The sequence below is a fragment of the Synchiropus splendidus genome, chromosome 17, assembly GCF_027744825.2.
Source record: "Synchiropus splendidus isolate RoL2022-P1 chromosome 17, RoL_Sspl_1.0, whole genome shotgun sequence".
Classification (NCBI taxonomy): domain Eukaryota; kingdom Metazoa; phylum Chordata; class Actinopteri; order Syngnathiformes; family Callionymidae; genus Synchiropus; species Synchiropus splendidus.
The window spans coordinates 19,942,620-20,220,247 of record NC_071350.1 but is presented as its reverse complement, the minus strand read 5'-3'; the positions used below and the strand labels follow the sequence as shown (position 1 = coordinate 20,220,247).

The window sequence follows — 277,628 nt, the reverse complement described above, 5'->3', positions numbered from 1 at the left end:
CTGCGTGACGGGACAAAGAGACAGAGGAGTCCTCTCTGGGACGGAGAGGAACTTTCCCAACAAGGTTGGCGAGGACGCAGAACTTGAGTCTCGTCTGGTTGTAAAAGGCTTGTGCAGGGTGAAGACCACTTGAGGATAGAGCAGATTTGACTGGTGATGACGACGAGGGGGAGGAAGGTGCAGGCAAAATAAGGCCGTCCCAGGAAATATGGGAGCGTGAGCAGCACAAAGATGACACCACAGCAGCCATGCGAGACATTCTGACCTCCTCCTTTATTGTCTGGCGTCAGACCCAAACATGCAGCCTCAGCAGGGGAGCGCGCGTGAGTGTGCGCGAGACTCTCCGGCTGCCCCCTCACGTCCTGCCGTGGGAGGAGCTACTGCCACCTTTCAGACAAAGGACGTGAGAAGCGAGTGTCCCGCGTCTGATCTGAATGAACGTCTTCACAGGCTCCTCCCTCACTCCGCACCACCACTTCTCACCCGTGCTTTGTCCTTGACCCTTTGCTCTTGTGCAGCGTGGCATTTGTCAAGGTGACACGCACTCCCAGACCCAACAGAACCTCAGTGGGCTTGACAGTTTTCCTGGCAGAGATCTGCTTCATCGACTGGCGAGCCAACAGTGGCGAGGTCGGACGAGATGGATCAATCACGTCTGCAGCAGCAGCACACGGCTGCAGTCAACGTCCACGTGTGAAAGGAAAAAGTGGCCTTCCCAGTGCACGCATGTGGATGTAGAGCTGGCGGGAAACAAAGCCCCCTCAGCCTCGAGGACAGCAGCCGTCAGCAGCCTATCCAGCAGATCCAGCTGTGGTTCACCACAGCCTGGGCTGGTGTTCTGCTGCCGCACAGATCCGACAACACTAGCATGGCTCCACGTGTGGAGCAGAGCCAGCCGTAATGCAGAACCATGGGATCACCGCCGCATCTCACAGGGACCACGTGTGACCCAGAACCTGCTCCTCAACCTGGGGTCTGAGTCCGGTTCCTGCCTCAGAGTTCACAGAGCTTGTTTACAAACCGAGCTCCGTTCGATTCACGACGTCCTTCTGACTGATCCATGTTTGTGGGAGGTTCTTACACAACAAATGATTTCCACCAACATAAAAACACAACTAACCTCTTTAATCAAAGCAAGCAGCCGTGAATCAGTTGTCATCACGTCATCATCGCGTCAGTTGTGTCAGTGCTCCGGTGACTTTCCAGTGTCGACCTCTGCCTGTCCCACTCCATATCAACGTTTAATGCTTTTAACAATGGGGATCATTGTTTGAGTCGGGCTGGTCAACAATAACTACAGCTGCTTAGCTCGACATTACCCGTCGCGCTACGCTAACAAGCCCGTTTGACTGGCAACGCCCCCAAACAGCCGTAAACAGGAGCATCTCCAGCCTCCATGCCATCCACACGGGCCACCACCCAGCGCCCCGGGCTACAGGCGTTAGCAGCTGCCTGCTGACAGCGCTGCCAACTCCCACGCCGTCGGCGCGAGACTCCCGGGGCTGGTCACGTGCTGTCAGAGTGTGACGAAGCTGGCGGCCAATGAGCGCGCATTCTCTCAATAAGTCTCTTATTATGAGTATTGATGCTGCTGAATAAGAAGCAGCCAAACACAGCAACAAGTCGCCCAGGTAAAGGTTTCAAAAGCTCCCATGTGACTCGATCTTCCACACCGAAAACAGCCCTGCGGATACAAACTTTGGCTCCACCAACCTGGGTGTATTGGTGAACAGCCGAACCAAACCACGGTGTCCGCGTCTCAAGCCCGGTTCCCTCAGAAGCGCGGCTCTCTACCCGGCCCTGCAGGGGGTCGCAGCTCCAGGATCTGACTCCCTGGAGAGGCGGCTCTAGCCATGAAGCTGCCGCAGGGACCCGCTCCGTCCCTCATCCCCTCTTCTGCCTCCACCCTCGACCTCAGGATCCAGACCCAAAGCCCCTGCTCCGAACAAAAGACGACTCACCTGCGGGTGCGCGCTTCTGCCAGACGGGAGAGCTGGTGGGAGAAACCCGCGCGTCCTTCCACGCCGTGTGTCTCTCCGCTCTGTGAGGATGAAGCACAGACAGCTGCAGCAGCAGGAGGAGGAGGAGGAGGAGGAGTGGTGCTGATGCTGCAGACGGCACCTGCTGCCGTCGCGGCCACGACACGATGGCGCCACCTGCTGGTACAGCGCGGTTGAGAGGAAAAACGGACCGGCTCCGAGGTGAGAGGGGGCGCACCATTCCAGAGGAGGCTTCTGCATGCGGCCCATGCAGAGTCAGCTGTGAACACTAGGTTCATCTTTGGACAGAGAAAAGACTGGGCACCTGGCTGGAAGAAGAAGCTGCGCTGGACGCCCAGATCAAGAACACGTTTATTTCTCTGCACAACGAGGAAAACCTTCCACACTGACGGACAAAAGGACATTTATAAAAAGTGACACTCGACAAGTAAAACTACAGGGGCGGAACGATGGCGTGAAACCCGCCTCACTGTTGGCTGAGCTCAACCCTGAAGCTGCACCTGTGGGGGTCACGTGTTGGAGGACAGGCGTGTGAGAGAAGAACAGAGCCTCACATGCCCTCCGTCAGAGGCAACAACAACAATCCATCAACACTGGACACTCTGCGGTTCACAAATAACTTACTGCCTGAAACACACAGTCTCTTAGAGACACAGTTGCGATCACCCAGGACACGTTTTGGCTTCAAAAGTCCTCTGGCTTCACAGCAGCCAGCACTGTGACGTCCTCGTGGAGAGGCGCCAGCGTGGCACAGGTCAACTACAGTAACCTCTGGATGACCCGCGATCAAATGGAGACAAGAGCTGCAGCAAGACACTTTTCAAATGAGAGTTTGGCCTTCTGGGCTGGTGACGATGTGGGGGCATGCAATTTCATCCTTTGAAATGAGAGGTGAAGGATGGAAACACGGTGAGTGAGGAGAGCATCACCCGGGTCTATTCTGGGTCAGGTGGAGGCCTGGAGAACCTGGGTCACCCGCGCTCCGAGAGAGAGAGACGGGACCGTTGTCTTCACACCACGCTGACGCGGCTAGACACACTAGGGGGCGACGCTGGGTTTGTTTTGGACGCCATAGTCTGGCGAACCTCCCTGAGTGACTCGACAGACTGGATCCTCCCACGAGGACGCACATGACGTCAGCCACGCTGCTGAGCAGGAGAGGAAGTCAGCACCTGGGATCCGGAGCAAAGAACATGACTGCCACATTGATGCTGAACTCCCACCTCAGAGACACAGAGGGCCGAGTCTGCACAGGAACCTGGAGCGGAATTAGCCAGTAGGCAGAGGAGGCTGGTGTTTCTGATGTGACTCAGCTGCCTCCCACTCCTCCCCCTGACACCAGCACTGGGTTGTGAGCTCCCTCCACTGTGAAGCTCCCTCCAGTGTGAAGCTCCCTCCACTGTGAAGCTCCCTCCACTGTGAAGCTCCCTCCTCTATGAAGCTCCCTCCACTGTGAAGCTCCCTCCACTATGAAGCTCCACTGTGAAGCTCCCTCCACTGTGAAGCTCCCTCCACTGTGAAGCTCCCTCCTCTATGAAGCTCCACTGTGAAGCTCCCTCCACTGTGAAGCTCCCTCCACTGTGAAGCTCCCTCCACTGTGAAGCTCCCTCCTCTATGAAGCTCCACTGTGAAGCTCCCTCCACTGTGGAGCTCCCTCCACTGTGAAGCTCCACTGTGAAGCTCCCTCCACTGTGAAGCTCCCTCCACTGTGAAGCTCCCTCCACTATGAAGCTCCACTGTGAAGCTCCCTCCACTGTGAAGCTCCACTGTGAAGCTCCCTCCACTGTGAAGCTCCACTATGAAGCTCCCTCCACTGTGAAGCTCCCTCCACTGTGAAGCCCCCTCCACTGTGAAGCTCCCTCCACTGTGAAGCTCCCTCCACTGTGAAGCTCCCTCCTCTATGAAGCTCCCTCCTCTATGAAGCTCCCTCCACTGTGAAGCTCCCTCCACTGTGAAGCTCCCTCCACTGTGAAGCTCCCTCCACTGTGAAGCTCCCTCCACTGTGAAGCTCCCTCCACTGTGAAGCTCCCTCCACTGTGAAGCTCCCTCCACTGTGATCACTTCAAGTGGTGAACGGCCAGTGAGGAGGAGTGGGACACACCACACTGACAGGTGAGGGGGTCAGAGTCAAAGCCCAGTGTTTAAGGTGAGAAATGGGACGCAGCCTTGACACAGAGTTAAAGTTAGAGCTAATGTATATATTCACACTCACACGGCCCCTGCCTGTTGAACCTCTTTAAACTGTGACACTAACCCCAATGATAAACAGATGAGGCCAGTTAATCCGGCCTCTTCACATGCTGTGGAAACATCTCGTGTATTTAGGATGGCAGGGGAGGTTTGGCCAGGAGCTGGTGGTTGACAGCAAACTCTTCATCACCAACTCAGCCGCAGCACGGAGAGCCAAAACAAAGGGAGGCAGAAGGACACGTAAACATACTCCCAGGTCCACCGCCCAACACCGCGCCCATCAGAGCGCCCGGGTCCCGTCTACAAGTCCCCATCGTCGTCCTCTCTGGCCTCCAGGCCATGGTGGAGAAAGGACTCCTTCTCGGGCGTCCGGTCCTCGGAATCTCTGTCGCTTTGGAAGTTGCTCATCTCAGTGGCTGGAGAGGAGCGAGCCAGAGTGGCCTCCACGCTGTGGTGGATGCCGTAGCAGAAGTAGATGACAAAGCCTGGAGGACCAGGAGGCGGTTAGTGGCGTCCCACAGACGGGTCCCTCTGTCCTACCTATGGCCATCCAGACGGAGAAGCGTATCCAGGTCCCTCGGTCCAGCTGCATCATCAGGTAAACGTTGATGAACATGCTGAGCACGGGGATGAAGGGGAGCAGCGGGACCTGAAAGCCCAGAGGTCAGCGCACGCTCCGACACGCTGCTGTTGAAGCTCTCGGGAGGCTCACCTTGAAGGAGAGCTTGGTTCTGCTCTCCGGCTGTCTCCAGATGATGAAGACCAGGAAGAGGCAGAGCAGGAAGATGACACCCAGGCAAATGAGGCTCCAGTGGGCCGCGCCCCCCTGGACCGCCAGAACACTGAACGCCAGGATCAGGAGCCCTGCAGGAGAGGAGACGTCAGGCTCCGCCGGCTCGCCCCTGCAGGCCGCGACCGTACCCAGGACCGACGCACACACGTTGACCGTGGAGCCCGACAGCACCGAGGGCTCGGGGTTGTCAGGGCAGAAGACGGCGTTGAAGCTCCAGCGCTCCTCGATCCCAGGCAGGATCCCCATGCTGGGCACGCTGATGCCGTCCATCAGGTCGGCGTCCTCCTGACCGCTGCTCATCCCGTCCGCCGCGCTGCCCTGTTCAGGCTGGTACCTGGAGGCAAAGGAAGAGAAGCCGTCACAGGCCTGACTCTGACTCGGAGATGCAGCCGGGCAGACTCACCTCAGCACCAGCACACACGCTGCCACCAGGGTGTAGGCCAGCAGGGTCCCGATGGACATCAGGTCCACCAGGTCCTTCAGCTCAAACAGGAAGGCCATGACGGCTTCAGAGAGACAGGGGAGGTTCTGGTTCTGTTTGGGAGCCTCAGCAGGGACTGGAGCGAGAGCAGGGTCTCACCTGACATCACTCCGGCGCACACGGTGGAGGTGATGGGCGCCTTCCTCTCGCTCACCCGGGCCAGGAAGGAAAAGAGCAGCCCGTCTCGAGCCATGGCGAAGATGATCCGAGGCAGCGGGAACATGGAGCCCAACAGGCTGGAGTCGGAGCCACAAAACAAACAAACGGCCGTGAGAGAAAGACTGGAGGAGGTGAGCGGGTTTCCATGCTGGAGGAGGAACTCTATGGTGTCACATGAGTGGAGTTAGTGCAGGACGAGCAGAAGCACTCGGACCAGAAGCAGAGTGTGAAACCTGTCGGTGCAGTTGAGGAACATGCGTGTTAGTGTCTCACCAGCCCCACGCCGGGGTGAGCGCGGCGCTTCGACGGGGTCTAGGTGAGAGGGCTAAACCAGGTCAGAGCTTGCAGAGCAGCCACTTCCCAAAAATCCCAGACAGCTGAGTTGAAGCACAAACAGGTCTCATCTCAGTGAGGCTGACTCGGCGTGACCTGCTGCGCGCGTGCCAGTCAGCTCACCTGGTGGACAGAGCGCACAGGGAGCCCACGGCCACAGCGTACTTGGCTCCTCCCCAGCCCACGTAGTTGAAGGCCACGGGCAGCGGGCTGTTGCTGTCCAGCAGGTAGTACGGCATCATCATGGTGAGGGCGGCCGACACGCCGAAGTACGCCACGAAGCAGATGAGCAGCGAGGCCACGATGCCGATGGGGATGGCCCTCTGCGGGTTCTTCACTTCCTCACCTTCACACAGGGAAGTGATAGAAAGTGCTCGGATCACAGACAAGCTCGCGCTGAAGCGGACCCCAGATTTTTACAGGCTGAAATCGGAGGCTTTTTATTGACCCTTAAAGGTCTGAAAATGTGCCGTTTTCGTCCGCGTGTCCGCTGCACCACTGACCTGTCCACAGTGCAGACAGCACCACTTCTCTATGAACCAGATCTGTTCTCCTTCTTCAGTTGAGTGGGTGTCGCTAATATTCCGCTGCGCTCTATAGTCCGGAAGTGACGCTACATTCAAAGCCGTCACCGTGGGGCAGTTACAGGTGAAGCTAAAACACTCCAGAAGAGCACGGTGCTGTGGAACATCCACTCCGCGGCCAGGACTGCGGCCAAACACGGAGGGTCGGGATGAGTGAATCTGCAACAGCTGGAACAAGGAACTCTTTTTCCAAGTGTTGAGGGGCAGAAGCTTACGCAACTCAGCGTCTCGCCTGAACACTGGCGGCTTGTTCTGGACGCAAAGCAGCCACTGCACCTCACCCTGGTCAGGGCAGCCCGACCCCGTCCCACGCACACAGACAGACGCACCAGGCTGGGGGGCCAGCCAATCACCAGCCGCGGAGCGGAGGCGGAGGCCCCAGGGCTTCAAGAGGAACGAAAAAAAAGAAATGCTCCTTTACCTCGCGGCCTGGAACCGGTCCAGAGAGTGAAAGTGGGCCAAGCACATTCAGCCTCCCTGCCCCGCTTATGTAACACTCCCAAGTGTTTGGACAGCCGAGCTCAGGTCCAGTTACACCCCTCCCCCAAACACACCGCGGTGGTGTGAGGAGCGGAAGCCGCCAGCACTGACCTGTGGTGGCGATGCAGTCGAAGCCCACGAAGGCGTAGAAACAGGTGGCGGCGCCAGAGAGGACGCCAGAGAAGCCAAACGGCATGAAGCCCCCCTGGCCCAAGCTCTCTCTGTCCGGCACCAGCTGAGTCAGGCTGCAAGGAGCACAAGACATGAGGGCCAAACACATGAGTGTCTCCGTCGTCCGTCCAGTGGGACCTGGCTTCAGACAGACGGTTCCCGCTTCACTGCAGCCCTGCGCCGCCTGCGTGCGCTTACTTGAGGCTGGAGTTGCTGGTGTGGTTGGCACGGAGCACCTCCTCCGGGTCGATCTGCCAGTTCTTCAAGGTTCCTTTCACCAGGCCAGAGATGACCATGAACAGCAGCACCAGGACGTTGATGCAGGTGAACACCTTGTTGACCATGGCCGACTCCTTCACGCCGAACGCCAGCAGGCCTGCAGACACCAGAGAGACGGCTGTTCCATCAACAGGCTTCCAGTGAGTGGAGACTCAGGGCCTTTTCACACTGCGGCTTCTGTCTCGGGTGGCCTGACTCCGATGCGCCCCCTGCTGTGCAGCCTCCACCACTGTGCCTCAGGCCTGCTTTCCTCCTCAGGGGGGGGGCACTCTGTGCACAATAGCTGGTTTGTGACCCACGATGAAGCAGGTCTCAAGGAAGTCGTCATCGGCCGAGCGACAACCTGTTCACCACCATGGCCTTGACCTCCTTATTCTCATTTGTTTGTTTTACAGGGAAGCAGTGGAAACACGCAGCGTAATACGGAGCGTCTGGATTGGTCCACGCTGCTCTCACGACACCTTGACCACAGTGCTAGAGATGAACCTCCTGTTGCCCAGCACCAGTCTCCTGCAGCTGAAGCTGCTCACCTCAGTGTTGTGGGAGTCTGAGAAGTTGCTCCCAGACAGCCATCAGACCCTTCACTGCCCAGCATCCATCATGTTGGTGTGGAGTCGCGCTGGACACCTAGTTTCCAGCATCTAGCACCGAGTCACCTGAGGCCAGAAGCTCACCCCCCACTGAGAGTATCCTGAGACAAGGTGCAGGTCTCCAGCCGGGGATCAGGTCTGCGGCCAAACCCTGACTCACCTGTGTTCACAGCTCAGACTTCTGAAAGAGCTGTGTCTGGAGACAGAAGACGCAGTGTGAAACCGTCCTCAAGTACCTTTGAAGTGACGACAGGACAAACAGGTCTGACAATCAGAGCATTCTCTGAGCTCCACCTTTCAGGGAGAAAAAAGCCACATCTTCTGGGAAGGGTTCGAGGCAGTTAGAAGAATAAGAGTGTGAAGTTCTCGACTGATGGTGGAGGGGGAAACGCGCGGTCAGGTGGGAGAAGGCCATGGCTCAGTACCTGTGAGGGTGACGATGATGAGGACAGCAAACATGTCGGGATACTCCGCCAACACCCCGGGAGCCTTCATGGACATGTACTCCCTGCAGAAGAGCTCAATGCGCTTCCCCACCAGCTCGTCGAAGGTGGCGCTCCACGCCCGCGCCACACTGGAGGTGCCTGCAGCGAGAGCACACACAGGGCTTGGAGCAGCACACAGTGGAGCCATGTTTCACCTGTCGGAAAGCTCCAGCACCAGCGTTAGAAAGAGGCTTTCAGCATTAGGTTCAAATACAGTCACTACTTTCACCCGAGTTCAGCAGGTGGGAGGCAGCAGCTCGGGTCTCCTCATGCTTTTAAGAGCCTGTTATTAATCGTGTTATTACCATTCTCTATCGTGTTGTGCGCAGCTCTCCTTCACCAAAGTCCACACTCAGACAATAGAGCACCAGACCACACCTCCACCTCCATGTAGCCAGGTATGAGAGGTGTTCGCACTGCTGCCACACTCAAAGATCCAAACTGGAAATGTTGCTCATCTATGTTTGCTCTACTTTCTTGTCATCGGTCCAATACAAATCTCTTTTTTAAAATCTATTTTGACCTATTTTCAAGGGGTTAAAGAGGTGTAGAGTCCATGTTTGCCATTTCCAGAGGAGCATGAGCTTGGATTCTAGAGCGTCTCCCCAGGTCTCTATTGGGATCATTCTGGCACAGATATCAATGAGAAACTCTCTGGACGATGGTCCCACTGACCACTGGCTGCATCTTGAGATTTGTCATTGGACCGATGACAAGAAAGTAGAGCAAACATAGATGAGCAACATTTCCAGTTTGGATCTTTGAGTGTCCTCTCACCTCTCATACCTGGCTACATGGAGGTGGAGGTGTGGTCTGCCTGTGTTCCTGACGGAAGTCTCACCGATGATGTAGGACAGGATGAGGTTCCATCCCGTGATGAAGGCCCACAGCTCTCCAACAGTCACGTAGGAGTAGAGATAAGCAGATCCGGTCTTGGGAACACGAGCGCCGAACTCGGCGTAGCACAGCCCCGCTAGCACAGAGGCCAGCGCGGCGATCAAGAAGGACAGCACAATGGCGGGCCCTGCAGGGAGAAGGTGGGCCATCAGGACCGGACACCCGAAGCCCGGCGCACGCAGACCGCCTCAGACTCACCGGAGTTCTCTCGGGCCACGGCGCCGGCCAGCACGTAGACGCCGGCCCCGAGCGTGCTGCCCACCCCCAGGGCCACCAGGTCAAAGGTGTTGAGGCATCGTGACAGGCGCGAGTCTTCGGCGTTGCAGTTGACCACCTTCACTCTCAGCAGCTGCTTCCCAAAATGCACCAAGGTCTGCAGCGCCATGACGACGGGCGCTCACTGGATCCCCTGCACTCCTGACGGAGCCAAGCAGCTTCAGTTGAGTTGGAGCCGCTCACAGAGACGGAGGCCGGGGAAGACTGGAGCTGGACAACACAGCACATGCTGGTCAAACCACGGATGAGTTCCTGAAGCACCTGGTGCTGCATCCAGAGAAGACCTCGCAGCACACAAGCCAACTGTCCTCGCTGAAACAACAGGACGACAGCTTAGTTCAGATGATGCAGTCCTCTTGAGAGCCATGTGTGAGCCGTCTGTCTCTGCATCTGAAAAGACCTTCAGTGAAGCGCTGGTTCCGAGGCAGGGTCACTTATCTTCACGCGTGGAACCGTGAGGATGGAAAAGCACTTATCGGCTCTCACCATCTGCTGCACTGAAGCAGCTCATTTACTGGGACATGCCGTTTGTCTTCGCATTCCAGCACCATCAGCGCCAGACTGTAAAACAAGCCACTGTCACTCAGCGCACGGTGTGGGACAAACTGGTTTGAAGTTACGTAAGTGCTCCACAACACGGTGGGAGCAGCCCTCAGGCAGAGAGAGAATGGAGCGCCGAGAAAGTTCATCAATCACGGGACGGACGGCCGACAGCTGTTACGCAACACAAGCGCCTCTGCAGCTGAGGTGGCCCAGAAGCTCCAGCAGCTCTGGCAAGCAGAGGCGGCTTCCTGGAAACCTGCCGCGCTCCCACCTCTGACCACAGAGGGCCGACGCGCAGCTGCACAGACCAGGCGTCTCGCTAGGGTTTTGAAACAGGGCCTCAAACAAAACTCCGCCCCCAGCACCTCCCGACACGCCGTGTCAACGACCACTTTGTCAAAAGTAGCTGTGTAAAAAACAAGCTGTAAACATCTATTAGACCCGTTTATAAAGACAAACATCTGAGTGAAAAAAGACTCGGGAACAGAGATGAACTCAGTAGCTTTAACACTGGGAGAAGCAGGAGTCTCCTGAGCGGCTGTTTGACTCAGCTCACCCTGAGGAATTAAAAAAAAAAAACCCAAAATATCTACATGAAGACTTGTCTCTAGATTAAATCAATCAAACTTATGTGAAACCCAGTTCAGCTCTTCTGCTCCCATTCGGCATGGCTGTGAGCCGCGGCGCGGTGAGCAGCGCTCCCCAGCGCAGCTCGCAGCACGGCTCAGGGCAGGGGGCCGAGCGCGCTTCGTGCCAAAAGTCACTCCAAAACCCTCCTGCGGTCACAAAGCTACGAGTTCAGACATCCCTCCGGTCACAGCGCTTCCATGCCGCGAGCGTGGCGACGCGCCAGATGTGGACAACAGCCAGATTAGGCTGGAAAACAAACATGGCAGCCAAGCTACGGCTGCAAAAGGGTGGAGGATCTGCGAATCTTGACCATATTCGGCAAAACTGGCGGGCAGAAACACCCTTTTCATGGCGACCAGCGTGACGAGACTACGAGCAGGCTTTCTACAGACCCTAACGGTCAGACATTTAGGGCGTCTGGACCCAGGAGGGCGTCCATTTTTTCTTGTTTTGCAGGTTCCAGACATTCTGCATGCAGAGAATAGATCAGGCTCAGACCGGCCCCCACCACTGTTACTGCTACATGGGAAATAAGGAAGAGGGCCGGAGGTTTGGAGGCGCAGGTCAGGTCCCATGTCCCACCAGTAGGAGGCTGGGGTGAGAGGAAGCGGTCACATGACCCCCTGGCCATCAAAGCCGCTGACCTTTGAGAAAGAGGAGGGCGTGCCAAGCACGACGCACGAGGCTCGGCGGGCCGGCGCTCTCCTCCTGCACTTTCATTCACCCCACTGAACGACTGTTTGCAGCAGTCGGGGGGTTAAGACCAGTTGAGTCTGCAAGGCCCATGTGGACAGCAATGATAGCATTAGCACGTCAGTCTGACTCTCCTTTGAACAGACCATCCTCTCTGCTATCACGCTGTACACTGCTTCTAATGTGCCCCACAAGGCTCCAGTGACATCAGACGGGGGTCCCACGCCCCTCCCCCGACCCTCTGTGGTCAGTTCCCACAGCACGCCGCAGTTATCCGACCGGGACAAGTACGGTAAACAAACATCATCTGTACCTGTTAGTGTCGGTCCAATGCAGACGCACCGATGTTGTCAGGCTTTTCAACGACAACATTTGGGACGGTGTCACATTTTAAAAGGGTCCCAAGCGTTAGCAGGAGCACAGCAGGTCGCGTGGCGCTTGGACAGCATGTGGAAATAGAACCTGAAGGAATCACATGGCCCCAGCTATTCCCAGCCGCGCGCACGCACGCACGCACGCACGCACGCACGCACGCACGCAGAGAGTTTGTCTCTCTCTGTCCTTGTGGGGCCCTCTCCTGACCATCACCCGTTCCCCAGCCTCTCCCCCTGAACCTCACCAAAACCTGACTCTGAACCAAAGTGGGACATATGGTGCTCCCCCCCCCACACACACACACAGAGCACAGAGCACGTTCTGGCTGAAGTGGCTGTGGGTGGAAGTGGCGTCTTACGTAAAGGCGGCCCAGCCAGTTCCACAGTGGCAGCACGTCTGACGGACCCAACTGTGGTACTGAGAAAGCAGCCAGGAGGCTTCTGAGGCCCCCCACAGCGACGCTCGGGTGTTTCTTTCATGCAGTCTCAGCACAGTGAACTCTGCATCGCTTGTCTTCACCCACGTCAAGACGGTTGAGGACTACAAAAATGGCCGACGCTCCCTACGTAGACGTATGATAGTGTAAAATAGACCGCACACTTAGTTGTGCCTCACCCTGGTGAGGGTTGGGGTCAAGCCCCGGCTGACCCAATGAGCAGCTCAACAGGAACGATGAGGCGTTTATGACCGGCTGCAACTCAGATCCCGTGCTACCAAACCCTTCGGTTTCAAACATGGCTCCACTTGGTCTCCTGCCTCTGAGACGGTCCGAGTCTTTGGTTTCCAGCGTTTGGCCGAAGCTGGGACTGCCACGAGCTGGCGCCGGAGAGTGACAAGCCCAACACCACCACGGGACCTGAGCGGTCCTGACACCACATGAAACAACGCAACTGCACCGGGTCCTTTCCCCAGCCTCTCAGCCTAAACCCAACCATCCAAAACACACGGCCCACCTGCAGCAGGACTCTGAACCAGACTGACACCCAGTTACACTCACCCAGGTATTGGGACTTGGTGACCCTCAAAACGCGATGTGGACCGGCCAGAATGAGCAACAACCAAAGCCAAATGTCCTCATAAGCTGAGATCGGTCCACACAGCCGATGGGACGACCTCACAGAGGCTACGACGCCGGAACTGTGCTCACCCGCGTGTGAGAGAGCGCTGCAACTGGAGCTGGTCTGAAGGGATCAGCGCATTTGTCAGCAGCACCTCCTCATCTCGCTGTCATCCACACATCACATGCCTGAAGATCTCCACCCTCCAATACTATGTTGGAGGCCAGAAGGCCATTATTTTGATGAATGATGTTCCGAACGCCGGCGGCCCAGCATGAGGCGGCGCTCAGGACAGACATCTCTTCTGACTTGGTGGTCATGGTAGCGGTGAGTGGCTCGGGTCACCTGCAGCCGCCTCACTGACACGCACGCACGCACGTGTTTACATCCAGATATGAAGCGACGCCGATGGAATATTCCAGTGAAGCTTCAGTTGCAGAGCGAGTCGAACCTGCTGCCGTTGGCAGACACAGTCGACAAGTGGATGAAGGTGAAGTGCATGGCGTTAGACTTGTGTCACAAGCCTGAGCGCGTACTTTGAGGTTTGGAATGAAGATGGCTTGCAAACACCCGAGTGAGAGTTTGAGGGTAACGTTCCCACCAGCCAGCAGAAACCTCTCTTTCGATCCATAAACTGTTGGTCTGCCAGCGCTCAACCTCTGTGTGGCCGCTGGGGTTTTCTCTTTACACCCGCTCTTCCTCAACCAATCACAGAAAAAGCTGGTTCTTGATAGGCTGTTTGGCCTCCAACGGCAACGCGCCACATAACTGGTGCACCGAAACATCGAGCAGCAGCAGCTGCCGCCAAACGTCCCAGAACCACATGTGACTTGTTATGACTTGGTGCGTTGTGGAAAGACTTGATGGATCCTCAACTGCGGCGTTCAAAGTACGACATCTACCCACCAGTGTCTCGTTACGTTTGTTGCTAACGCTAGCCCTTGTGACATTAGTTGAGGAGCGATCATGGCTGTGGTGTTTTGGAAATGCCAGCTCCAGTGTTTCTGCAACCTCTTGCATCGGTGCTGATCATCTCACTTGGTTTGGTGAACCAGCGGAGGAGAAATGGGCGGAGCCTATGTTGCGGTGACAGATGTGTGAAAGGTGTGAGGATGCTGACGTTAGCCTGGATGCTAGCCCACTGTTGTTTGTTCAGCAGAAATCCAAACCTACTGTGGAACATCCCTGTTGTATTGTTCATGTTGTGGGACACGGTGGAGCATTTGGCTGGCTGACGTGTGACACCAGAGAGAGTCAACAGAGGGAAGAGTGGTCCTGGCTACTAACACGTCCCTGTTGTCCTGTCCAACACTGTTGTGAAATCAAGTCCTGTGGTCTCCTGGACATCTCTCCACACTTCATCTTTCCACCTGGTTTCAAGTCAGCTCCGGAGCTCCCTGGGTTTGAAGGGGTCATGTGATCAAGTGGTGAACGGCCAGTGAGGGGGAGTGGGACGCGTCACACTGAGCCCAGGGTCCGGGGGAGAGATGGGACACAGCCCAGGTCTTTCCACAACACACTACAAGTCATCACAACTCACGTGTGGTTCTGGGACGTTCTCTCACTCAGGTGTTTGCGAAAGATCTTCATACCACTCAAAACCTCAGACTACGCACTCAGTTTCTTGACACAAATATAACGGCACAGAAGTGGAACCCTTGTGTGTTCAACCCCCAACAGAGCAAAGACACGTCCAACGTCTACTGCACGAAGCCCAGGCGGCTCCCAGCCCAAACAACACCAACCGCTGGGCCCAGACCTCTGGATCGGCCGCACCGACGGGTTGACGGGCCGACGAGGCGTGTGCTCTCCAGTCAGAGGACAGAAACATCAGGAGTTTAGAAGCACTCTGCAATGGCTGCCTCAAAGACTCAAGTGAGACGAAACACACTTCCACACAGTTGGAGCAATGACAAACTCTGTTCACTGCTGTGTTTGCTTTCTCTCATCAGCGGTGACTGATGCAGTGGGTCCGTCCGCTGAGCAACAGGCAGGCCACTTCAGAAGCCAGGACGGAGAGGAGCAGGCTGCACTCTGCCAGGGGAACACCTGGCGACTCCTCAGACAGAAGGGAAGCAAGTGTGCCAGCCAAACACTGGGACTTCCATGGGTGACTTCTGAGGGAGGTCAGTGGGTCATGGGAGCAGGTGACGCCGCCTCTGGCCCCGTGTAACTGGGACAGCATGGATGAATCTCTCTGGACACAACACTCGGAGTCACAGCGGCCACAGAAGGTCGCAGAGTGACTCGGAGCTCCGGGTCCAAACGGCGAGCGAGACCCCACCGCGCTTCTTTCCAGGGCTCTGGCCATGACTCGGCAGCCAGCTTTAAAATAGCTCGCGACACACGCGGCGGCTGCGGGCAACTCGCGCTGATCGACCACGGCCGCGTCCACCGCTGACGGGCCGAACCCCCAAATCTCACAGGGTTGCCCCGATCCAAGCGCACGCGCTCGGGGGGGGGGGTTAGCAGCTAGCAAGAGTCGGCGTCAACACGTGGCTGGCGCTCCGCGAGCGTACTCACTCAGCGCGTGCAGCTTGGCTGAGGCCAGGAGGAGTCCGCGGGCTCGGAGCGCTCTCGGAGTCCAGCGGGGGAAGGCCTCACATCTGCCGGGGCTCGGGACGCTGTAGGTTCCCGGTGGCTCGGTCCGAAGAAGCGAAGGCGTTGGAGAGCGCAGCACCGCCCACCCCCGCGCTCTGACGGCGACCAAGCGCCCCTCCAGGCGCCGAGCCAGTCCGGCGGGTTACGTGCGCGCGCGCGCGGGCCTGACTTCGGAAGGATCCCGCGGAAGCGCAGTCGTTCCTCTGAGCTGCAGGCGCTCGTGACTTGGGCGCCAGAGATCCAGCAAAGGCCACTTCATAATTGCATTTCATTTTATTCACAAGCAAGTAAAACGGAGGGGGTGGGGTGTGGGGTACGCACACCTCGGGCAACATGTCCGGTGGAGGCGCGCGAGGGGGTCAACAGGACACGCAGAACACCTCTGTACAACATGTACAATATTCACACTCCTCCTGTCTACGACTTTGCGTCCAGCAGAGTCTTGATGTCCTTGATGCCTTGCTCCTGTGCCACCACCATGATGTGGTCCAGGGCCTTCATGTGGGCCAGCATCTGCACCAGCTCCTTAATGTGCTCCCTGCGCACCACAAAACAGCACCGGCGCCTCCGTCAGACGGCGGCAGATGGCTCGAGGATCAGGCGGTCGCTTCTCACCTGGCCGCGCGGCGCTCCACGTCAGACGCGCCCACAGAGCCGCGGTGGAAGGTGTTGGCCAGGTGGGCCATGTAGCGGCAGAAGGGCTCCAACTGAGGCAGGGTCTTGGGCCCCTTGTGCGCAGACAGCCAGTGCGCCGGCAAACTCTCCACCACCTGGGAAGAAGAGGCAGCTTCCAGCCACCAGCCAGACTCCACCAGTGCTCACCTCCCACCTTCTTGCACTTGTCAGCGTTGTCCTCCGACGTGTCGCTGGTCTGCAGCGCAGAGAGGATGTGTCTGTTGAGGGTGCTGTCCAGCGCCAGGTCCTTCAGGCAGGGCGGAGACAGGATCCCGTCCCACTGCAGGATGTTGCCTAGAAGCTGGACAGGCCAGAGGAGACGGGTGAGCAGAGCCGGGCCGATCCTGGGCACACAGGACCGTCCGCGCAAACCTTCACGCAGGTCCAGAACTGCCTCTGGTAGAAGAGATAGGGGCCACTGTTCCTGTTCTCCAAGGTGCTGGAAATAAAGCGGAGAGAAGCCGTGAGGCCACAAAGAGGCGGCTGCAGTTTGTTTCGGTGGCTCTTCAAGTGTGTGGCCTTGACTGCTTCAGGGCATCCCCAGTCTCCTACTAAACTACGGGGCCCTGCAAGTGACACGCGTGTGTTATTATCACGAGCTCCTAATGTCTCCAGATAACAGTTGTCTTGGGATCAAAAAATAAACACACGCACGTCACTTCCAGGGCTCTGTACTAGTGATGGGTTCTGCAACAGCGATGCGCCGGCGTGCACGCCGAGCTCGCACGTCACTGTGTCGACTCGGCAAAAAGGCGGCGAACTGTGTTAACAACGAAGCGCATCTGTCAACAGGAAGCAGCTGCTGGTTCCTCGTGAATGTCTGTGTGGATCTAGGGGCAGCACTAGTCGTCTGTCGCGTGGGACCATCTCCATCTCCTGTCGGAGAATAATGGATTTATTTCAGTCTTCACCCAGTTTGTCTCAGACTTTCGACTTGTCGTGTCCCATTCTATTTTAAAAATTAATTTCAAAACACTCCACAAGTTTCCTCATTCACATCGTTTTCACATGACGATACATGACTTAAAGATGTGGAAGAACACCATTTGAAGGCAGAGACTTGAGTGATGTTATTGTAGACAGCAGGTCATCAAGTCAGTGTCAGCTCAGTCAGTCACAGTCGGGTGGCTGCGGGGACTCTCAATGTCCAGCAGGTGTCAGTGTTCAGTGACACAGTATCAACACAGTGTCGTCGTGTCAAAATGCCTTCTGATGCCTCATTTACCCATCACTACTCTGTGCCTCGACGCTGCGCACATAAGCAATTGTGCACTGCTGATACGAGCTCAGTGCAGAAATATCCAGCAGCAAAATTCCGGACAGCGGAGCTTCTTGCCTTGGATCAGTCCGTGCTACATGGACCGCTCCGCTCTCTGCGAGCGTCGACACCAGTGGGTCGCAGGTGACGGCCGTATCGGGCGCCCACCCTTTAGCATCGGATTTTCAGGCTCACTCAACACCACAACACACACAGTCATGTGTCACACAACGCTCTGCGTCATGTGAAGCTGGACGGCCGAGCGAGTGCGACTTACTTCTTAGGAAACAGGGGCAGGAAAACGTCTTGGTCTAATGTCCGCCGCACCCGCAGCACGATCATCTTCAGAAGCTCCTGCAGAAGCAAGAGGGACGAGCTGAGTGGACGAGGGCTTTCCTAAGCGGCCGCAGCTGCCGGAGGAAGGCGCACCTGGGTGTACTGGTTGTCTCCGTGGACCACGGTGGGGTAACCTTTGACCAGTTTGTGAATGAAGGCCACCAGTCTGGAAGTCTGACTGCTGGACAGCGGGTCCCAGGCCTGCTCCGCCAACACTGCCACACACCACAGCAGGACAATGAAGAGACAACATCCACAGTCCCCAGAGAAGACGCGGCAGAGGTGGCGCCACCTGTCAGCTTGGGCAGTATCACCGTCTCCACAATGGCGGGGAGGAGGCCGTTATCCGTGTCGCCGCACTGCAGCGCACGGTTCTCCTCAAAGCCGTAGAACAAGAGGGACTCGAACCAAAGCATGTACTCAAAGTGTTCACACGGAGTCTGAGAGGAAACCAAAAGGCAGGGTTGAACAAAAGCCTGACTCTGACACGCGAGCCAAAGGAGGAGCTCACCTCCAGAGGGTTCCATGTGATCAGCTGAAGGCGCACCAGAGGGTTCAGCAGTTTGGGGAGACACAGGCCGATGTAAGCGTCTCTGTAGCACTCGGAGTAGTGTCTCCTCCACTCTTCAAACCGGGCCTTGATACAGTCCAGCGAGTGAAAGTCCTCCAGCACGTCCTCAAACACTTTCTTACATTCCTTCAGGAGGCGCTCTGGAGGCCAGAGACACCTTGGTCAGGCCGCCCCAGGCCGGCGGGCGCAACCCACTCACCTCTCTCCATGTTGAAACTGGTGACGTCCGTGGAGGTCTCCTCGTCATCAGAGGACAGTCCCTCCTTGTGCTCGGCCCGCTTGCCGTTCTGCTCTCGGGCCTGGCGGCGCCGCGTCCTGTCGAGAGAAGAGCAGCCCTCCGTCTACAACACCTGTTGCCTTCAATCTGCACATTTGTACAGACTCAAATCCCATTCTCTGACACATCGCTCATGTTCCTGTGTCAGATGCTCGACTCTGGAATTGTGACTTGCCCGTCTCAAGTAAGACTGAAGGAAAAAGACGGTGGTTCCTACAGTGCTTTGCTACACCTTTCAGTATGAAAGTGGAAAAAAAACGTGTCCACTTAATTCCTACCACTTTTTCTGGAGTACATGTCAACATACAAGGCAAACTGCGGGTTGCATTTTCTGAGGAAATTTCTCAAACAAAATCTGTTGCATGAAATGGTAACAACATGAAGGTCCTTCTGCAAGTCATCTGGATTCGGATTTTGGAGCGTAACAGAAGCGAGCCGACTGAGAAACGAGGACTCCAAGGCACAGATGGCAGTAAGATACCAGCTCTGAGAGGTGAAAAGTGAAGATAAATATCACATTTAAGAACTCGTGAAATGTCGCAGGGCCAGTGAAACGCTGGAGAGAAGCGTGACAGACGGTCCAGAAACCCCAGTGTTGGGAAGAAACCTTACCGTCGCGCCTCTCTCTCTGCGATCCTCCTCTGGCGGCAGTTCTCCTGGTAGGCCGTCCGATCGCGACCAAAGGAGTCTAAGCTCGGAGCCATGACAGCCTTACCTGCAAGAGAGAGGAGGAGCGTTGGTGTGGAGCGGAGCGGAGGAAAGGCACACATCGCCTAACAGCTTTAAACGTCGTGTCTATCAGTCGCTTGTTTTGACACCAACATTGATCAGGTGGCCGTCATCACGGCTCACCCTCTCACCTTCCACTCTACTGAGCAGGAGCCGCTCGTGGCGCTCGTTTTGAGCTGAGACACACGCGACCGTGCTGACCGAGACACCCGACCGGCTCAAGCAGCTGCTGCAGTTCCAGCACTGCCACATGCTGCTGCTGCTCCTCCACTCACTCACTCACATGATGAAACCTCATCTAACTTCATGCAACAGCACACACTCACACAAGCGCACACAGCGGTCGCACACTGAACCAACGAGGCCGTTCAAATAAATCATAAAAACCTTCAAGATGGACTGACTTGAAAGGCTTGCAAACTCCGACGATTCATCTTTAATATCATCCTGCCGTCTCTGGACGAGTCGAGCGGCCCGTTGCCTTAGTAACTGGTGCACGGCAGCCTCCAGCTCCAGGATAGCAGGCACCTGAAAGATACGACGCCTTTTGTGACCTCTGACCCAAACACAAGGCGGGGTTCCGAAATTACAGCAGCGTCTCGCTGAGAGGAGGAAAACAGACCATGACAGTGAAACGCTGGTTTCTCTAAAGCAGGAAAGAAAAGTGCTGTTGAAGAGAGAATCATGATCAGTTCTGGGGCGGCGCGGCGCTCCATCAGCCCTTCTGGATCCTGGCAGGATTAAAAGCATGTCACATGCATTCAGCGGTCAGCCACCGCAGACAACACCGCCTGCTGACGTGCCCTTTGTTCACACATGACCCAGAGCAAAGTTTAAACATGATGAAGACACGGGTGCAGAATCGGCTCCCTGCTTGATGGCAGCTACTGTGATGCTGTGCTACACACACACACACACACACGCCTACATGACCATATTCTTACACAGTACCGTGCTGAAAACCGCTGCACACGTTTTTATCATCAGTGTTTCTGGAACATCAGAAACACTTACACCAAGGTGAATGTTTTCCTAGCAGCATCAATTGTGCCTTAAAATGTCTTTACTCGGTGTTGTTCATCCATGTTGAACCATGCAGAAAACAGGAGCACCATCTTGTATTTGCATTCAAATCTAACATACTGCCATGTTGCCTCATTTGTAATGCCCTACTCTCCGGACTGTATGCTGCTACACTCTGAAGCCTGTTGAATTGAAATGCAGCTCATGCACATACTCTAATTTCCACACTATAAGCCGCTACTTTCTTTCTGGTGGTCTGAGCCCTGATGCTTATACAACAGCGCAGCCAATATATGGATTTTTACAGGCTGAAATCAGAGGCAATGGAATCAATGAAATGCGAGGCTTTTTATTTAGCCTTAAAGCGCTGAAAATGCAACAGAGTGGATCTCCTGCAGCTCTGGAACCCCGGCAGTGGTGTCGTGACTTTGGGCACGTGGCTGAAAACAGCGCATTTTGAGGGCTTTAATGTGCAGCAAAGATGGGAGGAGTTCATGAAGTTCAGAACATTGCATGTGTTTCATGAGTCAGTATTGATGCTGGACGCTGTTTTCAAAGCTCGTTCTGAGAGGTGGTTTTTACGCCGGTGCACCTTTCTACAGACGGCACCACAGCTCACAGACCATGTGCCAGTCACATCTATTTTACTGTGAAATGTAGTGGCTGCGGCTGATGTGCAGTCCGGGGGCTACGGTGCCTGTTTAAATACTTTAGACATGACTTGTTCTAAAATATACTTTACTCTTATTTTTCCAGAATTTCATTTGTTTTCTACTATTTACATTGTGGTACTGTGGATTCAAGCACGGGAATAAAGTCATAGCAGCTCACTCACCAAATGTCACAATTTAACAGCATTTTTGTCATGAATCAAACACCAACATTTCATTTAACTGGAGAAAAGGCAACGTTTTTTTCAGACTGGGGTTCTGGTGCGGCCCACCGGGAATGTTCACTTCCCTTCTGCAATATGCCACTCAGTTTTGCATCCAACAATATTCGGGGATCACACACACAACAGACAACAGACAACAAAGAGACTAATCAGACTGCAGGTAAATTCTCCCTTACCTTTTCACTGAAACACTCAAGCAAGTCTCCAACATACCCTCGCATCTCTTGCAAGAATTTATATTGATCTGCATTGTCATTGGACGAGCCCTCCAGCTGCTGGATGGCGCTCTCAGAAGCAGCCAGGTCTTCTTGGATCTGTTTCAAGTGCTTGATATTCATTTCGTGGCCTGCACACATTTGGCCCAGCCTACAGAGAACACGGCATAAGGAAGAGATCGTAAATATAAACTGACATCGAGCCACTCAGTGAGCTACACAAAGTGACAGACAGCTGTCGGCGAGGAGGCAAAGACACGATTCTAAAAGTCTCGCACGACGGGTTACCAGCTGGAGGAAAACACCTTGTTTCCTGCATAGCACAAGCGAGGAGCTGGGGAATGACCTGTGCCATTCTGACTGACACACTCAACACTCCCTCAGAAAACCCTCCCTCCCATCTATCATGAGTCTGCGTCATGTCTTCGGAGCCCGTTAGATACGCTGGTAGAGGGCGCTCTCAGTTAGATGGCAGAGGTCACAGACAGTTCACCTACCTATCCTGCAGGCGTTTCTTTACCAGATCAATGGAGACCGGGGCTAATTCACCAACAGCGGCAGCAAACGGAACAGATCCATTGCCGGCCTGTCCGGGCGCCTTGGCAGCTAGAGAAGCGTAGGTGAAGGGCATGCTGTAGGAGGAGCCGTATGGATGAGTCTCGTAGGTGCTCTGATAGTAGGCCGCGCTTTCGTCCACCTGGCTGCTTTGGACCTGGAAGTCAAGACGGCGTTCACATCTGAGGATGCAAGGCATTGAAAAGACCGCTTCACCCTGAGCTGTGAAATGTACCTGGGGGATACTGATCCCTTTCCGAATCTGCTCCTGCTCCCAACGGCTCACTTCTTCATCCTGACCGGCATCCAGCGCTTCATCATCACTTCCTTCAATTCCTTCACAGAGAGGTGAGGACGGTCAGTTCACTGCCACGCACAGGCACCATTCCACGGCCGTACCTATCTCCTCAGCGATCTTCTGCCGCTGGCTCTTGTTCTTAACTCCGCTGAAACGGATTCGCTTCTCATCATCCTCGTCTTCACTGCAGTCTTGGTCTTCTTGACCCATTCTTTTCTTGGGCTCTTCAGTTTCCACGAGCGGCGCGTCACCACCCAGCTCGCGCGCCAGCTGCCGCCTCTTTCTGGCTGCATGGATGAAGGCAGCATCCGGGATTTCACCTGGAATCACCAACAGTCCTGCATCTTGGCACTGTGTCATGGTAGTGACGGAAAAGTGGCAAACTCATATCCACATTCCGCAAATCTAGGGACATTTTCGATGCAACGGGATAACACAGTCTGTGAGGCATATCAAGATCAAAGCATGTTACCAGGTCTCAGTGTGTTGAGGGAGGAGTATGTGTTGAAAGTGGCTGCCGTATTTTTGCTCCTGGAAAGTTGGTTTGCTGCATGACCACTGGGAGGTTTGACATCTTCCTGCTCCTCAGCGATATCCACTTCCATTTCTTCCACCACTGGGTCATTTGCAACGGTGTTGGTGACCTCCTCCTTGATGGCGGCCACTGGGGCGCCCTCTGCGTGAGAACAATGACACCAGTCGAGAGACACACTTTTGGCAGCTTGAGTTGAGTTGAGTTGTCTGCGATCACTCTCACAAACAGCATGAACAATCAGCATCTTAAGGCGAGGATTTTTTTTTCCTCTGAAGGTCCTGCAGCGGTTTAACGGGGCAACAGACAGCATCAGAGGTGATCCAGCGGAGCAGTTGACGTAAGCACCATCCGCACAGTGCTTCCATCAGACGACTTTGTCTCCGTGGCACCAGAACTGAACTGCAGCAAGTGAGCCGCTCCTCACCTGATCTGGGCTCTTGTTTCACCACACACGTCTTCTCCAAATCCTCCTTGTACTCTCTCTTTAGCTGCTTGACAATCTTCTTGCTGTGTGTGGACTTCTTGACACGAAACACCTCCGACTCATCTGCATGACAACAAACGCCTCAGGTACATCAACACACATCGACAGTGGTCCGCAACCATTCATTACCTTCTTCGTCGTCAAAACTAAGCAAGCTAGCTTTAGTCGGGGCCTGGACCGGAGCTGCCTCTTTGGCTTTCTTCTCCTTCTTCGTGGCCTTCACCGTGTTGAAGCTCGCCAGGAAGCCGTTGCTCGAGTGGAAGTCAGCGAGGCCGGAGCAGCTGCCGGAGGTCTCCAGGAAGGGAAGCTGCGCCGCAATAGGCCCGAACAATGTGGGCGCCAGGATCGGCTGCACTCCCTCCTCCGGCTCGTCCTCCTCCGAGTCATTTCGCCGACGAAAGTTGGCTCGTTTCGCCTTTTTGAACATGTCTGCGTCTTAGTGCAGCACGGTGACGCGCGTAGAACGTGTGGATACGTTGGACTACGAGCACAACATCACAGCGACACAGCGCAGCTTACTGTCAGCCATTTTCTGTCACTCTGACTGAGCACGCTCTTCTTCTTCGACTAATGGAGCACACACAGAAGCACCATTGTAGGTGAGCGCCACCCCACGGTCAGCATCGGCAGTGCAGCACCCAGGTCCATCGTGGTGACAGCTGACTGGTCATTGAATCGCTTCCTCCACATCATTCCGAGCTCGTTTCAGTCGAGTGGACGCGCAGATGTAGTTGTTATCGCGGCACATGTGAATATGACATTGAGAATTATGATATATTAGAGAAGTGAAGTTCAGCGCAGGCCTGGGCAAATTGAGAAGGAGTTACTTGCCATTGTGTACGGATGTGAGCAGTTCCATCAGTACATGTACGGAAAATAAATTCAGGCTGAGAGTGACCACAAGCCACTGGAAGGCACCTCTCAGAAGGGGTTCCACCCAACGCCTTTGAGACTTGAGAGGATGTTGCTGAGGCTGCAGAGATACAGCCACAAAGTCACCTACTGTCCAGGCGAGGAACGTCACACTGCAGACCCTCTGAGTCCAGGAGCAGAGAGAAGAGCTGCTGGGCCAAGGTTTAGAGGTGAACATGACAACATCTCAGCTGCCCTTGTCAGAAGAAAAGCTGCAGAGGTTCAGAACAGCCACTGCAGAGGGTCCTGAAATGCAGCTACTGAAGAACATGACACTGAGTGGATGGCCAGGTCAAAAGAGTGTGCTGAAGAAGAGATGGAGAGAGGGAGAGAAGGAGGAGGAGAGAGGAAGAGATGGAGGGAGGGAGGTGAGGAGGAGAGAGGAAGAGATGGAGGGAGGAGAGGAGGACGAGGAGGAGAGAGGAAGAGATGGAGGGAGAGAGAGGAGGAGGAGGAGGAGAGGAGAGGAGGAGAGGAGAGGAAGAGAGGAGAGGAGAGGAAGAGGAGAGGAGAGGAGGAGGAGGAGGAGAGGAGAGGAGAGGAGAGGGGAGGAGAGAGCCAAGTGAACTCTGGTCACCATGATAACTGCGCTGATGAAAGTGTCATCACAGATGCAGTGGCAGTGAGACACGCAGATTAATCCAACATCAAGCTGACCTGGTGCCATTCAAATTATAATTGGAGATAAACATCTTCTAAAAATATCTTCCAGTTCATGAGCATCTCCCAGCTTCTAGCTGTGACGACTCCTCCTCCTCCTCCTCAGCACATTCGTGTCATCCCACAGGAGATCACTGTTGAGAGGACAGCGGGCTGGAGCGCTGAGTCTTCACCTCAGGTCCGCCAGCGCCCCCTAGAGGGCCGCGAGAAGTGTCCTGTTCCAGCCCTGTGGGCCGTGAGAGGCTGAGTCTGAACCCATGAGCCACGTATGGTGGCAGCAGTGAGTCAGTGAAGTGACTTGACAGCTGCACATCTGTGATAGTCACCAACTATGGAGAAGTTCTTGGAAAGAAACAACGATGAAGACAGTGGTGGCGCCCCCTACAGTACACACTGTTTTTTCTTTAGTAAATGTGATGAACATGACCTGCACCTGCTTCTGCTGCCGGTTGAACGTTTCCAAGACAAATAAATATTGCTGCTCACATGGTTTCATGTCATTTCACAAGGTTTTGCTGTGGTTACGTGTGAGTAGATTCAATATGGTTGTTGAGTCAGTTCTATGACTTGAACGGCCCATTTGTTCTGGCCTCAAGATCAAAGAGGTTCAGAGCCCCTGGACTGGTGGACGGAGTCAGCTCTTGGTATGAATCAGGCAGTGGGACGTGTCAACAGCAGAGGAAAGCATCAGCATGAAACTCATCACATTTCCACCGTCATGACACGGGCTGTGCATCAGCTGTAAATCTGGTGAGTGAGCGTCAGCTGGGTGTCAGACGCAGTGATACAGAGCAGGATGGACACCCTGGACAGGTCACTCCGACAGACGGTCCGGAATCCACCTCTGGGCGGTGGGAGGAAACCAGAGTGCATCGACAGCAATGGATGAAGACACTGCTGCTCAGCATGGTCCACACATGCACCCACAAATGACACAGTGGAGATACACTGGGAAAGAGATTGACATGTTCTTCAGCGCTGCTCCTCCCTCTGGCAGAGGTGTCAAACTCCAGCCTGCTGTTTAACTCAGTTCAAGTTCAAGTCATTTTCTGGTTCAAGACATTCTAGTTGAGGAAAGCGGCACTTGCCGAGTCAAGACGTGGCCATGAAGCAGCCTCTGACAACAGGGAGACCAGGCTTCCAGCCTTTCCTCCAGCAGTTCCGGGGGGTTCTGTGGTGCCTCCGTTTGATGCTTCTCTGACTCGACTGGACCCAGAGTCCAGGGTAGAAAAGTGGTACACTTTTCATGGTCCCATAATGCACTGCAACAGTTAGGTCGTACTTGAGGGGAACACGATCGACCTGTCAGTGCAGACACAGCGGCTGAGAAGATCCACTCACCACCGCTTGGAGGCGCTATTGCCGCGCGCCAGCCTGATGCGGCGTCCACACCGCTCACGCTCGTGTGAAGGCCAGCGAAATACTAAGACATTTCCCGATCACGTCAATGACTGTGAAACAATTCCAAGTGAAATTAAAGGAAATGAATTTAGAAAGACCACAGTGGATGAGGGTCGTGGCACCCGCGGTCTCTTCTGCCGTCAGACGTGACAGCTCCCAGGTGACGGCTCGTGTCACGAGGTCAGCGCCACACGGGGCTCGCACCCATTTCCACCTGGCGAGTCGCGTGTTCACGCAGTGTGCTGAGCGGAGGAGGAGGAGAGACGTCAACTGAAGTCGCCCCCGCACGGTACAGTGCGTCAGGGACACGGCTCTAATGGTAGCGCGGGAGCGCGCGCCAGCGTGGAACAACCGAGCGTATTAAACACACGGCGTGCGTGTCAGCAGCTAATGAAGATGGAAGGAGAGGTGAACTGGGGAGGCGCTGCGCGGCAGGGCGGCGACTCTTCTCTCCAACAAGCGCAGGCTCTTATCCATGCACGGTGACGTGGAAGGCTCTGGAGGAAGTGAGCAAGTCAGAAGTGATGCTGTGTGGCGGGTTCCACCAGCCACGTGTCCCTGGTTGGATGATGGTCGGTGACAAGGTCGCACGAAGGTCGTGTGACTTCAAGTGAGCTTCCCACTAGGGACGGCGATGAGGACAAAAAAAGCTGTCAGGATAAATGTTGTCATGTCAGCGATAATGATGAGGATAAAGCCATGTTCCTTCTCCTCCATGTGTCGGACACTCCAGTCTCTCTGTTTGATGATGGAACTCAGGAGTGGAGTTTGTCTCCAACACCATGGTTTGTTGACGTCTCAATAGAAGAGTGAACTCTGCAGTGCAGAGATGAGCAACTCAATGTTTCAGGTCTCTGGTAGAAGCCGCTGGTGTCTGCTCTGCCAGCTTTATTGAGGGCTTCAATGGAGCCGTCTGTCTGTCTGTCTGTCTGTCTGCTGTGTCTCATGTCTCTGAACACTTGAACTATGGAGCAGTCTGGACACAGTTCCTAGATGCTGCTGGAGACACATGAGAAACCATCAGGTGAAGAAATGACAATGGAGTCAGAGTCTATTCTCCAGATCATGATCCAAACTGTCAGTCCTTTGTCTTGTGTGGTGAAAAACCTTGTCACAATTCTCTCTCTCCTAAAACGCTTGTTTTCCATGGCCTTATTGAAGATGTCACTCAGACTCTGAGGCTTTAGAATTTGTTGATGGTCCCTGACTGATGGCGGCTCCTAGCATTAGCGCTGCCTGTGAGAGTGTGTCCTCCATCAGTGAAGCCTCATGGGGACGCGGAAGAGGACGCCACCGTGTTGTCACCTTGGCAGCAGGAGAGCTGCATGTGTTGATGTGGACCAAGGCAGCGGAGCGCCTCAGAGAACCTGTGAGGACCACTCCATCTCAGGGATCCAGAGAGTCAGAGTCGAACAGTGTCACGGTCAAAGGTTCAAACTACCATGGTGAAGCAAAGTCCACCACACTCTCCACAACTGACCACACCGCCGTCAGCGTCTCCTCATGTTCAGGTGTGCAGCCAGTGAGCCGCGGGTTTATCCAGTTTATGGTGGAGAACTGTCACCGTGTCACCGAGACACAGCTGACGTGTGCTGACATGCTGAAACCAAGATCTTTCGTGCCATTCACTGAGAGGAAAAGTGCCATCTACTGACTGCCCTGATCAGCAGTGAGGAGCAGTTTACAGTCGGAGCAGCTTGACAGTGTGAAGGTGAGTGATGAAGACTGGACCGGACTCTTGGTCCACACAGCACCCCAACATCAGCAGGCGCTGAGGAAGAGGTGGGACAGGTGTGTGTCCGTCACTTCATGAGGAAGAAACCTGAGTTCAACCAGAGCCCACCGTCACACTAAGCCCTCTGCAGTGACAGAGTCAGGTGAAGGGGGCGCAGCAGCTTTCCTCGGCAGCCGTTGCTTGAAGAGGAGTCACAATGGTGTGGGACAGGAAGACAGAGAGGATCTGGCCGACAGCACCTGCCAGAGAGAGAGAAGCAGTTGGAGGAGGAGGAGGAAGAGCAGATGAGGCGGCTGATTACAGAGAAGAGAGAGGCAAAATGATGATGTTTAAAGCCACTTTGAAGTCTCAAACCGGTAAATAAATGATGCGCCGAAGACGACTCATGAAGCGGCTGCGGCTCCCACACCTGCGGCTCAGCGCTGAAATATTCATTTCCTGTCGTCGACGTACGCTCCAGTGTGTGTTTACAGGCCAGGCTGGAGTGAGTGAGCAGAGAGCTGCCGCTCGCAAACGCAAACGTCAGGAGATGAGACAAGGGTGGGCAGCGGAGGCCACGCCCCCTCTCGTCCTGCGACTAGTCCTGCATCAGTGGCAGATCTGCTGCAGCTGGTTTGGCCACGGCAGACGGATCTACTCCAGGAAGAGCGGGACGAAAAGAGAGTTTTCATGTGGAGTCTTAGGAGCCAGGTGAGCTCATGCGGAGGGACATTGCTGAGTCACAGGCTCAAATCTAGGGATGCTCCGATCAATCGCTCACTGATCATGATCGGCCGATCTCAGTGTGACCGGTGAATCGCGACCTGTCACTTCACCTTCACAACAGCTGGTCAGGTGTGACAGCCGCGCTCTGGTGAAGCCCCGCTGGTGGTGGTGCGTCCGCTCCTCCCTCCTGGCTGCTCACTCAGCAGCAGCACGTCTGCTGTGGAGCTTCTTTCAGTCGCTCATGTCAAGTTAGCATCCTGCAGCACATGCAGGGAAGCGCCTTCAAATGAAACACGCCATGTAAAGCTCCAGCACTTGACGGAGAGTTTTCTGGGCTCATGAGAGTGAGAGCGCTGCTTCCTCAGCAGCTGTTAGCGCAGCTGTTAGCACAGATGACGCTGAGCAACACCCGCCGCTCCCAGCGTGACATTGGGAATGATAAGACATAATCATTCATTTCAGCGAGCTGGATGAGCAGACTCTCTCAGGTGTTGTTTACACAGTCATCATCGCTGAGAGGAGACGCGCGGTCTGATCGACTGATGGTGGAGACCAGCTGAATACACATCTTCACACTATCGTCCACCTATCGAACCAGCGTCAGACAGAGCAGACTGTTCTGGGACAGATAGGCCTTCCACATGACACCTGTGCTTTCAGAGGAGCGTCGGTGTGACAGTGCCTTCCACCCCAGCTAGCCAGGGACTGGCTCCATTCTCCATGTCAGATGCTCCACATCTGACCTCTGATTGATGAATTTGGCTTTGAAATTCAGCAGTTTCAATTCTGCACATAGTTCTTGTCAGAAAGATTGATTTCTCAAGCTCTGAATGTGCTCCTCCCAATTTCCAAGGTTTGACACTGCATGTGTTCCACCTTCTGAGCTTCAGGCCACTGTGAGTATTTTCCCAGCTGATCTGACTGTAATTACAAACAAAGAAACGGTGGCCACCCCTTCAGGAGCAGGACCTTCAGGCCCGCCACATCCAGCCTGAGGGACGAGAGCCGCGTGGGAACCAGCAGGCAACACCACGCTGGCGTCGACCGGCCCGGAGTACCCTCCTCGGAAAGCGCTGGAGGAAGGGAGAAAGACTTCTCTCAAGAATCCAACCTGCAACCCTGGGCAGTCAGTCCCACCTCTGAGAGCAGCCACTTGGAGGAGTGAGAGGTGGCAGGGCTTAGGATCCAGACGGAGCAACAGTTGGGCCGCCACAGATGAACGGACCAGACGCAGGAAAGCACAAGCAGAGCAGGGAGTTCGAGCAGCGCCACAGCAGCAGGAGTAAGAAAGCCGAGTGAAGGAAGAGAGGGACAGCAGAGCAGGACCAGCGCGGCAGGTGGGCAGGAAGGTCCGGGGAATTCTGACTGGAAACTCTCCGTCGCAGGGCAAGGCAGTGATTCATTCTCTCGTCTTTCATTCACCAGGGGTGTGGACCCACCGATCCGTTCCTGGGCTCACTCAGCATCATCATCTCCACCTCAGGCACTGATCCTCACGCACCATACACCACCCAGGCTGGTCCCAGGGCAAATGTTCAATACAAACACGCCTGGGAAACACTCATGTCTGAGCATGTTTTCTTGCATTCTTCTTGTCTTTTGAGTTACCTATTTTAAATATACATGAATCCATGAATCTATTGGTCGGAGTGCTCCATGCTGAAGTAAGGACGCTTGCTTATATCAGCCGTTGAAGCTTAACTCGTTCATTTATTGACAGACTAATTCTTGCCCAGATTTTCATTTCCCTGAGAGAAGTCATGTTTTTCATGCATGGGACAGTATTTTTGACTCAGATCTATTTGTGTTTGACCTTTTGAACTGGTATTGTTTATGGCACCATCCATCCTTTTCAGCCTTGTTGAGCACCGTCACACGCTTCTGCTCTCGCTGCATCTGAGCTTCATCTGCTCTCTTTGTCCCGAGAGCCGCACTGTAGATGTTTTCATTCACCTGTTTCAGTGTCTTCAGCTTCTCAGCAGGTTCTCTGTACTCCTATCATGCAGATGTGCAGTTTCTCCTGGGAGGAAGGTGTGTAGCGGTAACGGCCTGGGCTGAAGTCACTTTGATTTGAATCGGTGCCACACAGGCAACTCGCCCCCCGCCATGGCTGCCCCCTGCTGGCCGACCCTGGAGTGGGCTGGGCTCCCCCGGCCTCTTCCCCCTAGGTCGTTTGAAGCCAAGGCTGAGGGGAGCCGGGGCTGAGGGAGGGGAGCTGCCTGAAGCCGCGGCGCCTCTCTTTCAACTGCTAATGGCCTTGACCCGGCTTCCTGTCTCAGGCTGGGTTTGGCTCATGCAAATGTGTTCACCGACAGAGGCTCCAGATGATGTTGGCTCGGCTCTCACTGCTCACAGGGAGCAGGTGGGAAATCTGGCTCCCGGATCAGAAGCTCCGATCACAGGATGAATGCTGAATCCTGTGGTTTCACTGGTGGAAGCCGAGCAAAGGTTCTTCCTGGACGGTGGCTGTAGCCATGAGAGCGCGGGCAGGGGAGCACCGCTGCCAGGACACGGCTTCCTCACCTGACCTTCTGACTCCAGCTGGGTCTCAGTACACCAGTGACGTGGTCACATGACGGCCCGCGACGCTGATCCCAGCAGCAGCAGACTGGAATCACCAACCAACCCCGACCTCTTCTGGGTCTGACGGTCCAGCTCCAGATGCAGCGGATGGAATCAAGAGGTCACAGCGCCACCCCTCTTCACGGAGGGAACGTTGGAGGGATGAGGCTGATGAAGGAAGCGGACAGCGATGGACCTGCATCAGCCCACAGACGGATCAGTTCACGACAATCAGCAGCGACTGTTTGGAATAACTGACTTAGTGAAGAGGCTGAGAGCCGCTGGGTATGTTGGGCTGCTGCTCCCACCATCCCAGCGCTCGGACGAGGCATTCCCAGGAAGGACCAGGCCCACTGGAGACAGGATTTCTCAGCATCTCTAACCAGCTACCAAGGTCCTGTGACCATGGCGCCAGGTGGCTGCGCTCCGTCAATACAGCGACTGTCAAACATGGACTTCTTCACCTCTTCCTCACACTCTCCATGGCCCTGGACAGTTGAGCCTCAGTGCTTCAAACCCTCCACCTTCTTTATCTCTGCGTCCTGTAACTTCACCTGTCCACGTGGCTCCCTCTCATTCACACACTTCATGGATGAAGGTGGGAATATCTGCCATTTTGCTCAGCAAATGTCAGAAAGAATCTCTGCATCTCCATCACCTGAATCCAGTTCCTTGGGTGACAAAAGCGCTGAGGAAAAGACAGCGAGGAGGGCATTGACTTTCAAGGCCAGCTGGTCGTCACCATCTCAGTGGTGTGGTGGCCCCAGCTGCCAGCGCTGATGGATGATTGACAGGCCATGATTGGCCGACTTGTCTGGGGGCGGGGGGCAGCCCCAAACCCTCGGCCTTCAGATGGTGTGTTCAGACGAGCCGGAAGGTGACAGACGCAGGGAAGATCTAATCAAATGTCACCAGATGACCAGGGGTGACCTTTCATCTGCCGCGCACTTGTAAACAGCAACATCCGTAAATGAAATGTTCATGAGCTCCAAACACCAGACTCTTTCAATGATGACATTTGCCAGAGCCAAACTCTGCAGGTTTGGGTGAGCGTGTGGAGCGACTTGGCTTCTGCGTCCGCACAGTCTTCGCCTCAGGACCCTGGTCCTGGTCCTGGCGGGAGCTTCATGGACGTCCACTTCCTTCACAGGTGAGTTCACCGTCTCAAGCTGTGGTTCTTCACCTCAGGTCCGCCAGCGCCCCCTAGAGGGCCGCGAGAAGTGTCCTGTTCCAGCCCTGTGGGCCGTGAGAGGCTGAGTCTGAACCCATGAGCCACGTATGGTGGCAGCAGTGAGTCAGTGAAGTGACTTGACAGCTGCACATCTGTGATAGTCACCAACTATGGAGAAGTTCTTGGAAAGAAACAATGATGAAGACAGTGGTGGCGCCCCCTACAGTAACATATATTTTAGGATAGTTAGACATTTTATTATATTAATGTTATTCAAAACATTATATGAACACGACTTGCACCTGCTTCTGCTGCTGACCAGTATCTTGGTGCTGACCACATGGTTTCATGTCATTTCACAAGGTTTCTTTACACGTGTGGTCATCACGTCGCATCGTCGTGAAACATTCTGGCAAAGGTGGGCCCTGACATCAAGAAGGTCAAGAAGCCCTGCTCTGAGGCATGAAACACGGAGTGACACGCGACGGCTGGTGGCGGTGGGCAGAAACGCTCGGAGGCTGGACAGGGCTCCCTTCAGAGACGCTCATCTGTTGCTTCACACCAACCCATTTGCTGCGTGTCTGTGACACCGTGACCCTTCCTTTATTGGGAGCCTGCGCGGCGTCAGAGAAGAGTCTGCTCAGTGGAGTCCAGGTAATAAAGGAGCTGGCGAGCAAAGTGGGAACACGGAGAAAAGAGCCAGGATTGACTTCAGTTGAGCAGCAGCAGGTGGACTTTCTGGGAAGTTCAGAAAAAGGATTTCTTGCTGACAGGTCATTGATCGGTTCAAACCTCAGGAAGAGAATCTTGAAAGAGTTTTTGTCCAGCCGCTCCTCTCTTCCTTCTCTGTAGCGTCCCACTCTGTTTGAATGTGATGGCAGTGGAATGAGATGGAGACATCAGGTAAAGGCAGCCTTCCATCAACAGAGGTGAGACCACGCTGGCCACGCTGGCTTCTCTCCCGGCTGAGACGTGCCCCCCGCTCGGCCGTGCCGTCCAGCTGCAGGGGCCTGTGTGAGGAAGGGATGGATGGAATATGGCAGCAGCCTGAGCTGCGAGGAGGCGTCGCCGCAACTCTTCCTCCCACATCACGCTGGAGTTCAGTGGAAGACCAACATGGCTGAGGAGCTCTGAGGAGGAGAGGACACCTGTGGAGTGATGAATGGCTTCTCTAAACAGCGTTCCTGTCAGAGGCAGAGGCTCGCGATGTTCAGCAGTGAGCAGCTCCTGTGCAGAGTCAGGAGGTTGGTTCCCTGACTCCCTCTGGCTACAGGACGGCTCAAAGACTCACCATGACAGTGGGTTTCCTAGTTACTTGAGACAACGAGTGCAGGCTGGCGTCCGGCGAGTTCATGAGAGCCGATTCCTTCTGCCTCAGTCCTGACTCTGGCGCCCTGAAGAGGATTCCTGCTGAGGAAACGTCCAGCACGCGTCTCTCCTCAGCGCCTGAATTCTAACTCACTGCAGCAGCATGTTGCTGGCAGAGACACATCCTGCTCCTGGCTCAGCTTATCTCGCAGCTCATCCATAAGCAGCAGTGACAGCGCTGCCTGCGTCTCCTCCCTCCTGCACCACTCCCACTCTCCCAAAATACCTGGCTCTCCAATTAGTGCGCTGCTGCAGCTGCACTGTTATCTGCCTGTCACGCGGGCTTTTTCTGTCCTGCTCCGTGTTGGGGGGACGAGGCCCGGACCCGGAGGAGACGGTGCTTCTGAGGAGCAGAACAAGCCATCTTGTGTTGTTGCTGAAACAAGGAGGAGCCAATAAAAGAAAAGGTGCCGCAATTTGGGGCGGAGTTTCGGAGGAGGGGGTTAGTGCACCAGGGCTTGGGCCGCAGGCAAGAGAGGCAGGCGTCGCAGCCCTGGAAGGCGTCCTGTCTGAGGCATGGCCATCGGTCCCCTGGAGTCTGAGGCGGAAGGAACTTCCCCTGAAGTGTATTCTGTGCTGCAACCTGAAAACTCAGAGGGAGTGTGAACATTCACTCATCCTGCTGGAGTCAGATTCTAAATGAGCCCCACGCTGCAGAGAGCTGCTGGAGGACCTCAGCGCTCCATCTCCTCAACGAAACTCTGATTCAAGTCAGGCGCAGAACTGGTGATGCTATCTTACTATGTCCCTAAACTTGACGCTGCCACCTGTCAAAGCAAATGTTACTGTCGACAGCTTGAGGACTTTTTGCTCGATGATCCTGTTTTGGATGAGTCACAGCTGTCAGCTCAGTCCGAGGAAAAAGGAGCAGTGAAGGAGAGAACAGAGACTGGAAGTGAATGCACCAAATCCTCATGTTGAAAATGTTGTGGTTCCAGCGGAGCGAAGGCCAGAGGAGTAGTGCAAGCATCATATTTCATATTATACATATCATATGTAATATATATCCTATTTCATCTGAACAAAAATCTAACAAAACCAACGAGAATGGAGCGATCGAGGTGTGCGCTGGTTCTGATGCTTGAGTTCAGTGCAGACCAAACCTGTCGGAGGTTGATCCAAAGACTCCAACAGCAAGAACTGCTTCACTTGCATGAAGAAATCTGACAACGAACACTTCAGGACGGTGCCTCCACTCCTGGGTGGAGGTGACGGTGACGGCAATTTAACACCCGCTGTCCTCCAGCACAGAGAGCTGGTGCTGCAGACTGGAAGGTGTTGATATTTGAGCAGCTCCCCTGGTCATGCGCTCCACACCTACTCAGTAATGAATTATTCCTTGCTTCAGCATGAATGTCCAGCTGCTTATAGAGGCTTATTTTCGGGGAAGTCTCTGGGCGGTGTGATGAGCGTTCTTCTTCGTGAGCTCTGTCGCTTCACCTGAGAGGAGCTCAGTTCCCCAACATGCCGCTCCACTGTTTTGGGGAGACCCTTCAGGTGCCTCATGGTGGCGCTCATCAGAAGAGCACTAGATGGTGTCGACTGCCATTTGGTGCTGACGAAACCAGGTTTGCTCCGAAGTGCACAGCAAACTTTCCGTCTCTGCGTGGGTGAGATTGGTGCAGCGCTCAGCCCCTTTAAAATGGCAGCGTGGGAGACCCATGAATAGAAGTGGCCTCATTACGTGGATAAATGGGTGAATGCCCCGTGGCCTGCACCACCTCCAGCGTGTGAGCTGCAGGAGCAAATTGGTCCACTGGGATCCATGCTGTGTGTGTGTGTGTGTGTGTCACCGTGCATGTTGCAGTGCGTGTGAGTCACACAAATCAGCATTGTCATAGGAAGCTCCACAAACCTGCACCTTCTAATGAGAGCAGTGAAACAAAAGAGACGATGATGAACGCTTCCTCCAGCCACTTCATTCAGAGCCACTTCTCACCCTCAGCGCACGGTGCGCTCCTCGCCCAGACTGGTACCGACTTGAAGAAGAAGACCACCAGCGACATTCATGGTGCTGGTGAGGGCTTCAGGTGGAAGAGGCTGGTTCACCTCAGAGAAACGCTGAGGAACTTCTGCTCATGTCAAGTGTTTCTCCCTTTCCATCCCTTGTGTGGACTTTCAAAGACGCCGCCTCGCGACCTTCAGAGGATCGGCTGTGAGGAATCTGCAGGGTCGAGGGACCAGGAGGCCTGTTCTTCTCGGACCACGATTCTGTTCCTCGGTCAGAAACCATTGGATCTGTGTGTTGATGATCATTGTGAACTCATCATTCTACCAGTGAGAGGCCCAGTCTGGCCTCCTCAGCAGGAGCTCCTGGGTCCTGAACCTCCTGGGGAGATGCCTGAGGAACCTCAAGTGGAGGAGCATCTGCCACAGCCTCTGTCCTCTGGCTCAGCTCCTCCTTCACCAGGATACAATGCTAAAGAAGCTCAGTCCCCCCCTCACTCGTGAGCTAGTGCCATACTGGGGCTCCTCTCGAGTGAGAAGCAGCGGAGGAAGCGTCCTGCCAGACCAACCCAGGAGCTCATGTCTCCGACTTTGTTGCACAGTGGCATTGAGTGGCTGTGTGTTTCCATGTCCTTCCGCTGGCATCACCAAGTCACCTGAGAGCGAGTGGAAGTGGTGGAAATTACGCCAGACATCACCCCCGTCTGTCAGGGCGGCGGCGGCCGACTGAAGAGCGTTCTGCGGCGCCGACAACACATGCTGCTGGCGGCGGAGACGGTGGGTCCACTTCCCCCAACTCACACTGACGCACGCTCAGCCAAGATGAGGGAGAGCGCGGCTCTGGATTCATTCCCAAATTGAATGAAACTTGACAACTCTGACAAAACCAAAGCTCTGAGAATCATTCCACGTCAAAAGACAAGGACCTGGAGAGTTCAGCTGGGTGTCAGCGGCACTGCTGCAGCTACACTCGGAGCGACCCCGCCTGACCACGGTAATGACACCAGCGAGTGTCGACTCTGGGCAGGTGACTGTTTTGAACTTTATGGTGTCCAGATCCAAGCAGACACGTGAACGAGAGAAGCACAGGCGTCAGCACCGTTGTGGCTCACGTTAGTCTCCCGGGGCGAGTGTGGCTTTCATTCAAGCAGCATTTAGTCCCATGGAAACAAGAGAGCGGGAAGATTGGGCGGCTGGTGAAGCCACTCACAGATGGAAGACATGTCAGTTTCACCAGTTTCAGAGTGACGAATCCCACCATGTTTGTTGGGGTCATGGCTGCTGTCTCTCCAGCCTGCACCCGGTCACAGCCCGCCTGCTTCTGTGCAAGGCAGAGGCTCCGCCCCCTGCTGGGGCCGCTGTGGTTAGAGCAAGGCTCTGATGTATCCAAGCTTTCGTCTGCTGGCATCTCTGGATCCTGCGCCGAGACTGGGCCAGCTTCCTGCTTGAGTGGCCGTGTTTTCCTGTGCACGCTGCGGGTTCTGTCTCGGGTGGCCTGACTCTGATGCGCCCCCTGCTGTGCAGCTGTGCACAATAGCTGGTTTGTGACCCACGATGAAGCTCGTCTCAAGGAAGTCGTCATCAGCCACGTGACAACCTGATTACCATCATCGCCTTGACCTCCTTATTTCTCTGTCACTTCTTAGCTCTACGAGTCGTCCTCACCTCAGACATGAACTGATGACGGAGCTGAGCCACGTCTGGAACAGAATGTGGCGTTTCACAGCCTGTCATGTTTGTTTTACAAGGAAATGGTGGAAACAAGCTGCGTAATACGGAGCGTCTGGATTGGTCCACGCATCCATCATGTTTGTGTGGAGTCGCGCTGGACACCTAGTTTCCAGTGTCTAGGCCAGAAGCTCAGCCCCGTGGAGAGTGTAGCTTACACAGGGCAAGAAGCCCAAGGAGCTCGAGCTCCTCCGCAGTGGAGTGTGTCCAGCCACAGTGGCTGCACTTGGTCTTGGCCCCTCCCTTCTCCAGGCCCTGACCACCCGCTGAAGGCTGCACTGAGACCCACCTCTGTGCGATGCTCATTTAACAGGAGCAACAGTGAAGAAGGTGGCGACCTCATAACATGACTTGTGTATCTCAGCGCTTGTTGCGAGCGGCGCCCTTGACGCTCTCGTAAAGAAGGGCTGCGTGTCACGCCGCTATAAAGTCACAACAGATGGCCACGCTGGCTGCGCTGGCGGCGAGGCGGCCAAGGGCGCGGCGAACACACCAGCAGCTCACCAGCGAACACATGAACTCTTGTTCATGACTAAACAGCATCCTGAAAGAAAGCTAGCAGCTGCTGCGAGAAGTCAAGAAGGAGCAATAAACAGATGACAGAGCGAAGAGGACCCCCCCCCAACATCCTGCCTTCATTTGTCAATGAGTGCACAACACACTTTAGTCAATTATCTGGAGCGAATTAACCCCGCTATCACTGCTGTGTAGCGCAGGCTAAATAATGGCTGTCGAGGCGATGAAAGCCTCTTAATGGCCCTGTTTGTTTTCAAGGGCCAGCGATCTGAACACGCTTCACATTGTCAAACAAGAAGGGCGAAGAGCTACTTAAACACACTGGAGAGGCACGTGGGGGGTGAGAGGAGCCACCCGCCGAGCCCAGACATGTGGACTCCGGTGACTTGGAAGTGAAAAGACGCAGAGGAAGAAGGCGCTCAGCTCAGGAGGAGGAGTGACGCCGCTGCGTCCACGGAGATGAGACGCTCGGTGACGTTCTCGCTGCGCCGTCTGTGTGAGCCTGAAGAGCAGGTGCCCCAGGACAGAACCTTCTGAGGCTCTCCAGAGCGGAGCGTTCCTGCCTTTCATGATTTGACCTAAACCAAGTGTCCAGTCTCCTGGGTCTGCTGGGGACTGAGGCCACTTCCATGATGGTTGAAGATATCAGACTGCCACATTGAACCGCAGCCCAGCGTTACCGTTGTCTGTGACACGGATGCCTGGTCCAGACCATGCTCAGGTGTGACAGACACCGTGGCGGCCGCATGGCTCCGAAGGAGAAGGCCTTCAACCCAGGATGGACCCTGGAGGGGTGAAGGATCTCAGGCCCCAGATGGGCCGGCTCCAGTGGTCCTGAGAGCAGAGTGGCAGGATACGAGGGCCGGGCATCAGCGTGCAGGAGCTGAGCCCAGGCAGCCACGACATCCGTCGCTCAGTCTATCAAGTCCATTAACGTGAATATCAGCAGAATTCCGCGTCCAAATCCAGCATTTTCACAAAGCTTCCTCTGGAGCCTCATGCTGGTCCACTCCCCCACTGCAGCGTCAGATGAAGCTCCAGCGTGTCGGAAGACTTCCCAGCGGCTGTGATGCTCCGCACCAAAGAGGAAAGCCTTTGTGAGACGCACGCACGCCAGCCGTCAGATGCACGGAGCAGAAGGAACGGCCTCCTTCACTGTGGTCTGTGGGGATTCAATTAAAGGAACCCAAGTGATTGGAGGACGAGCGATTCTCCGTCTAATGGGCCAAGCTCTACACTCCACTTCCTGCTGCCTCGCCTCTCTTTTGCTGGGAAATGATCAATGCTGCGTGATGCTTGACTAGAGGAGGCTTGTGTGTGGTGGCATCAGAAGCAGGTTATGGCAGAGTGAAGGACACATCCAGAAACACTGTCCAGGACGGATGGTCCGCAGACCAAGCTCTTCTAAGATACTTGCTGCGGACCGTTGAGAAAGAGACGCAACTGAGATCCATCACGTTTCCATCCAGAGGTCGGAGGCAGGGGGTGGAAGCCAGGACTCTCCTGGCTCCCGACGGCCAGGGACGGATGGAACCTTCACCGAGGACCTTCAAAGACAACAAGGGAAGAGCCTGCGAGAACATGGCGGTGAAACAGACAGAAATGAGCAGCAGCAGCAGCAAGTGGCGGCGCTGACAGAAGTGCTGACCAGAGGGAGTCCAGCAGATGGAAGAGGACTTTCTCTTTCTCTTCTGTTGGTGCCCTCAGCGTCTGAAGCGCGCAGCAGTCACTGTGGCCTTGCTGTGTCTCCTCCCTCTCGTGCGTGTCCCAGGACGGAGCCGTGTTTTCACACGCGCTTCACATCAGACTCGTGAATGCATGCGTTCAGCTTCAACCCCGTCTGTGTTGTGATTCATCCAACTCTCAGCTGCATCTGGACGTGTTACTCACTGCTTTTCTCGTCCGACCTGTTTGTTTTTGGGATGTGAGTTCTGTGCTATTCTTCTTGCTCACCTTCTTTCCTTCTCTGACTCCAAACATGCTTCATTCACGTCAGGATTTCTTACAGGAGGCGGCAGGTTTTTATTTCGGTCTAGTTGCAGCCACACAGTGTTGTAGAGAGACGGAGTGAAAGCTGTGAAGGCAAACAGTGTGGCGAGATGATGGAGCGAAGAGGAGGCTGCAGCACATCAGAGGAGGCCGGTGGAGAGAAGGGAGGGTGGGCTGGAGGCCGGAGGAGGGCTGGGCCAGGACAGTCGCGTGGGGCCGCAACTCACAAGTCAAAGGGACCTTTCAGCGTCGAATGCCTGGCCTTCTGAAGTTTCAGCACGTGAAGGGACGAATCGATAGCAGTCAGCCAGCCATGTTTAAACTCCTCCCACTGGGAAACCCACCTGGTCTCTAGCATGAAGCTCTGCTGTCAGACCCTCAGATGAAATGGCCCATCAGCACATCGCTGCATGCAGGAGCCCAGGAGCCCAGGAGCCCAGGAGTCCAGGGGCCCAGGAGTGTCATGTGGTCATGTGGACCCATGTGGTCAACATTTTTCAGGACATGATGCTGGGCTCCCCGGTGAGCTCCTGCTCTCTACTGCCACCGGGTGGTGGGAGACGGAAATGCTTCCTTTTCTTCCTCGCTCAGAAAAAGCCTATGTGGTTGTGGTTCCTCCAGCGAGGCTTAACAAACGTGCTGCCACTTTACATTACGGTCACCTGCCGTGATGAGGTGAGAGAGAAGTTTACTGAGCGGGTTATTGGCGCCCACCAAGCTTCAGCCCAGGTAATGAGTGTGCGAGCCGAGGCACCTCCGCCACCGTCTGATGTGACAGGCTGCCGCTCAGACTCCGCTGCAGCACTCATTTAAGCGTCGCGGGAGGCAGGTGGAACTTTCCTCACGTCCTGCTCGCTCCTTAAAAAGTTTAGGAACTTGTCAGGAGCTGAAAAGTGGGGCGCTCCATCCATATGGATGATTTAATCCTGCTGCTCCCCGAAGTGCAGCGGCGCCCAGAGCCACCGGCCACGTCTCGGCTGTCAGTCACGCCACAGGCAGGGTTGCACGCTGGAGGTGTGGATGAGGAGGAGCACCATGGATGGCGGCGGGAACCAGGCATGGGGGGCGCAGGCAGGCCTCTCCCCAAAATAAGGAACTTCCAGCCACGCAGGACAAAGCTGTCAAGCAAATGAACCGAACCTATTTGTTGCTGCTGTCGTGTCCTCCTGGAGGCAGACGTCCAGCCCACACTGTCCTAACCTTTGTGGACCTCTAACCGAGAGCCACAGCGTGAGACGGGGCCCTCTCTGGACCTGTTTAGCCATAGAGAGCTAGTGCCGCTCCAGAGGACGTGGACCTCCATAAGATCACGTCTGTAACTGGCGGCTTTGTTGCACTGACTTGGACTCTTCTTCTTCCTCTGTGGGCTTCTGACCTTCAGCGGATCATCCTCCTCCATCTCCCCCTGTCCTCTGCTTCCTCTTCTCTCAAACCTCCAGACCTCATGTCCTCCTTCACCACCTCCATCCATCTCCTCTGTGGCCTTCCTCTCCACCTTCTGCCTGGCACTTACAACATCTCAACATCTTCATCTACCAATGTACTGGCTCTCTCTCTCTCTCTCTCTCTCTCTCTCTCCTCTGTACATGTCCAAACCATCTCCATCCAGCCTCTCTGACTTGGTCTCCTGAAGACCTGAGCACATGTGCTGTCCCTCTGATCCTCTCATCATCCTGCTCTCACTCCCAGACAGAAGCTCAGCATCTTCATCTCTGCTCCCTCCAGCTCTGCCTCCTGTCTTCTCCTCAGTGCCACTTGACTGACTTGGTCTGTCCAGTTCAATTCTGCTGGGCTCCATTTAGAATTGGTTCCATGAAAATGGTTCACTGTGGCTTGATAGAGACCTGGCAGGTCCAGTTGAAGCCCAGGTGCCTGAACCATTTCTGATTTAAGACACCTGGAGGTGGGAGGAGCTGCCAAGCTCCAGCCGAGCTCAGTTCCCAGCGTCTGCTGGCGAGTCTGGACTGGAGCTCCATGCTGCACTTTCAGACTGAACAAATCAGCCAATGCAATTATTTAATAAGATGCAAAAATACACCACAAAAGGCGTCACTGAACTGGGAGAAAGAGAGCAAGAAGAGTGTGTACCAGGAGAGCAAACACACACAAAGTCAACCCTGGAGGGCCTCAACACCAGCGCAGGAGCAGGGATGAACAGATACAGAGAGAAGAGCCGGGAGAACGACGGGAGTCCAACTACAAAAAGTCAGAGCACCAGGCTCTAGAAATCTCTGAACAGAAGATTTAAACCAGGGATAAATGTGCGACGGTACAGAAGAAGGGAGGGAGCAGATGAGCAGCTGGAGCAAAGGACGCGTCGCTGGAGTCCAGGTGTTCTGAAGCTTGGAAGATCAGGGCTCCAGCCGTGGGCCACAGGAACAGCAAGGAAGGAGGGAGAAAGGGAATGAAAGTGGAATCATGACGGACGTGTGTGCTGAGGGAGGAACCTCGCGTCCTGTCTGATCTGCGGCGTGGCTCCTGTCTCGTCACAGCGCCATTAACGCCAGCACAGCTCTGTTTCAGCACTTCAGCATGAACTCTTTGAACAGAGTTACAGGCAAAGTCCTGATTTTCTTGCTGCAACACTTCAAAGGCGACAGATACCTGAGAGAGGAAGTCCCGGTAGGGTGGGTCGGCTGCTGGAGAATTCCGTTTGCAAAGTCGGGGAACTTTTCTCTGAGCAATATTGAACGTGGCAGTCACAGCCCACGGTTGAAGAAAGGGAAACAAACAAAGAGCTGCCGAGTGTCTGTGGTGGAGAGGCGCAGCTCTGCCTCACCTGGACACCTGGGCCGCAGAATGCTTTGTCTCCTGCGTCGGGGGCCAGACGTCACAGAATCAAATATTCTCCGCTTCTTCACCTTTCTGATCACGGCGCCCACCTTTTCCAGAACAAATGGCCCCGGGGCCCAGTCCAGCAGCAGAAGCAGGCGCAAATCATGTTTGGCAGATTTATTAAAGAAGAAAAAAAAGTGCAAAGTGTTGAGGGAGTTGGAAAAACTGCACGTCATCAATAAACATCTGGATAAAATAAATATTAAAACAACGTCTGAATCAGTCATTCTTCACCATAGGGCTGTTGATTACTGTAGGGGGCGCCACCACTGTCTTCATCATTGTTTCTTTCCAAGAACTTCTCCATAGTTGGTGACTATCACAGATGTGCAGCTGTCAAGTCACTTCACTGACTCACTGCTGCCACCATACGTGGCTCATGGGTTCAGACTCAGCCTCTCACGGCCCACAGGGCTGGAACAGGACACTTCTCGCGGCCCTCTAGGGGGCGCTGGCGGCCCTGAGGTAAAAACGCATGCGTGCGGCGAGTGAAGACGTAGCACGCAGGTCACATGTCTGAGCTGTGGCGGTGGACGCTGGTGGTCTAGCTTCCTGTAGACAGGTGGTGGAGCAGAGATGTGAGTGAGGAGAAACAGGCGTCAGCTCTGTTGAGTAATGGCAACAAAGGTCAGGCGCAAATGAATCGATAATTGCTGCTGAGAGAAACACGCTCCTGAACTCATTTGGCCACAGCTTGTGAGGAATTAGACGCGTCACCAACCGTTACAAGTTCAATTCATCAGAGCACTTCACTCTTCTAGGTGGCGCCAGCGCTGGCTTCACCAGACCTTCTGCCTCGCAGCTGCTGACTGAGCGTCCAATACATGCAGCCGCACTGCCCCTCAGCTCCAGCGTCCGTCCTCATGGCTCCTGGAGGAGAGCTTTTCACCACCGGCCTGATCCCACTTCACAGCTGAGAGGCTCCTGCGCTCGCTCGGCGCTCCTGTCCAGCAAACCGTGCCTCAGTAGAGCGTGGGATCAGCTCATCTCTCAGCTGTGTCATCAGGATGTGGGGATTCAAGGACAGAAGGTTCAGCTTTGAGTTAGGCTCAAATAGTCTGAGAGAGAAATTGAGAGTTGAGCGGGTCGGAGCGGGACCCAGGGTCAGGCACAGCAACATGGGAGGCAGGAGGGGGACAAGGAGCAGGACACACTCATGAAACACATGGGACACCTGCAGGAGACCCCTCCAGCCAGCACAGCTGTGGAGGACATGGACGCTTCTTTGGTTTCATTGCCTAGACCAGTCATTCTTTACCACAGAGGCCCAGGGTGGGGCCGCCAGCGCCCCCTAGAGGGCCGCGAGAAGTGTCCTGTTCCAGCCCTGTGGGCCGTGAGAGGCTGAGTCTGAACCCATGAGCCACGTATGGTGGCAGCAGTGAGTCAGTGAAGTGACTTGACAGCTGCACATCTGTGATAGTCACCAACTATGGAGAAGTTCTTGGAAAGAAACAATGATGAAGACAGTGGTGGCGCCCCCTACAGTACACACTGTTCACCTGTTGGAGCAGGTTTGAAAATGAATTAGAACATTTTATGGAGATGCTTTCATTTATACTTTACTTATCTTCTTTGGAGTTTAAATAAAATATTTTATGATATTTAGATTTTTGGTTTTATTATATTTATTTTATTCAGAATTTTATTCAGTTTTTACAATTTTCTCAACAGTTTTCATCAAGTGTGTATTTTTTCCTTTTTTTCTTGAATGTGATGAACATGACTTGCACCTGCTTCAGCTGCTTTGCGTTGATCACATGGTTTCATGTCACTTCACTTTGCTTTGTTTACGTGTCAGTAGATTCAATATGGTTGTTGATCACAAATGAAGTCAAGAGTCATGAGTCAGTTGTGTTGCTTGAATGGGCCCCGGGTCCACTTGTTCTGGGGAAGGTGGCCCCCAGATCAGAGCCCCTGGTTTAGTTGAGGCTTGGCATGAGGTGGTGAACGGTGAGGTGACTGAAGCGTCCTCTTGTGAGTTGTGCGCTGGTGAGGTGTGTGGATCGAGGGTGTGGACGCGCACGTCGGGTTCCCCGAGTCAGTCTTGCCAAATGGATTCAGCTGGGGAGCGAGTAAACAGCCAAGTTCCTTGAAGGTCAACTCTCACCAGTTGTTTTTGCTTGGCGAGCTTAGCTGTGGCGAGCAATAACCCAGCTGTGCTGGTCAATGGCTGAATGTGAGGCCAGCAACAGCCACGGAGTGGAGAAGAGGAGTCCAGTGAATAGATTCACATTTTCATCTCAATTCATCGCACTAAAGCTACAGTGAACTCAGTGAACAGGGGCCTCTTCCGAGGTTCTCCTGAAGGAAGGAAGTTCTGGACAGGATCTGCTGGCTTGCTGGAGCGTGAGGAAACGACGTCACTGGCCTCTCTGCTTCCTTTGCACCACTTTCACCTGAGCGTTTCCACGGCTGCCCTGTAGGCAAAGCTGGGTGTCCAGGCAGACGAGGCTCCGGCGCCTGGGTCCAGCTGGGGGCCCAGACCCGAGCCACTGCTGGAACCCAACCGGCGAGTCAGCAGAGTCACTCTGGGGTGGGTGCCACCGCCGCCACGGTGTTGGAGCTTCTCGCCTGTGCTCCGCTGACCTCATCGCCGCAGCCTTCGTATTTGTCTGGACAACTCCAGCCTTCTAATCAAACCCCCTGTAATGGAAACCGGGAGCACAGAAGGTCCACAGATACGTGGCACCTCTGCTGTCCTCCTCATCACAGCAGGCGCTCCAGAGACAAGCACCACGAGCGCCTCTTCGGTCCCTCCCAGCACGCCACCCCCACCCATTCTTCTCCCGCTCCCAAGAACGGCTCTGAAATACTAAGTAGTCCACTTAAAAGAGAAACTCGCCGCCACTTACCATGATGTTTCTCAACAGAGTGAAACCCCGGGACGTTTCCAGAGCCGCTGTTTTCCCTTCAGATGTTCGAGAGAGGCGTCTGTGGAACCTGCGCTCTGCTGGAGCTCCAGCTCCAGGTCCACGGCTGACCAGGGACTCTGTGCTGTCCTGACTGCAGCTCGGTCGCCATGATGGCCGCAGCAAAAGCGGACGGAACCAAGCGGCGTGTTAATGGGGGAATGTTGATGCACATGTGAAGAGGAGTTGACCTCCGTCCAGGAGAACAGCACGTGTGTGGGCTCACTTCTCAGGTGTGTTTCTCTGCTCTCATTATGATTGTGTGTGTTGTGAGGACCTTTCAGTTGCAGTGGAGGGACAATCCCGTCGTGCTGGCACGAACCATGACCACCTACTGAGCATGCACAACAGATGGAGCAGCGCACCAGAGAGGAATGAACAGGTGAGGGAGCTTCTTCTCCAGGAGGAAGATGCGGGTTCACTGGCCATTAGCCAGCTGCCAGCCTGGTTATTTAAGGCCGTATTTAGGATTCTCCCTGTCCGCAGCTTGACCCTGTCTTTTCCCTGGAGCCTCTGCTCTTGGGATCTGCGTCCATGATCTCAGAGGTGTGGGGGCTGCTCTGGGGCCACTGGTGGGGCGGATGATAAAACAGAGCTAATGTTTCGTGTGTCTGAGCAGACACAGCAGCTCTCTGAGCGTCACCACCGTGGTGACACCTGGACTGGCTTATGATCGTGTTTCAAAAATATTTGCACACATTGAGGAATGGAACATGAGTGACATGTAAAAATTAAAAGGTAGAAATAAAAACCTTTCAATTGTCTTCGAATTAGATTCTCTCCATGTGTGTTGGACACATGTGGAGAGCGTCACTGGGCGCACGCTGCAGCGGAGGACAGGGAGGAAACAGGCGGTGGAGCAGCAGTGAGCGCTTCATCTGACTGCTCTGATGTCACCAGGCTTCATGTCTGGACGGCCAGAAGCTCCAGAGTCTGGGAGCTGTGGCCATTCAGATTCACTTCAGGGTGGACTTGTGTTGCGCAGCGTAGATGTTTCTGTGCTGAGAGCGTATCAGCTGTGAGTGATCAGCAGCTCAGGGAGAAGGTTGATGTGCACATATTTCACTTGCATCTGTAACACGACTGGTGCGGTGGGATCACGCTCTTGTGAGCTAGGTGGCGCTCTTCCGTGACCCCTGCAGGTCAGATCACTGCAGACACCCTGCACAATGTGGCAAGACGTCGACACATAAATATGGAGGGGAAAGCTGCAGGGGAGGGTGAAGCTAGCTCACGTGTCTCCTCTGACTGGGAACACCATCATGAAGCCACGCGTCAATACTTGGGAAGCAATGGAGGTATGATGTGGTGGGCCACAGCAAGAGAGGGGCCCGCGGCTCAGAAGGCGCCTCAGGTCGGACGGCGCGAGGTGAATTCAAGTGCATAACCTTGAGAGTCTGCAGGTTCGTGTTGTGGTGGTTCCCTCACAGAAGCAGTGTCAACACCAAACCACCAACAGACACACCAGAACTCTGAGGATCATATTCAAGTGCATGATAAAAAAAAAGTACACTCTTCCCACAACAGCTCCCTGAGGAACAAAAGAAATGACACAACAAAAGCTCTTATCCGCAGTTCTCTCCAGTTCCTGCGCTGGTGGCGAGCGCCGCCATCATCCGCTCGTGTGTTTACGATGTGGGGGGCTCTTCGCCTCCCTGACATGCTGCTGTGGGATTAGGCTTTTTCTCTCTCGCATCACATGCAAATTGAAGTGCTCCTTTTCTTCTCCCAGAGCCCTGAGAAACCCTGTGGTCTCTGAAGAGCATTCACTTCAAGGAACAATGAAAGTCAGAAAAATAACAAGCTGCTGCAGCAGGCCCGGCTGGGTGTGTGTCTGCCTGCTCTAGCGATGCTTGTGAGGCCCTCGTGCCGGACCCCATGAGGTTCAGCCGCCACCTGAGTGTTCACACTTCCAAAGGGCTGGGTTCCAGTCTGGTTCCGAGCCCTGGTTCAGGTGAGCCAGGTGTGTTTTGGAGGGTTAGGTTTCTGGCTGGGGAAAGGGTGATGGGCAGGAGAGGTCCTCACAGGGATAGATAAAGATGTGTGCGTGTGGTGTGGCTCTCCTCCACCTGAGGAGCGAGAAGAGACAAGTGCAACTGTCACGGTCAAAGGGAACGAGGAGCGAGAGCTGGACCCAAGTGCGAGTGGTGAAAGTTACAGCCAGGCAGGAGCAAGTTAGAAATTAGATTTCATAATTAAACAGAAATTCAACAGAAAGCGTCACCGAACCGGGAGAAACTAAGCAAAAAGCTGAATGTACAACAAACCGAGAATAAACTATAAAAGAGAACAGGAAACGCCTGGAAACTGGGAGAAGCAAAACACTTAACTCAGGCACCAGGGTTTAACAAAGAAAAACCCTAAATAAGCTAGAGAGACCGCACGAGAGACCGAAACAAGGAGAGCCACGAGAACCAGGAGTTACCACGGGGAACAAGAAGAGTCCAAATCTCAGGAACTAGAGGAGCAATGACCAAGAAAGGGAAACACTGGGAGAAACGATCTGGCACACGCTGCTGGAGTCCAGGTGTTTTTGTAATCAGGGTGATCAGCGGTAGATTGGCTCCAGCCATGTTCCAAAGAAACAGGAAGAACGGAGGGAGGTAAACAAAACCAGGAGTTAAAAGACAAAATAAAAGCAGCATCATGACAGCAACATGTGCTGCAGTCGCTGTCAAAGCCAGGTGAAGGCCAAGCCAGCGCCCTCCTGTTTCCTCCCCTCAAAGGTGGAGCGTGTCCTTCAGAAGACCCCCAAAGTTTCTGTCCTATTGAGCTGCACACTACTCTGCATGAATCTCATCACTCTTTCCAGTATGCTCTGCCCCTGACTGGGACCTGATACAAAACCTGCTCAAAGCACTGTGAAAGAGAGGTGATGGAGCGAGACTGGCCCCGTGAGTCGCTCTCCTCCAGATTCCACCTCCGTCTGTGAAGCCACTTCCTGTTTTCCTTCTGCAACATCCAATCCTCAGAGCAGAAGCGCGGTGACGCCATTGATGTCAGTTTCCAGTGGAAGTGAAGCCCGCGGTGATGAGAATCCTGCTGTCATCACTTTCTGCAGAGTTGCTGGCACAGCTCTGCGGCTTTTCTCCGGAGATCTCGGGATTTCATTGAAGGCTCTGTTGCTGGTTTTGTGAAGTCGTCCGCCAGGGACTGCTGTTCCTGGAGCCCAGGCGGGTGATGGAACGGACAGTCCACGCTTGGACTCACATCACCTCGGAGGTCTCCATCGAAGGAAGGAAGCGCCTGTGACTGCAGCAGCAGAGCGGTGGATCCTCAGCGGTGGCCCTCAGGGCACCGTCCCCTCTCCCTTCCGTCTCACTGGCTCCTCCAGGATCAGCTGAGCGGCTTCACTTTTTCCTCTGAAGACGACACTGGAGAGGCTTCACCAGTCGCCTTTGTAGCAGCTAAATGGGCCACAGTAAGAACAGAGCAGAGAACAACAGGGAAGAGCCGTGAGCTAGTCGTCTTTCTATTCGTTTGTCTGTTTCCTCATGTTTTTCCACCGATTCTAGTTTTATCTTCGTGAGTAAGTTGTGACGACCGCGTTTGTGATTTTGTTTTCGGACCATCGTGTTGTCGTTCGTTGATCTCCAAGGTTCAAGGTCAGTCTGGACTCTTCTATCTTTTTTCATTTTGGAGTCTTTGTTCAGATGAGCTGAGAGCGCTTGCTACTCCTCTGGCCAGTCTCTTCATTCAAGGCATTTGGGTCCGGCGCCGCTCGAGTCCCAGCAGAGAGCAGCCTGATTCACTGGCGCTGAATCCACCCTGCTGCTCCTGGAGCCCAGCGTGGAGCAACAGTCCCAAATGGCTGGTGGCTGAACCCGGGGCCAGAAGGCTGCTGTGGATTTGAATGGGCCAGTGTAAAGGCCAGGCATTAGCATGGAGAGCTGAAACCCCTCAGAAGTCATCACAGATGCACTTTGCTTTACCTGCAGCAGAAGACAACACCGGCGCCTCCCTGGAAACACACTGGAGACATTTTTCAAAGCCAATGTCTTGATAATGAGGGCTTCAGAGCAGAGCTGGGGGTAAAGACGCTCGCAGCCTGACATTCAGAAAGGTCAGCACTTTTCCCACCAACTGCTCAATAGGGCTGCTGTGCATGGGCCAAACTGACACGGGGCCACCGGCTGCAGCTGCAGTTGTCTCCAGCCCCTGGCTCTGTCAGCCGACCACAACTCTGCATGTGGACGCAGCGCGTCAGTAGCACCTGTATGGAGAAGAAGGCGGCGCTGGTTTATCAGCAGGGAAAGATCTGAGCGTCCGCCGAACGCCAGCTGCCACCACAGACAGCAGACCTGGCTTTGTGGAGTGTTTGTCTGCGTGTTGACGCGCACTGCAGGGGAGTCGCCGTCACTTCCTGTCTTCAAAAACCATGGAGGTTTTTAAAGACTGAGAGAGAGAAGCGAGACGTGTCTGGAGGCTCATGTCTCCATGGTCATTTTCCGGAGGGCCGTGACGCAGCCTCAGGTCACACGCTTGCCTCACCTTCCAGAACACTTGGTGGGTCCAGGAGTGTCTCCTCTCTCTCTGGAGGAGCACGCCTCTCCTCAATCCCTGGAGGGTGCAGAACCCCGCCGCCCTCTGCTGGCACTGATAACGTGTTGGTAAGAGACGTCCTTGCTGCTCTGCCGAAACTGAGGATTGAAGAAGGTGGAGGCGGGCGAGGACACGACCGGCACCAACCAGGGTGCAGCGACTGAAGCTGAGAGACCAGGCCAGGAACCAGCGCAGTGAAGAGCTCCAGCCTGAGATAGTCATTCGGCCTCCCCCGGGCAGGACGGCCAAGCCTCAGCTCCGGCCAGCTGTGGGTGATGTCCAGAGGATGATGCAAAAATCCTCTCAGAGTCTCTCCTGTGGTCACTGTGAGGCCTGTGCTTCCTTCATACATGAAAAGATCAGTTCTGCACCAAGGTTCTTCTCTGCTAAACCAAACCCAAATGCCTTGAGTCTGCTTTCATTCCAGGCTCCAGTTTAGAAGCATGAAACCCTGAGAGACACGTCACATCATCTTCACGAGATCAACCAGAAGGTGTGGTCCTCCATGATCAGAAACACAGGTGTGGGAGGGGCCTGCAGAGCCCCCCGTGAATCAGCACACACGCACATCAGGTTAGAAACAAACACAGTGATTTGAAAGAAACGAAGGCATCATTCCCAGTGAGAGCCGAGCACCAGCTGGAGCACCTTGGCAGATGTGGAGGAAGCTCCCAGAGGAGCGACTCGTCCATGTGAGCAGCTCAAGGTTCTGCGACATGAGCGGATCTCCACATTGCTGCATTATTACTACGTGGCTCTGTGTGTACGGTTCAATGTCGGGCTCCTGGTCCTCCCGTCGACGCTCTCAACCTTCAGGCGGGGAGTGAGGGAGCTGGACTCATTGCATCAGGTGGTCTCCGGCTGTTTGAGTGACCTCAGCTCACAGAGCAGCCGAGGGCAGAAGGGCTCAGAGCGCTGCTGCTTCTGCCTCATCGGCGGAGGGTTGGAGGGAGGAGAGCGTTGATGACGCGTTGGAACCTAGAGAAGCACAAGTCCTTCCTCTGTCATGTCAGAGAGTCAGGCAAGCATGTGTCCTGAGGGAGCGCTGTCATTGGGTGCTTGTGTGCATGTTCTCGCTAAAGAGGGTCGGTGCCTCTCTCAGCAACAGCCAGAAGGGCAGTGACATCCATCTCTGACAGAAAGCCAGCGATGACGGAGGACTGCGTCTGCTCAGCTGCTGGGACCATGGGAGACCAGGTCGCAGGACAGGAAAAGAACTCTCTTTTTCACTTCAGATTCCTGCCATTTTTGGGTGTTATATCAGTAAGCCAACGCCCTCCGCCGCCCCATCAAACACAGAGACAAGCCCTGGCTCTGGGGTTTAAGAGACCTCTGTCGTCTGCACCCCCTGGATCTATCTGTCGCCGAGAAACCACCCAGAGGACCTGGGCAGACCAGGCAGGAAGGCGTGCAGTGAAGGAGAAGGTCGGCCAGGGAGAGAGGTGGAGACCGCAGGGGCTCTGAGCCTTTACTGATCTGGGGGCCACCTCTCTGTGACACTTGTCACATGATCTGGGGGCCACCTCTCTGTGACACTTGTCACATGATCTGGGGGCCACCTCTATATGACACTTGTCACATGATCTGGGGGCCACCTCTCTATGACACTTGTCACATGATCTGGGGGCCACCTCTCTGTGACACTTGTCACATGATCTGGGGGCCACCTCTCTGTGACACTTGTCACATGATCTGGGGGCCACCTCTATATGACACTTGTCACATGATCTGGGGGCCACCTCTATATGACACTCGTCACATGATCTGGGGGCCACCTCTCCCAGAACAAATGGACCTGGGGCCATTCGATAGAAGCTTGTCTTGTTCCTGCTGAACTGAAGGCTGGAGCAGCGCAGGAATTCCAGCCCGGGGATCTGATGAAGATGGCCGACCCCACCACGCGTGGACAGACGGGGCGGCGGCTCTCACGTCAGCACGCCGCTCAGCTGTTCACGACTGGCCGTCAACCAGCCCCAAATGTGAGCACACAGCGAGGAGGCCCAGCTCCAGCATCCAGAGGGCTCTTGATGGGCGGGGGTGAAGCGAGCACGGCGACGGGCGCAGTCCCCTGGCTGCATTAGGAGACAGCAAAGGTCTGACAGTGGCCTCCGGCGCCAGGATTGCTGCTTAATAACTGGCCCCGGGCAACGAGCTGACAACACTCCCTCCCTGCAGCTCCCTGCCGTCACTGCTGCTGACCGTCAACCTGTGAGTGCGTTTGTGTGGCTCACTCCGGCCGGGAGGTTGCCAAACAAGGTGCATGTCAACTGGAGCCTGAGCCACATGTCACGCTCACGTCTTCATCCTCGCTTTTGTCCTCAAACCAAAGAGATGCCAGCTGCTCTGTGAGCGGATCTTCTTCAGGAGTGGCCCGTGTCTACGCGCTGAGAAAGCTCCTCACCGCGGGTCGGTGGAACAAAGTAGAGACGCGCCGACAGATCACGATTTCAGCGTGATTGGTCGTGTCACCGAGGGCGCCGAGGTGCGAAGACGATTTGGGGAGGAAAAATCAGGGTTCCATTGAAATGGCTGCTGTCTCTGGCAGGTTCTGGACCTCATCCAGCTGGGACACCTGTCTCACGCCGCCTCCCTCTGCTCCCTGCTCCACAGGCCCCACGTGGAACCAGCTCCTCACTGAGGCCGTCGCGTCGATGTGCAGTGGACCTGACCGTATGAGACCTTTATCTTCTGCACTTGTGTTGAGGGCGTGTCGAAGGTCAGATGCTGCAGTGAGACATCAGTCCTCTGCCATGTCGCAAAACAGAGATGTGACCTCAGCTCGGCCCCGAAAAATGCTCCACCTGGTCTGCTTCAACAGCCAAGTCCACCGTTGGATTCTAAAGTGACTTTCATAGAAAGCTTGTCTGCCACGCGTTAATGCCATTCCACACGTGGAGAGTAGCCGGCCGCGGCACACACGCTCTTACAAGAGCGCGGAGGAGACGATGAAAATGACAAAAGGCTAGTTCAGGCGACAGTCGGCGGAGGGAAAACTCAAGTCCACACTTGCTTTCACTTCTCACACAAAGCCTGTGAAAGAGACGGAAAGTTGAGCAAACTTTGCTGAGAGCCTTGAGCAAAGAGACATTGTGAAGCCAGGCGGCAGGCGAGGAGCACGTGAACTTTTCATGAGGTCAGAGCCAAGTCGACCCCTCCACTTATTAATGCTGAGGAAGAGCAGCAGGAGGAGAAACACCTGCTCTGCTCCTTCCTTCACCTTTCAGTGTCCATCAGGTTCAGTAGTGCAGTCAAACTTGAGGGAGGGAGGGGCTTCATTCTTCACCAGGTCTTCCATGAGCTCGTGTGCTGCAGCGTCCCTCAGAGTGCGATGGTCCTGCAGAGACATTATCAGGAGATGAAAGACCAGCTTCAGCTTCAGAGACGTTTCAGAGTCTCGCCAAAGAGACACCTTCTGGGGCGCTGGCCCAGACCCTCAGCGGGGGTGGAGCGTGTGTGTGTCAGAACCTGCCGTCTGACGGAGTGTGTGTTGCTACAGGTCCCCGCTGCAGGAATGTCACCGGCTTGTTTAGCTGGTCACCTGCCTCCTCTGCCTGCAGCGGATTCCTGATGTTTCGCTGGTGGGTCTCTGACCATCAGTCAGAAGGGGAGCGTGACCACTGTCATTCCACACCAACAACAGACATTATGGCGGGGAACATTTTGAGACGGTCCGTTTCACCGTTCCTTCGGGGCTTCTCCCTGACCTGGTCATGTGAGGGTTCGTGGACTTCAGTGGAAACGGCGGCCGCCATCGAAGCGGGTGGCGACTCTCGCCAGCCAACCCTGACCTCCTGACCAATAACCGCCTGTTGAGCGAGGCGTGGCACGACTGAGAGGATGGTGGCGCTTCCTTAACACTCCTCCTCCAGGAAGCGCGCTGATAACTGTGGGCAGAAGCTTGGCCTCATCAGACTGAGCAGGTTGGTCCACCCACGTCTCAGACCCCCACAGAGTCAGACGTGGAGGGGAGATAGAGAGACCATCCCCCCGACTCTGGCTGGGAGCTGAGGCTGAGGTCACTGTCAAATGCTCCGGAGCTGTCAGCACTAAATCCTTGAGACAGAGGCGCTGCACGCCAAGCCTCCAGATAGGCCACATGAAGACACTGGCACAAACACATCCACACAGTTAACATATTCTGGAGTGGCACTTTTAAAAACCCATTTTCCTCTTGGTTAAGCAAGCAGCACCAACACTTGACTAATGGAAAAGCCTGCCTGAAAATGAGGTGGGAGAAATTCTATCTTGCACGCGCTGCTTCTCCTGAATGCTAATAAAGAGCCATTGTTATTTCAGCAGGATGGAACCATGCGCTGGGCTCTCGGAGCCGGAGACTCTGGACAGCCTCCCGCGTGACCCGTGCACGTCAGGTGAGGACGATTTGGACCATCGCATGAACTTGGGGTCACTTCATGTATGTCTGAAGCCCTGTGAGTCTCGGACGCCAAGCCGGGAGGGCACTTCCCAGCCCTGCCGAGCTGTCACTGGGAGGAGAGTTGCCTCACTGAGCCTCTACGCTCTCTGTACTCAGAGTTTCTTTGACGGGTTCATGAACCGTGGGACATTTTTCTTGTATTTGTCGCTGGATTTGTGGATACAAAGAAAGAACTTCCTTCCAGAAACGGATGTGTTTGACTCACCCTGCTAAGACTTGTTGGACAGGACGCAGGGCTTGGCTGGTCGCTCCGTCTGGCTGCTGCGCTCTGACCTGGGAGCCCCGACCTGGGACCCCTGCCTGTCTGACCCCTTGCCTCCCTGATGTCTTCTGCTTGCAGCCTCTCACGCAGCAGTCGCACTGGATAGGTCTAGAGAGATGCATTTTAGTGATGATGAGGACAGGAGCAAGCGAGACCCGAACCGAAGCCGGTCCAACACTGAGACTTGACAGTTGCCAGTCAGATTCCTCCGACTGTCTCACGTGCCTTAGAAGTTCCCTCACGTCCAGCTGAAATCACAGCTGACTGCTGCAGAGAAAGCGTGAAGAGTGAATGATCGTCCTGAAAGAGAAGAAAGTCAGTCCCTCAGTGGCCAGCGCTTCAGCACGGGCCCTGCTTCCGTCTCTCCCTCTGTCAGCGCAGAGGTCGAGTCCCTGTCTCCTGACGGCGGAGCCCTGGTCGGCCCTGCTGAGATGGAACAAAGCTTGAAGGGAACCTTGTGAGGTGACAGCCAGACCTGGGGCGGGGCAGGAGGGACAGGACCTTGAGGATGTTCCCCTCCCGTTTCACCGCTCCATTCTTCCTCTTCACCCCAGGTTATCTCTCGTCTTTCATTTCCCCTCGTTCACTGTGCAGCCGCTCCCTTTTATCAAAGACATGAATGTTTTACGACTCTAATAATTCTGTGACGGACCATTCCTATTCATGACTCTCAACTGGAGGTCACCTCACGTCTGAGCGGAAGAAGTCGCAGCTAAAGAGAGATCTCCATACCATCAGCCAACATCATGGTCCACGGGTCTCCTCCCTCTCGAGACGCCTGACACGGGGCGAGGAGGACGAGGATTTTACTGACATGACAACACACCAGTTAAATCCGATTCACTTCTCCTCGCAGCAGCTACATGAATTATTTCTCTCGTTCTGACTGAAACCTCGCAGCTCTCAAACTGCCAAACCCTAAAGGTGCTTTGCTAAAAATGTTTGTAATTGAGAGTCTGAAAAAAGGATTCATTCCGCCTTCAAAGCAACACGCAGCACTTTGAACATCTTTTCAGAGGAATTAAATATAGATCCAATTAAGCACCTTGGCTTTGCAGCCTGGTGTTTGTAAACACTTTGGTTTGCTGGACTCTTGTCGGTTTCCTGTCCTGGCCGCGCGCCAGGAGTGAGCTCTTTGTGGAGGAGGACGACTAGCGTGTCCCTCGGTGCTGATCCACACAGACATGGACAAGGTGGGTTCAGCAGCTGCTTCCTGTTGCCAGATGCGCTTCCTTACAAACACAGTTCAGAGCGTTTTTGCCGAGTCCACACAGTCACGTGATTGTCTTAAAGTGGTGCACGCACCGACGCTGGGATTGCTCTGTGGACCCATCACTAGTTCTCATGACTCCGCTTTCTTACCCTGCTCGCTTCTCGCGGTTTGTTCGCATGTGAGTGTTTTGTTAAAACTCAATTTTTCTGTTTCTCCGTGCTCTAGTTATTCCTCGTGTGTGTGTTTAATTCCACCTCCAGCGTGAGTAGGTGAGTAAACTCTGAGTGTGTTTTTGTTGTCCCCCTTCGTCAGGCTTAAGTTTATTCACCTGTTTTTTGCTTCAGGTTTCTCCCTGGCCCTGTTCGAGTTCCTCACTCCACGCGCTGGTGCTGACGCCCGTGGTTTCCTCGTTCCTGTTCCTCTTTTGTGTTTATATTATATATGAATATATGGCATAAAGTGCTGTGGCTCAACTCAGCGACTGGCTCTGATCCCGTGACAGCCAGGACACAGCAGAGAGCGAGTCTGATCCCACGGGACACCAAGTCTTTTCACTTCCAAACCCCTTTGTTGGGACTGAAACACATCGGTATTGATTCATGATATCAAAGAAAACGCACAAAGAACTGTGCCTTCCCTCCAGTAAACTGCATCTAATTCTACTCTCTGGTTCCAAAGCTATTCAGCGTTTACACTGACGCAAAAATAATGAATCTCAGAGTCTGAGCTGAAGAATCACAGCTCATAATTGTGATTTCAGCTCATTGACGACAGCGGTAATAAGTGGGGGGCGATGGAAGAGCAGACGGTGACAGTGCCATCAAAGGAAGAGCTCAAAGGCATGAATGTTTCAGGGCCTCTTTATTTTGAAATACTGCGCGTCACTTATCCGAGCGTGACTTTTTCCACAATGAGGAACTTTCTTTCAAAGTTGGAGGCAGATACATTTCACATTCATGAGCGAGCAGTCGAGTCACGTGGAGAGGGAAGTGTGGCATCAGCTCCCTGGCGGCGGTGGCAGGCAGGCGTGGGCTCGTGGCGGCGACGCGCTGCACAAACACCCCGGCATCAAAGGAGCGAGCGGCTGTCGCTCCAGCATCTTAAGGTGAGGCTTCCTGAATTTCAACAAGGTGCCAGAGCTGGTACCTTCCTGCTGGCAGAGAGCGTTTCACCAGATGAACAGCTCAGTATCTGGACACCAGTCAGCCAATCGTCCGAGCCATGACTTGACACTGAGTGACCAGAACAACCTGAGCAGTCGAGGGCAGTAGAATCCTGAACGAAGCAGCTTTCTTCAGCCCAGATGCTGAGGCTTGTTGTCACGAGTCACCAGTGAAAAGCTCTGTAACCAGTGGCAACTAGAGAGTCAACAAGGAGAATCCAAGTAAACAGATATAACACAGGGCAGAAGGAGTCGAGTCGGATCAGTGCACAGACCCGGCGACGCACTCGCGCAGACCAAGTCCATGGACAGAAGACAGGACAGGCAACAGTGGTGACAGGCAAGGTCCAGCAGGAAGCAACAGAAGGTGACACAGGGGTCAAAAAAACGAGGAAGAAAGGAGAGGCAACATCAGCGGAGGAGACCAGACTCAGATAAATGGGACTCATAGAGCTCAAGGAAGCGCGAGCCACGTGAAGCGCAGGGGACCATCCGAGCCACAGCATCGGATCAGCAGGTGTTGGTGTTGATCAGTTCCAGGTGGGAGCAGATCAAGCTCAGGTGGACGTAGAGATGGGGAACGCAGGGACAAAACCAGAGCGGACGATCACAGCTGCAAAAAGGTTAGCGCGATACATGTTGGAATTCCAGCCAGAGTTATGAGGATGAATCCATTTTCATTCTTTTCCATGTGTTGGACCAGGGCTGCAGGTTTCTGTTCCAACCAACAAGCTCACACAGTCTCACCAAGTCAGCTGAAACTAGCAGCTGCTGACTGACCAGCACTGACGACAGATGACCTGGTTGGTGAAGCTCTGTCTGCTTGATTGGTTGGAACAAAAACCTGCATCCAGTTTGGTGTCCAACGCACCGTTGGTGACACTCCAGTCTCTCTGTCTGATGATGGAACTCAGGAGTGGAGTTTGTCTCCAACACCATGGTTTGTTGACGTCTCAATAGAAGAGTGAACTCTGCAGTGCAGAGATGAGCAACTCAATGTTTCAGGTCTCTGGTAGAAGCCGCTGGTGTCTGCTCTGCCAGCTTTATTGAGGGCTTCAATGGAGCCGTCTGTCTGTCTGTCTGTCTGTCTGCTGTGTCTCATGTCTCTGAACACTTGAACTATGGAGCAGTCTGGACACAGTTCCTAGATGCTGCTGGAGACACATGAGAAACCATCAGGTGAAGAAATGATCATGGAGTCAGAGTCTATTCTCCAGATCATGATCCCAACTGTCAGTCCTTTGTCTCGTGTGGTGAAAAACCTTGTCACAATTCTCTCTCTCCTAAAATGCTTGTTTTCCATGGCCTTATTGAAGATGTCACTCAGACTCTGAGGCTTTAGAATTTGTTGATGGTCCCTGACTGATGGCGGCTCCTAGCATTAGCATTTGAGCTTCGTGTTTAGTCGACTGCAGACCGGAGCTGCTGTTACCTGGGCGTCGCTGCTGCGGAGGGAGCGAGCGCGTGACACACTGCTCACTGGTCAGGAAGCTGGCGCCGGTCCGATTCCTTCAGTGAGACACACATATATATCCAGCTAATGAGGTGAACCCTGGTCCTCTGGGATCAGTTTGTCTCTGCGCAGCACTTACACGTGTCCACCTGCTAGTTACTGTGCTGCCTCTGGTGCTGTGGGGACCACTTGTTTATGAAAATGCTCTGTCAACACACCGGCCCATGTGTTATGCATGAAGCGCCGGTCAGCGAGCGATGCGCTTCGTTAGAGAGGCGCCGCGGTGCCGGACCTCCTGCTGGGATGCTGGGGGCGGGCTGCGTCTCGGAACAGCCACAGCCTCTCAGACACATGGGAGCGCTGCGTTGGCGAGTGGGTGTCGGGAGCCACGTCGCCGCACGCTGCATTCTGATTCTCTCCCTGCTGAGAGAGACTGGAGAAGAAGATGCATGTGCTCATCTTCTCTGATCCCTCGAAGCTTGTCGAAGCAGGGACAGTGGCTGACCAGGAACCTCCTGCTGTCCAGGTGGACGGGTCCGCAGTCCCTCACCTGGGGGGACGCATGCCCTACGCTGCGCCGCCCCCGGATTGCGAGCCCCTCCCACTCATAGCAAGCCCCTCCCACTGACACGAGCACCGCCCCCTGAGAAGAAGCCCCTCCCACTCTCTTCATGTCCTCAGCCACTGTGCTGACTAACCACAAGTGTTGAGTTGAACCTGTTGCCACTCGATGGCAGTGTTTCACTCGAGTTTATCCACAGGGAGGAACCCTGACCCTGCTCAAGTTGGCCTCCGGGGCAAAGCGTTCACGTCGGCGGCGATGAGTTTCACTGACTGGATGAGTCACTGCTGTGATTTGCAAGTCTGATGAGGGATTCTCTCGCAGTTCCACGTCCACGTCCCGGATCATTGGCAGGGCTTTGATCAGAACTCTGCTTCCCCACAGTCCAACAGTAGATTGATGTGCCGCAGCTCAAGTGTGGGAGGAGTCCTGGCTTCAGGCGGGCTCCTCCACTGTCTCTTCATCTCTCATCCCGCCCTTTTGCCTGGAACACACTATTGTGAATGGGTCAAACGGCTCCTGACCTCACGCCATGGCACCAAGCAGGATTGAAGCAGGAGGTTTGTGTGGCACCTCTCCGTGGACCGGTCTGCAGGACCACGCGTCTTCATCAGTGGGGAATCCAAAGACAGCAGCCTCAGTGGGCCGCCACTCTGGAGGCTCCAGGTCGGCTGGAACGGATGCTTGCTCAGGTCTGTGGAAGGGTCTTCGTGCCCTCCTCATCACCTGGTTTCTCAGGGTTTCCCAGATGGCACTGTCACCTGTTCAGACTCCCACAGCTGGAGCTTGATCCCCTCCAGAGTCCCTCCCTCCCGCTCTGAGGGTGGGACCTCTCCACCGGCTGCTGTCTCCCAGTCTGGACTGGCTCCGTCCTCCTCTCTGCCAAGTCACTGGATCTGTCAGCAAAGACCACCTCGATGGCGCCACCTGTAAACACTTCAAGGTTCCTCTGACTTGACTCTGACTCCACAGCCGAGACTTTACTACATGATGAGAACGATCACATCCGCTGCGAGTGGCAGCTTCATGAGAAGACAGTGACCCACCCACTGGAGGACCTCAGACGTGTGGGTTCCTCTGGAGATTGGCGTTTCTGCTGTGAGCGAGGAGAAGCGCTGAGTCATGACTAAGGCTTGAGGACCTGTGCTGGGATTCAATCTGAATCAATAACTTTTCTCCCTGGTTCCTTCCAGCTTCACACATCCCACGCATGTTCAGGCCAAACACTCGGACCAAAACAAATGGCTCTCGTGAGGCCCTCGCTCACCGACGGAGGCCGCGGCCCCTCCCCTCTCTGGTGGAGAGCAGCTGAAGACGGGCGGTCCGAGGTCGTGGAGAAGGAGGAAGATAGAAGCGCTTCCTTCAGTGTCCTGGCCTTGTGATGACAAAGCTTCTGCGGCTGAGCTTGAGCTTGCAGCAGGTGCCAGCAGCTGCTCACACCTCAATTGAGCTCAGAAATGAAGCCAGAGGTGGCTGAAGCATGTTGAGAGCGATGCTGCAGGTCTGTAGGACCGTCACAAATGAAGGTCCTCAGAGGGAGGTCAGCAGGTAAACATGTCGTTCAGCAAAGCGGCAGCGTTTGTTCCTAGTGAGCAGCTTCTCCTCGCCGACCTGGACCCAAACAGTCGGTCCTGACTCTGACCAGAAGAGCGGCGGCTACGGAGTGAGAGAAGGAGAGTGGAAACCTGTCACTCACGATCTCTGGTCGCATCAAAGGCTGGGCGAGGCCTGTGCACTCTGGCAGGAGAACATCCTGGGTCCCTCAGCGGCAGAGCTTCCTCTGTTTCTGGTGCACCAGCCGAGGAAGCAACTCCCTCCCGACGTCTGAGCTGCACCTTTAAATCCAAGCTGAAGCCACCACTGGGCCTCCTTTTTACTGCGTTTACTGTTTTCTCTTTCATATTCTTCCTATGAAGTGTTTTTAATTTTGTTTCTTTTGTGTTTAAATACTTCTTTTTTTTTTAAATTGACCTTGACCTCGACCTTGGCGACTGACTTCCGCTCCCCCGTCGCTGGGCTGTCAGGGGTTTGGGGCGCCAGAGTGGGGTCCCCCAACTGCGGCGCTGTTTGTGGAGCAGCTGGTGTGGCTCCATTTGTGAAAACAAATGAGTGAAGCCAGACGTTATCAGGTGCGAGTGTGAAAACACCGCTGACGAATATCATTTTCTAATGAGAGCATTTATCTTTATTTACTCCGCGTCTCTCATAAAGATTAGCATCTCGCCAGTGGCGCTGAATCCCGCTGAGCGCACTCGCACTGGAACACGCGTCGCAGAAGCTCCAGTGGAGGAGTGTCAGTCCACGCTCACGGCTCCATCATGGTCTGTTCCTCAGGCTGGACTGGACGCTCCTGGCACGTGGACGTGGTCAGGGACAGTCCCAAGGTTGGACCTGTTCCCAGCCCACGGTGGGCAGCTCTGCTCCAACCTGGTCTCCACAGCTTGCCAGCTTGTAACACGGCTGGCAGGGAGCGAGGCGGACAAGCATCCACGCTCAGGTTCATTTGACACCGCCAGCAGAGCCGCCATCCGCGGGGCAAGAGGCGGGGCCTGGGATGAAGACGCTCCAAGTGCTTTTCTGCCCCTTCATCCGCCGAAATCACACCTCCATCTCCAGTCGCTCGAGTCATCCAGCAGCTGCAGGTTCAGATCTGTCATGTTCCTGTTTTCTCCTGCTTTTATTTTTGTCATTTCCAGTTTTGTGTTTCCATTTCCTCTTTTCTGTCCACCTTCACAGCAGCGCAGCTGGAACCCATCCTGCCATCAAGCTCCTCCGAGTTCAACACCTTGGTTCCAGACTGTGTTACCAGATGGTTACTTTGCGTCCACCAGTAAAGCTCTTCCTCTGGAGACTTTGTTCCTGTCTGATAACTCTGAGATTTGGTTGTGCGTGTCTTTCCTTCTTGGTTTCTTCCTCAATTGCTTGCCCTTCCCTGTTAGCTTCGTGTGAGTGTTTCTGTAGCTCACCTTTGTTTCCTCTTGTTGACTTTCTTCCACCACCCAGTGCTCTTCGTTGTTTGGGCCTTGTGAGTTTATCCCAGTGCGTTTTTCTTGTCTCCGTTATTTAGGCTTCTCTTGAATTTGCCCATTTTCTGTTCCAGGTTTTTCCCTCGCTCCGTGTTTCGGTGGTGACGTCCTTGGTTTCATCCTTTCCTCTTCGTGTTCTGTTTACTGTGTATTTGTGCTAACCCTCTGTTAAACGTATCCTCGTTGAGTCGAGTCCACTGTACACCAGCAGCAATTTCAGCATTTGGGTCTGCATCCCTCACATGAGCTGCTGCCCCCTCGACCCAGACCAGCAGAAAAAAATGGAGGCGTGAGGGACTTGAAGTTACATGAAAGAGGAAGGGCTTGAAAACACAACCCTGCTCCAGACTGGTGGACTTCAGGAGCCCCAGCTTCAACACGTGTCCCTTCTGTTTTTGAGCTGTTGGTCTGGGCCACGCCATCCTCAGGTCGAGGGTCAGTGGCAACAGTCATCACTCAGGCCGGTCTGAGACAGAGGAAAGTGGCGCGCCGCAGCTCAGAACACTTAGCCGGGATAAAGAGGCGGCTCGCTGCACTCAGAGGCGGCGGCGGCGGCGAGGGGCGAGGGGCGGGACAGAGTGGGAGACACTGCAGAGATTGGGCTGTGTGAGGCTGCGAGCCCACAGGCCTGGTCAAAGTGTCACGGCGCAGCAGCTCAGAGCAGCGTGAAAGACTTAGATGTTTATCCCGAGGGTTTGGCCTCGGAGGACGCGGCAGAAAATACCTGTAATTTCATGGTGTCTTCAGGGGAAATTTGATTTCAGATGGCTGACACTCTGATAAATAGGAGCTGCCACCTGCAACCCTTTCCTGAAGCCATGGCAGCAATAAAGCCGGAGCAGGAAGCGGCGTGTCCGGGCGCCAGCGGAGCACACGCTTTCAACCAACATTCCCACTCATGAATTTTTCACGGTGAAATCCCGTGCTGTTAGCTCAACACAACTGCAATATGCTGCGTCCACACTCGGCTTTGCTGCCCATCTCTGGACTATTCATATTTAATGGGGTTTGGTTTGGGGGGTGGAGATAATGAGGCAGGAGGAGAGAAGGTCGCCACACTTCAGCACACGAGCGTGACGTCCTGGTGTCTGAGAAGCCGCGTGAGAGGGACCAGCTCAAACAGTCAGCGACTCCACACCATTGGTCAGACACTTATCACTCCATTTTTCATCCAGCGCCCAAGTGCAACAATGGAAGAGTCGCAGGAGGCCGAGGGCCAGGAGAACACGACAGTTAAATTCTACAAGCATACGACAAAAGGCCTCAGAGAAGCGGGAGAAAGACTGCGAGTCTGAGAACAGAGAAAATAAAAGACAATGAAGAGTGAAAGACAAACCAGCTCGAGTGGAAAGGATCCTAACAGAGAGAAAAGCAGGAAGCCACGCGCAGCAGAAGGACAGAGAGGAACAAGATCCAAACTCAGAGCACCAGGGTTTCAGACAGAGGCATCAAAAGACATGGAACAACGAAGGGACAACTGAGCGAAGGAAGGGAGGGAGGGAGGGAGGGAGGGAGGCGAGCAAGAGAGGAGCGCTGGATTACCAGGGATACAAACGGAGTCCATCTGGCACCTGTTGCCGGAGTCCAGGTGCTTATGAGGTCTTAATGCTGATGAGATGATTGACTGCAGCCGTGTGCCACCAAACAGGAAGGAAGGAAGGAAATGGCAATGACAGACACCAAAGTAAGTGCGGATTAACCTGGCCAGTCGGTGAAGGTTTCTGGGCCTCTGCTTAAAGCAACAGCGTCTGACCGAGACGCTTGGAAATGAATGGGCTGGTGATGACAGTTCAAGTGTGGAGCAGCAGGAAGTGGATCCATAGTTCTGGTCCCTGGTGTGGAAGCTCTCCATGACCCGCACCAGCTGAAAGCAAAGCGCAGCATGGAGACCATGCAGGAGATTCAACAACGGTGAGAGCCCACCTGTCGCCCAGGGAACCACCCGCACGGGAGGCGACTGTCTCGGGGATCACCGGATGAAGGCGTGCTCTGGTGACACTTGTGCTGGAGTCGTGCGGCTGCTCCCGGCTTTGGTGCTGTCCTGGCGGGCCTCTGGCACCGAGCCAGCTGGAGACGCCTCTGTGGGTCCAGACCTTCTTCGTCATGATCTCAGGTGGAGTCAGACCCACACGGCCGAGCGCACATTAGCAGGCTTTGATGTGGCGGCGCCGGGAATGATCCGGCCTCCACCGTCTCATTTTGCTTGATTGAAGCGGAACGCAGCATCAATAATTCACTCTCATCTATATTTCACTCTTTCAAACCATCTTGTCGAGCCAGGTTTGATCCGTCCGTCCACCGCGCAGGTCGCTGTCCTGCCGCCTCCCAGCCTGGTGGGATCAGATCCCACTTTCTCACGTGCAGTTGAGGAGCTCCGCCGGAGGCGACGCCGACGCTCCTCAGGATCCTGTGGCGGTGTTTGGGCGGCAGAGCTCCAGCTCGGTCCGCTGACGCTGGGAGGTTAAAACAAACAGGTGTCCTGCCGTGTTTCTGATCCACTTCAGGCAGGAGCTCGGCATCACGGCGCTGTTGACGTGGCAGGGGTCATGACGGCCATCCTGTCAGCACAGATGGAGGGGCGGAGCCGGCGGCCACCAGGGGGCACCGTGTGTGCAAGTGTGTGTGAGGCGGCAGCTCCTCCAGATCACCACACTGAGAAGCCCCACCATCCTCTTCCACTGCTGAATGAAGCGACGTGATCTTCACCTCCTCTGACTCTCCAGTCTTCGGTCCTCCTCCGTCTGACCTTCATGCGCTCAGGCGGCGGTGGATCCGGGGACAGCTTCAGTGATATGAGTGGCAGCTTCCTTGAACCTGACTGTGGTGACCAGCCTTTCAAAAGGTCAGACGGAGCTCCAAACCCAGGCTCCAGCAGAAGCGCAGCACCAGCGTGAACAGACTGGGACAAACCGCCCCAGTCTTCCAACCAGGCGCTGACATGCAACTTCAGCTTGGATGGGCCACTTCAATGGAGCTTCAACTCTGTGGACCTGAAGCTGCCTCGGCTGGTGGCGCGCCGGCGCCTCGCTCCGTGAGCTCCATGAGCCGAGGCCCTGTCTCTCACCTCCAGCTCCACCACTTCTCTGCAGGGTTCAGGTAAATATGGAGCTGTGATGTCAAGTGGAGGAGGAGGATTTCAGCCCCCCCTCGCTTGATCCAGGTCCAGAGGCTGCTCCATGGTCCGCCACTCTAGACAGCCAACTGAGGGTCAGGAGCCCAGGAGCAGGTCATCCACGCATCACGCTCCACTCAGAAAGGTGTTTGTCTTCTGGAGCCACAGGTTCAGCTGGACACCGGAGCATCGCCTCAGTGGCGCCCGACTCCTTCACCGCTGGGTCCAGAACAACACAGAAGTCACGAGCTCCCTCGAGAGCGTTTCTCACAACTTTGCAAACACAGCCTGTTTTGATGTGTCGGCTTTGTGATGACGCAGCATGTTCCGCAGATCAAGGGCGGCAAAGGTGAGCACACACACGCGGCTACACACCCTTTGAGTGGGTTGCCAGCACACCTGCCCGCTTGAAAGGGGAGCAACACAAAGCCTCTCTGTTTGGATTCAGTTGGAGCGATTGTTTCAGATTCACAGGGGAGGAGAGGAAGAGAGGAGCAGAGGAGAAGAGGAGACGAGATGAGGAGAGGAGAGGAGAGAGAGGAGAGGAGAGGAGGAGAGGAGGAGAGGAGAGAGAGGAGAGGAGAGGAGGAGAGGAGAGGAGAGGAGAGGAGAGGAGGAGAGGAGAGGAGAGGAGGAGAGAGAGAGGAGAGGAGGAGGAGAGAGGAGAGGAGGAGAGGAGAGGAGAGGAGAGGAGGAGAGGAGGAGAGAGGAGAGGAGAGGAGAGGAGAGGAGGAGAGGAGGAGGAGGGGAGAGGAGGAGAGGAGGAGGAGGAGAGAGGAGAGGAGAGGAGGAGGAGGGGAGAGGAGGAGAGGAGGAGAGGAGAGGAGAGGAGAGGAGAGGAGAGGAGGAGAGGAGAGGAGAGGAGAGGAGGAGAGGAGGAGAGGAGGAGGAGAGGAGGAGAGGAGAGGAGAGGAGAGGAGAGGAGAGGAGGAGAGGAGAGGAGGAGAGGAGAGGAGGAGGAGGGGAGAGGAGGAGAGGAGGAGGAGAGAGGAGAGGAGAGGAGGAGGAGGGGAGAGGAGGAGAGGAGGAGGAGAGAGGAGAGGAGAGGAGGAGGAGGGGAGAGGAGGAGAGGAGAGGAGAGGAGAGGAGAGGAGAGGAGAGGAGAGGAGAGGAGAGGAGGAGAGGAGGAGAGGAGAGGAGGAGAGGAGGAGGAGAGGAGGAGAGGGGAGGGGAGGAGAGGAGAGGAGAGGAGAGGAGAGAAGGAGAGGAGAGGAGAGGAGAGGAGGAGAGGAGAGGAGGAGGAGAGGAGGAGGAGAGGAGAGGAGAGGAGAGAAGGAGAGGAGAGGAGGAGAGGAGAGGAGAGGAGGAGAGGAGAGGAGGAGGAGAGAGGAGAGGAGAGGAGGAAGGGAGGAGAGGAGGAGAGGAGAGGAGGAAGGGAGGAGAGGAGGAGAGGAGGAGGAGAGAGGAGAGGAGGAGAGGAGAGTAGGAGAGGAGAGGAGAGGAGAGGAGGAGAGGAGAGGAGGAGAGGAGGAGAGGAGAGGAGGAGGAGAGCAGGAGGTTCAAGGAGGGGAGGAGAGGAGAGGAGGAGGTTGAAGGAGGGGAAGAGGGTGTCTGTCAGGGAGCCTGGTGGACTCATGCCTCACCCCACTGCAGCCAGCCTGGGTCATCTGTGGCCACACATGAAGGTCGGCCTCAGCTGAATGGCCCTTCACCAGAAGGTCTCCATCTCTGGTTGGTGCAGATGCTCATCCACTCCCGGATGATCACATGTTCTGTCCTGCGGCGTGAGCGCGGCAGCTGAACGTCTATGGGCTCAGTGTAAACTCGCTGACCTGCCAGCAGGGCGGCGTCTTCCTAATGAATCACACATGAGGAGATGATTAATCTGGGTTCTGTCCGTCTGTCCGTCTGCCATCTGGTCCATCTCGCTTCCCATGGCGGGATCAGCAGGACTGTGGAGAGCGAGCCGCTCTGCCATCACGGCCCAGAACCTGGCTCCCCTCAGTCCCACCCGGCTCCCAGCTCCACACAGACCAGGATCCAGACCACGAGAGCGTCAACCACTCCACACCCTGCAGCCCCGCAGATTTGGACCGGGTCCAGACTCTGACCCAGCCTCAGTCCCAGGCCAGGACCTGTGCCCACATTGCTCGTGGATCACGGTGCCAATGATCCGGACCAAGTGTCCGAGGCCAGTCACCTGGATCCCACACAGGTCTCTGGAGGAGACTCTCCTCATCTCTGCAGGAACAGAAACACTGGCTACGATGAGACGTTGAGTGCAGCTTGTTTTGTTGGAGCCGCTGTCATGTAAATGAGATCTGCACAGTTTGGTGCTGATCTGTTGCTTGTCAGCTTCCTGCCAACTGGTGCTGCTGTCCAAGGTCCTGAAACCTCAGCTCGCCGGGGAAGACTGACGCTGTGACTCTGTGTGTGTGTTTGTGTGAGTGTGCGTGTGTGAGAGAGTGTGTGTGTGTGTGTGTTTGTGTGGCTTCGTGTTGTGCCTTCTCTTCTCCTGGTTGAAACAGCCGTCACCTCTTCCTCACATTATCCCCTGTTGGTATCAAACTTTTTGGTATGATTCTTTTCATTTCAAACATATTTCCTGAATATAAATAACCAAGTATTTTTATATTTTTCGGATCGTAAGGAGCTCAATGCTTCACAGAGAAGCCTCCAACGTTTCCACCAGTTCTTCGCTTCATTCATGATCGTCAAGCTTTAAAACTTCAGATCAAAGATTTGTTCTCACAGTAGTTTTCCGTCCCATGCACGTGTGGGTCCTCTCTCAGGAGCAGAGTCATCCGGGAGAGACTGTGAGCAGAGCAGTTGCCCAACAGCTGGCCCTGGTGAGGCCCTGAGCCTGTCCCACTGGGCTCCTTTGCTCCAGCTGCTGCCAGTTGCTCATCTCTGCACTGCAGCGTTCACTCTTCTATTGAGACGTCAACAAACCATGGTGTTGGAGACAAACTCCACTCCTGAGTTCCACCATCAGACAGAGAGACTGGAGTGTCCGACACATGGAGGAGAAGGAACATGGCTTTATCCTCATCATTATCGCTGACATGACAACATCTATCACGATAACGTTCTTTGTCCACATGGTCCCTAGTTTGTTTATTGTTCAGAGGCTCAGTGACGACGTTGACTGGTCTGAGAAAGGTCTCCACTGTCTTCCCAGACTGATCTGCTGGTGAGTGAACTCACCCTGGGGAGGAGAGCGGTGGGAGACGGAGTCACAGTCGCCGAGGATGAGCACGTCCTCACCGCCAGGCCGAGCACGTCCCTGACTGTGGAGGCCTTCTCACACCACAGTCAGGAAATGAACGGAACTGTCGGCGCTCGCCGGGCGGCCTGAGGCTCACGTTTCCTCTCGGGCTGAAGAGGATTTCCACTGGACGTTAACCGTCACAGTAGGACTCCGCCCTTCACGCTGACGCTCAGCCGTGGAGTCTGAGTCTGAGGCTGAGCACAGGTGGTATCGACCTGAGGAGCGCCACGGTCCCTGGCGTTTCAGCAGCGATTGAGACATGTTCCCTTCATTAAAACCAGGTCATTAAGGTGGACTTGATAGCATCAGAACTTTTAATGAAGTTTTGACTCGGGTTGCACTTGGTGACACATCAGCGTCTGCAGATCAGCATCCAATTAATGTTGATGAAGATTGTTGCCTTGCCTCAACACTGACTCTCTCACCACTTCTGCTGCTGCTGCTCTGTGGCAGCAGGGCGGAGCCAAACTCCTGTTGCTGACGCAGACGGACCCACAGCTAACAGCAGGCCTGGTTGCCCCGCGGCTCCCCAGCCACATGAGGCTCTGAGCCCGGTTTCAACAGTTCGAACTGGCTGCTGCTGAGATGATGGTTTATAGGGAAGTAAGAGGCTTCCGGACGAGTTGGGGACAAAGCGGAGGGTTGGGAGGCTGGTGCTCCTCGGAGTGGCATCTCCCCACCATCCCAACATCGAGAGGGGCTCACAGTGAGATGACTCCGCCCACGTGATGTTCAAGACCCGCCCCCTGCTGGCCACAGAGAGCAATGGCAAAATGATCAAGCGTCCATGTGTCGTCCGTGAGTCCAGAACTATGGACGCCCTGTTGGGGAGGAAAACAGAGTCTGCCACAGGACGTGCGTCCTGACTCTCTCTGCAGGTGCCACTCGAGTCTCATTGCCGTGACCCCATTACCGGAGGATTTCATTAAAGCTAATAGGTTTGAACCAGAAAGAGGCAGTGGGGCGCAGAAGCGGCGCTCGCTCCAAGGTTTGTTGAAATGTCACCACTCGTGCGCAAGAAAGCCTCTTCTTCTCAGGTAATGGATGAATATTTAACAAGCTGATTATCTCTCCCTGCCAGCCAAAACAGGCTAAATAGACGGGCGCTCCGTGTTTAGCGCCCAGACAATGAATCATCACAGGTATTGTCTCCTGCTGGCTGGAAAGGTGACGCTGCTTCTCTCGTCATTTACTCGCCATTGATGAAACAATGAGGCCATTATGCCTCGCGTTCCTTCCAAAGCAGAATGAAGCCGCCGCCGTCTCACTTGTCGGCCGAATTCTCTCGTCCTTGGGGATAGAACACCTTTCCATCGAGCCTCATGTGTTCCTGGTCTTTGTTCACGGGCCGCTCCGGTGGGAGTCTCAGTGGGTTGGAAGACGGCGGAGGTTTGAACCCAGAAGGAAAACAAGGGAGGGTTTTAGAGGCTGCTCTTTTAGGTCCCGTCACCCGACTCCCTCAGGGGGGTCAGGGCAAGCAAAGCTGCGCTGAAGCATGCAACGTGGTTGTTTCACTGGATGTCATCTTCCAAGCGCCGTCTTCGTGAGGATGGTGCTGGAGAGTGGCGCGTCAGGAATTCAAGCTCCTGCCACTCGGTTCCCTGAAGATTGAAGCCGGTTCTTCGGCAGACCTTCATGCTGAGAACATCAGCCCCTGCAACAATGCAGCGGCGCGCAGCTCAAGGGACCGTCTCATTTTTTCATGTTCTGCCTAGATTTCCCCGAAGCAGAGACGCAGCGCTCCGTAACAACATCACCTCCAGGATCCGCCGGCCTCACTGGGAGCGCTGGTGTAAGCATCGCCTCTCCACTCGCATGAAATTACATTTTATGGTCGGAGGTCTTTACAGCCTCACTGGGTCAGAGGCTCTCTGACTCGCCAGCCCATGTGACCTGCCTCACCTCACAGAATTAGCCGAGCTTTGTTCCGTCCGGCCTCTCAAGATGCTCCACGGCCGTCGCCTCCTCCAAACTGAAGGAAGAATTCTGCATCCCAGCCTACAGTAGCATTAGCATCTTTAGCTGCTGCCGAACCCCGGAGCTGAACCATTTTGAAGTGCAGCGTGACGAACAGACACATAACTTGAGCTGCATCAGGAGTGTTTGACTCTGAGGTTAGAGACTCAGCGCGTCCCTGCAGAGTCACGTACAGTCAGGAAATAGTGACATTTGTGCCATTTGGCCGAGCTCCGTTCTCCGTCGGCTCCACAGTCTCAAGGCATCCATGAAGACAGAATTAAAATATATAAATTACAGCTCGGCGCCTGGTCCCCTGCGGAGCGCTCGGCCGTCGCCCCTGGAATTGGCATCAATTGCTGGAGAGAGGGAAGTCATGATGGCAGGTCATTATTACTCCGTGCAGAGTAAGAGGCCAGAAGAGCCTCCTGTGGATCAGGAGCACTCCACTCGCAGGAGAAGACACGCGTGACACGCCCCTCCCCAAACACGGCCACTCCCCCCTCCACTCAACCTCAGGAACCTCAGACGGAGCCTCGCAGTTGCTCCCAGGAATTAAAGGGCCGTCAGCATGAAGATGGCTTCCAGACAGGAGACAAACATCTGCCTGCTGTTAAGCTCCACCACACACAGATGAGTCCTCTCTGGCCCCCGCTGAACCGTCCTCCACGCTTCTTCACCTCGCGTTACACACCCACTGGCCTCACGAGTCTCAAGCTCAGCGTCCAAAGTGTCCTCCTTCAGAACAGAAGAGAAGCGTGTTTTTTCAGGCCCGGAATGATATGGCCAGTTCACCATGACTTAACCTGCTTGTTCTGGTCGGTGAGAGCAGCTAGTCTCTCGCCGATGCGGCGCAGGCCAGCTGTGAGTTCGGCCCTGAAGAATCCTTCTGCTCCACCGCAGAGGTGCTTGGAGTTCAGGCGAAGGTCTTGGATGCAGGACTGAGCATGGAGACACCAAGGTCCACCTCAAGCACAAGCTGTTGTCTTTGGTTTCCGTATGCTTTTATTTTGCTACTTCCTGTTTTCTTGTGTGTTGTTTCTGTTTCCTGTTTTCTGTCCACCTTCACAGCAGCGCAGCTGGAACCCATCGGCTAATCAAGCCTGACTGATTTCATCACCTTGGTCCCAGACTGTGTTGCCAGACGGTTACTTCACGTCCACCTGTCAAGATCTTCCTCTCGAGACTTTGTTTCCTGTCGCGTCTGATCACTCTGAGATTGTGTGTGTGTCTTCCCTGCCACCTTCTTGGTGTCTGGCCTTCACTGTTAGCTTCGTGTGAGTGTAGCTCACCTTGACTTTCCTCTTGTTGGCTTCCTTCCTCTTGTGTGTGTTTATTCCACCTCCGAGCGCTTTTCATTGCTTGGGCCTCGTGAGTTTATCCCAGTGTGTTTTGGTTGTCCCTGTGATTGAGGCTTGACTTTGATTCGCCTATTTTCTGTGACAGGTTTTTCCCTCCTGCCTGAGTGTTTCCCTCGCTCCGCGTGGTTGGTGGCGACGTCCTTGGTGTCCTTGTTTCCTGTTGCTCCTGAGCCACCGTGACACAAGCATCCAGTGAGAGCAGAGCTGCTCATCTCCAAACCCAAGAACAACTCAGCACTGAGACTTGCTCACGTCTGAATGGATTTTTCTGTGATCGCAACATCACTCCACTTCAGCTCAGACTCTTTGTAACTGCACCGCTCAGAGTCCGCCCTCTTAAAAGAGCTCAGGGACTCGTTTCCTGACTCGTTCACCAGCTTATCGGCTGCTTCCTGCCTGAAAATCTGGAGACGTTTCCCCCGAAGATGCAGCAGAGCAACAACCCGCTGGCTGACTTCAGGGGAGGATGTTTGTGATCTCCACCCTGACGGCAGGCAACTGAGGGTGCTGGAGCGAAAACACGGACTCATCTGGTGCTGGAGCTGAGCAGGTATGACGGACGTCTGATGTGCTGCTGCTTATTTATCCCCCAAATTGCTGGTTTTCTTCATGAGAAATTTAACTGGCTAAATATGAGGACCCTGAAGCAGAGCCAGTTCCATGGGACCTCCTGCAGCTTCTTGGACTCTGAGGCCTCCATCTTACCTGTCGGGTTTCTGCCTAGCAAAGACAACAATCTGCTGTGTTTAGCGTCATCTCCAGGGTCTGAAGTGACTGCACACGAGATGTGCTGCAGGGTCACCAAGGTGACAAAGGTCACGGTGAGGAGGGAACCTTGACACCTGAGCAAGAGCAGCATCCGGGCTCATGGTTCCTCAGAGGACACTGAGGGTGACCAGCTGGGATCCACACTCAACAGAGAAGACCTTCCCTGGAGCCACCACCTCCACGTCTCCGCTCCCCAAGACCACAGTGGAGTGAGCAGTCACTGGAGAGCCCTCGCCCACAGTTAAGAGCTGACTTCCTCTCACCTGTTTAGAGCCGCTGTTATGGCTGAGCGTCAAATTCTTATCTCCCGCTGGGATGACTCAGATTACAAAGGTCTTTAAGGAATGCAGAAGGTTTGGATGTTATCTATTCTTGGACATGGTCTTCACCAGGATCAGCACTTGAGACTTCCATCGGTGACAGGCAGCAGATGCAGGGCGGAGCCTGTGCTGATGCCAACAATGTGTCACGCCGTTGGAAAAATCCAGTCCGCGACAAAATCATGGGACTCTTTGTGTCTTCTGTTAAGGCTTCGTTCGAGCAGGAAGTCATTTCCGTCCCGCTGCCGCTCTGAACCCGGACACCAGGGGGCGTGTTCCTAAAGCTCCTCAGTTGCTCCACGGGGCCCCCTGGTGGCCAGAAAAGTCTGAGCATTTCTTCCCACCTCCCCTGACAGGGAAGAGTGGACATCAGTGAAGATGAACGCCCCGCAGAGAGAGTGTGGAGAAATAACACCATCATATGGTTCAGGTTCTCCTGTGACAGAGGGAAGGTCAGCAGCTCTGATCAGCTCCTATCAAGAAACCAGCTCATTCTTGTGCTCCGTCGTTGGTAACCGGAACATTCCATGACGCGGTGGAACCAGATCCTCAGGCGAGAGGAGCGAAGCAGGAGGAGAGATGTTCTCCAGCACGCTCAGGGAGCAGCGCAGCTGAAGCCGTTCCTCTGGCCTGGTGGGCGTCACAGGCGTTCAGCAATGGACCCTGCACTCTCTGAAGACTGTGCAGCTGGAGCTGAGACTTCACACAGTTTGAAGGACAACTTTCACCCACATCTTTCCTCTCATTTAACAATCATTTCATGTCACTGAATTTGCTTTTGGCATCAGCCAATCCCAGCCTTCAGAATGATGACTCCTGAGACTTTCTCAGGTCTCGGAGAGAGTCCTGGACTGACTCCTCAGCTCTCTGATTGCTCATGAACACAGGCCAGGTCAGCGCTCCCCTGCCTGCGACCTTGACCCGAGATCACCGGCAGAGTCCAGGGAGTCTGGGTCTGTTGGGGGCTGGAGGTTCTTCACTGTGGAGACTCCACTTGGGTTGGTCAGTCTCACGCTTTCAGAATCATTTGTTGTTGAATTTGTTGAACAAACCTGGTTGTGCCACTACGTTTTTCTGGTGGTCTGAGCCCTGCAGCTAATACAACAGCGCGGCTAATATGTGGATTTTTACAGGCTGAAATCAGAGGCTTCTCATTGACCCTCAAAGCCCTCAAAATGCGGCGTTTTCACCCGCGTGTCCACACTCCGTCCACAGAGCGGATCTCCTGGAGCTCTGGAATCCTCCATTTCACATGGTTTTGGTTTGAAGTGAAATCACAGTAATGAATGGGTTGTGTTGCTTGAATGAGGCCCGGAGCCATTGTTCTGGGACAGGTGGGCCCAGAGATCGAAAGGTTAAGATCCGATGTTCCTGGTGTTTCCAGCGTCTGCGCCGCGGATCACTGGAATCGTTCAGTGATTCCAGTGATCCCTGCAGCAGAACAGCTCCAGCAGAGATGAGGCACCGCCGACGGAAGCCCTGGAGTCCAGCGCAGCGCGAGGGAGCGTCCCGCTGCTGCTCCCTCCTCTCAGCAGGGGATGGACTGATCCTCACTCTGTTCTTCTGTGTACCAGAGCCGGGAGCAGTTCTGGGAAGTCAGGAGCTGCCAGGAAGAGGCCTGTGGATGCTTGTACCGTCTTGCGCCGTCTTCACCGCGGGTCTGCCGCCAGTACGCCATCACGTCAGAGCCTCCCCCGCACGGCCGCAGCATTCATGGAAGCTCGGCTGATGGTGGTTTGGGCTCCTCAAGTGGGCTGCAGGTTATTGCTCTTTTTACGACGTCGACGCATCGTGATGAGGCCATTTCATCTCAGCAGGCCGTCAGCGGAGTCAGAGCGCAGGAGCACGTGGCTCGGTAATGTTTCAGCGGAGACAATCAGGGCGTCTTCTCCTTCTCCACTTCTGCTGCCTCCTCAGCTCTCTGGAACAGCTTGTACTCTTTAACACTTGACTCACCGTGGACGGCAGCGTAGCTCCACCCATGGCTTCAGACGAGTTCCCCAGCTCTCAGTGGTCGGGTGCTTTCCCTCGTGCACCACATGGCCTTGGATCAGGAGAGGACTGCTTTAGAGACACGCCCCCTGCTGGATGGGGACAGCACGGCAAGGGTTTGTGCACCTGAGTGACTCGCTGGTTTCCCAGAGCCAACAAGAGTCAGATGAAAGTGCCCAACAGAGAGATGTTCTCGGGGCTTCAGAGATATCAGCTGAGGCCGTTCAGGAGCGGGGCCCTCGTCTGGCCCCTGCTCAGACAGATCCGAGCTATGTTGACTTGTGAGAGGGTGCGATCGTTCTAGAATGCCTGTGTGGCTCGGGGCTCAGGATTCCTCCTCCCTGCAGCACTGTTCGCAGACCTGCTGGCTCTCTAAATGCCACTTGGTTTATGTCAATACACTCGCGTCCTCCTTCAGCTGGAGAGAACGACGGCCATCATCTAATCTAATCTCAGCGCATTGGCTCCATGGGACAGTTCCAGTGCTTTAAGTGCACAGCACTCCTTCTCGAGTTGATGGATACCTTCTGACAAGGAGAAACGCTGCTCTGCCCAGCGACTGTCTGGAGCAGAGGTGGGCCAGTCCACGTCCTAGAGGGCCACATTGGAAGCTGTTATGGCTGTGAGGGGCCCTCAGCTACAGAGAGACAGCCATGAAGCACGACGGAAAAATACCCCACATATACACTGAAGTAACAGGGACAAGAGGAACAAGAAAAACAGAAAAATGGCCAAAGAAAAGAAGAAAATCTTAGTCTTCAAACAGGAACATGCTGTATTTACTGCTGAAGTGGCGGTGGTGACTAAAAGAGAAAGAACAGAAAAGGTAGAAACATAAGGACATATTAGTTATTAGTCTGACATCAAACGGGCCAGGAAAATGCAGGCATCGGGTCACACATGGCCCCCGGGCCGCACTTTGCCCAGGTCTGTTCTGGAGGAAGACTCAGCAGGCTGAGCGCTTTAGACGCTCCTGTTGCAGAGCATCATGGGACCTGAATATTTGATCTGGCTGCCTGTGACTGACAGACCTCCGCAGGTCAAGTTCTGTGACGCTGCAACGTTCCGAAGCGCCTCTGTCGTCTTCATGCCCTCTCTTCCTCAGCCAAGAGTCCAGCTCGTAGAGAGCGTGTGAGCCAGAGAGACCGGGGCTTGATGGTGGCTCAGACGGGTGCGAGGGCAGGGATGATGGAGGAGACACCCTGGCTCACAGGAGGAGCACGTGTGAGCATGCGCAGAGAAACGGGCCAAAAAGGCATGAACAACGAGAGAGACAGCCGTCATGCCGGGCCTGGTGGCGACAAGCTAGCGCCGTCCTTTGGAGCTGCTGATCTCCATTATATTATTAGAACCTCTTCATTAACTCGCACTTTGTCTTCCTCCTCTCTCTCCATCCCCATTCAACCATTTGCTTCCTCTTCTTTGTCCGATACATCTCATTCTCCTTTTATTCCATCAGTCTCTTATTATCCGTCTGTTGAAAGATGGAAGCGTTAAATGGTTTCTCCTCACTCTGCCGTCCAGCTGCAGCTCCGACACACACATTCCCCTGTTCCCACTTTAAAAGACGTGTGGAGGAGGACTAGATGAAGGAGAGCAAACCTGCCGTCCGCTCATTAGATCTCCAGCCTTGGTTGTGAGGTCTACTCCTGCCTCCTTCTGAACGACGGTGTGGTGGCTGACTCTGGCAGAAGATCAGACCTTTACAGCGCGTGTGGGACCAAACGCGTTGGAGAAATGTAAACGTTACGCCCCGGTCCAGCCCTCCTCCTTCATACATGACCTCATCTGGAACACAGAGCCAAGGTGAACCAGGGTGAAGTGTGGCGAGAAGATGCTCCAGTGCAGGTGCGCAGTCAGGTGATGGGTGAGGAGCAAGCAGCTGGAGATGAGGCGTCCAGGTGCAAGATTTGAGAGGTGAGCGAGGATCAAGGTCGGTGAGGCTCCACCCACTCACTCTGCTGCGAACACCATTAGTAAACAGACGCTGTTCCGAGCCGTCATCTGCTCCGTGGGTTGCTGCACTCTATGCAGAGTGAGAGTGGTGATGGTTGCAGAGGCTGCGAGGGAATGAATGAAGACGTTGCCAGCGATGAGCGTGTCCTGACAGGTGACGGTTTGTCCGATGTTCCTGGCGACAGTTTCCTTTCAATCCTGCCTCTGACCCTCATCACGCCGTGGTAGAAGTGTTGAGGAACCTGGAGCTCCTGCGTTTGGAAGACATTTGAGCCTTTATCATCATCAAAGGATAATGGGCACCAGTCCTTCCCTTCATCGACTCTCTGGCTCCAGTCTGTGTCGCCAGATGGTTACTTCGCCTCCACTGGTGAAGTTCTTCCTCTGGTGCCATTGTTTCCCGTCTGATTGATATAGTTGGATTGTGCGTGCGTGTTTGTTATCTGCTGCTTTCTTAGTTCTTTCCTCATTTTGTTTTCTGTTGTGATTTTTTTACTACTCACCTTTTGTTTTCTCTAGTTAGTTTTCTCCCTGTTTGTGTCTGTGTGTGTGTCTGTGTGAGTATGGTCCCACCACTGAGCGCTTTTTGCTCTTTGGGCCTTGCGAGTTATTCGGAGTGTGTTTCTGTTGTCCCCGTTATTCAGGGCTTGACTTTGATTCGCCTATTTTCTGTTTCAGGTTTTGCCCCGTGCATTGTTTCCTCGCGCCAGGTGTTGGTGGCGACATCTTTTGTTTCCTCGTTTCCTGTTCGTGTCTTGAGTTTAGTGGGCTTGTGTCAAATCTCTGTTAGACTTACTCTCGTTGTTCCGAGACCTCAGTTCACCGTCAACGATTTAGCACTAGGATCTGGTCCCCTGAGGCACCATGACACTCGGCATCTCCAGAAGCAGCAGTCCGGATGTTGAAGGTGGGGAAAACGTCTTCATCTTTCTGGACCTCATGCATTTCCGTTATCGCGAATCAAACATCTTGAGGAAGGTGAATTCAAGGAGTGGTCATAATGTTTTGGCAGTGGGTTCAGTGTTGGCTTCATTAAAAGAAGCCAGCACAGGCTGCTCACCTGAACACCAAGGCTCTTGGCTCGCGGCGCAAACACTTGCCAGTGAGAACCTTTCATTTCCCGGGGATGGAGTCATTAATCTGGTCATTATTGCAGCAGAGGCATCGTTGCCTGCTGTAGCTGTAATGGCTGTAATAATTGGACTTTCTGATCTCTGAACAAGGCGTCACAAATGAGTGAGGTTGGCTAAGGATCTGCGCGCGGCACTGGCAGGTGAGAACTTCAGCTGAGCAGCAGCTGGTGGCGCTGCAGAGCCAGGGCTCCTCCTGAGGTGAAGACACGTGACCCGCGTTCTGTCGGCGCCTCGGTACGTGTCTCCTTAGCTTTCCTTCTCTCACACTCCTCCACGTTCCTCTAGTTCAGTCTTTTTTACATGTAATCATTTTCATGAATATTTGAACTGGGAGTTTAATGTTCAGCCAGTTGTGTTCGTCGTTGCTGAAGGGTTTCTATTGAGAAGCCAGTGCGACACCAGACGTTGGGACCTGAAGAGCAGACAAGACAAAGGCGGCCATGTTGTTGGGACTGGAGCGTGGGCTCCGTGGGCTCCTGTGGCCCGCCCTCCTCAGACCGGGACCCCTGGTCGTAGAGCTCCCCCTCCCGTCCACCTCACACATCCTCCCAGCCGTGACTCCAGGAACAAACCCCATCGCTTCCTGCTGCACGACACAGTGCACTGCAGAGCAGTTACTGAGCCACGGATTGAGCCACTTAGCTTGAACGTGCTGTCGCCTGGAGCCAGGAGAGGAAACCACCTGTCTCGTCGAGCTACCTGTGAGCGGGGGGGTTCACCTGCACATCACTAAAACTAGAGAGGAAAGTGCTGAGTGTGAGCTTTGGAAATAGCATCAAGCCATTAGCCATATGCTGCTGTTGTTTGAAGTCACTTTCTGCCGCGCCCATTGATGCGCTAATGTAAGATCAGTACCTTCCCAAACTTCAGCGTGGAGTTGGACCTCAGTTGTGGTCAACCCCACGTTTAGACACACGTTATTGGTCATCTTCACACGTCTGCCCAGAGACGACGTTTTCATCGGACATTTTCACTCGCATCGTTCCAAGCTGCTCAACCTGAGCGAAGTGGAGGATGAGTGTATTCACTCATATCTGAAAACAGGAAGTGGAACTGAGCTTTTTGTTGCCGTGCGTTTGATAAACGCCACTTGGCCTGCTTATTCACCAGCACTCGCTCGTCTCAGACTGGCAGACGCAGCAGCGCCTGGTGCTCCACCGTGCCGTCCTCCACTCCTGCGCTCTCACGCCGCGTCGAGGCGAGCCAAAATGGACGGCTGAGAACAGCTGGGCTGAAGGAGGCGAGGTCCACGTGCTCTCTCTCAGCCTGGAGGATCACCGTTCCTGTGGCGGCAGTGATGTCTTTCTGTTTGGATGCAGTTTGTGCGGCGGACCTCAGGCTTGGCCACGGATGCTGGGCTACCTCACGGACGGCTCCACCATGGAAGCGTGAACATAAAAGCACATTTACAGACACGTGTGTGTGTGTGTGTGTGTGTCCCTCCACACTCACACACACTGTCTCACTTTATTTTTTCAATTACAATGTTGAACAAGTTCTGATTGATTTTGCCTCTCTCTGTGATGCAGATTTTCTTTTCCATGACTGAGTGAGATTGTTTCCCTTCACATCTTCCTCGCCAGCCTGAAACTGTTATTTTCTGCCAACAGCTTGTTTGGACAATTGAAGTATTGCGAGCCTCTATTTAGCACTTGATGGTGGCATCACACCCACTGATTCGGCGCTGCTGGCACTGCCGAGCGGAACATGGCAGTCAGACGTGGAAGCGCGATTTCAGCGGCGCGGCCAGCGCTGTGGTGCCGCTGCCAGGGAACAGTGGGTGTAGTGAGGCCCCTCTGACCGCTGCCGGCTGCAGGAGAGGCTGTTCCACGCACAGCTCACTCCAAACACCAGGAAGCATGTGAGGAAACTGGCTGTGGCCGCTCCACCAGCCCCTCTTCCAGGTCAGCCCTTCATTATCCAGTGACATCATCATCATCATCATCAGTGCATCAGCAGAGGCTTGTTTCAAAAATCATAACCCCACATTTCCATCTCTTAACCCATGCTTTGGCGAGCCGTGTGATATTGAAATACTTTCAGTAATAATGCGTAAACCATTTGTCAAAAAAGATTGATCCGTGTTTCGCTCGCTGGAGAAGACTCTGGGGACCCAGCGGGGGTGAAGCCGCTGGAAGTCGATGATGAATGTGAATGGCTGAATGAAGTATTCTCCAGGACACCGGCAGCACAGTGGCGTGGTGGCTGCTGCAGCAGCATCTCCAGGAGCCAGACCAGAGCAGCGCGCTTTCTTTGAGCAGCTTGCTTCTTCTCCAGAGCACTCTGGTTTCCTCCTACCTCACCACCTGTGACTTCATCCGGAGGAGAACTTCCTGACCTTGAAGTTGATGTTTCACATTGGTCAAAACTGGGGATGCTCCGATCGATCGCTCACAGATCGTGATCGGCCGATCTCAGTGTGACCGGTGAATCGCGACCTGTCACTTCACCTTCACAACAGCCGCGCTCTGGTGAAGCCCCGCTGGTGGTGGTGCGTCCGCTCCTCCCTCCTGGCTGCTCACTCAGCAGCAGCACGTCTGCTGTGGAGCTTCTTTCAGTCGCTCATGTCAAGTTAGCATCCTGCAGCACATGCAGGGGACAATGCTGCGCAGGGAACACGCCATGTAAAGCTCCAGCACTTGACGGAGCACGGAGAGTTTTCTGGGCTCATGAGAGTGAGAGCGCTGCTTCCTCACAGCTGACGATTGGCAACACCTGCTGCTCCCAGCGTGACATTGGGAACGATGAGAAATAACCATTCATTTCACCGAGCTGGATGAGCAGACTCTCTCAGGCAGAACCGGATCCGTCGCTGTTTTGGAGTCAGGTGCTGCGTTCGTCAGCCACCTGAATCTGAAACTGTTGAAAACATCCGGAGTGGAAACTTTGATCACTGCAGTGCTCTCTGTCTCAGAGTCCTGCTACAGTCTGTCAGTATGTCACGGACACAGCACCGTCTCTAGAGACTCACCTGCCACGTCTCACATCAAATGACATGTTCTTCTGTTGTTTGTTTCTATTTTTGCCTCCTTGAAGAGGGATATAAAATGTGTCAGTGCCACTGATGTGGCGATGTGATTGTCCAAACGTGTGCCTGCGCTGTATATCGTGTTTCTCACCTCACGTCACTCAAGACTCCTCTGTGAAATCACCTCTGACCTTCTGGGAAGAAGACACACAGTGACCATTGACCTTTTGAAGTGAAAACTTCAAAGATTTCCACAGAGCCTCTCGTGGTCCACCTGACCTGGAGACATGGTCACTGACCGTCTCCAGCCAGTCAAGCATGAACACGTCACTTGGTAGGAAGCGACTCTTCCGCGGTGCTTTGGCTGGTTATGCAGCTGGAATAGCCATTTGAAACAGACGTTGATCTGTGAGAGCCATTAATTCAGAATTTCAGTGAGGCTTCCTAGTGCCTCACAGCGAGGTGACTCTGGACTGCCTCTCACCCTGTGCAGCTGGGATGGAGTCCAGCGAGTCCATGTTGTCTTTCTAACTGACCAAAAACCATAAGTCAAAGATTCTTAATGAAGCAAACCCGAGATAAAACAGTGGACGAAAGTGTCCAATGTATTTCCCCTTCAAATGAGCTCCGGTGTTTGAAGCAATTGCTATTTTATCTTCATTCAAGTGGCATTTCATCCTCCTCGGTCCCATGCCAGACTTCTTGCTTTGGCTATGAAGCGACCAAACTTCCAACTGTGGCTTCCCAAAACATTTGCATGTGGTTGCGGAGAAATATTCCGAGCAGCCGGTCTCGGATGGCCTGCTCCCAGCTGGACGCCTGCGCCGCGTCCGCCGCCGCCAGTCCGCTTCCGATCAAGTGCTCGCGGCATTTCAAGAAGTTTACTTTCAGATTCAAGTGGCTGGTTTCATAAGAGTGAGAACGACACAGTATCACATGACAAGCACTAAACAAGCATTCAGACTGACCTTTCCAGGACCAAATGACGTCCACTTCAGGAGTTTAGCGCCGAGGAAAACGCCAGCAGGACAAAGAGCCTGTCTTTCAATCACAAGGCTGCGTCTGAGTTTGGGCTGTGTTCGTCTGGCACTCACTGGTCACCAGCGCCACAGGGAACGGTCGCTGGTGGAGTCACCACAGGGAGGAGCAACACGCAGCTGCTTGAGCTCCTGCTTGAGCGCCTGACGCTGAACACCCGTGACAGTTTGGTACGAGAGAGGAAAATACAGTTGCCTTTATTCACTATAAATGACAAGGTAGAGAGGCAGTACGAACCTGCAGCTACAAACTGGCCCAGTCAGGTGCTCCGCAACAGAGAACCAGCGGTGAATACGCTCCGAAACAGAGAGGGCTCCATTGATGACCTCCACCAGGGAGGACTGATGACGCTCAGTGTTGGTGTGTCAGCAAAATAACTGCAAGCCAGATGAAAGAAATGATCAGGAAATAACAAAACAAGGCACAGAGGATGGGATGTGGCTGGTGTTCTGGGGAGGACACGCTGCTGCGGTCCCAGTCACGTCACCGCTGTCCTGAACATCTCTCCAGCATGTGCTGAACTCTCGTCATAAAATACACGGGTGGAGCCGCGTGGCGCCGCTCTGAGCTCTAGTCTGCTAGTCAGACCCTTCCCCATGGTGAGAGCGTGGAGCCCCACCTGCCCCGGGACCTGTCCGGGGCACAGGTGGGAGAACCAGCCACGTACTCGTCTCCCAATGTTTCCAGTCGATGGCCTTGTTGACTGACAGTCTGCCTGGTGTAGTTGTGCTCGTGCACCTTCGTCCGCCTCACGTGCGACTCCTGCAGCGGCGAAGTGTATAAAGCAATTGTGACTTTCCTGAAGCAGAGATGAAATATTTAGCGACTGTAAAACCTAATTAAGAGGAATTATTTATCTCCCGGGTCTGTCTCTGTTTGTGTGAGGGTGAATTATTGATGCGGTCGTCATTATTGTGAGAGGATTGTGCATTATTGACAGAGTAGGCCACTGAATGAAAAGAGCCAGGCACGAAGACACACTTGAGAGGTGAGAGGTGGAGTGATTTATGTGGCGCCCCGCCTGGCTCCCACCAAACCTAAGTGCTGGGCCTTCTGCTCGGCAACATGTGTCAGGCTGCATTAGGTGGAGTGCGGAACAATAGTCGCCGCCAGGAGCAGCTGCTGGTTCCTTGGAGCTGGAAGAGGAAGGTGTGCGCATTAGTGCCTGAGCGTGTGTGTGTGTGCGTGTGGGTGAGACGGAGACTAGCCCGTGTGCCATCTGGACAGGCAGGACAATCCCAAGTGAGAACAAGCTTAAGTGTCTTTTCCAAGCGGCTGGTGTCTCCGTCGCTCTTCAAAACAGACCCTATGATTCCATCCTGCGCCTCTGCTGATGCGGCACAGCAATTCTGAGAGTGTGAAATTCACCATTCCAGGGTGTGCAGTGCCGGCGCCTCCCCTGAAGTGACCCAAAATGAGCTCAGCTGGACAGGTTGAGTCTATTTATAGAAGCTGTGACACAAACACAGGCTTCTTGTTTCCACAACACATGTTGGAGGACGCTCACTATTCTGTGTACGAAGCACCTGCTCGCGACTGTCGGGGGAAGGTTCGGGCGGAGGAGCCACGTGTCCTGGCTCAGCTCATTCACTCATTGTGGAATTTTGGAAATGTTTGCAACAGGATTTTACCACCTAAACATGTGGAGGCCACCTTGAATCAGCGGGGAAACATTTGGTATTGAAGTGCTTCACTCCAACTTCAGTTGTTGCAGCGCATTGTGCCACGAGTAAAAGGAGGTCAATTTATAGTAAGTCAACCATAGCGAGACCTTCTCTTTATACCCAGAATCAGGTCTCTCACCGAGGCCTTCCACACACTCAAGCCCAGACCTAAGCCCATCAATCAAATCGCTTCTTTGGTCAGAGAGCTCTGCACACACTGCCCCGGCAGGCTGGAGGGAGTACTGACAGTCAGAGCGGAGCGAAGGCAGAGGTGTGAAGAGAGCCGCTGGCATTTGAGTCAGAGTGGCGCTGCAACGCTGGAGAGCTGTCTGAGGGCTCGCACAACAGAGCCACCACATGTGAGCGCAGCCGCGCAGCTCTGTGCGAGCAACAAAGATTCGGACGTGGGCTTCATCTGAGGCCAGTTCCCCCGCTGAAATCCTCTCGTGCCAGAGTGTTTTGTTGCAAGATGGGAAGGTGTTCTGACATGATTTGGAGCAGCACGGTGCCTGACTGAGAAGCTCTGGCGCTCAAATGATCAGGAAGGTCGTCCTGTTGTCTCACTACCCCGAGTGTTTCAGAGTCTCAATTGTGTGATTCATTATTCAGGGGCTTTAGGAGCATATATAATTAATAAATGTCTGGAGGAAAAACAAGCCTCCACCTCTGTGTTTTTATATCAACTGAGAAACAACCTCTCGGTAGCGTCTCCATCCCGCTATCTAACCTCCATCTATGTTGCAACAGTGTGCGAGTTGTGTTTCGCTGCATCTGTGTCACAGTTCTTGACACAACTTCATTTGAAGCCGTTTCTATGAAGCATGTTTGTGTGGCTAGTGAGGAGTCCATCTCAACACTGCTGAACTCTAGCTGTGCTAAATATTTAAGGCATGTACAGTCTGTGGTCTGCTTCCTCACAATAATGAGGCCCTGACCTTCCCATTGACCTCCTGTCCAAATGGTTCCCGCTCACTTAACCCCTTCAAAACGGTGGAATTGTGTCGGCTGTGTCCTGCTGACCCCGGCGGGACGGATGAAGCCAGCGAGACAGCTCAGCGCGGCGGGTGTGTTTCAGGTGGTGGCGGGCCTGACTGTCACAATCGGTCAGGTCCTGCTCCTCATAACAGGCCGAGTGGCGCTGGAGCTGGCAGGGCAAAGGGCGTGGTGGCTTTGTTGCCCGCTGCTGTGGAAGCAGAGTAAACACAGCACTCCATCAGACAAGGTGCTCCTCATGGTTCTTCATTTAATGACCAATCAACAGCTGACATTATTGACACAGAAACTGAGTCTTGACTGAGGGTTTTCGGAGCCTTTGTTAATACAGGAGTCCCAGCTGAAATGGCTGGGATAAAAATACAGCCTTTGGTGGCCAAGTTTTGTCTTTGCTTTGGATGCCAACATGCGGCTGTTTCCTCTGCCGACGCCACCAGCGGCTGCAGACCGGAGGGAAGTGAGCTGCGCACCAAAGGTGGCAGACGGAAAGTGTTCCACCGAAGCAGTGCATTAAAGGGTCGCAGCTGCTGCCTCCATCCGTGTCCCCCTCCAGCCATACATCACCTTGTCCCTTTACATCTCACAGCACCAGCCCCCACCATTGTCCTTCGCCAGACAATCTTCTCAGCTCCTGCGGTCGTCAGCCTTAATCCTCGGCCGGGATCCTCACCATCAACACAGCGAGCGTGCGAGGAGTTACCTGCTCCATGTGGGACGACGGCGCATGCTCAAGCGTGTCTGCTGCTCCTCCGTTTGGGATTCAAAGCTCATCCTGAGAGTGCACTGCAAAAGGTGTGAGGCTGCGTAGCTTCAGGCAAATATTGCTCATGGCGTCCTGCTCGAAGTGAGGATTTCAAAACAAGCATTCAGCGTTCAAGCGTGTTTTTCGACAGTTTGCTTGCCATGATTGGTGCGGTGGCGTTAGTGAAACAACATTGAGAATCCTCCGGATCTGGACTGAAGGCGGCGCGTCTCACGGATCCATCACCAGCAACATGACTCAAGTCAGCAGGACTTGCTGCTGACGCACAGCGAGGGCTTCATATACCCTCAGAGCTGCGTCTCGGACTGGTGATGAAACCACTCCTGTCATGTGTGTGAGTGAACATTTGATGCAGATGGTTTACAGTTGCTGTCTGAAAGAAACCTACATCAAGAAAAATCAATGTGTATTTTAGAATTCAGGTGAATCTCTTTCAATCTACACGTTTGCTTTAGTTCATATTTTGATCATTAGACTGTCATTTTCATTTCCAAATACATAGTTGGTTTTAGATAGAGTACAGTCGTCTGTGAGCTTATTCAGGCACAGCAGAAGCATCTCCACACACACACACACACACACACACACACACCACGGTTATATTGACATGTGACGTATAAGGAAGACAACGCTGGATGTAGCGTTTCATGACGTGATAGTTGGGGGCTGGGGTTGTGCAGCTCGCTGATGACGTTTCAATCATGAACTTGGTCCGTTCTTCTACTAATATTTGTTGTTTTTCCCTGTAACATTTCTTGCAGCGCTTTTTCCCGCCTTCCCCGGTGAGCCGACCGGCTGATTGGATGAAGCCCCCGTCAGTCAGGGCGTGAGGGGCGGGACCTGAGCTGCACTCGCGTTCCAGACGGTGCAGCACAGTAGCAGCAGCAGCAGCAGCAGCAGCGTCTCCAGAGCAGGAGGAGGAGCAGGTTCGATTCCCCGCGCCGCAAGCCTGTCCGCCGTCCATCTCTGACGCCGTCCGACAGAGCCGAGTGCTCGCGAGTCTGTCGCTTGGTCCGGTGCCTGAGCTGAGACGCCTTCCTCGGTCCGCCTGGATACACAGAGGTCCTGGTCCAGTGGGGGTGCGCGGCGGACGAGCTGCCACGGAAGACGGGATGCATTTCAAAGGCCATCTGCTCTTCACCCTTTACACCGTGTACGGGATCCTTCTGAAAGGTCAGGCGGCCCCTTGCTTTGAGACTGTGTGTTGGGGCGGGGGGAGAGGTCACGCGAGGGTCCTGTCCGGCGGTGCGTGATGGAGAGATGCGGGACGCTCGGAGCCCTGGAGCCTCGCTGGCCGCGCACACTCGCTCCGTTCTGTTGTTGTAAACGCAATGAAACGCAAACACACGTGCGTGCGCGTGCGTGTGTGTGTGAGGGACGCGGAGACACACCTCGACATGAAACTCGCAGCCCTGTGGCTCCCACATGAGTCACGGAGATGCTGGCGGCCGCTGCTCTGCTGCCTTTTCTTTTGTTCTGGATTTTCATTTTTCTTTCAGTCGGTCTCCACTTAGGCAGGTAGCTCAGGCTGCTGAGTGTATTATGGAGCCTTGCCCAAGACTGTTTTCCAAGACTCCTCAGGTCTCCAGCACGCCAGGAGTTTCCATCAAGTTTCAGGTTTAAAAAAATGATCTGGAGTCAGTGTGACCCCCCACATCTGAGTGTCTTGTCCGGGAGGCCACGGTGGCTTCAGTATGATCAAATGTGTCCTGAAAGTTCTGCCAGCCATTGTTGCGTCAGAAGGCTCTTTCAGCTTCAGGTCACAGATGCCAACCTGCTTTACAGCGACCTCCACATCCACCACGGTTTGATCAGGGTTAGGACTCATCTTTCCTCCCGCCCTCTCTCTCTCTGTGTATATATATATGTATCCATGTTTGAAGTGCTAATGTGTTCACATGAAGAAAGAGTCAAAGAGAGATCGCTTCTCCTCTAATTGACCCAACATCATTAAGCTCCTTCCACTTCATGTATTCACATGAGAAGAGAGATCTGAAGAGGAGGGCTTCGCTCTGCACACGGCCGGTCTCGGTGGTGTGTATTATCATCCCCTCCGTGTGCGTGAGAGCGTGTGTGTGTATCAGGGCTCCGTGTTAGAGGGTCTTGCCAGATCTTATTGAGTCACATTTAAAAACACGTGTGAAAGGTAAATGCTTTAGTGAGTGAATCAGGATTCCTGTGTCGTGGTCGTCCAGCCTCTCCAGACCATCCTCTCACTTGAACCCGGGTTCAGTCCCATCTCCACACTCAACAGCTGCATTCGTTGATTTCGGAAATGTTGTTTTGGTGATGATGGACATGGTCGTGCACCTGCTGCAGGTGTTTGTGATGGCAGCCTGGCTGCAGCTAAGTGAGGCTTAGTGCTCCAACGTCACCATGAGGTGGACGTACTGATAAAAGTGAGTTGATATATATGATAAATCGCTGACACACGCTCATGAGCAACTCACTACAGATCAGGTCGCAGAGCATTTATGCTGATTCAGGGTTTCTGCCAGGATTCTTCTGAATCCTTGGTGGCGCCGCCCAACGTGACGCAGCCGGTCGAATCCACCTTTAGCCAAGACGCCATCATTCTGAAGGCATGGCGCCTCTCACTGAAGCTGGAACCCTGACATGGAGTGGAACAGGCTGGAATTGTAGGCGAGTAAGTCTCAACATTCTGCTCTTTGGTTTTGGATGAAGCTTCTCTGCGGTTCACTGGGGTCTCTGCTTTAAAACAGTAGTTTTTCTGTTTTCTTTAATCCACATCTCTCACTTCTATAGGGTTCCAGGTGAATAGGAACATGTTGGAGGTGATCTCTGTTCCATGCTCTTGTGTGCCACGGCAGTGACCTGGCGGCCTGGATTTGTTACCCAGACCTTGACTTTGACTCGTTTGCTGCAGAGTGCTAGCTGTAGAGCTTCTCCTTCACTCTCTGAGTCAAATCATCCTCAGGCAGCACTTGAGTTCCAGAGCTACAGAGCATGATGGTCAGGCTTGCAGCTGTGAGAAGATCGTGTTGATGTGTGTGAAGGCCACACCACAAAACAAGCTGGTGGATTGGCACAGGAAAGTCTCTTAACTTGAGAAGGTGTGACTCAACAGTGTGAGTGCTGCTGCCCCACGTTGGTTGTGTGGTGTGCAGGACAGATCGGGAGCAGGGAAAGGTCCTCTGGTCCCGTCAGCGAGGAGCCGCTCGCTGACCCAGTGTCCTCTTTGTGCAGCGGCTTGTGAAGATGGCTCCCACTGCCACAGTGTAGCTATTCCTGATGGCCTCAGGTGCGTCTGAGCGTCAGGCAGGAATGCACACGCATGCTCAGACCTCATTTCCACCCCCTCGCTGGAGAGCAGCATTTCAGCGTGATTCAAGCGCTGCTCTCTCAGCATTTGTTGCCCTGGTGGACCTGCTGAATCTGTGCGGAAGGTGTGAGGCTGTTGATCAGAAGCCCATGTTGTTGACATGTTTGCTTGTGCGTCTCGTGAGTGGTGGCTGAGCCCGGGAAAACAGCCTGTTATGCAAATGCGGCTCTTACGTAAGAGCTTGCGGCTGAGAGGAGGCACGGAGGGAGCGGGGGAATGAGAGGGAGTGAGGCAGAGGGCATAACGGATGTGAGCGGAGGTGTGGAGGAGGAATGCTGCCGCTCCCAAGTGCTGCTCAGTGTCCCACTTGAGAATCTCTTTTCAATTACGCGTGCGTATCTGATGCCATTAAACACAGCGTCATCTGATCGACAAAGGTCCAACTTGGGCCGAAATGAAACCCCTGTTGAAGGACGCTCTCGCACGAATCCCATGTTTCACTCTGGGAAATACTCTCCAGCTTCTTCCACCACTCGCTCACTTTGTCGTTGTGGATGGGATCCGTCTGTGGCGGTGCAGCGCAGAGCGCACACAAAAACCTCCTCCACCCGCACTGGCCCTCGCATAAAACCAGAAGGGAGGAAACGCTTTAAGATGATGAAACAGTCAGAATGGAAAAGTGCAACCAAGAGAAAACCATGGGTTTTAATTCTGTCCAGAGGTAATTTACCAAAGTATTAGAAAAGAAAAAATATTTGAATTTCTAACCAGATTTATGATCAGAAGAATCCGTTGATAGAACCATGTCAGAAGACCCTGGACCCAGGAGTTGTCAGAAACCTAAGCCAGGACAAAATACGGGAATATACCTGGTTGTGCGGTTTCTGTCTCTCGCAAAGCACCGTTGTCAGGGAAGGTGAGAATGGGAATGAGACGACCACCTTGCCCTCAGGGTTTGTGTGGACTTGGGAATCCGACCAAGCTAACGTGACAGGTGTCGTCCTGTGGCGAGGTTTCGAGCCCTGCTCCAGGGTACTTCCCGTTTGCCGACACGGGTCTGGAATCTTGGAAGATGTGGTTTGATGCTATGCTGTGACATGAGCTGTCTCTCGTGTCCTGTTCAAATGTTAAATACGTTTTCATGCTCTCAGTGGTTTAATGGCTACTTTCCTGTCACTTGACTGTGAACTGCGATCCCAGCAGCCTAAGATGGAGCCCCCACAGAGACTTGTGGTTATCCTCTCACGAGCCTAAGCTGCTGTAGTCGGACCCTCTGTCCCTCGGCTCTTCCCTTCCATTCCTCCCTGGCTTCATCCTCCCTTCCTGGCGTGGAGCTTTGCAGCTCAACAGCGTGGGAAAGCAGCTGATAACAGGCGGCCTTGTGTGTGTTTGCAGAGCCACTGATTACACTGGAGGAACAGGACTCTCTCTCTCTCTCTCTCTCTCCATCCATCCTACATCACTCCATCCATTTTCATTGCTGCTCCCTGACAGGTGGAGCATATGGGGTGCTCTGTTCCTTGCACCGATGCTATGAGGCATCAAAGCTGAGACTCCCCTGTGATGCAGCATTAGTCTGATGTGCATCACACACACACGTGCGCGCGCGCGACTGAGCTCCACTGTGGATTCATCGCGGCGCTGCCAAGGGATTTCCCGTGATCAAAGCTAGTCTTTTGTTAGTCCAGGTGTTAAAAAGTTAAAACAGAAAGAAGGAGGGCACGGCGGGGGGAAATCACAGGATCGGGAGCTTACACGCTAGTCATGGCCCAGAAACTGTGCGCTCCCAGAAACGCCATCAGAGAAGCTTCTCTTCCAGTCAGGTGTTTGCTGAGGAGTCGGATGCACAGATGTTCGGTACAGACGGATTTATACATGAGGCAGCGGGACACTGGTGTTTGCCTGCAACCTGCAGATATTCTGAGAAGGATTCACACACACACACACAGACGCACGCACACCCTGAATTCTGCAGAAGATTGAGGTGGAAATTGAATCCTCACTGCTGTCGACAAGCACCTTTTCTTTTGGGCAAACCTGCTGTTATCTGGACGTCCACGAGCAGGAGGAACAATGCATTCGAAATAACCTGGTTAGGCTGGTATCAGGTCCAGTCTGGTTGTGAATGCTCAGTTTTCTTCCTTCAACAGAGTGCGGGACCAATGAATGGAGCAGGACGTCTGAAGAAAGCTGGTGTGTGAAATAGCTGTCACTGAAGTGCAATGACCTGTTAGTGATCCCTGTAAGTCAGAGACCACCGACAGCGTTTCCTCCCATAAATTCCCTTCCCCTCACAAATATGTTGTTCAGCACTGATGTAAATCTATGGCAGAGTTCAGATCTGGCAGCGCAGAGGCGCACGTCGACCTGGGCACAGCGTCATGTACAGCAGGCAGGGAGAGGATTGAGGGCCACCTCCCTCAGAAGTCAGTGGGAATCCAAGCTCCCAGTCAGAGTGATACGTTTGGAAGCTGCTGAATGGACTTTTCTGCATAGTGGACTGCCATCTCATGACGTGCGGATCTTCTGTGCTCAGGAACAGTTCAGGAGAGAAGTGGTAGGGTACGTTCAGAGGTGAGGCGGGCCACCTGCACGTCAGGGTGACTTTAGCCTTAGCATTCTCTGTTGGAGTAAAATGCTGGCAGCAGTTGAGGTGCAAGGGATTTTAACCCACTGCTTTCAGTTACCTGCATGTATGGTGACTGCTATTTGTTCCATAACAAGCTTCCATACAGCATAAGCCATGATCTGGGTCACAGTAGGACCCCGACTCTGGGTGTTATCATTTGCTGTACCGTCAGAAGCTTTAACAGGATCACACATTTCATTCAAAGCACTCCTAACAACGGTTGCAGTGCACCAAGGTGTGAGGATTTGTACCAGGAGGCTTGAGCTGTCTTTTGGGTTCCATTTCTCTCTAAATGTCAGGTGGAATCTTGTGCTGAGCCACGCGCCCCCAGTCAGGGCTGAGGGCAAGACAGACAGAGGGAGAAGTGAATATTGATGTTGTGATGGAGCTACAGCGCCACGTGTCGCTGGAACTTTAAGTTGCTTCAGGGAGAACTTTCATGGTGAACTCTTCTTAATCCTGAACGATTCCGATATGATCAATGAATATAATCAACAAGGACAAAAGAAGGCACAAGTGTGTAAGAGTGTGTGTTTGTGTGTGATGTCTGTATTAGCATTGAATTCCAAAGGATTAGCGCGCGGCTAATCTGGAGCTCCAGTCATTGACGAGCCATGTGTCACTAATCCCCAACACCCTGGAGTCGCAAAAACAATCGCTCTCTCCATTAAAACTTGGAAGGGAGGGATTGTAAACTCCAGTCACCGGAGTCCTTCAAGGAAATGGCTGGAGTTTGTTGCCGTATCATCTCGTGCACATGGACTGCAAGAAGCCCACCATTTTCCATTCACTTTCCAGTTGAACCGTGTGCACTCTGCAGGTTCTTTCCTCAGCCCTGCACTTCACCAGCTGCTCTTGTCCAAGATATTGTTCTCTTTATGTTACATGCCCTTTTATCTGACAGCTTCTCCTCACACCGCTCCCCCTGGACTGGAGTCTAGAGACTTAGCAGCCCGCGTTACAGTAACGATTTTCTCGAGCGGCGATACTGATATGGGCAAAACTCGGCCCACACCTTTCCCCTCCTGCCTAACTGCAATATTGTTCAGGGACTCTGAGTCTGTTCTCGGCTTCTCTGTTTGTGTGTAAAGCTTTTCATATGTTGTGTGTTTACCGCGGCACGTAGATGCTTGCTCAAACGTGTACACGCCAGAGACACATCCCCAATACACACTGTGTGTGTTGAATTCATCTCATCTTTATTTCCTCATTTCTAGCTGCAACACGAGTTCAAGACACGGTGGCGTCAGACTCTCACATCGTGCGTGAGTGAGCCCCGGCGCTTCAACCCCCCCTCAGCTGGTCTTGAACCAGTGACCGTGCTGTGGGACCAGCCAGTCAGAAAACAAGTAGCTGAGGAGAGCGAAGCTTGATGTCCACACTCTCCTCAAATGTCAGTTCCAGACAGGATTCTAGTCACATGCCACTGGTCATTAGTTTGTCGTCCCAACAAAAGAGGACACGGTTGACTCTCGACCTCTGGTCTAGCATAGGCTCGTCCCATGAGCAATGTAAGCAATGAAGTTGTAAACAGGAAATGGAACCTCATCCCCTGTGAATATTCTTCATGCACCCACACTCCATTTTATCCAGTCTTTCCCAAAGTCTGTCCTCAGTTCAGTAGTGTTTCCTCCTGGTGACGGGGCACTTTGAGACTGAGCTCCTCAGCTCAAGTCTGCGGAGTGATATCTTCTATTACAGTGATTCTTAACCATAGGGCCGGGGCCCATGTTTGGAGGGCTGCTAGAAGTGTTTTGTTTCACACCTCTCTTAGAATGGCGAAACCTTCATTGAGTTGTTACTGATGTCTTCCATGGAGTTGAAATAAAATATATTGTTTTTATTTTATGATATTTGGGCCTGATTTATTATATTGATTTTATTCAGAATTGTATTCAGTTTGCCCAATTTTCTCAGCAGTTTGCATTCTTTAGCAAATCTGATGAGCATGACCTGCACCTGCTTCTGCTGCTGGTCGGACTTTTCCAAGACAAATATCTTTGCAATGATCACACGGTTTCATGTCACTTCACAAGGTTTTGCTTTGTTTACGCGTGAGTAGATTCAATATGGTTGTTGATCACAGATGAAGTCAAGAGTCATGAGTCACTTCTGTTGCTTGAATGGGCCCCGGGTCCATTTGTTCTGGGGAAGGTGGCCCCCATATCCAAGAGCTGAAGAAGCCCTGTTCTATCACTCTCCCGTGACTTTGATTCCAGACATTTCTGCTCTTATTCACTCCACTATTCATTCAACTTCGACAGGGCACTAATTGAAAAGCAGGATGAATAGTATTGCTCATAAATACGTGTTGGCAGTTGTTGTCTCTGAGGAAGGCTGCGAGCAGCAGAAGCTAATTGAAATGTAATTCCCTACAGACACGTGTTCCTCTTAATTGACTTGGTGTGTTGGTGCATGCGCGCGTGTGTAATGGCATGTGAATACAAATGTCGTCTGATTCCTAGTGTTGCCTCCAGTCTTTGTCGACTCCCTGTGTCTAATCTTCTTTCAGAGCTATATATTAATTGAGTCTTTCAAACTCATGAGGAACAACTTGAAACTAAACATATTGGTTTTCAATTACGACAATCATTCTGCTGTTTAGAGCCAAGAGATTGTTCCCACAGTAGTTTATGAACAGCGTGTGCGATATATGTCGTCGTTCGCGGCTCGGGGGCGAAGCTCTTAGTAACCTCCACCAGCTCCTCTGGGGGAGCACTGAAGCACTACCACCAAGAGACACAAGGGATGATGGGGGTCTACCTTGAACTCTGACTCTGACTCTAACCAAGGTGCTGTGCCACATGCTCCGTCACTTCCGTGCTGGTGAAGAAGAATCATCGCGTCTTTAACTCCTCCATTTGGGACCAGGACTCGCTTGTGACTTGAGCACTCTGGCTGGGTTCAGCAGAGCCAGCGCTGGAAGATGCCTCCAACAGGTGTCACACTGATGTCTCTCGGACTTGCTAGGCACAGTGGAAACAACGTTGGCTACGAAATGCATTGCCATGTTTCCAAAACAGGGCCTCAGATATGCGAGCTGCGTCAGCACTTCTGGATTCCAAGCAGTGGTGCTCAATGCATCCGAGTGTAACTCGCAAGAGTCAATCAATGAAAGATTATTAGCATTTTAGCATCAGTGGAATAAATAGATCTGATTTTAAAGAATGGCTGGATTGTAACTGACTTTGTTTCCTGAGCGTGGGTGTTGACTTCAGGGAGCTTCCTGTCTGAAAGCTAGATGTTCTTCAGGTTCAGTGCTGCCTCAAAGGTGCCCGTACGTCTGAGTGGTTGTCTGTCTGTCCGTGCTCCATGATGGGCCGCAGAGCTGTCCCGTCCCTGCTGGCAGCGCCTCGGCTGCTGCCCCCTACAGCCAGAATGGCTGGTGTCTATATTGGACTGCTGACCATCTGCTTGTTTAAAACACGCCATGTTGACATGCTGGACGGTATGCTTGTGGAGAAGTGGAGCAGCCTTTCAAAAGAGGTGCAACCCAAGCTGTTTAATTGCTGTGTGTTTCCTCAACCATTACGGATGAAGTGGTGCAAGTGATGGACTGAACCATGGATGCAGAACTGTTGTGCTGGGGAACCTGAGAGAAAGCTCACAGTATTTAAAGGCTGCAATCTAGTGATTACCTTTGAGAGGCAGGGGTGTGAAATTCCATCCATTTGCCAAGGTTTCAAAGTACAAACTCATTCAGACCAACATGCAAGTCAGGCATTGGGATCGTGGGAATACTGTTTTAGACCGGTGTGTGATGTGTGTGTGGTGAACCTTTGTGAACCGAAGATGCTGTTGCACAATGTTCAAATGTCATAGTTCAGGGCATCGTAGCGCCTGAAGATCCCGCACCGCTCTTCAGGCAGCAGATCTCATCAGGCTGTCAGACCGTCACTGGCATAATGCTCCACTTATGTCACTTATTTTGATGAATCCACGCACAATTGAAGCAGTTGGTCTTATGTGAGGGTGTTGTCGCCATAGCAGCTGAATTAGCTTAGTGCTGAGCACGTGGAAAGATGGAGTGTCAAGTGAGACCATTTATAATCCTTCAAAAGCAAATGAACCGAGACCTTTGGCTTGGTTGAGCAAAGCGTGGAATCAGGATTCCCTCTCTGTAGTGCGTGCATGTATGGCTGTGTGGGCAAACATGGAAACACACGGCCCCCTTTCTGCCATCTGTCTGCCGCGCTGCGAATCCATCCTCTGCTCCCCGACATTATTCCTCCTGTCCTCAGTGGAACAGTGACAATGGAGACCACAGACACATCTTTGCAGAAGGCTGCGTGTTCCCACATGGATTTAATACATATTGTCAAGCTCCATTTGCATTTGGTGAGTTTGTGTTTGTCAGTGAGGGTGGAGAGTGTTACGAGGGTGTAGCTGCCTCATCGCTGCCACTCTTTGAAAGGCTCTACATCGGATGGAGGGGACTTAAAGAATCAACCCCTGTCGGAGATGAATAACTTTGGGCTGACACCCGTGTCTCTGCATTCTCTCAGTCTCTCGAGGGTCTGGCTCAGCGGCTTTATGGCGCACTCATCTGCAGTTCTAATCAAAAAGCCTCACCAACCCCGAACCTCCCGCTGAGAAAACAAAGAAGTTATTAGGCCTTTAAATGCTCTCCAATTACGGGTCATTTTACTGCCTGTCTTTAAGCGACTGTGTTCTTCCTCTCCCCCTCTTTCCTGGTGGAGACGGGATTGTGCTGTGACAAACATGTTGACAGGTTCAGAGGAAAACGCCGTAGTTCTGGGAAGGGGCTCTTCATTTCTGGTCATCACATGGAGTTTTTACAATGAAATAATTCGTGAGCCATCCAGGCCGTTTGTTGTTGTGGTCCAGATTCTCAGTCTCAGAGTTTACTCTTGTGTCTGGTTCGGAAAACACCCTTTAGTGCAGTTCATGGCAAGATCTGTGAAAGTGTATTGAAGGTTTTTCATCCTATCCTGGGATCCTGTAGCCCATCTGCAGTCCTGGTGTGGGGTGGTTGCGCTGCCTCGCTCTTCTGGCGAGTGTTTCTGTGGTGGTGAGAGGAAGCCGCTCTCCTGCTCTGAAGGTGGGTGCCAGAGGAAGACGCTGAAACTCTTGACATGCTGCAGGAAGTGGGTTGAAGGTTCATCAGAGCGTGGGTGGCTGAATATACATCATATTAAACAACTCAATATTTGGTGTTAACCTTCATTGTACTGCCAAATTCATCAGAGTTTCTTAGTTTAGTACTCGCATGCTCTACTGCAGCACAGACTCGCTGATCATCCATCCATAGTATGATAGTCGTGTGGCCAATCGTGTCGTCGCTGAGGCAAATTGAATCGCACTAGCGGACACAGGGAGCGCTCACCCTCAGCACACACACACATGCACACGCAGCTCCAGCTACTGCTGGAAAAAGAGCTAAAATCTCAAGGCACCGCAGTAATAATGAGACAATGTTAACCACAGTTCCACTGAGCTGCGAGATGGACTGCAGCCCAAGTCTGTGTTCTGATACACTGGCCATCCTAATCCTGACCTTATTAAAAGTGAGACTCAAATGGGGCCGCAGCTCGGTGTGAATTCAGTCTGCACTAGCAGCGGTGACCGCAACACGGCTTAATCCCGCTGCCACCTTTCACCCCCATCGGCATTAAGATTCTGGAGCGGCAGCCTCCTGCAGGCGTCGTCTGTCAGTCTGAAGCTGGATGACAGTGCAGTCCAACCAGACCGGAACCAATTACCTGGCTAGAGATTGCAGGTTGAACCTCTCTGATCGTCCACCGAGGAAGTTGACTCATTTGAGAAAGTTGTTGTGACGTCAACACTGGCTCACTCGCTCTGTAGATCATTTCAATGGAGAGACACGACAGCCAAAGAAATTCAACTCTTTCATCCCAAAGCAAAGCGGCGGAACATCTATTGAACTCTCTGAAACGAGAGCAGGTAGATGGACTTCATTTGGCTAATTGATCCTGCAAGAAGCTCATTTCTGAGATTATCTGAGCGGCTTCTTTGCAGAGACATGAACACGTTATGATTACGAGATCAAAAATGTAAATCTCTATTCATCACACTGAAGGCTTAGACACATGTTCTCCATCAGGTCGACAGAACAGATACTGCGTCAGAGGCTCTGAGGAGGCTGAGCAACATGCTAACAGCATAACACCGGGGACATTATTGGCCACTCTGGCATTGCTTACAGCTTCCTTCGACAACAGGGCCCTTATCACGATGCCACCTCTGCCATGGATGAATCCAGGAAATGACAGCCAGACAATCCCGGGTTGCTGGAATGAGACAGACCTGAGCAGGAGGTTGCTGGGGCAGTGTTTGGACTGCGATCCTGGCTGACGGGTCTGCCACTTCATTGCCACCACTCTTCAAAGCGTCACCGTGATGAGATGAGACGGGGCTGGGAGCAGCCTGGAAAACGTTGTTTGCTCGTGTCATAAATGCATTACTGGTCCAGGGGGATGCAGCGCGGGCTACTTCTGTTCCAGCCAGGGAGATTAGCAGCAGCTACTCAGCAAAGCCTGCCTCCCTGCGCTGGAACAAACCAACACACAAGCTCAGCTATGCAAATAACACTGTGGAGCGGCCTGAATAATTCAGCTTGTGTGTCGATACTATCGCACAGATAAACAGAAACAATGAAGAGTCCGTGTTTGCAGCACTTGTCAGAGAAGTGAGTGAATATGCTACAGGGTGAGGAGTGTTGTTTTTGTCATCACATGGAGATCGTCACGTGCATGTTCTAAATCTGGACGGCTGCTTCGCCACCAAGGTTCCACGCAAAACTGTCATTTGAAAATGAGCTTTTGTGAATGTGAATTCTCCCTTTAGCCTCGCAGCTCAGTATGATATTTCCCCCATAGCCCACGCTCCATTCTCAGTGTCACCCTGGGCTTTCATCTTAGCAGGGGGCGTCTTTTATGAGGATACTCCAATTGGCAGACAAGCGCCCTTGTCAGACACCATTCATTGCACTTGCTTAGATATGAAAAGTGTTTTAACAAGCACCGCTGAGTTTTACGGTGCTGCGGCAAAAACGGCATACCAATGGCGATGCAGATGCTGTGACCCAAATTAAAGAGGCAATAAAGTTTGGGGGACAGTTATGCTGGTGCCCTTGTGTTCCCTTCAACAGCCTGTGGCGGCTGAAGGTTGCTTTGTTTTCCACAAGTCGACCAAGAGCATCCATGCTGTCACTTCTCTGATTCTAGTCTGATTCTATTTGAGACACTGAACTCTGAACTGCAGGCATGAAAAGCATGACAAGTGCTATGTTCATGTGCCAATGTGCAACAGGTGATGGGAGTCAGCAAGGGTCCATCTCAGGTAGGTGATGATCCAAGAAAGTGTTGAGAGTAGTGTACTCCTGTCCTACGTGATGTGGAGGGTACGGTATGTGGACTTGAGTGATGAGCGTGAAGAGGTGTTTGGCAGAAGCCATTGGTGCAGGAGCTTTGTGCTGCGTGGAATCTTCGTCCTAGAGGAGCAAATATCAGCTTGAAAGTTTGAGCTGAGTTTTAGGTGAGAAGAACCTTTCAATAGCGCCCCGTTGTGATGGAACACATGAGATGAGCAGGATGAAGAAGTTGACTGCCACGTGTTGACTGCTAGGTTTTTCAGCAGCCAAATGAAACCGTTTAATGAGGCTTCGCTGCTCGGCAAGGTTTGAGAGTCCATCATGCTCGTTCTCTAATTCTTATCCACTTAATTGTCTGCAGTTAAAAAGAGTTGAAATCAATTATGCTGTTCATCTGATCTCGACAAACAATCCCCATGAACCTGATGAGGTCATGTGTGGTCTAATTTTAGTCAGATTACAAGTGAACCCGAGTGTTGACAGGGCTGGGCCGTGTTAGCTCCACCTGGACTCACAGGACCTTCTAAACTTGACACAAATCCGAACCTCGCTGGCACAGCGCCAGCACAGTTCTCGCCTCAGCTGCCAATTTGCTTTTCACCTTTTGGCCGTTGCATTGTGCAACCTGTCCTTGTGGCTGGGATCGTGCTCCTGAACGTGTTGAACCTTGGATCCCGTCTAATGGGATTTGAGGCTTCCACAACTGCTGTTCAGGACATTTGAATTGTCTTACGCTTGGCAAAATGAGTCTCCAAAGTATGTTTGGCAGGAGGGTCCTCTAGCATTGATGCAGTCTTGCAGGGCTTATGGTATTGAGCGATACAGATCTGATACCAGTGTTGAAGTATTAGCTACCTTTCCATGTTGTGGGATAACACTGCTCAAAGAAACAAACTGCAAAGAAATGAACCTGTGAAAAGTCACGCGAATCCGGGGAAAATGGCATCAAAAAACACCATGTGTTGACGCTATTTCTGTATTACTATGGGAGCAAACAGGAAATCCCAGGATTGGGCTGCAGCTTCGCACTGTATGAAACTAAAACCTAAACACAGCACCTGGCCACTGGAGTGCGGATGACTGCCGTTCACAATCGTGGTTTTGATTGGACTTTTGACACAAGAAACTCTCAACAGCTTGGGCTGGGGGAAACTCGAGAGCCTTTGATGTTTATAATGGTAGTTTTAAGCACATGTTTAATTCGTGTATGTTGATTCACGGATCTGAGTGGGATAGTGCAGTGACAGCGTTTCATATGAATATATTCTTAACTGAACCTGTGTCTTGTATTTGTTTGTTGTGCACAATCGATCGCTCAACGAAGCACTTCCCTCAACAGACACACACTGCTGCTGCAGACATCCATCCATCCATCTATTCATTCATTCATTCATTCAAGTCAGTGACAAACTAGTGGTCCTCTCAGCTCCGGGTGGACGCCGCTGCAGCAGCGCTGTATCTGCTGTGAGCTGCTGCCATGTTGTCGTGATGACTGGCGCCGTGTGTGACATCGACGTGAGCACTAAACTTAGAGTTTGAATACCAGGATCGCCTCCTGGATCAGCAATCTTTCACCGATACCCGATCCCACTTGATCATCGAGTCAATACCTAGTAGCAGGTTCGGCATTGGTGCATCCCGAATCACAACCCAGGTTTGCGTTGGGGGAAGTCATTTGTGCTTGGATTGAAGCGCTAGTCTCTGGTTGAGGGATGTCGGTGAGATGGTGAGTCCCTCACCTGATCCAAGCCACACCCACACGCTGGACACGTCGAATGCTGGCCCAGGGAGTCATGGCCCTTTTGACTTCAGAAATAGGACTGCTGTTCTAGCCCTCCGTCCTCTTCAGTTCCAAAGAGTCTCATGGCCTCTGAAGCGGCGTGAACTCGCCTGGCGTGGATGAGAATGAGAAGCCATGTGATGGCTCTGTGATGAAGCGCCTGTTTCTGGGTTACGCCGTGCCGCTTCTGCACTCAGAGTTTTGAGCGAGGAATCCTTTCTCGGCCGCACACTGATATATAACCATCTGCTTCATGGACCCGGGCGCATCCTTTCCTCTTCTGAGAATGATGCGTATTGTGCTCCAGCACAATGAATTTGCACTGCTGGGAGAAAAGTGGCCGGAGAGGAGCCAGAGAGCTGCGTGCTTATTCTTCATCAGCTCAGTGAGTGAGTGTGAATGATGGTTGGAGCGGTTCAGCTGCCTAAAGGTTATGATCACGTGACACTTAGCATTCAGCATGAGTGGAGCTGTTTCTGATCCAGCCTCCTGGCTCTTTAACCTTCTCTGTGCTGAGCACTTTTGCTCTCGCCGTCCGCCACAGATGGTCGTGACAGGACTGTGTACGGGATTCGCGTCCCTGGAGTCCATCCTCATTGGAAGGGTGAACACCTTTGACTTGGAATAGGATTTCCTGAGGCGCTTGCTAAACCTGACCTTGAACGGAGAAACCCACACCGGCACCCTGCTGGAGAAGTGGAACGTTCTAAACATCTGGTGGACGACACAGGTGTTGTTGTTTTCAGTTTCCTGCTGCAGTTGTGGTTTGGACTGACTCGTGTCCCTGAATCTATTCCTCATTAACAGGGTCACAGGGCTCTTGTTCTCTCATGCACTGAGTGACATGACTCAGAAGACTGAACTAACTCGGGCCAAGGCCTCGATGAGAGTGTTTCCCCAAGCAAACGTAGGATATTATGGGATGGCAGTGGAACATTGAGTGGGTGACGAGGTGTAACTCCAGTTTTTCATGTGATCCTTTATTGTCCTGTCCACACCAGCTGACTGTGACCTAGTCACTGGCCTGAGGAGTGGCTCCCGGACCATCTGTCCTCTCAGCAGCGCTCAATGAATAACACGGCCTTTCCTGTACGTCCCCGGCTAACTGAGGCTACCTGCTGCATTAGTTGTCTGTCTGCATCTGCAGTGCCAGGAGCCAGACCCATCAATTGTCAGCCATAGTTGCACTCAAACGCACACTTAGGAGGTGGACAAATCTGCTGCGCTGGCATTAGCCTAACGCAGTTGTACACCAGCGTAGTGCTTGTCAGGTGCTCGCCAGTCCAGCTGAGCCACGCACCAGTGCATCGAAGTGTGGCCACTTATTTTGCTTTTTCTATCAACAAAAATGTGTTGAAATGCTTCAACGGTTACATCATAAGTCAACATTGGGTCAGGAAAATGGATCATTTTGGGACAGTGAATTGTCGTGATGGGGAACAAAAAGTTTGGGTGGAAACAAGAAATCTGAATGGATGAATTAAAACAACATAATAGACTGTGTTCCTCATCGCACCGAGTGTCCCATACTGAAGGATGTTGAGGCTTGTTTTGCTCCGGATCATCTGTGGCCCGACTGGAGGCCAGTTCAGTGGTTGGAAGTGAAAAAGCAAGCGCTTCTTTATGTGCTTTCTTTTTTGTTTGGTCTATTTATAATGGAGTCCGACGAGACTGAGTTCTGTATCCGGGTTTATTTTGTGGTGTATTTCATGTTTCCTCTGACGGAGCAGGGGGGACGGCTGAAAGAGGATCCTTCTGAAATAATTACTCCTTGATAAAGCAAGGGAAATGTTTTACTGGCAAAAATAATGTCTTGACAATAAACAAGTTCTGAGGATCATATTTTCTATTGCCCAAGAAATAAATTAGGTTTCAGGTTCTGCATTTTATAAATGAAACCAAGCTCCATTTTCTTTTTTCGCACCTGCCAGTGTGATGTTGTGGTGACATTGTTGAAATGACATGTAATCCTCCCACACACACACCAGTCTGTGCAAGGGCCCAGAGCTACCACCGGGGGCCTGACCAAAAGTTTGGGAGCAACTCCAATGTGGTCCTGAAAGTAGATGTGAAAGAGTGCGTGTCAAACCGTTTTTCTCTTGCGGGTGACTTTGATATTTGTTTTGTTGTGCTATTTTTGGCTGCAGCCGCGGTGGGTGGCATGGTGAGCACGTCCATTATCACGTGTCAGCCTCCTCCTCCATGCTGACGTGACGCTGCTGACCCCTGCTGTGAGCTGGTTTACATCAACAAATCTCTTCACTGGCGTGATGCAAACCACCGTCACGTGCCGTGAACCCCGACCCCCCTTCATTTCCAGTAAAGTTGTTCCAGTGATCTGAGTGGAAAACTCCCTCCGCTGCCTTGGCCTCGGAGCAAGGCGCTGCCAGGATTCAGTGTCAGTGTTGCAAGTGCATGAATTGGAGGGAAGGATCGGGCTCCTCCATACTTGTGGTTTGGTGGGGAGTCTTTGGCAAACCCGCCTCTTCTAAATCCTTCCCTCTGTAACGCTGTTGTCCTGCCAACCGTGAGTGAAAGCACAGAAGTGCATTGCGGCCCGGTCATGCATGAGTAACGAGGGGCCCCATTGAATCTGGGATTTTTTTCAGTCCCTGTTGTCGATGCTCCGGCCCTCTGCTCCTCAGTTATGGCGCTCGCACACCTACACCCTGTGTTCATGGAGGAGGGAAGCACACTTCAGCACTCATTAGAAATATGCTTCACTGCAGTTCAGTGTAATGAACACACCTACGCAATCCCTCAATACATCACCCGTCCCAAAATACGCCATCCACTGCAGAGGAGGCACTTGGATTTTGGAGCTTGTTTTCTCACCGTGCAGGCGCCCGCCCGCCCGCCCGTGTGAGCGTTTCCTGCGCGCAGGAGAGAGATGTTTTGGACCAGGCTGCAGCGCACTGTGGCCAGGACTGTGGTGATTGATCTGACCAGTCTGTGTTGAATTTAGCAGAGCTGGAGATAAACTGCACGTATGTCTATCAGATTGGTTTGGTTAGTCATCATGTCTGGCTTGGCCTGTGGTCTCTTGGATGGTTGCCATCCTGAATAGAAGGCTCCTCACCCTACCTCATATGAGGAGCAGGACACTTTGCCCGATGGCTCAGCTCTGTCGTCGCCTCTTGGTGAAGATGGTCTGATGCCACCAGTTGTGGACTGTCCCATGTCTTGGAGACTGTAGACCTATCACCAGTTGGCATGCGTCGCTTCCCCCCATCCCTCCGTCATTGGTGATGTCTTTCAGGTGGGTGTGTCAGTCACATGCAGGTCAGATGTAGTCAGTGCTGGCTCTCTCTCAGAGCAGCACACCTTTAACCAAGGTCATGTGTGAGGTGTGCGCCCCTCAACCCTCTCTGCTCCCCTGATTTGTTTAGTGAGCCCGCGTGTCGACGCTCAGACGTGCTGTCACTCTCCCCGCTGCTCGCGAGGCTTTATGTGCTTCTTGCTGTGTCTGGATTGCAGCATGACTTCAGGCCTACGTGGCGAAAGGCAAAGCAGAGGAATGACAGCGCACAGGATTTGTCTGACGTCTCTCTTAATGTTGGCGTGTTTGTTTATGTCTTGTGTCAATCAAAACCTACAAGATGTGTGCATCGAGGATTTTGCTTCTCTTGGTGTGTGAGTTTCCTGCAGCTGTGTGTGTGACTGACGCCCGGGTCGGCATCAGTCTTATTCCACACACGCAGAATACCGGTTCACACCGACACATCAGAATCAGAATCAAATCTATTGCCATGGTCAGCGGGGAGCCCACTAACTAGGAAATTGTTTTGGAATAAAGTGCTGACAAAAAACAAACAAAATCAAATCAAATAACAACAAGGCTGTTCAGGAATTCAACAGTCTGAGGGCCGAGGGAAAGAAGCTGTTGCTGTGACAGGAGGCTCTGGTCTGGATGGACCGTAGCCTCCTGCCAGAGGGAAGAGGAACAAACAGTCCATGACCAGGATGAGAAGGGTCGGCTCCGATCCCACCTGCACGTCTCTGGCTCCTGGAGACATACAGGTCATGACGTGAAGCTTCTCCAACGCATTTTTCATTCCAACCTTGTTGTTGACTTTTACGCTTAGTGCAAAACCTCAATGCTTTTCACCATAGTCTGTTCAAATAAATGTGAAGATCTTGCCAGCATTTTCTTCCGCTCTCGTGTCTGCCGAGTGACTCGGTGAAGGTTTGAGCCTGTTGCTTGTTTGTACATGGCCGGTCTACGGAGTCACGCAGCTTCACGCACAATTTGCTCTCCTCCGTGTGTTTACCACTCATGCTGGAACTGATCAGTTGTTGTGCTGTTGTTGTGGTATTCCATCACGTTTTGTGTACAGCTATATTTTGACCTGCATGAGTCGCCGTGACGGTTGACTCGCCTCCTGCCACCTAATCACAGACTGAGTCACTTGCAAAGCCTGAAGATGTGGAGCTTGGCAGTTGTGAGAGATCCTGCCTCATCACATGACTGTGGCCTGACTGACTTCTGAGGCACTCGGTCGCCAAGTCGGACCTTCTTTTGCTGACGTTTCCTCTCAGGAAGCCCTGCGTAGCATTGTGAAGAAGTTACGTGACAGAAGCTTAGGTTAGACACTTCCAGAGCAGTTTTTCCCACGTTTGACTACGTGCTACTGCAGTCGAGGCAACATGGTTCACACAGAGGGAAGGCTCCTTCCTCACTAGCCCGACTTCTGCGTCCAGCCAGCAAAAATCAAAACTTCATGGAGTTGAAATGCATGTGTAAACTAGAGCAGCGCCCCCTTCCTTGTGAAATCGGTCACTCTTTCTCTAGTGAACAGGTGAGATGGACTCAGTTCATCAGCAGCCCCACTTGAAATGCAGATGAGTGGTGATGATCTGATGCTCTCAAGTGCCTCCCTCACTCCGCCCCCCCCTCGCCCCAAGTCCAGACACACGGCTCATAGATTCTTATTAAGACTCAGGAACAGACTCTGTCCATCGCCTGTGGGCCACAGAGGTTGATGGCTTCAGGAGAGCCCCAGTCCTGGAGTGGAGGTCTCAGTCAGGAACTCTTTGTTGGGCCCCTCTGTGTCGCTGCACTGGCTCCAGATGATGAACCTTCAACCATACTCTCATGAGTCAATTGAATGCATGTGCTGGCATGTCGCTCTGGGCACAGTGATTTAACCCTGGACCCTGGGGCACCGCTGGGGTTGGACAGAAGCCTTCACGGCAGCCGATACTACGAATGGCCGCGTGGTTAAGCTGCGGCCCCCTGTTTGGCTCGGAGAGGTCAGGGCTGTTGAACCATCAGGGAGTCCCTTCTCTCTTCAACCGCCGTGTGCTTGCGCATGCATGCAGTCCTTCTAGATGCTGATCAGAAAATTGATACAGCAGTAAAAGAATCGCTGCCTCGCACTTGAATCGATGCGTGCTCATTGAAAATGGGAGTTGGAGGCAATTGGTTGGAGCTTTAGTATCTCTGTGTGTGGGCCGAGCCTGCAGGGTGCTGTATCTGCCGCTGCAGCCCAGGAGCAAGATTTATTCCGACTGAGCCGTTTACAGCAGCGGCATGACGGAGAGTATTTGTTTGCATGCTGAGAGGCTGGAGGGAACAATGTATTTAGACTCACAAATACACACTCTGTCACTGCTGGTCATTATTTGAACATTTGCCAACCACTTCACATCAGCGGCCGGGAATAGGAAGAGATACTGAAAGGTTCCTCTGCCTGTGCTTTGTCTCGTGTTTTCCAGGCACCTCTGCTTGTGTTTGTCTGTTGTTGGGAGCTTTTCCATTCACCTTCCTTCTGCAAGCTGTGGTCTCCAGAGAGATGCTGATGGCTCTCACGCTGGTGTTCATGACTTTATGGACAGAATTTTGAGTTGAAGGGTTCTGGTGGCGCTGATGACTCTGATGTTTGCAGATGACGTGGCGCTCCTCATGTTGAGACAGTTGGAACCTCACCTTTCATACAAATAGTTCTGACTTCTCCCTGAGAGACGAGATCTGGACTGAGAGCAGGTGAGCTGTGAATTGTTTTGTCCGGCAGTTAGTTTCAAGCCCTATGATGGCAGTATGTGTCCTGGAAGCTGCTTGCTGCCGTAGAGACGGTGATACTCACCAACCTGTTCAAAAAGGGAGAAGGTGGGAAAGCTCTACAGAGCTACACGCCTCTTCACAATTCTTCACGGTAATTCTTAGTTCTGACTGATTCTCATTCTGTAGTACTCAGCCACCTCCCGCTGTTGAAAGCCAGTGGTGTATTATTTGTCTGGGTGTTTTGTCTCCTCTTGTGGGAGCCATATCTGCCCACAGTGTATATATAGAAGAGCACACATGACGCGGCGTGTGGTGATGAGAGGAGTGTATTTAAAGAAAGATCAGTGTGTGCCTGTGTGTTTCTCGGCTCATCATAAAGTCTCATTCATCAAGTGCAGTATTATTGTTCCCAGCATCTCTCGGCCAAGACTACACATTACCATTTTAATGACATTACTCTCCTATTAATCTGCTTACTGCACAGCCGCTGGTGCAACATAGAGAGGACTGGCTTTGATAGAAAAGGAGAAAAATAACACCATAAAAAGCGAGAGAAGAGTAATTAAAAAGCTTCTTTAATGAAAGGAAAGTCATAAACAAGAAATACGGGGGGAATAATGGAAACCTGCGCATGCAGCAGTCTGGATTTAGACTTTAAACACATAAATGGATCCTCTTTATGGCTCAGAAGAAGCAGTCCACATGCGGCGCTGAGAAGCCTCCAGCTCTAATTGTTCCTCTGTCTGATCGCATAACCGCATGAAAGTTGGCTTGCTGTCTAGATTGAGGTTCTAATAGACGCGAAATTCAGTGTCAGAATGATAACTCTGCTCTGGAGATCCTCCATGATGTGAGGTCGCACACACTTTCCTGTCAGATCCTCAGGCCGTGAGAGTGTGGGGACCCTGGGTAAACTCACTCACCACCTGGTCCCAGTGGTCTGAAGTGATCCCAATGTTGACTTCTCCTGTGATATTTTTCCAAAGCAGCTTCAGTCCGGCCCACAGATGAATTTGGAAAACAACATTGGCATAATTTCCCTTTGCTTGCGTTTGAAGTGGTCGGCGTGAGGTTTGGCCTGCATCATTAAAGCTGGGCATCACGTTGGGGCGAAGGTATTCATTGTCTTTCTCAGCATAATTGGTGAGCATTTTCTGTGTGGTTTATTTGTGGTTCGTTATTTCAACAACCGTATCTGCTCTTTGGGTTTGCCCTTCACACTTTCACCACAGCTCAAGAGTTCGTGCTCTCGTTTTGCATGACACTTCCATCACCAGTGTTTATCCGCCAGTGTTTCCCATGAGCTCAGTGACCTCGCATTTGACCTGTAAGCAGAACCAGGTTTCAGCAGGTGGCTGCAGAAAAATCCAAGTTAGATTCATAAACAAGCTTCAGAATGAAGTAGGCATGTAGCACGTTGTCGCTGATGAGCGTTGGACACGGAGCCCTCAGTCATCGGTGCGTGGCAGTGATGAAGGGGATCACCGGGACGACAGCCGACCAGGGAGAGCAGGATCGATGTTTGGGAGTCTGACTTCACATTTCACACCAAATAAAGCCGTCAGTAGCGTCTTTATTCATCTTAAGTCTGCATCCTTGACTAAAATACTGCCGGACTAATGCACTCTTGGTTCTTATCTGTGAGCGAGGCCGCATCTTTGGTCCTTGCCCCGGGGCCAAGTGTTTGTGAGGACGTGCTGACTGGGGCCGGACACGCAGTGTCAAAGAGCAAGACTCGGATGTGCGCAACTCGCAGGGCTGTCAAATATAAGGAACTAATGAGGGCTAAAATGTGTTTTGTCAAGCGAGCGTCAGGTTGACTGGACACACACAACAAGGGACGAGGGACAAAGGTCGAGGACACCTTTGTTGGAGTGTGAGTCTGGAGCGGACCGGCGCTTCTTGATGGGGACATTGAAAAGTGGCTGGAAAAGATAAGAGCGAGGCCGACGTGCGTTTTAAGTGAGTGACAAAGACCTTCAGAAGCGTGTGCAAATTAAAGTTGCTTTTTTATTTCCCTCAGGAAATCAGACTGACCAGCACACGCAAACCATTAACATGCAGATTTGCATTGGTCAGAAATGAAGTGACACTTAGGTGTGTTTCTTTTGTGCTGCTGCATCACTTGAATGAAACTTTACGACACAACAATGATCGCGAGGAGGGCTGATAACATTGGTTGCCTTCGTGCACAATGCAGCAAGCAGGTGGAACATTTAATGTATTAATATAATTAATCATGTTAACAGAGAGGAAAATAATGAAGAGGCACGCTCTGTTAAATTGGCTATTTATTCCATGTTAAATTTAGCCTGTAATTTGATTTGTGTGTGTGTGTGTGAAAATACATTTAATGTGGCGCAGCAAATCTTTTTTATGAATATTTGAACCGTTAAATCAGTCCACCGCCGACCGTTTATTACGGTCCCAGGTATGTGCTTCTTGAAGTGAATGGGTCAGTAGTCTGATGCAAAATATTTGGCCATTGGTTTTTACTCTAGCTGTGACCATTTTTTGTTCCAAATGACATAAAATCAAAGGAGACGGCATATTGAAGTTCTGAAAATGACACATGTATTTGACTTTCCAACGCTTATGTCACTTTCCAGTCTTCTTTCTTTCTTGAAAATCATGAATTTTCTCCTTCTGCATCGATGCGTTTTGCCTGGAAGAGGATTCCTCAAATGTGCTGTCCAAGCGAAGGTCTTATGGGCTTATCGTTTGCTGAGGAGACCCATTCACATAATCCGTAAGAAGCTACAATCCCCAACATCCATCCCTGTCAGCCATTGTTGCTTCTGGAGAAACCGATTGTGTGTGTTTACAGAAGTGTTGCACAAACGTGTGAATGGCCGAGCCTCTTCCTCCATCCGCTCAGGCGTCCAGCTGTCCTGCGTGTCTTCACTGAACACGCATGCAAGCTCAGATGCCTGTATTTGGATGAGTGACGGTGGGGAAGGGGAGGCTTTGCCTAGCTTACTGTCGGAACGCTCCGCACATTGTTGTCACTAATCAAACTATTTCCATTTCAAAAGCCGAGCTAAGTGGCTGTGGTGGACACAAAAGATGATGCGACGGCTGGATGGCATGTAGTGCAGGAGCTGTCCCATGGTCCGCTTGAGGAGGTCCTCAGCCTTCACTTTAGCTCTTCATACCATTATCCAAGGTTCCACAGTGGAGGGGCCGAACCACTTAGAGGGTCGGGCTTCGTCACTGTACTGTCAGTGCGACTTCTTCCTGGTGAAGATTGAAGTAGCTTGCCTCTGCTCTGTCCAGAAGATGTGTAGTGTTTAGCCCTCAGCTTGATCCCAAATCATCACATTCCATCTGGACGACACTTACCCTAAGGTGGATGAATGTCTTCTCCGCGGCCGTTGTTGCCAAGACGCCACTCCTCCAGCAGGCCGCTCTGGAGACAGTTGACCGTCTGTAGGAAGCCATGTGGTGAGTGTTTCACTGGGTGCTGCGGCATGTGTCGCTGCAGAGCAAAGATGCTTGTGGAAGTTTGAGTCCATATCTGAGCCAGTTTCTCTGGGACGTCAGGCGACTCTGAGGAAGCCTGTTAGCCACAGACAAATGCGCCGCCCTCCCCGGGGTTTGCTCTGAGCTCCCAGTGTAGTTTTTCACGGTGATTGGATATCGACAGCCGCATCATGCTACCGGCCAGAAGTGACAGTACGCACTTAAACACTGAGCTAGACGGATGGGCACTTCCTCTTTTGATGAGAGGACATAATGGATGGAAGCCAAGCTGGAGCAATGCGAGCTTCAGCAGCATGTGCTTATGGCTGATAGGAAAATGGTTTCATCAGCAAACGTCCTCATGGCTGGATTAATGTGCTCGCGGCTAAAGCTAGCCAGACGTGTGCTGTGTTGAAGCTGTTTTCCCAAAGCTCCCATCAGGAAGACAGAGCCGCAACAAGCCAGCACTCTCTCCCTCGTCTTTCCTCCCTCTTTATTGTCCTCCTACTGCTTCCTATGTTTTTCCTGTCTGTGCCCACTTCATCTCATCCGTGCTATTTAATTTTCATGTTGAACAATTTCCTCCTGAGAGGGCTTATGTAACAGCGCGGCTCAACGCACGCAGGATTACAGGCAACAAAAGTGGCTGGATCTCCGAGAACCTCATCAATCCCATCCCTTCTTTCCTCACCTCTGGAGGTGTGACGTTTGAAGCGTCACTTCAGATCAGATTTGGAAAGCGCTCGTCTCACAGGTGACACATTTTCTGCTGCCGAGTGGAAAATAGCTTGCCGATAAAACAAAGGAAGAAATGTGGGAGTGACAAGGAGGTGTGCTGCACGTGTGGTGGAGAACGTGCCCAAGCTCGCCTGACGCTTTGATGTGGCCAACGTCACGTTGCGTGCACGGTCGCAGCCTTCTTCTTCTTCAGCTGCCTGGGCTCCACGCTTTCATGAGATGCAGCTCGTCTCTGCCTCCAAAATGTTCCATTCCCTTCCCAGGACGACCGTGAGCCGGACCCAAATCGCGCCGTCCGGTCGAGGGATTAATGAGTGGTGCCCTGGCTCTCACTTTTAATTCCCTGTTAAGAGCTTAGAACACACTTAAGGGTTTTCCTTTTCCCAGCTGTTTGTGTTGAAAATGTTTTCTAAAAAGTTGCCATGCTTTTATGTAAATCCCTTCATTGTCTCGGACAAAAGTGTCTCCAGAAGCGCGATTCAGCTGCAGAGTGTTCTGACAATGGCATTTATTCAAGCCTGGAAAACATCAGGGGATTTAAACATATTACTAGATGAAAAAGAACATCCAACGGAAAGGCTTTTATTCCTGGCCGGTGTGGACTCTGTGAGGAAGGTGTGAGAAACAGAGATTAACCTGCCTCACCAAGGTGGATGGACCTGTCCTTCTGAGAGAGGGCTGCCAATGTGGACCTCCGTACGCTGTTTGTTAAGCAGAGTGACATGACTCAAACCGATGCTCTTCTGGGATGCCTGGCTTCATCTTTGTCCTGGGTGTTCCTCCCACGTCTCATCTGCCAGGGTGTGTCAGAATTTAGGAGGGAAAAATGTGTCTTCCAGGAGAGAGGACGACAGGTAAATGACTTCTCAGAGTTTGATGTAGCGAGGTGAGGAGAGGAACCTGGTGGAGGTGCGCGGAGGGGAGGGCTGGTTTCCATGACAGGTTTCGGTCTGGTGTCGACGACATGTGGGGTCCTTCCTGGAGGTCACTGTGAAGAGCATGCTAATGCCTTGCACCCAGGGCCTGCCCCTTCTCATGAACGTCCTCAGTCCGTGCCTCCCCCTCTCTCTTCCTCAGCTCCTCTTTATCACCGCTCTTTCTCCACCATCCATTTCTTTCTGCACTTGTGGGACCAGCCTTTTATCAGTGGTATAGAAATTATTCAAGGGACTGAGGTGACTGAGGCTGCCTCCAGTCACATGTTTTATTCTTGTATGGTTTCATCAGTGCAAGTGCCTCCTTTCTTTTTCTTGTGTCTGTAAACACACCCACTTCTCCTCAGCAGCCACATGAATGATTTAGAAGCGTACACATTGACTATCTGCCACCTGCCTGGGGCCCGACTCAGGCCCACCTAGTGGCGACTGGCCCTGCATGCTGATGGCGGCAGGATTGGGACGTGCATGTTAACGCGGCTGGCTGACGGCTGGCTGTTTCCAGCGCTGTTGCCATCTCGCTGCAGGTGATTGAGCCAGCTCCACACGCAGGATTGAGGAGAGATCCTCTGAAATGCAAATGAATAGTCAAGACGGCGAAACAAAGCCTGTGTGGAACTCAAGGTCTTGATTCCCCGGCGGCGTCATGTTTGTAGCCAAGTGTCAATATCTGTTTGTTGTTGTTGTTGCTGTGCGGAATGTTTGCCTTGGTTCACACGACACGACAATATGAGAGTGGCAGCAACCTACCCGACGTTTTTAGCTGCACTTTTACACTATGTCGTTTTTTGCGTGAATCATTATGTATTTTTAAATGTAGTGCCTTGTGTCCGTGCCCTCGAACTGAAGTTCTATAAGGTCAGACGTGAGGCAGCTGGAATGTTGAATGGTAGGTCTGGTACCTGCCATGGCGATTTGCCAAAGGCTGTTTGGGATGAGCGTGATGTGAGTGGCTAGCGTAGCCGTCCATGTGGAGTACGGGCTGTTGGTGACCCCCCCAGACACTGACCCCAGTGAACGTCGAAAGTTGTGTCAGCACCGCTGCGCGGTCACAGTTGACCGTTGTTGAGAAATATAAAACACCACGATGATGAAGGTCAATAATTATGATTTTGCAGGCATGCAGCAAAGTCTTGTGTAGCCTAGCAACAATGGAATGAGACGGTGGCGACATGCCAAGGCAAAGAGGAGGACATTTTTCTACATGGAAGTACACATGTTACATAAAACAAAGCATTGTGTTCACGCAGGCTGTTGCTGCTCCGTGATGAATGGAAACATGTTTGAAGCCTTCTTCCTCTTTCAGACTAAAACTTAGACTGTTTTTCTTCCCGGAACACAGCGAGCCCTTATCGCATGCCAAGCTCCCAGTGCAGTGTTGAGAAAGTGTTTGTTTCTGCTTAAAACAGGCTATATGTGGGCCAGGTTTTTTTTGCTGAGGACAGACTGGAACTCAAACAAGAAAGAGTGCTGGTGGCTGAGGGAGCTGTCAGATGCGCGGGCTGCGCTGTGGGAAAGGGAAACATGAAGCTGAGCTAAATGTCAGTGGTGGAACAAAAAAATATATTGAAAGTGAATCCAAGAAAAAACAGAATTGATGGCATGTTTAATATGAATGTATTTTGGGTGTTTCTCCTTGACTTAAACAGCGGTTGCACCGGAGATATGCTTCCAGAAGAAGGAGAATCAAATGGATTTGAACGTCCTTAGCTTGGCTCTCGGTTTACAACAAGCCAGACTTTTAGCTCCACGTTGCCTTGGCGGCACATCAGCGAGGGCACCTTTGGATTGGAGAGTTTCAAACAAGGCCAAATTCCAGGGCAGAGAAAGGTTCTCCCTTGATCTGATGATGCAGGAATCCCTGCTCCTGACATGCTGCAGAGCTTGGCATTGAATGAATCCCAAATCATTCATCGCGATGAGCCCGACAACAAAAAAGATACTTCTCAAAGTCAGTTGTCAGCACAAATCCAAGTTAGGGAGGAATCTGAATCATTTGGAGGCCGATGGCTCCGTGCAGACTCGGCCACGCTGAATCAGTCGACATGTTAGGCGGTGGAAAGTGGGAAGGAAATGGTAATCCTGTTAGCCGAGTTGGGTGTGAAGACAAACAAAGCTGTAACGTTGTCACCATGTTATTGAAGCCGTCGTGTCATGGACTCAGACTGGCGACAGGGCGGGGCCCGGCAGCACATTTACGACTCCAGCCGACCAAAGTTATGATGTGGTGAACGACCCGCGCCCAACTGTGCCGTCACGCTTGTTGTTTTTTACATTGTTGTTGAATGAAATGAACGTTGACTACTTCACTACGCCGTGGTTCCTCCTGAGTCTGCTGCCGTGCGTCTGTCGACTGTGTTCGCCCACTGCAGATGGAAGCCATTGAAATTCATTGTGTGTGTACTGTTACTCTCTCTCCATTAATTTCTTGTTTCCGACTCACTTGCTTTTCTAAATAGAGTTGATTCCTTTTCCAGTATAAAACACATGTGCTTGAAGAATATTAATGTCTAACTTGCAGCCCATTGTTAGAGGTTGACTACTTTGCAGGCTCGGAGACGACTGAATTTGAATGGATGTTTTATTAATGAAGGATGTTTTTCACTTGAGCCCGTAACAATGAAACTAGCCCCTCAGCCAAATAAATGCATGTTGGGTTGCTGTCTCATGGAAAACATGTTGTTGGACGCTGAGGTTAACGTGATGGTGGACAACACTTTTAAAAGAGATTAAGGTTTGTGTTTGTAGTGAGTGTGTGGCCGAGGTGGTGAGATGAGGCAGGAAAGTCAGTCGGAGCGAGACGATACGTGTGAACGACAGAGTAAGAGTGACGGTGCAGAAGAAGCAGAAGGCGGTGAGGAAGAGTGGTGGAACTGCTGGAGATGACAGGACTGGTCACTGATGGATGTCTGGAGTCCGATTACATGAGTCCCAGGTGGAGATCCTGAGGTTCTCGTTGGGACTGACCAGAACAAGATCAGACATGAGTCTGTCAGAGGAACAGAGGTACCCTGACTGAAGTGACCCTCAGAGGCTCCTGGGCCAGGGTCAAAATTTGGAGTCTTGAACTGAGCAGATCAGCCTGATGTGTTTTGAGTGGTAGCTGAGCTCCTGTCACCTGGTTATTGGTCATGGTTTGGTCGTGGAGCTGGTTCCCGTGAACCTTCTGCTCAAATGAAGCAAGTCACTGCTGCTGAGCTGCTTCTGGCTCTGAAAAAATCCAAATCCAGTTGTGCCTTGCCTGTGTGTGGACTGGAGGTCTTGCTCTGAGAGCAGCAGTCATTACTGAGGAGGGATGGGCAATAACTTATCGTACACTATATACCGCCAAACAACCATGATGACAATCCTGCATCTCACCATAAAGTCGATAAACCCGCGGCTCACTGGCCGCATCGGACCTGCACACGTGAACATGAGGAGACGCTGACGGCGGTGTGGTCAGTTGTGGAGAGTGTGGTGGACTTTGCTTCACCATGGTAGTTTGAACCTTTGATAATGACACTGGTCGACTCTGACTCTCTGGATCCCTGTTTCTTTGATGAGATGGAGTGGTCCTCACAGGTTCTCTGAGGCGCTCCTCTGCCTCGGTAATGTTTCCTCAGCAGCATCTAGGAACTGTGTCCAGACTGCTCCATAGTTCAAGTGTTCAGAGACATGAGACACAGCAGACAGACAGACAGACAGACAGACAGACAGACAGACGGCTCCATTGAAGCCCTCAATAAAGCTGGCAGAGCAGACACCAGCGGCTTCTACCAGAGACCTGAAACATTGAGTTGCTCATCTCTGCACTGCAGAGTTCACTCTTCTATTGAGACGTCAACAAACCATGGTGTTGGAGACAAACTCCACTCCTGAGTTCCACCATCAGACAGAGAGACTGGAGTGTCTGACACATGGAGGAGAAGGAACATCATTATCGCTATTGCCGACATTACATTCATCGTGATAATGTTTTTCGTCCATTTGCCCATCCCTATTACTGACAAGCAACAGTGCCAGCCTCAACAAAGGGGCAACGAAGGTAGCAAGTAGTGCCAAATATGGGATGATGAAACGTAGCTGCGAAGAAATGCAAACATCAGCAAACTAAAGCAGCAGATCAAAAGAAACCCATGCAACAAAAGGAACTGGGCAAGTTCAAAAACCATCAAGCATAAAAGACAGGGATCAATTTCATCAAAGAAATCTGCCTGACAACATTGTGCCTGGCCTGTAAAATGAGCCGATGAGATGAGGTTTTATCTCTAACTCTCAGAAACTAGTTGCTGCCATGGAAGACAAGTGGCTCCAGCCAGTCAGCAGACGCTGCATCAGGTGACCTGCGGGGGTTTGTGGACATCATTCTTTCAGCAGAGGTGAGGTTTGAAAGACAACAAATGGCTGAAGCTCAAGTAAACAATTGTAGCTGACGGACTCCGCTCACATGCTGCGCCTGAACTCTCCGATGATGTTCGCAGCTATAGTTGTTGCTGCCCCGCATTGACCTTCACCTGGTTTCCCTCAATAAACATTGCTTCTGTTGTCTAAGAAATTCTTCAGCTTGCATTGACACACCCTGTCATGAGGAACCGCTGGAGCACAGGCAGGGTCTGTTTTCGTGTGGGGCACTGAAGCATGGATAAGTATTCTTCTTGTAGCCCTAAGTGGAAGAGACAGAGGTTGCCTGAGTGGAGCGCCATCCTCCCCTCGTCTCAACACGCCGCTGCTGGAGCTTGGATATTGACTGTAGATTACAGAAACAACGTTTAGAGACTGCTGCGAAAGAGTTGATTTTATTTTGTTTCTGCAATAAGTGTCAAGGCGCCAGGCGCAATGAAGATGAAGGGCGGTTATCTGAAGATATCTGCTTTGTTTCTGCTGCTGTGTGTGAGAGGCAAGGCCAGTTCTGCTGTCAAGAGTCTGTTTAAACCCTGCACTTCACGTTGCACACTCAGTCCAGAGAGACGTTGTGGGGTGCCAGTCAAAAACCCCAGTTGCTGCGTGGACTCGGCAGTAGCGCTGGTGCTTCCTCCGCCGTGCCTCCCTCTGCAGCTCAAGTGATATCGGCGCAGGGCATGGTGAGGAAGCCTGTAACTTTGGTTGGACATGGGGATTTCAGGCCTGCGTGTTGTCTCCAGCAGGTTTTTATGTCTCCACAGGGAGGAGAGGAGAGTCGCTCATCACACAGACCAAACCCAGCTCTGCTGACCAAATGCTCTGCTTCACTTAGAGGAGTGTTCTGCTGGTTATTTGGAGCCTCGCGATGGGGTCCCCAGTGTCTCACCTCGAGTAGCTGGGATTGGCTCTAGCCCCCCAATGGGAGGAATTGTTATTGAGCACAGTTTGCTCTTGCTGCTGGTTGTGTTAGTCATCATCTGTTCATTTTGTTTAATGCGGTGTATGAAGGTCGACTGAGTGAGTATGTCAACATGGCAGCTCTAATCTTTCACTGGTGTCACTTGACACGGGTGAAAGATTAGACGGTTTCAAAATCCTTCTTTTGTCTCCCCAGTCGGTCCGTTGCAAACAAAAGAGCGTTTTATTCCTCTTGTTGTCAATAAAATCCCAACTTTCGAGTAAGACTGACTGGAGCGGACTCCTTCACCCTTCATGCTTCCTCGTTGTCTGGTGTATTTAGAGTAGCTCCCCTCTCTAATCAATCTGACCGGATATTTGAAACAAGGTTTTATTCAAATATTTCAGCTGCAGAAACGGTGTATTCTCCTGTGGGGTGTCTGTCTCTGTCAGGCAGTCAGGCAGCAGCGAATGTTTCTTCTCTGGGTCAGTGGAGATGGACGCGGAGGGTGTGGCCACACCTGGCTCACGCTGAAGGGGTTTGGACCTCAGCTGGCTGTTTGGCTCCACTCTCTAACGCTCCGCGTGTCTGAGGCAGCCATCACTCTGGTTGTTGATATGTACATTTGATCAAGTCAGGTGTACGTCCATATAAGAGGTGACTTTTTCATGCTGTTGTTTTGCTTCGTCTGCGTGAAGAGCATTGATGGCTGGAGATGAGTGTATTGATGAATGGCCTGCTGGGGACTGCAGGCTCCTTGACGGAAGAGCAAGGATACTGGCTTCAGTTTGACTGGATGTCAGTTAACATCTCTCATATTCTGCGTCTTCTGCGCTTCGAAACAGCTTCTGTGGAGTGGAATTCTCTGCCGCAGGTTGGCTGGGTGAAGGGCGTTTCTGTGTGAGGCACTTGTGTTTCTGATTCTTGGAAGGTTGTTGTGACAGCGTGGAGCTGGCTGCTCCTCGGAGCATGGCGGTGTGGTGCCGGAACAGAAGCTGTCTCAGGTGCGGCGCTGCTCTGGTGTCGGACAAGGCTGGAACACTGGTGCTGAACGGAGCCGCGCTGTGATTGGAGCGGATGTGACATGTTTGTGAATTGACCTACTTCTGTCCCTATTATGAATGGAAGTGGTGTGACGGGGACTGGGCTGGCTGATGAAAGATGCATGCGGGGTACGGGGCTGCAGAAGGTAAAGCCAAGGTTCCTGAAAGTCCCGGCCTGACGGTGCGAGTGAGTACAGTGACGAGGTGCATGTTTGCTAACAGAGGACATAATGACAATTACACCACTGACCTGCTCTCCATCCACCACACGCTAATGGCTCAGGAATTGGTCGAGTGTTGGTGGGGAAGTGGCGGCGCACAGATGTGATCTGGCTCTGCTCTCTGTCGGAGGTCTGGGGCCCTCGAGAGCCGCTCCCACTCGGCAGGAACCTTGTCCTGCTCCTTCTCCGCAGGGAGCCACTCATGTATGCTCCATGTATTCTGATTTACCAGGACTGGATCCGTGTTGAAGTGTCCAGTCCCAGACGATGGACTCACGGCTATCCCAGAGTGTGTCAGTGGCTGTGTTGTGTGACGCGCCTGAATGTCCTCCTGTAAAGACAAAGAAAAACATTTTCTTCCAGCGTCATCATTGCTAATGCTAGCAAGTTAGCTGGCTGGTGTGAGGGCGAGGGGTCCTTTGCTTCGTTGGTTGGACCTCAGACACAGATGTTGTTGTGAGGATGGACCCGTGACTGACTCATCAGACTGATCAGACCTACTGGCACCGGCCTGGCTGCAGGCTCCAGGGCTCGGTTGTTTTGTCAAACCCCTGTTTTGGGCCGTGTGATAAATGGTGGAAGCTTTCTTCAATATGTCGCCTCTCTCGGCCGCATGACTCTTCCTGGTGGCTTCTCTTTCACTCCCTCGGCTCAGTGAGGCACAGCGGAGTCGTGAGAGATCGTATCCTCTTGACCTTGCTGCAGGAGTTGTGATATATTTCATCTCTCATCGATTTTATATCCCTCCGTATATTCCGTATATCACCCACTCCTTCCTCGCACGGCCATCTTTCTTCCTCTCCAGAAAATCATTTTCATCTCTCAGCCCATATAAACAAACCGAATTTCTGTTTTTCTCTTGGAAAAAACGGCAAAAGGAAGGACAGAAAAGTGAGTGGCTGTGACTCTAGCACCATTTTAATCTCTGCTTCTGGGTACGGGTGTTAATCCGAACCACCTTCCTCTTCCCAACTTTGAATTATAGGAGCATAAAGGTGCTTCACACCTGGAAACACAGGAAAGAAATTCTCTCCTTCTGTGAGTCTTCCAGCCGACGCCCCAGCTAATGTGTTTTGACTAAGAAAATGTGTCTCATCAGGATTCTGGCTGCTCCGGGCCACCAGATCGTCCACCATATGGTCTGGGAGTCAGGGTTGAGGGTCAAAGGGAGGCAGGAGACCAAGGGTTGGTGGTTATTGGCGAGGGTTTGACTCATGACCTGCCCACCTGCTTCAACAAGGCTCCCCCACCTCGAGCCAGCTTCAGCTGGTCTTCCAGCTTTGGCTTCAGGAAATGCTTTTTTCACACATGCCTTGGCTTGTTTGTGTTTCTTTGTAAGCAGAATAACTCTTATTTTTAATGAAACTTTCAGGACTTGTGAAGTAAAACAATAATTGGGGTTTGTTCAGATCAGCACAACTGGTCATGTGACCGGCTCCTGGTTAGAGCTGGCGGCGACATGCTTTCACTGTCACAGATCATCTTTCTTGTGACCATGGATTTACATGGCTTTACCAACATGTGGAGGATGTTCTCACTCCTTCCTGCAGAGTCGCCTCTCCTTCACTCCCTTGTGTGTCACAGTCGTGCTACTGCCATCTGCTGTCTGCGCATTTACTATGAACCATATGCATCAATAATGCAGGCAGTGATTTGGGGCGACACTGACAGTGGGTGCCTGGTGGAGGTCTGCGCTCTCTGAGTGCCTTTAGAGGTGTTCTTTTGTTGCCCTTTACTCTTATCTTCTCTTCATGACAAGAAGATCCGTGGGTCCACTTGACTGTGGCTGGCACACGGAGGCGCTTGATTTAGCCACCAGAGCAGCCAGCACTTGCACAGGTGTCCACTTCAGAAATCATCATTTCTTTTCCAAACTATCAAATATCACGGCCGCTCTGACTCACAGCACTGCTGAAGACGAGCGCTCTCCTCGTGTCTTCGGAGCAGGAGACTCTCTTGTTTCTTCTTGCTGCACTGGTGTTGTTGTTGAGTGGCCGTTCGTGACTGGGCAGAAATCCTTCTTATGTCTGGACTGAATGTTTACGCTCCAACTCACAACCAGGTCAGTGTCTGGGTGTTGCCGCGCTGGCTGTGTGTGTGTGCGCGTGCTCCCTCAGGTGGAAGCTGCAGAGAAGAGAAAGCTGAACGCAGTGTTGTTTGTGACGTCACCAGTCCTTTTTATTAAATCCGAGGAGGATAGTGTCTTGAAAGGACTCCGGCTGTCCAGCGACGGTTGGAGGTCCCCCACCAAATCAACCCCAGCCTGGAGTAAATCAAGCGCTCCTCAAATTAAAAACCACAGGCTGCTATGATGAATGTGCTTGTTCCAATTGGGGAGACAGTAAAGTTAAATGAAGCGCTCCTGAAGCGAGTGCCCTGTAATGAATGCTTGCCCCGCGAGGTCCGACACAGCCAGACCAGCCAGACCAGCCGCCAGCGCGCGCCATTAAGGGGAAATGGAGTCCATTTCTAATGTGCAGAATCGGTTGTTTCAAGCCCAAAGAAACAACTTTCTCCGGCGACAATGGTGACGCTGCCTCCGCTCAGGCTTGAGGTTTCAGCCTGCGCTCCATTTCATCACGCTGTCCTGCAGGTTCCCGTTGAAATTCCTTGTCATGGATCGCTCTTCTCCGGCTCTGGTCCGCAGCACCTCACCTAACCCCTTCCATTTCCTCAGAGACGCGGGGGGACACGGAGGAAAGCTTGACCTCCGTGTATTTTCACGCTTGAATAGAAGAAAACTGAGTCTACCTGTCCCTGTGGAGGAAGAGGATTGTGGAGTGCAAGGCATGGCAATCTCTTTCCTGTGTGCTCACGGTTGGCCTCTTGCGGACGAGCGGTTTCACAGTTGACATTTACCCACAGCTCATTCAGCTCACAGAAGAAAGGCAGAGCGTAAAGGTTGAACCGCTGCGTGAGAAATGAATCCAAGACACGCTTTAGCTTTCAAATCCTAGTGGCGCTCTCCGTGCCTCCCGACTAACTTCACTCTGACACCTTTGACCCACTGAAGAAACGGTGTATTTTCCGTTCCTCAAATTCCATGGGCCAATATTTCCTCTTGAATTGATTGTGTTTTCATCGGCGTTCACCCTGCCTGTGTCTCTTTCACCCCTGCTGCTCCTCCTCTCCTCATCAGCCAGCAGGAAGAGTCAGGTCTCAGCAACAAGGGCTCGTCCTTCCTCATGCAACAGAGAAGATGTGGCAGCCGATGCAGATCAGCGTGATACGTTCCGTTGTGTTGCGTAATGTTGGAAGATTTGTTGGACTGAAGCCACAGAAATGGACAAACACAATATCAATACGTCAATATAGACCAAATTCCTTTTCTAAAATACAGTCATCCCTCCATTTGTCTTGTTTTTCATGAAAAGTTGCCAGATTGGATTATTTTCAGCCTAAAACAATGTAAACAGTGATGAAGCACATCTGAAGTCGTCTGCGGCTCCTGACTGCTGTGGTGCTTTTTTCATGGGGGGAGACAGTCAATGAAAATGGCTGCCGTCGCCTCATGGATGGTTTTCCTTTTGTTTCCTATTTGTTTGTCTGCAAACTTGATTGTTTTCATCAGGAAAGAAACAGCGCTCTTTCTTCTTGAACTTTGACCTTTCAGTCGGAGGAGCGGTGGAATTGTTGCTTGCTGACCAGAGAGCTGTGCAGACACTAGAGGAGCCGAGCTGAGCTGCACCCTGCTGACGGTTCAGCTCTGATTTAAGAGTGTCTTGCTTCAGGTTCAAATTGGGTGCGTCAGATAATGATTTTCAGGGATTTCACCAAGGAGCTGAACTGGTGTCTGGCAACCGAACCGCGCACAGCTTTAGCGTCCATCTTTCTCTGTTGAGCAAAGCGACCGTGCTGGCTCCAGGAGAACATGCAAACCGCCACCAAAAGCTCTCTGACGTGGGAAGAAATGTCTGCTCCAAACAGGCAACGTCAACAGGGTGAAGGATGGAGGGAAACATTCCATGCCGTCTCCTCCGCTATATGTTCCGTTTCACTTGAAATAAATCGACTTGTGCAGGCCTCACCCGAACATATGCCGTCTTCACCGCGGTACAGGGCAGAAAACAGTCTCCATATGTTGTGCCAGAGCGCCGGTTTGTTGTCTCATTCTTCGAGCGTCGACCAGCAGATTGTCCGTACATAATGTCATCCTTATGTCCATATGTGCTAAACGTATTAGAGCTGCTAATGCCAGCGAGCAGCGGCGATGCTAGCCAATGCTACAGTCTGCTTCATCTTTGTGTGGTGTGTGAAGTGAGATGTTGGGACGCTGAACCTTTTCTCTCTCCCCGCAGGTGAGTCTGGCTGCTGGTCGCCTTGATCTGCTGAAACAGAGCTAGATGTTTGTCACATAGGTTTAAGCTCAACGTTCAGTTTCTCCGCTCAGGTGAGGTAAGGCACACGTTCTTTGTGGTCCTATTGAATTACTGCGCTGTCTTGAGTGCAGACACATGACTCCGGACGTTAGCCGACTCTGGCTAGGAACGATTTAAAGCCAGCTCGTTCAGTGTTGCACATAGTTCGAGTCAGACTCCTCCCTAGTGATGGAGCATGGCGTGACAACACCGTCTGAAGCAGCGGAGTGCTGTCCGTGGTGCTGAGCACAAGTGCGTCGCTGCCAGTGGCTTTGCGCTCAGTTGTGTAATGGATCCATTGTGTGTGCTCAGGAATCTGTGGGAGCATGTGCCGGCATGGATCCGTCCGTCTCATAAGCTGGCGTGTGCGAGTGTGTGTACACAGCTATTAGCTTTGCGTCCGGAGTGCTTTCCCGTCCCATGCATCATCCGCCCCCGTCTGTCTCCATGTCAGGCGCGATAGCGGCTTCTGTAGCCCACAGAGATGACTAATCGATGACGGACAACAATGGCTTGGCTCGCCGTCCATCAGCAGCGGCTGGTGTGGAGTTCGCAGGCACGTCACATGATGTAAACAAACCTGTTGTTACGCTGATATTTACATTTCACTCACACACATGAAACAATGACTTGTCTTTGCTGCTGTTGCTCTTCCACGTTTCCTCCTCCCGCCTTCTTCTTCACTCACCACTGGACTGTTGTTGCATTGATGTGGAATTAATGGCCTTCTCGCTCTTCCGTCCGGTGGCTGTTCAACTCTTTTTTACCGTGTGGCAGTGAGAATCCCTTTGTTATGTCTGACTGAGAAGGACAGCTAAACACCAACGGTACAGAAGAGCTTCCTCTCACTGCTTCCGTGGCAAGTCTGCTGTGAGGCCGACGTGGTGTGACCTGGTGACGAGTACTGGAGGAGGCTGCTCTCACACCGGGGCCAGCCTCACCGCCCAGCCGTGCCGCTTCACACCATGTCCCGCGTGCCTCCGTGCTTGATGGATAATTGTTCTTTGTGAAGAGGAAAAGGCTCGCTGATGCTGCACAACACTGCCAGGGCCCTCAGCCATTTCAATCGTGGAACTGTACCTTTCTGCTTTATGTGTCAGAGATCGCTTACCAAATGAAATAAATACAAATAAAAACACGTGACTGAACCCATATGGATTTCACAGCCATGCGTAGCAAACCGTTCTCCTCAGTGCACGGAGCAAAACAGCATGGACTCAGGAGCGACGATCCAAGAATGGTGGAGCTGTTGGGGAGACATTTGTCGTAAGTGGCCGTGGTACCTCACTCTCTCCATCCTGGCACTGTGTCATGTTCTGATTTGGCTTCCGTGAATCGCCCTTTAAACAGGATTCATTCATGAACATGCGAGAACGTATGCAGCCTGATGTGGACACCGTTGTTATTTGATACTTTCAATAAGGTACACAAGTCTTTTCCTCACCATACCCATCAATGAAACTCAAATCTCAGGCAGCCTCAGAGAAAAACCATGGAAACATGGGAGATAAATAAAAAAGGATGTATGACTCTGTCACCCGGGAGTGTGCAGGTCCAATTCCACTTATGGTATCAGTATTAGTATTTAAACGCAGGACAAGTGTCGAGTGCTGGGTGGCTCATCGCTCGATTCTGTCTTGTTATTACACGTGTAGTTATGGGGTGTACCTCTAGCACCGCCCTCACTGTTCTCATGGATCATAGGAAGTCGGCAGGTACTTCATCTATGAAGTAGTATATGATGACAGGAGGTGTTTTTTTCTGGCTGCGGCAACACAGGCAGCCTGTGGTCTTGATGAAAGCGTGCGGACGGCCCACATCCCCCCCGAGGTGCCATTCTGACCCAGTAAGTCCCTCCTCGCTCCTGTCCTCCTCCTCTCCACTCAGTGTGCCTCCGGTGGCAGAATGCTGGAATTCAGTGTTTTATTAAGTCAATTAAAAGTGCAAGTCTGGCTCCAGACAAAGCAGGTCGGCTGTGCGGCGTGTTCCCAGCGCTTCCCTCTTTCTGGGCCCAAGAAAGCCTGGCTGTGCACCTTCATCTCTTATGTGTCATGGCAGTGTTTTGACATCTTTTACAATGTGGTCTATCTGCCCGGGTGACGCCTCCCCTCGGAAGTCCTATTGAAATGCTAATTCATGAAGTTGGAGCTCTTTGTGAATGGCCAGGCTGGTTCCTCTGCAGCCACCGTTGTTGACTCAGAAAGCCAAATGTTCATGACAGCCATCCAGTGGCTCCTCACTGACCCTAACCCTAACAAGTCAGGTGACGAATGGTGATGAGGAGGAATACTGTGGTGATAACTGTGTCATCAGAGAGGAGGTGAGGACGGATCCGCTCCCCACCCTCGTCTGAGCCACAGCTCTTTTGGCTCTCTGTTCCCTACACATGTTCAGTTGTCTTCTGGCTCGCTGGAGTGGCGTGCTTCTCACTGATAATGGACCACATCAAGGAAGCCTTCAACCGCCATGCGGACGGAGGTCATGCTGACTCGCTAGCAGGCTAATGCTAATGTCTTGTAGCGTCCTACTGTAGATGCAGCAGTAAGAATGTAATAACAGAGTTGGAATGTGAATAACACAGTGTCAGAGCTGCGATAATGTCCAACGTTTGAAGAGATGAATGGAAATATCATTCCATAACAGCAAATCCAAGGCAGAGCACATGGAGTGAAGTATGTATTTGGATCCTGCTGTGTGTCAGCGGAGGTCAGCTGACTTGGTTTGGCTGCGTACGGGACTTGGAACGTGGAAGGTCCAGTGACCCCGGGACTGATTCCTCTTCAGGTTTTCCAAGTGTTGTCCTCCAAACTTCCGTGATGTCGTAGTAATTGTGTGGTGCCCAGCCTCACCAGGGCTTCTTCTGACTTGATGGTTGCTGGCTTCATGCTGATCTTTCTTTGGTGAAGGAGCAGCGCTGCCGTGCACGCGAAGCGCACTGTCCTCCCTGATGGAGCCAGCCGACACCTTCCTGCGTCTCCCTCGATTACGTGCCTGTTGTTTTGTTTGCTCGGCGACGTTGTTGTTGTTGGGATGATTCACCTGCTGCAGTGAAGCCGCCATCTTCCCTGGCTGTCATCGCCGGGAAGACTCATTGTTTTCGACACCCAAATGAGCTTTCTGATGGAAAGCCCACCACAGGTTATGGCTGCGAAGATTGTTCTATCACTGGCTGTTTACCGTCGAGTCTCACTGAGCTCATTTTAATTGCTGCTGATGAGAACACGGCGCAGTCACGACGTGGAAAATGGAACCTGCCTCAGCCATAACTTCCTGGCTGTGACAAACAAAAACAACATTTTCTGGAGACGGTGATGCAGACTCTTGGGTGTAAACAGAGGCGCCTGCAGACGGTGCCAGAAATACGTGAAGGAGGAGGAGGAGGAGGAGGAGAGAGACAAAGGACGCCTGTGGCTCCTGTGGTGGCCGCGCAGGTCCTGGACCCAACAGCCCCAGTGAGTTTGGCCCACCTTACTGGGTTTTTGTGAGCCAGAATTAAGCCTCTCATAGCTGTTCACCTGAGCCCGGGAGTCAGTGCTTCAGCGAGCGGCTTCGTCAGCCCTTTGTCTCATTCAAACCCGTTTGATTCAGATCAGTAGAAATCCAGGGACCGTTTTTGAAGGCGTTTCACTGCCATGTTGCCGACAGGCTCAGATGAAACCTTCATGTGGGGAAGGAAATACTGACATTTCTGCGCCGCATAACTTTCCCCCTGTAACTGGGAGAAAGTTTGCTGACAGCATGAGGTGTTTCGGAGACTCCGTCACTTCCATCTGCTCAGTGTTAACACCATCAGATAACTCACCTACCCCCTCTGTTTCTATGGTAACAGTCGGGAAGTTGCAGGTACGTATTCACTCCTGTGACCACCGGCAGACACAAGCGCCAGCACTGGCAGCAGAAAACTCTCAAGTCAGTCCATTCACATGCCATGCGTGCGCGGCATCAGCGGCGGTGTGGGCTCTCGCCTTAGTCCCGCCCACATGGAACCCCGACTGGTCATTCTTGTTTCTGTTGTCTGAGCGTATGTTGACGTTTCATTATTGGACGAAATCCACTTTACACATTTCTGTTCTTACTGCACTGCAACATTTTCATTTTTTTTAAAACAACAACTTCCATATATTTCCATATATTTTAAAGTACTAAAAATATATTTATATTATGTATATAAAATTATCAGTTATTATTATTTATATTATCATAATCAGTTCATCAACCAGCCAGTTTCAGTGAGGATGCCACCAACAAGCAAAGTGCTTTGGGACATGGTGCAATGATGAACAACAAAACAAAACAAAACAGAAAAAAGGTTTACACTTTTCCACATATCTTGGTCAAATTTTCTCAATTATGTTCAATTTCAATCATTGTAATGACCGATACCATGCGTTTATATAACATTCATGTAATGTTCTGCGCACAGTCACAATGTGGAAGTCCTAGCGTTTGTTTTCCTTGTTCCTTCCGGGGAGCCATCTGGGACCAGCGATGAAGGCGAGGCTGTCTGGGACGCACGCGTGTTCTCTCATGTCCGTTTCCGCCGTCTCCTCTCCAGCTCTTGTCGTGGCTGACGTGTGTCCCGGCGCACTGCACTACGGTGAGGCGCAACACCTGAAGCGCGTCCCGGCTGCTTCCCAGCCAGCAGCTTCCCTTGGGCTCTTTCCTGCAGCGGCCAGTCCTGTGGCTTCAGTTTGAAGTATTAGATTGGAGTCGCCACTCTTGGTTTGGAGGCGAGAGATTCCCTGTTATTAATGTGTTTCCTGCGATTGGACACGAGCGCGGCGTGGGATTGGAAACAAAGCTTTTCTTCAATTTATCAGGGAAAACATAATTCAGCGTCCAGAGCTGTGTGAAGCAGAAAGGCTCCGGCAGACAAGGCTATTCATCACTGGTGGGGTGACGGTATGGTGCTGGAGATGTGGCTCATGCTGCCAGCACCGGGGATGGCAGCCAGTGAGTCCAGCTCCCCGCACACTGTGGCTCCCAACTCTGTCAGTCGCATCCTGAAGGTGACCCCTGTTGTCTCTGTCCCTGGTGAAGTCACTTGGATGAGCAGTGCTGCTGCGTGATGTGATGCGTGATGAGCCCTAAATTCAGCTGCTTCTTTAAGAGCAAAGAATGCAACTTTCAATCAGGGACAACTGAGAAACATTTCATTCCACGTGAGGCGAAGCCTTGCGGTGGAGCTCAGTGAGACGTTGACATAGCATGCAGCAGGACTCCAAGAGAGAAGTGAGAGAAGCAGTTGACTCCCACCTCAAGTTCCCACTCTGGAACTAAAACTGTGGGATTCATGGCCGTGCAAAGCAACACTGCATCCGACACAATAGCTGCTGTCTATTGAGTAGCATCCGCCAGTAGAGGCGTCCAAGTCTGAAGACGCTCGGTGACATCCGTGTTTCAAGACGAAACGCCCTCTTGAAGCCAGTGAGGGAGCCGGGGTCCACCTGCACAATGAAAATGTGAATGCACTGAACTTGCTCTGCCCTTTGACACGGCACCTCCATCCCTGGCTGCAGTCCGTCGACAGGCAAGTCATGGTGGAAGACAGGTCTGGGGTCAGCCATGTCCCTGCTTCAGTGCTTCCAGACCCTGGATGGGTCTCCCACAGTCGCCCTGAGACACCGCTTCTCCGCGAGTGATCATTATGTGAGAGGCTGAGTCTGAACCCATGAGCCACGTATGGTGGCAGCAGTGAGTCAGTGAAGTGACTTGACAGCTGCACATCTGTGATAGTCACCAACTATGGAGAAGTTCTTGGAAAGAAACAATGATGAAGACAGTGGTGGCGCCCCCTACAGTACACACTGTTCACCTGTTGGAGCAGGTTTGAAAATGAATTAGAACATTTTATGGCGATACTTTCATTTACACTTTACTTGTATCTTTTTTGGAGTTGAATTTTTCTTAATTTCTTATTTTTTGTTACATTTATTTTATTCAGAATTGTATCCAGTTTTTCCATTTTTCTCTACAGTTTGCATCAAGTGTGTTTTTTTTTCTTTTGTAGTCGTTGGACTTTTCGATGACAAATGTCTTTGCGCTGATCACATGTCATTTCACAAGGTTTTGGTTTGTTTACGTGTGAGTAGATTCAATATGGTTGTTGGTCACAGATGAAATGAAGAGTCATGAATGACTGAATGACTGTTGAAAGGTGGGCCCCCCGGTCAGACAGGTTCAGAGCCCCTGGCCTTGTGGTGCTGTTGGTTCCTCGTGGTTCTCTTGTGTTCATGTCTGGTCCTGGGTAGCAAGTCCAGCTGGCTGCTCCGTGAAAGGTGTCCCGATGAGGTGGCTGACTCCCTGTGGAAGGGCAAGACCATGAGCTATGGCTGCTCCGCTCTGGCTCTCTGATGCAGGGGCCACGTCTCAAACAGTGCTGTGCTTTCATGTCTCGAGCCATTTTTGAACACGGTGAAGGGGCCAGTGAAAGTAGCGGCGCAAGCTTGAGCAAGAGAAGGAGAAGTGCGGCCCTCCTCGTTCCATGGAGACAGGTAGACGCTCTCTTTCTGACTCTGCATGTGGCGCAGACTCCTGCGGAGCTGATGAGAGTTTTGCATTTCAGCTCGATGTTCTTGCGAATTAGCAGCTCTGAGTCCTGGCAGGTGCCTCATTAACGGCATAAGAGCAAGCAGACGCCGCTTCTTAGCAGAGCCGCGTCTGTCTCCCACTGATGGGACGGAGTGACTCCAGCGCTCACTTGGGTCTGGTGAAGGCCTCTCTGCTGTCGAGAGGGCGGCGCCAGGTGACTGGAGATGGACCTGTCTCTGACCACACGTGCTGAAGGTCACCATGAACCTGGGGATCAGGTCATTGACAACTCCAGTCATGTGACCGCCAGTGACACCATCACACCTGGGGAGAAGCCTGGACGCCTCCCACACCAGCCGGAGCCGTGGTCCACCTCACTGAGAACGGTGACTTCCTGCAGGTTCTGAGTGAGCTGTTGCCATGGCAACGCCTGCAATGCTAGAACCATGCAGCCGAAGTTGCAAGACCTGAGCTGAATCGATATAAATGGAGAGCAGTAGGACTGCAACCATTAGTTGGTGTCATTGATAACGTCGACATCAAAAATTCATCGACGTCCAAATCTGTGCATCGACGCGTCATGTTGCTGCTGGTGTCAACACAGGCACGGGCACAGGACGGACATCCAGGACTGGTTGTTACTGAGACGCCGTGAGGAACCATCGCCTTCTCTGGAATCGTGTTCATTTCTGCTCCTTTCACTGGTGAGGTCCGACTCCGACTGGACGCCGTCCCAGGCTCCGCCTCACCACCTCCCACTGAGCGCCTCAGTCACAGTCACGGAGAAGTTGGAGCGGCATAGTGTTGAAAAGTCTGCCTTGGTTTTGTTAGTGAAGATGACGCGTCTGAAGGACGAGCAAAGCCCTCCACACCATGGTGGAGTGGTGGGAGAGAGTTTGGTCTGTGACGCCACACAGCCTCCAGCTAACAGCTAGCATGTGGGTTAGCACGCCGCTCACTTGCTGTAGATGCAGTGAAGTGTCCTGGGTCTCTCTCCTGCTGAGAACAACCAGAACTGAACTAGTCACTAGCTACACTCAACACATGGTTCCAGATTATGACTCAAATAAGACCTTTGGATGTGGACGTGGATCACTTGATATGAGATACATATGAGTATAGTGATGATTTGAGAGCCTTCTCAGGGACCAGTAAAGAGCTGCGTTCTAAAGAGCCGCAGCTCTCTGTCCACGGCTTCATGCTCCACAGGGTGGATACATGTTCCTGGATGATGTGTTGTCATTTTAATACACTTGTTTCATGACGGATGGTGTCGCAGTATCACAGTGAGATGGTTTCAGCAACTTCAGGTCAAACAGAGATTCAAAATGGCTCCAAACAGAGGTCAGCGTGTAACGATGATTTAAGCAGGTGACTCAATCCCAGATTGGAATCAGAAGATGGTTATTTAATTGTGTGGAACAGGAAGAGTCTTCTGATGGCGTGGTGGAGATCCTGGACTAGTGCTGTTGAGGGTCCAGGAGTCCAGCTGGCTGTGCGGTGACAGTGCAGGAGGTGCAGGCAGGCTGAAGCTCTGAGGCAGAAGAAACCAACTCAAGTCACTCTGACAATATGCAGGCAGTGGCCAACAGAGGAACATCTCGCTCGAAGACAAACCATGAAGGCTTGACCAACAGGCGAGGACTGGCAGGTTGGTCCGGTCTTTAGACCGTCAGAAGATTGGAGGCAGGTGTGGATGTGACCAGGTGGGTTGGGTGGTGACATCAGCGGAAGAGGTTGTGACACAGCGCCACTAGTCGACTCATTGGAAAAATGATGAATCGATGAGTCGACCAGGAAAGTACTGGTTAGTTGACTGGTGCCTGGAGGAAGTCCGTGCTGACTGGCCGTGGCCTGTCATCCAGACATCAAGATGGCTGATTCAGGGTATCAGCTTCTGTCACACGTCTGCTGGGATTGACGCACAATGAAAGGCTCTGCGTGGGGGGGAGTGTGTGGACGTGTTTGATAACAGTGTTTTGTGTCTCTCGCATACCCGTACTGTATGGTGGTGCACTGGCAGAGATGCAGAGAGACAAGTGTGGCGTCGCTCCACGTGTCTCGGGGATGAATAAGAAGACAAACAGAGGGAGGAGAACTTGCATTTGTCCTCTTCAGACTGTCGATGGTTCAGCTGCTGTGGGCCAGCAGAGGTGATAAACACCATTTGTGACACATTAGAGCAGCTTACACTCCAGCGCCCACATGGCTCCACACATGCACTTCCTGCTTGTCAGCACTTGCTCCAGATGCCTCTTGATGGGAGAAGCATCCATTAACACATTCGAAGCGCATCATGTCAGCGCAGCTGCTGCGGCCCTGCTGCAGTGTGTTTGCTGGAGGAGAGTGACTTCTCCACTGGCTGGAGGTCGTGACCCCGGTGATTTGGGAGCTCAGCTGATGGCCACTGCCAGTGAGGCCCTCTTCATGTCTTGTTGGGTCCAGCTGGACTTTGCTTCGCACTTGAGCACAGGCATCCACATCTGGGGCTTAAGGAAGACGATGGGCCGATGAGCAGGTCCTCACACGCTGTGGTCCGGTCCACTGGGGTCCAGGAAGGCTTGTGTGGCCAGTGCTGCTGCAGCGCCCTCCTCAGGCTCCAAACTGCATCAGTCCTGTAGTGTTATGAGCCACGAGCGGAGCGGGACTCAAGTGCCCTGATGAGCAACTCACCGGAGGCAATATGTGGAGAAAGAACACTGTTTAATGATACACAACAACAAAACCAGGACAGGAACAGAACCGGGAGAAAAAAGCAAAGTCAAAATGTCCAAAACGAAAAGCGTCACCAAAGCGGGAGAATCAAACAAACGTAAACCTGTCAGCAGAGAGACAAAACACAGTCCACTGCAATAACAAATCACAGAGCAAACTGGGAAACGGAGGCAGGAACAAAAGACCAACTCAGCAAAAAGTGAGGACAGATTTACCACGAGGGTCGAAGGCAGTCGATCTGCCACAGTTTGCTGGAGTCCAGCTGCTTATGAGCTGTTGTTGCTGACTGGAAGATTGACTCCAGCCGTGTGCCATGAACATGAGGGGAGGAAGAAACGCAAGACGGAAGTTACGATAACCAAAATAAACATGACAAGTCGCAGAGCTGTAAAAAAGACTGCAGGGGACGGTCAGTTTCAGTTCAACCTTTTGAAAGAACGGAGGGGCTACGTTCCTGACGGGACAGGCCCAGGTGATGCGGACACCTGTGCCCAGAGGCAAAAACAAATCAATGAAGAAGAGAGGAAGCGGCTTGGACAGTAAACTCAGTGTTTATCTTTTTATTTATTGCTTTTGTTTACTCAGATTTCTCATCAAATGTGACTGAAAATAGATGTGTTGTTGCTATTATTGTTGTTGCTGTTTGATGACACCTTTCATGTGACACACGTACGTGGGCGAGCGAACAACCCCGGGCAGGGGCTACAAGCCCTTAAACAAACCTGGGGAAAGTGAAACGGGTGAAGGCGAAACAGCGAAAAGGTGAACAAAAAGGTGAACTTCACTGCTTCTGTTTGCTTATTGGCTCATCTTGCCCAGGTCATGTGACTCAGCTGAGGTTAAGCCTCATTGATTTTCCTGTCTAACAAGACTCCGCAGGTGACGGCTGCTAACACCAGTGATGAATCAGAGGTCCCGTCCAGATGCACTCAATTACATCTGACTTTTGTCTTGCTTCTCTCCAGGTGAGTCAAAATCCTTCGGCCTGTGCAACAGAGTGGATTTGTGAGCTGTTTGTGGAAGAAGTGGCAGAAGGTTTGCTTGCAGCCACTGATCTCATGCGCCTGAGCGGAGCTGGGGGAGTGGGAACGCTGAGGTACTCACACGTCTCTTCGTGCTGTCGCTGCTGCTAGTGCTGCTGCTGCTGCTGCTGCTGACAGGAAGATCGTTTCAAAGTCTTTCTTGCCCAGAGGTATCACGAGCAGCGATGGAGAAAGTCCATTCCACTTCCCTCTTTGAACCTGGGTTAACCCCGGGAGAAGTCCACGCCATAATTCCCAGGATGAGGTTTGACAGCTCAGCAGCAAACAGACCTCACTTAACCCTCCCAGGCCCTTGCTGTATTTCCTTCACTCTCAGTGTAATCCAGCCTGCAGCGACCGTAGCGAGGGACGTATTCCGCTCCGTTTTTATGCTGCTCCCTGCAATCCACTTACCTTTCCTGGTGATTTAAAGGGTACTGGAGGCTGAGCTACAACTCTGTAAGATCTCCAGGCCTTTCAACTCTTCCCTCTCCGTCATGGAGTTGGAAAGCTGTAGCCCCGGCAACCGCAGAGGTCAGAGGTCGTCTGACGCCGAGTGCACTGCTCCTCAAACGCAAGCCGGAGAATGGAAGATCACCTGATCGGTCCAGGCGCGGCGTGAGCTCGTCGGTCACTGTGTTGAAGCGGTCCAGCTGGTGAGTCACTGCGGTTGCTGCCGCCTGCTTTCCCCTCAGCACAAGGGCAGTTATTTCCCGGTCAGTGGATGGAGTGGAGAGGTAATGGGCTCAGCCTCTTGTCTTTCATTGATGGAGTTTGGAAGTGAGTTCATCTGCATCCGTGCTTGGATGCCTGCCATCGGCCATTACTCAGCTCCACCTAGCTGTTGTTTGTTTGCTTTGTGGCAAGAAAACACGGCTGTCCGCTGGACTGTCTCCGTGGCGGGACTTTTATCACCAAACCCAGCGGCAGCCCGTCACATCTGAGGAGGAGGAGCAGCTTCCATGATCGATATTAGAGCTGGGGGTTGCATGTTCTCCTCCCAGTACAGACAGGGAGGTCCTCTCAGTGCAATATGAGTCGGCCATGTTGAGTGGTCTCCAGGACCGTAGGGCTCCTGTCACTGCTCTGGCAAACGCACCAAACACGTGTCTCAGTTACTGGAGGAAGACATGAAGTTACTTCTTGTTCTTGGTCTCATTTGGCTGCTGCCTTGTCGCCGTTGTATTATTGAAACGAGTCATTCGGGGGCTGCACTTGTGATCGGGACTTTTCCCTGGGATCTCTCCCGCCTCTTCGTGCTCTTCAGTGGAGCGGCAGGGCTGCTCCTCCACAGAAGCCAGCACGGCTCCCAAGGACCTGCAGCTGAGGACAGAAATAGCAGCAGTGGAACTCCATCCCAGCCTGCTTTGCTTGGATTAGATCACACAGTTGGCGGCCCACCGCCCATAAAACAATACGCGGTGCAGTGGGCCCAGGCGGCAGCTCCGCGCTCACATCTGGTCCACATTACTGAGAGCCTGCCCGACTTCTTCATCGTGTAAGTGGGGAGTCGAGTTATGACTTACGGCTTTGGCTCCTCATAAAAGAAGTGAAGAGAGGACGGGGCCTTGACACTGTCCAGTCAAAACCTGCTGAAACATAGAGCTAGCAAAATCATGTTCCGGTGCGAGGCTCGGTTGGCTTGACTCTAGAACTCCTGAAGTCCTGTGGTGTGTGTGTGCGTCCCTTCAGGCTGTAGGTCTGCTGCCTCAGCCCATGCCTCTTGACCAATGAGAGGCTGCCCTGGGTGGAGGCTGCTGTCTGCTTGGGTACCCCTGGACTGGCTTGTGTACACAGGCCACTGCACAAATACCAGGCCAGCCACTGTGTGTTTGGAGATCAGAGGAAATGAAAAGTAAAAAAGTGCAGGCATTAGTGAGCTGCCGACTCTCCCACCGTCCCCTGGCCTCCGTCTGCCTCTTCTCTCGCTCCTGCTCGTGTGATGTATCACATTTGGATGTGCAAACACGGCGCGCGCTGGCTGGGACTCGCCGGAGCTGCCGCGGCCACCAGGAGCTGCCGCGTTGGCTCGGAAACACGCGCAGACAAACACGCCAACCTCAGGTTATTGGAAAGGCTGGAGCCAGTGGAACAGTTGGTGGAAGCAAACCTTGCCGTCCTCACTAATCCTGAGTGGAGCGGTGGTGCGAAAACAAACCAAACCTTCTGGAGGGCTGTTGCCTTAAACACACATTTAAGTATTTCTTGAAACCTTAAATCTGTCCAGCACTTCTGACTTCGGCTTGCGCCAAAACTTCCCGTCTGCTCCCCCTACTGTGTTTGGTCTGCTACTGCGACGGCACTCAGAAGCAACTTTCTTGCCATGGTCAGTCCCACCAACGAGGAAAGTGCTTTGGAATAAAGTGCTGACAACAAAATCAAACTGAAAATGATCAGTCTGAACTGGCTGTTCCTGAGACGGGAGGTCCTGGTCTGCATCGACCGTAGCCGACTGGCATAAATATGCCAACAAGTCGACTTGATTTCAAAATGCTTCCGCCCTTGATGCACCACCAGGACCTGGATCAGGGTCAAGCCCAACCAACCTCAGGCCTCGGTTCCATCCGCCTGGCAGTGACGGAAAGAAATGGCGCCCAGCTCACATCAGGGCCACGAGGATAGAACTGCGTGTCAATTATGATGTCTCTGAGACACTGTGCCTGCAGCACAGCTGCTGTTGTCATCACAACTGGCTGTCTCATGCAACAACCACAAGAGGCTCAGGACGAGCGCTGTGCTGCAGCCCACCTCCCTCACTTCCGCAGAGTGACACCTTCATTGTACATGGAATATACATGGAAGAAAGACCCGCAGCACAGTGAAGCCCAGACAGCAAGGCCGTAACACGGGAGCGGCTGCCTTGCTCCCACAGTGGGAGAGTGGGGCTTCTGAAACGCTGTCCTCAGATGCTCCCTGGCTTTTCAGGGCTGGACTGGTTGGCGGAATTTGACTCCACTTTGCCGCTGCAACAGCTGTAAGGACGGCAGGGATCTGTGTTACATCGGCGTCCGCTGTGCTGTCAACAAGTGACGGGGAAGCTGTTAGTGAAAATTCAGTTTTTCACATCAGTGTCTGGCCAGAGACCAGAGGATGGGAATCAAATCAAGCTGTTTTCTGCCCTGTAGTGGAGTAGCCCAGCACTGACAGGCATATTGACCATATTTCTGCACTTGTTTATCTTCCTGAAAGGCCCCAGATGGGTCCCAGATGAAGAGTGGGGCGAGGGAGGGCGCTGTCGTCTGGGCTGCCTTGCCTTTGTTGCTGTTAAATATAGGCCTGAGAAGAACCACCAACTGACAGCCAGCCTTGATATTAGATCATTCTGGGGCTCCCTGCCACAGAAACACCTCGATGAGAAACAGGCTCTCGTGTCACACACACACACACACTCACACAGAGGCAATATTGTGTCCCGTGTGCCTGCTTCAAGCCCACACATACATTAAGGAGATACTTGAAAAGTCTCCGAAGATTGGAAAGCTGGAGATGTTGCGCTGCCTCACAGCAGATCTATTGGATCATCTGGCTTCACTTCATGTTTTCATGCGCTTGCTTTTCTCTCCGTCATTTCAGGGCCAGCAGCTTGTCTCTTCTGTCAGCTGCTGGAGCTCTGATGTCTGATGCTGATAAACACAGGCTCCCAGACTTGCTGTGAATTAGCCTTGGTCGCTCTCAAATGAGATTTGCTTTTGTTCTTTGAAGTGTATGTTACAGAGAATAGCGGCGTCAACACACAAACATTCACGGATGGAAGCTTATGCCACACACACACACACACAGAGCGTCCATCCTTGTGGGGACCTCTCCCTCTCTGCTTCAGGACCTCCAGAAGAACCATCTGAATGAAGGGGGTGTAGAGCTGAACCCTGAGGAGCACCACTGATGAAGGTCACGTGGATTTAGAAATAAGCACTCTACTCACTTCCTCGGCAAAAGAAGAGGAAGCTGCTCTGTAGAGAAGAGAAGCGAAGCTGCAGCGGAGTGATACGAAGCCAATGGAAGGTCATTCGTGTTTGAGCGAGTCGAGCCGCGACTCAGGTGACACCTGGACATGGTTGGTTTAGGAAGGCTCCCGCTCCAATCAGCAACGTTGAGCGCCGGATCTCACACAGTTCAGAGTTGGAGAAGAGAGCTGAAAATGGGTCTTTCACGGCTGCACCGCTGATTTGCTTTCCATCAAGGAGGAGAAAAAGCTGCTGAGCAGCAGGGTGAAGAGAAGCCTTTAATGGAAGCTGCCACACGTGGAAGGGCTGTCGGCCTTTTCACGTGGCTCTGGGAGCAGGAGTGCTGGAGAGGTGACCCCAGGGCCTTGCTGTCCTCTGGCCCCGGAGCCCACGGGGGGCCCAGAGGTCGAGCGCATTAGTGACATGCATCAGGCTGCGTCGTCTGGAGGAGGAGCAGAAGGTGAATGTTTGGAACAAACACTGGCTCCATGAGACTGAGAGGCTGGCGCTCGTCTTCACCCTGAGCCTTCACCTACACACGCACTGTTTTGGACGTTTATTTCTCTGGGAAGGCGGAGAGTCATCACGGCGTGTTACTGCGGTCAGTCGGCTGCAGGTGCAGGGTCCGGTGTTTTTGAGCCGCGGTGTGTGTAGCTGGACAGCAGGAGATTGATTCTGAACGACTCTTCAGATGAAGGTTTGCTCTTCTCTTCTCAGGCCAGAAAAGATGAACCTTGTGAATGAGTCGGGGAAACATGTCGCCTGTGGATGACATCACTCTCCGGTTCAGTCCAACACGGCAGCGCTGTGTCGGCGCAGTAGAGTCATGGTCCGCGCCTTCCTGGACTGAGCTGGACGGGCTGGTACCAACCACAGCAGCGGAGTTCTGCTGCCACCGTGGAGACCACCGCTCCACTGTGTCCGTCTGGACTCACCAGGCGGAGGTTGAAGGGCAGCACCCTGAGGTGACGGACGGCCGTCATGAATATCATGAAGGACACTCACAACAGCAGTGGGTCCAGACCAAACATGGCCAGTGCTGATAAGACGGGTGCGTCAGCGGAGGAGCTGCCAGGGCCTCAGTGAGCCACGTTCTTGCTGTCTGGACTTGACAAGTGAGCAGAGAGGAATGGCCAGCTTCAGTGGAGGAGTGTGAAAAGTGAATCCCATTTGCGGCACATTTTCTCTTGAGCAGCCTGCGATATCAGCCGCTGCGTTGTGCCAAGGACAAAGGCAGAAAGGGAATGGAAATGGAGCCGGTATCTGTGACCTGCCTGAAAATATACAGTGGAATTCATTTTCTCTTCATCCGAGCGCCTTCCGTCTCCGTCTCATCCTGCAGGATACACTCAATGGCAACCTTCCACTTTGCCCTTCACAAAACAATAACTGTAATAATCTCGCCTTCTCTGGAGGTCACAGTTTGGCCCTGGGACTCGATGAGAGCGCGATGAGAGCACTGGCACTCGGAGACGCCGCTCTCCTCTCCACCGCTCTGCTCCTGCTCCTGCTCCTTCTTCTTCTTCTTCTCCTTCTCCTTCTACTTCCCCTGCTCCTTCACCTTCACCTTCTCCTGCCCCTTCTCCTTCTCCTTCTCCTTCTCCTTCTTCTTCTCCTTCTCCTTCTCCTTCTCCTTCTACTTCTACTTCCCCTGCTCCTTCTCCTTCTCCTTCTCCTTCTCCTTCTACTTCTACTTCCCCTGCTCCTTCTCCTTCTCCTTCTCCTTCTCCTTCTCCTTCACCTTCTCCTTCTCCTTCTCCTTCTCCTTCTTCTTCTCCTTCTCCTTCTCCTTCTCCTTCTACTTCTACTTCCCCTGCTCCTTCTCCTTCTCCTTCTCCTTCTCCTGCTTCTTCTCCTGCTTCTTCTCCTTCTCCTTCTCCTTCACCTTCTCCTTCTCCTTCTCCTTCTCCTTCTCCTTCACCTTCTTCTTCTCCTTCACCTTCTCCTTCTCCTGCTCCTTCTTCTTCTCCTTCACCTTCTCCTTCTCCTGCTTCTTCTCCTTCTCCTTCTCCTTCTCCTTCTCCTTCTCCTTCTCCTTCTCCTTCACCTTCTCCTTCTCCTTCTCCTTCTCCTTCTCCTTCTCCTGCTTCTTCTCCTTCTCCTTCTCCTTCTCCTTCTCCTGAATGTGTCATTTTCTTCCCTCTTACTTCACGGTGCACGTCAGAGGTGGTGTCAGTCAGCTTCCTTAATTCCTCCATCAAATGATATTTTGCCTCATCTAACACCTTTCAGAAAGTTCAGGCCGAAGTCTGCCATTTGAAAGAAAATTGGCTTTTTGCAAATGAACTGCCATTGACCCGGATAATTGAGCGGTGCTTCCTGCTTTCCTTCTCTGTCTCTCGTTGTCACACAGTTTCAAGTTATGAATTAAATGCGCAGCCATTTACAGGATTGGCCTGTTAAAGGAGGGAGAGGCATTCCGGTCACAGAGAGGCTCCTCGCCAGCGCTTCACCCGCGGGACCCTCAGAGTCACCAACCTGCTGTCTTCACAGACCCAATGTCTCTCATCCGTTAGCAGCCGCCAGCCTCCTCTCTGCTTCTGATGCTGCTGTTATGCTTGGGTCCCTCCACCTTTCATTTCTCTTTCGGAGGCTCAAAATAGTTCAACCTTGAACCCGGGTGAGCCGGGACAAGCAGGAATCTGAATCTGAGGATGGCTCGGATGCCAGGTGGCCTCACGAGGAACTATGAATGAGCATGACCTTTTGGACTGTTTTTGGACTTGGACTTTGAGGTGGCTGTTGTTTGAGTGGCTTTTAACACAGAAGGTTTGAAAGAAACTCAAGTTGAACACGAGCTGAGCTGCTGTCAACCTTTATTTCCTCCATTCCTTTCACTGTAGGATTTATCTATTTGCCTTCATGTCACTGCGTGGTGATGTTGGTCATCTGTTGGCTGTAAACAGGGTGTGATGGACATGTGACGTGCCAGCTGGCTCATGCTGCAGATGCTAACTCGCTAACACCTACTGTCCTCCTCTGACTCCGAGAGATAACCCTGTCTGATGTCCAAGCAACCCATGCAGGACCCTGTGGAGCAACTGTGGGGCCCCTGTGGAGCAACTGTGGGGCCCCCGTGGAGCCCCTGTGGAGCCCTTCTCTCCTTTACATTCAAATCCAGTGCTACATCCTGCTTCCGAAGATGCTGGTTTGGATGTGAACTCCCTGTGAAAGCAGCTATTTCCTGTCCTCTCACACCACATCGTGGGATGAAGCCTGATGAACTTCTGAACTGACAGGCAGCTCGACTCGGCTTCTCTTGATGAGACACCGTTAGCACTTCTGCTGCTGCTGCTGACGCTGGAAGTCAGTGGGTGGTGTGACGGCGAGGCACAGTCAAGTATGAGAAGCACTCTCTTCAGGTGAAAGGAATGTGTTTGGAGAAGTGATGGGCTTCAACACTGTCAGGCTGTGTGAAGTAGTGGCGTCGCTGCTTGATGTGATGCACGCGGTGCCACTGGTGCTGCTGCTGCTGCCGGCGAGGTGGGCGGGGCCAAGGATCTGCTCTCCACGCCGCGCGCGCCCGTGTGCAGGGAGAGAGATTTGTCAAAGTGACACCGAACGGCTTGTCGACACATGAGCGGCTCAGCCAGAGTGGAGTGGAACTCCCTCAGCTCAGGCCGACGCTCGCACATCTATTCAAATTTTGCCGCTCGCTGTCAGTGGTGGCCGAGCGCCGTGCGATGGATCCGAGCGCAGGTCCGTGTAATAATGATGGATTGGCTCCTGCTGAGCATTGGAGCGTGGAGATGTTGGGGGGAGTGGTGTGACGCTGAGATGAGCTCCTCTGTGTGGCGCGAGTGGGCCGTCCTCACTGGAACACACGTGACTGCTCCATCCATCACGCTCAGCAGGTCCTGACAGAAACCTCATCTTTCTGCTGCGTGGTGGGACTTCAACTTCGAGTTCATTGCATTTAATGAATTACAACAAAAATCAAATACTTAAGCATTTCATCGTTTTTATTTAATGTAACGGCTTGCTCTCTAGACGACACACAACAGCGCTTTCACACTGCGTCTTCTGTCTCCAGACACAGCTCTTTCAGAAGTCTGAGCTGTGAACACAGGTGAGTCGGGGTTTGGCCGCAGACCTGATCCCAGCTGGAGACCTGCACCTTGTCTCAGGATACTCTCAGTGGGGGGTGAGCTTCTGGCCTCAGGTGACTCGGTGCTAGATGCTGGAAACTAGGTGTCCAGCGCGACTCCACACCAACATGATGGATGCTGGGCAGTGAAGGGTCTGATGGCTGTCTGGGAGCAACTTCTCAGACTCCCACAACACTGAGGTGAGCAGCTTCAGCTGCAGGAGACTGGTGCTGGGCAACAGGAGCGCAGCGCAGCGGTCCGGGACTCGCCATGTGCGCGGATGAGTGCAGGAGTTCCAGGAATCCCTGAACAAAAACAAACAAATGCATCTGTTTCCTTTTGTTCAGTGATGTTTTTCGCGACACAATGACCAGGGTTTCCACTACTCTGAATGGACTTGAAATTCTTCGACAGACCAGCTCACATGAGCAGGTGACTGGAGCCAAGTCAGCGCCAGACGTGGCCATTCGTTCCTGTGAGTGGACTCCAGCCGGCTCTTTGATGCCGCGCTGGCACCTCGCGCCTTGGTCCCACAGAAACACGCCGTCACACCCGGCGCTGGAACAAAGAGCAAATCTCAACGTGTGTCACTCCTCAGCTTCCAGACAAAAACACGCACTTTCAGCCTTTGATTGCCAATTACCTGGGACTAAACATGGTCTCCAGCTTTTCCACTGTTGCCCGTGATGGAGAAGAAACAGGAGCTTGCGGCTGCAGACTTGGGCTGATTTGGTGCTTGGTCACATGTTGCTGTGTCACGACCAAAGCTGAGGGCAGGTCTGAACTGGAGCTGCTGGAGCGCCTCCTGGGGAGAGCAAGGTGGTCTGCTCCGAGTCCCAAACCGATGAAGGTGCGCCGGCCTGGGTCCAGCTCTGCTCACACACCCTCTCGGTTTGGTGCGAAGCAAGTCCGCTGTCATGGCGGCGCGTGTGGACGAGTTTCTCCTGCAGGAGTTGGTGGATGGAGAGGGTGCAGTTGTGTCTCCCCTCCTCTTCCTCTCTGCTGTTTTCTCTCTGACCGTTTGGGAAAGCAGATGCTTGTCTTTTGTCCTTGTCTTCTGATTCCTCCCTCGCTGGTGGCCAAATGTGGAAGGTCGACCTGCCAGGACGTCACTGTGTCCCGCCTCAGTGATTGGGTTGAAGCACAGCAGGAGGTGCTGAGGGAGCGCGGCGTCCCCGGTGAGGCGCGTGGGGACGTCCGTCCTCGTGGGTCTTGTGATGAGAGCGGGCACAAAAGAGTTGCTCTGAATAAGCTCCTCTCATCTGGAGTGAGCAGAGATTCTATCTGCTTGAGCGAAATGATAATCTGCACTTTCATCCCTTCTGCCAGGCTCCCGCCAAGAATCCCGCCGTCATCAGCGCCTCACGTGGGCCTGACGGCACGGAACAATCAGATGACGATAAAGGGACTTCTGCCTCCACTGTCACAGTCAAGACAAACACGCGGAGGCCTGTTCCGCCGCGTGTAACGTATGTTAATGTGTCTCTTGCATGGAGGCGGGGGGAGCTTCCGCGGGCACAAGTGTGATCAGAAAGCCATTCTTTCTAATGGCCTGCGTGGCCTCATGCTGTTTTATTGCTGCTCAGAAAAGTTGGCTCGCAGCTTCGACTGCTGCGGAGCATGTGTGTCAACGTGAGGTGCGAAAGGATACGAGGCTTGAAGAAAGCAGAAATCCGTCTCTCCGGTTACACGAGTGAGAGTCAGGGCGCAGTGTCAGCCCTCAGGGGCCCTGTGAGAGGCCCAGCCACTGCTGTTGGTGGAGGCTCTGGAGCGCTGGAGCGCCGAACGTCTCACGCAGGAAGAGAGTGTGTTCGCTGAATGAAGACTTGTTCATCTAGAGCAGGGGCTCCGAACCTTTCTGATCAACGGAACTGACTCTTGATTCCATATTTCATCGACTGACACGTAAACAAAGCAAAACCTTGTGAAATGACACCAAACCATGGGATCAGCACAGAAAATACTTGGTCAAGGTCATGTTCATCACATTCACTAAAGAAGAAAAGAAGAAAATACACTTGATGTAAACTGAATAAAATAAATATAATAAAACCATGTCTAAATATCATAAAATTAAAATAAAAGATTTTATATAACTCCATAGAGTAAAGTGCATATGAAAGTATCTCCATAAAATGTTCTAATTCGTTTTCAAAGCTGCTCCAACAGGTGAACAGTGTGTACTGTAGGGGGCGCCACCACTGTCTTCATCATTGTTTCTTTCCAAGAACTTCTCCATAGTTGGTGACTATCACAGATGTGCAGCTGTCAAGTCACTTCACTGACTCACTGCTGCCACCATACGTGGCTCATGGGTTCAGACTCAGCCTCTCACGGCCCACAGGGCTGGAACAGGACACTTCTCGCGGCCCTCTAGGGGGCGCTGGCGGCCCTGTGGTGAAGAATCACTGCCGTAGATGATAAGGTGGCGTGTGGCAGTTGATGGTTGTTGACAGGACACTGAAGCATGAGAGCAGCTCACTGGTGTCACCGTCAGGCGGGTGGCGGCTCGGTGAGCGACGTGACAAGCCGCGGTGTGGGAAACTGGGGCGCGTGGTTCCTGGCCCAGCTCGGACAGTGTTCAGAGTGTGTGTAAAAACACAATGACAGGATTAGCATTGTCTGTCCAGCGTCCTCTCTCTGCTGTCCAGCGTGTTTATCTGACACGGTTCAGCTGCGTCCTCCTCATTTCTCTTCCTGTTGCGGCTCCACGTGGCTGTAGCTCATCAGTCAGAGCCACGTTCTCCTCCTGTCGATCAGGAAATGAAAACATTGACCGCATTTCTGACGCTGCTGGTCGGCACATGGTCCTGATGCGGTGATCTGGAGCCATGAGCCCCGCCGCCGTCTTCGTTTGATCCTGCCGTCATTGACTCCGTGGCTCCGTGTTCGTTTGTCTATATTTCGCTCTGGCCTGCCCCCCAGCCCCACCCCCAGGCTGAGGGGCAACTGGGGCGGGAGCAAATTGGGGTGTTAATCCCATCACCAGGCAGCTCTGGCTGGAGCTGGCGCACATGCATGGACAGCTCTCCAGGCAGGAGCCAGTGGTTCGCGAGCCACTGCAACGGTGATGGAAGCTTTTTCTGGCGTTTCGCCCTCACTGTGGAGGCTGCTGTGTGTTCTGTCCTGGTCCAGTGGGAGCAGGTGTGGCTCAGGAGCTCAACACACAATCACTGATGCGCTCACATCCTTCCACGTCTGAGCCGCCGCCTCCTCCCTGTAGGCAGGAAGCAGGCCGTTCCTGAGAGCTTCTGACGTGGACCTGACTATAGCGCCGCGAGGACAGCAGTGCCTGGATACATTTGACCCCAGGAGCCATTATTGTCTGGGACAAACACACATCATACCAAACACTGACAGTGTTCATGCCAGAGTCGTTCGCTGGGATGCTACATGGGTGCAGCTGAGGTCATAGGTCGATTGTGGTGTTTGACTCAACTGTCTCGGTGGCTAGCTTATGTGGACCGTCCAAACCGGGCTTGGATCAGACCCGGTTGCAGGCTGACAGAAGACTCGGGAGATGGCGCGGTGCGGGGAGCAGTTTGGTGCCTGACATTTTTAGACTGTAATTAAAGAAGAATCCCGCTGAGAGCCTCGCGTGTGGCCGCCGCTCCTGAGGACGGGTCGGTGAGTCGAGTCCTTCCCATAATTGTTTCCTCAGGCCTTGTTTTTCTCCGTCCCTCTTCCTGGTAATGAGAGGCGGAGGCTTCAGTCCTCCTGTGTTTGTCACCACAACTGAACAAATGGTGAGGCAGAGAAGCGGGTGGAGGTTGTGTTTTTGAAAGGGCCTCGCTGTTGTTTCCAAGGGAACCGCGATGCTGTGTGTTGAGGTTGCTGTGACCTCTGAATTGTAACACATTACTTTTGGCTGTGGAATCAAACTGGCTCCAATATAAGGGGATAACATCTAATCTCTCCAATTAGAGCTGCTGTTGGGGCGCCCCGCCGGGGGGCGCCCGCTACTCATGCCGCGTGCACGTCCAGCGCTTGTGAGGCTGTTGTCCTCGCTTCAAAGCATTTCTGCGGTAATAACATGATAATAATGCGCTTTCACATGACAACCTGAACAATGTGTTTGGCAACACACCTTCATCCAGCCTGAACAAACACACCGTCCTGAAGATGTACCTTTCGTTTATTGTCTTGTTTCAAAATAAAGTCAAATAAACCAAGTTTGCATTTTAGAAACCCCCAAATGTTCTGTTTTGCAGCCAAGAAGAGAAAGACGACAGCATGAAACGTAACTTGTTTTGATTTGTTTCTACGTTTGGGCCGCGAAGGGAGTGAGGAGCCTGAGTCACGCGACATGATGGCGGCCACACTTCTCTATCTATGCTAGGAGCAATAGAGAAAACTCCCTCCCAAGATGCTCGACTGAACTAATGGCCGCTGCAGTTGGTTCTGACCAGAAGCTCGCCCGGTCACAGGAAACCACAGAACCGGATCACCGCAACACAACACAATAGTTTCCCTTTTTTGTTTTTTGTTTCAACTTTTGTTTTGTTTTTCTACATTTTGTTTCAAAACAGTAAAACGAGTCAAAACTTTATTTGGTTTTGTTTTGAAACACAAAAATGAGTGAAGGAAAGGTAGACGGATTCAAATGACTCATAGAGCTTCTTCGTTGACTGATGCAGGATTTTAACTGGGTCCTTGAAATGAGCATTTCTGCCCAGCTGAGGTGGGAGAAGGTGGTGGAAGTGGGACCTCGGTTCTGTGGTGGACACACACAAGGTTTCACCCAACAAGTGAAGCACGTGTCAGGAAGGTGTTCGTCCTGCGCACCAAAGGCTTTTGATGGTTTCAGCCGGTGAATGCCATGTGGCCTTGTGGGGACCAATTCTCTGACCTTTTTGCTGGAGCCCACAAGTCTACAGGAGAGGAACCACCCAGCTCCGGGCCTGGCTGACTTTCACTTCATCCTCAAGGTTTGCAGTGCATGATGGCAGTGGCAGTGCGAGGCCGAGCCGTGAGTGACGCCATGACAGGTGACCTCAGCAGGGCCATGTGGCTGTCACCTGCGGTTGTCTCTGCTTCTGACTCAACCACCGTGGAGGAAGCAGTGAAAGGTGTATTTATAGAGTTGGAGCTCAGGTGAAAAGTGGCGTGAATGTTTAATTCCATCAGTGTTTAGTGTTGGACGCTCAGCCCCCCCCCACTTCAGTCATCATTTGGATTTCAGCTGGAGGACAGTGCTTCCTCCAGATGAAGGCAGCTTCTCTGCTTCTCCTGTTTGCCGTGGAGTGTGCTTGTTGCCATGGTGACGCGGGTTGTTACATTGAGGAATATAGATTTTCTCTGCAAAGAAATGGAGGCATTTCCTCCAAAGACAACGACATGAAGAGAGTAAAGAGGAGTTGGAGCCGCGTCCTCGGTCGCTTGAGTTGGTGTGAGGGCAGGTGAGAGTTGGGCTGCAAAGCAGCTGTCTGACGCCGCCACGCTGAAGAAGACAGATGAGACGGCCACACAAGACCCTGTCCACTTCCCAGGGTCGGAGCCAGACACACACGCACACACACACACACACCCTCGCGCACACACACGCACACACACACACACACGCACACACACACACACACACACGCACACACACACACACGCACACACACACACACACGCACGCACGCACACACACACACACACACGCACACACCCTCACGCACACACACACACACACGCACGAGGAAAAAGCCGCAGGTGGTGACTCCGGCGCCCGTGTGGATGTTCTGCTGCACTGGCAACTGAAGACTTGACTCCAGACCAGACTCCTGTGCTGCGTGTCCAGGCAGACACTCACACAGAGGTCATCTGGTGTGGCACTTCTTTTTGATGGGGTTCATCTCCTCTGCAGCCTCCACGCTTCTGTAATCCACCCCTCGCCACCACAGTTGTCTCGCGTTAGCATGCGGCGCTCACGCACGCAGACGTCTCATCTGACCTTCGGAGGTCCTTCATCCTGCCCAGTTATGGGCTTGAAGCCGACGCTCTACTCTGAGCTCCGTCCAGACGCCTCTCAAAGTTCAAGAGCTCAGGTGAGGAACCTGGCCAGACCTTCTCCGTCAAAGGTGCTGAACTTGATACGTCCTGAACTTGGTCCTCTGGTCTTCCACTGAGGACTGCGGGGTGGAAAAGTCTTCCTGGAGGAGCCTTCTTTGGAGAGGCTGATGTTGGCGCTCCACATGCTCCGGCAGCGGTGGAGGGCTCGCCTGCTCTGTGGAGCAGGAGGAAGCACGCGGGAGGCGTCTGTGGTGTGATGCGAGGGCAGCAGTGCAGTGCCCATGATGCACTGCAACAGTTGAAGCTGATGGCTGTGGTCCCACTCAGAAGCGTTTGTTGCTGAGCATTCAGCTCGCGTGTCTGCAGTTAGCAGCTGCGCCCAGGCTCCGAGCTCACTCATTGGTTGGTCGTGACTTCCTGCTGCCGCTCTGGTCTCAGACTTGCTGAGCCTCTCTGTCTATTTACTCCCATTCGGTGGATTGACTTGAGAGGCCACGGCTCAAATCAATTCACTCAACAGCCCGCGCTCAGTGGGGACCCGGTCCTCCCTGCTGCGCTCCCCGGCCTCTTCTCTGCCCCCGCCCCCTCTGTTCACATGAATTTCTAGGTCCCGCGGCATTTGTCCTGTCCTCTGCTCCCCCTCTGTTTTCAAACCCTCAAATGAACGCAGCTCGGTTTCACATCAGCGTGGCGCCGCTGCAGGCCTGCCTGGCTTCCCCACGGGGTCTTTGTTGTGTGCGACTGGAGACTCGGACCCAGCCTCCAGAGGCAGCACGTTTCCCTGCGCTGCTGCCGTCAGGTGAGCTGGAGTCACATGTTCAGACGGAGCATGAATAAAAGAGGCGAGCGGCGACGTGGGCCCATCTCTGGCTCTCTGCCGCTGCTCTGCCGCTCATGCCAGAACCTCCATGTCCCGACTTACAGGATCAGTTCTGTCCTGCTCGCTGTCAGCGCTTAGGAAACACTCTTCTGCCAACCTCTCTGTGGAAACACACGAGAGCTCAGATCATGAGTTTGGGGAAACGCGAGGCCGCTGTGTGACCTGAAGCTTCAGTCCTTCAGTACAGTACTTCTGAAGTTTACCCAAGATGGAACCAAAAAAAGAAGAAAACCACAAGGTCCCACATAATAATGCGGTTATTACATGAAGATGACCATTTGTGCGATTGTTTTTAGCGGCCCGTGGGCTGCTGGTCCTGGTCCTGGTCTCTGCAGTCTCCCGTGCTGGTGACCCCTGCATGTCGTCTCCCCAGCTTCAGCCCATCCAGGATCCTGATTGCTTGTCTCAGTCTTATCGTCTTTCACTGCTTGAATTGGATGTTTACATGGACACGTGTGGCCAACGGCTGAATTCCATTCGTTCCGGTTCTGGTGTTAGAGGTGAAAGTCTGTGTCAGGAACTGAGGCGACGGACGGACACTTGGGCTCAACGTTGTGATGCGAGGTGTTTTCTGCCTCTGCCGCTGGCTCCTGCCCTCCGTGACTCGTGAGGCAGTTATGAGTCCTGAAGACTCAGCTGGCTGAACCTCTGACAGTGAAGAAACACCACACTAACCAAAGTGAACGCTGCCACGCTGTTTTTCCTTCTCTGTCTTGGGCTCAGTAAACAAACGGAAAGTGCCATGTGGAGGGGAGAAAATGCAATTCCTCTTAGTCTTGCTGGATCCCGCCGGATGACCTCAATTCTCTGAAGGTCTGAAGAAGAGACTGGCTCCAAAATGAGATAGCCACTGTTTGGGAGGGAGGGGGCCGGAGAATAAGAGCATGACTGATGGAAAAATGTAAAAATAAACTGGCTGACTTTCAGAGTGAGTGGAGCAGACTGGGAGCACGACGCCGGCGATGGCTCCATCCCTTCTGCTGCATCGATACTGATGTTGATGCTGGGACGGCAGCAGCTTCTTCAGTAGAGTCTGAACCCGGCTTCATCGTCTGTTGCACGCGTGTGTCCCGGGGCGCTCCAGGCCTCTGACCTGGTGTTACACAGTCATTACAGTCCACTTTGTTCCTGCTCCTCTTGAAAGCAGGCATGTTGGTCGGAGCAGCAGGAAGTCCATGAAAGCTTCATGTTGAGCTCCGTATTTAAAAGGGTCTGCATGAGGAGAGGCCGCTCCCTGCATCGCTCTCCACCAGGGAGCAGCCGTGTGGTCTCTCTCTCTCTCCCTGGCTCCGCTCCGCTCCTCAAGGTTTGGATGGTTTCATCTTGGAAACGCCAGTGATTCAACCAGTGGGAGAGAAAGTGAGCTTTTCCGCTTGAGCTTGTTACAGTTTAAGGCGTCATGGTTTCTCTCATGATGCCCCACTTGCTATATAACCTGCCGGTGACGTGCTTGCTTTGATGATCCATGGTGTATTGCTGGATCGTAGGGTTGAGTGTTTAACTTTGACTTTTTGACTTGCGTTTTTTCACGGCCAAAGCAATGTCAATAAAAGATGGTAAACAAAGTGTTGGCAGCCGACGAGCCTCCCCCCTCCGTGTTGACAGCGTGGGCAGAAGAGTCCAGTCACCTGCCAGCTTCAGCAGCTGGAGCTTGGACTCTGGAGTTCACTTCAGCCTCGTGCTTTGCTCTTCGATCACAGCGTCAGTGCAGCCTCCGTGTTTGTGGCGACCGACCGGTCCTCTCCATGTCCCTCTGCTGGTCTGGAGACTGACCTTCTATTCCGCACCATCTTCCTCCGCTGGAGTCTGATGGGCCATGGATTGGTTGGTCCGTGGTCAGAGGCAGATGTTGTTCGCCGTGTGAAGGCTCGAGGAAGCCGACCTTCCTGGAACTTGAAGGCTCCTGCGAGTGCCGGCGATTAAAGCCTCCGATCCTCTCAATCTCTTTCTCTCCTCCTCAGTCTGAGCCAGACTCTCATCATGTCTTTTGTCCTGCTCCGTCGTCTTGCAATTACGGCGAGTCAGCGCGGTTCACTGCTGAAGAAAGGCTAATTTGAGGCATGTCACCGGCTCATTGCTGACACGCGGCTGCTCTTTGAAATGATATCACACGCTGGACGAGTTGCCAGGAAGCCACGCGCCTCTGTGACTCTGCTCACTGGCTTTGTTCTGCGCCGCTGGTGGCCACTCGGCTGTTTATCTGCGGTGAGGGCCACGGCGAGGAGACGCCTCCCACGTGACATCTAAGGGAAACCAATGACCTCATTATCGTGGCCAATCTGGCGCGGAAAGTCAAATCAAAGAAACAGGCAGTTTCAGGTGAACAGGAAGTGCTGCCGCTCACCTGGGCTGGACTCTTCCCAGACAGCTGGAGAGGGAAGCAGATGAGTCTGGTGATGATCTGCTGAAAATAGGTCAGACAGGTCATCCATCCATTCACTGAGGGGGCGGTGAGTGACCGGAGCCTGTCCCAGCTAGCGCGGGTGACAGGCACCTGGAGAGGTGGCCTGTCAGTCAGGGGCCATGTGACCGTGTCATGTGTCTTGTGGTTCTGAGGTGTGGTGGACCACCAAGGAGCCTGTGGGGATCAGCCTGTCCACTGCACCCTCCGGATGGAGGCGCCGCCTTCTGAAAGCAGGTGGAAGTGGTGATGTCTCTCTGAGGTCCGACCCCCGGTCGTTGAGTAGTGGAGCGTCCACTGTGATGAGCAGCAAATGATAACCCGCTCTCTCACCTTGTGGAGGAGAGGCTCGAGCTCAGGAGCGACCTTTCCTTCACCAACAGGCATGAAACTGGAGTCCCAACTCTCCAGCCTCTCTTTCTCCCATGTGCTGGTCGACCGTCAGCCATGTTGCTCTCCGTCCTGTTGTTGTTGCTGTTCTCCAGTGACAGTTGGAAGTGCAGCACTCTCAGTGTTTGCCCTGCAGCGCCTCGTAGAGGCCTGAGCTGGGAACTGCACGGTTGTCACCTGACCGGCAGGGAAAGCTCTTGTGTGGAGAAGGCCTTCTGACCCTCAGCGTCGTGAGCCCGTGGCAGCAAGTGCCTCAGCATTTGTAAATAAAACATCCCTCCTCCACTTGTGAAACACTGAGTAGACGAGGCACTGAGACGGCTGTGTGGTGTGAAGGCAGCGGGGCAGAGGGTCTTGGGGGCTTTGTGGATCTTAAGAATGGCCGGAGACATCAGCAGAATCGGCCCGAAGCCGTCTGACCGGCCGCGCGCTGTAGTCACTTGAGTGATGAAGTCGCTGCTGTACACGGGCCTGTGATGGGGCTGAGGCCGCTGAGCTTGGAGCTGCAGACAGATGGACATGAATCACAGCGCTCACTCAAGCCATTATCCACTTGGCCTTGTTAACAGCGGGGAATCAACACCTCCCGAGCCCTCACCAGCGCGTGGACCTCCACGCTTCAGCTTAGATGAAGACGGAGGCCCATTCTCTCCGACCACTGGGTGAAAACCCCCCTTTGATTTCATCGCTCTTGCAGTTTCTTCTCTCCTCTCTGGCAGTGAGTGGCTTTGAGGAGTCTGAAGAATGAAGCTGTGTTGGAGAGACGCGCGCGGCTTCTTCTTTCTGTGTTTGTGTGAGCAGAGATGGACGTGTGACGAATGAACGGCTAACCAGGGCCCCATTCCCAGACAGCACGTCCGTTTAGAGCTCTGACAGGCAGTGGCCAGGCTGAGCAGGGCGTTTGCTCTGTGTCCTGCCTGCGACTGTCCATCCACAGTCAGCAGGGCTCCCCTCCTGCACTGGACAAGAGAGTCTTGTCTCCGTTCCCCTGCATAAGCTGCAGTGTTGTCAATGCTCTCAGGCTCTGACGTTTCTCACCCGCGGTTCCACTGAATAAAAGGCCGTGGACGTGGAGTCAGAAGTTGGTTTTTGGTGGATCGCAGATCCAGCAGGGTCGATTTGGACCACACGGCGGCCACTGAGCTGACTGAGTTCTCCGCTGAGACACGAGGACGTGGAGTGATCAGAGCAGGTCCTCTGCGCTGCAGCTCCAGGAGGAGGTCTGTTCAAGGCCGGTGTGGGAGGTGTTGCGCTGTCTGCCTGCGTGACACTGGTATCGCTGAAGATCTGCCGACTAATCCAGTTGAAAAAGGCATGTTTTGTGTCTGCGGACTTCTGTATGTGCAGATACACACTTGCTCTCACTAAAGCCTCTTTATCCTTCCTTGGGGCAAAGCTTAGTGTAAACAAAGGCTGAGGCGCAGTGAATTAGCTTCAGCCTCCATGAGATCCAAGTCATTTAGCCAGTGCAAATCTGTCGAGTGGTGTTGGAGGAGGGGAGGAGTTGGAGCCAGGTGGTCCTCAACAACCAGTGGAGCGGTGGGGAGGGGTCGAGGTGGCGTCTCTTCTGACCGACTCAAGACCTCTGAGGAGGACAGGTCTGACTCTGGAGGTCGCCACTGTGTCAGGTGAAGAGGGCCGACCTTGGCTCATCTGCACTGCCCGCTCTGGGCCAGTGCCATCCCGACTTCATTCTCCTTCACTTGGCTGTAGTTACGGACTCATGTAGAAAGTGAGATGAGTGAAATGATTCAAAAATAAACTTGCAGCACACAGGAAACATGCTGTGGCAACAGCCTCAGTCGGCCTGTGCTCAGCTTGTGAGCAGTGTTGGCTGTAATTCTGACAGGTGGGGAGCATGCAGGTGTCTTGTCGTGCGTGGTGGGAGCGGTGATCATGCTGCTGACGTCAGAGGCCCAGTCAAGTGACGAGGAGAGGCAGAAAAACACCAGCGGTTAGACAGAAAGTGAGAGGCCTCCAGACTCCTGTCCAGACGGAGGCTTGCTGGGAGGAAATGAGAGAGATCAGGAGGAGGACAGCGGCCCCAGAGCAGGAAAAACAAGTAAATAGATCTTCTCTTTCTCTTCTTGTTGAAATCAATGTGTTCAGCTGCCTCTTCTCTCCGGACCCTGCTGGTGATAGCAGAACCAGGCATCGATCCAGGCTGCTGTCAGCTGGCTTCCTGGCCTGAGTGAGTCACTGCTCGTGTTGGAGCGATGCGCTCCTCAGGTGCAGGCTGAGACCTGCAGGGGGCAGAACTGAGGCCATGTCGGCCCGTCCGTAGCATATGTAGGTGTTTTGCTAGGGCTGCAACTGACCACGCTTTTCCTTGGTTTTTTTGATGAGTCGACGAGTGGCGATGACCTTTGTTTGGAGCTATTTTGAATCTGTGTTTCACCTGGAGTTGCTTATATCATCGCACCGTGATACTGCGACACCATCCATTATTGAACAAGTACAGTGCTAGCTCGGTTTTCAAACGTCACGGAATTCAAACAAATATTTACAGATTTTTTTCCTTTGGATTTCGAACGAAAATCCAGGACTCAAACGCCCCCGAAAAAAGCCGTAAAAAACGTAGCGTGCGCGGAGCGATGAGCTGACCCACCGGGCGCTCTGTTGTTGTGTCTAACGCAGCCTCTGTGTGCAGACGCGTCCCGTTAGCTCCATGTGCTGACTGTTTTCTCTTCATATTGAGGTGTCAAACCTTTCCTGTCTCCACACTGGACACATCGTCCAGGAACATGTATCAACCCCGTGGAGCATGAAACACTTGACGGAGAGCTGCGGCTCTTTAGAACGCAGCTCTTTACTGGTCCTTGAGAAGAATTTAAAATCTGGGATGGGAACTCTCTCCCACCACTCCACCATGGTGTGGAGGGCTTTGCTCGTCCGTCAGACGCGTCATCTTCACTAACAAAACCAAGGCAGACTTTTGAAGACTACGCGGCTCCAACTCCTCCGTGACTGTGACCGAGGCGCTCAGTGGGAGGTGGTGAGGCGGACACAGCTTACCTGGCAGCCCCGGCTTGATTCAAGAGAAAAGCTCGCCGTGTTTCCTGTGAAACTCACTGAACTGGAACTCTAAGAAACAGCAACAGCCGAGCTAGCAAGTCAGACGAGGTGCAGGGAACCAAGTCAGCGGCTGCAGCACAGCACAGTCCAGCGGGTCCAGCCAGGCCGTCCCTGCTGCTGCTGCTGCTGACCCTCGGTTAGTGAGACGCGAGGGGTCAGCGGGGGTCGCGCCGCTGAGGGTGGGGGCAGTAAATATCTGTAATGGCCGACCATAAATGAGGCAGGGATGAGGGGCCTGCTGTTGTCAGCAGAAAGCCAGATACTGCATCACTCTAATGGTGTCCCCAGTGGACGGTGTCTGCATCGTCTGAGGGGGCGGGGAAGCTTTTCCTCTTTAACAAGCTGTGGCCAACCGTGACGCGCCGGACCTCAGCGCCAGCCTGAGCGCTGCGTTGGTCCGCTGTCGTCCTCCTCGGATATTTGTGAGCCTTTAAGTGAATGGAGCGTCTCCTGCTGGTCTCCTCCTGACACGCCGCTCGAATGTGCGGCACAGTGCTGATGCCGCTTCCTCTCCCTCCCAGGATATTGAACAGCGTCAGCTGAAAGAGCGTATCTGGACCCCAGAGACAAGTTTGAGCTTAAGAGCTTTCGTGTTGGACACGATGTGCCTTCGCTGCAGAGCAAAGCTGCGATGAAGCCCAGGCGCACATTAAAGTTTGAAGCCGGATGACAGGTTCACTCTTGTTCAGCGGAGCGGCGGACGCTGCGAGCTCTGCAGCCCTCAGGAGCTGGAGCCAACCACAGGACTGAGGAGGTGTGTCCTCTGATCAGGCTCTCCAACTGGGACCGCTGCTGCAGACCAGCGTGCGCCCAGTGACGGCGCTACATCCACAGCGTGGAAGGAAGAGCAACTAGAAGAGCTGCCATCTGAAGGGAACTATTGGAGCTGGCTGATGTTGAGGAGCTGCTTTCTCTTCAGATGTGGGGGGGCGGAGTCACGCAGAGGAGAGAGGACGGTCGGGTTTCAGACCACAGAGAGGAGACGCTAGTCAGCTGAGGGGATGAAGAGTGGAGTCAGTGGAGAAGAAACCTGAAGACGGTGGCCTCCAGTGGACAAAAGTCACTCTCACCACAGACGGATTCAGGAGCCTCATCCATCCGTGTGAGACAGGAGCCATGTTTGTCAAAGTTGCTCCAAGTTCTCAGTGGTGTCATGTGACTTCAGTGACTCGAGTCAGTCGACTTGCTGGAAGATTCTGGATCTCTATCTGACTTGAGGATTCTGTCCAACACAAAGAGTCCAGTTCAAAGACCGCTGAAAGGTTCCATTCCTCCATGTGAATATTTTTTAAGCGCTGTGTGGCCCTCCTGTCCTGCTACCTGGCGCCTCCCCTGGTCACCGTCAGTGTAGCGACAGTCCCGGGTGATGTAAGGCACCTCTTCCCTCCAGTTGTGTTGCTGTCAGTGTGAGGGCAGCTGACGTCCGACGACGTAAACGCTGTTTCGTTCAGCGGCCGGCTGCCAGCGCGGCTCCCTCATGGCTCATCATCCTGTTTGCCAGCAGCCTCATCATTACCCATTTCCCGTGGCAGCGCCTGTCACTCACAGAGTCCGAGACGACGGAGAAAGGCATGTTGTGTGCAATCATCTCTGTCCCCCCGCCAGTGTGGCGGCGGCTCCGTGACTGAGCAGGCTCTCAGATTAGCGCCACATCAACCAGCGCCTCAGCCTGAATGAGCCATTTCATGTGGCGTCTCAGCGACCTGGGCGCTGGTGCCTTCACTTCTGCCCTGCATTTTAAGGCATTTCTGAGGACAAAGCAGCCCATAGTTCAGGGATGCTCCGATCTCAGCCTGATGCCGTGTTTTTCAGTTGAGTCCTTTTGACAGAACAGTTGCTGCATGCTGCATCTCACACTCCCGACTGCTGCCAACAACCAGTGAGGCCCTGCTGTCTTCTGACAGAGGCATCCCGGGTTCAAGACCAGAAACCAGAACAGGGAGCTCCCTGAGCAAGTGTGAGCCACTGAAGCGTCTGTTGGTGGCTTGGTTCCGTTCCTCTCCACCCTGAACTCTGCTGCTCACTGAGGTCACTCACCTGTGACTGCATGGTGTTGCGGTGTAGCGAGACGCCGACAACGGTCACCAGAGCACAGCAGCGTAGGTGGTGACGGCGTGCTCGCTCGGCGCTGGCTGCAGATGGAGGAGCCTTCAGCGGCTGCAGGGAGTCCGTCCTGTGCGAGGGAAACCCTGGAAGCAGAAGCTGCGACTGCCACCCACATTAACGCTGCATTTTATATGTAAATCAGAGTTTATAGCTGACATTCGCATTAGCCTAAGCATTTATCATCCGGCTTCCTCCAGCACATCATTTGCATTTACTCTCTGGGCTCTTCGTTTTCTGCTCTAACAAGGAGATTATTCCTCTCTGTGGAGAGACCAGGTCCCCGACTGACCAGGCCCTTCGGTGCACATGCGTGGATCGCCGGTGTTTACCATGCAAAAGAAGTGGGAATCTTCTGGAACTAGTGGCTGGCGGAGCATTGTTCTTCAGTGTTGTTCCGGTTTATCATCTGGATAAAGAAGCGGTGCAGGGGACAAGTGCTTCATCTGGAGAAGAGTGCTTCATCTGGGCTGCGTCCCACTTGATCACATGACCCCTTCAAACCCAGGAAGCTCCGGAGCTGACTTGAAACCAAGTGGGAAGATGAAGTGTGGAGAGATGTCCAGGAGACCACAGGACTTGATTGGTTTCACCAAACCAAGTGAGATGATCAGCACCGATGCAAGAGGTTGCAGAAACGCTGGAGCTGGCATTTCCAAAACGTTGTCTCCAACACTGGATATGCAGCAAACATGACACAGCACGGCAGCCAATGACACGCCGTCTTTACGCATGACCTCATCAAGCTCACGACCCAGTGCTGGTGTTAGAGGAGGAGTGGGACGCAGCTGAGTCACACACAGGAGGGCTCTGTCCAGGTCCGGGTCCGTATGGAAGGTAGAGCATCAATGGGCCTGAACAACACCGCGGTGAATGAACGCTGTTCCCCGAGTGTCGTCCTGAGAGCAGCACCTCTACTCTATTCTGGACACCGATGAACACACAACCGGGCAGACGAAACCCAAACGTGAGGCTCGCTTTGGACTTTCACTGGACTCTCAATCATGCGGTTCTGGCCGCTGCCCAGCAGAGGACTCCATTCATGATGAGCCACATTGGCGCCACCATGGTTTGTTGTAGCAGCAGGCCCAGTTGGCAGCAGAGGTCTGTGAGTCCCAGCTGTGGGAAGGGAAACATGGAACCAACCCAGACTCACCAGTCAGGAGCCCAGAATCCAGTCCAGAGTCTGACTGCTGTCCGTGTGTCCTAACACCGCTCCAACGGTGTCACAGCAAGGAACACGCAGGTGCCTGTGAGGACCGTCCCCCAGCAGATGTTCTTTGGCCCGGAGCCAGCCAGCAGTGTGTGGGTGCTAACATCAACACGGAGGAGAGGCAAAGTCAGACCTCATGATGCGGATGCAAATGATGATGAGGGCTGAGAAGGAAAGCTGCCCAGAGAGAAGTGGAAAGTTTTCTCCCTGCCAGATGGAAGAGCAGTTGGCTTCTCTCTCATTACTGCGGGATGGATCTTTCTTCATCGCTACACACACACACACACACACACACACAGACACGTGCCACGGACGCACACGCAGCCACTTGTTGACTCTCCTCACCACCTGCCCAGCACCAGTCGCTCCCGCCGTCACTGCGTGGGGAGGAAGGAGGAGCGTTCCTGCAGCCCGACTCTGGGCCCCTGCCGTCCGACTCTGGGCCCCTGCAGCCCGACTCTGGGCCCCTGCAGCCCGACTCTGGGCCCCTGCAGCCCGACTCTGGGCCCCTGCAGTCCGACTCTGGGCCCATGCAGCCTGATTCTGGGCCCCTGCAGTCCGACTCTGGGCCCCTGCAGTCTGACTCTGGGCCCCTGCAGTCCGACTCTGGGACCCTGCAGCCCGATTCTGGGCCCCTGCAGTCTGACTCTGGGCCCCTGCAGCCCGACTCTGGGCCCCTGCAGTCTGACTCTGGGCCCCTGCAGCCCGACTGAAGGTGGATTGTGAAGGATGAGAAGGTTGAAGGTTGGCTGCAGAGTTTCTCCCTCCTCCCTGCAACACTCTTGTTTTCTGCTGTCAGACACTGCTCTGTGGTCTGTTCTTGGCTCCTGAACGTGCTGAGTCCAGTCCGTGTGCGGGCGGCTCCACTGCTGGGGGCCACCACGATGACGGTTCTGGCCGCTGCTCTGCTTTCAAATGTGTTGCTTCTGGATCGGCTCGACCTTCAAGGTCATTAGAAAAGTAGGTTTGAGGCGAGAGTCAAAGTGCGAGTGAAAACAGACAAGAATGCGAATTGGAGAAAACTTGAGTTTGGGATCCATGAAGTCCGTCTGTCCTTGGCTTAAAAAGCTGAGCAGGACCTGTGGTTCTGTCAGTTAAGTCGGTCTGAGGTCGTCCGTCACGTGAGCCTTCATTAGATCAGCGCCAGAGAGGGAGGAGCCTGGATCTCCTGCCCAGCATCAGAGTTTGGATGATGAAATGCTCAGTTCTGAAACCCGCGGTGGTTTGCTGAGCCTCACGGCAGCTGGAAGACGCGGAGGAGTCTGAGGAGACCAGAGGCTGAAGATGCTGCAGAGCCACCACAAGTCTGACCTGAGTCAGGTTAGAACTCCACGGAGAGTGGAGTCTCTCGTCGCTCGACTCACAGCCGGCGGCGTTGGTTCCGTGGAGCCGTGCACTCGCATCCTCAACTCAATTACTGCTGAATGGAGCAGAGCTCTCCGGTGGGAGCTGCGGAAACAGGAAGTGGTCAGGAGGCTGGGTGTGAGGAGGGAACGGCCAATCCCTAATTCAATCGGCTAAACCTCGGCAAGGAGCCCCTGGCGGCTCCAGCAGCGGAGGCAGAGCAGGCGGCTCCAGCAGCGGAGGCAGGGCAGGCGGCTCCAGCAGCGGAGGCAGGGCAGGCGGCTCCAGCAGCGGAGGCAGAGCAGGCGGCTCAGTCTCACCCAGACGCTTCTCACCTGACACCTTCCATCAGACCAGCCTGAGCTCCACCTGACTGTGAGGAAGTTTAAAACTGACCCCGTCTAAAAATAGCACGGGGCCCAGCACAGAGCCCTGGTGCCCGAGTGCCAGGCAGACTGGAGCGAGTCGGTCTGAGGTCAGAGGGAAGGCACCGCTGTGGGTTTGCCGCAGGAGAATCGGCCGTGTTCACCTGCGCCTGCTTCTGAAACGCTCCGTGTTGGTGGGCTGACCTGACTCCAGGTGCTGCGTCCTCCTGCTAGATGGACAGACCATGGCCACCTCAGCCCTGCGAGCGAGTGGCCTGGAGCTCTGAGCAGTGGGATTACCGCCGTCATGACCCTGGAGAGTCCGTGTGGAGAGTCCGGAGCCTGGTGCCTGGTGACAGGAGCTCCCCTCACTGCACGCTTGAAGCTGAACCCCAACTGAGACTGGGATTTTAAAGTCAGGAGTCAGGTGTGCTGTGGACCAGCTGAGTGCTGCGCTGTGCAGTGCTCAGGTGGAGTGTGATGTTGGGGGCGGACATTTAACAGATGGCGCCAGCTCCCTCCCTGGATAGCAGTGTTCAATTATCTGTGTCCAATTTGCACCTCTGGCAAAGGGTGAGACAAACACGAGGAGAGGAACGTCAGGCAGCGTCGGAACAAATGACAGCGAGGAGCCTGGTGGGTGTTTAAGAGAGGGAAATACTTCCTTTTACAAATGAGAGCGCCGCGTCGCTCTGATTCTGCCCCGGAAGTCAAAGCCTGCCCCAACATCAGAGTGGTCCTCACAGGTTCTCTGAGGCGCTCCTCTGCCTTGGTTCACATCAACACATGCAGGTCCCCGTGAGGTGATGGAGGGCACACTCTCACAGGCAGCGCTAATGCTAGGAGCCGCCATCAGTCAGGGACCATCAACAAATTCTAAAGCCTCAAAGTCTGAGTGACATCTTCAATAAGGCCATGGAAAACAAGCATTTTAGTTCCTGGCTCCCATCATGGACAGAAGTGAGAAGATCATGTGGAGCTGTTGGTCCAAGGAGACGTCTGGACGATGGATGAGAGCAGGAGGCTCGGCTGGCCTGGACCCACTGCAGCGGCTTCATGAAGAGCCCACTTCACTGCACTCTCCTCCACTTCCTGCCCCACTTTGCCTCAGTGTGTTTTATTTATGGGAATGTGCTTCTCTGGCGAGCTTGAGGGAGAATGTCCTCCCCGGAGCTGCATGAATAATGGAGGACGCAGTATAAATGGAGTAAACGCTTCAACACGGAGACGGAGCAGATAAACGCGTCCGGTTGGTCATTTAAGGTTTGCGCCTCTGTTTGCTCTCCCTCCACCGTCGGCTCCTCCGAGGGCCGGGAACACGTCTCTGGCTGGTCACTCATCCCTCCCTGAACTGTCCTGTGAAGGTGCCGGAGCAACAGTCGCCGTCCTGATGTTCACAGAGAACAACACGCTTGTGTTGTGATGCATCTCAAATCTTTGCATTATTTCCAACCTCTCTCTGGCCCAGCGTCGTACGCTGAACACTAGAAATCTTGACGTTCTGGACTGGGACCTCTGTAGCGCTTGGCTATAGATGAGTGTTTTGATGTGAAATGTCTCCCCCGCCTGGTGGGGGCCGGGATTGGCTGGAAGAAAGGGAAGGGGATGAGCCCACTTTTGTGTCCCTCCGTTGGTGTTGTGAGCTTAAATAAGACACACAGTTGTTGGAGCACTTTGAAGAGCTTCCCGGTGGAAAGGTCCGCTCCCGTCTGTGCCGGCCCCAGACACCATCCCAAAATAGACCCGACCACAAAGGCGCGAGGCACCTGAGACTGAGGCTGCGCCGCCTGTGGCCCAGCGCTCCCCTGAGGCCGAGGTCAGGGGTCACCCCTCCACACAGGGACACGCGGAGCTGACCCGCTCTCCTGCCGCGGCGCTCTTGTGCTCTGACCTTTGAATAATTCAGTCCAAACATAACACTCTGACACACATTTGGGATCAACGGCCACGGGGCGGCTGGTTTGCTGACGCCACTTGTTCTTCTGCTGCCTGCGAGAAGACAGAGGCAGAGCGGCTGTTTTAGAACCTGTCTGGGGCTGGAGGAACTCACGACTGCATTTTGATCCGCCAAGAAGACGAGTGATCTCCATCAGCGAAGCCGAGGTCGGGAGAGAAACCAGTCCCTCCCCCTGACATCGTGCGTCCCACACTTTAGAGTTTGATTTCACTGTGAAGAACAGTCCGACCCGGGACCTTTCGGAGGTCTTTCCTGGGAGCCTCTGGAAGACAGCACCCTAGGAGGGTTTGGATCTGGGCCTCTGGGGCACCATGTACGGAGCCGGGCTTGCGTGTGCTGAGGAGAGCAGCTTTGCCTCGCGTTCGCCCGCCTCGCTCCCGTGCTCCGCCTTTGAAGAAGGGCTGGTGAGCAGCATCTGTCAGCATGGAGCCTCACCTTTTCAAACGTTCATTTGAGCAGGCCATGGAAACAAGAGGCCTCTGCAGAGTTATGGGCTGGAACACGACTGTCCATCATCCCCCAGCAGGCTGGCGTCCTCGCTGTCGCAGAGTGAGGAGGCTTTTGAGGGTGTCCATCACCCTGAAGCAATCGCTCCTGAGCTGCTTCTGCTCGGGCGGATTTATGAGTCACTGTCTGGTGTTGTGTGGGAATTGATATGTGCTTGTGAGTCTTTGTGAGGACCGTGAACAAATCTCCTGGACCTAAAGGAACCATTCAAGACTAATGTGCACGAAGATGGACGTTCAACCATGGGACATTTTCACCGGAACCTTTGGCGCCTGACGGACTGAACCTGGTCCTCCCTCTCCTCTGGCTGAGCCCAGAACCTGCAGGAAGTGTGTCTACACCCGTCCGTCCTTCCACAGTCACATTCTTGAAACACTGCCCCCTGCAGAGCGCCAAGCTGCTCGGCTCTCTCAAAACAATACCGTTGCCCTACAGCTATTCTGATGCTGGAATGGGTCTGTAGGTGGCAGTGGTGGTCCGGAACTGTCTTGCAGGAGTGGATGGTGGCTTAGCTCTCACCACATGGTCCGGGGGTCATCACTGTTCCTCCCCAATGTTTCACTGAAGTCTCAAAAAAAACCCTATAAATTCTAAGGTTACTTTGGAAATAAATAGACAAACATTGTCGCATCCTCTTTGGTGTAGGAAACAAAGTGTCTACCAAGAATAAAATCCCATCATGAAGTCCCTTTTTATTTACTGTCGAGTCTCCACCAGACCTCTGTTGTCCGAGTCTGAGGAAGGACGTCTGGAAAATGCCAGTGTGATGGCTGTGTTGGTCAAGTCCAGTGGATCTCTGAATTCACCGCTGAAGACACCCAGAACAAACAAGCCACTCTCCAGAACAACGCGGGCCCCAACACGGCGCTCAGGCAGCGGCTGGGTGGCGAGGCACGGCGCGGCTCCAGCTGTGGAGCGAATGATCCGTTAGTGAAAGTGAGCACCAGAAGGGCTGGAGGTTTTCGTGTCAGTTGCTTGGTAACGCACGGCGGCTGCAGAGTGAGCGGCGCTTCTCTGTTCCGCCCTGCGCCTCAGCGGATTTTCAAGTCAGCGGTGGAGGTTTCACACAGCCGTCAGTGTCAGGACGCCGCGCGCAGGTGTCGTCTGTGACACGCTGTTTAATGCTCATGATCTGGATCAACACGTCAGCGGGTGTCAAATTGCCTTGAACAACACCCGTTCCTCCCTCTCGTCTTCTCTCCCGCACACAAGCGCCGGTGCTGCCCAGGGCAGTTGTGGGTCGTCACCACGAGTTGTGTTGGGTCAGAGCTAACGTCCCGACTCTGCCGGTCGCGGCTGCTCTTTCCCAGTCACTTGTGAGGTTTCAAACGTGGGTGAAATGCGGCTGCTTTCACTGCCATCGATGATGCGATCCGAGCTCAGTCAGTGATGGAGCGCCAAGGATGAAGCTGAAAGAATGTGACTCACCTTTGAGTCTGCTGTGAGTGGCTGGTGCTGGCGCTGGCTCACCTGACGCAGCAGCCGCTGGAGCTTCTCTGCCGTGCCTCTGCTCCTCCAGAGACCATGACCCCGGGTCACTGAGGTCTGCTGATGTTGAGGAGACGGCGTGAGCTTGGGCTGCTGTTGCCGGGCGACGTCCTTGATGTTGTCGGATGATGCTGGGATGAACTCAGACCTGGCAAGACCTGGCAACTGAACTGTAAACTAAAACCTCGGCTCCGCCCAGAGCTGGACTGGGTTTTCAGATGCAGGTGCTGGTGGGCTGATGGCGAGGAAGTGAGAGTGCAACGGCGCCGGTCCTCTGCTTCATGCCCTCATCCGACTGTGTGAGTCCGCTCCTCTGCAGGTCCATGACACGTTTCCCTCTCTTCCGTCTCTGTCTTGTGGCATGTGGCAAAACATGGCTTTACTTCCTCACATAGATGGACCGAACTGCTTCAGCTGGTTTCTCCTCTTGCGAGTGTTTCCGTGCTCTCACGCTGAAGAAGCTTCCAAGCTCAGAAGGTGACCCTGGGGTTTGTTGTTGAAGTTGGCGACGGAGCCTTCAGTCATGACTTGTGTGAGTCGGCTGCGTCTCCATGTGTTCCGTGGTTTCCTTCCTGGTCGAACTCAGTAAGAAGCGACTGTAGCGTCCTCATTCACTGACAAGATCTTCGTGCCAGGACGGGACCATCCCGTCTGTTCCCGCGGCGGCGCCACGCTCCTCCTCCCTCTGTTGTCTAACCATTGACTCCATGTCTTGTGTCTCTGTCCTTCTCTCCCTCCTGCTCTCGGGCTTCTGCCTCTGCCCTTGTCCGTCCTCTTGTCTGCTCTGGTGCTGCAGTGGTGGCTTCCAAAGGCAAAGTCCGAGGTGAGTGGTGGCGGCGATGCTCCCAGTAGCTCCTCCACACATTAGACCGAGCGTCTGTCACGTCTTAGGCTAGAAGACAGTAGTTAGAATCACAGCTTCAAAATGTGACCATGAACTCACCAAGTGCTAGTCTAACTTGAGAGTCCATCCACTGGAGATACATGTCACGGGCTGGTGATCACATGGATGCGTTTGTTCTCAACACAGGCATCTTGTTAGCGCCTGCTAGCTTAGCTTGGTGCCGCTAGCATCATTGATGAGCTGCACCTTTTAGACATTAGATCTTTAAAGTGACAGAGCAGATGTTGTCCAGTCACCTGTGCTGTGTCCTTCACCGTCGTCATCATCATCATCATGTCTGCCTCTGTGATGTCTGTGTCACTTCGCTGTAGCTCGTCTCTGCCTCCAGGCCCACGACCTTGAAACGACCCTCTTTGTTTGCTCTTGTGTGTCTTGAATCTGAAAACAATTGACTTCAGTCTAAAAATAAAAAACAACTTCAGACAGAAGCCATTGCTGCCTTCGCTGGCGCTGCCGTCATTGATCGGGTCGGAACCAGAGGCTGTCTGTGTTTGGGGCCAGAGATGCGCCGCTCCTCGCTGAGCACTTTCGCTGCTGCACCCGCTAATGAGTTGCCAGCGCCAGTCGGAACAGTGAGGAAAGTTTGATGGATGATGCAGAGAAAAGTTTAGCCCGACTGACGCAGGATCAGCTGTGACTGTAATGACACTGCTGTGGCCAGAGAAGTCGGTGCGACACCGTTCCTCCAGTCCTCTGCTGAATGAGCGGGGTCCGGTTCTGTTGACGTGGTCCCTCCTCGTCTGTAGCAGCGAGCTACGGCCCAAACGCAGGTGCCTGCCCCCTCACCCTTCATGTCCTTCTGTGGGACTCCCTTCCCTCCCAGCTGTTCATGAGCTGAATATGGAGGTCTTCACTCCAAACACTGCCCTGTAGCAGTTTCCATACCTTCTGATCCAGTTCCAGTTTCCTGGGTTTCATTGAGTGATAAAAGCTGTGGTTTGGGGCCTCAGCTGGTCGGTGCAGTTCTTCCTTGTGCCTCTGTAAGGACCGGCAGAGCCCTGACTCCCGCCTCAGAGTGCTGTGTGAGGAGGACGTGCTGGCGGATAGAAAGGCTCCAACCTGAGCTGCAGGTGAGGAAGTTTCCCCGCCGCCACACTGACCACTGAGGAGGCTCGGCGCTCGCTGTGGTTTCGCTCCTCTGCCAGCAGCGGTCCCACCACTTCCACGTTAGATGAACCACGCGTTGTGATTGGCTGGTCTTCAGCAATTCATTCCAGCTGAAGGTGTGGTGAGCAGCATTTCTCAGGGTATTAACATAATAAATGTGAATGTCAAACATTTCATGCAACTATCTACTGTCAAACAAAAATAAAAACAAAGCCCCGTAGATGTCAGCCAATCACGAGGCCTGGTTCCTCAGACTGCGGAGAGCAGGCTCTAAGCTTGGAGGGCGTCTGCAAAACATGAAAAAATGGACGCCCGATTCTCGACAGTAGCTTGGCTGCCAGATTCTGCTGGTGTATGGCGGCATCTGGCGACCAAGCTACATTTTGTCATGTTTTGCGGACGCCCTCCTAGCTAAAAGCCTGGAAGCCATGGTCCCACACAAGACTGCAGCTGGTGTTGGAAGTGTGGAAGGTGCGGCCCTGCGGGGCGGGGGTGAACACGAGGCTCTTGGAAAGCAGCTCATTGTTGTGAGAATGATAAAGAAGATCTTCCACTATGAGAGCAGCCTTGGTGTCTCTGCTCCCGCAGAAACATCTCCCAGCTATTCCTCATCTTTCTCCTGCTCAGTGGAGCTGTGTTCCTGGGATAAAGGTCACTAGCTGTGGGCCGTCTGTGCGTCTGCCTGTATTTGTCTCTTTCGCTCGGCGTCTTGAATGTCTAAGTAAGAACGCTTGGCGGACTCCACCGGCTCTCGCTGGAAAGGTCACATCGCGGAGCAGACAGGAAGCGCCGCCCTGCTCTTATCGGCGCCGCGGCTCAGACACACCTGGGCTCCTCCCCCTCAGGAGGTGAGAGCTGGAGCGCCCCCCACTGGAGGAAGTCTTGGCCAGCTGTTTGTTTCGAGCCCGCTGCCGTAAACAGGATGTGCGTGTTTCATCCAGCGCTGCCACACGTCACACGCCATGACTTGGTTGGATATCTGAGGAGCAGCAGCTGGTCATGGGTTCCCTGTGTCAGGAGGTGAGTGCAGCACAAAACTGCTCCCTCTTTTTGGAAGGATGGAACCATTCATTCATTCCGAGGTGATGGTTTCAGCGCCGTCGCAGCCTCTTCCATGAGAGTGAGTCCTGGTTGCCCCACAGCTCTGCTGAAGGTTCTCTACAACCATCTCACCGAGCTGTGATGCGGTGCATCACTCTTCACGACGTGACCCGCTCATCACGGGGGAGGACCAAGGGTCAAGCTGAATCTGAAGGTGGATGGAGGAGGAAGAGCAGACAAAGGAAGGGAAATGCCACTCATCAGGCTTCACCTCTGAGAGGACACATGACACGGAGCCGGGATTAAAGAGCCAGGAACAGAATCTGCGCCTAAATTTAGACATGGAAATCAGGGGAGAGCAGCTGCAGTCTCCCCTCAGGAGACGCATTTAAATCAGGTCTGGGTGGTCAGCGTGGAGAGGAGCGTCCTCCTGATGTCAGCTCCATCAGCTGTCTGGAGGCCATCAGTGACGTCAGGTCCAGGGCTCGCCACGGCCACGGCCGTCTCTCTGCTCTGCTCTGCTCTGCAGCCGTCCTTCTGACGGCCCTTGCTAGCCTGTTCGCTTGCTAGCGAGCAGTGGCTGAAATGGAAGCCACCTGAAGCCGACCGCGTGTGTATGGGACGAGGATTTTTCATTGGCTGCTTGATGGCTGAGGGCAGACACACAGTTGCTGGCGGCTGTTTCAGCAGGGGATCTGGTCCAACCCAGGGCAGGAAGGGGATCCCGCTGGAGTTTGAAGGTGTTTGCCACTCAACTCTCTACTTATTTATCTGGTGTCTAGCTATTTATGCGTCTCTGCTGGGGGGTGGCGGCTGAAGCGTGGCCCCGGATGAGCAATCTTCTTCAGCAGAGCCTTTATTCAGCGCCTTTCCAAGCCGCCCAGAGGGGATGGAGGCAGCGCAGATGAGTGCTTGTCATCATTAGAACTTGTGCCTCGCACACGGAGAGACTGGTCACCTGTTGAAGGGACAGAGCTGTCCGAGGTGCTGAACACAGGCCGCCGCAGGCCCCGCTCTGAATCAGACCTCGGTACCAGCTACTGAGCTGGATGTTGCCAGGCTCCAGTTTGGACTGCAGGGAGGTGGACCAGCACCGACCTGATCCCAGGGGTCCTGGCTTGGCTGCGGATTTGGGAGTGAAGCTCTGGATCTCTGGTCCCAGTGTCAGTCATGAGCTGGGAAGAGCTGAGGGCAACTCACCAAGGCACAGCTGTTGTCCTGGTGGAGTCGGACCCTCACTGCCCGTCTGTCTTGTGTTGCAGGTGTCAGCGGTCAGTACCCTTTGGTCCAGAATGTGACGGTGACGGAGGGCGGCGTGGCCAATCTGACCTGTCGAGTGGAGTACAACGACAACACCTCCCTCCAGTGGTCGAACCCGGCACAGCAAACCCTCTTTTTTGGTGACAAGAAAGGTGAGTGCCAGTCATGTTCCGATGAACTGGGGAGACCTGAACCTCAGTTTCAGCTCCTGTTTTTCCTTTCAGTTTCTTGCCTTTTTTCTGAATCTTTATTGATGTTTTCAGTCCGATCCGGAAGAGCATACCTCATGCGCTTCAAACTCCAGTTCCGGGGCCCAAAACCCGCCCACTAGCCATTTGCCTGCTGTAAAAACATGCAGTTAGAGTCAAATTCAAACCTGATTTCGAGTGCAGCAACACGAGCTCGTCCACATCAGAGATCAGTGTCGGCGCTTCGCCCTCTGCCCGACAGCGAGTGGAGGTTACGAGTGTTTCATCCCAAAATCTCAGCTCGAAGAAGAACCCCGGGGTGCGTGGTGAGTCTGTGGTGAAGGTGTCTGGAAGCTAACTGGCAGAAGCTACTGCTAAAAACTTAGTCCTGTCCAAGAGCGACGTCAGATGAATGGACTTGGTTCAGAGTCTCAGCCCCTGGTGTGAGTTGAACGCCCTCATGTCGACTGGCCCAGGCGTGTGTCAGACTCTTCTTCAGGTGCAGAAGTGAGAGCTTACTCTCCTCCTGTGCTTTGTTCTGAATCACGCCGCCAAACTGATGGTTAAGTCTCCTGCGTTGTTGAAGAGGCGGCTCTAAAGATGAGCCACTGCCTTCCTTCAAGCTTCACTGTCAGTGTCTCCTGTAATAGACTCCTTTCCATTGGCTCTTCTTCTTCCCACAGTGGGGTTGTTACAGCACTAAACATGAACTCTTCCAGGTGGAAGCCCAGACAGTCTGATGCCTTTGACATTGCAATTATATTATAGAGAAAGACTAAGTCCACATGCTCTGCTTTGGTCCCTTTCAGTGGCACACCTTCACCCTCGTGTTGAAGCTGTAGTTGTTTCCTCAAATCTCAAATGCATTTTTCTCAGAATGACACAAGAACAGGCTCAGCATGATGACTTGTCAAGACCATGACTGGACAAGACTAGACTCGGCTTAACTTGACGAGGCCATGACTGGACTTGACCCGGAGGCTCGACTTGACAGGAACCAGAAACGGATGAACCCAAGTGGAGCGGCGGCGCGTGGCCTTGCTCTCAGTGTTTTCCCTCCTCCTCCTCAGTGTGGAACTCTTGCTGTACGTGGTGGAGTGCCATGTAGCGCCCACTGGCCTTGACTTGGACCCACCCCACAGACAGCTTTGTGGCCATGTGACTGATGCGTTCCTCTTCACAAGCAGCGGCATGTTTTCCAAGGTGAATGGTGGCTGTTTGTCGTCATGAGCCGGTTTGTTTCTGCTCCACTTCAAAAGGCCGGATTTTTCGGAGCCTTGATTTTTGTGTGGACCCAGCGCCTTCTGCTTTCACTCCCTGCTCTCAGCTCCTCGTCGAGCATGTGAAGTTGTTGATGATGCTTTTGTTCTTCCTCGCTCCTCACAAAGACCTTGGTGGATGAAACCTCATGTTTGGTGTGAAGGGCTCTGAATGGTTGACTTCATCAGACGCAGTGTGTGTGTGTGAGGGAACCAATGTCACGTGTTGCATTCCAATCAAAGAGCCTTGATCGAGACTTTTTCAGGCTGTCGAGTCGACAACAAAGAAACTTTGCCTGATCACAGACACAAACATCATTCAAACCTCTGGCTCAGCAGCTTTCAGCACCTCGGACAGCTCCCGCATGGCCGCCGCTCTCAGACATGAAGGAGACTTCACAACTGGGGTCACTTCCTCTGCTGCAGCCGTGTCTCTGTGTGTGTCTGTGTGTGTGTGTGTCTGCTGCTGCCACTGCCAGGCGCGCCTGCTCAGACGGTGCCACTTTCAGCCTCTAAAGTACCTCAGATGATGAGTCCGATTTTATTTTATTTTATTTTATTTTGTGGGACCAATAAGTCTAATCTACCCCATTGTTTTTTGCCACAGTTCATAAGAAGCGTTGCAATACAGAGTCGGGCCGCAACTAGCCAACTATTCATTATTTCTTTGATGAGTTGACAAGTGGTGCTGAGCTTTGTTTGGAGCCAATTTGAATCTCTGTTTCACCTGAGTTGCTGAAACCATCTCACTGTGATACTGCGATACCATCTGTTATTGAACAGGTCTATTCAAATGGGGGAGGTGGTGAGGCGGAGCCTGGGGCCAGTCGGAGTGGGACCTCAGTCAGGAACCAGTGAAAGGAGCAGAAATGAACATGATTCCAGAGAAGGCGTCTCAGTAACAACCAGTCCTGGATGTCCGTCCTGCACCCGTGCCCGTGTTGACACCAGCAGCAACACGACGCCTCGGCGCTCAGATTTGGACGTTGTTGTGGATGTTATCGATGAGGTCAGCTAACCGGTGCAGCCCTGATACAGAGGCTAGCGAGCCGCTGTTTCTCCCGAGGCTGTGCGACACCTGAGCTCTGCACATGCATTTGCCCAAATGGCTGCTGCTGAATGGAACTGTTGGAGGAGCGTCTCAGGAGCCAGCGCTTATCACTGTGGAACAGGAAGGTCTGAGTGACCTGGCGGCGCGGGTCATTAAAGTACTGGGCCCAAGGAGCGCGGCGGCTGCCTGTGCCGCGGCTGAGTGGCTGTTTTCCTGGAACGCTTTGGTCCCGACCGCAGAGCAAGCAAATGTCACCAGTTCTGATCGGATCCAAACCTCTGACCCGACGGCGCTGTGGCGTGTTGAGGCTTGCTGCGGTCCCTCCCGATGTTTGGGCCACGTGAGAACAGACAAACAACGTGTCAAACACCATTCCAGTTGGGCTGGAAGTTGACCTTTGCCCCACTGGTGACTGGTGACGACAAGACTCACAGAGCGGATCCAACCAAACTCTCTCTCCCAGAGTCCAAAGTGCACTGCGACTCTCCTCATGAGTCTGGTGCGAGGGCAGCCTGGTGAGCTTTGACTGAAGCGTGCCAGGTCCGTTTCAGACGGATCAGAGCTCAGAGCTCTGGAGCCGGTCCTGGCTGCTGTGTTTCCAGCGTGACCTGGATGGGCCCCGGGGCCTCCTGCCAGCTGAAGGTCTCTCCAGACAGGAGTGTTCAGCAGGCTCCTCCCACTGTGAAGTGAGAGGCCACACCCTCTGAGCTCCGTCACTGGCGAACAAGAGCCAGCTCTCTGAACCAGAAGGCAGAACCAGAGCCCGAGGAGCCCCATTGTTTCTTTCACCAGGCTCAGTTCAGAAGTTTGATACGACTTGTTCGTGTTGTTGTTTTTAAAAGCCGAAACTTTTCCCCAAACTATTTCTTAACAGGATTGAAGTTCAACTTCAGCGACAACTTTCTTTTTTTCCTGGGAACAAATGGCTCCATGAAACATTCTTTCATCTCAGCCGGAGGATTGGTACCAGAAACTTGACTGTAAATCTGCTCCGATCCTGAACAAGTGCCTGTTCTCCCAGACAAGGATCATAAAGCACGAGGAAGAGAAATCGGATGAGAGAGGAGACGGAGTAGGCCTTGGTGGGTTGGAGGAGGGAATTAAAGAGCCGGTTTTATGAAAGATCCAGACGCGTCGCCGCACAGCTTTGATCTGACCTTCAGCAAACAACCTCTTTTGACACGTGGAGCTGTAAATCACTCGCAAGTTGTGCTCAGTCACATGTAGCGTCAAAGTTTTCCAGAGGCTCATTTGCAGGTCGAGCAGGGAGAATCTCAACGTGTTGGGCTTTTATCCTTAAGTCTGGATCGTGTTTCTCTTGGCTGAAAAACAGCCGCTGCACCTGAAGAAGAGCTGTTCCACTGCTGCGCCTGTGGTGCTAACACCAGCAGCCAGGGCAGGAGGTCACAGGGGGCGTCGCCTTCGCACACCGCTCCGCGCTTCATCTGTCGGGGGAAGGATCGGACCCATGGAAACACAGACACGCCTCTCAATTATTCGTATATCTCTCAGCAGATCTGGGTACAAACTGTTGGCTGTTAGGTCCTGCTCTTCTCCTGGCGTCACATGACTCTTCACACCCAGCTGCCTGGACCCCGGAGTAGTGTCATGGTGGGAACAGACTCACGTGCTCAGATTGCAGCTGGCTCACAAAAGGCTCAACACAAGGTTGAGTTTAACAAAGTTTAATACACCAGACAGGAACGAGGAACTAAAGACGTCGCCACCCAAACACGGAGCGAGGCAAACGCTCAAGGACGGGGAAAAACCAGATGCAGAGCCAGAAGTGAACAGGCCTAAGGACGGAAAATAAACAAGGAAAAGACACGCACAATAGAAGAGTTCCTCAGCAGCATCTAGGAACTGTGTCCAGACTGCTCCATAGTTCAAGTGTTCAGAGACATGAGACACAGCAGACAGACAGACAGACAGACGGCTCCATTGAAGCCCTCAATAAAGCTGGCAGAGCAGACACCAGCGGCTTCTACCAGAGACCTGAAACATTGAGTTGCTCATCTCTGCACTGCAGAGTTCACTCTTCTATTGAGACGTCAACAAACCATGGTGTTGGAGACAAACTCCACTCCTGAGTTCCATCATCAGACAGAGAGACTGGAGTGTCCGACACATGGAGGAGAAGGAACATGGCTTTATCCTCATCATTATCGCTGACATGACAACATTTATCCTGATAACTTGTTTTGGTCGTCCCAGGGTGGAGTCAGAGTCAGAGTCAGGGTGTGCGCACAGGAGGGTCCTCACAAGGCTCCAGGAGGGCTGGAGAGTCTGGAGCACAGTGCTCCGCTTCCTGCCTGGACGTAATGAAGTGGAGCAGGTGTCCCACTGAACTCCAGGCTGAGCACCGTGTGTCACCTGGATGTCACATCTCTGCTGAAAAAACCAGGACAAATGAGATCCAGGATCATTATTAACCAACAGGGCATCGTGGCTTGCGGCGCCAGCTCCAGTCCCCAGGTGACTTGTTGACACAGGGAGGGGAGCACGCGGCTGAGGAGCCTTCGGAAACGTGCACTTGTCTCATTATAAAACTGTGTCAGTGGAATGAGCAAACACCTGCGGCGGCGAGCGGCGTGGACGGGAGTCAAGTCGGCGGCGGTGAGACGGCAGCGCCGCCGCCGCAGCGGCTTCAACAAAGGAGACGAGTCAGTTTGCATGTCTTTCAAGGAGCGAGTGAAGGAAGTGGAATGGTGCCGTGCTGGAAGGAAGAAAGCAAGGAGACGTCGTCTGAACGGAGCGCCGGGACCTTTATTTTAATGAGGGTCAGACTCTGAACAAACTAGCGGATCAGAGCGTCACTTTCAAGGGAGTTTGGCCAGTTAGAGTTGAGCCATGAAGCCGTCAAGCTGGTCTCCCCTCACCGATAATGATGGGCCGTGTTTTCATGTCCATGAGCTGCAGCTTCCCTTGGTGTCACTCATGATTGAAAGAAATATTTGACCTCAGCACTTTCTCTCGGCCCAACAAGTCTGCTTCCCTTTCATCAGAGCCCGAGTCTTTTCAGCAGCGGCCGTGTGTGCGCGTGCGTCTCCCTGGTTTATCCTCACTTGCGGGGACGTTTGACAAGTTTAAGCCTCAGTTTGAGGGAGAAACTTCAAACTAGCTGAGGTCCACTCTGGCCCACAGTCCTGGTTCAGGTGAGAGGCTGGGGGAAGGGTGCCGGCCAGGAGAGGTCCCCGCAAGGACGGAGATACAAACAAGCCCGTCTAATGGACCGGTCCTCAGAAGGCAGTTTGAGGTGGACCAGTCCACCAGCGGAGGCCGTGGCTGCTGCAGGTGTCAGTGTGGAGCTGGTCCAGTGGGCACCTGACAAACCGTGTGTCGGAACTGAAGTAGCACTTGCACCAGTGAGAGTGGCAGAAGACCCCAGCAGTAGCTGGTGTGGAGCTTCATGTGGTCCCAGTGGGAGGTGAGCGTGAAGTGAAGGCTCTACTCTGAGCATCTGCCGGAGGTCCAGTTTTCTGTTGTGTTCCTCTGCTCCCGAGAGAGAAGGGAGGGAAGTGGAGCAGTGTTGGAGCGCGGCGTCGGGTCGTCATGAGGATGGAAGTGGCTTCAGCCACGTGGCCGTAAGAAGAGTCAACATTTGATGGGATGCTGCGCAGGACTGTGGTACGAGAGGAGGAGCCAAGAAGGAGCAGCTGGGCTGGGTGGGTCCTGACTGTGTGATCGCCTGGAGCCAGTGACGCTGCAGTGAATCATTGAGCCGCCGCAGTCGACAGAATGAGGTCTGCAGGTGGGAGGAAGGGGAGCGGAAAATACTGACAGCACTGAAGGTAAACACAGACAAGGTATCCTCTCAGAAATCACCTCCAGTGTTCTCTTCTCTCCTGGTGACAGCATCAGCACAGCTCCAGGCTCTGGCAGCGCCTTGTGGTGGGGTGGGCACGTGCCCACATGTCCTGTTCCCACCCCAGGACGTGTCCTGTTCCCACCCCAGGACGTGTCCTGTTCCCACACCAGGACGTGTCCTGTTCCCACCCCAGGACGTGTCACGTTCCCACCCCAGGACGTGTCCTGTTCCCACCCCAGGACATGTGATGTTCCCACCCCAGGACGTGTCCTGTTCCCACCCCAGGACGTGTCATGTTCCCACCCCAGGACGTGTCATGTTCCCACCCCAGGACATGTGATGTTCCCACCCCAGGACGTGTCATGTTCCCACCCCAGGACGTGTCATGTTCCCACACCAGGACGTGTCCTGTTCCCACCCCAGGATGTGTCATGTTCCCACCCCAGGACGTGTCCTGTTCCCACCCCAGGACGTGTCATGTTCCCACCCCAGGACGTGTCCTGTTCCCACCCCAGGACGTGTCATGTTCCCACCCCAGGACGTGTCATGTTCCCACCCCAGGACATGTGATGTTCCCACCCCAGGACGTGTCATGTTCCCACCCCAGGACGTGTCATGTTCCCACACCAGGACGTGTCCTGTTCCCACCCCAGGACATGTGATTTTCCCACACCAGGACGTGTCATGTTCCCACCCCAGGACGTGTCATGTTCCCACACCAGGACGTGTCATGTTCCCACCCCAGGACATGTCACGTTCCCACCCCAGGAAGTGTCATGTTCCCACCCCAGGACGTGTCACGTTCCCACCCCAGGATGTGTCGTGTTCCCACACCAGGACGTGTCCTGTTCCCACCCCAGGACGTCTCATGTTCCCACACCAGGACATGTCACGTTCCCACCCCAGGACGTGTCACGTTCCCACCCCAGGAAGTGTCATGTTCCCACACCAGGACGTGTCATGTTCCCACCGCAGGACGTGTGATGTTCCCACCCCAGGACGTGTCATGTTCCCACCCCAGGACGTGTCATGTTCCCACCGCAGGACGTGTGATGTTCCCACCCCAGGACGTGTCATGTTCCCACACCAGGACATGTGATGTTCCCACCCCAGGACGTGTCCTGTTCCCACCCCAGGACGTGTCATGTTCCCACCCCAGGACGTGTCATGTTCCCACCGCAGGACGTGTGATGTTCCCACCCCAGGACGTGTGATGTTCCCACCCCAGGACGTGTCATGTTCCCACCCCAGGACGTGTCATGTTCCCACCCCAGGACGTGTCATGTTCCCACACCAGGACGTGTCCTGTTCCCACCCCAGGACGTGTCATGTTCCCACCCCAGGACATGTGATGTTCCCACCCCAGGACGTGTCATGTTCCCACCCCAGGACGTGTCATGTTCCCACACCAGGACGTGTCCTGTTCCCACCCCAGGACATGTGATTTTCCCACACCAGGACGTGTCATGTTCCCACCCCAGGACGTGTCATGTTCCCACACCAGGACGTGTCATGTTCCCACCCCAGGACATGTCACGTTCCCACCCCAGGAAGTGTCATGTTCCCACCCCAGGACGTGTCACGTTCCCACCCCAGGATGTGTCGTGTTCCCACACCAGGACGTGTCCTGTTCCCACCCCAGGACGTCTCATGTTCCCACACCAGGACATGTCACGTTCCCACCCCAGGACGTGTCACGTTCCCACCCCAGGACGTGTCCTGTTCCCACCCCAGGACGTGTCATGTTCCCACCCCAGGACGTCTCATGTTCCCACCCCAGGACGTGTCGTGCCGCGCTGCCACAGAACCAATGTAAAAACAAAGCAGAGTGTCAGTGCTGAGCTGCTGCTGTGAAGCCTGAAAACAAGCTCATCCATCTTAGTGGAGCAAAGCACATCACTGTTGACATTTGTCACCTCTCTGTTATCTGCGCCGCGTGTGTGAACACAGCAGAAGCTGCTGGCTCTCAGGCAGCTGTATTAGTGCTCATGAGCAAGGTGTGTCCCTGGAGCGAGCGGCGACTCCTCGACTTGCAGACGGCTGTGTTGAAACACGGGCGCTTTGTTTGCTCTCAGCTGGGGACACTATTCTAACTACAGTTATTACTGCTGCTTATGTTCCCACCACCTCCCCTGCTGCTACTGATTCTACTTCCACCCAGTGCTTCTGCCGAACCTGCGAGCACGTATGAGGCTGCTGCTCCTGCTACAGCTACCACATGTGCTTCTACACTGGAGCTCTCATGACTTCTGCTGCTACTCCTACTACACGACGCTGCTACTGGAACAACTGCGACTACCATTAATACTGATAATTGTTGTACTATTACACTACTACACTGCAGCACCTGCTCCTACCAATACTACTACTAGTACGACGAATAAAGCAGCAGGGATGCGTGGTGCTGCTGGTTCTCCTCCGTGTACCACTGCAGTCAGTTTGGCCGATGGCTTCAGGAGAGAAACTTCTGTGGATGTCACAGAGCTATATCTTCACCTGAGGAGGGGGAGAAGTACTGCCGTTTTCACAGGCTGCTGGAGTTTAGTCGGCAAACAAAGGCACCATTTCATGGATTACTCTGCGAGTCCCGGAGGAGCCCGACATCCCAGCAGCTGGTGGTTGGCACTGACACCCCCACATCAGCTGAAAGACTTTGAAGAGTGAGCAGCAGAGCAAAGTAGCCTTGGCTGCTCATAACTACGAGCTCTGCAGAGCGATGGCGCTGGAGCAGCCTCGGAATAAATCTCCAGGGAAGCCAAGGTCTGGGCGGCGGCGGCGGCGGCGGGACTGGAAGCTGAAGCGTCGGCTGCTCTTGTTCTGGGGCGGGGAAAATGGCCGCCTCTCCAAGGTGCCACGATGGCTCCAGCAGCCACGTGTCTGAAGCCTCTCAAGTCCTCTCGCTGCAGCCAATCTTTCCAACGCCTTCTAATTTCAGCGAATCCATTACAGCTCGCACGTCGTGCCCGACTCTCATTAGGCCTCCTTCGCTGGCTCTTATTGCACTATTGATTTCCATTGCTCTTATGTCTTCTGGAAGATTACATTTTCATATAAGTAAAATGTCCTGGAGCGGAGCCGGCGCTCCCCTCCAGAGCCGCTCTGCAGCTCGGGTGAGGGTGGAAGCCGCCGCGGCCTCCTGCTCACGCGCGTGTTTCCTCCTGCTGCACAGCGAGGACGTTACGGGACGTTGTTCATCAAGCCCATGAAACATGAAGCTGTTTCCGACTCAAACTGTTCCCCACACAGAGTCATTTTGAGATGACCTGGTGATGGTTTCACCACAGACGAAGGAGTCGCTGACCAGAGCCGTGGTGGTGGCGGGGCCGAACCTGATGCATGTTTGTTTCCATGGCGTTGACTCTTTATCACTGGCTAGGCTCCGTGTTGAAGGGAAGGTCAAACTAACCCGAGCTGTCTGTGTTGCAGCGCTGAGGGACAACAGGATCGAGCTGGTGCGCGCCTCCTGGTCGGAGCTGACCATCAGCATCAGTGACGTGGCGCTGTCCGACGAGGGCATGTACACCTGCTCGCTCTTCACCATGCCGGTCAGAACCGCCAAGGCCTACCTCACCGTTCTGGGTAAGTCCTCCTCCACCATCTCCTCCACCTTCAGAACGGCTCACGTCAGCAGTTTTCCCTCCAGGAAGCAGAAGCTTGGGGCTCACGTTAGAGATGAGACCCAGGACGTGTTAGCTTGACGTTGCGTACGGAAGCCTGCTGGGTTTCTGCCTGAGCGGGGCAGGGTTGGCTGCACTCGCTGCTCAGGCCTGCCGTGCGGTGACAGACAAGGCGAGAAGGGATCAATGATGTTGAGCGAGGACACGCATCGCTCATCGACGCATTTAAAACTCTCATTATCGGAGTGACTCGCTCCAGGCTCCGCCCCCGTGATCGCGCTGAGGAGGCAGAGGAGCAAGCGATGAAGTCTGTTGTTTGACAAACACAGGTCTGTCTGACGTCACCTGCAGGTGTCCCAGAGAAGCCGGAGATCGATGGCCTGACCAAGCCGGCCTTGGAGGGAGACCAGCTCACCCTCACCTGCATCACCCAGGGCAGCAAGCCTGCCGCCGACCTGCGCTGGTTCAGGAACGAGAAGGAAGTCAAAGGTAAGCAGCACCTGCTGCGACGCACCTGGTGGAGAGGAGAACACAGAGCATCACACCTGTTTGTGTTTGGATCACGAGTCATTTGTGCTGAGCTGCAGCACTTGAATCATTCCGATGTCTCTGAGGAACTGGCGACGTGTCCGGGCTCCGCCCCCTCAGACTGGAGTTGGTGCTTACTGTTGCAGCCAGACTTTGAATAAGCTGAACTTGAACTCGGCAGCCGGTCAGCGTCTCGTGCTTCACTGTGATGACCGTGACGTTCCTCTCACGTGCTGCGCAGGGAAACCACATCAGTGATAAAGGTTCTGTCCTGGCTGTCACGGGATCAGAGCCAGTCGCTGAGTTGAGCCACAGCACTTTATGCCATATATTCATATATAATCTAAACACAAAAGAGGAACAGGAACGAGGAAACCACGGGCGTCAGCACCAGCGCGTGGAGTGAGGAACTCGAACAGGGGCAGGGAGAAACCTGAAGCAAAAACCAGGTGAATAAACTTAAGCCTGGCGAAGGGGGACAACGAAAACACACTCGGAGTTTACTCACCTACTCACGCTGGAGGTGGAATTAAACACACACACGAGGAATAACTAGAGCACGGAGAAACAGAAAAATTGAGTTTTAACAAAACAGTGACACAAACAAACCGCGAGAAGCGATGAACACAAAGCTGAATAATGATAAAACTAAGGAGGCAGCTGAAAGAAAGACAAGCACACACAGAATTGGAATAACCAGGACATACGAGAGAAAGGAGGTATACCGTGAGGACGCGAAGCAACCATCTGGCGACGCCAGCTGGCACCAAGGCGTGGATATCCATGGTGTGTTGGTTAGTAGATCGCTGCCAGCCACGTCGCGTGTGTACCGTTACACGTCCCGCAGTGTTGTTTGTAGGTGGAAGAACATGAGTGAAGGTTTTTATTCATATATACTCTTTCTTTTATTTCTATTCCACGTGAGTGGCTCCTCCTCTCACGGCAGCCTGGATAGGACTGGTGATGCAAGCAGTGGAGTGAAGTCTAGCGTGAGAGACTGGGAGTAGAGCAGGACTGTGGTCTGAGTGAGCGCAGGCCTGCAGCAGGGAGCAGCGCGGGGCGGGGTTTCCGTCAGTGGAGCAACGCTTGGCTGAGCTGGATCTCAGTCCTCCACAGATGATGGTGGGAACCAGGCTTCCTGTGTGTGAGGGGGGACCAAAGCACCCTGAAACCGGGCCCTGTGTCGGGAGTGGAGTGGGATTTGTCAGAGGTGAGGAGACCACGGCGCATTCCGGCGCGGAGACGAGTCCGTGCTGGGAACAACTGACAGTTGTGACATATTGTTGTGGGATCTGGGGGAAGGAGCAGATGATATTAGCAGCGCAGCCGCCGGAGCAGTCCATCATCCATTCACCTTCATTTAGTGTCAGTGTGTGTGTGTGTGTGTGCGTGTGTGTCGGACGATGGAGACGATAGCATGTAAAGGCATGAGCGGCTGTCGGAATCCAATATTCTTATTTCTTCCGACTCCTCAGTCTCTCCACCAGTAATGATTTATTTCTATTTCAGTGAGACCTGAACCCAGGGACCTCCACCAATATCACTGCGTGTCGCTTTTGTTTACACGCGGCTGAAGCGGAGGGAGCCGCGTGAAGATGAAATGAATATTTATTTGGGTGAGGGCGAGATGTCGGATGAGCGTTATCCTTCTCCCTGACCCCGACGCCGGAGGTTATTGCTTCATGGTGTTGTGGAGCCGCTCCGATCTGCCCAGGATTAGACTTGAAATACGACTCCATTTTCATGTGAATATATTTGCACTCACATCCTTGTGCTGCCGTGTTGGTCAAGGACAAGCCTCTTGTTTGCGCTGGAACCTGGTGCATTATGGACCGGCCCAGACTGCAGTGGTCAGTAGACAGCAGGAGGATACAATACAAAACACCTCCATCTATGGAGAGGGGTAGTTTTGTAAGGTAAAGTGAAGTGAGGTTTCATTTCTGGGAGCCTTGTGTCCGGTTCAATATTGCATGAATGGATGAATAATGCATCCGCCCAAGCAGGAGCACAATCTCCTTGAATTATTTGGTCTGTGTGGAGCCTCATGCGGTTCTGAGACTCTGAGCTAGTGAGAGCAAGTTCATCTGATTTTAAACTAAACAAGAAGGAGTGGGTGGCACCTCTGTTCCTCCGTCGGCAGAGGCACAAGCACATGACCACGGCTGAGTGGAGCGCTCAAAGTCAGTGGCAGAAGATGGTGCTGTCCTCTGCGGGGACCTCGCTGAGGAGGAGCCGCGTCTCCGAGCACACAGTATTGATGGATGCGTTGTCCTCCGTGATCCCACCCGAGCGAGCGTTCTGGTCCTCTTCTGCTTCAGGATGAACCTCAGAAAGGTCAATGGTGGAGCAGGAAGGGATTTGTTCGGTGGCCGTGTTCTGTCAACACCTTCACAAAACCTGAAAACAGAAAAGCGGGCGATTTTAGGGCGACACATTTCTGAAGTGTTGAATCCTCTTCCCAATCATTTTCAATGGGAAAAATTGGTCACAAAACCTGGAATATCTTGGGAATTCTGGCACCCAGGTCAGAGAGAAGCGATAGCAGGCGAGTCCCGGTCGAGCCGCACGCTTTGGCTTTGGAGTCGTGTCTGTACGACAAAAGCTCTGGGAGGAGTAGCGTGACGAAAATTGACAAAAATGGCCGACGCGAAGTTCATCAATGTTTCCTTCCTGACATCAGGGGCCCCTGGGGCCTCAACTTGCTGACTTGGCATCTCTCTCCGTCAGGTGCCAAGGAGGTGAACGCCAGCGGGAAGACGTTCACCGTCCGCAGCTCTCTGCAGCTCAGCGTGAACAGGAACGACGACGGCGTGGCCTACACCTGCAGGGTGGACCACGTGGCCCTGGCGCACTCCCCGCAGCAGGCCACTGAAGTGCTGGAGGTCCACTGTAAGAACCCTCTGGCTGTTGCAGTGCGGGATGGAACTCAATAACTGGTGTGATGTTGTGCTCCTGGCTCCACAGATGCGCCGCATGTGGAGATCCTGCCGTCGCTCACGGTCCCTCAGGAGGGTCAGTTCCTCAAGCTGGAGTGTGAGTCCAAAGGAAACCCCTCGTAAGGCCTCCTCCTCCTCCTCTTCCTCTGGCGCCCGAGTCGTCTGTCCTCGCGGCTCAAGGCCTTGTCTGTCTGCTGCAGGCCGGACCCCGTCATGTGGACCAAAGATGGGGTGGAGCTTCCCGACCTGAGCAGAGTGATCGTGGAGGGACGAGAGCTGAGCTTTCCCTCCCTCAACAAGACGGACAACGGCACCTACCGCTGCGAAGCCAGCAACCACCTGGGCACCAGCAGCGCCGAGTACACGCTCTTCGTCTACGGTGAGTCCAGGGGAGGGGAGGCCGACCTGCAGGCTGCGCTCTGCCTGACACACACACACACGTCGGCGGAGGATCGCCGGCGTGGTGCCGCCAGTGGAGGCGCTGGATGACAAACCCCACCACCACCACCACCACCACCACACACCCCGAGTGTTTGGGGCTGTGGCGAGTCAGAATGTGGTGGACGGAGGGAAACACAATAACCTGGAGTCTCAGAGATTTAAATCCATCAACATTTGAGGCGGTAGTTCTGTGACCTCATCTTTATTTTCCTGCCGTGGTGTTCATTATTCAGCATCGGTGCGCTCACCTCACGTGCCACTGTGCAGCTGCACAGCCAGCGGACGTGGAGAGAAGCTGCGAACACAAGGCATGCTTTCCTTGGTTGATGGAGGTTTCTGGTGCATTGTCACTACAAATGTACAAAGCAGCTTTACAAAGGTTTTTAAACCAAATCCTGAGAACGTTTCAGAGGTGAGGCACATGAAGTCTGATCCTGCAGCTGTGGAACTGAGCTCCTCCAACGAAGAAAACTCAGAGACCATGTCTCACTCATGGTTTTTCACCTTCTACAAAATGAGCTCAGCATATGACTTATTGTTGCTGATGAACTTGATGAAATTCAAATAGCGTGAACCTGAAGACTTCTTTTGTTGACCCAGTTTGCTCCTGATGTTGGTCGTACTTCCGTGCTGGGGACATGGTTCAGGACAGGCGCCGTGCTGAGCTCACGCCTGAGCGGACGGTGGCTTGGAGACGCGCCTGGCCGCCAGTGATGGGCGGGTGTGCAGGAGCCCCGCCCCAGTGGTCAGCTCCACTTTAGCCCGGCACCAGCGCAGCCACAGATCCTGGAGCACGTCTGTTTCGCTGTTCCTCTGCCACGAAAAGTCACGCAGACAGTCGCTCCTGTATCACGTCCAATTAGATGGCGGCGCGTCGGCGTGAAAATATCACGGTGACACAAACAAGGTGGCGCCGTCGCCTCATTAGCTCCGCAGCTCTGAGACCCTGACGGAGGGAACCGAGTCAGGAGCCCAGGGTCAGGTGGACGGGACCGTCTCCTGTGTCTCTGAGTGTCATGTTGCATCGCTGATGTTGTCTCCTAACCGCTTCATTGTGCCCTCCTCCCCCACCAGACGCCCCCACCACCCCGCCTCCATCCACCACACACCCCCTCCATCCCCTCCCTCCAGACCCCACCGCCCGCTCCTCCGTCACAGGCAGCAGAGGTACAGTAGCGCCGCTCTCACGCCTCTTCTCTTCCCGCTGCTGCTGTTTCCACCTTCCTGCTGCTCCACTCTCGTCTGAGCCTACAAACGCCTTTCTGCCTGTCTGCTGTTTGGAAACTGCCGTCTTTTGGATCATCCAAGTGGGAGTCCAATGGAGGGACAGACAAATGAAAAAGAGAAAAACGATGTTTTGACGTCCAAAGCTCGGCCCAGCAGCGTCTGTTCCAGGGCGTTTTAGCTGTCCTGTCCAGAGCGACCTTTGACCTCTGGGATTACACGTCTTTGCCTGGGACCTCAGCCATAACACCATGAGTCAGCGCAGAGTCTCCACCAGTCGAGTCATCCGTCGATCTGGTTTGAATCAGTCTTTCTCAAAACTGCTGACATCGACAGAATTCTCAAGTTCATTTTTGAATTCTTGGACGTCAGAAACACTGCGAGCCACTTGTCCATCTTCATCGACAACACGCTCAGCAGTGCGCCACCTCATAAAGTGCGAGCGCCGAGGAAACACACATTCAAAGTTTTCTGAGGTCCATTAGTTTCCCACTGAGTTTCACGGAGGACAAGAACAAAGCAGGTCCACCTCCAGCTTCCTCACATTCAAAGTGAATGGCAGAACATGGCGGCGGAGACATGGAGACAAAATTGATGGCACAAAGTTAAACTTTCAGTCGGGAGCAGAGAGGTTGCCATGGCGATGCACAAGTCATCCGCCGCCGAGGCGTTAATGGCTGAGTCCAGAGCGAGCGGCGCTCCATGTGACGCGGCGGGTTTCAGGACGCTGCGTCTCCTCAGATGGCGCCTCCGTCCACCGCTGCTCCTCCAGGACGCTGGCGCCTCAGTGGCCCCTGACGTCCCACCATTCACTGCCCACCGCACCAGTGCAGCTGGTGGCTCCGCCTCCAGGGCCCAGCACTCATTGTTTCACCGTCAAATGTCGGCGAACGCCCACCAGCTCAAGTGTTAGCATCTGTTGGGAGACACTGCCACCTAGTGGTGGGCCACCTGCACTTTGCGGGTCAGTGATTCAAGTCCATTGTGGGAGGTTTACCGCAGTAACGTCCGGCGCCTGAAGTGAGAGACTTGTGAACTGAAACTTGTGACCTGAAATTCCATTCACACGTAATGCGAGGGTCTTCTCCGATAAGTGCTGTGTCGGCGCCCCGAGTCAGGTCTCGCGGCTTCCATTCACCTCACCTCACTGGCCGCCGCAGGGAACAGTGGGGAGGCCTCAGCCTGTTGGGTCCTCACAAGGGCGGTGTTTGGTCAGGAAGGGCTCAGTCACGTGCAGCTTCCCTGGTCCTCACACTTGACTGTCGTGGCTCCTCCCAGGCCTGGGAAAGGTGAGGCCCCGGGGCCAAGTGTGTCCGTCATGTTGGGTGGAGACAGTGGAGATGCAGGTTTCCTCCTCCTCCTCCTCCTTCCTGTGGCTCCATCCTTGCTTCCTTCCTCGTCCCCCACCACTTCCTGCTCCCTGGAGATCTTTCATACTGTGGTTATCAACGCAACGCCTTTCATCTTCACACTGTCGAGGCATGATCACACTTGTTTGCTTCACTCATTTTTCCTCATTGTTTCATTCCCCTTTATAATGGAATATTCATGACCGCGGTTTTACTTGTTAGGATTATTATGATGGTATGACATTATTATTATTATTGTGGTAATTGCTTGTTTTCCCATCAGGTCAATGCTTCTTTCGTCGTTTTTAGGTCTCTCACCGCGTTGCCCTGTTAGCATCTGTTAGCAACCGTTAGCATGTTTTAGAATCTGTCAGCAACTGTTAGCAACGGTTAGCATGTGTCAGCAACTGTTAGCATGTGTCGGCGTCAGTTAGCATGTGTTAGTATCTGTTAGAATCTGTTAGCGTGTGTCAGCAACTGTTAGCATGTGTCGGCGTCAGTTAGCATGTGTCGGCGTCAGTTAGCATGTGTGAGCATGTGTTAGAATCTGTCACCAACTGTTAGCTACTGTTAGCATGTGTCGGCGTCAGTTAGCATGTGTAAGTATCTGTTAGAATCTGTCCGCATGTGTCAGCAACTGTTAGCATGTGTCAGCGTCAGTTAGCATGTGTTAGTATCTGTTAGAATCTGTTAGCGTGTGTCAGCAACTGTTAGCATGTGTCGGCGTCAGTTAGCATGTGTGAGCATGTGTGAGAATCTGTCAGCAACTGTTAGCAACTGTTAGCATGTGTCGGCGTCAGTTAGCATGTGTGAGCATGTGTGAGAATCAGTCAGCAACTGTTAGCATGTGTCGGCGTCAGTTAGCATGGGTTGGCATGTGTTAGCCTGCAGTGCGGCGTCTCCAACAGACGACAGTCTTGCTCCTCTTGAAGCGCCGCTCCTGTGTGCTGAATCCTGAGCCGCCTCCTCTCGTCCCTCCTCAGATCCCAACGCCATCGGGCAGCACGGGACGGACCACGCTCTGATCGGAGGGGTGGTGGCCGTGGTGGTCTTCGTCACCCTCTGCTTAATCATCGTCCTGGGGAGATACCTGGCCCGGCATAAAGGTAACACCAGCCCTGGCTGCTCAGCAGGGGGCGCTGACACGCTGGCCGGGCTCTGATGCAGCACTGACCTGAGCAGAGGGCTGCGGAGAAGCTCACCACCGTCATCCGCCACATGAGCTCCGCCCTGCTGTCTCATCTGCTGGTCATCAACCAGCGACGCAGTGGCGCGCAGTCGTGATGTCATCAGAGGGCGACGACTCACACTGTCCTCATACAGGAAGTGACTCGTTTCAAAGCTGATGTCAACAGCCAGGCAGGACAGCTGACCAAGGTCAAAGGTCATCCATCCTGGTGAACCCCAACTGGGCGCTGGAGCAATGTGGTGTGTCTCGTGATCTGAGGCTCGTGACCTGAGGCTCGTGACCAGAGATTCATGACTGGAGACTCATGACCTGTGACCTGAGATTCAAGGCCTGTGACCTGAGACTCATGACCCGAGACACGTGACCTGAGGCTCGTGACCTGGGACTCGTGACCAGAGATTCATGACCTGAGACTCATGACCTGTGACCTGAGACTCATGACCCGAGACACGTGACCTGAGGCTCATGACCTGAGACTCATGACCTGTGACCTGAGACTCATGACCCGAGACACGTGACCTGAGGCTCATGACCTGAGACTCATGACCTGTGACCTGAGATTCATGGCCAGAGACACGTGACCTAAGGCTCATGACCTGTGACCTGAGACTCATGACCTGCGACCTGAGACTCATGGCCTGTGACACGTGGCCTAAGGCTCATGACCTGTGACCTGAGACTCATGACCTGTGACACGTGACATAAGGCTCATGACCTCTGACCTGAGACTCATGACCCGAGACACGTGACCTCAGGCTCTTGACCTGTGACCTCAGGCTCATGAGCCAAGACATGTGACCTGAGACTCATGACCCGAGACACGTGACCTGAGGCTCATGACCTGAGACTCATGACCTGTGACCTGAGACTCATGACCCGAGACACGTGACCTGAGGCTCATGACCTGTGACCTGAGACTCATGACCCGAGACACGTGACCTGAGGCTCATGACCTGTGACCTGAGACTCATGACCCGAGACACGTGACCTGAGGCTCATGACCTGAGACTCATGACCTGTGACCTGAGATTCATGGCCAGAGACACGTGACCTAAGGCTCATGACCTGTGACCTGAGACTCATGACCTGCGACCTGAGACTCATGACCTGTGACCTGAGATTCATGGTCTGTGACATGTGACCTGAGGCTCATGACCTGTGACCTGAGACTCATGACCCGAGACACGTGACCTGAGACTCATGACCTGTGACCTGAGACTCATGACCCGAGACACGTGACCTGAGACTCATGACCTGTGACCTGAGACTCATGACCTGTGACCTGAGACTCATGACCCGAGACACGTGACATAAGGCTCATGACCTCTGACCTGAGACTCATGACCCGAGACACGTGACCTCAGGCTCTTGACCTGTGACCTCAGGCTCATGAGCCAAGACATGTGACCTGAGACTCATGAATCGAGACACGTGACCTGAGGCTCCCAGGGCCCCACGGCTCCCAAAGGCCCCACGGCTCCCATGGGTCCTGTGGCTCTCAGCAGCCCCACGGCTTCCAGTGGTCCCACGGCTCCCAGGGGCCCCATGGTTCCAAGGGGCCACATGACACTCAGCAGCCCCATGGCTCCCAGGGGCCCCATGGTTCCCAGGGGCCCCATGGTTCCAAGGGGCCACATGACACTCAGGGGCCCCATGGCTCCCAGGGGCCCCATGGTTCCCAGGGGCCCCATGGTTCCAAGGGGCCACATGACACTCAGGGGCCCCATGGCTCCCAGGGGCCCCGCGGCTCCCAGTGGTCCCACGGCTCCCAGGGGCCCCATGGTTCCAAGGGGCCACATGACACTCAGCAGCCCCATGGCTCCCAGGGGCCCCACGACTTCCAGGGCCCCACGGCTCCCAAAGACCCAACAGCTCCTAGGGGCCCCACAGCTCTTAGTGGCCCCACGGCTCCCAGGGGCCCTCTGGCTCTCAGGGGCCCCGCGGCTCCCAGGGGCCCCATGGTTCCCAGGGGCCACACGACACTCAGGGGCCCCACAGCTGTTCGGGGCCCCATGGCTCCCAGGGGCCCCACGACTCCCAGGGGCCCCACTGCTTGTCCGGCACTGACGCAGGTGTGTGTTTGCTCAGGAACGTACTTGACGAACGAGGCCAAAGGAGCGGACGACGCGCCCGACGCCGACACGGCCATCATCAACGCCGAGGGCCAGCAGGCGCACGCGGAGGAGAAGAAGGAGTACTTCATCTAGAGCCCGCCCCGCACCCCCCCACCTGCCCCACCTGCCCCGCCCCGGGATTTTTCTACCGCTGCAGACCTCTGACTCCACTTTTCCTCCCTTAAGTTATTTTGTGGATGGGTCCACCGGACCTCGGGCCCCGACACTCTGTGCTTCACGACGGATCATGTCTCACGTCAACACGGTGCCTAACAGAACAGACGCCACTGAACTCGGACTGAACTTCTGCCTTGGTGTCCGCTCCGTCCGTAGCAAGGTCAAGGCTTTTGTAGATGGTGACTGGACCACGGCTCCTCCATCGTGTCTTCACTCTCTCACGTCCACACGCCTGACGCACGCCTCCGTCAGACAGGTGCGCTGCAGCCGCCCAGGCGCCTGGGTTTGGAGAGGCTGCTCGCTGCAGGACCAGCCGCGCCGCCGGCCTCGCTCTGGCTCCGCCTCTCAGACCCGTGAGTCACATGAGAATGGACTCAGAGTTGAGGGAAAGGTGTGTTTGCTGGAGGTGGCGGGGCGCCCCCTGCTGTGTATCGTGTGTGCTGAACCGTGTGCAGTTGCTGTGGAAATTCTCGACCTCCTCACCTGTGTATATTGAGCCTCCGGAGCTTGTTTCTGTTTCTAGTTTGTTGTTTTGCACTCAGCATGTAAATAACGCGCGAGGAGCATGCGATGGTGTCGGCGAGACGCGCCGCGCTCCGGCGCCGCTGCCATGGCGGCGTGACCACAGCTCATTGGCTTCACTTCCAGCCCGTCGTTGCTCACCGCCGTGGTTCCCGTGCCGGAGTGTGGCGTCTCTCACAGGCCCCAGAGACTGGTCCTCAGAGGGTCTGCGAGTGTGTGGGTGGGTGTGTTCCTGTACTTCTCTCTCTGTGGGACCCAGCGGGAGCTTTCAGGGTCATCACAGGTGTCCAGGCCGGGGGGGGCCACGCGCTGAGGACGGCAGGTCCCCACAAGGATAGAGAGGGACGTGCCAGTGGCAGGTGAGCGCCGCTCTTTAGACTCACCTGTGTCCTGGCTGTGTGTGCGTGAGGACGCGCCTGTGTCTCGTGTGTGTAGATGAGTCGTTTTTTTTACTTTTGTAAGTAGTTCCTGTTCTTTAAGTTGTGAGTTCTGCGGACGACTCCTTGGTTTCTTTTGAATCAGCTGTTGTATAATAAATGAACACTTACCAACATGTCTGCTGCTCTGTCGTGCTCCACTCCAGGCTCTGACTCCCAGGGGCCCCGTGGCTCCCCCTGAGCTCCGCCAGTGGCGCGCAGTCGTGATGTCATCAGAGGGCAACAACTCACACTGTCCTCATACAGGAAGTGACTCGTTTCAAAGACACAAACAGGACAGGACAGCTGACCAAGGTCAAAGGTCATCCCTCCTGGTGAACCCCGACTGGGCGCTGGAGCAATGTGGTGTGTCTCGTGATCTGAGGCTCGTGACCTGAGGCTCGTGACCAGAGATTCATGACTGGAGACTCATGACCTGTGACCTGAGACTCATGACCTGTGACCTGAGATTCATGGCCAGAGACACGTGACCTGAGACTCATGACATGTGACCTGAGACTCATGACCTGTGACCTGAGATTCATGACCCGAGACACGTGACCTGAGACTCATGACATGTGACCTGAGACTCATGACCTGTGACCTGAGATTCATGACCCGAGACACGTGACCTGAGACTCCTCGCGATTATCAAAGGCCCTGTCGCTCCAAGGGGCCCCACGACTGTCAGAGGCCCCCAGGTCAGAGGGGCCCCACGGCTCCCAGGGGCCCGACAGCTGTTAGGGGCCCGGTGGCTCTCAGGGGCCCCACAGCTGTTAGGGGCCCCGCGGCTCCCAGGGGCCCCACGGCTCCCAGGGACCCCACGGCTCCCAGGGGCCCCGTGGCTCTCAGGGGCCCCGCGGCTCCCAGGGGCCCCACGTCTCCCAGGGGCCCCACGGCTCCCAGGGGCCCCACAGCTCTTAGGGCCCCCCTGGCTCTCAGGGGCCCCACGGCTCGCAGGGGCCCCACAGCTGTTAGGGCCCCCCTGGCTCTCAGGGGCCCCGCGGCTCCCAGGGGCCCACGCGGTTCCCAGGGGCCCACGTGGCTCCCCCTGATCCCCTGTGACCTGAGATTCATGACCCGAGACACGTGACCTGAGACTCATGACATGCGGCCTGAGACTCATGACCTGTGACCTGAGATTCATGGCCTGTGACACGTGACCTCAGGCTCATGACCTGTGGCCTGAGACTCATGACCTGTGACCTGAGATTCATGACCTGCGATCTGAGATTCATGACCCGAGACACGTGACCTGAGACTCATGACCTGCGACCTGAGACTCATGACCCGAGACACGTGACCTAAGGCTCATGACCTGTGACCTGAGACTCATGACCTGCGACCTGAGACTCATGACCTGTGACCTGAGACTCATGACCTGAGACTCATGACCCGAGACACGTGACCTGAGATTCATGACATGCGACCTGAGACTCATGACCCGAGACACGTGACCTGAGGCTCATGACCTGTGACCTGAGATTCATGACCTGCAATCTGAGATTCATGACCTGTGACCTGAGATTCATGACCCGAGACACGTGACCTGAGGCTCATGACCTGCGACCTGAGAATCATGACAGGAGACTCATGACCTGTGACCTGAGACGCATGACCTGAGACTCATGACCCGAGACATGTGACCTCAGGCTCATGACCTGTGACCTCATACTCATGAATCGAGACACGTGACCTGAGACACCTCGCGATTATCAAAGGCCCTGTCGCTCCAAGGGGCCCCACGACTCTCAGAGGCCCCCAGGTGCCCCCCAGGTCAGAGGGGCCCAACGGCTCCTACTAGCCCCACGGCTCCCAGGGGCCCGACAGCTGTTAGGGGCCCGGTGGCTCTCAGGGGCCCCACGGCTCCCAGGGGCCCGACAGCTGTTAGGGGCCCGGTGGCTCTCAGGGGCCCCACAGCTCTCAGGGGCCCCGCGGCTCCCAGGGGCCCCACGGCTCCCAGGGACCTCACGGCTCCCAGGGACCCCACGGCTCCCAGGGGCCCCCTGGCTCCCAGGGGCCCCACGGCTCCCAGGGGCCTCACGGCTCCCAGGGGCCCCACGGCTCCCAGGGACCCCACGGCTCCCAGGGGCCCCCTGGCTCTCAGGGGCCCCACGGCTCCCAGGGGCCCCACAGATGTTAGGGCCCCCGTGGCTCCCAGGGGCCCCACGTCTCCCAGGGGCCTCACGGCTCCCAGGGGCCTCACGGCTCCCAGGGGCCCCACAGCTGTTATGGGCCCCGTGGCTCCCCCTTATCCCCTGTGACCTAAGATTCATGACCTGAGATTCATGGCCTGTGACACGTGACATAAGGCTCATGACCTGTGGCCTGAGACTCATGACCTGTGACCTGAGACTCATGACCTGTGACCTCAGGCTCATGACCTGTGACCTGAGATTCATGGCCTGTGGCCTGAGACTCATGACCCGAGACACATGACCTGAGGCTCATGACTTGTGGCCCACACCCAGCTCCCACGGACCCCCCAGCGGTTCCCAGGGGCCCCATGGCTCCCAGGCACCGCCCCAGGCTCCTCGGGGCCACACGGCTCCTCGTGGAGGAATCACATGACGCCTCATGACTGAGGGCTGCTGGGAGACTCCTGCTCTGGAGGAACCAGGTCCACTGCAGCCTGGAGCTGTTTGACCTTCTTGCTGCGAGGCTGCAGCAGGCGCCACTGCTCCACTGCGCAGGGCCCGCTCTGCTCTGCTGCCCGTGGTGATGGATGAGTCACATCTGGCTTCGACAAAGGTTTGAGACGTTTCTCAGATAACAGGTGATGAACGGCCGAGGCGTCCACCACAGACGCCGTGAGGCAGAGCTGAAGATCCTCAGTCGGGAGCCTCGTCCAGGCTCAGCACCAAACATCTGGTGAGGACGCTGGATCAGCAGGATGTGGGTCCACCCTCACCGGCCGGATGGCAACCTGCCTCAGGGAGTCGTGAGCTGCCAGCCGGGACTTTGGTCCAGACGCTGCCGTTGTGAGGAAGTGTGGAGCCGGGAGTCAGAGGTGGGAGGGAGTCACGCTCCGCAGACGTCTGGCGCGGCCAAACACGGCGCCTCTGATCTCCGTCTCCAGGGAACCACGCCGCCCCGGCATCTCCCCCTCTGACCCCGGTGAATATGGATCAGCCGGAGCAGCGAGGCCTCCGCTCTGACGCCCCATGAGCCCCAAAACACCACAGTGACCTCCATGTCTGAGGCTGAAGGACGGCCCCTCCCCCCCTCACTGTTTAGCGGCGACCGGCCATTCTGAAGGCAGGTGACTCTGAGGACCTGAAGGTCCCTCCTGGGGGCCTCTTCTCTTGCGATGCAGGGGACATCTTTGTTTCCACGTGTCCTGCAGCTGCTGCCTCTGAGGACCTGGTTTGTCCTGATGATGTCCAGGGTCTGAGCAGCTTCAGCTGAGGAGCCGCCCACTCGTGGTGGAGGAGCTCGTGGACGGGGTGAAGGTGGAGCCACGGGAGGCCACGTCCAGCCTGGACCCGCTGGGGAACAGGCAGGCGGCGGCGGAGGAGGCGCTGTTGCAACACAAAGACGTCGGCATGTTTCGACTGAAGCTAATGTTAGCATCAGCATCCCTGCGCTGAGCCAAGAAGCCAGCGCAGGGATGCTGATGCTAACATTAGCGCTGCTTTTCATCAGGTCTGAGTTTTGAACAGGATGAAGGACGAAGCTCAGATCTTCCAACCGTTGTTCCACAGGTCGGCAGAAGTTTGTGTTTTGAATGGGCCTCGTAAGCCACTTGAGGGGCCGGATTTGGCCCCCGGGCCGTGTGTTGGATAGCAGCAAACTTGCAGAGCACCTGCTTCACCACAGGAGGAGTCAAGTCTGACTCTCACTGGAAACCTGTGAAGCACCTGATGGCGCCTTCACCGTCACTTTCATGGCGCCAAAACACGTGAAACTCGGGAGAGGCTTCTGCCGCTGCTGCGCGGGACTCCACACTGGTGAGCGCAGGCTCGGCAAGTGCCGCACGGCATGATGGGACCGGTGCGCGCGGCGACGGTCGCAGACGCTGAAGCAGCAACAGAGGACTTCCGCCAACCAGAAGAAACGAGGACGTCACCGGAGTTTGCCTCGCGCCGATGCTGCCCCCTGCTGGCGAAACGTGTCAGGAGCGAGACAGTCAACTCGGTCAGAAGCTGCGCGTGTGTGTGTGCGCGCGTGCACTCTTGTACTGTATAGCTGTACAGCCGGGTCACTATCACTGTGCTTCAGTTTGGTTCAGAGTCAGGTTCAGCTGAGTCATGTGTGTCAGATGGTGAGGTTCAGGGGGAGAGGCTGGGGAAGGGCTGATGGCAATGACGGTCCTCACTAAGATAGGGAGACAATCGTGTGGCTTGTTTATACTGCCCTGTGGGGACCAATCCTTGACAAAACACTATCCTCCTGGGGACCGTTGTGTGTGTGTAAAGGGCATCTCATTATAGACACGTTCCTGACTAGCAGATCAATGTCAGTTCCAAAGGTCAAGGTCAAGCGACGGCGGCCGCTGCGTGTGTGACAAATCAAAAACGCTCTTCAGCAGCATGTGACGATTCACACACACACACACACACACACACACACACACACACACACACACACACACACACACACACACACACACACACACACACACACACACACACACACACACACACACACACACACACACACACACACACACACACACACACACACACACACACACACACACACACACACACACACACACACACACACACACACACACAAATGTGCTTGTTGCTGAAACAACAGAAACAGCAGAGCGGAGGGAAAGTCCAATGTAGTTCAGAGAGCGAGTCTCCCAGTGGTGGACTGGGGTCAAGGAACAAGGCTCACCAACGGTTTCTACTGCAGACAAAAACAGGCGAGTGTCTTCATCCATTGTCTTTTATTCAAGGCCAAGCGTGTGTCCAGCGGCACTGAGGGAAGACACCACCCTGCTCTCTCCACTCGTGTCCAAACTCTGCTCAGTTTCTCCTAAATATTAGGAACCATTAAAACAACTTTCATCCTTAAGACATGTGAAATGCAGGAAACAATGGTGAACAGGTTCAGAACACGTGGAACCTTCCATCCAAGTCCAGGCTGAAATATCCACCTGAATCCAGGTCCTTTGTGATTAAAACCTAAACTCAGAGGTGGCGGAACCATCGCCGCGCGTCATGCGAGCCGCGGCTCAGAAGAACGTCTCGCGGCAGAGCGGGCAGGTGGACTTGTTGCTGGAAGTGAACCACTTGTACTGTGAAGAGAGGAGGCGGAGCCGTGAGCGCGCCAGACCACAGACTCCGCCCCACCAGCTTGGCACTCACCAGACACGCCGAGTGGAATTTCTTCTTGCAGGTGCGACAGGCTTTTTTGGGCAGCGAGTAGTTGGAGCCGTGGATGACGGAGAAGCAGATCATGCAGTCCTCGATGCCCTCGAACCTCTTGTCCACGTTGTTCTTCCACAGAGCCAGACCCTCCATGATGCTGCCGTTCTGGAAGCCAACATGTAGGTGAGGACGACCTGCGGCGGTGGCTCAGGAGGAGGCGGTACCTGGTGCGTCAGGTAGGTGCTGAGCTGCAGCATCCAGTGCCTCCACTGCTGCACGGCCACGCCCACTCGCCTGCCGCTCTCCACCGTGATGGAGCCCAGCGGGTGGTTCTGCGGCAGCTGAATCACCAGCTCGATGAAGATGTCGTCCACGGAGTAGGTGGCGATGACCTCCCGCGCGGCCGAGCGAGCCTTCACCTGGGGAGACAGCACACGCTCTTGCTGCTGCGGCGGCGGCGGCGGCAGCGGCGACTCGCTGGCGCTCACCGTCATGTTCTGGAACATCTGGGTGCTGCTGTGGACCGACGAGATCTCCTGGCCCGAGAGCAGCGGGCTGACGTGCTTCATGGTGAACTTGTCGGCCGCCGCGCTCACGCGCTTCTCCTGGCTGTTCCACCACAGGCGCACCATGGCAGGCAGGTGCTGCAGCGCGCTGTAGTACACGCTGCAGGCCAGGTGGGGGAGCTCCCACTGCACACCCGCCCTCTCTGAGGACACCAAAGATCAGTCCCTGTCCTGACGCAGGATGAAGGTCATTTTCTCACCGTCCACCTCCAGAACCAGGGGCTCAGTGAAGAACGTTTTGGGCTCTTTGGTCTCAGGTCCTTGTCCCGGGACAGTGGGGTTCTCTGGCATCAGTCTGAAGAGGTGGTGCAGGAGCTTGTTCAGCGAGCCGCTCCTCTTCAGGTGCTGGGAGTAATGGGCTCGCAGCTGGGAGCGAGGCGGAGGGGCCACAGTTAGAGATCAGGGCCGGCCCTCCACCAGCCTGAGGAGGACTCACATGGGACGGCGAGGACTTGAAGAAGGTGAGGAGCAGCCTCCAGGACAGCAGGTATCCCAGGTTGCACGAGTACTCCACACTGAGAGGGTGCACCACGGCGAACTCCCCGACTGGCAGGTCGGCCAGGATGCTCTGGCACAGGTCCTCGCAGGTGGACAGGACGCTCATCAGCGCCGCAGGAGGAGACCTGCAACATCCAGAGCCTCCAGTAAATCAGCTTCACCTGCCGCTGCGCCACAGCAAGCCACTCACAGGCTCTGGTCGCCCGCGCCGTCGTCGTCGGGCTTGGCGCCCTCTGCTTCCCCGTCGCACTCCGGCAGCTGCGGCATCACCCTTGGACACACGCTCAGAGGGTTCAGGCTCAAGTGCGGCTTTCAGGAGGAGCAGCAGAGAAAGTGGCACTCACCTCCCCAGCAGGTGATAGACGGCCACCTGCAGCGCTCGGCTCTTGAAGAGCAGCAGAGGACAGAAGGTGTTGAGGAGGGTCTGAAGAGGCTCGGGCAGGTTGGTCATCTGGTCGGCCACGAATCGCGGCGGGAGCGAGTTCTGCCTCAGCTGCTGGAGCGGCACGTGCGCCAGGGCTGCGCTGACCGAGCGCAGCGGCGCCGCAGGAAACAGCGCCTCATCCGGTTCTTTGAAGGCTTCTGCAGAGTCGCCACACAGACGGAAGTCAAAAACTAGAAACTAAACCTAGCCAGAGGGCGTCTACACTGCAAGACCAGCCGCCCTAAATGTATCATTAGTGAATGACGTCCAACTCTCAGTGTCATTTCACTGCTTTACATTCAATTGTGTTTTCCCCCCCAGTGATTTCACCGAATACAGATTCTCGATCCTTCCACCACCGTATTTTGCCATCGCGGTCGCCATATTAGTTTGCCATGGTCATCTGGCGGTAAGTGGCGACACTGGCGGCATGGAAGCTGCTGTTGATGGGATGTCAGGAGGAAACCGCAGATCAGTTCCAGACTTCAAAACAAACTCATTGCTTTCTAATGGGAGGAATATGTTGTTTCATTGATTAAATCGAGCCACAAGCCTTTACATATGTGTTGTCTGAATGAATGGATGTTGTGGTTGTGGCAGTGTAGAAAACCATCACAGCTGATACACCTGCTTATCTGGCATCAATTAGATGGAGACACAAGGCTGGACACACCACGGCTCGTAGTGAGGGAAGGAATCATTATAGAAATGTTATTATTGTTAGAATGAATGAGGCTCAGCCAGTGAAACAGCTGCCCAGGGACCCTGCATCTCATGTCTGTCAACGTTTGTTCTTTGACTCAGATGCCCGTTTATCTGCTGTCCATCAAGTTATTTTGATACAAACAGATGTTCACAGCTGTGTTTTTTACAGATCAACTTGTTAGTTGTTAGTCGGGAGGGGGCGGGGTTTTTGGACGCCCCGTTTCAGAATCCTAGCTAAAATCCTGCTCTCATCACTGCCCCAGATTCTCTCCTCAAGGACTAGATTCTTTTATTATTATTCCAATTCTAAATTCTGTTGGGTAAAGACATTATGATCTTTCAGCGGCTGGATCTATCAGACCTCGAGGTCTCTCTCTTCACCTCCACACACCTGTGATCCTGACCGGCAGGGGCAGCAACAGACTGGAAATCCCCTCCAGGAAGAAGTCCGTCCATTCGCCGGCCAGTCCCGGTGGCAACCTCTCCAGCAGCTCTGGTGGAGGCGACGTGAAGAACTGGCTCAAGGTCACGATCATGGCCGCGTTCTCACACAGGACCAGCTGCACCCAGGGGTTCCACAGAGCACCCACGTTGTCGCTGGCCACCTGGGGCAGAGGGTGATGAAGCCGCAGGACAACAGCGCTTCACTGCTGTGGGGGTTACCTCCAGCCAAGCCAGCAGGGAGCAGAGTAAGAAGTCCCACTGAGCACTTCCGAGGACGGCGGCTCTGTGAGTCACCAGCCAGGACAGGAAACGCATCATCTCCACGATGAGACTCAACTGCTGGGCGCCAGCCTCAGACAGGTCCCTGAACAGCACAAGAGAGTCACTTGCGTCATTCACTCGCGCCACTGGGATCCCAGTTGATGTACCCGCCAAAGAGGAACCACTCCTCCTTGCTGTTCCTCCACTCCATCATTGTGGCCAGAAGAGCCAGCAAAACCGCCTCCTCCACTTGAGTGTTGGCTTCCAGACACAGCAGCAGAACTGAGAGGCAGCCGTGAGCGTCTGTCAAACAAGACCAGGGTCAGGGAGCCTCAGCAGCAGGGACGGGCCATATGGACAGAAAAAGTTATCAGGATAAATGTTGTCATGTCAGCGATAATGATCAGGATGAAGCCATGTTCCTTCTCCTCCATGTGTCGGACACTCCAGTCTCTCTGTTTGATGATGGAACTCAGGAGTGGAGTTTGTCTCCAACACCATGGTTTGTTGACGTCTCAATAGAAGAGTGAACTCTGCAGTGCAGAGATGAGCAACTCAATGTTTCAGGTCTCTGGTAGAAGCCGCTGGTGTCTGCTCTGCCAGCTTTATTTAGGGCTTCAATGGAGCCGTCTGTCTGTCTGTCTGTCTGTCTGTCTGTCTGCTGTGTCTCATGTCTCTGAACAGTTGAACTATGGAGCAGTCTGGACACAGTTCCTAGATGCTGCTGAAGAAACATTACCAAGGCAGAGGAGCGCCTCAGAGAACCTGTGAGGACCACTCCATCTCATCACAGAAACAGGGATCCAGAGAGTCAGAGTCGACCAGCGTCATTATCAAAGGTTCAAACTACCATGGTGAAGCAAAGTCCACCACACTCTCCACAACTGTCACACGCTGCGGAGCTGGAGAGCACGGCGCCGTCACCCTCTCCTCATGTTCACGTGTGCAGGTCCAATGCAGCCAGTGAGTTGCTGGGATATGGTGTACCATCAGTTATTGCCCGTCCCTGCACAGGCTCTCCAGAATAGTTTTGCAAGGTCCTAAGCATCACAGCCCTTCATGATCCTGGTGGGACAGAGCCTACTCACCGTGGTTCTCCTGCCAGTTGACAATCCCCGCAGTGGCCAGTGTGACCAAAGTCTCCCTCTCATCTTTGCTCAGGAAAGGACAAAGCACCTGGAGCGTGCTCAGTTTGCTTCCAGACAACGGCATCAAACTGTCCAATGAAACACAACGTCAACCCAAAGCAACAGTGAGTGAGGTCCAGAGGGGACTCCCTAACAGCCGACCTGTCGACGGGTCCGTAGAGGTTCCTTAGGTTTGACCTGTGAGAGGCCGGCAGGTTGTTGGAACGGATGAAGGTTTCCAGAGTCAAAGACCACAGTCCGCCCTCCTCTGCCGATCTAACAATAGATTTTAAGCATCAAAAGATCTTTATTGCCTCTGGAGGATGACAAATGGATTGAGGAGCACAGGCCTTTAATATCTCTTCACACACTCCCTTGATCGTTTTGTCATTTACCATTTGCCAGATTACACACAAATAATGAATCACAGGCAGCTGAAGAGGCTCCACAAACCCATGCACAATATCATGAGCCGCACCCGCTGTGTCAGAATCCCTGCCAGGAGTTCAATGAATTTCTGCTACGTGAGAAAACGCAGTGAGTTTGGTGATGAGGCATGCAGGGGACGCGGCCGCTGACGACACTCAAGACTCCTGGAGCAATATTGCTCATCTACTGGAGTGTGACGGAGACGGCGTCGGTGGCAACAGTGATGCACGCTGTTCATAAGGCCTGCACGATAAATCGTTTCGCCCTTGTGTCTGATTTCATTTTAAATTAATACTGACTGGCATTTACTTTCCAAACCAGCTGGATTTGCATCACAAATGCTTCTTTCCTTTGTGAGTTTTACGCTCCCAAGCAGCGCTGCAAGCCACGACTTTGAGTTCCCACGATGCTCATGGCTTCACCTTCAGCCAATGATGAAGCACCTCGTCGTCACGTGTCTCACTGGTGACGTGAACGCAGTAGCGACGGGATCACTCGGCAACAGGATAGAAACTGAAGGAATATGGATGGCAAACTGGGAACATGAGAATCAACCTCCCAAACAGCCTCAAAACTAACTTGTTCTGAAAAAAAGACTGCTATTCGGTCGTGTGGCTGTATTTTGGATTCAAAACGGATGACGAGTGTCAGTCTCAAGTGATTTGCAAGACGTGTTTTTCATTGGCACAGCACCGCAAGGTAACTCCACAAATCTGTATCAGCTCCTCCAACGTCACCACAAAGAGCAATTTGATGTTGCCGTCCAAGGAAAGCCGTGGCAACTATTTCGGAGACCCTGCACAATGCCACGCCACACCCACATAACTCCGGCCAGAGTCAAGAAATCACAGCGGCAATGGCTTCCCAAATAGCAAAAGATAGAGTTTCCTATTCTTTCCTTCTTGCCAGGAATCTTTGAATGCCACGGTCAGGGTGAAAGAGACTCAGCTGCGGCTGCTACGGCGACTCTCACCTGGTGTAGAGTGTTTGCAGCAGGTCGTTGAGCGGGACAAGCTTCTGGAGTCCCTCGGCTCGGCCCCAGTCAGCCCCCAGGCTGAGGTGGCTGAACACTGTTGTCGCCTTGAGCTCCACTTCTTTACACCACTGGGCAGACAAGAGCAGCTCTGCAGCTGTGGAGTCAGCAGACGTGTCAAACACCTGCTGCCACCAAAACACACCGCAGTCGAGCTCAACATCCATGGCCTTGACAGAGTGTTTTGGTGATGGGAAAGACAGTGGATGAAGGCCCGGGCGGGGTGGGGTCCAGAGTGAAGAGGATTAGGAGGAGAGGGAATCAGAGTGATAAGAGGAGGCGCAGTGGTGGATGGTCTCGGATGGAGGATTTAAACTTCCATATGGAGTTTAATTGGGAGGCAGCGTGTGGCTGTAAAGCAGGAGTTATGAGGTTAAATAAAGGGCCTCAGCAATAATCCAAGAGGTAAGAAGCTCATGAAGGAGAGTGCGGAGGAGTGACTCCAAACCATCCACATAGTGGAGAGGAGATGGGTGGGATGAGGGCTGCGGGAGCGAAGGAGCAGCCGCATTATTGATTTGGGAAGTAAATGATAGAGAGCTATCCATTTGCACACAAACCCTGAACCGAGCAGGAGAGGGAAGGGGGGAGCCGTCGAGGGAAAGACGGCATTAGATGAAGAAGATTTTATCCGAGGAGGAGGATTTCTGTTTCTTAAAGGTGAAGCAGGATCTGGTTTCAGATAAGCAGGGGGGAAGCATGTGAGGTGAATATCAACGTGTTCATTTACACACTCATATCTCTGAACGGGTCACATGACAAAAAAAAAAAAAAAACAACAAGGATCTTAAAAAGCTACCTGCGTCCTTGAGGTCTGGATATTCTGAGGAACCATCTTGTTTCTTGTGGTGGTCACAGGGTGGGGCAGCCACGGTCTGGATGACTCGGCCCAACAGGGCACTGGTACAAAGGTGAGCTGGTAATGTGTTGGACGCGTTACTCGCCCACATGTCCATGGAGGACTTCTCAACGGCTCCTCGGTAGTGGCCCGACAGTAAGCTGGACTTGATCCACTGTGGGAGATGAACAACCACACTGGAGAAGCTGCCCAACATTTCCTTGTCGCTCACGTTCACTGCTCACCTGAGGGGGCAAGGCCTCCCTGATCTGGTCCCATCCCGGTCGGCTGGGAATCAACTGAGAGACAAACTGGACCAGAGAGGGGGATCCGTGGTCACACACGGAGACCAGAGTCTCCACGAGGTCTTGCACAGCCAGCACCAACACCTGTAAACTGAAATCAGCCTCATGAGACCTGAGCACTGAGAAACGCTCAGAGTTTCTAACCTTCTGCTGTCAAGAGGGGTGGAGAGCAGCTGGTTCCTGACCCACTGCGCTGCACTTGGCAGGAACCCGTCGGCCTTCACCTCATATTGAGAGTGCTGGACCAGCGATCGAACTCCAGCAGTGCACACTTTCCTTAACTTCTCCAAAAGTGAGTCTAGGTCAGGAAAACCAGAGAATGTTGGCTTTGTAGCAGTCAAGTCCAAAAGCAACAGGATTCTGATACCTGACAGGCACGTGTGCTTTTGATCCTGAGCCGTGAGCTGGAAAACTGTGAACAGAAGTTCCTCGGCCGAGAGCAGCAGGAGACAATCGCGTACCGACATGAAGAAGGTGGAAGCCACGTCGCAGATGAAGGAGACCAGTGGATCCATGTTTCCGGCGTCTGACAGACTCTTGGTCTCTGACAAAGTGGCGTGGAGCTTCTCCAAGATCTTCTCCAAGTAGACCTCGCCGACGAGGGGTTCTGATGGACAGGACACAACTCAGTGACAGGCAAATAAAGGGATGAGGTGTGGGGGTCACCGGGGCACAAGCCTTTCCCAGTTCAACAGACGGGGTTGGTCTAAGCCCCAGGAGGCTGCAGCACTGAGCACCACTCCACCATCTGGCCTGACTGAAGGCACCACTTGGTCCCTCTTAATCTGAGGCTCGGTGGATTTCTCTCATCACCTCTCTGACTCAGAAAATTGCTTGGCTGCAGCAAGACCAGGAGGGTTCTTTGCTTCTTGTGCTGACTCAGCTGAGTGGACACAATCTCCAAGCAGTGTCCATTGACCTGAGATTGAGTGCAGCCTGATCTCATCTGATACACTTTCAACCGCTGCAGAAGCCAGAAAACACGCAACACACTTTCGGCTGTGGCTTAACAACATGGACTGAAATTGTGAAACTGGAAGACGTAAACAAGGGAGGAGAGCCTGCTTCACTTGAAAGCTGATCCAGAAAGGAAAGACCGGGTGACAACTGATTCACGTTCATGTTGTATGATCAACACAGTCGGAGTGAGTGCGAGCTTTTTACCGTTGTTGTGATGCTGAGACAGCACCAGGCTGATCAGAGTCCAGCTGCTGGAGGATGCAGAAGGACGTTCCATCTTGCAGAGCTCCTCTGTTAAGTCCAACAGTTGTTCCCCAAGAACTGAACCCTTGAGCCAGTCCCTGCAGCTCATATGGGTCTCCGGGTCAACACAAGCCTGGAAAGATGACCACGCATGCATGACTCGGCAATAACACATTCAGTCACGGAGCTGCAGCTCAGGAGACACACCTTCTGGATGAGAAGCAGAACAACCGACCAGTCTAAACCCATCTGTGGAGGGAGAGGCGGCGCTAGAGTCAGCAGGTGAAAACAAGGGCAGCACAGCAGCTCGGGTTACCATGGTAATGTGGTTAAGGATGCGCGTGGTCTCCTGTTGGCTGCAACAGTGCAGAGAGCTGAAGATCATCTCAACCAAGTGTTGGGTGTCTTTGTTCTTCTGCTCAGCAAGCCACACCACCACTCGCTCCAGCAGGAACCGGACAGCCGGATTGTCAGGACTGACCTCTGCCCTCTTCTCGCAACCCACTATGTCGCCCTCCTGTTGCAAGGTCTGAACAAGCAAGCGCGGACAACAACAGAAGCTCTGTGAAACTGTTTCAGAGGCAGCGTGGTGAAAAGAGTGAGGGACTGGTCAAGGTCAGACTCACACTGAAGACCTTTGGTGTGTGGAAGGAGCGCAGGAGAAGGGACAGGAAGAGGAGATGTGGCTCTGAGTTTCTCTCATCCACATGCACCAGGCACAGCTGGGCCAGCTGGCAGACGGTGTCCTCCAAATGCTGCGTCTGTGGGGATTCAAGAGCCATTTCCTTCACAAGCTCCGACACCGCCTCCACAGGTTTCCCAGCCAGGTCCTTCTCAATGTCACTTTTCTCGTCCTCTGACAAAGAGATTTTGACAGACTTCTTCTTCTGCATGCTCTTGCTGCTCACTCTTTCAGGGTAGCGCATCACCTGAGCAGAAAAGACAACAGCAACTCAGGATTGTGCTACTTATTTGTTAGAACTGGAGACAGTGAATGGATTCGGAAGAACCAGAAGAAGCACTTGGAGTACAAGAAGTAGAGCTATAAAAAGTGTGTACGGTTTAATTAGAATGAGAGGAATAGATAGACGGCAGGAAGAAGAGGAAACATGCAAATAAAGTAGCACTGGTGGACCAAGCACTGGAAGAAGCAGATGTAGGAGCAAAGGTAGTATATCAGTAGAAAAAGGTTGAGGGAGATAAGGAGTAATATAGAAGGCGGAAGATGGAATGGCAGGGGAATTTGAAGTAGTGAGAGATAAAGCAGTAGAAGGAGGAAAATTTAGATAAGAAGGGATGAGCAAACGTCACCTGCAACAAGGTGGAAATGCCTTCCAAAGCCTGCTGATCCGGTCGCTCCTTGTCTGTGTAGCGCACACACAGATCACCGAGCTCAGACCAGAAGTCCGTCACGAGTCCTTGAAACACGTCGGCGCCGTCGCTGGGAGCGGTCGCCCTCTTCTCCCATGACACCAGCATTTCTGTGACTAAGAGGAAGAGAGGGCCGTTCTGCAGAGGTGGACTGGCCAGAGCTCGCTCCAGCAGGGGCAGCAACTGCGAGCCCCAAATGAAGCGTCAGTGAAAGCAGAGAAACAGTGAAAAGCTTCCGGCGTACAGCGTCACCTGCTGGGAGACCAGCATGGAGCGGATCTTCCCTTGAGCCTCCTCTTGCTCTGTGTGCTGCAACATGGTGTACCTCAAGCACTCGACAGCTGAGGTCACGATGACAGCGCTCTCCGATGGACTTGACACTGCACGCTCACCGCACAGACTGAAACACAGGAAACACTCTTCAGTCCAACATTACACTGTAGTTTCAACAACAACAACAACAACGTACCCATCTAAGAGTGCAGAGAAGAAGGAGGAGAAGAAGTCCAAGGCTGGGTCAGTGACTTCAGGAGGCAGCTTACTGAGCAGTGGCATCAAATTGGGGTGGAGGGACTTTGCCATGCCTTTGCCCCCTTCTCTCAGAAGGGTCCAGAGTTTGGGCAGGAAGCCTTTCCTGGCATGAACGTGAGTCCAACAGTCCTGGAAGGTGAAGCACAAGCTAAAATAAACGAGCGGAAACAGCCTCAGCGACAGATTCAACACTCACAGGAATCGTGGAGACAACATGAAGAACCGCTTCCCAGACTGAAGGCAGCACGAGAGGGTCGGTGTCATCGATGCTGAGAAGGACGGCTGGGCAGAGGCGAGCCGCCTCCGCCTGCATCAGCGCAGGAGTCAGCTCACACAGGGAACACAGCATCTCAAAGAAAGCTCCTTTCACCTGTACAACACCCAAAGAAGGACATGAGACGCTGGATCTGGGTTCAAGCCTGGTGCGTCCAGCACCTGTGCTGCTCTGTGTTTGCCGAATTTCCAGAACTTTGCTGCAGTGACAAGCTGCGAAAGCCTGGGCTCCAAGGCCACGCAGTCGCTTTGGGGCAGCAGGGACAGCAGCCTCTTCACCCCGAGCAGCGAGCTGGTGAGCATGCGGACGTACTTAGCTTCTCTCTCCTCCTCCGTCACACTTCTGAGGGAGACAGGGAAATGCTGATAAGCACCAGTGCAGAGTGGCATGGACGTCTCTGCCAGACTTACTGTGCATCACTCAGCGTGTCTGCAGTGTCCTTCAGTAAAATGTCTTGGAGAACCTGCACCATCATGAAAACACAGGCGCTCAGCTTTCAGTTAAAGCCAGGCGTCATTGCGTAAATTGAGCCCACGACTCACGGTGAGGATCTCATCCTTGCAGAAACTAAGAGCCTCAGGCTGTTTGGCAGGTGAGAAGGCAGCCTGAAAGGCCTGGCAGGCGGCGGAGGCTGCAGGTGTGTAAGTGTCACACTGGGACAGGATCCAGTGGCCCATCAAGCTCTTCAAGAAGGGAGCCAAGCTGCGGCGCACTTTAAGCACCAGCTGCTCGAAGGCCAGCTGGGTGGACTCTCGGATTCGTCGGTCGTGGTCCTACCAGACACAGACACACGCACACAGGCACAGGCACGCGCACACGCACACACACACGCACACACACACAGTTGCAGCCTTGAGTGTGTTGTTCATCATGTGGTCAGATGTGTACGTTTGGCATGTAAAAATATAACAATACAACAAATAGTTTCCTTTGAAAATCTGACGATCAGTGGCAAAAGCTCACCACGCATATCTTGCAGTAAATTCTGGGCCAGTACGGCAGCACACCTTTCACGTCTTCAGTGCTCCGCTCCTGACACATGGAGCCAAAGTCTTGCACCGCCTGCCAACAATTCAACAAAGTTTACAACAGCGGTCCAAGCTCCATGAAAATCACAACAACGATCATCCATGAAGTGGCACCACAGCAGCCTCAATAGATCAATGCGAAAAATCGCCTGGCTTGGTCTCTTGGTCTGAATTGACAGCAGCAGCATCATCATCATCATCATCATCATCATCATCGGGAGCGCCACTCACTTTCAGCCTCGTCACGACGTCCCTCTTGGACAGCTTCCTCAGCACGAGCCTGAAGTCAGCATCCACCAGGTTGTCAATCTCCTCGGCTCCGTGGACGGCGGGAACATAGCTCAGGTCAGCGGTGAGTGACGTGTCAAAGCCCACGAACCCGGGTATGACGCCTCCCTCCCGGGTCAACACCTCGGCAGCCCGGCCGCTACTGGAAGGCTGGAGGTGGCAAAGCGACACACTTTGGAATGACCATATAACCACGGAGGAAAAGACGTAAATGTCACGACCGAGCAGAGGAGAGCGGCGGCTTCACCAAGTTAGCTAGCGTTAGCTGCGACGCTAACCATCGCTGAGGCGCGGCCGCTCCACAGAGATATGAAACCTACCCGGACATTTCCCTTTGTTCGCTGCTTATTCTTGCCCCCCATGACCGTGTCCAAACATGTGAACCCTTGAAGAAGTGCCTGCGGTTCGGCGCGTTGAGTCACTCTTGGACCGAAGACTACCCGGAAGTGATCTTGGCATACGGAAACGGGAACACGATTCACAACATCACGAGCGCAAAAATAGTTTGGCTCATGTAGGTCATCATGCGTTTCTCACAGCTATAGCTAAAATATTGGCGAAATTGAAGTCAGTAAAGCCCATGAACACGCATTAAACGATTAAAAACAGTAATTTATAAACTCTTATTTTGAAATGAGTAACGACATCGCCGCTGGCGTCGTATCGCTGCCCCCTGGTGACGGTCCTCCAGAACTACACTGAATGGCAGCAGGTGTAACAGAGTGAAAAATGGATTCCTTCATTTCAATATTGTTCTGTTTGATGAATCGTCCAGAACCTTTATGATTGTCGCCTTGTTTATTTGTTCCATTTTATCGCCCGTTCGTCATTAACCACTGTCCTTCTTCTTGTTTCCTTTTTTTACCCAACACTGACACCTAGTGGTCATTTACAAACACCACTGATTGTCACAAATATGTTTTAGTTTTCTTTTTGCAAATGTGTGTTTCTGTGTTTCTCTCTCTGAGCTATATTTGTTTCATCGCTTCATTTGACTTCCCGTTGTGACGTCCGCTCGCGCGCTCAACTCGCCCTCACAGCTGTGCGCATGCCAGAGAGGATGCTGTGGCCTGTGTCCAGACATTTGATTTACTTCCAGTCTTCTTGTTACTTCCAGTACATTTACCGGCAATAAAAGAAAAGATTTTGAATCAGTGGTGACCTCTGTTACACAGGGCATCTTCCTGAACCAAGTTCAGTCGTTGGTTGAGAAGTAGATTGTAGGATGACAACAATGGAGAAACAAAAGCATCCGTGTCCTTAAATGTCAATATAAGTGGGCAGGAAAGAAGGTAGGTAGGATTTGGATGATCAAATATTTAATTCTCACACAAATCAATGTTGACAAGCCCAGTGTGTAGTGCGTCTCACAATCATGGCGTCCGCCCTGGAGGTACCGTGTGTTTGAGTTTGGATTGCTGGGTGCAAACGTGAACCATGTCAGAGCTTGGTTCGCGAGTGCAAATCTGAGCGGCGGAAAATGATGTGAAGCAAAACTGACCCATGCAACACCTTCCTCCCAACAAGGAGAAACCAGAGTCGGAGCAAGAACCGTGCGTCAGCTCTCAGCCAGCGTTTCCACAGGACCGTTTCCAGAGTGACAAAACAGAACATCAACGGCGCGTTCATGGAGCTACATTTCCATCACTAGAACCGATGACTTTCTTCACTAATGTTACCAAAGCCATCACTTCAAACACATTCTGATGACTGTATTCTTCTTCAAATGTATTTAAAGGGCCACACCAGATCAGCTGGTTGGTACTTTGTTATCAGGATTAAAATATATTACATAAAGTTCTTGGTTTGCCCAGATGGATCATCTGTAAATATCTTTCAATAGTATTTGTTTATGGCTGCGCAGCCTGGTGGAGTGAATGGTTAGTTGCTAAACTATCGCAGTTAAATATGCTCACAATTAGAAGCAGAAACAGAACATGAGTGGAGGTCACCTGCCGGGGAGCGGGCCACACCCAGAACCCAGGGCCCAGAACCCAGGGCCCAGAACCCAGGGCCCAGAACCCAGGACCCAGAACCCAGGGCCCAGAACCCGTGGCCCAGGAACCCAGGACCCAGAACCCGTGGCCCAGGAACCCAGGGCCCGGTGCCTCTGGTGACACTCCCTGCACTCCCCACAGTGAGCACTTCACTCCGCCGTGTCTCCTGTGTCAGTGACCTTTCCCTGCACCAGTGGCAGCATCAAGTGGCCACCTTGAACTACACTGGTATGATGAGTCGTTAGGAAGAGTTCTGGCTCATTAACATCATGACGACTCTCCCAAATTTTCCGCACTACTAAAACTAAATGGAGTAAACAAGATTCCAATGTAATTTAACTGACATTCAATCAGCCACTTCATGTCAATGAGCCTTATTTGTCCTGCTCATTAGCCTTAGATTATCTGAATATTCAAGACATCCATTTCCTCTATTAAGGTCTCGCTCCCGTCGGTTTCCATGGCAACAATATATTCATCCGTTTATATGACTCTGACGTCCGTTCAACACCATGTAAAACCGTCTTTCCATCCCATGAGAATGTTCACGTCAATAACCAGCACGTCGTCTTCATCATCATCATCATCATCATCATCATCATCATCCAAGCACGATGTCCTCTGCAGGTAGGAGCACTTTTTGACAGGGAACTGAGGTGTAACGAGGATCCAGTCTGGGCACAAAGTCTTTGAAGTTTTGTGAGGCCTGGGTGCCAAATACGTCCAGTACCTTCCTGTTCATCAGAGCGAATCTGGGAAGAGAGCAGCAGTCACAGGGAGAAATGCAGTGTCAACCACACTCGTGGTGAAACGTGTCAAAGAGGACACAAACAAATGGTCAGTCAAATACTGAGAGAGAGGAGTGCTGCGGTGGTCCAGACCACCAGACCGTCGCATCTCATGGAAACAGCTTGGACTAAACTGACGACAACCACCAGACATGCAGAACCTTCCAGGAAGAATCCTGTCCAGGTCTGGACTCGTCAGCACGTTTCACTAAATCTGAGTTGAAAGGGTCATTCATCATTCATCGACGGTAGGGACGGGCCATATGGACAGAAAAAGTTATCACCATAAATGTTGTAATTATCAATAATGATGAGGATAAAGCCATGTTCCTTCTCCTCCATGTGTCAGACACTCCAGTCTCTCTGTTTGATGATGGAACTCAGGAGTGGAGTTTGTCTCCAACACCATGGTTTGTTGACGTCTCAATAGAAGAGTGAACTCTGCAGTGCAGAGATGAGCAACTCAATGTTTCAGGTCTCTGGTAGAAGCCGCTGGTGTCTGCTCTGCCAGCTTTATTGAGGGCTTCAATGGAGCCGTCTGTCTGTCTGTCTGTCTGTCTGCTGTGTCTCATGTCTCTGAACACTTGAACTATGGAGCAGTCTGGACACAGTTCCTAGATGCTGCTGAGGAAACATGAGAAACCATCAGCTGAAGAAATGATCATGGAGTCAGAGTCTATTCTCCAGATCATGATCCAAACTGTCAGTCCTTTGTCTCGTGTGGTGAAAAACCTTGTCACAGTTCTCTCTCTCCTAAAATGCTTGTTTTCCATGGCCTTATTGAAGATGTCACTCATAGTTCACTAATCGACAGTAGAACATCAACACCCCCCCACACCCGGGCCGCTCCCTCGTACCTGCCCTGGGTCAGCCGCAGCAGGAACTTCCAGTATGAAGGCCGTAAGTTCTGCACCTCCATCACAGCCTGCACAGCCACCAGTCACTGGTTACTTCTCCTCCACAGACAACAACAGGACGCTAACTTACAGCTTGAAAGCAGATGGCAGTGGAGATGGCATAGAGAATGGTGTCCGCGCAGGGAATGTAGGGGAAGTGGCCGGCTTCAATGCCCTTAAAGTACATGGTCTGTGGACAGAGGTGAGAGGTTAGGGACCCGCAGCAGCTGCTGCAGGTGGCTGGGACCAACAGCTCACTCACCTCCACCAGCTTGCTGAAGAGATACATGGAGACTGTGGTGCTTTTGCAGAAGAACATTGAGCTGCCCGCCAGGAAGCCTGAGAGGTGGAACACATGGAGAAGGGTTGGAACCCAAAACACACATGGAATTGGTAAATTGGACCCGAGCGTCGTCGTACCAGCGACCAGAGCGTGGAGTTCATCATCGATGTCTCTGATCCAGCGCAGCAAACAGCTCATTCCCTGAGAGTGAGTCAGAGATTAGACTCCACTGTTGCCTGGCGCCCGTGTGGTGGATGGGATTTCAGCCACCAAAACCACATTGTTCTTCGCCTCGACCATTTGGTTTAAACACGCCACCCGTCCCAGAGCTTTCGCTGTACGGACGCGGCTCCAAAGCCAAAGCGTGCGGCCCAACTGGGAATCGCCTGCTATGACTTTTCTCGGACCTCGGTGCCAGAATTCCAGAGATATTCCAGGTTTTGTGACTAATTTTTCCCATTGAAAATGAATAGGAAGAGGATTCAACACTTCAGAAATTTGCCTCTACTTCAACTCTACTTGCCTCTACTCCCCAAACTTTGGCCTGGAAACTCAGTGAAACGCAGCACATTCATCCTCTGCTGCCCTAAAAACAGATCACAGCCAAGTGGTATTGTTTGTCCACAAATCGGCCTCAAAGAACCCGAGATTTGGCATAAATCGAAAAGTTACAGTGAGCTATCAAGCTGGTTAGAGTGGAGCGATCTGGTCATGTTCCAGTTCCCGAACTGCCATTGTGCCAAACGGTGGAACGCAGAAACATGGAAATCTCCAGTTCTGAAGTCACACTTGTCCTCTCGCGTAAAACCTGCTCAGAATTACTGCAGCACTTTCAGAATTTGCCTGAGAGTCTAAAACACGCCGCAATCACGGATTCGGGAAAAATCGCGGTTAAGTGACACGTTTTCAACCGGACAAACCATAGACTGTTGACATTTCCTCGCTATCTGCTACGGTTTTCGAGATACGGACGTTTGTTCGGGGAGATTCAGCGCCCTTTAGTAGAGTAGGGGAAAGGTCACGGCCTGCTCAAACTGCAGCCACAGAGACCGGAGCATACCATGGCTGTCTTTAGAGTTAAGGACGCCGTTCAAAGCTTAAAACGTAGTAACAGACCTCCGCTGACAGCATGTGCAGTGTGGTGGCGCATGGTGCGTTCACGAGCTCTTCATTCATAAACAACAGCGTCTAGTCTGCGCTGCTATCACCAGACAAGGTGCATGGGTTTCTACCAGACAACACACGGTGAGAGGTACCTTGTAGATGCTGACGAAGGAGCCCAGGAAAGCTCCCAGCTGGAAGTTCTCCTTGTTATAGAAGAGGGAAGGGAGTCGGGAGGGCTTGGAGAAGACCTGCCTGAAGGCTGAGGTCACCTTAATGCCACACTGGATCAGGTAGCCAAGACTGAACATTCGGACGAAGCCCTGCAGACAGAGTGCACGCTGTCAGAGCGCCGTCCTCCCCCGCTGCGCTGGAGCAGCCTCACTTTAACACAGTAGGAGATGCAGTTGTCCTGGTAGTGTTTGCAGCACCGGTGCCTGGGCCCATGCTTGCATCTGGAACACAAGGAAGCAGAGTTGGAAGCAGGAGGAGCAGGCAGCAGCTGCTTTGACTGTCTCACATGGACTCCAGCAGCCGCCTGCTGTAGGCAGCCATGGCTCTCCTCCGAGAGACGGGCCCTTCCGCTGACACGGGTGAGGCCTCAGTCTCGGCAGCAGGCGCCTCGGGGGGTCTCGGGACACTGGTCTCTGCTGTGACGGAGTGACTTGGAATCTCCTCTTTGCCAATAATAAACCTGAGGGAGACACAGCGGGTCACAACACGCACGGCGCTCTGCACCGAGCCACCTGACTGGACTCACTTCAGAGCGGAGAAGGTGAAGCCTTTGAGACCATCTCTGCTCCTGCAGAGCAAAAACATCTGGGTTCAGAAGCAGCACTCGCGCGGCTAAGGGAGCAAGTGTGCAGCTCTCACCTGAAGAAGAACATGTAGAGAGACGCGGTGATGCAGAACAGCAGCACCTGACGGGAGACAGGCTCCATTTGAGATCAGGCTCCACAACTGGGGCTCAGACTGGAGCAGTCCACTTCCACAGACAAACCAACTTAGCAGTGACTCAACACTGGGAGACATGGGAGAGGCTCAAGCTCAAACTGCGACAGGTGTCACCTGCCAATCTGACGCTCATGTTCTGCCCAGCCCGTGGTTCCTTTTGGGTGGAGATATTTAACACCATACCTCAGAGCGCAGGTGAAGATGTGCCACTACATGGTTTGGAACCTCAAATTCACCCTCCCTGACCTCATCTGAGAAAGACTCCATCGCCTTTGTGACCCTACTTGCCAGGAGAATAATACAGGTCAAATGCAAGCCCCTCCCACTTTTATTCATTGGGTGAGAGATGTTTTGTTTTTCCTAAAATTGGAAAATATTAAGACTCATTTTCCAACCTACTGGAAAGACTGTGCTTTACTGGTTTAAAATTCTAGTTGCTGATATCTTTTTTTATTACTACCGACTGGTGTCAGTTTGTTTGTTAGTGTTTAAGTTTTATGTGTTTATGTGTGAGGTTTTTTTGGAGGGGGGGTATTTTGTTATGACTCGTTTTATTTCAGGGGAGAAAAATGTAACAATTTTTCATTTGCATATTGCTCTTGTAGCATTACATGTTGGAAAAAATCAAATAAAAAAGTGAAAAAAAGAGGCTCAAGCTGCCAGACACATATAATGGAGGACTAGGTTGAGGCACACTTTGTGATGCTCGTCACGGCGCCTGGGAGTCAGCTCTGATCGGATGTTGGACTCGTGCGAGGACAGACGGAAATCCAATCCTCACCTCGCCGTGTGGGACGGGTGTGACGATGCCGCGTGTGACTGCCATGCGAAACAAGGTCTCAGTGGCCTGACAACAGAGTGGCACACCAGTCAGTCTAGTTGTGCTGAATTGGGCGTCTCACACGTGAGAAAACACCACTTCTCACCAGGTTTGCCATGTATATGGTCAGGAGTCCCCTCCTGTGGAGGGGGTGGGGGGGTCAAAAGAGCATTCGGGTGAGTCATGTCCAGGACAGCAGCTGAAGTCCAAGAAGATCAAGACCAGACCTGTTTTTCCGCTCCAGGAGGATGGCAATGTAGGAGGCCGGCAGCGCCGAGCCGAACCCGGCCGACCACGAGTAAAACCCTCCCAGGAGTTTCCTGCAATTTCCAATGCAGACTTCGTCATCATCATCATCATCATCATCTGATCTCTGCTCAGCACCAGCCGATGTCACATGACACAAACAAATGGAGCTGTGTCGTGACCACTGTCCACTGCAGCAGGCGCACACAGAAGGCCATTCATCCGACCACGCCAGCGTCCGACATCATCCGTCACGGTGAAGGTCAAACAACATGACACAACTACATTGACGACACCAGAGCAAGTGTGGGCTCAGCAATGACAGCTCCAACTCCGCGCCGCTTCAGTCTAAATCAAGGCGCCTCTAAGAGGAAGTCCTTGGCTGCTCAGCATCTGTGGCTGAGTGAAGGAATCTTCCCACCATGTGACCTTCATCTCAGCCTACAGAGGCAAAGACACGGGTCGCAGCCTGAAGCTACAGCTCGGTAACTATTTGTTTCAGTGTTTGAACATTAAAATCAATACTGGTTCACCTCGAATAACTACAACACGCTGCTGAGTCACAGCACTGAGCCCCTGAGGTCAGAACCCACCTGAGGAAGCAGAAGAAAACAATGTAGAGACCCCCATTGGCGGTGAGAAAAGAGGTGGATCTCAGGATCTCCGGAAGGAGCTTTTTCATGTAGTAGTCCTTCTTCCTTCTCTTGAGAACCGCTGCGATCTGCAGGTGAGAAACCGACCTGACTCACACATGCTCACCCTTCAGAGTGACACGATGCTGTGACGTCATGTGTCATAAACGTCATGGCACAAGTGGTTTAAAGCACCGCGACTCCGCTGGGGCGACAGCCTCCTCTCAGGAGCTGCTCGAGCGGACGAACTTTGCGCAGACCGCTGATCCCGTCCGCATGAGTGAAGCTAACACCAGCTACTTTCAGCGCGTCACGTCGCTCACCAGGTACAGAGGCGCGTAGATTTTGAAGGAGACCTCGAGCGCACCTCTGGTCACATCCAGGGCAGAGCGCGCACACGACGGGTCCCAGGTGTGGCCGATCTCGTGGCAGTTGTGGGGAATCTTGCTGAGCGCAGCCATGACAGGGGACACTGTGGCCGCGGGCCGCGGCGCGCCTGCGCGGCCAGCGCGCGTGACGTCAGACCCACGTGTTGACTTTTGCTTGACACTAAACTGGCAGTTCGGAGGTCGTTTTCCCAGGTGCATCCATTCAGTTTTGATCAAGTCTGAGTTCTTAATTTTCCCCAGATTTGTTTTGTTGAATTAATCACCGCATCACTAGATACAAGAGGGACAACAGAGTCATTAGAACGGGATCACTGCGCGTCTGTTATTGATTCGACCCAGCGAAGACGCGCATACAACCGCAGCGGTGAAGAGGAACAGTGCAGCACGGAGCAGAACAAGCTCGAGAGAGGTTTTCACGGGCACAGCAGTCAAATGGAACTTTGGACCGTTCGGGTGGAGAATCGACTGTCACGAGTGAACTTCTAGAAGTGGCCAGCAGAGGGCAGTGTTGCCTCGCAGTGGTGCTCAGCCACGCCCCTCACTGTGTGCTGAACCAGTTACAATTGTTATACAGCATGTTTTCATTCTGTTAAATATTTTAAAGATGGGGAATAATGTGAAAATGATAAACTGAATTCATGCATATTTCCACTGTATTTTCAGCCGCTCACTGGGTTTATATTCTCCAGTGATGCTCTGGTGATGTGGCCATCGACCGAGACAGTGCCGTTGATTTAACCTGCAGCTGACACGGCGCGCTCCAGTCTCCTGCCTCCAGTGCGGCTTGGGTGACGCACATACTCGAGCTTCGTCTGTGTGGTCTGTTTCATGTCACAGTGAGGCCTCCTCCAGCACCGCTGCTGCTCTTTCAGTTCCTCTTCACACATGATGTCTGAGCTCAGATTTGTGAGAGCACGTTGCTTTCTCAGGCACCTTCTGTGGAGATCAGTGAGAACTTTGACTCACAGCAGCAGCAGCACTAACAGGTCAGGTGTTCACTCAAAGATCACTCATGCATGTGTGTGTGTGTGTGTGTGTTGAGCTCAGTCCATAAAACAATGTGACTCAGACTCTCATCAATCCTTGGGATTATTTCCTGGTGAGGCTCAGTGGCTCCACACCCCCAACACACCCACCCAACAATCAGGCCACATCTGGCAAAGTGTGGCCCAGGGGCCAAATGCAGCCCTTTGCCTGTATTTTGAGGTCAGACTAAAGCCGTACAGCTGTTATGTCGTGATTTTCCTGACCGGTTTGTTGTTTCTACTTCAACTGCTAAACTGTTTTTTGTCTTTTCAATTGCCTTTTTTTTTCAAATTTCTTGTTTCACATGGAAAGAAAATGAAATAAATTACCCTTTTATCTTTCTTCGTCATCTGATCCATATTTTTATTTGGATTTATGTTCAAATCAAATGCCTGTAAAATGTAGTATATGCATAGGTTTCATGCCATGTTTACAGTGCTTAACAGACTTACTCCAATATAATCTTTTAGGTCCATATTGTGCTTGTTACTGTTCTGGACCCGCTCTGAGACTGTAGGTTTCACTTGGACAAACGGAAACACGGACTGAAGTTGGGCTTCACTCAGGGACCCAGACCTACGTGACGCAGAGTCAGGCCGGGCAGGTGCAGGCAGAGGGCCCCACGTGGCCCCTCAGCCACCTTTGATGATGATGATGATGATGATGATGGCTGTGTCAGCACTCGGCACATAAGTGGCGCTATGAGAGCGGCGCTCCCCGCAGGAGGCTCCGACCGTCCCGGATAAAGCACTCGACAACAAGGCGGTCGTTATCGCGGGAGAGTGGGGGCGGTCTCTCTCCCTCCCTCTCCCTCTGAAAAGCGCGACTGTCTCCCCCTCCGCTCCACTTACATGGAAACGTCCGAGCGAGTCTCGGATTTGTGGCTCAAAGTTGCTCCGGTCTGAGGATGTTGTGCGCGCCGCCGCCGCTGCTGCTGCTGCTGCTGCTGCCCGCTCTGGCCTGTGTTGCCCAAGGGCAGCTCGGCAGGGAGCGAGTCTACTACGTTGGTATCACGGAGGAGCGGTGGGACTACGCTCCGAGCGGAAAGAACCTGCTGACCTCCGTCGACATCGACGATGATGAGTGAGTTGGCTTGGATGTTGACCTTCTGTCTGCCGCGGGTCACGTGCTCGAGCGCGGCTCGTGTCTGTGTGTGTGTCCGTCATCGTCCAGTCAGTTTGTGTCGTTGTTTCGGAGGAAGACGTGACCTGCAGTCCGTCCGATTCTTCCTTTAAATCTCATTTCGCTGTCCAACGTTTCACTTAAAAAGAAGGGATGACATCACAGATGATCGCAATGGAAAGTACGGACATGTCATAGCATACTGAAAAAGTGGAGAAAACTGCTCTTGTTGCCCTGTTTGTGCTCTTATAATATTAGAGCCCCGAATCAGAACCGAGAAACCACCCGCCTGATGACGTCACTAACCCAGCACCAGAGCTAAGCAAGTACAACCAAAGGAGTCAAGAGCCAGGCTCACTACTGGCTGAAGTGTGGAGTGGAATGGTGATGATGATGAAGATCAACAAACTTGCAGGCTCGGAGCTCAACTGTCAGGACGGTGGAATGACGATGAGCATTTTCCACTCAGAAATCAGGAAGTGAATGTGGCGTTTTGAAGCAACGCTGGACTGGGTCCTGGGGTGACGGTGCTGAATCCTGCGAGCCCAGGTCCACTGTTGATTCATGGTGGACTGAACCTCTGCAGTCATCTGATGCGGCAGCACTCAAGGACACTCTTGTGTAACGCTGGAATTTCCTGGATGCAAGCAGAGTTTCCCGCTGGAGGTGGAGTTATCAGAGGCGTCTGAGCGGCAAGGAACTGCTTTGGCTCGCACTTTGGGTCCAGCCCACGTGTGAGAAACTCAGTTGAGTCCAGCGGTCAGTGGTGTTTACCGCCGAGGCCTGTTCCGTCGCCTGCTCTGTGGAACATGTCATCAGGAGGAGTGCAGCAAAAATCACTCCAGCTAGTATTAGAGGCTCCAAGCAAACCAGCTGAAGCCCTCCGTGAAGTGAGTCTCCAGTGGAAGCCAGAGGAACCCGAGGCTGCAAAGCATCATGGGATGGATGACACCCCCCTCTCCACCTGAGACTGGACGGCGCACTTCCTTACTGCGGTTCTGCATGTTCCTGAGCGAGGAGGAAGTGTGTCATGACAGTGAGGTCATGGGTTCCTCTCTCGTGAAGCTGAGCGGCTTCCTCCAGCTGCAGCAGGTTCCTCGCAGACATGAGCCTCCTCCCTGCAGCAGGGACAGGAAGCCTCTCCGTCCAGGAGCTTCTCCCACCTCTGCTCCTGGAGCTGAACTTTGACGTTGCAATCATCTCCCTCTGCAGCTGAAAACATGGTTCTGCTCGTACTGAGACACCAGTAAGCTCCTTTAGGATGGATCAGAGTGTGACCTCGACGTTGTCCACAACAAGAATGAAGCGAGGAGGAGAGAAGGTCGGCCACCGTCGCTCCTCACATCAGCGTCTCAGTGGGAGTCCTTGTGAGGTCGCGTGTTTCCACCAAACACTTTAGTTTCACGAACCAGGTTCCTGCTCTGAGTGGTGGGTCAGCCATTTTTGTAGTCGACTTTTAAGGAACTATAACTTGGTAAACATGAACACTTTAATCTCTCTGATGCTGAGCTGCTCCACGGGTGAAGACAAGTCAGCAGTGTTCGGACGCAGCTCGTGGGATGACATGACGACAGTGGTTGGTTCCGGCCTGAGGATCAGGGGTGTCGTGTGTCACTCTGTCAGACCGGTCTGCTTTTGTGTCCGGTCTCCGCAGAAACGCCGCTGAGTTTCTCCAGAACGGACCGGCGCGGATCGGCCGCGTGTACATGAAGGCCATGTACCGAGAGTTCACGGACGGCACCTTCAGAACCCGAGCGCCTCGACCCGCCTGGCTGGGCTACCTGGGTCCAGTGCTGAGAGCCGAGGTGGATGATGTCATCGTGGTCCACGTGAAGAACTTTGCCTCCAGGAACTACTCCGTGCACCCCCACGGAGTCTTCTACGAGAAGAACAGTGAAGGTACAGTCCTGAGTCCTGGCTTCTCCTGGCATCAGCCAAGGTTGGTGACGCTGCTGGCGCGCAGCTACTGAACCGCCTGCTGTTTTAGCTCAGCTGGAGGCAAGATGGTGGCAAGTGAAAGCCAAATGCTGGTGGTGTGTATCGTGTGAGGTGGCTGGCGAGCAGATCCAGGGTCAGACGCGCTGCGTGTTGTCATGTTCCGCTTGGGCTCCATCCTTTGACCTGTGACTCACTGGGGTCAGATGAACTGCTGCCGAGTCTGCAGGTGACCCACTTCAGCTTCAAGTTCCAGCTGGGTTTGGCCACGCCTGCCTCGCCGTTTCTCTTGAGCAAGTGGGGATTCCCAGACTTTGCAAAACTCTGTGTTTATTTTTGCCGTCACGTCCAGATAAGGAAGCGCAGATGAAAAAGAACGTAAAGAAGAGAGTCAGGACGTCCAAATGCAACAATAACTGAGGCAGGAACGTGTTTGTCATGAGTGCTGAAGACGTTTGCTGTCACTGTGGCAGGAGCTCTGTATCCCGATGGGACCCCAAAAGAACTCAAGCAGGACGACTCGGTTCCGCCGGGAGGGACGTACACCTACCGCTGGGAGGTGCGGCCGGAGTTCGCCCCCACAGGGGACGACGACAACTGCCTGACCTGGGTGTACCACTCTCACCTGGACGCCCCGCGGGACATCGCCTCCGGCCTCATCGGGGCGCTGCTCACCTGCAAGAAAGGTCCGCCCACTTGTCGCCGCCTCTGGTTCCGAAGTGCGTTGGCTGAAGTGCCTCGTCCTCCCTGGTGTGTCAGGAGTCTTGCGACGAGCCGGCGAGCAAGCGTCCGTGCTGCCGGGCCGCGTCACCGAGTCGGGACGGACGGACGTGGACCAGGACGTCTTCCTGATGTTCAGCGTGGTGGATGAGAACGCCAGCTGGTACCTGGAGGAGAACATCCAGGGCTGCACTGATCCCGCCAGCGTGGACCGAGAGGACCCGGATTTTCAGGAGTCAAACCTCATGCATGGTCAGTGCTTCCAGCGCCACTTCCTGGCCGCCTCACCGACTCATGGCTCTTCTCTCCGGCAGCTATCAACGGCTACGTGTTTGGAAACCTGCCAGACATCGCGCTGTGCCAGGACCGGCCCGTGGCCTGGCACCTGTTTGGGATGGGCAACGAGGTGGACATCCACTCGGCCTTCTTCCACGGACACACGCTTCTGGACCGCGGCCACCGCACCGACGTCCTCAGCCTCTTCCCAGCCACCTTCGCCACGGCCCAGATGATTCCCAGGAAGAGCGGAAAGTGGCTGTTAACCTGCCAAGTTAATGACCATCTGAAAGGTAGGAGGGCTGAACTTTGACCTCTGACTCACTCAGGAATTCAGGTGAATTCATTGCGTTGTGAAAAGCTCTCAGCTCAAAGGATGGCCTGCCGTGTCAGTCCAGACATTCCAGCGATGTTCTCCATGCTGACATGTCCTTGACTGAGTCCCTCCTTTCCCTGGGCTTTTCCAGATGTTTACTTCTCAACATAACTCTGTTCCCTGTTGGAACCACTCGCTCAGATTTCCATTCCTTTCTTCCCCCTGTGTATGACCGCGTTCCCACACACAATATTTTCTGTCATTTTTTCAAATATAATTTGACACAGTTTCAAAGGAGGGGAGTGGCGAGGGGCACCTTTTTATTGAAAGCTTCATGAAAGTAAACTGTGGATTTGTGACGTCACAATCATATATGGATTCATTTGTGACTTTATGGAATCGTGTTTCCGTTTCATTTATTTCTGAATCTGCAGGTGAATACTCCTGTTTATTGCCATATATATGGATGACCATTGTCTTTCGTCCACCTCCCCTCGAGTATTGATTCAGACACTCCCATGACCAGCCAGCCCCTCGTGTCGCTCTGCTTCCTCTCGTAAACCTGAACCTCTCTTGACGTGTTGGTTTGAAACCAGCAACGAATGACACTTTGAGCTTTATTTGTCACTCTTGAGGTGTTTAGCAGTCTAGTCAGGTCAAAGGTCAGCTGTCTCTCTGTAGCTGTGAGGAGAGCTTCATGTTGAAGTGACCAAACTTTCACGTCGTATTGCTGTGCATGAATCCTTCTTCTATGAAAGTGGGGTCAAAGGTCAGGCGCCAGGCTGACCCACTGTCCTCATGAAATGAAGCGTGCATGTGACCCAGTGCTGTTTGTTGACCTTGCTAGCTGGGATGCAGGCCTTTTATCAGGTGCAGTCCTGCGATAAGAAGTCCACCTCCACATCATCAGGCGGAACAGTGAGGAGTTATTACCTGGCAGCTGAGAAGCTGCTGTGGGACTATGCTCCGTCTGGAAAAGACCTTATCAGAAACGGCTCTCTCACTGAACCCGGAAGGTGGGTGGAGCTCTCGCCTCACAAACACATTCTGCCTTTATCTTGTGAAGGGGACCTACGTCGTGGTGCTAGAAACTCTGCCTCGGGCTTCACACTGGAACCCGGTGCCCAACTAACTTGTCACACCTCAACTCACTGTTTTGATGAAGTTCATTCGCTCAGAATTTTCAGTATCCTGAATCCTGAAATACAGGTCAAGAGTCAAGTGAAAGGGTTTTTCAATTTGATGGTAACCATCGTAACTTCATGGAGTTATTCTTTTTAAAAAAACACAAACGTGCTGCTGTTAATGTGTTTTTGTTCTTGCTAAACCAATTTCAGTGTAGCGGCCTGAAGCCTGCTTTATAATGTTTAAAAGAAGAGGACAGTGTTTGCCACGTCTACAGACGTGTGTCTTTTAAGAAGAGAAGAGTGGATACATCTAGTCTTGGCCGGGTTGAAGCCCACCGCCTCCTAAAGAAGATCTGTACAGCCAAAACGACAACCTCCTGCCACGAGACAATGGTGTTTCCTCGTCCAAGAACAGGAGGGAGAGAGGTTCAATGAGAGGAATGAAGGAAAACATGTTTGTTTTGAGGGTGGTTAAATGTGAAATCATGCGCTCTATCACAGAGAGGAATTGAAACACAGGTATCTACCTGGTCATTTTGTGCTGAGCTCCGCTCGGAGCGTGTTCAGGTCCCGGCGCTGACGCTGTCCGCTTCCCTTCAGCGCCTCCGAGGTGTTTTTCAGCTCTGACGGAGGCAAGATCGGCGGCCGCTACCATAAAGTGGTGTACCGGGAGTACACAGACCAGAGTTTCAGCTCGCCCAAGGCACCGGCGCCGGAGCACCTGGGACTATTAGGTACGGCAATCCCCCCCCCGCTCCCTTCAAGATCCCCGGCAGCTGAGTCCGTGGTCTGACCGCGCCCAGGTCCGGTGCTGAGGGCCGAAGAGGGCGACACGGTGAGCGTGACCTTCCGGAACAAGGCGGACCGGAACTACAGCGTCCAGCCTCACGGCCTGCACTACGACAAGCGCTTCCAGGGCAGCAGCTACCACGACGGTGAGCATGTGGTGGGGGTGGCTGAGATGGACGTCAGATCTTTGAGTCTCGCGCATGTTTTGCTTCTCTGGTGCCTCAGGCGCAGACAAGCCCGGCTCCCACGTGGCTCCGGGCCAAACCTTCACCTACACCTGGCAGGTCCTGGAAGGTCCGTCCTCATCGGACCCCCCCTGTATCCCCTACCTGTACTACTCTGCCACCCAGTCCGATATGGACACCAACTCGGGGCTGATTGGACCTCTGCTGGTCTGCAAGAGAGGAGTGCTGGCCAAGAGCGGACGAGAGGTTCGGAACCGAGCCACGGTGATGTTGGAGGAGGAGCCTGTAGAGCCGGGTCTGACCTCGGCGCCGGTGTGTTTCCCCGCAGGAGGGTGTGGACCGAGAGTTCTTCCTGCTCTTCTCTGTCATGGACGAAAACCAGAGCTGGTATCTGGACGAGAACATGGAGGCCTTCGGGGGGAACGATTCAGATGCCGACTTTGAGGAGAGCAACAAGATGCACGGTACCCAGCTGCCGGACGTGTTTGAGTGGCCCTCGCTGCCCGTCCCGGGTGAGAGCGGACTGATGCGGCGGTGTGTGTCCCTGCAGCCGTGAACGGACGGATGTACGGAAACCTGCCCGGGCTGGACATGTGCGTCGACGACAACGTCAGGTGGTACGTCTTCGGGCTCGGCACCGAGACGGACATCCACGGGGTGCACTTCGAGGGCAACACCTTCACCCGCCAGAGCACCACCCGGGACACGGTCAACGTCTTCCCACACACCAGCGCCGCCGTCGCCATGCGGCCCAGGAACCGCGGTCAGTCATCTGAACACACACTTGCTGTTGTCACACGCCACGTGAGCGGCTGGAACAGGAAGTGGTCTGCCGCAGAACGGGAAGTGGTTGAGGGAGGAGGGGGGTGTCCAGTGGCCCCTAACACCCGGGATATGAATTGACTTGCTGATCCCAGACATGACACAAGAGTTGAGCGTCTCTTCCCCGGTGGTGTCCAGGGCTCTTCCAGGTGAGCTGCAGAGTCACTGACCACTTCTCCGGCGGCATGAGGCACCAGTACCGAGTGCGGCGCTGCTCCGAGGCTCGGCCCAGGAGCCGTCCGCCTCCCACTCGGACCGTGGAGTACTTCATCAGTGCGGAGGAGGTGGAGTGGGACTACTCGCCGAGCCGAGGGTGGGAGCTGGAGAAACTCCACGCCACGCTGCAGGACAGGTGAGCTGGAGTCTGCAGACGCTCTGGAGGCTGCTGACCGCACCTGGCCTCAGTCCAGGAAACGTGTTCCTGGCTCAGGGGCGGAACAGGATCGGCTCGCGCTACAAGAAGGCCGTCTTCCGGGAATACTCGGACAAGGACTTCACGGTGAAGAAGGAGCGGCCGGCGAGCCAGCGCCACCTGGGGATCATGGGTGAAGCTGCAGTCCATTTGGGTTTTCCTCTGGAATCTCACCCTCCACTCACTCACTTCTCCTGCCCTCACCAAGGTCCCATGATCAAAGCCGAGGTCGGGGAGCGGATCCAGATCACCTTCAGGAACAAGGCCAGTCGGCCGTTTTCCATCGCGGCGCACGGCGTTGTCAACGACGCCGCTCACATCCCAGTCGAACCAGGCGAGTCACCGCCTCCTGTTGCTCATCAGTGGAGTTGGGCCAAGTCTTTGAACCGTGTCATCACCCGAGTGGAGATGCTGCTGCGAGTGAAAGCGTTCCTGGTCTGAGCCTTTGTCCTCTCCAGGGAAGTTGATAGAGCTGACGTGGGACGTGCCCCCGAGCTCTGGTCCCGGCCCGTCTGACCCTAACTGCATCTCCTACGCCTACTTCTCCGACGTGGACTTCATCAAGGTGCCCCACCGAGTCCCTCAGGGTCCGGCCAGTGACGCCCTGCTCACGGTGTCTCCGTGTCCCCACCTTCAGGACCTGTACAGCGGGCTGGTGGGGCCTCTGCTGGTCTGCAGGCCCGGCACGCTGCGCGGCAGCGGCTCGGACCGGAGGCGGCACGACGTGGACCAGGAGTTCGCGCTTCTCTTCATGGTCCTTGATGAGAACCAGTCCTGGTACCTGGACGAGAACGTTAGGACCTACATTGGTCGTGAAGACTTCGAGCGGGACGAGGAGTTCGAGGAGAGCAACATGATGCACGGTACGCTGCCCTCTGCTGCCCCCTACAGGCGGCCTCCCTCTTGTTCCATCCTTCACAACGTTGAGCTCCAGGGTCCTGCCCACTGCACAAAACCGGCATGAAACATCAGGAGGGGGAGAGAAACAAACAAAAAAAATACCATTTATCTTCACTCACTCGAGGAGAGACATCTGTAAAAGCATCAGTAAAAATGAAGAAACTAACGTAGAAACCTAACGTAGACTGTCATTATGGCACCATCCTGTGGTAACTTTTTGTAACTGCACGTTATCTTAGCGACGTCTTGAATCTTCTCAAGTTCCGTGAAAATGAGGACAAGAGGCAGAACAGATACTGTGAGTCTGAAATAAGCCTTTGGTGTCACTCAGATGACACAGGAGCTGCTTTCTTGTTCCTTCACACCCGTCTCCACAGGGTCATCCGTGTCAACACAAGCCGACAGAATCACATTGAACTAATGTGGATTTTTTTGATGAGAAATATCTCCCTTGTTGCATTACTGGTCACATGTAAAATGTAAGGTCTAGACATTGTGGCCAGACTCACTCATTGATATGATACACTCAAATATTGAGACAAATGAAATGAGAGATTTATCACAGGGTGACGTTGCCTCAGAAGGATATAATACAATATGATCGAGTGTTCTGTTCAGAGCATATTCAACGGTCCGCTTTGAAGGAGCCTCTCTCGCTCCCACAGTGTTGTGGCTGAAGTTTTGTGGCCTGTTTGAGACGCGGCGCTAAAGACTGAGTCACTTCAGTGTGCAGGACCCTTGCGGCTGCAGCCGGGGCTTCTCATTGGTCCTGTTAGGAAGGGCTCCCACCACACACACACACACTTACTCTGTGTCCCATAATGCGCTGCAACAGCTTCTCACTGTGCCTTTGATGATGGTTGAGCTCACCTAGTTCAGCTGCCTCCAGAGTGACACCTCCAGCAGTCAACGTTGCTATGGCCACGGAGGCAGCTCAGGTCAGAGGTCAGTGGAGCGTCTCTGCCGCAGGCATCAACGGCTGGCTGTACGGGAACCTGCGAGGGCTGGAGATGACTCAGGGTCAGACGGTCAACTGGTACCTGCTGGGCATGGGCAACGAGGTGGACATGCACACGGTCCACTTCCACGCAGAGACCTTCACCTACAAGGTGACCCCCGCAGGGTGGGCTGCCCGGAGCCGCTGACCCGCCTCTCACGCTCGCCTCTTTCCTGCTGCGGTCAGACGGACCGCGTCCACCGAGCCGACGTCTTCGACCTCTTCCCCGGGACCTTCCAGACGGTGGAGATGGTGGCTGGAACCCCCGGCACCTGGCTGCTGCACTGCCACGTGACCGACCACATCCACGCCGGCATGGAGACCACCTTCACCATCAAAGGTTCCTCTGCTCCCCGCCTGCCGTAGGTCCAGGCTCCTCGCGCTCACGCACTGTGCTTCTGTCTCCACAGCTGCAAACAGCTCCACGCCAGGTAAGCTGCAGACACGGGTCACGTGGGGCTGGGGCTGGGGCTGGAACAGAGTCAAGTTCGGGTTTAACACGGGCTTCAAAATGTGAAACTTTTTATAGTCACTCGAGCAAACCGTGTGTGGGTGTGTGAGAGAGAGTTCTGCAGTGCCAGAAGGATGTCGGGGCCCCTCAAGCTGGACACTGGTCAGGCGTGTGGAGGCCCCCCTGAGGCCTGCAGCCGAGCGAGGGCGCGGGGGTCAGCTCCTGTTCTTGTGACTGTTGTTCCGCTCGGATGTTCTGAACCTCTACACTGCTGTGTCTGGCCTTCACAAGGTCCCGAGTCTCACGTCCCGTAACCTCTCATGTTTCCCATCGCAGCTTTGAGGAGTGGGTCGAGTGAGATGCTGCTGCTGCTGCTGCTGCTGCTCTGCTGCCTCCTCTGACCGCCGCCGTCGTCGCCGCTCTCACGAACACTGTACTTAGCTGTGGTAGCCTGCGTTGGAGCCTCGTCGTGGCGCCCTCGGACGGACGGACACTCCCGATCCGTGTCATGTGTCTGCTCCTGCTATGTTGCACTTTCTCCGTCAGGTGGCGCCAAACCCAAGTTACTGCCGTGCAACACAAACTTGTTGTTGACCTGAAGGTGAATATCGTGTCTTTGTCTGCTCAATGATTGAAATAAAGTTGATGTGTGGAAGGAGAGGCGGATGGGTTCAGTGGTTTCTCGGAAACTGGGTCTCAACTATCGACACGGGTGAAGAACTTCCATCCATCTGCTCCTGGTTATCGGAACAGTCCAGATGTGGTGACCTTTGGCGGCGACAAATGTTGAGCAGATCAAACATGATTGACAGCTACTTGTTGGTTGGTTCGTGTGGACTCGAGCGTGTGTCATGATACCACACCATGATGTGTTTTTCTGAAAATACAACGAGGAAAACATCACTGGGAAAATTAACGTTGTGAGAGGATGCAGGATTTTTTTAAAAGCAGAAACTGGAGAACAAATTGGATTTGTGGCTGTGATACATTGCAACATCAGAGAAGAGGAAAGATATTTAGCTGAAAGGTGAAATTTCTGACACCATTTTCATTATTGCTTTCAAACAAAAATACATACTTAAATAAATCACCGGGCGAATGATTTGAAAAGTGATATTGTGAAAAGGCTTGCTGTCATGAGCGTTTTCAGAAGACATGAAAACATTTATTAGTATTCAAATGTGTCAGTGAAAAGTTCAGCATCTGGTTATTTTTCTCTTTGTGGTGGATTTATTTTAAATTCCGGTCCATTTCTATGGATCTAATGATGCTGTTTCATGTCCTGATCTGCGTTCCAAGTGACGCTTTCTCTGGCTGCGTTCCGAGACGAGCCACGAGGGGGAGATCATTGTCTCTGCCGCCGGGATGAATCGCCGCGCTGCTGAGCATTTCCATCCGAATGGCGTCCAGCCCTGCTGATGCGATTGGGCCCAACCCTGAGCGCATCAGCGCCAACAAAAGGAGCGACACATCTCACCGTCGATGGCTCATCCATCATGTTAATGTGCGGCATCGATCTGCATATTGATCGTCGCGAGTCACGCAGCAGGAAAAACAACTTTCTGAGATAAACTTTCTGAGAGTGTCCTGCTTACGAAACCGCCCCCATGTTCAAGAATATCATCGACCCCTCGCCAGTAAAGCCGCTGAAACTGACGCGTAAAAGGCAGCTGCGGCGCCTGCTGACGCCGCCGGCTCGTGCTGCTGTTGACCCGCAGCTGGCACCACACGAGGCACCCGCAGACACGGAGGGGTTTCCCCATGTCGTAAACACTTTATCTGCAAAAGTGCTGATGTCAATAAACTATTTCTTGTTTACCCGCAGTGGTCCGTCAATAGCTGGCATTGACCAGTCTCCCCGCTGTTTTCCTGGAATTACTTCATCAGTCTGTGGCATTGGAGTCCAATACTTCTTGATGTTATTCAGGTGCAGCAGCTCAGGGGCGACGTTTAAAACACATGAGTGTGAGCATTTGAAGAGTGTCATTTGCTGAGCTGTTTGTTTTCCTCGGCCTGACATGAGCTTCTGTTCAGAAGGCAGCCTGCTGAGGCAACAGCAGCAGCAGCAGCAGGCTGGACTGTGAGACCTCCTGGGCACATAAACAGCCTCCGGCCTGATAAGGCAGCACACGGCATCAGCAGATCCCACAGGTGAGGACTCCTTATGTAACCTGAAGGAGGCCACCTGGCTGACGTTTGTGGGGCCCGGCCCGGCCGACCGACCGACCGCGCTGGTGACAGGAGGCCCCGGGTGCCACGGCCCGGACGGAGCGGCACCACTGGAGACGATCTTTGGCCCAACTGTTAATGATTGGCTGCTTGTCAGAGCGAGGCTCGCGGTGCTGCCTGACACCAGTGATCTTCTCAATCATCATCTCATCATCATCATCAGGGGAATGAGATTATTGCAGCAGTAAACAGTCACAGCTTCCATCTTCAGCACATTCTCTTGCTGTAAAATCAATGGTCTTCACTGACTGACCTGGAAAACACACTTGTTTAAAGCCATCACCAACAATGAAGGACTTTTTAAGTCAGTTAAAAGAACTTGAGACCAGTTTTGTTCCGTTCAAGCTTTCAAGTTCATTTCCTTTTGTCTTTGTTTCCACGTTTTTTTATTCAATCCTTCTCTTGTCGACTCCAGTGTTGAGTTTGAACACGTGTTTCATAGACAGAACGGCATACGTACTTTCTTTATTGACCTTATGCGGGACCGAACATGCCTCCTCCAAAGCAACATGTTGAGAAGCGGTGAGACTGTGGCTCATCAGCGCGCACTTCACGGGCCCCGCCCAGTTGATTGAGTTTACAGGAGCAAACATGGAAGCTCCAGATAAACATCTCATCACAATCATTGAAAGGGGTTCAAAAGTCAGCCCAGTCCTCCCCTGACCTGCCCCGGAGAGGCGCGGTATAAAGCTCCCCTCCCCTGCGCCCGAGCCTCCACAGGTCCGCTCCATCCCCAGTCTTCTCGCTCGCGTCTTCATCTGCTGCTCCACCTCCACCTCGGCTCCACCATGGCTCCGACCCTGGCCACCGCCTTCGCCCGGCGCTGGTGGATGGCGGTGACGGCCATCATCGAGAACTTGCTCTTCTCGGCGGTGCTCCTGGGCTGGGGCTCGCTCCTCATCATGCTCAAGTCCGAGGGCTTCTACTCCTACATGTGCAGCGACCAAGGTGAGTTCCCGGCGCGGGAGATGCCGAGGGCGCACGGAAAGAGCCGAACGGCAGAGACGCTCCCGCAGAGACTGAAGGGCGCCTCTTGGTTGCGCTTGTACTCGCCAAGTGTTTCTCTGAAATGCGTGAAGCCATTGTCACCACTGAGCTTCACAGTCCGGTGCTTTGATTAGACGTGGAGATCGTTGATATTCAAAGGAAAACGCTCTTGAAAAGTCTCGCTGCCGTTTGTCATGAGGAGAAATTCAAACGCCACTTTCCCGATCTCAGCGCTAAAACTCACAAAATCCGCTCATTTCTTGCCTGAACGGAGGCAGAAACACCGAGGTTGCGGCGGACTTCGTGTCGCCATATAAACCTCTCCTTTCAACAGCGAGATTTCCCACCGGTTATTGAACGCAGCGCCAGGACGCTACACTCTTTATCATGCGACGTATCCGGTTTCATTCCGGTTATTTGCCTCCAGATGATTCTGGAGGTGTAACCCGAGTCAGTTTTCTGCCCAAAAGAGGCGTTGGCTTCGCGGACTCTGGAGGCGCGTATTGAACAGAGGGGCCAATCACAAGGCTCCCTTGTTGTCTGTGGCGCTCAGGTGATGAACACAGGTGATGTCCCACACGGGCGGGCACATTAGATGAAGGGAGAGCCTTGAGAGTGAACTCAAGTCCCGCTGAGATGACTGCGTTAGCCATCCCAGGAGTCCTTATCAGCTGCCAGTGATGTAAGCGGCAGCAGCTCAGCGCTCTGGCCACGTGACGGCGGCTTTTATGAGCGGTAATATGGCCGCTAAAGTCCAGCGATAAAGGCCCGGGAGGCCTCATCACTGATAGTGAAGTGATGAGCACAGGCTCCGCGGTGATGACTCAAGGAGAGTTGGTCCAGTCAGCCACCACAGACAGGATCGGCCTGTATCCCCTTGTGACACCCTTGTGTTTCCCAGGCGGCGTCTATACAGCGCTGAGTTTCAGGGTCTCAGATTCAGCAATAAATGACCAGAGTGGTCGGCCGAACGCTGGAGGCCCAGTCAACATGTAACTGCTGCTTGTTCACATGACGCGCTTCTGTCAATGTTCTGCTGCGGCTCCAAACGTGGCTCTGCAGACATCGTCACTCTCCTTGCTGTAATGCTGCTGTCTTCAGAGTGTTATTACGAGTTATTGTCATAGTAATTACACACTGACTGTGATCCGACTCGCAGACATGGTCACAAAACTCACATCAACATTAACTTGTGAGCTCAATTGCTGTGATGATTCAGGGCCAAAGCTCCACCACTCGACAGCGTTGTCTCCGTCTCTCATCGTCTTCTTCTTTCTTTCTTTCTCTGTGGGCTTCTCCCTTCAGTGGTGGCCTCAGCGGATCATCTTCCTCCATCTCCCCCGGTCCTATGCTTCCTCTTCTCTCAAACCTCCAGACCTCATGTCCTCCTTCACCACCTCCATCCATCTCCTCTGTGGCCTTCCTCTCCACCTTCTGCCTGGCACTTCCAACATCTCAACATCTTCATCTACCAATGTACTGGCTCTCTCTCTCTCTCTCTCTCTCTCTCTCTCTCTCTCTCTCTCTCTCTCCTCTGTACATGTCCAAACCATCTCCATCCAGCCTCTCTGACTTGGTCTCCTGAAGACCTGAGCACATGTGCTGTCCCTCTGATCCTCTCATCATCCTGCTCTCACTCCCAGAGAGAAGCTCAGCATCTTCATCTCTGCTCCCTCCAGCTCTGCCTCCTGTCTTCTCCTCAGTGCCACTGTTTCCAAACCATACAACGTGGCTGGCCTCACCAGCCTTCTGGACCCTTTCCCTTTCATCCTTGCCGACACCCTTTTGTCACACGTCACACTTTACTCCAATGATTCCATATTGTCTGCACCTGCTTCTTCACCTGTTCCTCATACTCTCCATCGTGTCTCATCATCGCCGTCTCTTCAGGAAACAGCAGCAGCTACAACATCTCGGTGGCTCCCACCAGCGACCCGGACGAGTACGCTGAATACATCGACGGCGAGCTGGCGGTCCTGGAGGACCCAGCTGTGCAGGAACCTGGAGATGGCCTCTTGAGAATGAACGGGTGGCTGATCTGTAAGGAGCAGGACGAGATGTTGAACCTGGCCTTCACCGTGGGCTCCTTCCTGCTGTCCGCCATCACCCTGCCGCTCGGAATCGTCATGGACAAGTACGGCCCTCGCAAGCTGCGGCTCCTCGGCAGGTAAGGACAGGCGACCCCTTTGCGACCTGGTAAGCACGCGTGTCTGACCAGCCCTCGTCTCCCCGCAGCACCTGCTTCGGACTGTCCTGCCTGCTCATCGCCTACGGAGCCTATAAACCCAACGGTGAGTCGCGGCCCTGGGTGTCTTCATCTACCCTGCGAGAGGAGATTCTCATGTGACTCTGTCTCTTCCAGAACTCTCAGTGCTCATATTCATCGCTCTGACCTTCAACGGGTTCGGAGGCATGTGCATGACCTTCACTTCTCTCACAGTAAGTGCTGTTCTTGGAAATAAAACCATGACTGGGTGAAGCTGCTGCTTGGAACTGGAGCCCGGTGGTGGACGAGTTGGCCATCCGTTCTTTAGACGGGAGCATGGGGCGAAAAGGTCGTGCTGGTCCAGGGTTCACCAAAAGTCTGGCCAATACTTAGCGATGCAGAGGAGCGATCAAACAGCGGGGAGTCATTTGAAGTGCGCTGGAAACTAGAAGCAAGAGCTGCCCCCCTCCAGCCCCCAGCATTCCTCCTCCAGGGCGACCATGTCCCCGGAGATGGCTCACTAAACCTCCTCCATCCCCACTCAACTGTACCTCACCCACCGTCATTATTTACCGCACCACTTTGTGCCCTGTTTCCCAAATGACTGGTGGCGTTGGGGTCAAGGGTCGGCCCCGCTGGGACCTGTTTACACATTTCCTGGGCAGCTTGGATGTAATTGGGCAGAGACACACTGAGACGTATTGTTCGCTGCCTCTCTTACGCAACAGCTTGTTGCTGTAGAGGCGCATGGGAGCAGAACACTTGTGGCTGTTCTGAGGTCCGTCTCATATTCTCTCCGACCTTTTGTGCGGGTGCGTGAGTGAGGCCGAACACTGACAGCAACTCTGGTCTCTGCAGCTGCCCAACATGTTCGGGGACCTGCGCTCCACCTTCATCGCCCTGATGATCGGCTCCTACGCCTCCTCCGCCGTCACCTTCCCTGGAGTCAAGGTGGGTGCCGGTCTCTGCCCCATGAAAGGTGAAGGGCTCCTCTGACGCCGACTGTGTTGCAGGTGATTTATGACTTTGGCGTTCCTTTCATCACGATCCTGGTGGTGTGGGCGGCTTGTGCTGGGCTGGTCTTCCTCAACTGCTTCTTCAACTGGCCCCTGGAGCCCTTCCCAGGACCGGAGGACATGGACTACACGTGAGTATTTCATGAGCTCGGCTATGATCTGGTGCCGGAATTCAACTTCCTCCAGTCACTTTGGAGTCACTCAAGAGATCAGATGCTTCATCATCAGATACAAACAGTCTAAGACATGAATGCTATCACCAATAAACTAAACTCATATCATGAAACCACCCGGGGTGGAAAACCAGCCCAGCCACGGAGCAACGCGTCACATCCACCGACTTATTTCTAGGGATGCTCCGATCACCGATACCGATCACATGGATTGACAATGAATTTGTCATCCAAATGATGAGACCTTCACTGTCCATGATGTGAAATCATGAACTTTAAATCATTTTAATTCAGACACCTTTTAATATAACTCTTCAAGGAGGCCGTGCAAACAACAGCTGAGAGAGTCAGCTGGGTGAAATGAATGATTATTTCTTATGGTTCCGACAGCTGCTGAGGAAGCAGCGCTCTCACTCTCATGAGCCCAGAAAACTCTCTGTGCTCCGTCAAGTGCTGGAGCTTTACATGCCGTGTTTCATTTGAAGGCGCTTCCCTGCGCAGCATTGTCCCCTGCATCTGCTGCAGGATGCAGCAGTTGTCACACCTGATCAGGTGTGACAGGTAGTGACGCTGATACCGGCCCATCATGATCTGTGGGCGATCGACCGGAGCATCCCTAGCTGTTTCCAACACTGAATGATCTGAAGTATGAACACACAGGGAACTGACAGTTAGCTCATGATAGTGTGAAACACCGGCGTCAGAAACTCCTGACGTTGAAGGTTCTGACCACTGGTGCCCAAATAAAGCCGTGGCCTTCACCATAAAAGCAGCGTAGCCAAGTCTCAGCTGGTGAGGAGGTTACTGCTGTCGCTGGATGGACGTGTTATGTAATTCACTGCACCATAAAAGTCCGGGGTAAAGTCCTTCAGCTGGCGTCTGCTCAGCACTGAGCCAGTGGTGCAGCTTCACACGGAAACATGAGTCAGTTCCAGAGTCCATCTCATCCTCCTCTGCGTCCCCAGGGTGAAGGTCAAGTTCAGCTGGCTTGGATTCGACCACAAAATCACAGGCAAGCAGTTCTACCAGCAGGTGACCACGGTGGGCCGCCGACTCAGCGTGGGCCACAGCCTGAAGCAGAAGGAGCTGGCCACCAAGGACGGACACAAGCTGTGTCTGTCCACCATGGACCTGGAGGTGGCGCCGCAGGAGCAGAGTAGGGCTCTTCATCTTCACGCTGGCCGGCCCGTGTCGGTGGCGCCGCTGACCTCCGCTGTGACCTCTCTCCTCACAGGCCAGTCCTTCCTGAAGAGCATCCTCAGCCCCATCTTCATGCTCAGTCTGGTCACCATGTCGGTCACTCAGCTGCGTCTCTTGTTCTACATGGGAGCCATGAACAGCGTGCTGGAGGCGCTGAGTGACGGAAGCCTCGACACAGGTGCGTGCAGAACACACCCTCCGCTGACACCTGGGTGCCTTCACCATGCTGTTCTTCTGCGCCATCGAAAGCCAAAACGTGCCGTCCGACCGGGAATGGTGTCCTATCACTAGCTAGGTGCCAGAATTCCAGAGATATTCCGGGTTTTGTGACCATTTTTTCCCCAATGAAAATGAATGGGAGGATTCAACACTTTTTGCCTCTACTTCAACAATTCACAGCTCCCCAAACTTTGGCGTAGAAACTCAGCGGCACTCGTCCTCTGTCGCCCTAAAAAACAGATGGGATCCGAGTTGTATTGTTGGCCCACATATCGGCCTCGAAGAACCCGAGATTTGGCAAAAATCGAAAAGTTAGAGTGAGCTATCAAACTGGTTAGAGCGGAGCAGAGCAGTCGTCATATTCACGTTTATCTAAACTGCCATTGTGGCCAAACGGTGGGACGCAGAAACATGGAAATCTCCAGTTCTGTAGTCACACTTGTCCTCTCGTGTAAAACCTGCTCAGAATTACTGCAGCACTTTCAGAATTTGCGCGAGAGTTGCCAACGAGAGCTAAAAACCTGTTTTCACCCCATTGAAAATGCATTGGAGCTCAGTGGCTGCTGCTCTTCTCGAGCTGTTTGCTGCTCAACAGCAGCATGTGGTTTGTTCATGCTGCGACCCACCTGCTACAGTCCCTCACCACCTCCAACGCACCACCATGTCGGCCCAAGTAGAGACCTGAGGCACTTGTGCTGCGGTCCAGAGAGTAGAGTTTGTCCTTGCTTGTCCCGTCCGTCAGGTGCTTGGCTTTTCCATTCAGACCTCCAAGTGTTCCTTGGGTCACTCATTAACTCACCCCCCGCCACCACCCCGTGTCTTTGTTCACGTTCTTTTGACCTGTCGTGCATCACTGCGCTGGATGCACGTCGCCATCGCGGCTCTGATCAACAAACGCAGCAAGCTGACCTCCGACCTCTGCCTCCAACAGTCAGCCTGTACTCCTCCATCTTCGGGGTTCTGCAGCTGCTCTGCCTCATGACCACCCCAGTGATCGGCCAGATCATGGACTGGAAGCTGAAGGAGTGCGACGACGGCGTCAGCAAGTGAGTTGCGCCGCAGCCGCCGGGTGGCATCAGAGGGTGAGCGCTGGCCTGACCTTGACCTTCTGCTGTTTTCAGGAAGACGCAGAAGGTGACCAACGCCCTGAGGGCCTTCATCCTCACCAACCTGCTTCTGGTCGGATTTGGAATCACCTGCCTGGTGCCCAACCTCCCCCTGCAGGTGAGACACTAAACATGATTGTTACAGAGGTCAGGTGACCGTCCGTCTTTTAGCAAGTACAATTCCAAAACTGATTTGGAGGAAGTTTTCATGAGAGCGATGGCAGCCAGAGACGGTGTGTGTTGTGGACCAGGACTGCCACCTGCTGTCCGTTTGAGCTCACTGCTATCAACCGCGTCTGGACCTGTGGATCCACTGATGCAGGCAGATGACTTGGCTGAAGGTCCCAGAGGGAAAGAGCAGTCTGTCCTGTTGTTCATCCAGCCTCTTGTTCCCAGATTGTGTCTTTTGTGCTGCACACCGTGGTGAGAGGCTTCATCCACTCGGCCGTCGGTGGCCTCTACGCTGCTGTGTAAGTAAAGCTGGCGCACCTGCCGTGGCCCCTCGGCGTCAGGAGTAACGGGCCCCTCCTCCTCCTCCCCCTCAGGTACCCCTCCTCCCAGTTCGGCAGCCTCACCGGCATGCAGTCCCTGGTCAGCGCTCTCTTCGCCCTCCTGCAGCAGCCGCTCTTCCTGGCCATGATGGGCCCCCTGCAGGGAGACCCCTTCTGGGTGAGTCCGCGTGGGACGCGCAGAGCCGCGGCGCCGCAGCTCGTTGGCTAAATCCCTGTCGGCTTCGCTCCTCCAGGTCAACATCGGCCTCCTGGCTCTCAGCATGCTGGGCTTCCTGCTGCCGCTCTACCTGCTCTGCTACAGACACACGCTGCACAAGGAGCAGCGGCAGAAGGAGGTGGACGCCAAGATCTACATCAAAATCAACGGCGCAGAGAAGCCAGAGGCCTTTGTGTAGAGACGGACGCCCGGAGCGAAGCCGTCCACGCGCGTCACTGTGAGCGGAACACCAGAGGAAAGACTGTGAAAGGAAGGAGGCTCGCCCTCCGTCGTCCCCCCAACGCCTCTCTCTTCCTTCGCCTCACTCATTTCACCTCGTCCGCTGGTGGATTTGTTTTCATTTTTTTGCTCGCGATCACGAGGTGCTACATCAATTCCAATCTAAACAGCACAAACAATTTCTCAGGGTTGAGCTGGCGAGCTCCGGCGCGGCCGCTGCTCCTGCTTTTCTTTCTCCCTGCCACCAGTGCCTTTCTACTCAGCAGCCTGTCAAAATAAAAGTCTGTAGATGCTTGATATTTAACTGAGTTCACAGGTATTTTTGTACGTTTTTTTTTTTTTTTCATTCTTTAAATTTTGTGATGATGATGTGTGACGTTTCTTTTTTAACATGTTCTGTTCAGCGTTTTGTTTGAGGATAATAAAATTGATTAGAAATAAAGTCCATCGTGTCTCTTGTTTACACAGCTAAATCTCAAGGGTCAAACCAAGGCCTGAGGCCCGGAGTTGGGCCGCCAGGTCATTTCCTGTGGTCCGCAGAAGCTGTAAACACATCCTGCTGGCTCAGCATTTAACTCAAGAGCATGACAAACAGGAAGCACCAGTGCATGTATGGTGGCCCACAGAGATCATCTAAGCAAGTGGAGACCTTTCAGAGGACACTTCAGAAACAGGTTTGAATATGGAAACCGAGCCGAAAGTATCTACTGTAGAGTGATGCGCCTGAGCTTTCCGAGGCCTCTGATCGATGTCTGGCCTCCAGACAATGCCTGAAGTCTCCTGCTGTTGAGTCTTCTTCACACCTCTCGCACGTGACCTTATATTGCATCACCAGAGGGCAGTGTAGTGCGGAGTATGAGTGTGACGTATGACGGAGGCTATAGGACATTATTTAAAATAGAGACATGGGGCGGGGGGAATAAATAAAGCAGACAGACAGATGATAGATAGATAGATAGATAGATAGATAGATAGATAGATAGACAGGTGATAGATAGACAGACAGACAGATAGATAGATAGACAGACAGACAGACAGACAGACAGACAGACAGACAGACAGATAGATAGATAGATAGATAGATAGATAGTGTGTTATGTAATTTCCAGAGCGCCTGACTTCCTGTTGCGTCATGACGTCGCCCTGGAGTCCAGAAGCCGCGGCTCCTCGTCACGGTGGCGGCGGACTGTCGGCCATTGTTATTGTTGAGCCGTGAATATCGACTGTAATCTGTCGGAGGACGAGTGCTGACATTTGGCCCGCGGCAGCAGATGTGTGAGTGGGCTGCCTCGCCACGTCACAGTGACGTAGCTCGAAGGACGGTGGTGCAAAACAGTTGCTTTTTTTAATCTTCAAATGTTGCAATAAATGGCAGGAATTCCATCCAAGTTGGTTAAGGGCATTTTAGTAGAGTGTCAGTCGGTGGAAACAACTGAAAATAGATGGTGACTTTTGGCTTGATTAGTCGTCAAATCTCCGCAGGATTTGTAACGCAGACCTCGACATGAAACTGGAGAGGATTTGACGCAGTGTGTGTCCCCCCCGTGTCATCTGTGGCCTACGTCATCGTGACGTCGTCGGAGCCTTGGAAGCGCATTGTGTAACCCAAAAAGACGTTTATTCCCCGCGAGCATCACTTGGCGCGGACAGGTCCCGCCGGTTGTCTTCGGCCGCTCCTCGGGAGGCTCCCGCATCCGAAGCGACATCGATGAGCCGCGGCCTTTGATTGGCGGAGCGGCGGACAGCCTCCCTCCTCGGAGCCGCGTCAGGCCTCCGCGTCCACGCCGCGGCCCCGAGCAGGAAGTGAAGGGACAGGACGGCGGAGGTAGGATGACATAGAGGAGAGGCGGGAGAGCAGCGCGCGGAGGACCGAGCCCGTCAGAGCGGAGAGCGAGAACCCAGCCACTTGTCCCCCGGGATTCACCGCCACAGCCCCCAAGATGCTCATCAAGGAATTGTAAGTAGCGCGGACGGCGCCGTTCCCGCTGACATTGGCGCTCCAAGGGTGAGCGCGACGTCTCCGGCTCGGCCGCTCCTCCGTCGTCCGTCCGCTCGCCGCATGGAAGGCGCCGTCCTTCGGTGTGGACGGTGTCCTTGGCGGCCGCTGGCTGGCCTGGGTGTCTTCCGTGTTTCCGGCGTGAAAGAGGAGATGCGCCGCTGCAGGGGAGGGTGGCCGCATCCTTGCGTGGCCATGTTACCGATGCGCTGAAGGTGACACCGCTGACGGGCTCAGGGGGGTGAAGGTCGACCGGGATGTGGCCCGAGAGTGGCGAGGGTCTTCGCGGCGGTGGGCACTGTGGAGCAGAGGCTGTTTAGCAGGAGGCCCGAGCAGGGCAGAGGCCGCGGAGGCTCCGCTCTGGGACCTCGGGGTTTTGTTCTCAGGTGAGGGCGAGGTGGGCGTCAGGGCTCGCTCAGCAGGAAGTGTGTGGGCCAGCAGTGAAGTCGCAGCCTGGCGATGGCTGCGGTGATGATGATGGAGTGTGTGTGCTAACACACGCGCTGACCGACCTGCTGCTCTACCGTCTGCAGCTGGTGTGGGGTTTTTCCTTCAGTGAATTTACCACCTGCCTCACACCTTGGTCAAGGCACCTGTAAATCACTGCCTCCAGGAGTTCGCTTTTATAGATGCCCAATTTTGTGGCTGATTTCTAAATAAATAGTTGTGAAAGTTGTTACCATTTATGGCTCTGCAGCTATCTGGAGTTTCTACTAGCTAAGCTTGCAAAAACGAGTTCGCCTCCAATATGCTCCAGCTGCAACGATTTTAACCAAATATGATTTATTTGCCTAAAAATAAACAAATAATTCAATAAATCTACGTGCAAAATAAAAAATGATGCTTAAATAGGTCCATCTTTTTCATGAGAACTGGTTGTTTTGCTCAGGAGCGCCTCACAAGAGGGGAAAATAGGAGCGTCTGAATGCCACTGTCCACACACTCAGCTACACAAACACAGACCAGTGGCTGCAGCCAGGTGTGTTTGTGACCTCTGACCTGCATCAGCCCAGTGGGACCTGCTCCAAGAGAAGGAGGTGAGGAGGGAAGCAGCAGATCCCCTCCATCAGCACTCTGACAGAGTGTGGTGCGTCCTCCTTACAGTGGAAGTTTCCAAAGTCACTCACCTGCAACTGCTACTGACCTGACCAACCCGCGGCTCCCCAGCCACGCGAGGCTCTGTCCCCAGTTTCATGCGGCTCTTCACCAAATGATCCTCCAAACCGGCTGCAGTTTTGGTCAAGTTGCTGTTGAGATGATGGTTTATACAGGAAATGAGAGGAAAGCAGGTGGTGCTCTCAGACGGCGCTAATCCAGTTCACCTCCTCTTGACGACTGGTCAGCACCAATACGGCGGCAAAGATAATTCTGTTCCACTTCCAGCTGAGCAGGAACATCAGGTCCATCAACACTCTGGAGCCCGTTCCACCTGTGGCTCGCAGGGCTGCAACATGGCGAAGCTGACCCCCTGAACTGTCGGCTCCCACATGAATTCAGTTGATCGTCTTGTGATGGCTGCGTCAGAGGAGCTGGACTCACGTTGACCTTCTGTCACTGCAGAAGGTCGTGGGTTCTCCTGTCTCAGGTCACAGTGACCGAGGTCATTGCAGGGGGTGTCGTGACAAAAGAGTTCTGACATGCTTTGGTTTGAGTCACAACTCAACTGACTCGTTGATCAGGAGGCCGTGCAGCAGTTGCCACACAGATCCTCCTGAAGGTGGAGGGAGGATGGGCAGTTCCTCACGTGGGTCGTCTCGCCGAAACAGGATGATGAGAGAGGAGAAGACAGTGTCCTTGGAAGAGTCACTGAGAGCTCCAGAGTGAGAAAGTCACAGGAGGTGAGTCATTTCACAGAGGGCTCCCAGTGGCGCATCTCTAGTCACGAGAGGCCTGGGATGATGTGAAGATGAAGATTCAGAACACGGTTCTCAGACCTCTGGCCATGTTGCGGCTGGCTGTGTTGGGTTCTCCTGCGTGTGTGACCTCAGTGCACGGTCTTCAAGCCTCTTCTGAAGCTTCTGGTGATGGATCTGAGCACCACAGGGTGATGTTGACGGTGGCAGTGGTGAGGCAGTGAAGAGGCTTCACGTTTGTATATGAAGTAGAGTCGTACTTCTGAAGGGATGGCTCGTGACGCTAAGGATGCCTGTGATCTGGTGGAGTTCACATGACTTCTCTGCCTCGGTGTGAGACTCTGGAAAGAAGATAGGTCAGATATTAGGGAAGAGATGTGCTGTAGCTGTGCTTGACTGATGTCAGCGGAGGAGGTGGTTCTCCAACTCAGAAGAGACGCGTCTCAGCAGAGAGTTGCACCTTGGTGTGTCATTCATCTGTTCTGAGATGGTGCTCAGTGAGGTCCACCAAACACTTGAGCCAGAAGGTGAAGAGCGTCCAGTCGAACAGAAGATCTGGGATGGATGGAGTCAGCCGCAGCCGGCAGTTGAGGCTCGGAGTAGAGCCAGAAGAGTTTGCAGTATAACAGTGTTGAGCCAGCCTGGAATAGGACTGAAGCCTGACTAGTTACTGACTTGTTACTGACTTGCTTTTTCTGTCTCTTGCAGCCGAGTGCTTCTTCCCATTTCTGTGGAGGAGGTAAGTGACTTGTCCGTCTTCTTCAGCATCCGAGTGCCTGACTAGAAAGCACACGCGTGTGAGGAGGTTGTGCAGCAGCTCTTTACAGTCAGCGCTGCCCTTCGCTCCGTCCTCCTTTATCCTCGCTTCCATCGCTGTTTGCTGCTCTATTCAGGTCAGCATCGTTGATGAGCTACCTGAAACCACGTCCCTGCCTTCATGTGTCCCACCCCTTTGTGAATGAGCGTGTGGCCTGGCTTCCCCTGCAAAGAAAGGCTTGTGTATTTCAGATGCTGCACAAACACAGAGGCAAAACACCGCTGTAATAGCCGCGGCTGTGAGAGCCTCTCAGTAGCTGCTGCTGCTAACCATCTTACGCTCCCTCTGGCACCACCCTGATGTGATGCGCGGCGTGTGACAGCCGACACCGGCAGTTGTGGAGAGTGTGGTGGACTTTGCTTCACCATGGTAGTTTGAACCTCTGATCATGACACTGGTCGACTCTGACTCTCTGGATCCCTGTTTCTTTGATGAGATGGAGTGGTCCTCACAGGTTCTCTGAGGCGCTCCTCTGCCTTGGTAATGTTTCTTCAGCAGCATCTAGGAACTGTGTCCAGACTGCTCCATAGTTCAAGTGTTCAGAGACATGAGACACAGCAGACAGACAGACAGACAGACAGACGGCTCCATTGAAGCCCTAAATAAAGCTGGCAGAGCAGACACCAGCGGCTTCTACCAGAGACCTGAAACATTGAGTTGCTCATCTCTGCACTGCAGAGTTCACTCTTCTATTGAGACGTCAACAAACCATGGTGTTGGAGACAAACTCCACTCCTGAGTTCCATCATCAAACAGAGAGACTGGAGTGTCCGACACATGGAGGAGAAGGAACATGGCTTTATCCTGCTCAAACACAGTTGGTGGCCATTCCTGTTGAACCTGATCACAGACGGTGTCCTTCCTCGAGTGGCTCCCCACGTGAGTGGCACCTGAAGCTGCAGTGGGCGCCGATGAGCCACTGCTGCTCAGCGGTGTGACGGTCGTGGCCCCGCGTGAGGAGGACCAGTCAGTAATGTTCTTGCTGAGACAACTATAAAACTGTAAAGTTACTGCTGCAGTTAGGTCCCAGCCACAGGAAAGTTGACTGATGAAGCGCGTCTGTCGCTCCCATGAGGCCAGCCAGGGCCTGGGTTTCCTTCTCTGGTGTCTCCTCTGTGCCACACCACGACTGCGATCACGAGGCCCTCTGCAGATGCCCGGCACTGAGCTGCAGCCTGTCCAGTCTGAGCTCGCCCCAAACATTCGGAACGGCCAACCACGTCCCCAACCACCGTCGTTGCCATGTTGGGCCACCTCATGCATGAGGATGACCCTGCGACAACACCACGCAACTGGAGTTTAATGCGGTTCTGTGTGTGTGTAAAGTCACTGTGGATCCTGCTCAAGGAGCCGCAGCTCCTCCAGCTGACACCTGGCTCACAGTGAGGTGCACGGTTCTTCTCCCTCAGGGGTTCTGACCCAGCAGAGACTGAAGCGCTACTGTCAAATCCCAGGCCTGGGGGCCAAATCCAGCTCATGACCTGAGAGGACTGTCCTCCAGGAACAGAACCAAGTGTCGGAGTGGGAGCTCCTCATGTGTGAGGCGCGTCTGAAAAACCTCTGTCCTCCAGCAGAAGCTGTGACTCATCGACTGTAATTCTACTCCACCAGTGAGAGCAGATGTAAATCTCCTTTCATTCATCATTCATCTGCTTATCCTGAGCCCCCTCATCCTCCCCCCCGACCCCCGTCGCTGTCTAGATATGGAGGTCGCAGACCGTTGTGTTGGAACCCAGAGGTTGACTAATCCCTGAGCTCCCGGACTGGAGGTCCCCCTCTGATCAGGTTCCTCTCATGTCGGGCGTTGGGTTGTTGCGGAGTCATGTCTGCGCTGCGCTCCAGCTCTGTGCCGAGGTTACACAATGGATTAGAGGTGATTAGGAAAAGAAAGGAAGCATTGTGCTTTGTTTCGCTGGTCACATGGATGCGAGACGAGGCGAGAGATGAAGGCCTCGGGGTGGCCACCTGTGACAGGAGAGGTGACCCCGAACCCCTGCCCCTCACGTCAACATTCACCCCTGTTTTCCTTGATGGAACATCTGAGCGTCGACTCTGAAGCTCTGCGGTTTGTCCTCCAGTACCAGGTGGGTCAGCTGTACTCTGTGGCCGAGGCCAGTAAGAATGAGACCGGCGGCGGCGAAGGAGTGGAGGTGCTGAAGAACGAGCCCTACGAGAAGGAAGGCGAGAAGGGACAGTACACACACAAAATCTACCATCTGCAGAGGTGAGCACTTGCTGAGGGCCGAGAAACAGGAAGCAACATGAGATGCCTTCAGTCCAGTCGCCGGCGCTCGTGTGGCGTCGACCAGGACTGGAACGCTCTCCATGACCCTGCGGTGTTCAGTGCATCTGTGGTGAGCTTGGATGCTAATGACCCCGTCTGTCTTGCTGCAGTAAAGTGCCGTCCTTTGTCAGAATGTTGGCCCCAGCATCTGCCCTCAACATCCACGAGAAGGCCTGGAACGCCTACCCTTACTGTCGCACAGGTACGGCACACACTCTCCTGGTGTCTCACCGCACCACACGCTGCCTCCCAGCCTTCCTCAGAAGCGCTCGCCGCCAATAGCTGCGGTGTTGTGTAACTGGAGAGCGTCGCCAGCAGCGCTGCAGATCGCCAGGCCTTGGATGATCTGGCCGCTCCTCCGGGTGTCCGTCACCTTCAAGGAGGAGCTGAATAATTTACAGGCGGCTCAGTGAGCGGAGGCATTCAATAACTCTGGCCGCGTCTCGGATGATAACTGACACACAGACGCACCGCGTGCAGCTCAAAGGTCAACGCTGCTGTCGGCCCGTTGTTCAGTTGCATCAAGCGGTGTCATGGTTCCTTCTGTTCAACCTTGCTCTCTCTCTCTCTCTCGTCTGCTTCCCTTCCTCTGGCTGCACAGTGATCACTGTAAGTAACACGGTCTCAGCACAAACGCTGCCCCTGTGTGTTGTGTAGCTGCACTTGTGAGGACCAAACCACTGTGGAGGGACTGTTCAATTTTTTGGGTGAACACTTCCGAATAACTGGGCTCCAGTCTGGGTCAGGTGAGCCACGGAGGGTTAGGTTTAGAGGAGAGGCTGGGGAAAGGGCGATGGGCAGGAGAGGTCCCCACAAGCACAGCGGTACAAGTGTGTGTGTGTGAGAGGTTGATGAGTCCAGCTGTGACTGGTGTTCTTGCCGTCTCCTCTGCAGAATGAGTACATGAAAGACAACTTCCTGATCAAGATCGAGACGTGGCACAAACCCGACATGGGGCACCTGGAAAATGTGAGCCGCAGAAACACGACTGCATGCTGTTTAGCGTTCAGAGTCTCTGCAGCACAGTGTTGGTTCAGTCGGACCTGATGTGACACGTGCAGGAGGAGGACGTGTCTGGTTGTGGTGGTGGAGCCACTTGATGTTCTGAGCGCTCTGGGTCAGAACCACGCTCGCTTCTGCTTGTTGGCTCCTGCAACATTCCAAATGGACTCTGTTCATGCTAGCTAGCTTCTCACTGACTCGGTGACCCGGACTTGTCCACTCACTGACTCGGTGCTGCTGGTGTTTCAGGTCCACGGTCTGGATGCAGAGACCTGGAAGAAGGTGGACGTCGTCTACATTGACATCGCAGACCGGACCCAGGTGGAGCCGAAGGTGAGCAGCACTTTGTCCCGGGTGTGGCGGGTCCCTCTCACCGGCTTCTCTCGGCAGGACTACAAGCCTGAGGAGGACCCCTGCAGATACAAGTCTGTGAAGACCGGACGAGGTCCCCTGGGTCCAGACTGGAAGGTGAAGTCAAGTCATGCGACTTTAAACGCTGCGCAGCGTCGTCCGCTTCAATAATGATCCTCGTTGCTAAGCAACCGCAGGCCGGCATTTCTCTGGCAGCGAGCCCAAATTCAGTTCCGTGACCCCGAGATGGGCCCCAGGAGGTTCAACACTCGCCCGCTTTCATTCCCCTACTTTCCTCCTCTCTGTTTCAAGTTTGTTCCTGACTGGTTTTTATAGCATTTATTAGTGGTGGGACTGTAACCAGTTCATTACGACTCATTAATTACAACAAACACAATTTAATTTAATTTAATTTAATTTAATTTAATTTAATTTAATTTAATTTAATTTAATTTAATGGACCAGTGTGCTCTCCAGACAGCAGGGAACCTTTGTCAGCGCAGGAGTTCCTGCTCCACTGATGCCACTGATGCAGCTGGGATGAGAACAACAACAACAAACATGGAGGAATCCTCCCTGAACCAAAGCAGCTGTTGGCTTTGGTTCAGGGAGGTTTCTCACTCCACAATGTCCAGGGTTTCCACCACTCTGGATGGACAAACAGGGGGGTGATCCGCGTGTTAGCTGAAGGAGGTATTCCCAGGTCTGAAGCAACTCCTTGGTCTCCCGCAGAAGGAGCTCCCCAACAAGAAAGACTGCCCCCACATGTGTGCCTACAAGCTGGTGACCGTCAAGTTCAAGTGGTGGGGCCTGCAGAACAAAGTGGAGAACTTCATCCAGAAGGTTTGTAGTTTGATGCCCGCCAGGCGTCAAGCGTGCTGATCTTCACCGATGCCTCTTACTGTGGTGAACAAACCAAAACACCGGGGAGATGTTTCCAAGACCCTCTCAGAGTCTCACCTGAGCTGTGAGAGGTGGAACTCTCCCTTCCTTCGAGTCAAGTTTTGTTGATATACTGTGGCTGCATTCATTTCCTTCCTGGAATCTGACGTGGACGTTTTCCTGTGTTTCCCAGCAAGAGAAGCGTCTGTTCACCAACTTCCACCGTCAGCTCTTCTGCTGGATCGATAAGTGGATCGAACTGAACATGGAGGACATTCGTCGCATGGAGGAGGAGACGCGCAAGGAGCTGGATGAGGTGGGACATGGTGGCGCTGTGGGGCTCCGAGCCGTGATGCTGAGCTGGTGTGGTCTCCCCCGTGTGACAGATGCGAGTCAAGGACCCAGTGAAGGGGATGGTGGCGATCGAGGACTGAGCTCCAGTCGGCGCGTGAATGCTGCTGTTTATCAGGTGAGGGGGCGGGGCTTGATTGAGAAGGCGCTTCAGAGGCTGATCTGAGGCAGCTGAATGATGGAATTCACCCGTGTTATTCAGCGGTCGGTCCTGCGTCGGTCCCTAAATCCATTGTTCGGGATGAACCCTCGAGCGTCTTGGCTCCGCCCCTGACCGCACGCCTGCCGTCTCCTTCTTTCAGACGGAGCACACCAGCGGATTCACATCCTCCCTCAGTTCCAACCACCGGCCGGCTGGTCCCACCCTCCCCTCCATCCACCTCTTGCTCCGCCCCTTCTCGCCATACAGTCTGGTTTCCTGGGACCCTGGAAGCCCCACTTGTTTCCACAGTTCCAGGCTGGTCCGAGGCCTCCAGTAGCAGCAGTCCCGGTCACGCCTCCTCTCCCTGTGGAGCTAAACATCATGCATCGCTGGAGTTTGGTTTCTTTCTTCCTGCGCTCTCTCTCCCAGTGCTGTAAATACACCGAGCACCAGGGTCTGGGTCGGTGTGTTGAGAATATATATATATAAATAGATATATATATATATATATATGAAGAGGTTCTTTTGATATTCTTGTGTCTGTAAGATTGTAGACGTCCATTTTTCCAGATCAAGCGGCTTCTGCTCGCTGATCTTTTGTATTCTCGACTCATCCATCGGCTTCATGCAGTGTTTGTTTCTGAGCAGTTGGAGCGGCAGTTCTGGGCTCTGCTTCTCTCTCCTGCTGAGGGGTTTGGACCTGCTGTGTTCCCTCACTGGTGGCAGCAGCTCCTGGGGGTCTGGCCTCAGCTCTGTGGGATCTTCTGTCGTGTGTCCTTATACTCGTGTTAGTGTGTGTGCGTGCGTGTGTGTGTGTATTTGTGGCATCTGGTGGCCATTGGTTGCTTCCCGTGTCTCCTCATGGTCCACCACCGTTTCGTCTCTCAGGTTGTGTTGGTCAGACGTTCAGGCAACAGTGGGGTTCTGTAGATGCTGAGCTCATCTGATTCCTTCTGGCTCTCAGTGGAGCCATGATGAAGCTCTGACTGTTGAAGTGAATTCATGGTGTCAACAAACGGTTGTGTCTGAAGGCACCTGGCTGACGTGGGGCTCTTCACTCGACTCTGAAAAGTTGAAGCAACAGTTCCTCCATGGAACACAGTGGCGGCTTCACTGTTGCCTGTTGAAGCCCACGAAGCCAGGTGAAACCTGAAGACCTGAGGGACGCTGGCTAGGCGAGGGGTGCAGGCCACGTTCTGCTGAAGTTAGGTCTGTGGTGTTGCTGTCTCGTGAGGACTCCAGAGGAAGTTAGATGGGGGTCCAGGGGTCACAGGACCAAGGTGGGGGGCATTGAGGCAAGACACCATCGAAGTTGTGGTTAGTCTCCTCAGCAGTGTGGCACTTCCTCACCAATCACAACCGACCTCAGAGGAACCAGCTCAGAACCTCCTGAGCTTCTGGCCAACAACCGAAGAGAAACGCTCAGAAAACTCTTGACCCGAACGTAAAGTGGACTCCAGAGAGAACAGCCATGAGAGTAGATGTTGTTTCACCTCGTCCATGATGACAACCAGATGAGGCGCTGTCTCTCGCCTCCAGTGGTTGGATGATGGCTCTCATCCAGCAAAAGCAATAACTACCATGACACGTTGGCTCCTCCTGTCTGGGCGCTGCGAGCGTCCCAGCCACACGTCTGTCTGGATGAGGCGCTGCTGTTCGTAGCCTGTGCTGAGCGCTGTGCAGCGGCGCGTCTCCTCAGAACCCTGGCGCCGGCCGCTGAAGGCTGGAGGTCCTTTTGTTTTGGTCTTCGTCCGCTGGGGTCTGTTATAGGCGCAGGTGACGCTCCATTTATCACCTTGACATTCGACATACAGCCATGAAGACTCCGTCAGGTCCCAGAGGAAATGACTCTTATCTGTTCTCTGTAAATAATGACTGAGACACATGTCCATCCACACAGACGTCGAGATCCGAGGGTCCCGTGTCACACTCTCGTCCTTCCAGCCAATGAAACAAGGGTCTATATTAGAATCATGATGACCATAGCCTCCTCTTCTGAGCAGATCAAACGCCGCTCTCTCGGGGTCAGTAGCTGTAGAGTACATGACGTAGGCTGTATAGATCAGCATTAGCAGGTGGGGTCACGTGGGTGGGTCAGAGTGTGGTGCTGAATTCAGACGGGCTTTCTTCTTGCAGTACGATACTTTCACACCGCCGTCGCTGGCGGGGAGCCGTGTTGAAGACAGGGCAGTGTGTAAATCTCTATTTTTCTTCTCCATGTTGTTGTACCTCTGTGGTCGGTCTCTGAACCACACTCCTGTCTCCGTCTCTCTGGGCGTCCAGAGGGACTCGGGAGTGCTGAAGTCAGAGACAATCTCCCCGTATATGTTTGACAGGTGACCTTATTCACACCCTTGTTTAGCTGGATCATTTCACCCTTCCTGTTAACCTGTCCGCTCCTTTTCTCTTCCTTTCTTTTATTGTGGATTTGTGCCTTTTTGTCATCTAATCTTCCAGTAAAACCACTGTCAATTGGACAAAAGAATAAATTGAAACAAATGAAGACCCTGTTTGGAATGTTTTTTCTCCCCCTGTCTTTGAAGTCATAGCTGGTCTGAGGTCTGCGTTCCACTGACAGAGCGCGTCATCGTGCTCCATTAGAGGGGCCCGGTTAGTAGATGCTTGTCGCTGCCACACGTGGCTTTCAATGTCTGTGTCTAGCTGATGAAATGATGTAATGTCCGTCCGTGGTTACAACAAATAAGACAGAAAGTGACAGAAAGTGTGTGCAACGGCTGAACAAGACAGTTTACTCATCTGCCTCATTTGGCCACCTAACACCTGCTACTGTCAGCAGGAGGAAAGGTCTGTCGCTCCTGAACGCACCATCCACACACGTCCGAGACACATACGCGCACGAGAGAAAGAATGAAATGAAGACCGGAGCTACGACGTATCACATGCAAGAGAAACGTATTCCTCCTTTATTTCAGGCTGAGCAGCTTGATCTACGGCGGCCTGGAGTGGACAAAAAGCAAGTCTCACTAAAGCGGGACTCACGAGAAAGGATAAAGTAACATCTATTTCACTGAAAGAATAATTGTTCTCCCCTCTCTGAGCACTCTGGTTTCCTCTCGTAATCCCTAAACCTACTGTGGTGACTTGGTGAAGTCCACCGGCGTGAGAGTGGACCTCTCTCTGGGGCCCCTGCCTCTCACCCCAGGCAGCTGGGACGGCCCCTCTGGGGGAATAATGGGATGCGCTGTTCATTTTCAACAGTGAATCAAAGCTTGAGAATATGGTGTGGAAAGAGAAGAAAATCCTTGCTCAGAAAGGTTGAACTGACCCACGACAGTGGAAGGCCTCGCAGCTCCCGGGTCGGCGCTAAAACCTCAGGGCACTTGGCGGTTGAGAAACCACAGGATTATTTCCGAGCTCACAAAGAGGACTTGGTAGCAGCAAAAGGCTCCGCGTCACGGTGACATTAGGGAAAACAGACAGGTCCATTCATGGAGGAGATAATTCTTTCTAACTGGGCTGTTCACCAACCTGAGCCGGGAGCTTGATCCCCTGCCACGCTTTAAGTCCAGAGCAGGTTGGCGACGGAGGAGCTCGAGAAACTCCAGGCAGCACCCCACTCAACAACGGGACTCAGCGGCGGGAAGCAGGTCCAGGCTCTCCACTCCCCTTTGGAGGTCTTTGTGGTCTGTGCTCACGGGGTCTGCAGCTTTTCCCAGGCGCCGCAGGAGCGTCCAGCAGAGACAGGTACTCACCCACCTGGCTGCCACCAGACCGGTTCAGGAGGCAGCAGACCTCCAGCTCGGTCGATGAGAGAAGTGAAGAGGGAAGAGGAGTTTGAAATGAGGGAGTCGGAGGAGGGAGGTGTGCGAGCTTGTCCGGGGCCAAAGTCCAGTAGCTTCTCAAGCGGACCCTTCGATGGCCCCGGGGCCCTTGTCCAACATAGCTGGGGTTCAGCTCATGTTTATAGCTCATGTGCTTGTCATCTTGTTTTTCATCAGTCCGCCCACATTCTGGAGGTGTTTATCCCTCAGGACGGATAATAATGTGAATGTTAAACTGCGACTTTCTCTTTATTCTTTATTCAGAATTTTTCCCAGAATGGATGTTGTGGATAAGAGCTTTAGCGCCCTCAGTGAAACGAAGGTCTTGTGTCCACAGGGGAGAACATGAGCGCTGGAAGGATGCGAGGCCTCGCTCGAGACCGGTGCAGGTGAGCGTCTTTCCTCATGGCCGTCACTGGCCGCAACAGTCCAGTGTGTGTGTGTGTGTGCGTGAATTGCTCAGTCTTCATGAGCCGATCCAAACAGCCTCAGTGGTCACTCCAACTCACACCTGTCTGAAGCATGTTCTGCTGATGCATGTCAGTGAGAGTGTCCTGCTTCCATCTGCTGAGGGACGGGAGCTCCACCTCAGACATCTCGCTCGACCAATGACAGCCCCAGCGGTCGCCTGCCATCCTGCTCTCGTGACCCAGACTCCGCAGGTCAAACGCCTGCACGACTGAGTCGGTTGAAACAGCCGCCCATCACCTTCCCCACCTGATGCGGTGAACAGGGAAGCTGTCTTGGTGACAGCTCCCCCCTCCCCCTCCCCTGTCCCCCGCTCCTGACTCTGGATTTGCAGCGTGACCTTTCACCCAGATAGCGGGGCTGGAGGTGTAAAGCAGCTCAGCCTCTTGTGTCCGGCTGCATGCGTTGTTTGAAAGCTCGAGTCACGTAACCCTCTTACGTGTCCCAACACTGGCTCAGCCTCCTCTTCCACTCACATCACACACCCCCATTCACATGTTGGTCTCCTGCTTGCGATTACTCTGGAATCAGGGCCCTGATTGGCTGAGCGGCAGGGCACTAAAGCTGCCCGAGCGCAGGGCAGGAGGCCAGGAGGCCAGGCTCCCACACACCACACCACCACTGAGAGGAGCCAGGGCATGGACCAGCGTGTGCAGAGCCCTTGATCGCTCAGGTCCCTGTCAAGGATGGACGCGGCCACCGCGGGGCAGCGCGCCCGCTCGGACAGCGTGAGCAGCACCACGTCGACAGGCTCCAGGACCAGGACACTTCTCCGCCAGCGCCTGACTCAGCTGCTGACCCGGATAGAGGACATGAGCTCCGACGACGAGGCCAGCCAAGAGGTCTCTCGCACTCTGGACGAGGCCTATCAGCTGTGTGAACGTTTGATCCCCACTGAAGTGTTCAGGTGGAGCGAGTGCTGGTGGTCAGGCGCGGCGCGGCGCGGCCCTCAACCCTCTGACGGTGTCATGTCGATGTTTGGACTCTGCCAGGTTGCACATGCTCACCTGGAACGTAGCCACGGCCGAGCCGCCGGAGGACGTCTCGTCTCTGCTCCAGCTGGACGTCCAGCCAGCCACCGACCTCTTCGTGATTGGGTGAGTTCTGACGCTAGGACGCAGCGCCGCTCGCACGCGCGTGGATCCCGTCACAACACTGGGGTGTTTCAGCCTGCAGGAGGTGTCCGCCACGCCCATCAGGTTCATCTCCGACCTCATCGTGGAGGACTCGTGGACCCACGCCTTCATGGACACCCTGGCACCGAGAGGGTTCGTGAAGGTACGCCAGGAGGGGGGGGGCGCTCCCCCCTCTTGTGTCCAGAGCTAATGAAATTGTCTTGATCATGGAGCTGAGAAGGAGCTGTTAAACTGTAGCACTGCAAATGATCATCAATCATCTGACCGTCTGATTCTGTGTGAAAACACAACTGGTCTCTATCCTTTTGTGTTAGTTCTATTTCAGTCACCCACTTGTTTGCATTGCAAAGACCTGAACATCAGTTTGTCCAAAACGTGTTCAATGTAATGAGATTCTAGCTGGTGTTTCGTTTCACACTCAGCCCTGAGGGTTGGGACGTTTAGAGCAAAAAATGAAGGAGAACATCAGGCTGGTTTATTTATGCTGTTTTTAAATCAATATCTTTATTCTTTTTTTAAACATTGAGACAATGACAACAGACAAGAATTAAAGTAATACAAAGTACAAATACAATACATATAAAAAATAAGAAAACAAATCATCCACAACACCTCGTTATATATAATTATTTTGAGGGTAACATCTGTGAATCCCATTGCTCAATAAACTTTAGTAAAGCCTTCTTCAAATCCCTCTGGTTTCCCTTGAACAACATAGGTGTCATTTCCTCCATCCATAGATTCATTGAGGGTATAAAGCAGCCAGAGAATACACAACAAAATCTTCAGGGCAGAGTTTTGCATGATGAGGCACAGTGAGAGCGACAGTTTTCGACACCCTCTGCCCCTCCTCCTTCCAAGAGCTCTGTCATTTGGGGCACTCCCACAGGCAGTGCATGAGAGTGCCTTGTCCTCTGTTCATTTATGCTCAATGATTTTCAAGTCTTTTGTTCCTCTTCTTTGGAAGTATCACGCTGTGAAGTCTCTGTTTCGAGGCCCGTCACGTGCTGAGTGACTGGCTCATGTGACGGATGAGTCTGTCCATGCCCATGTGTGCAGGTGAGCTCGGTGAGGATGCAGGGGCTGCTGCTGCTGCTCTTTGCTAAGCAGAACCACCTGCCCCACATCAGAGACGTCCAGACCACCTACACTCGGACCGGCGTCTTCGGCTACTGGGTGGGTGCGAGTGGCGGCAGGAGGCCCCGTCGACCTCTGCCGTCATGAAAGAGCCTGTGTGTTTGTGAAGCGGTGTGTGAGGCTTGACAAAGACAAAGGGCTGCGAGCTGCGGAGCACAAATGAACCCACCAGCATCCGCAACCTTTGCCTTCGATGGACGTTGTCGTCCAGCGATGTGCTTGGTTTAGACCTTTAGTTGAGCTGTTTGCGTCCAACAGCTCCTGGACTACAGGCCGCTCCCTTCCTCATCTGACATGAGCTCGTCTGTGTTGCAGGGGAACAAAGGGGCCGTGTCGGTGCGCTTCTCCTTCTACGGTCACATGGTGTGCTTCCTGAACTGCCACCTGGCGGCGCACTTGAGCAACATGCTGCAGCGTGTAGATGAGATGGAATACATCCTGGAGACTCAAGACTTTGAGAGCGCCGACGCACCGCACGTCCTGGACCACAAGTCAGTCGAGCGAAAGCACAGTCATGTGACCTCAGAATCATGTGACCTGGGATTCTCTGTTGAGAAGCTCAGGGTTTCCATGCCGTCAGCCTCAAATGAGAGTAAAGCCTGATGGAATCCACGTGGATAAACACAGTTTCACCTCTGGACAAAGAAAACTCCACAACTGGTTTGATCTCCTTTCAGGGTGGTGTTCTGCTTCGGAGACTTGAACTTCCGTATCGCGGACCACGGGCTCCACTTCCTGCGCTCGTCCATCAACAATGGCCGCCTTCACCTGCTGTGGGACAGAGATCAGGTGAGGTCAGCAGCCGCCTGACCCGGCTCTCACAGTAACACCTGTCCTGCGTGGCTGCAGCTCCTCACCATGAAGAAGAAGGAGCCCTTCCTGCAGGAATTCCAGGAGGGGCCTTTGAACTTCAGCCCCACCTATAAGTTCGCCCGCAACTCTCAATCCTACGACACCAGGTAACACACACCTGACACGCCTCTGAGTGAGGGCTGGCGCTGCTCAACACTGTGTCTTCCTCTTGCACAGTGCGCAGAGGACCTGGTTGGGCTTTGAGTAAGAGGCTGTTTGTCCTTCCTCTGTTGCATGGCCACGCCCCCCTGTTTCAAGGGTGCTTTCACGCTCCATTAGCAGCTGAGACTCACATTCCTGTAGAGCAGCGTTTTTCACCCTCGTGAGCTGTGAGAGCGTGTCAGGTGTGGGGCGGGAAAATGATCTAGAGTCACCTCATGTGTCCGGAGACAGAGGCGGGCGATATGATGCCATGAAGTCATGACAGTGAGAAGGTGTGGAGGAGCCACCAAGGTGAGGAGATGATCCCATGGATTGACAGAGCTAACGGCTAACCTGACCTGTCTGACTTCCACTCAACTGTATTGATGCTCATGGACTGTCAACGTCTGCTCTGGGCTTTAAAAGGTGGCTCTGAACAACTAAACGCACCACCAAATACATGTGAAGAGAGAAAGAATCATTGTTGTTATGAAGCAAGTTCAGGCAGAGAAGCCAAGGATTTGTCTGGAAACTACAGTCACATCATCAAAAGAGAAGTGATCCCATCCAAACAGTGATTTCAAGTCATAAATCATGATATAGTTTGCCATATTGCCGCCTCTTTCTGGACACATGTGAAACAAAGACATTTTCTGCCATGTGTTTCTGCAAACATCCTGGCAACAGAACAAGCCAGTGTCAGTAGCTGCAGTGTTTCACCAGAGAAGAGGGAGTTTCTACAGGACTTGAAGCACCAGTGGCCCAGGCTCCTGTGGTGGTGTGAACCACGGGTGTTGTGACTGGAGAGAGGTTGAAAAACACATCAGTCACATGACTTCTGCGGCTCTGTTGGGGTCGCAGTTTGATGTGGAGGCCGTGTGAAAGCACCCTTGAACGCCTCACAGATTCACGCCCCTCTAGGTCTCCAGCGTAGAGCAGTCTGTGGGTTTGTGTTGTGCGTGTCTCTCCCAGAAAGAGCGCCCTTGCGCTCCCCCTAACCATGTACAGACCCCGGCCGCTGCAGCGCTGCAGCACCACCCTCTTCTTCCTCCTCCCTTCCCTCACCTGGGGGCTGCTTTCTGTGTGGCTGGGGGCCTGGAGCAGAGAGCTCGACCCGCCCAGGTGGGTGCAGAAGGCGGAGTGGGCTGAGGTGAAACTCAGAGGTGATGGCATGTTCTCCGTCCACGGCTCCTCGAACGCATGCTCCCGCTCCCGTCGTTTGTTATGCGAGCTAAACATCTGCTTCTCTCAGCGGTAAGAAGAGGAAGCCAGCGTGGACCGACCGGATCCTGTGGCGTGTCAAACCCAAGATCCTACCATCGGAGGAGGAGGACGACAGGACTTCGGTGACCACGGACGACGGGCAGGATGAGTATCCCCTCTACGTCCACCAGGATAAGTACACCTCCGACATGAGCTACGGCATCAGCGACCACAAGCCTGTGATCGCAACCTTCAGTCTGGAGGTGAGTTTCCACGGAGAATCATCTGGAGCTGAAGTGAAGAGGGGTTTTCCTTCTTGGCTGGAGCAGATGAGGAAGTGCTGGGACACTCCTCTGGTGCAAGTGTCTCCTGAAGGCGTGTGGAGCGCAGACCAGGACGCTGACCTCCACTACACCGTCCTGGAAGATTTCATGTCCTCCACCTGGGACTGGATTGGACTGTACAAGGTGTGCGGATGAAGGGAAGGGGCCCCTGAAGGAAGCGCTTGACCTTTGACACCTGTTGGCAGGTGGGGTTCAAGAGCGCGTCGGACTACGAGACGTTCGTCTGGGTTCGAGCCGACAATCTGCCAGAGGTCCACGAAACCATTCAGGTGAAGCAGAAGCGGAGGCCAGTCTGACAACAGAGCTGTGACTGAGACGCCACGTGTTCACGCAGGTCACCGTGGACAAGGACGAGGTCCCTCTGCTGGGCGGGAACTTTGTTCTGGGCTACTTCAGCACCAACATGCAGAGCATCGTCGGCCTGAGCGCCAGCTTTGAGGTGAGCGTGCGACACACTTCCCTCTGAAGCCCTCACACCTGACCACGCTGTGCTCCCTCCTGGTCCAGATCCTGGAGTCCAAACGTGCCGTCATGGAGGGGCTGGTCCCAGAGAACCTTAATGGACTGCACAAGTAATGTCCCTCACGGATCGACTCCAGCTGAGGCGCGAGTGATCGGAAAATGTTTGTGTTGAAAAAAGGTTCTTGTAAGTGTGAGGAGGAGGCGCAGGTGTGTGAGGGAGGGGGAGGAACCTTGATCAAAGTAGTGCCGCCGCTTCACCGCCGCTCTCAGTGACAGAGTCTCTTGGTTTGCCTTAGTTCTTGTACACAACCTGAGACGTGGAACAAGCGATGACATGACAATGAAGTGATCAGTGATGGAGTGGAGCCTCAGAGCTGCCGTTCACAGTTCTGTGTTGGACTCCCAGCTGTGGAAATGATTCAATAAATGCTATTCAAAGAGATCTGTTGATGGTCAGTCTGACTGTGTTCGTGCTCGACACACGGGGACCCCGGTGGGGTCACGTTTCCTTCAGAGTTTCACTAAGACACATCTGCCACTGGAGGGGTTTCCTACCAACATCTGGGCACGGTCAGTTCAGATGCGCAGCAACTATTTGGTAACATCCCACATGCATCAGCACCAGACTGGAGCCAGAGGGAGGTGGAAGCCGGTGCTGCCAGCGCTTGGGGGACCGGCTGTGGCCCCCACTAAACGGAGCCAGGAGCCCGGGGAGAGTGTGGCGTGGTCAGTCACGACGAGCTCGGGCGGTGTGAACAGAAGAAAATGCGACCAGTGTTGACCACTCCCCAGCATCGGAAGTCGCTATTGGCCCGCCCAGAAGTAGCTAAAAGTAGCTGGATGCGCGAGGGGGGCGGGGCGTCCAAACCAAACGTCATTGTCAGCAGGGCAGCACATCCTAACCTTCCTTACCCCGTGACACTAACCTTTTATTGGTGTTGTTATTACATATACTTGTTTGTTTGGGGTTTTTTTTAGATATTTTTTGGAGCTGTAGTCCAAGATCTTGCAAGAGCTTGCTTTTTTTTATTTTGTGCCGTAGTTTAACGAAAGCTTTTTATTTATTTTTTATTTTTTTAAAACAAGGAAGCGACAGTCCGCGCTGTTGTCAACTCCGCCCCGCCCCTCTCTGTCTCTCTCTCTCTCTGAACGGAGAAAGACAGAAAACGGCGCAATTGTTTTTTCCCCTCCTGCGAATTTGGAGCCTCTGATCACCAAAAAAAGTCGCTAGTCGCTTTTGTCTAATTTTCTCGCTAGGGGGGTCCAGAAAGTAGCTAAACACAGCGACAAACACGGAGCAAACACGACCCGACCTGTGCTATTTACCCATGGTCCATTGCAGGAATGACGTCAGCGCGGTTGTCAACAGCATCTCGGCTTGAAAACGTCTCCGGTCTGCTTGCACCCACGTGGGTGCAGTTGTTCCTCGCTAAAGGTAGATCAGATCTCATTCCTTCATGTAGCGACTGTAAAAATAGAAAAAAACACACCCGTCTGTGTTTCGCTGCTTGGGTTCGACGCTCGGCCGCTCGAGGCCGGCGGTGGAAGCGACGCTGACGCCAGGAGGCAGCTAACAGCTAAGCTAACGTTAGAGTTCCTGTGGTGTTGCTGCTTTAACCCCGCGTGTCCCAACACAGCCCAGCCGCTGTTGTTTCAGCACTGACAAGGCATCGACTCGAGTGGTGCTCATGAGGTCCTCACTTGGCGCGTCACTTGCTCCCAGGTCTCGTTCACCGTGGTGTGTTTGTTTCACCTTCAGAATGGCCACTGATGATGTGGAGCGGCTGCTCATCCAGTTCCAGGATGAGGACGGGGAGCTGCTGGGCTCCCCCTTTGATGTGCCCATCGACATCACCCAGGACAAACTGCAGCTGGTCTGCAATGCTTTGCTGCAGAAGGTGAGAGTTGACCGGCCCGGGACACGACTCTGAGCTCGGAATACACCTGTTCACGTCTGATGTGGAGTTGACTTTGAACGACGGGATGCCACTTCTCTTAGAAGACGCTTAAGGAACTGCATTTTAGCCTCTTGTCAATTCTGCATCCATTTGTCTCAGACAATTCGTCTCAGTCCAGCCGTCCAGTCTTTTTTTTCGATGCTTGGAAATGAATTCAAGGGGTTGAGCTGTTGAGGTGTTGAGAACACGGTACGACTGTCCAGTTGGTCTCAGCATTGTAACACAGTCAACAGCAAACACTCATTACATCACTCAGTTTGGTTCCTACATATGGTGACCATGCGTTTGTTTTGATGACAAACACATCTCTTTCTGCATTGTGCTCTGAAATATTTCAGACGGGGATTTTAGCTCAGTAGAGTGAATACTCCAGCTGTGATCACTAAACACTGCTCAGTAGAGTTATTCATCCTAACTCAGAGATAAGATAATGTGATGGAACTCCTCCTCACTGTAGAAGAATGACTTCCCTGGTGTCTCTTTTTTCTTTTTCTGCTTCCACGCGTGCTCCTCTGTGTCTTCTTCTCCAGGACGAGCCGGTGCCTCTGGCGTTCTTCGTGCGAGGCGAAGCCGAGGTGGTGTCCAGCCTGGGGTCTTGCGTCAAGTCGCTCACGATCGAGACAGAACAAGTTCTGCCCATCGTCTACCAACCTCAGGCTGTGTTCCGTGTCCGAGCCGTGGCCCGGTGCACCAGCACTCTGCAGGGTCACACTGAAGCGGTTATCTCCACGGCTTTCAGTCCCACCGGCAAGTGAGGAGCACACTTGTGATGCAGTGCACGGTGTTCAGCTTCAAGCACGGCTGTGTTTCAGGTACCTGGCGAGTGGCTCTGGCGACACAACCGTGCGCTTCTGGGACCTCATGACGGAGACGCCACATCACACTGCCAAAGGTAAAACATTTAGGAAACGGCTTGCCATGAAGGCTCTGTTGAAGCTACAGCTGCTCCCTGTCCAGGACACACCCACTGGGTGCTGAGTATCGCCTGGTCACCGGACGGAAAGAAGCTGGCGTCGGGATGCAAGAACAGTCAGGTGTGCGGCGACCTGTGCGGCGACCTGTCCGTCACTGCGGCGGCTAACAAATGTTCCGTCGCAGATTTGTCTGTGGGATCCCGTCACCGGGGCCCAAGTGGGAAAGACGTTGACTGGACACACGAAGTGGATCACCTGGCTGTGCTGGGAGCCGCTGCATCTGTGCGTTGACACCGGCACGGTGGCTTAGACAGGGGCGTCTCTTGTGGACGGCTGACAGAGGGTCTGCTCAAGAGCTAATGTGTCTGGGCCCTGCAGAGACCCCGAGTGCCGCTACCTGGCCAGCAGCTCCAAGGACGGCTCAGTACGGATTTGGGATACTGTGTTGGGACGCTGTGAGAAGATCCTGACCGGACACACTCAGTCAGTGACCTGTGTGAAGTGGGGTGGAGACGGACTGCTGTACACGTCCTCTCAGGACCGGACCGTCAAAGTGTGGCGAGCCAAAGACGTGAGTTGTTCGGAGAGAAGAGAGTCGTGCAGCACACCTGAGTCTTGTGTTTCTCCCGACTGAAGGGGGTGCAGTGCCGGACTCTGCAGGGCCACGCTCACTGGGTCAACACCCTGGCGCTCAGCACGGATTACGTCCTGCGCACCGGAGCTTTCGAACCCGCCACTGCCACGGTGAACCCTCAAGACCTCAGTGGCTCGTGTAAGGATGAAGAACTCGTGGTGCTGAAGTCACTGCTGATCTAAGCGCTCTCAAATGTCGCCCCCTAGTGGAGGAAATCAAGGACCGCGCCTTGCAGCGATACAGTCAAGTCCGAGTGAGTGCTGCGCCTCTCCCTCCTGACCGCGTCCGCGCCGTGTTTTCACTTGTCCACCTGTCACAGAACTCTGGGCCGGAGCGGCTGGTGTCTGGCTCGGACGACTTCACCCTGTTCCTGTGGAACCCAGCTGAGGACAAGAAGCCGCTGGCCAGACTGACCGGGCACAGCGCTCTGGTCAACGAAGTCCTCTTCTCACCAGACACCAGGCTTCTGGCCTCCGCCTCCTTCGACAAGTCCATCAAAATCTGGGACGGACGCACGGGCAAGTAAGAACCCGCTCGCCCAGGTCGTTCCAAATCTGTCCACTGGGTGGCGTGCTGCAGACTCATTGCCTCCCCGGCTGCCTGCAGGTACCTGATGTCCCTCCGGGGTCACGTGGGCTCCGTGTATCAGGTGGCGTGGTCGGCTGACAGCAGGCTGCTGGTGAGCGGGAGCAGCGACAGCACACTCAAGGTGTGGGACGTCAAGACGGGGAAGCTGAGTATCGACCTGCCGGGTCACGCTGACGAGGTGAGGCTGGGGGGCGGGGGTGGGGGAGGTGGAGGTTCAGCCGTCACAGCGCGGTGACGAGCACGTGACTCCGCAGGTTTACGCCGTGGACTGGAGCCCCGACGGTCAGAGGGTGGTCAGCGGCGGCAAAGACAAGTGTCTGAGAATGTGGGTGAGACTCTTGACTGGGCTGATGAGAGGCCTTGTCCTCACTGGTGTCTCTCCGCAGATGGAGGCGGTAGTGAGGAGGGCGCCCCCTGTCGCTCACCAGTGAGGAGCCACAGAGGTGACCTCAGTGCCTCTGTGACGTCGGACCTATTAAACATCCAGCTGAGAGAAATGTGTTTCCAGCGTTTACTTCACGCTAGCGAGGCACTAGCCCACCCGTGAGCGACGCGCCACACTTGAAGATAGTGCAGACCGAGAGAGGGTCCTGGGTCGTCGCTCAGCGGGCACACGAGTCCTGGATCTGGTCATGTGATGAAGGTGAGCCGGTGAAGGGCAGACGACAGGTGGGCGCCGCAGACCTCGCGCTGCGCTGGGTTCATCTCCTCAGAGCCCCTCCCTCACCCTGGCACTGGGCCTCAGATACGTGGTCTGTTCTGAAGCTGGAGATCATCATGAGGATGGTCAGCTCTTTCATGGGTCTCTGAGCTTGGCCTCGCTAGGGTCACCAGCTGGAGCGCTCCCTCGATGAGAACCGCAGGTGTGGGGCCCAGTTTCACCAGGCAGGTGGTCATAATGTTCCTGCTGGTCGTGCAGCGGTCGTCACACACAGACGACGTCACGTCTCTGGTCTTGAACCATGGCAACTTTAATAGATCAAGCTCGAGCATGACGTCATGAGGCTGCCAGATTCCACCGTAAAAAAAAAAACAACTGGGGCCTTAGCTACGCACAAACAAGTGGAGAGGTTTGGCAAAGACGAGGCGAAGCCCTCGCCTCTCGTTCAAGTGTCACCGGTGACCAGCAGACAGAAGGAACTCATGACACCACAACAAGGCGGGGACGAAGAGCCGCAGGTCACCGCGACTGAGGCCGTTCTCTCCTAAGTACTCGGTGAAGCGAAAGACACATGAATGGTTTTCCCGTCGAGACGGCGCGGAAAGCACAGACCGTTTCAGCTGCCTCGGCTCCGAACTTGGCAAAAAGATGGCGTCCAGATGTGGAGCGAGATGGTTGTGGTTACACTCTAGGCCTGATGAAGCCCCGCCCTCACGCCTCACATCTCTTGGATCACGGGATCTGAGCGTACACGACACTGACAGTCCACAACAGTCCGGAGTCCTCGCCAACCTCACAGTGCAGCAGCAGCAGCCCTTGGTCGCCGTGGGGACGGTTCTTCAGTGGGAGGAGTCTGTGCTTTCCTGGGAGCGTGGCGCTCTACTGGGTCTTCCACACGTTGTTGAGCAGCTTCACCACCTCCTCGTAGATGACGAAGACGATGGCCACGTCCAAGCACACGCGGCCCAGTCTGGGAACCGTCCCTTTGTAGAACCTGAGGAGCAGACGACCAGTCCGTTAGTGTTGGACCGGTGAGTTCGCTTCCCCGGACCCGCCGCGCGCCACGGCCTGCTTACTAGTTGAACCGTTTATTTTCAGCTCTATGAAAACAGACCTAAAATAACAGTATACTTTACGTTTGTCTTCCCTGAAAGCCTTTAATAGCCATACTGAAATATTTCAATCCTTCACTGAGCAACGCTCATTTCGACAGTACTTCTCAGTCCGTAAATCTAAATGGAAGAAATACATGGAGAAAACTGCTCGGAGTAAAACGTGTGTGTGTGTGTGTGACGGGGATGTTCTCCCAGGATCCTTGCGGAGAATAAGTCCTATTTGAACCTGGTTCAGTACAAAGCTAGCAACACGTCCGGCTGTGTTGTGCGGCTGTGACCGACTGGACTGGACTGGACTGTCCCGCAGGCAGAGCAGCGTCACGCCAGAGTCACTCACGCCTGCGGTCCTTCCTGCCTCAGGATCTGGAAGGCGCAGTCCACCGTGTTCCTGTATCGCTGGGCGTCCAGACCCTGCGGGGCAGAAGCACAGCCTCAGTACCAGCTGTGGACCTTCTCACGCTGACCGCTCGCACCTGCATCCTGGTCTTCACCACGTCCAGCGGCGTGTTCCCCAAGACGCTGGCGGCTCCTGCCGTGGCCCCGAACACGGCCGTCACCAGGGGGTGCATTTCTCGGCCGGGGTCGTTACCTGGGCGACACACGACCCGAGGCGGTGAAGCAGCGGCGGGACCTCGCCGGCCAGACAGAGCCTCACCTTTGTACCAGTTCCTCAGCGAGTTCATGACGTAGAAGCGGATGGCCTGGTTGGTTCCCTGCTTGAGCACGGTGGCGGTCAGCCCCTGGTAGGTGCCCCTCACCCCTGCACCACACTGCAGCAGTTAGCTTGACGCTCATCCATAAGAAGTTGGACCTGACAGATGTGTTCTAACAAATCAGCAGCTCAGAAAACACCTCTTCAGTGTGGGAAACGGTTCAGAGAAAAGCAGACGAAAAGCACATCTAATCTGAAACCCTTGACACATGAGCCTGAAGCAGGAGCGGGTGCGGTCACGTCTGTGGGAGAGGAGCTTCAGAGCCCCCACCTTGCTCGCGGATGATCTCGCTGACTCCGTGGAAGAAGCCTCGGTAGCGTGGCGTGAGGGAACACTGGTCGTGGATCATCTTCACCTGTGGGACGGACAAAGGAGCTGAAGGTCACGGCAGCACCAGAGAAGCTAGGAACAGAGACCACGTGAGCAGGCCGTATCATCACGACCTGAGGCCGACCTTGAGAGTCTCCATGGGACAGACGATGACGATGGCCTCGGCGATGCCGGCGCCCAGGCCGCACAGCAGGCTGCGGGTGTTGTCCAGCCGGCCCGTGTTGTCCCTCATGGGGTTGCTGAGGATCTCAAAGGTGCCGAACCTGCGGGGGCGGAGAGCGCAGGGCTGTCACGGCCGGAGGCTGAGGAGAGCTGGGGGGGGGACTCACCTCACCGCTGACTTGGGTATGGAGCCGTACAGCAGGGAGCTGAGGCCTCGGTACAGACCTCTGAGGCCGTGGTCCTGCACCGTCAGCTTCACACAGTCACCTGCACACACACACACTCACGCGGTCAGACACCGGCGACACACACGGCCGTCTGACTGGACCGGACCTACCGATGCCTCGGTACCGGGGCGGGTTGGCTCGCTCGTCCAGCTGCAGCTGGGTCTTGACGTACTCTGTGGGGAAGGTGATGCAGATCTCGATTCCCCCCGCGATCCCACCTGAGAGCAGATACGGCTGTTTAGCGACACTCGCGGTGACATCTGGAACTACAGCGACACCGTCCCACGACGACCGACGTCCAGACACCGAAGTGAGAGACGCGTCACGTGACGTCCAGCTGAAGGAGAATGAAGGGAAAGAAAGGGTCTTTCACGGGAGGAGTGGAGATGAAATCCCGGCGTGCTCGTGAGCCCAGGCAGGCTCGGCCCGGCCCGGCCCGGCTCTCCGGTCCGGAGCAGCGCCGCAGCCCGCCCCTCAGCCGCCTCCGCTGACTGAGCATCGTAGCTACGCTGAACAACGGGGGCGTGCGTGAGCGAACACGGAGCACAGAACCGCCCGGAGCCGGAGCATCACCGACGGTCCAGTGACCTAGTTCTGCGCGAGCAGGCGGATTAGCGCCGAGCTGTGTGTTTGTGCGCGCGCGCGAGACGCCGCTCCACCGACCTGCCAGGATGGCCTTGCCCGGGTGCGTGACTCTCCTCCCGCCGACGGCAGCGGCCGCCAGCGTCCGGCTGGCGCTCGGCGACGCCGAACACGGCTGCGGCAGCGACGACATGTTCAGACGAGGTGCACGCGCAGGCGGCCCAGCATCAATATTCAAGCGGGGATCAGGTGACGGAGCGGCCTGATGGCGCGACGCGGTCACGTGACCGCGTGTGTGATCTGCGGCGACCAATAGGAAGAGAGCTGCTGTTGTTTACGGGACACGATTAGTGGAGCCTTTGGTGTCGGTGGTCGCCCTTCGCTTCGTGACTCGACAGTTTCAGTGAAGGCAATCTAGTCTCCAGTCAGTCTGTCATGGTTTTCTCCTCCATGTGGTCTTTTGTTCCTTCCATCCGGGTCAGTGGCTCCTCCACCTTCACCACCTTCAGGCTCATCTCTGACCCAGTGGTCTCCAGCCTGCCTGCACTCTCCTCTTCACCTCCACAAACTCTGTTTCCTCCTCCATCCTCTTCTCTCTTTCACTCAAAGTAAAGATCTCTATACACCTGTCTTGTGTTTTCGAGCGATCCCATTATGGCGCCACCTTTATTTGAATACATTGAGTGTTGTTTCTCTCTTCTTGTTTTCCTGAGTCTGATTCGTACGATCTATTTTAAAGTACATAAGTGAGAATATTGTGGATGCTCGTGCAGATCAAGCCCACTAGAATGCACCTTTCTCTCAGGTTCTTGGTGCTGTGTTGGGCTTCCGTCACAGAGCCAGGATTTAAAGGCAGCACTTCAAAGGCAGTCAGGTGACATCATCCTGCGCCGCCTCACTGAAGGTGAGCCCTACCACCACGGAGCCCAGGCTCCCATCAGCCAGTCACACACTCTGACTGGGGAACACGTGCTGATGGTGATCGTGTCAGTCATGATAATAGACACAAGAAGAAATCATCCGTCTTCATCCTGTTTTTATTGAAAACCGTGTCTGACACAAGTCGGTCACGGGTCGCTCTAAAACACACGGACTGGTGGTCATATTGATGTTCATATCGGAGACCTGACAGGGTCCAATTTCAGAGCTGACCCTCGGAACCGGGATGAGAGTCCAGGTCCACCGTGGCCAGCGGGGTCGCACATCCCCGGGTCAGCGCTCAGAAATGGACTTGGGGAACCGATCCAGCTCAATAGAGAGGCGCTTGGGAAGCTCTTGTCATGTGACTCGCCGGTGCTCATGGACCCTTTACTGACTGACCACCAGAAAATAACCTTGGACAGAGCTGATTTATTCGTGTGGTAGAAAACGCCAACAGAGGCTGAAACTCAAGGATGCTACTTCCTCTGGGTCCTGGTCCCCTCAAACAGTTGACACTTCGCCTGCCCACAGAGAGACAACAGTGAGCCCCTCCAGCTGCCACTGTATTGAGTGGCGCGTGTGCGCGTGTGTGTGCCCACCTCATGCCAGCGCAGTGTGTCGGCAGGGAGGCTCAGGTGGCAGTGAGGGCACGTCTCGCTCTTCTGGGACTCCTCACGCGCCCTCTGAGCCCAGCTGGGCCCTTGGCCGCCCCACAGTGGGCGACATGGGGAGTGGGAGGAGCGAGCCACGCCGAAGTGAGGCCGTGGATCGGCCTGGTAGGTGACCTTCTGTCCGCCAGGGGGCAGCAGCGACCAAGGCTGCGATTCTTCCTGAACGGAAACAGGGACAGGTGTGAAAAACTTGGGCCTCTGCAAGTCATGAGCATCGACACGAGTCAGGACGGAGAAGCCTTCTGGGATATTGCTCCAGTCCTGTTGCCTCATTGAAACCATCTTAGCTTGGACTCAAGTTCAGAGTGCGTTATGAGGGTCACATTCATGAATCTGTTCAAATGAAAATGTCTCCTTAGACTCTGAAATCATGACGTGATCTTGGGAAGTGAATCAGAGCGGGTGGGTCATAATCGTGTCACGGGTGCTGGCTTTGAGACCTGTAGGGGAGATGCTGGAGGGAGCTGGGACTCCAGAGAGCGCAGGCAGTACCAGCACGGCTCCGGCGCAGGGACTCGGCCAGTCTGAGTGTGTCTGCTACTCATGGTGGGAGGGAGGGTGGCCCCCACAGCAGGGGCCGGCGGCACACTCGACACCTGGATGGTCTCCACGGAACACTCCTGGGCACGGAGAGAGAGCTGAGGTGGGCTCCTCCGGACCTGTGTGGAGCCCAGGGTATCCTCACCTGGCCGCCCCCCTCCTCCTCACGCTCAGCAGCTCTGTCCTCAGGTTCCTCTCGGGGCTCCTCATCACTGCTCCTGCTGGGAGAGAGGCCAGTTTCACAGGCCGCAGTGTTGTCCGCTCATCAGCGTCTCCTGTTCCCACCTGATCTCTTGATCCTCCCTCTCCACCTGCATCACTCCTTCATGAGTCTGCGGCTCCACAGGTTCGCCAGCTGGTCTTCACCACTGACGTCTCCCCCGACTGCCCCCCTCCCCTCGCAGAGTGTGAAACGGAAACTCCAGGCCTTCAATATTTCATGCGACTGAATGGCTCACTAGAGAGTCTGTGCACAGAGGAGCGAGCTCCCGTGACTGCAGGGACACAAACAGACCCACAGGAACACTCAGTCTGGAGGTGCTTTGTGCTGGGGTGACCGCCGCCTCTTACCCCGGGTAGCTGGCACGGTTCCAGCCTGTGAGGTGGCAGATGATGAATGATGTTACTGACAAGCCTCCAGTTTGGACGCTGCTTCACCAGTGAGCCTTGCTCCTCACCACAACATCAGGGCTCCTCCTTCAGGTCTGCTTGTCTGGACCCATGACATCACTGAACTGGAAGAGCTTTCCTGCTCTGAGCTTCACTCTCAAACGTCTCATCTCAACATCATCGTTCCCTCTGCAGCATGAACCCAAACTCAGTCTCTTGATTTGGTCTCCGCTGGATCATCTTCACTCCTCGGGAGCTCCTCTCCTCTCTGGAGACCACCATGGTCCACAGCGTCTGGTGCTGGCAGTGACTTGTTGAAGCTCAGTACACGATTCAGACGCAGCAGCTTCTGTCATCGTCTCGTATGAGTGTTGCCACCACAGGTCTCCACACCTGCCTCCATCATCTCTGAGCCTTCTCACTCTGACTCCTGTGTCTCTAAGCATCATGACGGCGACCTCCACTGTTGTGTAAAGCTTCTCTTCAGGAGGTCTTTCAAGCCGCGTGAAGAAATCAATGCCCCGTTGTTCGCCGTGTCTCCAGCAGAGGGCGAAAGTGCAGCAGCGTTCAGCGGCGGTCTGTGGAGTGGAAGCGTTAAAAGTGCGAGATAAAGAAGCGGCCGCTTTGTTTTACCTCGACTGTCATCTGAGTCAGTGTTTTAATAGCACCCATTAAATACTCAGCCTTCGCTGCTGAATACAAATCAAAAGCTAAAACACCGGTTGTTTCCGAGCAGCGGGATAATTGTGTGTGCGTGCGCGTGCGTGTGCCGATAAGAGCTCGGCAGGTAGGGAGTCATCCGAGTGTTTTTCCTCTAAATGTTTCCCCCCTCTTCTTGTTCGGGGGAAGGAGAGAGACGGCAGCGTAAGTGGCGATGACTCACCAGTCTTTTGTGACAGTGGCGCAGAGAGAGCGCCTCTCAGCCAGCGCTCTGGGGGCGCGCACTCCGCGCGCACATGCGAGGCGCGACCGCAGGCTTTGGGGAGGACTGAAGATAATGAGGGGACAAAGAGAGACGCTGGCAGATGAAAGGAGAGAGGAGGGAAATGAGCGAGGCGGGTTGGAGGGATCGGAGACAAAAGACGCGCCGCGCAGAGGAGCGCGACTGCTGCGCTAATGGCCGCGGAAAGCGCCGCACATTAGGAGCCGCCAGGCGCGAGGGTTAACTCCGACGACTGATGACGCACCCCCTCACACACACACACGCTCCGCCCGTGACGTCACCGCCAATCACAAACTATCCCGGCAGCTGAAGGAGGCTGTGGATGGAGAAGTTTCAGAGCAGCGCCACTCTCCACCCAGTTTACAGCAAGAGTGAGGCGAACAGCAGGCGCGAGTCCCGCGCTCAAGCTAGCCTTAGCATTTGCTGTGCTGGGAAACGGACGGTTTTTTTTCTTGTTTTTTTTCTACTTCCTGTGCGAGTTGTTTGTTGGCCGTCCAACCATTTGCACCTGAAATCCTTTTTTTGTGAACCTTCAGTCTGGAACTGACTCCATTTTTACCCGCTCATTTTGTAACTTTTGCCACCATTTTCTTTTTAGATGAGGCATTTTTGACCGCAACAACCAGTGATGAAATGCTGGGGGGACTGAACTTCTCCAGTGGAGCTGGCAGGTGTTGGAAATCCTGTGTGCCTCCGTGCGTCTGTTATTCGTGAGAATGGCTACCAAGAAACCAACAAGTTATATTCTAATGTCTTCCCCGACAGAGGAGTCTAATACATGAGCAGAATTCTGGCTCAGCAACTACGCCTGACTGAGCCTTAGCAGAAGTCCGGTAGAGAGACAAAAATCGATCCGAGGTCTTGACCCTTTATACACAAAAGTTTCTCCACGTGGGCTCCTCGTCCCATTGGTCCTCAGCCGTTGACGCCAGCCCTGGTTGCTGGCTCCCTCGTAACCATGGCAACGAACACAAGGCATGCGGCCCCGTTGGCTCGGACCCCAGTGGCTCTTATCAGGACCAGCTCCGTCCAGCTCTGGAGAAGATGGTACTGTCCAGCCTCCTGCGTCTGACCTTGGACCCTCTGAGTTCCAATGTTTGTTCCTCCAGTGTGGTTCACTCCTGTCTTTGAACTCGACCTCCAACTTCAAATTCTCACACACACTCAGCCACACACCCTCATTCAGCATTCCTGCAAATAACTTCTTTAATAATAATGTTAATACTGTAGGATAAACGCACTATTCCCATGACAGGTCTTCCTGAAGCGGCGCCTGAGCGGGATGCTAATGCTGCCTCGCTAATGCTGACAGATTGTACTTTGTGTTGTGATTCCATCGTCTCTGAAGTTGCTCAGCAGGAGCTCCAAGTTGCCCTGGAGCCGGTCGAAGCAGACCTGAACTGGAGGCTAACGTTAGCCCGCACTCTGCTCTGGAGAGAAGAGTGTCCGCCTCCGTGTCGTGCCTCATGCTGAGGAAAGGTTCTTCAGTCACCGAGGTCGGCGACATAGCGGTGCTAGCAAGATTAGCAAGATGGCTCCCTTTGATGTGTGATGGCGCTCTGTACGTTTGGATCTACCACGAAGCCAAACATGAACATCAAAGGCAAGTGAAAGGTGCGTTTACTTGTGTTCAGGTGGATAAAGTGAGGAGAGTTTGGGTCCTGGGTCACCAGGCCTTCAGCCCTCAGTGGTGTCCTCAGTGGCAGGATCTGGGTGGAGCGTGGACGTTTCAGTCTGGTGGCTGAGCAGCACCATGTCATTACTGCCATCATCGGAGCGTGATGTGTGCGAGCGCCAGGGCTCGGCTGGAACATCATCTTCGCAGAGAAGCCATTATGAAACACAAAGGGTTGCCACGCAACCGAGCGCGGCCAATTTCTTTAATGGCGTCTGCGGCGACATTGGCCCCAGCTTCCTGTTGGATGCCTCTAAGTTTGCCACTTGAGCGCGGAGGCTCCTGGAGCCGCGCGGCGCCAGACTCACGGGCTGGATGTTTACCAGCTGCTGCTGCTGCTGCTGCTGCGAGAGAGGCAGGCTTTTTCAAGAATCGAATGGCATTTTAATGATGGAACTCCCACCAGGCATACAGAAGCGATTACCAAGAGCTGAATTCTCTCTTTTGTTTAGTCCGTGGTGGGAGTCAGCAGGAACTCAGCGCATGTGCTGAGAGGGCAGGAGAGGGCGCTGAACAAGATGGTTGACGTGAAAATAATAGCGTGGAAATTTCCTGACAGGTTAATTGGAGGCGAGCCGCGGCTGCTGTGGTCAGATACACGGCTACAGCAGAGCCATTATGCTGTGGCGGCGGCGGCGTGAGGCGCTACAGCGTTCGCCGCCTCACCCTCGCTCCTCACGGCTCTGTTTCTCCAGTCACTGTCAGGAGAGCCTCTGCAGCCCAGGAGAGCTAGATCTCATGGACACACACGCACGTGGCTGTCTCTCTGTCCTCTGTGGGGACCTCTCCCTTTCCCCAGCCTCTCCCCCTAAACACATGGATAAGCTGAAACAGGACCCGGTACCAAACCCACTTACAATCACCCAGTTATTTAGAAATTTTAACCCTGAAATTGAGGTCCCCACAAGGATTGCTGCACACACAGTTCTCTAGAGCAGGGGCTCGGAGCCTCTCTGACCTGGGGGGCCACCCTTCCCAGAACAAATGCACCCGGGGCCCATTCAATAGAACTGACTCATGACTCTTGACTTCAACAACCATATTGAATCTACTGACACGTAAACAAAGCAAAGTGAAGTGACATGAAACCGTGTGATCAACGCAAAGCAGCTGAAGCAGGTGCAAGAAAAAAAGGAAAAAATACACACTTGATGAAAACTGTTGAGAAAATTGTAAACTAAAAAATAAAATAAATATAATAAAACCATGTCTAAATATCATGAAATAAAAACAATATATTTTATTTAACTCCAAAGAAGATAAGTAAAGTGTAAATGAAAGCATCTCCATAAATTGTTCTAATTCATTTTCAAACCTGCTCCAACAGGTGAACAGTGTGTACTGTAGGGGGCGCCACCACTGTCTTCATCATTGTTTCTTTCCAAGAACTTCTCCATAGTTGGTGACTATCACAGATGTGCAGCTGTCAAGTCACTTCACTGACTCACTGCTGCCACCATACGTGGCTCATGGGTTCAGACTCAGCCTCTCACGGCCCACAGGGCTGGAACAGGACACTTCTCGTGGCCCTCTCGGGGGCGCTCGGCCTCTATGGTTAAGAGTCACTGCTCTAGAGTAGACACCATGGAGTGCAAGGTGACGGGAGCGAAGTGAGTGAGGCTGGTGAAGTGCACACCTCACTCACCCAGAAGCAGATTTTTAGCATTTGAAAGATCATTGATTGCAGTGAGCCTCGCATGCCAGCAGGAGGCAGCAGTGGTCCAGACCTGATTCTGGTCTCCATGACTCCCATCTGGATCTTGAAGTGATCCACGTGGTCCTCGCACCTGTGGAGGCCTCTTCACCTTCCATCTGTGAATCACTGGCACGACTGGTGAGTGTGAACAGGCTCACGTGGTTCCCCAAACACACCCGCCTCCATGTTGTGATGTGTGATGCACCAGGCCGCTCTGTGAAGCTCTTTCCATCTGTGTGTGTGTGTGTGTGTGTGTCAGGTCCGGTTCGGATGTTAGGTTTCGGGGGAGAGGCTGGGGAAAGGGTGACGGCCGTGAGCAGGGACCGAGAGAGAGACAAGCGTGTGTATCAGCAGAGCCGTCTGCTTCTGAGGCCGGTGCGGCTCCGCAGCTGTGCCGGGCCGGATGAGTCACCCGCCGGTCCTGTGACTCATCCATCGCTGCAGCGCCCGTCCCAGCCACTCGCCCTGCCATGGAGCCATTGAAGAACGGAACTTTAATAAAATAATTGCTTTTATTTTGTAATATAGCAAAACTAGTAATCGTCATGCTGTTATTTACACATTACACAGGCATATTTATTTCACACTGTACACTTTACAATGCTAAAGTTGACATCAACAACAACCTCAAACAAGACGGACGGCGTCACTGCCACGCCCTCGTTCCTTTGCAGGATTTTATTCTTTATTTTTTCACAGTTTTATTCAGAGAAAACAACCATCTTGTCATTCTCCACATTGTTTTATTTTTCCTCGTTTTTTTTTTTGTCGATTTTTTTTAAGATGCAAGTAGAAAGACGTGCATTGAACGGCTTCAGCACAATCCCTGACTCCCCGGCCTGGAACCTCTGAGTGAGCTGCTCTGGCAAATGAATGGAGAGAGAGAGAGAATTCAAGTATCGTTCCTCAACAGAAATGACGGGGGGGATGAGATGGTGGACGAATCACGGCCTCCCGCCGCAGCCATGGCGCTAAGATCTGCTGTCGTGGAGGAAACACCCTCGGTCCACCAGGTTGGAAGTGTTTGGAGTTTAAGTTGTGCTTTTGGAGTCCACAGGGTTTTTTACTTGCGGGGACCGCGCGGCGCCACGCTCGATGCTTGTAAGGCAAAATTCAGACGAGTGAGGCGCGCGTGCGTGCGTGCGTGCGTTGGCACCTGGAGTCTGACCAATCGTGAAGAAGAAGGCAGCCTCCGCTGTGTCGTGACCGTAACAACAGAAGGACGCACACGCAGCGTGTAAACATCGTGTGTTTGTCTGCTAGAAAACTCTGAAGATGCATCAGAGATTAAACCTGAATGGAGTCAGACATACACACCTGTATGTTCTGCTTTACAATGTAAACTGAGCAAGAGGCCGAGCATCGTCTCTCTGGCGGAAATAAAGCAACAGAAACACTGTGAGTTGAACAACACAAATTGTGGCTCTTGGGCCCTTTGACTCCCAGACGAGTCTTCCCGGAGACTCCCTTCCCTCTCAGCTCTTCACCGCTCAACAATCCCGCTCCGTCGGCTCAGCTGTCCAGAGCCTCTCAGTACATTCGCCGCTTCATGTAGATTCTCTCGATAAAGTTCTCCAGCTCCTCCTCGCTGTCCAGCTGCGGCACCAGCCCGTCCTCCTCGTAGTCTTCGCCCGCTGCCGCCGGCGGGTAGTAGAAGGGCGGCCGTCTGCCCCGCCGGGGAGGGGCCATGGGTTTCGGGGGAGGTAAAGGCTGGTAGGTCCGTGGGTGGGGAAGGATGTAGTTGGAGATGTAGGGGGTGAGAGGCAGCTCGGGCGGCTGCCTCCAGCCGGCGCCGCGACCCTTGCCGGGTCTCGGCCTGCGCCGCGGCGAGTCAAACTCCTGGCCGTAGGGCTGCTCTCTGGACGGCGGGTTCTTGCCAAAGTAGCGGTGTTTGGGGTGCGGGAAGTAGACGGGGTAGTAGGCCCGATATGGCTTCTGGTAGTAGGGGTAGGAGGGGAAGGCCAGGAACTGCTTGGGCGGCTTGTACCAGTAGTCCAGCTGCTTCTGCGGCCGCGACCAGTCGTCCGTCTTGTACCACTTGGGCCACTTCTTGTTTTTGTACTTGTTGGGGGCCTTCTTGGGGTTTCTGGAGGCGGTGTAGTGGCGTGCGGGCGGGGACGCCAGCGGCGGCGGCACCAGAGGCCGGAAGCGAGGCGCGACCGGGCCGCCAGGCTGCTGCAGCAGCTCTTTCCTCTTCTTCTTCTTCTCCTCCACGTCGCTGATGATCTCCACCACGTCGTCGGCCGGGAGGTGCAGCTTGCTGCTGATCTCGATCAGCCGGTCGATCATCTGCTGGTCCATGTCCTCGTCGTCCTCGTCCTGCTTCGCCTCCTCGGAGCGCTTGTCCTCGGCCGTGTTGCCGGCCGCGCCCGAGCTCTTCTGCCGAGGCTTCATGAAGGACTTCCTGCCCATGTACTGCAGCACCATGTCGGAGGCGATGTCGGCCAGCCTCTGCTCCTCCTCCCGCGCCCGCTCCGCCTCCTCCTGCTGCCTCAGCACCTCCTGCTTCTCCGCCTGGGCCCTGGCCTCCTCCTCCATGTGAGCCAGACTCTCCTCTTCCTCCTCCAGCTCCTCCTCCACCTCCTCCCCACCGTCCTCGAAGTCGTCCATGTAGTTGCCGCCCTTCACGCGCCGCTCGCCGGCCTGGTTCTCCTGCCAGTGCTTCTTCTTGCCGGCCCAGGCCAGCTGCGTGTTGTAGGCCTTGTAGCCCTTGAGCGGTGGCAGGATCTCGTTGTCTTGGAGGCCCAGGTCGATGTTTTGGAAGTAGCCCCTGGCTGAGCGCTGCAGAGGAGCTTCGGCAGACCACCCTCCGTCTCCTTCTGCCCTGGTGAATTCCCCGCTCTTCTCCAAGTCTTGAGCTGCCGTCAGCTGACTCACAATCAGCCGTTCAATAGTCTTATCGGCCGCCTGTCCTTGCCCGTCCTCCGCCGCCCCCCTCTCCTTTATCTGGCCACCCTCCGACTCTCCATCAGGGGTCACCTCCCGGCTCCCTTCCCAGCGTCTCTTCTCGCTCTGGTGGTCCAAAGCCTCCAGGAGAACGGTGAGCACGGTGTCAGCGGGGTCATCTGGCGGCTGACCCGGCTCCAGCGAGGTGTTCTCCGTCTTGGACCAGCGCTCGGGCGGGAGGTAGGGGGTGCGGCGGTCCTCTGTGGTGGAGTCTGTGCGGGTGCGCCCCTCCACCCTTCCCGCCCCTCCTGCACCCCACGCGGGGGCGGCGCCAGCCAGCTGTGGAATTACAAGCAGCAGAACCAATGGGACGAGGTGGGCTGAGGAAGGGGCGTGATGACCGGTCATGACCAGGCAGAACTGGCAGGAGGGAGGTGAAGCACCTGGAGAGGACAGAGCGGGAAGAAGCGTTTGATTTTTCTGCTTCATTTTTCTGAAATCACGCTGGAGACCAAAGTGCTCGTTCAAAACTGAGCAGAGCGGCTGAGCCCGAGGACGCAGCCGCGGCTGCCTGACTTCGCCGGGATCCCCTTTATTTCCTTCTCGTTTCTGTGGCCCTGTGATAACGCGCCAGCGATGAGCGCTGAGAGTTAAAGAATGGAAAATAAATGTGAAAAGAATTGCGTGGATGATATTTGGATTTGTATGGTATTGCTGGTGCGACGCGGTGCAGACGCTTCTGCGCTCTTGAGGCGCAGCGCGTTCCGATCTGTGTGCGGCGAGATCCAAAATTAATCTCCGTTTTGGTTGTTTTTTTTTTGTTTTTTTAATCGAATATTTTACTCACTTTACGTCAACAAAAAGAGCTGGCGCTCCGTTATAGTTTTGACTGAGGAAAAATGGCTGCTGTCAAACGAAATTATTGTTTCCGGTGAGCAAAATGCGCAAACACAATTGACGCCTGATTTTGTGCTTCTGTCACTAAATGCGTTTTATCTCCGTGTATTTTTTTATTAGTAAGGATGATAAACAAAATACAGGGTTCCACTGAGTGTTAATTAAATAATATTAAGGGATTGTTTCTCACCTGTTCCTGCGGAGGAAAATGCGCGCGTCTGCCATTTTTACGCAAAACAGATTCCATAAAAAAAAGCGAACAATCCGCGTTCTGGTCTTTCGGGCGTCAACAGCGGTGGCTCGGAAACGGCGGCGGCACGTTTGGATCGGTCCTGTCCAACGGTGGACCGGTGAACCCTGCGGTTTCCGAGGGGCTGCAGCGCGTGCGGGGGGAGCGGGCAGCCGCTCCAGACACCGGGCTTTGTCCTCCTGAGCTGAGCAGGATTCCTCCCAGTGGAGGAATGCGCTCACATTTCGCTGCTCAGACTTCCAACATTCTCACCGGGACAATTATTCATGACTTTTGTCCGCAAATTTGAGGAGAAGTGCGTGTCTTTTAGACACTAGATGAAATTTAGTTGATTAAATCGAGTCGCCCTTTGTTTTTTTTTCTCTATATAAAATCGTTCAAAATGACTGATGTGATCCGATTAATATTATCTGTTAAAAAAAAGAAACCATTTGTTAAAATATATTTAGGAAAAAAAAACACCGATGCTGCTTTGAAAGAAATCATTTTTGAATTTGACAATAATTAGAAAAGATTTGAAATCACCTTTTTTCACAGGAAAAATGATGAACTGGCTGGAAGTGAGCTTTGTAGCAAAAGACCACATCTCTTCAGAGCCACAAAACGTTTAACACTCTCAGACACGTTCGGTTCCACTTACCTGGTGTCCCGCTGTGCGCGGGGAAGGGACGAAACTCGCAAGGAAAAAAAGGCCAAATTCTCAGCTCAAGTGGCGGCTCAGTCAAGAAGAGGAACTCGGTCGTCTCCTTTTCCTCTCCTCCGCCAACATGAAGGAGCCGCGGCAGTTGCGGCGCGCCGGTGCTTTTGTACAAGTTAGTCAGTGTTTTCAGCACCACGGTCAGCGCAACTTTATTGTATATACCCTCCGCGGACCACGTGACCCCCCTCCCCCCTGCAGGCTGTGCTGACGTCACGTCCATTGATAAGAATGTTGGTGTGGAGATGGCACCGTGAGTCGCGGCTGGTCGCAGCTGATGAATGAAGAGGAATGGCATGAATGAAATGGAGCTTTTCCTCAATGGAGGCAGGAAACAGTAGAGACGGGTGGAGCTCCACCGTGCGGGGTCAGCTGCCGCCGCTGCCGCTGCACGGCCCTGGCTCAGGCAGCAGCAGCAGCGGCAGGCTGTGAGATGAGGCTCAGCTGGTGACGTGTCGGGGGAGAGTCATTGATCGGAATCAGCGGCTGATTTCCCCCACAATCAGCCTGTTGAGCTTCTGTCCGCGGCGGTGTGTCCCTTCACCCGGCAGCTCTTGCTTCGCTGCATTTCCGGGGATGGCGCAATTCTCCCCCCCCGCCGAGCCTCATCATCCCTGGCTGCGTCATTTACGAGCAGGATGCGGTGAAGGCCTGGTGGTGCTCCTGCTGGCACGGCGGCGGCCCTCGCCAGGACGCCGGCCTGCAGGTGCGCACCAAGCCTCCGAGCAAGCCTCCCGGGCCTCTCGGTGGCAGGAAGTGATGACTCACCGCAGCGTCTCAGAGTGCGGCACTGCCACTGCACCGGGGGGAGCTGGCTGCTCTGGCAGAGACTCAGGGTAGAGCTGCAGTGGTGTGGCCCCGCGGTCTGACCCGCCCTCCAGTGTGTGTCTCCGTGTCCCTCACACTCGACCCCCTGCTGACTGGCAGCACATGCAGCCTGTTAGTCACAAACATCTGATCTGTGACTCAACCTCTCCATGGAGCGGAGAGACAAGCAGGCGCCGCGTCCCGACACATGTGCCACGCATCACCTCAGGGGCTCCTCTGGAAATGGTGGAGAGGCCAGAGGAGCTTGGAGGAGTCAAGGCTCATGAGGTGGGAGGCAGCGAGGAGGACATCCGGGCGCCCGCCTTCCTCCGGCCCGCCCTCTCTGACCTCAGGGCTGTGGGGATCCAGGGCCTGGCCCGAAGTCTGGTCCGATCTGGAGCTGCTGGAGGGGCCAGTCAGAGGCTCTGGATCAGGAGAGGGGTCCTGAGGGACGCCCCTGCTGCTGCTGGTGGAGGGATCACACCAAAGTCAAGACTGACTCGGACTCATCACGCACCCCTCTTCCCTGCCGCCCAGCAGGGGGCGCTGTTGTGTTTGCGCTTGTTGTGTTCCTTGGCTTGTTTGTCGACAGCATAGCTCCAGTAGTGGAGGTTCATCCTCCTGGAAGTGTCAGAACTGGTCGAAGTGGTTTGTGTCTTGATGGTGTTCACGGAGGCTCAGTCACGGCGGCCAGGCTGCTGGTTCAGACAGTTGTGAAGGTGACTGGCGGTGAGGGACCGGAGGTGTGAGATGAGCTGCTGGGCGGAGGTCTGCGCTGCCTCGGAGCTTCCTGGTGTGGGACCTGCCTGAGGACACCTCCACATGAGCAGGTCAGACGTGTCCTCGTCACGGCTCCTTCAGGTGCTGCTGCCAGGGTTTGCTGCTCCGTCCTGGTGGCTGGAGGCTGCAGCCTCAGATGCTGATATAACACGGTGCCACTCTCACCGCGCCCCCGCGCTGACTCACTCTCACCGCGCTGCTGTTTAATGGCCTCTGCTGCACGCGCTCACTCCGCCACACCTCGTGTACGGTCCATGCCAGGCACACGCCGCTCTCTCCGTCCCGCTCCCTGAGGCGCGAGGTGCTCGCACTAAGAGATGAGTCTCACCTTGGATGGACCCAAGCACAATTCCTGATGAGCACAAGCTTTTCCACCCACGCCGCCTCGGGATGGAAGGGCAAGTCATTGCTGCGTGAAAGGTTCCACAACACAAAGACGTTCTGACTTGAAACGTGCGGGCGCCCACGCCGTCATCAGCCCTGCCACCTTTCACAACTTTCAAGTGGGAGAAGTGAACTGTTCAAACTCAGGCAGCGCTTCAAGTCCTCGCTTCATGAGATCTGTGCGCCACCACGTCTGCTCCCTTCACCTCCAAAAATGGAGCTTCTCCACCCATGATGCAGTCGCTGGTCACATGCTTCCGTGCCTTCTATGTGCTGCTGTTCACCCATATATCCACCGGGGGGAGCAGCCCCGGGTCACCACAACAGACTCCAAAACCAACATGGCGGCTGTGGAGGACCGAGGCGAGGGTGGGCTCGGCTGGGGGTTCGCGGCTGTTGGGTTCGCAGCTCTGGGTTTATGACGGACGTGTCCCCACTTTGGTTTTGGACTCGCTCTCACCCCCTCATTGAGCTGGACCACTTCCCAAAAGTGAGGAGTGTCAGGATGAAAATTGATGTTTACTCCTGAGTCAGAGTGAAAACATGCTGCTCCCTGGGGGGCGCTAAAGAATCTGTGTACCTTTCATTTTTTGGTTTCAAAATAAAATTTAATTGCAACTGCAGCGGCCATTAGTTCAGTCGAGCATGTTGGGAGGGAGTTTTCTCTATTGCTCCTAGCATAGATAGAGAAGTGTGGCCGCCATCATGTCGCGTGATTCAGGCTCCTCACTCCCTTCGCGGCCCAAACGTAGAAACAAATCAAAACAAGTTACGTTTCATGCTGTCGTTTTTCTCTTCTTGGCTGCAAAACAGAAAATTTGGGGGTTTCTCAGTTTTTCATTACGACGGATTCTGATGAGACGCTCTGGTCCCCAACCTTTTCATCACCGCGGTCAACACTTGACGATTGGAACGTGGCCGGGGGGGTATGAAGTTGCCACTTTGACCCGTCGGATAAGGCCTCTGCATGTTCGTGTGGCTGCTAAGACTCACCAACTCTCCTCCTCTATGACTCTGGTCGCTATGGTAACGTTGAAACAGGCCTTCAAAATAGCATAGAGATACACCACACAACCAAATATGAAGTGCATGAAAATTGGAGCTCACCATATGGTTAAATTGATGGGAGCCCTGAGCTTGTTTCTCTGCAGCGAGACGGTCCCATCTGGGAGTGTCCGTATTTCAAACAGGACTCCTGGTATTGTTCTTCTTCCTCCTCTGTCTCTTCACTGAACCTTTTCCCCTTCACAAAGAAACAACTGTTTCTACTCATTTTGCGAGCACGTGGGTTGAATTTAGACTCTCAAGTGACCGAGGCTTAACCCAGAGAATGTGGTCTGTTTTTTTTTAAATAAAAGATCTTTCAGACTCAGATCATACACAAAACAGAAATAATTCATTATTTCTTGTGCGGCCCAGTACCAATCGATGCACGGCCCAGTACCGGTCCCCGGCCCGGGGGTTGGGGACCGCTGCTCTAAAACAAGGATTCCTTTGCCAAAAAAGGATCATCGTCATGTATAACCTCGGTGTTTGCCACGTGTGACGCACATCAGGGAGGTTAGTGACTGAGTGAGTCAGTGAGGAGAATAACCCGCCCCTCGCCCCCCCGACGGTGGCGGGATGGCAAATAACAGCTGCACGAATTAGGCGTCAATAAGGACGTATATTGTGTTGGGACAATGCGCTGACGTTGCTTGTTCTCACGCGGCACCTTGTTCTTCAGGAAGTGACGGATGGCGTCGCAGCAGCCGCTGCGTTTGAGGTTGATGAGGCGGCTCGTGAAAGCGTGCGACATCAGCACTGGCCATCAATCTCCCCGCACACGCACGAGCAGGCAGCTAGGGGGAGCTGCCATGTGACCCCAGAGCACAGCGTCGGTGATGGGACGTAAACAGAGCTGAGCCAGGAGGCAGAGCTCCTGACTGGGGCCTGAGCTCGGGGGTGCAGGGAACGTGTGCAGGTTGGGCTGAGAAGCTCTGTCGTCCATCAGAGGCGTGGAGTGGAACCTCTGCCGGGAAGCTTCACCTGACTCAGAGGTGGGGAGCGTGTTGCTCTGTCAAAAGACTCGCAAATCCTTGAAGAAAGACGGGCCGGTGTTCCGGCGGTCAGAGCCGTGAAAGCAGCGACGGTGTGGATCAGTGCTGCTGACTTCAGTCCCGGCTCCCGCAGAAGCAGAGCATGTGGCCTCAGGCAAAGAGACCTGCTCCCAATGGAATCTTTTATCAGTCATATCAGCGCAGCACTCAGCTGGGAGGGAAGTCGTTTGAAACGCAGCAATTTGCTGCTGTGACTCATCGCCGACACCTACAGTGACAAAAGCCTCTCATCCTCCGAGGGAGTGGAGGACCTGCGTGTGGGGACCTGTGAGGACTGGACCCCACGAGCTTCAGCCTCCCTTTGAGAGTTGGGGGTCTCTGCCTGGTTCAGAGTGTCTTGGATGGTTCGCTTTAGGGGGAGAGGCCGGGGTAAGGGATGGCCATGAGAGGTCTCCACAAGGATACGTGTGTGTGTGTGTGATGGACTCAAGAGTGGGTCACACACACACACACACACACCTGCTGTATCCAAGCCTCCTGGTCCTCAGAAGCCTGGACGTCTTCACCCCTGTGCTGCTGTGTTGGTCGGTTCTCTGTCCAGTTGAGTGTGATGGGTTCCGGTCCCACTGCTCTGCTGTGTTCGGGTGTCCAGGTCGGCCTACTGAGATCCAAACCTGTGTAGATATGAGTGGGGCCCGGTGGATCACGACGTCGGACCAAAACACATCCTCCCGACCAAAGAAAACCTTTCTGCTCAGATGAATCTGCAGCCTCGCCTCCGTCTTCAGCGCTG

General features: G+C 53.7%; 13 protein-coding genes across 22 annotated transcripts in view; 6 read left to right on the top strand and 7 right to left on the bottom strand.

Moving 5' to 3' along the window:
- The window catches only part of mtus2a (microtubule associated tumor suppressor candidate 2a), a 34,287-nt gene extending 32,231 nt beyond the window's left edge, over positions 1–2,056 (bottom strand). For both annotated transcript variants that reach the window (XM_053847200.1, XM_053847201.1), the window contains exon 1: positions 1,962–2,056. The gene's annotated coding sequence lies outside the window, so the exon portion shown is untranslated. The remainder of the gene's footprint in view (positions 1–1,961) is intronic.
- A 2,121-nt stretch (positions 2,057–4,177) lies between these two features.
- On the bottom strand, positions 4,178–15,689 carry slc7a1a (solute carrier family 7 member 1a). 3 transcript variants are annotated; one of them, XM_053847221.1, is made up of 13 exons: positions 15,541–15,689; positions 9,641–10,030; positions 9,387–9,569; positions 8,486–8,644; positions 7,390–7,567; positions 7,132–7,265; positions 6,080–6,302; positions 5,564–5,700; positions 5,387–5,489; positions 5,112–5,317; positions 4,903–5,054; positions 4,731–4,839; positions 4,178–4,675 (listed from the first exon to the last, which is right to left on the bottom strand). In XM_053847221.1, the coding sequence occupies exons 2-13, from the start codon at positions 9,825–9,827 to the stop codon at positions 4,491–4,493; spliced, it is 1,956 nt and encodes a 651-aa protein (XP_053703196.1). In that variant the 5' UTR covers positions 9,828–10,030; positions 15,541–15,689; the 3' UTR covers positions 4,178–4,490. The 3 variants fall into 3 exon arrangements, with proteins under 3 accessions (XP_053703196.1, XP_053703197.1, XP_053703198.1); XM_053847222.1 differs by having other exon boundaries at positions 9,641–9,928; XM_053847223.1 differs by lacking the exon at positions 15,541–15,689 and having other exon boundaries at positions 9,641–12,156.
- Positions 15,690–15,876: 187 nt separating this feature from the next.
- paxbp1 (PAX3 and PAX7 binding protein 1) lies at positions 15,877–24,020 on the bottom strand. 2 transcript variants are annotated; one of them, XM_053847212.1, is made up of 18 exons: positions 23,599–24,020; positions 23,410–23,532; positions 22,923–23,126; positions 22,552–22,770; positions 22,388–22,488; positions 22,095–22,309; positions 21,559–21,748; positions 19,869–19,992; positions 19,348–19,450; positions 18,658–18,773; positions 18,399–18,598; positions 18,180–18,327; positions 17,981–18,102; positions 17,829–17,905; positions 16,666–16,732; positions 16,448–16,594; positions 16,234–16,388; positions 15,877–16,156 (listed from the first exon to the last, which is right to left on the bottom strand). In XM_053847212.1, exons 1-18 carry the CDS (start codon positions 23,894–23,896, stop codon positions 16,036–16,038), a joined length of 2,730 nt encoding a protein of 909 aa, XP_053703187.1. In that variant the 5' UTR covers positions 23,897–24,020; the 3' UTR covers positions 15,877–16,035. The 2 variants fall into 2 exon arrangements, with proteins under 2 accessions (XP_053703187.1, XP_053703188.1); XM_053847213.1 differs by lacking the exons at positions 15,877–16,156; positions 16,234–16,388; positions 16,448–16,594; positions 16,666–16,732 and adding an exon at positions 16,797–17,169.
- A 62,615-nt stretch (positions 24,021–86,635) lies between these two features.
- cadm2a (cell adhesion molecule 2a) lies at positions 86,636–188,367 on the top strand. Of its 3 annotated transcripts, XM_053847546.1 has the most exons (11): positions 86,636–86,970; positions 163,702–163,728; positions 167,220–167,369; positions 176,950–177,102; positions 177,492–177,629; positions 180,396–180,557; positions 180,633–180,723; positions 180,805–180,983; positions 182,120–182,212; positions 184,602–184,724; positions 186,896–188,367. In XM_053847546.1, exons 1-11 carry the CDS (start codon positions 86,910–86,912, stop codon positions 187,012–187,014), a joined length of 1,296 nt encoding a protein of 431 aa, XP_053703521.1. In that variant the 5' UTR covers positions 86,636–86,909; the 3' UTR covers positions 187,015–188,367. The 3 variants fall into 3 exon arrangements, with proteins under 3 accessions (XP_053703521.1, XP_053703523.1, XP_053703522.1); XM_053847548.1 differs by lacking the exon at positions 182,120–182,212 and having other exon boundaries at positions 186,896–188,364; XM_053847547.1 differs by lacking the exon at positions 163,702–163,728 and having other exon boundaries at positions 86,658–86,970; positions 186,896–188,363.
- A 4,528-nt stretch (positions 188,368–192,895) lies between these two features.
- Positions 192,896–205,172, bottom strand: ltn1 (listerin E3 ubiquitin protein ligase 1). The gene is made up of 32 exons (XM_053847924.1): positions 205,006–205,172; positions 204,629–204,835; positions 204,333–204,431; positions 203,912–204,142; positions 203,780–203,832; positions 203,531–203,711; positions 203,292–203,465; positions 203,034–203,224; positions 202,817–202,964; positions 202,505–202,747; positions 201,820–202,122; positions 201,510–201,722; positions 201,401–201,442; positions 201,155–201,326; positions 200,358–200,597; positions 200,135–200,288; positions 199,931–200,081; positions 199,647–199,860; positions 198,788–198,944; positions 197,548–197,661; positions 197,347–197,474; positions 196,426–196,561; positions 196,217–196,361; positions 195,945–196,158; positions 194,769–195,006; positions 194,615–194,695; positions 194,363–194,549; positions 194,127–194,292; positions 193,849–194,069; positions 193,585–193,779; positions 193,358–193,525; positions 192,896–193,287 (listed from the first exon to the last, which is right to left on the bottom strand). The coding sequence occupies exons 1-32, from the start codon at positions 205,045–205,047 to the stop codon at positions 193,225–193,227; spliced, it is 5,271 nt and encodes a 1,756-aa protein (XP_053703899.1). The 5' UTR covers positions 205,048–205,172; the 3' UTR covers positions 192,896–193,224.
- An 803-nt stretch (positions 205,173–205,975) lies between these two features.
- Positions 205,976–212,891, bottom strand: tmem135 (transmembrane protein 135). Its single transcript, XM_053847949.1, has 15 exons — positions 212,726–212,891; positions 212,364–212,491; positions 211,752–211,844; positions 211,631–211,664; positions 211,486–211,551; positions 210,624–210,670; positions 210,511–210,552; positions 210,271–210,444; positions 210,136–210,205; positions 209,906–210,073; positions 208,787–208,850; positions 208,629–208,705; positions 208,458–208,556; positions 208,328–208,395; positions 205,976–207,434 (listed from the first exon to the last, which is right to left on the bottom strand). The coding sequence occupies exons 1-15, from the start codon at positions 212,861–212,863 to the stop codon at positions 207,284–207,286; spliced, it is 1,419 nt and encodes a 472-aa protein (XP_053703924.1). The 5' UTR covers positions 212,864–212,891; the 3' UTR covers positions 205,976–207,283.
- A 1,784-nt stretch (positions 212,892–214,675) lies between these two features.
- Positions 214,676–224,523, top strand: hephl1b (hephaestin-like 1b). Its single transcript, XM_053847775.1, has 20 exons — positions 214,676–214,900; positions 216,594–216,838; positions 217,348–217,560; positions 217,634–217,846; positions 217,909–218,163; positions 219,034–219,202; positions 219,914–220,047; positions 220,117–220,248; positions 220,328–220,533; positions 220,616–220,751; positions 220,838–221,050; positions 221,248–221,461; positions 221,515–221,654; positions 221,730–221,855; positions 221,980–222,086; positions 222,159–222,384; positions 223,391–223,530; positions 223,605–223,758; positions 223,829–223,849; positions 224,206–224,523. Exons 1-20 carry the CDS (start codon positions 214,725–214,727, stop codon positions 224,268–224,270), a joined length of 3,285 nt encoding a protein of 1,094 aa, XP_053703750.1. The 5' UTR covers positions 214,676–214,724; the 3' UTR covers positions 224,271–224,523.
- Positions 224,524–226,837: 2,314 nt separating this feature from the next.
- Positions 226,838–234,385, top strand: slc43a2b (solute carrier family 43 member 2b). The gene is made up of 13 exons (XM_053847391.1): positions 226,838–227,046; positions 228,976–229,252; positions 229,321–229,376; positions 229,448–229,524; positions 230,150–230,242; positions 230,305–230,438; positions 231,446–231,636; positions 231,715–231,858; positions 232,831–232,945; positions 233,021–233,123; positions 233,402–233,475; positions 233,551–233,674; positions 233,751–234,385. Exons 1-13 carry the CDS (start codon positions 226,887–226,889, stop codon positions 233,910–233,912), a joined length of 1,710 nt encoding a protein of 569 aa, XP_053703366.1. The 5' UTR covers positions 226,838–226,886; the 3' UTR covers positions 233,913–234,385.
- A 901-nt stretch (positions 234,386–235,286) lies between these two features.
- Positions 235,287–246,136, top strand: pitpnab (phosphatidylinositol transfer protein, alpha b). Its single transcript, XM_053848067.1, has 12 exons — positions 235,287–235,910; positions 238,511–238,541; positions 240,698–240,843; positions 241,014–241,105; positions 241,505–241,512; positions 241,798–241,872; positions 242,155–242,238; positions 242,296–242,373; positions 242,989–243,099; positions 243,332–243,454; positions 243,525–243,607; positions 243,792–246,136. Exons 1-11 carry the CDS (start codon positions 235,894–235,896, stop codon positions 243,570–243,572), a joined length of 813 nt encoding a protein of 270 aa, XP_053704042.1. The 5' UTR covers positions 235,287–235,893; the 3' UTR covers positions 243,573–243,607; positions 243,792–246,136.
- A 608-nt stretch (positions 246,137–246,744) lies between these two features.
- On the top strand, positions 246,745–253,592 carry inpp5kb (inositol polyphosphate-5-phosphatase Kb). 3 transcript variants are annotated; one of them, XM_053848062.1, is made up of 14 exons: positions 246,745–247,336; positions 247,751–247,802; positions 248,874–248,978; positions 249,051–249,159; positions 250,077–250,193; positions 250,470–250,645; positions 250,832–250,943; positions 251,004–251,113; positions 251,184–251,210; positions 252,400–252,613; positions 252,680–252,817; positions 252,880–252,963; positions 253,029–253,133; positions 253,202–253,592. In XM_053848062.1, the coding sequence occupies exons 2-14, from the start codon at positions 247,759–247,761 to the stop codon at positions 253,268–253,270; spliced, it is 1,410 nt and encodes a 469-aa protein (XP_053704037.1). In that variant the 5' UTR covers positions 246,745–247,336; positions 247,751–247,758; the 3' UTR covers positions 253,271–253,592. The 3 variants fall into 3 exon arrangements, with proteins under 3 accessions (XP_053704037.1, XP_053704035.1, XP_053704036.1); XM_053848060.1 differs by lacking the exons at positions 246,745–247,336; positions 247,751–247,802 and adding an exon at positions 247,898–248,788; XM_053848061.1 differs by lacking the exons at positions 246,745–247,336; positions 247,751–247,802; positions 251,184–251,210 and adding an exon at positions 248,297–248,788.
- Positions 253,593–254,331: 739 nt separating this feature from the next.
- nle1 (notchless homolog 1 (Drosophila)) lies at positions 254,332–258,024 on the top strand. 2 transcript variants are annotated; one of them, XM_053848065.1, is made up of 13 exons: positions 254,337–254,591; positions 254,916–255,054; positions 255,645–255,865; positions 255,927–256,006; positions 256,072–256,148; positions 256,213–256,310; positions 256,407–256,599; positions 256,665–256,800; positions 256,869–256,915; positions 256,982–257,184; positions 257,269–257,428; positions 257,505–257,575; positions 257,637–258,023. In XM_053848065.1, the coding sequence occupies exons 2-13, from the start codon at positions 254,917–254,919 to the stop codon at positions 257,647–257,649; spliced, it is 1,437 nt and encodes a 478-aa protein (XP_053704040.1). In that variant the 5' UTR covers positions 254,337–254,591; position 254,916; the 3' UTR covers positions 257,650–258,023. The 2 variants fall into 2 exon arrangements, with proteins under 2 accessions (XP_053704039.1, XP_053704040.1); XM_053848064.1 differs by having other exon boundaries at positions 254,332–254,591; positions 257,505–258,024.
- A 176-nt stretch (positions 258,025–258,200) lies between these two features.
- slc25a1a (solute carrier family 25 member 1a) lies at positions 258,201–261,341 on the bottom strand. Its single transcript, XM_053848066.1, has 9 exons — positions 261,122–261,341; positions 260,569–260,676; positions 260,399–260,498; positions 260,194–260,332; positions 260,010–260,094; positions 259,682–259,786; positions 259,500–259,615; positions 259,364–259,437; positions 258,201–258,905 (listed from the first exon to the last, which is right to left on the bottom strand). Exons 1-9 carry the CDS (start codon positions 261,231–261,233, stop codon positions 258,791–258,793), a joined length of 954 nt encoding a protein of 317 aa, XP_053704041.1. The 5' UTR covers positions 261,234–261,341; the 3' UTR covers positions 258,201–258,790.
- Positions 261,342–266,749: 5,408 nt separating this feature from the next.
- Positions 266,750–272,945, bottom strand: si:dkey-175g6.2 (uncharacterized). The gene is made up of 2 exons (XM_053848059.1): positions 272,769–272,945; positions 266,750–271,424 (listed from the first exon to the last, which is right to left on the bottom strand). Exon 2 carries the CDS (start codon positions 271,387–271,389, stop codon positions 269,626–269,628), a length of 1,764 nt encoding a protein of 587 aa, XP_053704034.1. The 5' UTR covers positions 271,390–271,424; positions 272,769–272,945; the 3' UTR covers positions 266,750–269,625.
- Between the last annotated feature and the right edge of the window lie 4,683 nt (positions 272,946–277,628).

Bases quoted from the DNA above. Each gene is read 5' to 3' on its own strand.
- slc7a1a (XM_053847221.1), bottom strand. From the start codon at position 9,827: ATGGCGCTGCAGACCTTGGTGCATTTTGGGAAGCAGCTGCTGAGAGTG. The intron at 6,303-7,131 runs GTCAGTGCTGGC...CCCTGTGTGAAG, and splicing joins CGACTGCATCGCCACCACAG to GTGAGGAAGTGAAGAACCCG. The intron at 4,676-4,730 runs GTAGGACAGAGG...CTGGTCCTCCAG, and splicing joins CTCCGTCTGGATGGCCATAG to GCTTTGTCATCTACTTCTGC.
- paxbp1 (XM_053847212.1), bottom strand. From the start codon at position 23,896: ATGTTCAAAAAGGCGAAACGAGCCAACTTTCGTCGGCGAAATGACTCG. The intron at 18,599-18,657 runs GTGAGTGGGTTG...TCTGGCCTCCAG, and splicing joins CAGTTTCAACATGGAGAGAG to AGCGCCTCCTGAAGGAATGT. The intron at 16,389-16,447 runs GTGGGAGGTGAG...TCTTCTTCCCAG, and splicing joins ACGCTGACAAGTGCAAGAAG to GTGGTGGAGAGTTTGCCGGC.
- cadm2a (XM_053847546.1), top strand. From the start codon at position 86,910: ATGCATTTCAAAGGCCATCTGCTCTTCACCCTTTACACCGTGTACGGG. The intron at 86,971-163,701 runs GTCAGGCGGCCC...CTGGTGCTGCAG, and splicing joins GTACGGGATCCTTCTGAAAG to TGGTGGCTTCCAAAGGCAAA. The intron at 177,103-177,491 runs GTAAGTCCTCCT...CGTCACCTGCAG, and splicing joins GGCCTACCTCACCGTTCTGG to GTGTCCCAGAGAAGCCGGAG.
- ltn1 (XM_053847924.1), bottom strand. From the start codon at position 205,047: ATGGGGGGCAAGAATAAGCAGCGAACAAAGGGAAATGTCCGG. The intron at 195,007-195,944 runs GTGTGTGGAGGT...GCGACTCTGCAG, and splicing joins CCTGCCGGTCAGGATCACAG to AAGCCTTCAAAGAACCGGAT. The intron at 194,696-194,768 runs GTGAGTGCCACT...CGTGTGTCCAAG, and splicing joins GTCTATCACCTGCTGGGGAG to GGTGATGCCGCAGCTGCCGG.
- tmem135 (XM_053847949.1), bottom strand. From the start codon at position 212,863: ATGGCTGCGCTCAGCAAGATTCCCCACAACTGCCACGAGATCGGCCAC. The intron at 210,206-210,270 runs GTGAGACAGTCA...CTTGTGTTCCAG, and splicing joins AGGCGGCTGCTGGAGTCCAT to ATGCAAGCATGGGCCCAGGC. The intron at 208,706-208,786 runs GTACGACGACGC...TCCACCTCTCAG, and splicing joins ACTCCACGCTCTGGTCGCTG to GCTTCCTGGCGGGCAGCTCA.
- hephl1b (XM_053847775.1), top strand. From the start codon at position 214,725: ATGTTGTGCGCGCCGCCGCCGCTGCTGCTGCTGCTGCTGCTGCCCGCT. The intron at 218,164-219,033 runs GTAGGAGGGCTG...TGACCTTGCTAG, and splicing joins AGTTAATGACCATCTGAAAG to CTGGGATGCAGGCCTTTTAT. The intron at 223,759-223,828 runs GTTCCTCTGCTC...CTGTCTCCACAG, and splicing joins GACCACCTTCACCATCAAAG to CTGCAAACAGCTCCACGCCA.
- slc43a2b (XM_053847391.1), top strand. From the start codon at position 226,887: ATGGCTCCGACCCTGGCCACCGCCTTCGCCCGGCGCTGGTGGATGGCG. The intron at 229,525-230,149 runs GTAAGTGCTGTT...TGGTCTCTGCAG, and splicing joins TGACCTTCACTTCTCTCACA to CTGCCCAACATGTTCGGGGA. The intron at 232,946-233,020 runs GTGAGTTGCGCC...TGCTGTTTTCAG, and splicing joins TGCGACGACGGCGTCAGCAA to GAAGACGCAGAAGGTGACCA.
- pitpnab (XM_053848067.1), top strand. The intron at 242,239-242,295 runs GTGAGCAGCACT...TTCTCTCGGCAG, and splicing joins GGACCCAGGTGGAGCCGAAG to GACTACAAGCCTGAGGAGGA. The intron at 243,100-243,331 runs GTTTGTAGTTTG...TGTGTTTCCCAG, and splicing joins TGGAGAACTTCATCCAGAAG to CAAGAGAAGCGTCTGTTCAC.
- inpp5kb (XM_053848060.1), top strand. From the start codon at position 248,568: ATGGACGCGGCCACCGCGGGGCAGCGCGCCCGCTCGGACAGCGTGAGC. The intron at 251,211-252,399 runs GTAAGAGGCTGT...TGCTTCTCTCAG, and splicing joins AGGACCTGGTTGGGCTTTGA to CGGTAAGAAGAGGAAGCCAG. The intron at 252,614-252,679 runs GTGAGTTTCCAC...TGGCTGGAGCAG, and splicing joins TCGCAACCTTCAGTCTGGAG to ATGAGGAAGTGCTGGGACAC.
- nle1 (XM_053848064.1), top strand. From the start codon at position 254,917: ATGGCCACTGATGATGTGGAGCGGCTGCTCATCCAGTTCCAGGATGAG. The intron at 256,311-256,406 runs GTGCGTTGACAC...TGGGCCCTGCAG, and splicing joins TGCTGGGAGCCGCTGCATCT to AGACCCCGAGTGCCGCTACC. The intron at 256,916-256,981 runs GTGAGTGCTGCG...CACCTGTCACAG, and splicing joins AGCGATACAGTCAAGTCCGA to AACTCTGGGCCGGAGCGGCT.
- slc25a1a (XM_053848066.1), bottom strand. From the start codon at position 261,233: ATGTCGTCGCTGCCGCAGCCGTGTTCGGCGTCGCCGAGCGCCAGCCGG. The intron at 260,677-261,121 runs GTCGGTGGAGCG...ATCTGCTCTCAG, and splicing joins GGGCAAGGCCATCCTGGCAG to GTGGGATCGCGGGGGGAATC. The intron at 259,787-260,009 runs GTGGGGGCTCTG...AGTGTGGTGCAG, and splicing joins CGAGATCATCCGCGAGCAAG to GGGTGAGGGGCACCTACCAG.
- si:dkey-175g6.2 (XM_053848059.1), bottom strand. From the start codon at position 271,389: ATGACCGGTCATCACGCCCCTTCCTCAGCCCACCTCGTCCCATTGGTT.